Source organism: Simochromis diagramma, unplaced genomic scaffold (genome assembly GCF_900408965.1).
Source record: "Simochromis diagramma unplaced genomic scaffold, fSimDia1.1 OVJJ01000026.1, whole genome shotgun sequence".
Lineage (NCBI taxonomy): Eukaryota > Metazoa > Chordata > Actinopteri > Cichliformes > Cichlidae > Simochromis > Simochromis diagramma.
The window spans coordinates 5054677-5340124 of record NW_024386985.1 but is presented as its reverse complement, the minus strand read 5'-3'; the positions used below and the strand labels follow the sequence as shown (position 1 = coordinate 5340124).

At 41.0% G+C, this 285448-nt stretch overlaps 14 protein-coding genes, 2 long non-coding RNA genes and 1 other non-coding gene across 21 annotated transcripts; 6 read left to right on the top strand and 11 right to left on the bottom strand.

Annotated features, from left to right (window-relative positions):
• Positions 1-6768: 6768 nt before the first annotated feature.
• Positions 6769-11582, bottom strand: LOC120738712 (hydroxysteroid 11-beta-dehydrogenase 1-like protein). The gene is made up of 6 exons (XM_040040127.1): positions 11425-11582; positions 8751-8881; positions 8344-8547; positions 8168-8261; positions 7591-7756; positions 6769-7509 (listed from the first exon to the last, which is right to left on the bottom strand). The coding sequence occupies exons 1-6, from the start codon at positions 11504-11506 to the stop codon at positions 7326-7328; spliced, it is 861 nt and encodes a 286-aa protein (XP_039896061.1). The 5' UTR covers positions 11507-11582; the 3' UTR covers positions 6769-7325.
• Positions 11583-16277: 4695 nt separating this feature from the next.
• LOC120738711 (hydroxysteroid 11-beta-dehydrogenase 1-like protein) lies at positions 16278-24494 on the bottom strand. The gene is made up of 6 exons (XM_040040126.1): positions 24276-24494; positions 20415-20545; positions 20069-20272; positions 19898-19991; positions 17045-17210; positions 16278-16956 (listed from the first exon to the last, which is right to left on the bottom strand). The coding sequence occupies exons 1-6, from the start codon at positions 24358-24360 to the stop codon at positions 16773-16775; spliced, it is 864 nt and encodes a 287-aa protein (XP_039896060.1). The 5' UTR covers positions 24361-24494; the 3' UTR covers positions 16278-16772.
• Positions 24495-24718: 224 nt separating this feature from the next.
• On the top strand, positions 24719-27519 carry micos13 (mitochondrial contact site and cristae organizing system subunit 13). The gene is made up of 4 exons (XM_040040132.1): positions 24719-24885; positions 25275-25431; positions 26682-26739; positions 26991-27519. The coding sequence occupies exons 1-4, from the start codon at positions 24857-24859 to the stop codon at positions 27086-27088; spliced, it is 342 nt and encodes a 113-aa protein (XP_039896066.1). The 5' UTR covers positions 24719-24856; the 3' UTR covers positions 27089-27519.
• Positions 27520-27597: 78 nt separating this feature from the next.
• LOC120738714 (spindlin-1-like) lies at positions 27598-32469 on the bottom strand. Its single transcript, XM_040040130.1, has 5 exons — positions 32306-32469; positions 31611-31652; positions 31102-31349; positions 30775-31008; positions 27598-29785 (listed from the first exon to the last, which is right to left on the bottom strand). The coding sequence occupies exons 2-5, from the start codon at positions 31628-31630 to the stop codon at positions 29580-29582; spliced, it is 708 nt and encodes a 235-aa protein (XP_039896064.1). The 5' UTR covers positions 31631-31652; positions 32306-32469; the 3' UTR covers positions 27598-29579.
• A 1266-nt stretch (positions 32470-33735) lies between these two features.
• Positions 33736-35310, bottom strand: LOC120738713 (serine protease 57-like). Of its 2 annotated transcripts, none has more exons than XM_040040129.1 (5): positions 35200-35310; positions 34904-35057; positions 34614-34743; positions 34217-34471; positions 33736-34116 (listed from the first exon to the last, which is right to left on the bottom strand). In XM_040040129.1, the coding sequence occupies exons 1-5, from the start codon at positions 35237-35239 to the stop codon at positions 33964-33966; spliced, it is 732 nt and encodes a 243-aa protein (XP_039896063.1). In that variant the 5' UTR covers positions 35240-35310; the 3' UTR covers positions 33736-33963. The 2 variants fall into 2 exon arrangements, with proteins under 2 accessions (XP_039896063.1, XP_039896062.1); XM_040040128.1 differs by having other exon boundaries at positions 34904-35069; positions 35200-35273.
• A 7153-nt stretch (positions 35311-42463) lies between these two features.
• LOC120738582 (kallikrein-6-like) lies at positions 42464-43846 on the bottom strand. Its single transcript, XM_040039877.1, has 5 exons — positions 43729-43846; positions 43500-43641; positions 43116-43242; positions 42782-43027; positions 42464-42682 (listed from the first exon to the last, which is right to left on the bottom strand). Exons 1-5 carry the CDS (start codon positions 43784-43786, stop codon positions 42479-42481), a joined length of 777 nt encoding a protein of 258 aa, XP_039895811.1. The 5' UTR covers positions 43787-43846; the 3' UTR covers positions 42464-42478.
• A 23647-nt stretch (positions 43847-67493) lies between these two features.
• On the bottom strand, positions 67494-68958 carry LOC120738989 (duodenase-1-like). Its single transcript, XM_040040612.1, has 5 exons — positions 68836-68958; positions 68599-68746; positions 68200-68326; positions 67864-68109; positions 67494-67764 (listed from the first exon to the last, which is right to left on the bottom strand). Exons 1-5 carry the CDS (start codon positions 68891-68893, stop codon positions 67600-67602), a joined length of 744 nt encoding a protein of 247 aa, XP_039896546.1. The 5' UTR covers positions 68894-68958; the 3' UTR covers positions 67494-67599.
• Positions 68959-88604: 19646 nt separating this feature from the next.
• On the top strand, positions 88605-126612 carry cyfip1 (cytoplasmic FMR1 interacting protein 1). 3 transcript variants are annotated; one of them, XM_040040319.1, is made up of 31 exons: positions 88605-88995; positions 101017-101134; positions 101551-101640; positions 101985-102062; positions 103612-103713; positions 103796-103977; positions 104709-104805; positions 104971-105099; positions 105175-105279; positions 105597-105688; positions 106095-106212; positions 106678-106800; positions 106895-107020; positions 107389-107555; positions 108326-108473; positions 110114-110267; positions 110652-110808; positions 111657-111753; positions 112110-112186; positions 112972-113080; positions 113165-113284; positions 113394-113593; positions 114134-114221; positions 119191-119334; positions 119442-119532; positions 120389-120519; positions 120642-120714; positions 122588-122682; positions 123087-123325; positions 123405-123552; positions 126006-126170. In XM_040040319.1, the coding sequence occupies exons 2-31, from the start codon at positions 101018-101020 to the stop codon at positions 126168-126170; spliced, it is 3762 nt and encodes a 1253-aa protein (XP_039896253.1). In that variant the 5' UTR covers positions 88605-88995; position 101017. The 3 variants fall into 3 exon arrangements, with proteins under 3 accessions (XP_039896253.1, XP_039896254.1, XP_039896252.1); XM_040040320.1 differs by lacking the exon at positions 126006-126170 and adding an exon at positions 123859-125999 and having other exon boundaries at positions 101014-101134; XM_040040318.1 differs by having other exon boundaries at positions 88606-88995; positions 101014-101134; positions 126006-126612.
• Positions 115317-116657, bottom strand: LOC120738828 (fibronectin type III domain-containing protein 9). Its single transcript, XM_040040325.1, has one exon. It carries the CDS (start codon positions 116151-116153, stop codon positions 115515-115517), a length of 639 nt encoding a protein of 212 aa, XP_039896259.1. The 5' UTR covers positions 116154-116657; the 3' UTR covers positions 115317-115514.
• Positions 126613-132311, bottom strand: nipa2 (NIPA magnesium transporter 2). 2 transcript variants are annotated; one of them, XM_040040323.1, is made up of 7 exons: positions 131895-132096; positions 131640-131791; positions 131321-131554; positions 130850-130906; positions 129706-129796; positions 129456-129616; positions 126613-127729 (listed from the first exon to the last, which is right to left on the bottom strand). In XM_040040323.1, the coding sequence occupies exons 2-7, from the start codon at positions 131698-131700 to the stop codon at positions 127056-127058; spliced, it is 1278 nt and encodes a 425-aa protein (XP_039896257.1). In that variant the 5' UTR covers positions 131701-131791; positions 131895-132096; the 3' UTR covers positions 126613-127055. The 2 variants fall into 2 exon arrangements, with proteins under 2 accessions (XP_039896257.1, XP_039896258.1); XM_040040324.1 differs by lacking the exons at positions 131640-131791; positions 131895-132096 and adding an exon at positions 132183-132311.
• A 3141-nt stretch (positions 132312-135452) lies between these two features.
• On the bottom strand, positions 135453-140435 carry nipa1 (NIPA magnesium transporter 1). The gene is made up of 5 exons (XM_040040322.1): positions 140041-140435; positions 139916-139963; positions 139749-139839; positions 136811-136968; positions 135453-136535 (listed from the first exon to the last, which is right to left on the bottom strand). Exons 1-5 carry the CDS (start codon positions 140411-140413, stop codon positions 136033-136035), a joined length of 1173 nt encoding a protein of 390 aa, XP_039896256.1. The 5' UTR covers positions 140414-140435; the 3' UTR covers positions 135453-136032.
• LOC120738829 lies at positions 136405-137370 on the top strand. The gene is made up of 2 exons (XR_005697064.1): positions 136405-136521; positions 136779-137370. It is a non-coding gene; the product is annotated as an uncharacterized LOC120738829 (long non-coding RNA).
• On the top strand, positions 139586-193305 carry herc2 (HECT and RLD domain containing E3 ubiquitin protein ligase 2). Its single transcript, XM_040040317.1, is given in 93 exon segments — positions 139586-139596; positions 140470-140560; positions 143748-143856; positions 145853-145946; positions 146083-146214; positions 150226-150448; positions 152646-152746; positions 154712-154853; positions 154976-155080; positions 155162-155333; positions 156197-156370; positions 156572-156760; positions 156844-156995; positions 157535-157692; positions 157790-157903; positions 158226-158477; positions 158571-158764; positions 158843-159043; positions 159602-159830; positions 159959-160083; positions 160594-160772; positions 160863-161047; positions 161394-161549; positions 161660-161845; positions 161961-162137; positions 162316-162419; positions 162508-162658; positions 162748-162962; positions 163063-163195; positions 163416-163543; positions 163659-163854; positions 163958-164091; positions 164342-164518; positions 164599-164735; positions 164890-165041; positions 165136-165327; positions 165421-165608; positions 165682-165874; positions 165965-166147; positions 166231-166415; positions 166830-166977; positions 167059-167255; positions 167371-167610; positions 167696-167834; positions 168017-168163; positions 168660-168802; positions 168894-169161; positions 169480-169622; positions 169740-169838; positions 169924-170092; positions 170187-170312; positions 170484-170569; positions 170571-170593; positions 171294-171433; positions 171520-171710; positions 171799-171904; positions 172056-172147; positions 172242-172417; positions 174032-174143; positions 174412-174493; positions 174583-174817; positions 175730-175907; positions 176128-176209; positions 176944-177115; positions 177199-177343; positions 177812-178037; positions 179231-179402; positions 179748-179934; positions 180834-180977; positions 181065-181256; positions 181335-181488; positions 181599-181706; positions 181783-181914; positions 182493-182651; positions 182738-182856; positions 183111-183236; positions 183318-183473; positions 183559-183873; positions 184924-185138; positions 185282-185459; positions 185559-185720; positions 187002-187093; positions 187184-187323; positions 187454-187641; positions 187788-187985; positions 188073-188156; positions 188558-188699; positions 188801-188995; positions 189232-189344; positions 191157-191347; positions 191731-191836; positions 191923-192135; positions 192474-193305. Coding segments are annotated over 91 exon segments (14499 nt in total). The 5' UTR covers positions 139586-139596; positions 140470-140560; positions 143748-143784; the 3' UTR covers positions 192747-193305.
• Positions 143088-160515, bottom strand: LOC120738830. The gene is made up of 3 exons (XR_005697065.1): positions 160505-160515; positions 150149-150151; positions 143088-143200 (listed from the first exon to the last, which is right to left on the bottom strand). It is a non-coding gene; the product is annotated as an uncharacterized LOC120738830 (long non-coding RNA).
• A 5067-nt stretch (positions 193306-198372) lies between the features above and the next one.
• oca2 (oculocutaneous albinism II) lies at positions 198373-254753 on the top strand. Its single transcript, XM_040040468.1, has 24 exons — positions 198373-198794; positions 202674-202913; positions 206077-206178; positions 208375-208572; positions 208807-208864; positions 209403-209475; positions 209688-209845; positions 209934-210016; positions 211500-211653; positions 215896-215967; positions 216527-216592; positions 217090-217146; positions 218955-219079; positions 219289-219427; positions 224443-224575; positions 227819-227966; positions 231499-231556; positions 231736-231844; positions 238996-239123; positions 239720-239779; positions 240522-240626; positions 242368-242461; positions 245635-245728; positions 253925-254753. Exons 2-24 carry the CDS (start codon positions 202684-202686, stop codon positions 254010-254012), a joined length of 2532 nt encoding a protein of 843 aa, XP_039896402.1. The 5' UTR covers positions 198373-198794; positions 202674-202683; the 3' UTR covers positions 254013-254753.
• A 2020-nt stretch (positions 254754-256773) lies between these two features.
• Positions 256774-256882, top strand: LOC120738991. Its single transcript, XR_005697087.1, has one exon. It is a non-coding gene; the product is annotated as a U6 spliceosomal RNA (small nuclear RNA).
• Positions 256883-257591: 709 nt separating this feature from the next.
• On the bottom strand, positions 257592-260434 carry LOC120738889 (E3 SUMO-protein ligase ZBED1-like). The gene is made up of 3 exons (XM_040040460.1): positions 259085-260434; positions 258656-258908; positions 257592-258490 (listed from the first exon to the last, which is right to left on the bottom strand). The coding sequence occupies exons 1-3, from the start codon at positions 260200-260202 to the stop codon at positions 258074-258076; spliced, it is 1788 nt and encodes a 595-aa protein (XP_039896394.1). The 5' UTR covers positions 260203-260434; the 3' UTR covers positions 257592-258073.
• Between the last annotated feature and the right edge of the window lie 25014 nt (positions 260435-285448).

Here is a 285448-nt window from a genome sequence, read left to right as displayed (position 1 = left end):
AGTTAGCCATGAGACTTACAGCTATTCTGCCATCAGAAATTTTAACCTGCCATATGGAAGAGATGAAAATCAGAGATGAGCAAGCCCGACATGTGGAATTAATGGTGCCCACGTTTCTACCTTCAGACTTTATACATCTTTTACTCAATCTTAATACAAGTGAAAGCCTCTTCTTATGTCCTCATTTTGAATTTGTTCCTCTTAATCTTTCTGTACTTCCTCTATCTTGCCCAACCACTGCTGTCTACGCTGACCTCCTACCATCGCTCACTCTCTTTCGCTCTCGCCTCTATTCTTCTTTCCCTCGGACAGACAATAAAGCAAGCTTTTCCATGGCTGACCTGCAATTCACCCCTCCCTGTGCACCATCCCATACCAGAGACAGCGAGGGTGAGTTACAGCTCAGGCTCCAGTGTGGTGTTGTGCCGTCGCAGATTCTGGACCAGAATTTGGGTCCCACAGGACCAGTCTGCTGTGTACCGTTCAGCACTGATGGGGTCACGTAGACTCCTGACATGCACGCACTACTGTTCTTGGGGGAGGGGGAGTGAGATTTAAAATGTAGGAAAGAGCCAGCTCTGGCAAAGACCTGCAGTTCCACTTAGGTCAAGGTGACTCCTCTCACGTGCACTCCTTCTTGAGACAAAACCAGAGCAAATTTTGACCTTCATCTTATCCCACGTATGCGCTTCTCCGGGCTTTTCTCACGACCCTCCTTTGACACAGACACATCGTCGACCTTTGCATCTGTCAAATTATTCTTCATGCGAATCAGATGTTGCAGAGACGGGAAAGAGAGTTCTCCTTTGCTGCTTGGCCGTCACTAGAGGAGGAGCACCTGTTTCCAAATAAATCTAAGATTAAAAAAAATGATACACCGCAGCTCGATTGTGTGTCTGGAAATGTGGAAATCTGATTCCTTGTGCGCACACAGATATTCCCTCCCACGTGAAGTCTTCATTTATATCTCCTCAGGTTGCAAGTTTTTGCTTATCTTAAGTGAATTTAAGAATTTCTACATTTGAAATACCGGCTGAGAGTCACATGTTTTGCCAGCAGCTTTCATCCCAGTGAGGCTCAGAGCATTTTGACCTCAGGGTCCCAGGGTTGAGGTAGAGGCGCAGTCAGCCCTCACTGGTGGAACCATGAACCGTGTCAGGTCATGTCAGCTCTCTGCTCAGCTCCCCTTACTTGAATGTAAATAAAGCCAGTCTAGCTTGGTTCCACATCAACAATACTACTGACTCTCTTTTGTTCGGGTTAACGGATGACATTCTGAAGGGAGGCTCTGTTATTTAAACCTCTTTTTTTTTTTTGCCACTTTTGAAAGCTGGAGCCTCACATTAAATGGACAGACGCTTGAATGTTGATCCTCTCACCTATTTCTCTGCTGGACAGTAAATAAACAAATTTATCGAAGATGCAAGACGTATTGTGACCTAAAAGGACTAATCAGATGTTTTCTTGGCACAAGCGAAATCCAATTCGAGCATTGCTCCATCGCCAAGAATAACCCATTTTAACTCAGGACCTCATCCCAAAGTAAAGAACGAGGAGAGCAGAGACCAGGTCCCAAGAGGTCATAAATTGTTGAGACAGACCCAGTTTAGGCAGGGAATTGAGCGCAAGCAGAAGCTCCCTTAAAGAGTCTAGTGGTCTCTGTTTCTCCCAGAGTTTAACCCTATCACCTCTTCTTACTGGCTGCTCCTTTATTCAGTAGGCTGATTTATTGAACTTCGCAAGGGAGAAAAACAAGCGTAGCATAACCATCAGCCCTGCCTGTGATAAATGACCCACACCGCTATCTTCATCTCAAGTGGGACCTACAGTTCCAGTGGGTGAGAATGAGTCTGTTGGCATGTAGCAGGATTATATTTTTTATCTTATTTTATTGTTTTACATAAGAGAGACACTTTTATGTTGGTTTTATGCTTATCCTTGTACAAAAGAATTAACAATACATGGATATAAATATTTCAAAGCAGCTCTTTTTGCTGTACTTCCACTACTACTTTGTAGTTTTCTCTATTGTCTTCCACTGTGTCGCCCAGTGTCCCCCTTATCCCTTGTCGTGCCCCTGGCTGTCCCAGTGCAACATAGCCCCTCTTCTCCCCAAATGAAATTCTTTGGAAAGTCATTTTATATCACCCTTTGACTGTGCATTGAACTGTAAAACCACCCCATTGGAAACAAAATAAAAGGATAGGAGAGGGAGAGAAGGGGGTGGGAGTGGTGGTGGGGGTGGGGGCGCAAGGAGGAGAATTATAATTCTTTGCAGGCCTTTGGTATTAACCCAAACACCAGAGCTGTCAGCAGTTCAGAGAGGGAGGTGCGAGGGGCAAACATTCAGTGTTAATTGGCACTTTGTAAGCTCTGAGTCTTCCTTTTGTGAGGGGAGTGGAAGAGAGAGTGAGCGTGCAAGAGGGAGGAGGAGGGTTGGAGGGGGGAGTGGTCAGCAGAGGAGGGGGGGGGGGGGAGAGTGAGCTTGTTCTTGTAGGTTTGTTGGGCCTTGTTGAGGGTGTTTACGGTTCACTTCTTATCCTTTGTTAATTGGGCATTCTCTCCCCCAATGAAAAAAAAGAAAAAAGAATTCATGTAACCCCTAGCCTGCCACCCATGCTCCCTGTGGCTCACCCCACCACCCAGATCAGCAAGAGAGGGATAAATGACAGGAACATAACGAAGGGATTGTCCCGGGCATGTCGTTTAAGTTTTACATGCTCTCAGTTTGACCAAAATCGCTCTGACATTGTCCTGTTTGTGGCAACTCCTACCAAACAATTGGGAAAAAATAACATTGAAATTATGTTATTTCTTAAATTTGCTCTGGGAAAATTTGGGCTTGTTTATTCTTATTTTCTCTTATCTCGTTTCTTCTTCTTCATCTTTTTTTTTTCGCCTCCACAGATGCCAAAGAAGCAGACGTGAAATCCTCGACTTTATTTTTAAGAGTTAAAATCTTATTTTTCTCCTTGGGAGCAAGAAGACTCGGCTTTCTTCCGCAAACTTCCATCTGATGCCCTGGATGTTAATGATGATAGAGGACAGCAGGGATAGAACAATGTTAGACCATTTGGTACAGGATGTGAAAACACCCTGTCTGTCCTCTTTGTGGATCCGCTTCTTCCGGCAATGTGTTTGGAGTGTTCTGAAATAATTAGACAGGAACAGACTGGCACACACACACAAACACACACACACAAATAGAGAAGGAACGATAGGAAGGCACCTGTGTTTGAAAAAGTTCGGGGCAGAAGAGGGGGGGTGTTGTTGGCATGAGGCTGTTGCACTCGGCTTCACAGCACCTCTGGCCTCTATCTGTCTCTCTCCCACCGACTGATGTAAATAATAATAGAACCAGTACTGAAAAGACACAGGTGTCAACCATTGTGCTGCTCTGAATGGACCTGTGGGAAAGAGGTCAGGGGTCACAGGGCCACCTCAGCCACCTCGCACACACCCACAGTTTATATTCACACTGGCGCTCCCTTTCATAGGTTCTCATCCCGTTGCCCTGTCCTCCCCCGTCTCACTTGCTCACGTTCTCCTTTTGTTATCATAGCTGAATGTTTTGTGAAAACTTTTCAGAGGTCACGAACGAGCTCGGTGTTCAGGAAGATTAACGTTCTTTTAAACCAAATCATCTCACACAGCTAAAAAAAAAAAAAAAATGAACGCATGGAATATATAAAATCTAACACTTACATGAAAGAAAAAATGAGAATATTTATGGTGTTTGTTTTGCAGTACCATGCTGGTACCTGCAATTCACGCAAGCGGCTCAGAATTCACATAAATTTCAGACTTGACCTTACACTCACACTCTACAGCTTTAAAGCTGTTTATATTTCTGAGATAACTTATAGAAGAAAAAGGAACTCTTTCAGTTTCACACTGGCATTGTAATGAAAATGAACCATTGCTTTAATAACCCATTGCTTTTCTGGATCTCAGATTTTGAAACATGTTATTTGCATTGTCTAATAATTTGTTTGTTGTTGCTGTTGTTGTCATTAACAAGCCCCATCTTAGTAATGGACAAATCAAATACTAGACTCTCAGAAGGACCTCACAGTAGACCATATTTATTAGAAATTTCGACATCCAATGACTGGATTTGCACGAGAGGAAGCCAAGCAGGCAGCTACTAGCTACTACTGCTGCTGCATTCCTGTCATAGTACATAGTATACATAGTATAGATCTGTGTGTTACCTTTGACCCTGCATAGATATTAACAGTACCTTATCATGAGACACCTATTTCCCATTCTCAGCATTTGGTCAATTATTTTCACTGCAGCAGTGACCGTGATTAATGTCAAGCACGAAGGCAACATACTCAAGCCAGCACACATGCACAGCATGCCAAGGCCCCATTTTCTGTTGAGCTCGACGAAATGATGGATGGAGCCGGACAGAATTTGTGGAGTAGTACCTTTGTGCTCAAAGAAGCAGGACAAGAAAGAGTTATAAACTGGGACTGGTGCATCAGATTATTTTCATGGATAGGTGACTATTTATGGTGTGAAACATGACATGTCTGCTGCATCAGCAAACTTTGTGTGCAAATGTAAAACTGAGGACACACTATATGATATGTGCAAAAAGGTAATAGACTTATTTTCCATTTAATTGATTTTACTACTGTAGCACACCTAAGGTCTGTCTGTAGATACAGAGATTAAATCATGCTGAATTACCGAGAAAAAGCTGGATTCAAACTGCACTACAGGCCTCAGTAAGTAGGAGTCTGATTGGCTGATCAGTCGGCTACCTTCCAACTTTTATGTGCAGTCAGTAAAGCAGAGAGGATCTACTTTATTCCCGGCCTTGGCTGTTTGCGGTCACAATGAAAATGTTTGATCTTTATTTACAGCTTTGACTAGGAAAAAAACCCCTTGATGATAGAAGAAATATATCTGTAGCATTTGCAGAAGTGGATAATAATGGAAAGAAACGTAAATAAAATAGTGGATGTTTTAAAGATTTAGTGTTTACTTTATCTTCTGTGTGTATTCTGCTGTCACTGTTGTGGGAGGATGCTCCTCAGCATGTAAGAGCCATGCACAGCGCAGATAGAGATGCTGGAGAAGGGTGAGAGGATTTATTACCCGGCATTAGGAGCACTAATCTGTTGCAGGTGTTTCAGGCTGTTCTCCCAGGCCATGCCTGCTCCCCTCTCCAGGAGGCCCCACCATTGTGCGTGCATGTGTGACAGAAGAGAAGACAGAAGGAGGGAAAGGAACGGAAAGATTTTTCTCTTTCCGTGCTGTCTGCAGGGAGATTATACCATTTCCAAAATCCTCTCCAATCACCAGCAGTGTCGAGATAAAGACAAAGAGAACATGTATTCTTCTAGTCATCAGTCATATCAGTCACAGAAAACTGCAGAGTGCAAGTGAACTGTGAAAACTCCTTTATTATATATCAAGGACGTCGTATTCTTCTTAGAGAATTTCGTGTAAATATATTCAAAAGGAACAGTTTGTTTCTCAACTTTTCAAACTACTTTTAGTGAGTCTTTTTTGTGACAAGGACAGCTCACTCCTGGTATACAGTAGAAAACTGCTTTGACAGCAGGGGACAACTTCTAGGTTGTGTTACAATAGAGAAAGACCACCAGGATGGATTGAACCAACAGCTTCACAGGAAGCCTGTGGTGCCTTTGGGGATGATGAACAAAGGCACAAAGGAAGCCACTGAGAAAGTCCTGCTCTATAGGAAGTCTGCACCTACTGTGGCCAGCTTTGGGAAGATGAAACTAAATGAAATGGAAAAGAAAGGAGAAGGAGGACAATCCAGGGTTTGGAACACAGAGGGTCACTATTGATATGTTGATGGGAGCTTAAAAATCTCAAAATTCAAATTCAACACAAGTCTATTAAAGATAAAATCTTTGACATTGATTTGTTTCATTGCCATCAAATAATTGTTGCTCTGATTTTTAGGCTTTTTTTTTTCTTAACTGTGAATGTGCTTGAAGCTAAGACACTTCAACGGTTTGGCACTACTGCCCTCACGTGGACATTCAAAGTACTGATCAGGTTTGTGTAAACCTTTTTGTTACCTTTAAGATGAAGTAGAACAAATATTTCACTTCTTTAATGCAAAATGGTTTTATTTTTCACCTGTCTTTGCGTTTATGTGTGTGTGTGTGTGTGTGTGTGTGTGTGTGTATTTTGGGCTTAGATCCATTCCTTCACTTCACATATCCACTCAGCTATATTACTGTAGGGTTTTAGGGTTCAGCAGGGAAAACAAAGACTTAAGATTATTTATATTGTTTGTTGTCACTTGCTTTTGTCCTTTTGTCCTATCAAATAAAAAATGTAGAGTTACTTAAAAAAACAAACAACATTCAATTAATAAGAAGTGCTTCCGCTCCCTTGAGGCCAAAACAGAGAGAATGAGGAGGTGCTTCTTCCCCCAGGCTATTTTGGCCCTGAATCAGGTGTAGGGCTGGACTCTCTCACACACATCACATCACCACACGCAATCTGGTTTTTCTTTGTGCACACTTCTTATAATTTATCATTTCTTTTTTAAAATAATTTCCTACATAAACTGCTATTTGCACATTTTTACTGTAAATTTCTAAGTTAAAATCTGTAAATTTTTGTAGTAATCTGTAAATCTGTAATTCTTACTGTCATTTAATGGTCGAGCATTGCACAGCAATAAGCATTTCACCTCATGTCATACTGTGTATGGTTTGTGTGTGTGACAAATAAAATTTGAATTTGAATTTAAAGTATGAGAGGAAAGAATATGTTTATTGCTTTTCATCTTTTATTAGTGAATAGCAGAAATGTGAAAATTTAATATACCATTCATGGCTGAAAATCATGAAAGGAAAGTGTGTGAGAGAGACAGAGAGAGTTGTCTTATTTGTAGTAAATCAGGTGCCTTCTTTCTGAATTTTCACTTAGTGGTGCAGTAACGGTTGGACAGCGGTGGCTGTGTTACGCAGATAGGAGCTAATCTCTTTGAGGGAGACGAAAATGAAACAATTTCAAGCCGTAAGCTTTTTTCCCCGTAGACATTTCATAACTGGACAGCTCTCAAAAGCAAGGTGAGAAAAGTGGAAACTGGAAAAGTCAAAGATTATGCCATAAAACTGGGTGTATTAAAATATGAAGGCTAAGATTCAGAGGAATGGAAGTGACATATACCGGCTACAGACAAGCTGTCCATGGTATAATCCTGCCCAGTGTGTACATCAACATTAAAAAAAATCAATGGCAAAGCCGTAAGCCAACATCCAAGCCAAATTTCTGTGTTTTTAATTAAAGAGGTGTAGAATTGTGCTTCAGATAAATGTTCTTCATGGGTTGTAGTTGTAGGAACGCTGGACCACATAGTCTGTAAAAGAAGGAATCCAATCTTTGGTGAGAGTCCAAATGTATGTGAACCAGGGGTAGAAAAGCTCTGGCTGTCTCGTAGCTCCTGTGATGATGATGTTCAGGGCGGCCTCTGTGGCGGGGTAGGCTGGCATGTTAACCTTTCCCCTAGGACACAAAAAATTCTTGCAATTAACTCATGTAAACAGCACAAATGATTTGACTGCAAATCTTTTTATGCATACTAACTTGACTTTGCTCATAGCTGTTTCGGTGTCAATGAGCCCCAGTGTGCACACAGAGATGGACACATTGCTCTTCTTCATAGCCAACTCATGACGAAGAGACCCAAAGAACCCATTCAAGGCACTTTTTGTTGAGACGTATGGAGCTGTTAAGGGACTGGGCATTTTACCTGTGAAGCATCAACAGCTGTTAGGGCTTTTCTGGAGTTTTCAAACTTAACATGTCTCGACTTTCCTGTGCTAATCGATTCTTGGAGCTACTTTTGGTTGCTCCCTTATGTGGTTCGATAACCAAGGAGTCACCACAGCGGGTCGCTCCGCATGCTTGACTAGGCAGCTTTTTCTTTCTTTACACTGGATCCCCTCAGGGAATGTGTCAGGAAAACTGGATGGTCCACTACAGGACATTAGGCAAAAACACATATGATGGCTAAGGTTATAAATATCACTAATGTGGCTAAATGAATTAAAACTTGAAATTTTGATTTTCTTCGAATTATTGCATGGTCTTTACTTTACGATGTAAAGTGGCTTAAGGTGACTGTTTTTGTGCTTTGGTTGAACTATAAAAACAAACCTACCTGCAAGTGAGGAAACAATCACCAGCGATCCTTTATTTTTCTCAAGGGAGGGCAAAGCTTTCCAGGCCATCTGAATATAGCTGAAGAAATTGATCTTTGTACACAAACAAACATTCATGACTGAGGGCATTCCTTTCATTTTATGTTTCTGATAGAGCATCAAAACGCTCCGTTACCTTCATCAGCCACTTGGCATGTTCTACGTCTCCATCCCACATGGCGACACGGGTCGAGCCGATGTGATTGAGAACCAGGTAATCCAAACCTCCCAGCTTCTTCAAGGCAAAATCTACCACTCGATCAAGGTCAGGCTCATTGGACATGTCTGCTGCTATATAAAAAGCCTCCTGGGCTCCCAAACTCAGACACTTTTCTACTACCTGTTAGTCACAATCAATAAGAATGGCATGAGTCATATAGCTAAAACTGCTACTCCAAAGAACTAAAGAATATCCTCATGTACCTCATACTGCCTTCTGAGCTGCTTGATTTCTAAAATATCATCCCTGACATGACTTACATAAACACTAGAACTAAATGACAGCATCTTAGTAGAATTTGAGTAGTTTACGTATTGACTGACCTTCTGCAGTGTGTCCTTGCTTCTTGCTGTAATAACAATCTTGGCTCCAAAGCGGGCATAATGATATGCCATTTGTTCGCCGATGCCTTTACTGGACCCAGTCACCAATACCTTGGCACCTCTGAGAGATTCTGTGGCAAAAATTAAATATACTATACTAATGGCATGTCATTATACTAATACACAAACATGGTAAAGGTGTAAGTGAAGCATTTAATAGGAATAATGCAGATGTGTTCAACGACCTGGAAACAATCCTTGCTGTTAATTGTCACTTTATAAATAAAATATAATACAAGCCAAAACTGTGTCCTCATATGCTCTTGGTGTTATGGTCTCGGGTTGGTTCTGAATTTGTGTTTTTTAGTAATATTGTTGACTTTTGGATTCTTTTTTGTATTAGTATTCGCTCTCTGTGTTCCACTCTGTTCACCTGTATTGATTATGTTCACTTCTCGTTGCCAACCTGTTCTCCATCCCCAGTCAGTCAGAGTATATACAGCCCTGCCTTGCCCTAAGTCTTTGTTGAAGAGGCTGTTGTGGTTCTCTGTTGTTTCCTCGTTTCTGTTTGGGGTTTTTTTTGTAATGCCTCGTCTTTTAGATCAGTCTGTTTTGACTTTTTGCAACCAAAAGATAAAAAGATTGCATTTTGTTATTTTTGCCCGCCCAAGTATTGTATTTGGAACCCCTACACCACACAACTTGAAACTTTCAGGTTGAAGGACATTTGGAAAAGGCCTTGACAGTAATGTATGAGGTGGTTAAAACGTCATATGTGCCTTTTCGGGGACTTCTCTTTGTCCAAGAAACACTGTTTTGTTTTTGGAGTGATTCTGAGATCTTATCTTATCTTTTAATGTCATTGACATCCAGTTTTTTAAGTGTTCACCCCTCATGATTGTTAATAGTTAAAGTCTTGTTTCCACACATTAACAAAAAGAAGAAATATACAGAACTGAAGTTTGGGAATATCAGAAATCAGTATATCTGCAAATGTCTACAGATGGAAACAAATTAAATGCTATTGTCCATTTGTGAAACATGCTTATTTAAAATGCCAGAGTGATATACAAGGTGTGGTAGGTCGTGAACCGGCTGGATGCAAAGTGTTGTAATTGTTGAATGGAGCACATGGCATGTGCAAGGGCATAACCAACAGTTCATTGACACAAATCCGATTAATTCAAATTCATTGCCTGTAGAAATCGATGTGCAAATCTCATAAACACATATTCTATTCATATAGAACACAGAAAACATATCAAATGTTTAAAGTGAGAGAACATACAATTTAAATAACATTGATCTTGCAGGGCGAGTGAGGAATTATTATTATTATTATTATTATTATTATCATCATCATCATCATTTTAATATATATAAATATAACCGTTACAATCAAACAGAATCAGAATGCAATGCTGCAGAGACGCCTGATCTCTTGCATGTAGAAACTTTTCCATACTCCTGGAATCTTTTGGTGACGTTATATAATGCCAGTGATAGGATATTTCACGTTTTTGCTATTTTACATTTTCCTCCAGCTTTTTCTTTTTGTACCACTTACTCTTCTAGTCTTTCGTTGCCCCTGCCCCAACATTTTTGAGACATGTGGCTTCCATCAAGTTCAAGATGAGCTAATATTATTCTTAAAATGGTGAATTTTCCTGGCTTTTGTCAGTTCTCCATGTTCTATTGTGAATAAAATATGGGTTTTGAGAGTTGCAAATCATTCCACTCAGATTTCATTTGCATTTTAAAGTCGTTAAATTGCTTACTGTTTTCATAAAATATCCTAAAAACAATAAACCTTTACTATCCTTGTTAAAGAGATATCTTTGGTCCATGCAAATCAGAAAATTATGTTATATGAGTTTACTTATTATGTCTAATAACTTTACATGTTTCATTCGGATGAGCTTAAGTTTCACAGTCCTGACTGTATGTCAAACATTTGATACGGAAAATGCAAACTATAATATCTGGGAGTAGGTGACGAGGAGAATACAGGAATATATAATTCACAAATTCATTCACTTGGCTTGCTTTTGCTGTGTGTTTGGATCATTACTCATCTGTAATGGGAACTTCTGTGCCATCAGTTTTGCAGCATTTAACTGAATCTGACAAGTGGTAGCAGAATTCCTCCTGCTATTTCTATCAGCAGTCTTAGATTCATGTTATTTCCTGTGAACCATTTGAATGCAAGTTCAACAGTTGAACGTCACTTCAGACCTGTTATCTGCTTAGTTGATGCACACGTCAACGTACAGATGTTTATTAGAGATTACTTTTAAGCCTCAATCAAAATCAAAAGCAAGGTCATGAGTTAAAAGATAACTACTTCAGTTTTGGAAGGCACTGCACGTTTTTATTGTCCGCACAACTGTTTCAATCGCTCAAACATTAACTACAGAGTGCAATGATCTTTTACCTCGTATGAATCTTTTAACTTTAACTTCTAACCTAAGTAAATGTCATATGCAGACATGCTTTCATACACTGTTTTCACGCCATTTATTTCATAAACAACACCCCTGCCTGTTGCAACCTGTAGCTCTAATACCACCGTCTTTTATCAGCAGAACTGCTCTTTAGGTCATTGAACCAAAGTTTACAGATAAATATAGATTAATACTTGCTCTCAGTAACAATAAACATAATCGTACTTTACCTGCATCAAAATTGCTGGTCCATCTGATGGCCAGGAAAGCAACAAATATACAACTTAAAATAATCTTTATGAAAGCTGCCATTTTTAACAGCTTGCTGCTAGTTGTTTTGAAGTGTTGGGCTTTAGACAGTTCACGTTTGAGGACACAAACTGCCTTTTATGCAACCGCATTCCATTCACCCTCCTCCTGTCGCTCTGTAAGGAGGCGTGTTTTCAAAAGTGGTGAACTTCAATAAGGCCCGCCCTCAAACGCAAAGAGAAAGTGCTTTTTATCAACACATTTCCTTACAGTAGCTTTAACTTTTTATTTAATAAACTGCACAGTGTTTGATTTAATTAGCAATAAATAAATCCAAAAAGATAAGAAATCAAATGCCAGTTTTAGTCTGTCATGTTTAGCATCTACATGGATGTTAAAAAAAAATCACCCACAATAATTATTTATCTGAGCTGAGCACTAAATCAGACAAAAAGCCTGAGAAATCAGACAGAAACTCTGTGTACGGCCCAGTTGGATGATAGATGATAACAAATGAGACTGGTTTTTGAGTTTTCCAGTTGGGGTGGACAAGGCTAAGCATCTGGCTTTCAAATGAATTCAAACTCAGTCTTGGTCTTTGATTTTGGTTTAATAATCTAGTGTGGAAAATTGCTGCCACACTGCACCCTCGGCCTGAGCTTCGAGGATTCTGACAATTAGTGTTGATTCGTTTAAACTAACATAATCATCCTGCTGTAAACAGGTTTCTGTCAGGCAGAGTAAATCAATTTGTTGATCAATTATTAGTTAACATACTAACAGGGACTTAGAAGGAATGAGAACTAGCTTTACAGATATTGCGCTCGACATAGTTACTCAACAGTCACCACAAATATGAGTCCCAGGGGCGTCACTAGGTTTTAAGGACAGGGGGGGCTTAGCCCCCAAGAGATGCACACGATATGAACGAACGTAGTGAATGAGCACAAAATTTCACAAACAGAAAACAAGACTGAGAAATTGTTTTCCTACTTTTTTGGACAGATTAAACATCCTAGGCCACCAATAGATCTATTGTTTTATTTCAGTCTGTTTTATAATACAGTACAACAAGAAAACAGAAGAAATGTGTTTGCTGCATCAATAACAAGAAAAAAACTGAAAATAAAAAAATACATAATTTTTATGGCTGCAATCACCAGTTACTTGGTGGGTGGAAGCATCAAAGAATGACGTCTGTTTTTAAGAGTGGCAAATCGGTCAATCGGTCAATCATTCTGTTGTGACTCAGATGCTTTTTCATGTCTTTTTCAATAGACATGACTGCAAGACCGTGAAGTCTTTTCTGACCCATTATTTGACGCAGCCAGGAGTGCAGCCGACGCAGTGCAGCCGACGCAGTGCACTAAAGGACCTTTCGCACGAGCAGCTGCTGACAGGCACTGTTAGGGCAACTTGGATGGTTGCCTTCAGAGAGGGAAACATGTCTGAATCAAGGAGGTTGTACACAGACAACATATTTTTGGGTGGACATCCAGCCTCTGTTTTCCGGGTAAGAAAGTTTCTGGCCACCAGAACCTCCTCTTTTTTCAGGTCAAGTCTATAGTGCTTTGCAAGTTCATTCAAGTGTGGTTCACTCAAGAAGTTCTCAGATTTAGGACTGCATGCCTGGATGCCTTTTAGCAGCCCTGCATCTACACTGCAAAATCTTTGATCAAGCTCGCCAACCATCCGATCCACACAAGGGAAAAGTAACTCTCTTTTCAATGTGTCTGAGTTGTTCAATTCAGTGCGTGAACCCACAGTTGCCTCCAGGACAAAATACTCCATTTTCCTCTGCTTGTGCCTTGTCTTGGCACCTGGTTCAGGGATACTGTGGGTGTTACACAGGGCCTTGGTTTTCTCATACAGCTCTGTAGCAAATGCATCTGAGTGTTTGCCCTTAAGTGTGTCACACACAGCTTGTTTGCAGATAAAAGCTTCTGCCAGGTCTAAAGTCTCTTTCTGCAGGAATTTGTGGAGTCCTTCGGTTACAGACAGAATCGACTGAAACATCAGTAGTGCATAGACTGCTGAGAACTTGTAGAGCTTTGCTCTGAGACCAACAGCTATGGGGGATCCAATTGCAAAATAAAATCGAATAAATAAAATAAATAAATAAATAAACACCAAATTATTTAGGGGGGCTTAAGAATATTTTAGGGAGGCTTAAGCACCCCTAAAATAGGCCTAACGACGCCAATGATGAGTCCTCCATACTGTCACTAGATGGTGCTGAGGTCTCAATATTAAGGCAGCTCTAACCCTCATATTCTCCTCAAATATTACTATCATAGACAGTGGTTCACATACAATTGTGAACCAACATCAGTGAAATAGTCAGAACATGGAAAAGTTCTTGTCCAGCAGTCAAGCGTTTTGTCTGCACTACTGTACACATGATGTGCAGAGAGTGTGTGCATGCTCCTTGCAGATATATCTCTTGCATTGTGCACAGGTCTTCCTAATCTTTGAATCACTCCTGGTGGGACAAACCTGGCACCTGCCTGTGGTTTGTACCACTGGAAAAGTTGGGCTGAGACTTTTCTTTCTGTTACTTTGCTTTCTGTTAAGTCTCCTTTTCTTTGGTTTTGCATTTCTAATTATTTCTCCCGAGTCCACATGCTGGCTTTCTTTATGAGCTTGGCTCTCTGCTTCAGGAGAGCTGTGGTCACTTTACTCATAAGGAGGAATCTCCATAAAGGTATCAGTCTCCTGCTTCAGTCCAACCTGCTCGCCCTCATGACTTCTACAAAGTTCCTCCTGTTACTCTTTAATCTGTGGAGGCTCTGGGCCATCCTGGTCCAGACTGGAGTTCCTCTCCTGCTGGTCTGTGAGAACCTTCTCCTCGTAAACATGCTGCTGTTAGAGGTCTGAAAAGACAAATACAGAATAAAATGGCAGAAAACAAACATTTGAGGAATATATACTGTTCTGAACCATTAGCAGGTGGCTCACATTTACCAGTGAAATTTAACGTGCACATATGTGACCAATTATTTGGGCGCTGATGCAGATGATGGTTTAGTCATAAACCATCATCTGCCAGTACTGACATCATTACTCCAGTGCAGTCACCTTCTTGCCTGCCTTCTGTGAGCTAATCAGCCTTTTAAATCTCAGTGCTCTTTTGACTTTCTGCCTTTTACACTCTCATTGTGCAACCACTGAACCTAGCCATGTGGGAAGGCACAAGCCCATTACTGCCACCTAATGGACTGGAGTGTGGAGAGAATAGAATAGAATAGCCTTTATTGTCATTGTACAGAGTACAACGAAATTGGAGTGCCACTCCCTTGGTGCAAGTTCCAATAATAAATATAAATGTAAAATATAAAAAGTACAAAAAAAACCAATCGTAAGTACTCAAACAATAGTATGTACAATATATACAGGATAGCAGCATAATATAATGACAGTGACGGTATGGAATAGGTTCAATTGTTTTTGTGCTTATTTACTACGGTGATAGCTCTGGGAAAGAAGCTATCCCTGAATCTGTTTGTCCTGGTTTTATGTGACCTGTACCGTCGGCCTGACGGTAATAGTTCAAACAGTTGGTTGCTGGGGTGAGAGTAGTCCTTGATGATATTGCCAGCTCTGCTGAGGTACCGAGAGTTTGCAGTGACCTCCAGGCTGGGCAGAGAGCAGCCAGTGATCTTCTGGGCTGTGTTGATGACCCTCTGCAGTACTTTCCTGTCCGCAGCTGAGCACCCTGCATACCATGTTGTTATGCCGTACGTTAGGATGCTCTCTATGGTGGCTCTGTAAAATGTCACCAGCAGCCTCTCCTCCAGGTTGTTCCTCCTGAGCACTCTCAGAAAGTGGAGACGCTGCTGGGCCTGCTGGGACTGGAGTATGGAGAGAAGAATTGCAGGGGAAAAAATCAAAAACTATATTCTTTCCATCAATTTTATAATTTGAAGATACTGATATAACAGATTGCAAATTTTCTGTGTTTCCTTCCTTGTGCTGGTAAGCTACGGTGAAACTTTAGTTTTGGTCAATTTCTTTCAACCAGTCTCTGGATCTTTTGAATATGAATATTTTACATTAAAGTTGATCTATAAGTCTTGTACTATTATTCCTTGTGATATTCTTTTTGATTTTTCCTTTCAACTTGTGCTGCAGACTTGGATCAACAGACCACATAACAAGTATCATTAATCATTATTTTAAATAATATGGCTTATTTGAAGAGTTTCAGAGCTTCAAATAGTTTTCTTCCTATTCAAAAGGGAGTTTTTCCTTCCCACTGTCACCAAGTGCTTGGTCAAAGGGGGTCATATAATTGTTTTATGTATTATTGTAGGGTCTACCTTACAATATAAAGTGCCTTATTGACTGTTGTTGTGATTTGGCGCAGTATAAATGACCTAGGTTTCGTTGTGCCTGTGGCTGTCAGTCAAAGCAGACAATTGCAATAGGAGGCTAACATTTTTGTAGCTCCATAATTAAACACTAATAGTGGCATTGGGGTTAGCACACACAAGAAAAAATCTAAATTTAAAGTTATTAGGTCTTCATACCTTTAAGGTGCAGAACAAATATTTCACTGGAAAAAAACCCATTTTTTTCCATTTGCTTTTATGTGCATTATCATACCTCACGTTATTTCACATTCTTGACTTTGTTTGCTTTGGGCTTCTCTATTGTGTCAGCCAAGTAGCTTCCTGACTGCTCTTCTCCACTAAGCTGTACTGACCTGGAATATGCTAAACTGCATTTTATGGTAGAAAGATGTTTCTGTCAGACTATGGATGACTTATGTGGTCTGTTATTATGATCTACCTTTCCTTCCCTTCATTAACCACAATTAACACCAACAAACATGTCAGGAGGAAGCTGGTTTATTTTTTTGTGTTCATTATCAGCAGCAACAGCAGCAACACGAAACGTATTCATTTATTCCATAACCAAATCTCATGTGAGGTATTGTGTCTGTGTGTGGGAGGGCTGAATGGAGGGGTGAGGTTGTCTTATCAGTAGTAAATCAGACTTTTTTTCTTCTGAGTTTTCAAGTACTAGTGCAATAATGTTTGGACAGCAGTGGCTGTACTATTGACACAGACACTAATGTCTAAAATGTTAAAATAGTAGCCTAAAAAGTAAAATCCCAAGTCCTGAGCTTTTCTATCTGTATACATTTTATTACTGGACTGTTCTCAAGGAAATGATGAGAAAAATGGAAACTGAAATGTCAGAAATGTTCCCGCAAAACTGGGTGCATCAAAATGTCAAAGATCTAGGCCAAAATCCAAATTAAATGTTGATATTTATAATTAGGAACATGTATAATTGTGCTTCAGTTGTGCTGAATAAATGCTCTTCATGGGATGTAGTTGTAGGAGTTCTGGATCATATAATCTGTGAGAGAAGGAAACCAGTCTTTGGTGATAACTATAAAGTATGTGAACCAAGGGTAGAAAAGCTCTGGCTGCCTTGTAGATCCCGTAATGATGATGTTCAATGCAGCATCTGTGGCGGGGTAGGCTGGTACATCAGTGACGCCCCTAGGATAGAGAAAATTCTTACACTTAATTCAAAAATATCTCAAAATACACAATGTCAAATATTTCTGCATACATATATTTGACTAACCGGACTTTCTCCATAGCTGAGTCGGTATCAATGAGACCGAGTGTGCAGACAGAGATGGACACGTTGCTCTTCTTCATAGCCAGCTCATGACGAAGAGACCCAAAGAACCCGTTCAAGGCAAATTTGGTTGAGGAATATGGCGCCACGAAAGGAGAAGTTATTTTACCTGTGAAGCATCAACAACTGTTAGAATAGGAGAAGCGTCTTCAGTAGCTTTCTTGGAGCTTTCAAACACTGTCAGAACTGGTTACGACAGGGAGTCAAAGTCCATTTTAAACGCATTAGAGAACTGCTCTTTTGCTCAAGCCTGTGTTTAATATTGCTCTTGTAATCGTCTGTTATTGTATATGATTCACAAGTTTCTATTCATTTGTCTGTACTGAATGTCAATTGTTTGGTTTCTTCATTTGTTATATTGCTATGTGTTGTAACTTCTGTTTCCCCTTTGGCCATTTCAAATCTCTGAGCTCTGGAAGTCCAACTTTTCATCTTTTGGTCTAGTTTAGCTGTTCTCAAACTGTGTTAAGGGGCTCTGCTGAGGGGCCCAGCGCCACTGCAGAAGGGAAGGTGGGCAGGTAATGAGCAGGAAAAAATAACCAACTTGATGAATATGAATTATGCAGGTAAAATACTTTTCTTAGAGTTTGCTGATTCTAATATACTGACCTTTAGTTCACTTTTCAACTTTGGTCACTTTTATTCTAACAAAGCTTCTTTCAACTGCTCCCTGAATCACAAACCACAATGGATGGTTTTGGAAACTGTACTTCTTAAAGTACTTTTATTGCACCATGTTCATTCACTCATGAGCTGCTGTAACATGAATCAAATGGCTGAATTGCCACCTCAACATCCAGTCAAGTTCTGTAGAGTCTTGCTAATGACCTACTAATTTTATTCAGGTGTGTTGCAGCAGGGACACATTTAAAAGTTTCAGGACAACAGCCCTCGAGGACTGGAGTTTGACAACTGTGCTCTAGGGGAATACCCAGGCATTCCCATGGTAGCCAATAGATCTAATTTCTCCTGTCATACTTGTCTGTGCCCTGAGGCCTCCTGCCAGTCTGACATGCCAGGAGAGGTCTACTTAAGAGTAGGGATGGGTATCGTTTAGGTTTTATCCGATACCGGTGCCAAATCGGTACTTTTGAAACGGTGCCGGTGCTTAAACGGTGCTCAAACCGGTGCTTAAAGAATGGAGAACACAAAATTGGTCCAAAAACCTCTCATGTTCAGCTGGTTTTTGTAAAAAGATAACAATGTTAGCCTTTTCTGCAGCTATGGGGCATATATGGTATCACTCTTAGCTGGAAGCAGTGCTTAAACAATGGAAAAAACACAAACTTTGTCCAAAAACCTCTCATGTTTAACTGTTTTCCACTTTTTCTTTGGTCGTTTTAGCCTTTTTGGCCAGGGTGAAGGGAGTATCTGCCATCAAACAAGAAGACAGCGGCATGTAGCTATGATGATGTTTGCTAGTTCACCTTACATGCATTAATGTAATAACGTGGTTAGCCTACTCAACGTAAATTACACACGGACAACATTAAGCTACTCACGCAGAGAAGAACGGCCGCTGCTGCCATCATCATCCGTCATCATTTCTGCTACACTTGCAGGGCTAGGGGCCAGGACTCTAATCTTCGTGTTTTTGGGGGATGTTGCATAACAGGCAACCCACCCGCAGTAGATGTGCTCGGTGTGAGGTCTCACAGCAAGCTATCAAATACGGCGCATTTCTGGGCTTTTAAAAAAAAGGCTATGCGTCGCCAGGTGTTTCATCAGATTTGAGGTGTTACCTCCTTTGACAGTATCAGCTTAAAGCACTTGTTGCAGGCTGCTGAGTTTGCATCTTTTGCTGTGAAAGTACAGCCAGACTTTTGACCGCTTCGCCTTGGGCATTTTTAATCTGTAGCTCTGCTCTAAAAGAACGTACGTACCTGGGCCCGCCTACTATCCTCGGAAACGTAAAATTATTGGCTAGAAGTGTATCACAGCTCAGGAAAAAAAAGCACCGAAATAAAGCACTGAAATGTGCGCTGCTTTTCGGTCTGGTTACTACCGTTTATGTCAGAACCGGTGCCACCATGGCACCGGACACCGGTACCCATCCCTACTTAAGAGTTCTACTTAAAGCACATTGTAAATGACTGAGGTCCTCACCCTATCTCTAAGAGTGAGCCCTGACACCCTGTGAAGGATACTTTTTTCAGCCACTTGTATCTGCAAATCTTATTCTTTTGGTCACTACCGCCAGCCCATATAAATAAACGAGCATAACAAGGTAGACTGACCAGGAAATCGACAGCTTTGCTTCTGCGGTCAGCTTTGTGGTCACTTTCATGCTCTGGTGAGTATTCCTCAACTTCCTACCAAAACTTAGGCTCCTTCCCCATTAAAGATGTCCCCACGTCCCTTACAGCAAAAAAGCCAACAACTAGACTATCAGTACTTGTGACTTTGACTGGCGCCCAATCCAGAAAACACTTTCCCTCTACAGATTCTCCTGCAGGTAGTTGACCCATGGTACAATAGACCTTTTGGGCTTGTTTTAGTTGAGCTCCACAAGAATTTATGGCCCAGCCACCTGGTGCACACAAACAAGCTCCAGAGTGGCTTATCAACTCTTGTCATCATAATACATTAAGTTAATCTTAATTACTGTATTACTGTACTTATTTATCAGTTGCAGTAGAAAGTGCCTTTAAAAAATGTCAATTTAATTGTAACTGGTGGGTGAAAGTATTAGGAGGTATATATGTGTACACACAATTTGTATTTGATAGTTTGTCATCATCTGCATAAAAAAGTATAAAGTATAAAAATGCTGAAGAAGTGTAAAAATAAACCTACCTAAGAGCGATGAGACAACAACCAGCGATCCTTTATTTTGTTCAAGGGAGGGCAAAGCTTTCCAGGCCATCTGAATATAGCTGAAGAAATTGACCTTCACAAAGAAACATTCATGAATCAGCATAGTCTCTCCATTTCCTGTTTTGAATGACCATCAAAATACTCAGTTACCTTCATCAGCCATTTGGTGTGATCCACATCTCCCTTCCACATGCTGAAGGGGCTAGGCCCAATGTGATTGAGGACCAGGTAATCCAAACCTCCCAGCTTCTCCAGAGCATAATCCACCACTTTGTCAGGGTCAGCCTCATTTGCCATGTCTGCTGCTATATAAAAAGCTTTCTGGGCTCCTAAACTCAGACATTTTTCTACTACCTAAAGGCCAAAATTATTAAAAATGCACATGGTTAGTTAATTGAGAGAACTACAGAATGTGTCTATTCATAACTGTCACAAAACAACACAAGTAAATGGCAATCTATGAGCAGAATTTCAACAGTTTATTACGTAAACTGACCTGCTGTAAGACTTTCTCCCTCCTTGCTGTGATAACAATTTTGGCTCCAAAGCGGGCGTAATGATACGCCATTTGTTCACCAATACCTGTACTGGCCCCAGTCACCAGTACCCTAGCCCCTTTGAGAGAATCTGAAACAAAGGTTTACCGTATTCAACACGGAATGGAATTGTTTTAATACATGAAATGTTAATAGAAACAACAAAAATATGTTATTTCTATTAGTCAACAATAAATAGAGTAAATGACCACAGTAACTATGGCATACATTGTTAATGTGTCTACGCATGCAGAAAATTTTTTTAAGTAAACTTGATGACAATGAAATAGTTTCCCATATGGAAAAGATATATATAAATCTTATAAAGTTTGTATCTGTCTTGTGTGAAACTTGTATGAAAAGCATACAAGAGTGAAAACAGATATAAGATCCCTTGAAGAATTATATAATGAAACTTGTATGTTTTGGATACTTACTAAAACAATATATGAAAGTAATGAGAAAGTGGCCACTTTCATGAGTAAATCATATAAGTTTTTACTATTTCTTTTCCATATGGGTTAGTTTATCTAGAATCATTCTTTAGGCAGATATAAACCCTAAAAAGATAAGCTAATCTTAGCCCTCCATATATTGCTTCAGGTCAAAGGGCATTTGAAACTTTTCCATCTTGAGAAATTGCAAAATGCATACTCTTCATTTGGACTAGTAAAATGCTTGGATATTGTGTTTATTTATTTCACCAGAATTTCCATGCTGTATTTTGTTTTTGAAGGTCCCATATCACTCGTTTGTTGCTTTAATTCTTTGCCTGGTGCTATAAAGATTTAAATATCCTGCAGGTTTAAAAATTTTCACTCCCCATGCTGGAGAATGGAGCCATATGTCAGTACCGTTTTCCCCTCAAAGGTTTAGCTACAGGGAGTGCAGAATTATTAGGCAAGTTGTATTTTTGAGGAATAATTTTATTATTGAACAACAACCATGTTCTCAATGAACCCAAAAAACTCATTAATATCAAAGCTGAATGTTTTTGGAAGTAGTTTTTACTTTGTTTTTAGTTTTAGCTATTTTAGGGGGATATCTGTGTGTGCAGGTGACTATTACTGTGCATAATTATTAGGCAACTTAACAAAAAACAAATATATACCCATTTCAATTATTTATTTTTACCAGTGAAACCAATATAACATCTCCACATTCACAAATATACATTTCTGACATTCAAAAACAAAACAAAAACAAATCAGCGACCAATATAGCCACCTTTCTTTGCAAGGACACTCAAAAGCCTGCCATCCATGGATTCTGTCAGTGTTTTGATCTGTTCACCATCAACATTGCGTGCAGCAGCAACCACAGCCTCCCAGACACTGTTCAGAGAGGTGTACTGTTTTCCCTCCTTGTAAATCTCACATTTGATGATGGACCACAGGTTCTCAATGGGGTTCAGATCAGGTGAACAAGGTGGCCATGTCATTAGTTTTTCTTCTTTTATACCCTTTCTTGCCAGCCACGCTGTGGAGTACTTGGACGCGTGTGATGGAGCATTGTCCTGCATGAAAATCATGTTTTTCTTGAAGGATGCAGACTTCTTCCTGTACCACTGCTTGAAGAAGGTGTCTTCCAGAAACTGGCAGTAGGACTGGGAGTTGAGCTTGACTCCATCCTCAACCCGAAAAGGCCCCACAAGCTCATCTTTGATGATACCAGCCCAAACCAGTACTCCACCTCCACCTTGCTGGCGTCTGAGTCGGACTGGAGCTCTCTGCCCTTTACCAATCCAGCCACGGGCCCATCCATCTGGCCCATCAAGACTCACTCTCATTTCATCAGTCCATAAAACCTTAGAAGAATCAGTCTTGAGATATTTCTTGGCCCAGTCTTGACGTTTCAGCTTGTGTGTCTTGTTCAGTGGTGGTCGTCTTTCAGCCTTTCTTACCTTGGCCATGTCTCTGAGTATTGCACACCTTGTGCTTTTGGGCACTCCAGTGATGTTGCAGCTCTGAAATATGGCCAAACTGGTGGCAAGTGGCATCTTGGCAGCTGCACGCTTGACTTTTCTCAGTTCATGGGCAGTTATTTTGCGCCTTGGTTTTTCCACACGCTTCTTGCGACCCTGTTGACTATTTTGAATGAAACGCTTGATTGTTCGATGATCACGCTTCAGAAGCTTTGCAATTTTGAGACTGCTGCATCCCTCTGCAAGATATCTCACTATTTTTGACTTTTCTGAGCCTGTCAAGTTCTTCTTTTGACCCATTTTGCCAAAGGAAAGGACGTTGCCTAATAATTATGCACACCTGATATAGGGTGTTGATGTCATTAGACCACACCCCTTCTCATTACAGAGATGCACATCACCTAATATGCTTAATTGGTAGTAGGCTTTCAAGCCTATACAGCTTGGAGTAAGACAACATGCATGAAGAGGATGATGTGGACAAAATACTCATTTGCCTAATAATTCTGCACTCCCTGTAAATGTGCTATCAACTGCATGTTCTCTCTCTCTTATTCCACTTCTTATTCCCATTAAGGGTTAGGGTTCATGAAGCAGACATTCAAACTGCATTTTATTACTAACCAAAGCAAACACAAGGCATCTGAAACAAATCGTCCTGCGCTGTCGTACATTTGTGAAATACAGGCATTTAAGCTTTAAAAAAATGTGGTATTTTATAAGGTTACAGTGTTGCAGAGTAGAGCACATGGGATATGCAAGTATACATAACACTAGTCCACTGACATGGACTGCATAATTTCATTGCTTGCGGAAAATTGACTCTACAGTGTGTTCTCAAAATGTGAATAAATGCTGGATTCTCTCTTTGGTAAGGCCTTGGTCACATGCGGAGAGCAGATTATTACCAATTACTTGCTCACTTTGTACTGTTTCTAATACATTTCTTGAACAAATCATTAAATTGTCACTATTACCTTTCCAAATTGGCAGTAATACACACCCACACCATAAAACTGCCTTTTATTTGTTAATAATGTGGCATGTATTCTATTATTTCTATAATTCTAATATGAATGGTTGGTTTCATTTTTTCAGATTTTATGTATAATTTTTTTTTTAAATAGCAAAGTCTGACCTGGCATTTTTACTCAGAATGCTGATATCTGCTGTTGTTTTCCGGGCCTTCTGTACGTTATTTTTTTCAAGAATGTAACTGGTAATTTAAACATTCCTGTGGTTTCTGGTTTTATAGCTCATGTTTTTGCTTTTTCAGCCTTTGATTCCATCACTAATTCTTTGAAACCCATATTGAACATGCAAATTGATTTCTTGGACTCAACTTCAGATCTTTTATCTCCTTAATCTGGCTACACCTGACCATAAAGCCTCAAATTATTGGCCCGGGTGCTTTTGAGCTTCAAAAATCAAATCAAAGTTGACTGCACATGTATTAGATGTCTATTAAAAACAGACTTCATATGTGTAACAAACAATAAAAATAAAAAAACAAGAAAATCCGTCATGATTTAATTCATAATAATTAGAAAAAAAATGACGTAAAATATTGTAATTATGACTATAATAGTGAGGTGTTACGAGATACTAAGTTATAACTGTGACATAACCGAGTAGGCTAGCTAGGATTCCTTCACGTGAGTCTTACCTTTTTCATGTGAAACCTTCATTTTTAAGTTAAGTAAATCCGTAAGCGTGACTCTATTTAGCTGTTTTCAACTTATACATTGCAAATGCATACCACGCATATGTATGGACCACTGTAGGTCCAACACCACCTAACACATTATTGTCTGCTGGACAAACCTGCATGCCTGCTGCAAGTTTGCAACTAAAAACAAACAAGTACTTTCTCACAATGACAAAGAACAGAGTTTACCAGCATCAAATCTGGGTGAAGTCCATTTGGCAGCCAGGAAAGCAACACATATACTAGCTAAAAGAATTTTTGTGACAGCGCCCATTATGGCAGTTTGGTAGCAACTGATCGGAAATGCTAAGCTTTAGAAGTTTCTGCCAACTTTCACAATCCCAGTTTGAGAAAACTAAGCGCATTTTATCCAGCCCACTATTTCTCCCCTCCTTCCACTTTGTAAGGGGCGGGGGTTGGTCAGATAGGTCTGCCCTCTTTCATGGACACAAATCATTTTTTTGCTATTTTAATACTTTTAAAAAAATCTATCTATTTTTTTAATTTATCGAAGCGCCAAAATCTTTAATTTATTTGCCTATACATTTATAGTTAAAAAAAAAAAAAAACCAAGGCTGACGAATCTGCGCCTCTGAAATTACATCCGCCCTTACTTTTGAAATAGCAACTTTATTTACACAACACTGGTGCACACGGATCATCAAACAGGGTTGTCCTTCAGTGCAGCTAACCAGCTAGCCTGATCTACGGCTCATTGTCGGAGTTCTCGTAATAACAGCTTCTTAAAGGAGAATAGACCGCGCTGAACGATGGCGACGAGGATTTGGCCTGTTATGAAGTTAGTATTTTTATTTCAACTCTCGCGGTTCCCTATACTATTACTGCTCTAAATGCTCTTATTGGTAATTAAGCTAACTTAGGCTAAGCTAGCTGTCAGTCATACCAGGTCATTTTCAGTTGATTTCGTTTTAGCTCCAAGTTTAAGACTTAAAATATGCTTTTCTTTATGGAGTTAAACTTGGGCTGATATATTAACTCTCTGCAATAACGTGAGCTTATGTGGGCGATTGTAAATTTCCCAACTATTAACTGCTAACTTGGCATCAAAGAATAATTTGTTGTTTACTTTGATAACAACGACGTGTGTCTGTAGTTTCAGTTTGCCCTGTTGGGAAATTGGGGTATTTCAGATTAATTGCATTACTGCATCTGTTCTTTCATTTCCAGACTGGCCACCAAGGTGACCATTGCAGGAGGAGCTGTCTATGTTGCCTATGACTCTGGTCTCTTGGGGAACAGTGAACAGGGCTCAGAGGCTCTGCGTAAGGCCAAAGCAGTAATCCCACCTGCCATGGAGGAATGGATGAAGTACTTTGGTGTGGAGGTAGAAGATGCACGTTATAAACAACTAGGTCTTCCTGGATCAGTGCCACTAGGCCTAATACAACAGAAAGTAAAATGGTTTTATAAAGTCGTTGCATTAAATGGATCAGTGCTGCAGACAGCAAATGTGATGACTTGTACCATAAATGTGTAGAAATTTCTTTTTGCTTTCTAGCCTTTCTCTTATGAGATCAGAAACGCTCTAATGCATACATAGTTACAGTACAATCATGACATCATAAACCTTTGTGAGGCATGTACTTTGATTCGTGGTAATGTATGCTGCAGACCTAACTAGCTCTGGAGCAGGTTGTGGTCTAGATTAGAGATCATCAGGTTGAAAATATAGTCAATAGCAATTCTTCAGATTCTCCTGTGCCTTAAGTCTGGTAACTGAGACTTACCAGATTTAGGACTGAGACTTTATTAAAGTAAATATCTTTTCCAGCATTGCTGACCAAAGTGCTTAAAGTGCTCATGCTCTTTTAATACTACTGGACTGGCTGTTTCTTCCCACACACACTCACACCACTCCTTTAGCTTCAACACTGCTGTTGCTTTATATCTGTATTATTTAATCTTTTCAAATGTTTCAGATATCATAGTTGTAGCTTTGTAAGATCCGCCCATGTTTTTGACTGGTCGACTGCTGCCAACATCTATTTGAATACACTCCCAGCTAGATTGTTAAACTCTGGCTTGGCTTAGTCGATAAACACCTTTGTAATTCTGCTTATCTTGGTTCTCGGTGTTATTTTAATTGAAGTCAGATAATGGAAAGATATCCAGGGAATGCTGAAATTGCTTCATAGTACAGGTCCTAGTTCTGCTGACAAACCAGTTCAGGTGATTTTAAAAAAAAAAAAAAAAAAACATAGAAAAGAACAAGAGTATTTATCCATTTCTTACTTATGATTTTATTCACAAACTCCAACAAGCAAGTTTTCACTTGAAACAGTGTATAAGTGCGTCTGCTCTTCATGATTTTACTTTAAAACTTGATTTGTTTATTTATTCATTTATTTTTTTTATTACTGTTTTGCACTGGACAGAATAGTAGTCGTATTGTCCAATTATAATAAACACTTTTCAAAATTTATTTACTTATTTAAACTTTTTATCTTTTTCTAAATCAGACCTAAGATAAATTAGACCTTACAAGGAGTGTTTTCACCTATACTAATAGAAAGTCTGTATACCAGCTCCAATACGTTGTTAACAGAAAATAATGCACCCTATCCCTCTTGTCAGGCTCAGCTTCCAACCATACCTAAGATTGAGTTCTCTCCTGTTGACGCGTGGAATTCTGGTAAGAATTCAATTATTTGTTCCGTTTTTTAAAAAAAGCAAGGGTAAAAATTTACTGTGGTCACAAGTTTGGCACAGACTTTCTTTTGTGTATTTCACTTGTTACATGCAGTAATAGTTTTAAAATTGTTTGGAGGCAGTAGTCTGTTTTAATATAATTTTGGTATTGGTATTACTTTTGGTCTAGATCCTATATTGACCCTGATTTTTCACTATCTAAAACCTAAACTTCTCTTTTTTCTTTTGTTGCAGGCGTACAGTGGACGATTTCAAATCTTTCTGAGGCCCCGACAAAAGCTACTGAATACACAAGTCAGGGGCTGCAGTACTTGAAGGACCTCACAAAGTGAACATGAACTCTCTGGACAGCCTCACATTATCAGTCCTTTTGACTTTTGCACTTCAGAATGACATTACTTCTTCAAATGTTGAACCCTGCCATAAGAGTGAAGCAACACACAACATCAAAGAAAACTGCTAGATTAAAAGATTAAAAGCAAGGAGGCTACTCTGCTGAATGGGTACTGTGGTTTTCTAACTGATAGTGGCCTTTGATGGGAGATGTACATAATGGGAAGGAAATTTTATTTTTAAGAAGGCAATCTTTCATTTTGTGTATACCTCAAAATTGTGTATACCAAATAGTTGCTATTGGCACTGTCCAGCAGAGAGTGTTATTCTGCCCTCACCTTGCCCAAAAAATGTTAAGAATATCTGTGTGTGTGTGTGTGTATATATATGCAATTTCACTATTTGTGAGCAATATATCAATCTTCAAACATCTTGTCTCGTCTTTAGTTTGATCTATCAAGTCATATCACATATAGTGCTCGGTCGACAAAAAGTGTAAGACCATACAAATGTGCAAAAATCTTTATTAATCATGACAATAATAATGACACAGTTCACTGTTGATTCTGCTACAACTTGAAAAGAGGGGGAGATGACCTAAAGCGTGAGGAAGAGCACACGCAGCCATTTATGATCGGTTGACTCCACTGTACACGATGCAGACACACTCCACAGCACCGCGAGCGGCGATGTTTAGTGTCAACTTTTTTTTTAAAATCTAAATGTAAGAAAACATTACCCATTCTGCCACGTGTTATCACTTCTTCACATCCAAATAAAGTTTATAAACCTTGAGGCACTGATCAGATATGATGCATGCAGAAAAAAAAAAGCAAAGGCTGAAAAGACTGAGGCCAGTTCAGCAACTACAACACGGTAACGAAAGCGAGATGACGCCCACGTGGCAAGCGAAGAGCCTTAGCTTCCCAAACATTGATTATGCCTAATCTTAAAATAAATTTCTGATCCCAGTGAAGCTCTTCATTGAATTTTTCTTTAAGTTTAGGACTATGTTTAATCCATGAGTGGGAAACTGGCTGCTCATATTTGCAAGACTATGAGTTCCAAAGGGAGGAGTCGAGATTAGTCACTGAACAAATCGGTTGATTACAATCTTTAAATATTCATATTTTAATTAATGTACATTACTTTTTCACAAGAAGCTGGTGTGGCGTTTTAATGAGATACTCTAATAAACTGAAGTAATCACAACAGGCAACATTACAAGTAATTTTACACAAGTTTCGTAGATTAAATACTGTCATTATGTACTGTAGCTATTTTTTTTTTTCTTTTACATGCGTGTATCTTAAAGCGAAATTCTGCCACATTAGCACTTAAGGAAACACCGTTTGGGGGAAACTATTAAAGTGTACCATTACCTAAATATGTAAACTTTATACAATAAAGTGCTCCCCACAATGTCAACAGTGAGATTATACAACCAATGATAATGTGCATTATGTTTGAAGAACTTTTTCAAACTGCATTAAGAGCACACACACATCACTAATACAAATTGATAGTTTTAAAACTTTGCTCCAGCTGTCAGTGTTGCCACTTTGAAATGAGGACCAAATAGCAGCCTCCGGGGGCAAAGATTCATTAAGAGCACAGTCAGAGAAATGGTAAGTACAGTATTGCAAAATGACAAGCCGGAAGGCACTTTATGATATCAGTGGGATCAAATTCATATGCAAATTTAGTACTTTAATTACCAGCACAAACATGATACTTGCACTCTTGATGTTAGGATTTAGGGCCTGTGCAGAAACCTTCCTTCAAGGTCATGAGGACATGTTCAGCACGAATGGCATATGCAGCGTGCAGCCACTTCATCCAGCTATGAAAGCTGCAATACTTCACGTGGTGCAAAGGTGCAGGAATATGTTGGCTTTTAAAAAGAATTGGCCTCAATTAAGATGGTTTTACAATGCAACTTCCATTTATCTCTTCTGGTATTAAGTTAATTTGATATTCTTTGATGAACACACGCACACACACATTTGCATCTGCCCATTTCTTTTAATAACTACCTCAATGGAAAACACCTAGTCCATAGGTGTGTGTCAACACTTATCGTCAATTTAGATAAGCCAACATAAAGTGCCCTTTGAAAGGAGATATTAAGCAGCTTCGTTAGTCACTGGAATTTAATTAAGAGGAGCACTTTTGGGGACAGACGTGAAAGTGCTGCACAAATGTTGTGCAGTGCAATCTTTGACTTTGTCCAGACTTTAAAGTAGAGCAGCAACAACAAAACAAAAACTTTCTCTCTGCAAAACAGCCAAGCATAGCAGTGCTACAGTTATGCTGTGCATACAAATAAAAAAAGAAAAAAGAAATAAAAAGAGATTGCACTGACTTCTGAACAATAAAGCATGTCAGCTATTTAACCCTGTCTAGGCTTTGAATAACAGATTGTAGCAATGAGTGGAACAGTAGCAGGTGGAGAGATGTCGGGGAATTAGATAAAAGTGTCCACTATCTCTAGGTGGTTTTGACAAGGTCATAGACATGAATATGAAAGTCATCGTCATATTTGATGTAGTAGACAGAGGGCTTGGCCGGGACCTGGTAGATGACCAGGCCTGTTCTTTTCACACCCTTGTCAGTAACGTACTCCACTTGTTTCCCAACGAGACTCTCCGTCTCTTCTCCTGGCTTCCTGTCTGCAGGCAACAGGTGCTTGTTTTCTGTGGAGAGAGGTTAATCATTACAACACCAAGATTATAATTACAGAAGAGATAAAGAGTAAAATAAAATCCTGCTGCTGGTGAAAGCTGTTGATAAAAAGAAAAAAATAATGGTGTCATTGTCATAATTTTCACAAATTTAAAAAAAAAAAAAAAAACTTACTTTGTTTTTATACTTGGCTTTTTATACTCGTACTATAAAGGTCAAAGCATTTTGCATAAAGATCTCTCTATTTGCATTAAATTTCACTTGAAGTTAATGTGAATACCTATCTCTGACAAATCAGATGTGGAAATTTCTTCACATGCTGGAAATGGTCGTTTAGTGATACTATTATTCAATCCTTGGGCTTTATTTACACAGCATGGCAACTATATTAGGTATCTGTAATACTCAAATTTAACTCAAAATACTTTATTTTAAGGGAAATAAAGTAGGGAAATGCTGCTCACTTCCTTCAAAACGCGTCATTCTGCCAGAGTGCTCCTGTAAGTAAATAATAATGGATTGCATTTATATAGCGCTTTACAATTCCACTATTCATTCACTCTCACATTCACACACTGGTGGAGGCAAACCACAGTTGTAGCCACAGTTGCCCTGGGGCCGACTGACAGAAGCGAGGCTGCCGTATCGCGCCATCAACACCAGTAGGAGGTAGGGTGAAGTGTCTTGCCCAAGGACACAACAACCAGGACGGACGGAGCTGGGGATTGAACCGGCAACCTTCCGGTTATAAGACGGTGCTTCCCAACCCCGTGAACCATGGTTGCCCCAAATACGACTGATTAGATGATGAACACAGACACCGATCATGTTTTCGGTTTTTTTTTAGCTCACATGGTATTCATGCCCAACAGCAGAAAAATGTATCAAATGATCTTCAAAGTGTAAAATTGATTTATATACATAAAATGGGCCCAGTTTAACTCATTTCTAATGCCATAGGACAAAAGTGTTTACAAATTTTTACAGAAATTAGCAATACCTGCTTCAGGCAGAATCCTGAGGTCTCCTTCAGCATAGTCGTCCCACAGCTGGTACATATAAAGAACGGGGTCCTTTTCATAAGTAATATAATACCAGTTGGTCATAACTGGTGCTTTGGAGAGGACCATGCCTCTCCACTCATTCTTCTCTCCATCTTCCTTTTCAAATAAATGCTCCACCGCTTTGCCAACCAACTCCTCTGCCCCTGGAGGTGTCTTGACTTTATTGTTTACTGTGGAGACAGAAGCATGAAAGAGAACAATACAGACCCAGCTGTAACTCCAGAATCTGAAGTATGAACTGATCAAGGCAGACGCTGACTTACCAACTTTTTCTGACAACACTTGTAGGTTGGACACTCTCTCATCCTTGAACAGCTCAATGCCATAGACACAGTCAAAGCCATCGTATTTCACCATGAAGAGGGAAGGATTTACACAAACTCTGTCAAGTACTGTGCCCTTCCATTTGCTCTGATTCCCCCTCTCACGCCAGTTATGCTGAATGCGGACTCCCAGAATGTAGTTGGGGTCTGGGGTTACTGCGTCACTCAGTTCCCCGCTGCTCCGTTTTCTGGTAGAAACAAGACGAAGATGCAAGTCTGTGAGCCTGAGCCTTACACACAGGTCCAACAACCTAACCTAATTTGCTCTTTTAAAAATGCACCCGAGTCAAAATACAGTATGACCTTCGTCACATTTCTCAGCTATTTGTTCATTTCTGTGGCTTCCACGTGATTAAAACACTTGGGGGGTGTTTCTTGCAGTGACTTCTTTGTGACAACAACGGCACAATGTGACATCAAATACATACAGCAGACGCAGATCGACATACCTGCCCCTTTTCTTGGACATGCCTCCAGAAATGCAAAGGTTACTAATTAAGAGAAAGACAGGACAATTAGTTTGGCTGCCAAACTGACAAGCACATGTATGATGATTATACAGTAAGAGATGCCACACACACATATATTTATGAAACAGATGCTGCCTGTTCAACAGACGGACAAGTCCTCGAGCCAATGAATTTGCATGACGGAATAACTTCCTGGGTATTTATTGACACAACATTACCATAGAGGTCACTGTATACTAAGACAAGACTGTGTGTGTGTTATAGCTGACACCAAGCCTCCCCTCATCTTAGGATCACAAAGTCTTAACAAAACCGACTGACAACTTTGAGAAAAGCCGTTTCACTGCTATGTGCGAAATTACAGGATTTAATGTTAGAAGGTTACAGTGTGGCGCAAAGGACTCACCAAGTTACACATAAAAGCTGACTGGCAAGGCCATTAGACCCTTTACGTCACATGTACCCTACCTGTCCTGGACTAAAGCCAGCACACCGCCTCTGTAGGTTATCGGAAACAGTCTTAGCTCTACCTCAATGCAGATGTTACTGTAGGTAAGTGTAGGCGGACACATACATCCAGTACACTCTTCGGTGTCTCTAATGGCAGCTAGCAAACACAGCTAAAAACTGTGTGTTTACAGCCTTGTTCTCTATGTGGAACATATTTTCATTACCTTTAAGCAGATTTCATATCAGCATTGTTCAGTTCGTCTGGCAGAGAAATGTTGCCACACACCAACCCGCCTATGTAAAATCTCGCGAAACCTGTGGGAAAGGGAAAGGAGGGGGGAGAAGACTCTATATCCCGTCAAGCCGTGAGTCACCAGAGCCGTAGAGAAGAATGAGAGCAGGGCGCGGGGAGTGATGGGAAATGATGTTTTGGTTTCCGCGAAACTGAGTTTTTTTTTTTTTTTTTTTTTTTTTTACACAAAACATAAACAGTTTCCGACAGTGATTCGTGAATACTGTCAGCTCGTGTGTTTTAGAAATATGAGAAATAAAGCGGTTAAGTCTTTGGTACACGGGCAAGATGACAAGATAGCTACACAACACAGCCAACAAGCAGGAAAAATGAGGTCAGAATTTTCTATGACGCAGGAGTTGCCTATGGTTTCAATTAAAGGGACAGACGGTATTTGTTTTAGTTTTTTGGCGTCACTGTTTGAGCTGTGAGAGCATTTAGTTTGTAAAATTAGAATATTACTCTAAAACATGGGAATTTAAAGCTTACAACAATACTTTATAACAATAAGGAAGCTGTTTTTATTAGATGGACTTAAAATATTGTAAAAATAAATGTGCAGGCTTAGAATTAGGAGTTAATAGGTGTGGACAAATATTAGACACATGACAAGGACATTTGCATAGTGTGACCTTCATGTTTTGGGCTGCCTTAATCATCTGAATCAATCTTATCAATCTTAATCTTATTTTAACAGATACACAGAGCCAGTAACATATATTCAGTATGATGTTATATGAGCTTTGCAGTGTTTCCCATAAGGCCATTACTCCCCCTAGTTGTTCTCCCCCTAAAGGTATGTTAGAGTACTGCAGTTGTTGTTGGGGGTTTTTTGGTTTGTTTATTTGATTTTTCAATATATTTTTTAAAAGTCAGTCAAGCATAATTTCAAAAATACATTTTAAAAAGTAAAAACTGGAGGTTAATTAAAAAATAGTATCCAATAAAATATTCTAGAGAGGAACAAATATAGTCAGGCTGAGTGTGGAGTGAGTTTTCAATATTTAATGGCAGAGACAAAAATGTTATATGGCTGAAATGCAGCAGTTATGAAGATGACAGTGTTGGAGGCCTTCTTTTTTTGTAATACCTAAAAAAAAAAAAACGAAAAAAAAAAAACAACTGGAACAGGATGCAGCTGCCTCCCTGTGACTGAGAATGACAAAGATATTCAGTGAAGCTCAATGAGCCTGTGCTTCTTGCTAAATATTTTAACTCTTCCGTGAGGTATCATTATACTAGTATCACTGCATGATGAGGAAAATGATTTGCATGAATTGAGTGTTTCAATATTTAGTGTAATGTTCGGTACGCCATCCAGCTTTTTCAAAATAAATAAATAAAATCACAATGTACAATAACTCTCGAGCAAAAGTATTTTATTTTAGATTGTGTTCTTATTTGAAACACATTGAAGTGCACCAACAGCAAAGAAGAAGAGAAAAGCATGCATGAACCTTTCCTAACCCATCTGAAAGGCACACCTAAATCAAAAGGGTATCTGTGATGAGTGCAGAATTACAAAAATCATGGCTACAGCACCATAATCCAATCAAGCATTGCGACACATTATCAGTTAGTCTAACTGGCCTAATTGTCATTCAACACCCTTTGAATCCATGCCCGGAAAGAAGATATGCGTGTATAGACATCGGGGGTTTGGGGGTCTCCACATCGCCTCCCAGAGAAAGAGATAACACCTGCTGTATCTCCATCGCACACCAGCGGTCCACCTGAGTCTCCCTTGAAGAGAAATGATAAAGTACACTTAAGTACACTTGCGCTTTGTTTAAAATACAGGTTTTTCAGGTTTTCCCAGTACTCAGACACTTTAATCTCTTACTGAGCAGAAGCCTTGAAGGCTGTGGGAGCCCACACCGCAAACCATCGACTGTGTGATGGGAACTTGTCCCCATCTCCTTTTGCATATCATTTGTGGCAGAGTGGTGACGTTGACTTCCTGAAGCGTTTTTGGTAAGGTGTTGTTATCGCCTATATCGCCCCAGCCTGCTGTGATGCACTGGCTGATTTGATTCAGCCTGCCAGGTTTCAGAGAGATCACCTGAACTGCTTGAGACACTTGGGCCCTCCGGTTCAGCTGAGAAGGAGATCAACAACAGGAAAAATACTTTAAAAAGCTGAACGGTGTTAGTATTTGCATAACCTTAACATCACAAGTTATGTTTCTGTGCAAATTAGAAATGATCATGATCATGTTAGCAGACAGCTGTTGTTCTCACCTTGAGGAGCATGATATCATTTTTGTGTCCATCATAGCCTGGATGCGGAAAAGATTTGACCACAAGGAATTGCTGCTTCGTTGGCTCAGTACCTGTCAGGGAATCAACTCCCAGCACGACTGTGGGTATTCTACAAATTGCAGCAACATTTATTATGTTATCAAGAATCCAAAGTTAATAATTTTTCTTCCATAACGAAGAAACCTATTATGATATTGAGAAAAACTGATAGAGGGTTTTTTTGTGAGTTCTGCAAATGCTGCCGATTAAAGCAAACACTGAATTCGTACCCACGTGTCTCACAATGTGCTGCTGTGAGTACGAAGTCCTCTCTCACTAGTGCTCCTCCACACAAATGGCGACCTTGAAGTTGCACTGAGGCCATGTAGGGGAGTGAGTGGGGGGCAGCGTCTCGGCCTCCAATAATCCGAGAACCATCAGCTCCTGAAACACAAGCTAAGACGTCATTTGTTTATAGCAATCCAGGACAATATGTAATTAGTAGTAGGATAGGTAGCAAATAAAAATATGCACAGTGTTTGTCAGATTTTAGATTATTTTTTATCATAAAGACATGAAAGCTTACCACTGAGGACAAACAGCAGAAGGAAGAATCTGGCTACCATGGTCACTGGTGAAATCCGCACTAAAGTTTAGGGAAGCAAATGTCTCTTTTCATGTTCTTTTGTATTGCTTAAGTGTGTTTGCTAACACGCTGTAAAGTGTCTTGTAAAGGTCTTGGTAAAAATTACAAAACAAGGTTTCATAATTGATGTTAACGGGCAGTGGTATTTAAGCTGTAACTAGATGCACACAATTCTCAGGAAGTTTAGTTGTTCATAATTGTTCCTCCCTAATTCTAGTTTGCAGTTAACTACAAGTACTAGAGGTGGACGGATCGATTCAAGTATCGACAGCATCGATACCAACACTAGTATTGGTATCAAAATTCAGCGTGTAGCCCGCTGAACTCTGTTAATTATTTCTTTGGAAAAAATAAACCTCAAACATGCACTGTGAAAAATGTCAGAATCTTTTTGTGTGCGTTAGAGAAAGAAAAATGTAGATTCCAGGTCTCCAAAAACCCAGTTTTAAAACACATGAAAAGCTCAAAGGTGTGTTTTGTTGTGTTAACTAGTTATTGTGGAAAGTAAAAAATCACACTTATATAGTGATGATGAAAATGTGTCCAGAATTTGCAAATTGAGAATTCATCTCATTAATCAACTTCAGCAATACTGGCTCTGTATTTACTTGTTATCAGATCGATACTAAAATTTGTAGTGTGGCGCAGCACTACTGTGAATGAGGGAAAGTGTGGATGTTGGACATTTTTGTTGGAATGTCCAGGCAATGTTAAATGACAAGATATACGTGTTCAAATAGCATCAATTAACACACAACTTCAGATTTTTTATTTCTATATGATAATATTCATGACTAAACAATAAGAACAAGTACTCTGATGTTGTCTGAGTTTTTGTGCAAAGTATCGGTATCCGATCAGTGTCGTCAATACCACCCTGAATTTTACTTGGTATCGGATCGGAAAGGAAATCAGTGGTATCGCACATCACTAATAAGTCTGTGTTTGAGTGTTTGTAGTTACGGGTAATATGGGATACTAACACTTCCCCTTTTGTGTGTTGAAAAAAGTGCTCTTAAGAAACGCTGCGATTTTGTATAGCACAATATACCACACCCCAAGAATACTTCTGCTTTAACCTAAAACTGGGTTTCTTGCTGCATGCATAAGATTTTAAATTTTAAATGCATGCACCCGAAAAACTGTAGGAAACTGATTAATGCACTTCCTGTGATTTTGCATTTATAGAATCAGAAATGTGGTGTTTGAGAAATGGCAGGAAGAGAGAATATCCCTTTAGTAACAGTAACAACATGTTTGTGGTGAGCTCAACAGAACACCGACAAAAAGTTCTTTATTGTTGGTTCATTACATAAAAAAAATAAAGCTCCAAAATTGAACTTTGAGAAAACTTAATAATAAATACAGCAACTCTAAGTGTGGTTTTATTTTTGCATCTTGTTAAACAGCAGACAGCTGAGAAAAAACAAGACACGTGTATTCTGACAGTGCCTTTGAAGACATTACATCAGGGCAATTCATTTTTTTCTGCTGAAAGAAGCAACACCGTGTGTCTACACTGGTCCAAAAAATTAACAGGAATACTTTTTAATCAGAGTACAGCATCATGCCACTTACACTTCTGGGATAATGATCTGGTCAGTTAAGTAACAGAGGGGTTTTTTTTAATCAGTTTCAGCTGCTTTGGTGTTAATTACATTAACAACAGGTGCACTAGAGGTGGCAACAATGAGACAATTCCCAAAACAGGAATAGTTTTACAGCTGATTTGCATTTTTTCCTTCCTCGTCTTTTTAATTTTGTATGCGTCTTGGGTCAGTATGTATATGGATCTCTGATTCATGAAGTGAATCAGATATTCTATCAGACTGTACTGTCTGTGTAATGTGCACTGGGTACTAATTGCACTGGTAACTGTACCATAAATATTACAACAGACCATAGCCTCAGACTTTGTGCCTCACAAGCCACCGTGAACTCACAGATAAGTTTTTAAGTAATAAGCAAGCTGTATCTATTCATCAGTAAGTCTGTTTGACAGGCAGAAATTTGGGCTGGTGATAATGAAAATGACGCACTGGTGCAAATGTGTTTAAGAACTGCTTTTGAGGTTATGATAAAATTGCAGAAACACAGCACAGAATTTTGAGGCATCTATATAGACATTAGCTATATCTGGTTTGTTATGGTTTTATGGAAAGAAACTATACCGACAGCTAACCCTTCAGACACTAGAAGGCCACTACACTGTTAACCTTTGCTGTATTTTTCACAGTAAAATACCACAAAATGCCCAGTAACTTACCTGAAAACATTTCTACAGTTAATTACTGTAATTTGCTTTGCATTATGGGTATATTAAGGTTATTTACATTTACTTACTGTATTTTTTAAAATTGCGGTAGTAGTTATACCTACTGTTAACACATTAGCAGTAGTGCTACTGTATTATGTGATTTGAATGGTTCATCATACTGTTTGTGTATTTTTACTCTTTCAGTGGTTGGTTGCAATAGTGCATTACATTTTAACTCTTTCACTGCCAACCATTTCCAGAGTTTCCTCCAACCTATGCCATTTGTCAGTATGATACCAGTGAAAGTATTATAGTTTTGACTTTTTAGGGGACTTGCCTGTGTGTAAGGTTCAAGAATTCTGATCATCTAATTTGCTGCATGCAGTTGTATGCACATGCACAGCTGCTGCAAATGTGTGCTTGCCACTGCATTGCCAAAGGCGAACTTCAGTCAGTGGAGAATATTGTAATAATTTGGCGGAGGCTTCTCAGTCGAGCAGTAACTGAATTGCTCATTTACTGAACGTGCAACATGTACAGAACTCTTCTGGGAACTAGTCAACCCAACTTAGTGAAACACACACTGAATGCATGCTGGCCCCGCCCACCCACCCATCCACCTAGACAGTCCAACTTTGTTAACTCTTCATATGCTCGAGAGGACAAAAGATTTTGCACCTCGTTATTGTTGGACCTCTGTGTGGAAACTGCAAACGGGACGTCATAAGGTAATGCAAAGGACTCTCCTACCTAACATACTCGTTTATTAATTTTTAAGAGCATATATATTTTTTGTGTGTGTGGGGGGGAGGGGGGGCTTAAAATCGGTGTTAGCTTGGTCGAAATAGCACATTAGCTGAATTATTCTGGAAAAAAAAGGTTGTGTGTGTTTTTTTCTTTTCTTATTTAAATATATATTTAGATATATATTTTCCACGGGGAGGGGCGAGGAACACAAGCACAACGACAGTCTTTGTCTTTTTCCCGCCGAGTGTGGTGCATTGTCCTCCTGCGCTTCTGTTCTATGACTATTGAGAAGCTGGCCATGCTAACAGTGGGACATTTAGCTTCAGCTAAAGCAGCAGGTAAAAATACACATTTAATGAGAATAAAGAAAGACAACTTTTTTTTTTGGAAATTTAGAGACTGCTAAAACAATCTTATCCAGTTTTGAGCTTGCTCATGTAGGTTAGCCTGCTTTATTTAATTTTGTGTGAGCTGCAGTACACAACATTAAAAAGTTAATATAACATTAGGTTGGTGGCGCGAGGAACTCCAGCCTAAGTTTAATATTTATTATTTTTTTAAGTGGGAAGGGGAGCATGTTTCTTTTCCTTTAATACAACGTCTTCCAGGGTCTTTTTCATAGGAAAACCATGTAACGTCTGTGTTAGGTTGGTCAAAAGAGCAATTAGTTGAATTATTCTGGAAAAGATGGGTTGTGTGTTTTTTTTTCTTTTATTTACTTATGTAAATATATTTTTCAAGGGTTAAATAAATGCAACATTAAATTAACAATTGTCTCTCTGTCTTTTCCCGCCCAGTGTGGTGCATTGCTGTCCTCCTGCCCTTGCTGGCCACGCTGACAGTGTGATGTAGCCTCAGTGTTTGTGTTTTAAAGGCTTTTTCCACCAAGATGTCTGTTGAGAGAGAGATGACCTTACCCATCACACCAAGGGTAATAGCGCTTGGTAAGTAAATAGTTTCAATCCTCTTGTAATATTTTTGTAAAAAATCTATGTAATTATTGTGGTATTTGTACCCACAACAACTTACTTAACAGGGGTTTGTCTGTTTTATATTGTATAAAAATAGAATACACACAGTTTGCTGCTGTTTCTCTTATTATACACAATGACCAACAGGAAAAAACAGCCTAACATTTCAGCACAGGCCAAAATGCCAAAACATTAGGCAGTTTTTTCCTGTAATTGATCATAATTTTCATTATATAATAAATAATAAGAGAAATAGCAGCAAACCGTGTGGATTCTATTTTTGTACAGTGTGAGGCCTGCTATCCAGCATTCTTGTGGAAACCTTATTTGTAAGGGTGAGCACATTGTCTTATTGGACTCTTGTCTGTTTTTAGGGAATAATTTCATGTCTGCAAGCCGCTGGATGATCAGTTTGGAGGGCAAGGTATTTTATGAGCCTGAGCAGATGCATGACTTTGCCAGCACCCTTGCTGTCTTCTTTGCGTCATACTACGTTTTCAACCTTGAGTATCAGGAGTCAGCGTCCATCACACTGGAGATGATAAAGAGGTAAATACTTTACACCATTAAAGCTTACACCATTTAAGAATGAAATATATGTGATAGCTTGACTACAGTTGCAGAAACATATAGGTGATTGCTGTAATGTATGTTTTAATTTTGAAATTAAAGCAGCCTTTTTTCCGTTAAAAGGTTCTTTGTGAGGATCAATCCAGACATGGGAACAAAATGCCCTGCAAAACTTGGTACAAGCCGCAAGACAGGTCGTGTCGTAAAGAGGAAGGTTACAAGCATCAGCCCTCGGATCACCACCTTCCTCCAGCGGCTCTCTGAGTTTGAATGGAGGACTTCCAACTAGGTAAGAATACAGAGATGATAATATCTTTTACATAGCTGATAATTATATACATACTGTACACACATCCATACAACAGTATGAATGATCTCAGACAGATGTGAACAAGTGAATAACCTGAGCAAACATGAATATTGATGATGTGTCTTTGACAGGTGGTGATAAAGACTACGCTGAACCCGACCATCCTGGTAACGGAAATCTAAATCCCATGTCACATTCTATTTCCTGGGACCCACTGATAATTATTACATTTTGTAAATGATTTTTGTTTTACAATTGTAATAGTTTATTTAATGTTCATGCTGGTGGGTTTGTCCTGTTTTTAGTGGAATGAAAAACTGTTTTCCTTAAAAAAATCAGACACAGAAAGGTGAAAGACTGTGTAGTTTTCATGTACGCTTCTATTTATTTTGGTTATTGACATTGTTTTTATTCAGTTGAAAAATATTTTTCTTGTTAAAAAAAAATATCAACAATAAATGTTGGTTTAATTCACTATTCTGAGACTACTTTATTGAATTATATTGTTTTTTGTAAATGTTCTTATATTGAATATGAATGTTAATATTATTTTATATGCTGTAAAATACAATTACAGTCTAAACAAATTATACTGTACACAATGACAGTGTTATACCATAAACCACATTTGCAGTACAGTGATACTATAAAAATTAATCACGGTAAGTCTTTCTAACTGTAAACCACGTTTACAGTAAAGCTGCATTACCACAAACAACATTTACAGTAAAGCTGTTATACTGTAATATATGTTTACAGTAAAGTGGTTGAACTGTTAAACATCACAACAGTAAAGATACTGTAGATCAGTAATTACATTAACTTACTGGCAACACTATTGCCAGTAAGTTAATGTAAAAATACAATAAAATGTCTAACAGTGTAGCTTCACCCTGTAAGGCTGAAGACATTTAAATTTTCTATTTTATATCAATTTAAGATTTTTATCTTTGTTTACAGCAAATAGATTCACTGCACTGACAAAATGTACAGAGATGAACTGTCTGGGGGTTTTCCCCCATAAACTCTTTAAAAAACATTCTAGTAAATGTCCCATTTGAAGTCTTAAAGTAATATATTATGACATAATAAATTTTCCTTTGACTTACTAATTGATCTTAGGCATGACAAAAATAAAAAAAAATAAAAAACATTTAGTGCAGACAGTACATAACCGCAGCAGGAAATGCTTCATTTTCACCGTATCAACAAATTCTTTTAGATACCATTTGTCTTCCTGCCCTGCAACCACGCTGCAAAACAAGTTTGTTTTTAGAATCATCATATTTTTTAATCTTCTGTGTTATACTATCTGTAGCTGCTGCCAGAGCAGCTGCAGACACTGCAGATGTGACAAGTATAGAAAGGCACTCCCTTCCTCACTGTGGAAACACTTGATGCAGTCAGAATGACACTACCTGCAGTAAACAAGATGAACCACAGAAACCACATTTTCCAGATTAAGATTTGAGCTCTGATGCTCAAGAGTGAGTTTTTTGTCAGGACTTTACTGATCAACCTTTAGAAAATACCATTTTAATAGTCTAACTCATCTTGGGTTTTTTTTATGAAAAATCTTTTTTTTTTCTTGTTCTTTCATCTGCTACCTTTAAGAATAAACACAAAATTATGGAATACTTGGCTGTCCCAACTCCACAGAAACCACCACTTGATGTTTGTATAGTGGGAAAGTTATGGGTAAATGGCCTGTATTTGTATAGCGTTTTACACTACTACATTCAGTCATCCACACACTGGTATTGGCAAGCATAGCTGACCTGGGGAGCACTGACAGACACGAGGCTGCCAGACACTGGCGCCACCGGGTCCACCGTCTTGCCCACAAAGATAGCGGCAAGGACACATTGACCATGACTGTCGGAGCCGGGTCTCGAACCGGAAACCTTCCGATTACAAGTCAAACAGCCAACTCTTGAGCTACAATCGCTCTGATCAAGACCCGGGATTTGAAAAATTCAGCAAAATGATTCAGTGTGTCTGATTTTTTATACTGCAAAATACACAGATAATAATCCAAATGTAGTAGGAGCACAGGACACTTTATTAAAACCAAATTTAAATGTTTGTTCGTTTTATGCCCCAGAACTTTTAAACACATTGTATTTGTTCATATATGATTATCACAGTAGTTCCTCATCAATATTGACTCTTAATAATTTTTAATTTGTCACAGTGATTCTTTCTCATACAGGTTCACTGATTTGAATCAAGGAAAAGTGTAGATGTCACAATGACCTCACACTACAAATCTAAATATTCTATTTCAGTTTGTGGAAATTGAGCTAAATGCTAAAATGATCACTGTTACAGAAGAAAAACCACAGTTTCATGCAGGGAATATTTTTAATTTAATGCGAAACAGCAAAACATGTGGGATTTTACTGTCGATGTATCGTGGTTTTGTAGAATGATGTCGATCCATTGGAGGTATTTTGTGATGTCCGTGTAGACATTGGGTTTATCTGGGTAGTTACAATTGCTGTTGGGGTTGAAAGAAACGATACCAACAGCAAACCCTTTGCACACCAGAGGACCACCACCATCACCCTGTGAGGAGGAAGTATTTTAATTGGTCAGTTTATATTAAGTGTTTAATACAGTACATTTATCAAAAAGAAACCTGCTGACATTGGACAGAATACATACCTGACAGAATCCTTTGCTTGTGCCATATCCACCTGCACAGATAACATTGGCAGGAAGTTGAGGCCATTGATTCTTACAGACTTGTGGGTTAATGACAGACACGTCCACCACCCTCAGCTCACCAACAGTTTTACCATCACTCATAGTTTTTCCCCATCCAGCCACCTGGCACACTTCATTTTCTGTTAGATCTATTTCAGCATACAGAAGTTGAATTTCATCGTGTAGATCGTTTGTGGTTGCCAACTGGACACACACAATAAAAAGTAAAAATATAAATAAGACCACAAATATATTTCATGTGAAACTGTTGTCAGTATAAAGATGTACTTACTTGTAGGAGCATGATGTCATCACCCTTCTCAGGTGTGTTGTAACTGCTATAGACGAATTTTTGTTTAATCTCTACTATTTGGCCATTCTTGAGATTGTGGTTGCCAAGAACAACATGCGTGGGGAAGCTGAAGGAATAATCATTAAGAGGTTTTCAATTCATTTTCTAAATCTGTTTTAATGACATGAATCAGAGATTGAAGCAGGAGGTCGTCCGTTTAGCTCACTGGTTTGGCAGTGAACCATGTGCCACATGACTGAAATTGAGCATCTTTCCCTGCTCTCTACTCATGTTCCTGTCTAATCTTCACTGCTCCACTATCCAATAAAGGCAAAGAATTATCTGTAGGAAAGAGACTTAAGCAGAAGATGTTTGATTACTCACTCGTCAAAACAGTGTGCGGCAGTGACCACAAAGTTATTAGTGATGAGAAACCCTCCACACACATGACCGCGGTTGTTTTGCACAGAGACCATATATCGCATTGAACTCTCCGGTGCTTTTCCTCCATGTATGATGCCATGCACTGAAGAAAGTAAAAGAAAAAAAGGAAAATTAAATGAATGCCTCATTAAATGGTTGAAGAAGAATAACAAAAACTTGTGATTCTTACTGAGTTGTCCAAAGCAGGTCAGAACAAGGAGGAGGAGAAACTTCTGCAGACTGAACATGATGCAAGCAAAATGGTTAGCCTTTGTTTGTACTGTAGGAGTCTCACGTTGAGCCTTTTATAGAGCAGTTTCCTTTTGGCAAGTATGATTATCATCTGTCATTTTTTGCCTTTTGACCACTTCCTTTGCTACGTGTATTTTTGCATATTTGAAACGTGTGTTATCTTTGCATGGTCTTGCTTATCATAAGTACAGTGCATCATCAGTCAGCAACACACTGCTTCGCACACAGAAATAAAATTCTTCACAAAAGCCTTTCACATTATTTTACAAATTATTTATCCTTTTTGCTGATAGCAACCTGCAGTCATTTGATGTATTTTTCAACAAGTCTCACATTTATCTGCTGAGGAATCCCCGACCATTCTACTTTTGGCAGATCTCCCAAGGTTTCTCACATTTATGGTCTTCTGGCATGGATCTTGATGTTCAGTTCACCCCACAGATTTTAAAGTCAGGGCGTTGTGCAGGCCAGTCAGCAACATTCCTTTTGGTATTCTGGAGGCAGTTCTTTACGGGCTCAAATTGTGGTCATAAATATTTTGTACTTGTAAATCAGGATTTGTATGTGTAAAAAGAATTTGTGTGTGGACTTAGCCGAAAAATACGTGTGAAACTCTGCAAGTTACAAGTACGAATTTTGACCCTACTTTTCTTCCTTTCATCTGATTGGCCAATGTCATGTCAATCACAAATTTAACTATCCAATCAGAGAACAGATGGGTTTGGCTATTGGAGGGGTGCTTTATGGAGCTTCAGGTCCTTGAAGGACCCCATTTGTACTGACATTAGATTACACACAGGTGCACTCTATTTAGTCATTAGCACTCATCAGGCAATGTCTATGGGCAACTGACTGCACTCAGACCAAAGGGGGCTAAATAATTAAGCACACCCCACTTTTCAGTTATTTATTTGTAAAAAAAAAAATGTTTGGAATCATGTATGATTTTTGTTCCACTTCTCACGTGTACACCACTTTGTGTTGGTCTTTCACGCAGAATTCCAATAAAATTGATTCATGTTTGTGGCTGTAATGTGACAAAATGTGGGAAAGTTCAAGGGGGCCAAATACTTTTGCAAGCCACTGTAGATGGACCCTGAGGGGACTCACCTAGTTTTAAGTCCAGGTGTCTTCCCTGCCACCTCTGTTACACCAGCTCCCCTCACTAGCTGCATTCAGAATACCTGATTTAATTTAGGGGTTTGGACAGTAGGCCTCAACGGTCAATTTGGACCTCTGCGGCTTTACTGCTGCTAAATTCCTTTGATAAAATTTCCTGCAATGAAAGTCTAAATTGTGGACATTCCCTTTTTAACCGTTTGTGAAATGGTCAAGGTTAAAATCTGAGTATTAACTCATTTTTGGTAAATCAATCTTACGGGTTCCTCCAGCCCTTTATCGTAACCGACCATTGCCAGAAAGATACAGAACCAATTTGTAAGTTTACAGTTTGAGCAACAGTTCAGCCTCTGGAATCTCTGCTGGAATATCCAACGGTGAACTTCTGAGATCCAATCTTCTGAACTGCTCATCTCACAGAAGACAAAGGGAAGAACAAAGGATGTTCCTGGGCGCTCTCCTTTATACTCTGCCAAGTGCCCATTTTCCATCTCTCCTCGTATCTAAACATTCAGTCATGTTGTTTACATAATATCATCCAAAGTATAGCCACACCCTTATCAGCCTCCCATCTGACGTCTCCACTCCACTCTCACTCATTTCCCCCCTTCCACAAACATGATCCTATTTTTCAAGGCTGTTTTTTACACATCCTCTCAGTTAGGCCTGTCTTGGAATCATTATTATATTTTCTTATGTATTATATTGGTTAAACTTAAACACACTTATATTTAGTATACTTGATTATATTCTGATCTGTTCTGCTTATCCTTCCGGGATAAGAAGTTGCACAAATCTCTGAAAATCAGATAAAAGAAACCACAGCTTCGAGCTTCAGGCGTGACATAATTTAATCATTCCTGACAGATGACAGTGTAAAAGAACATCTTGACTCAGTTTGACATTTCACGCAACCTCTGTGAAATATGTCAGTAAGTGATACTCTAATTGAAAAGTGAAGTATTGCAGTTATCTCACTCACTGTAAGTACTGTGTGCTGTGGGTTGGAAAATAGAAGCAAGAGCTGGGGTGGGAGGGGAGAGAGGTTCACCCTGCAAAGGTTTCCAGTGTGTTGTAGGGCTAACACAGAGAGACAGAAAACCTTTCACTTTTAAAACCCATTTATAATCACCTATTAATATCACACTAATTGTGTCAATCAACATCATTTCATTACGATCACAAGCATATCTTTGAATTGTTGGAGAAAATACAAACTGCACAGAATCCCCAGCCAACCAGGAAGTTTGAATCCCGAACCTTCATTCAGTGAGGAAACGGTTCTAACCACTGCACCACCCTGATCTCAGCCCAAACACTACAGAGGCAACTATGCTAAAACAGCTTGTCAAACACTGCCCCCTAATGGTGACCATTTATTAAGTTTGGTTAAAACTAATTTCTTTTTCCGGAGAATGTTTTTGATCTAAGAAAGGAAGATCGATATCTGTGTAGATGTTTGAGACATTTGGATAGTCATACATGTCATAGTTGTTAAAGGAAAAAACACCAAACTGCTGATTTGTCACACATCAGAGGACCACCAGAAGCACCCTGTGAGGAGGAAATATAATTTAATTTATGCCATTTTTATGAAGTTAGATCACATTTTAAATGAAAACATTAAAATGTTACCTGACATATTCCTTTCTTTGCTTCAAGCAGTTCTCATCCTGTCTCTTCCGTGTATCGTAGATTAATATGGAATAACTTAAACTTCAGCTTAGTAAGACTCGGTACCTCATATATTACCATGAGCATTATCTCAAAATGCTGTGATGATCATACTTTGTCCATCAAGTTAAAAAAAGAAAGGAAACTTTATTGAACAGTAGATGGTGCTATTGTAATATTTTGTATAACATACGTTATACGTACGTATAACGTAGTATAAGGTAGTACCGTACGTAGTAGGGTAGTGCGCGTACTTCAAGCGTGCCGTCTCTTAATTGGGACACAGCCAATGACTGTATAAAGGATGGATGACCGGACAGCACTTAATGAGGTCACGTCCAGCGGATGTGGGTGGGAGCATACTGCAAAGATTCTGGGTCCAACAATGCAACATGACAGCCTCCACAAGCGGGATATTTTTTTGCTACATTTTTGCACACTGAGAGGAAGTGCTGTGGCGTCATCCATCCTTTATACAGTCATTGGCCCGAACGCATTTGTCTGGGCTGACGTCGAGGATAAATTTGATTTAATTCCCTTAAACAACATCCAAAAACTCCACAAGATGATTTTCAAAGCCCTCTGCAAAAAGTGGGAAAGTGCAGAAGTAGTTCTGCTATTCATGCAATTAAATATGTCAGCTGTAGACAACATAACTGGTCAAGTTTTCATAAAGGAAGCACTCAGACTATCCAAGAAACCAAGTCATATATGTCGGTTTTTTTCATCTGTAGGCCGACTGTTTTGCCCCTGTCTGTGCTGCATACAGCATTCCAACACAGTTGACATGGAAGCTCAAATCAGTGTGCCAGCTTTTATTTCAGAGCCTGAAGAAAATGTAATGCCCGGAAATGTGACAAATACAGAAGAAAAAAGTCATAATCATACTTGTAACGCTTGTATTGACAGGAAAAACATTTTAATACAAAATCAGAAAACAACAGAAATCGATGAACCTGGAACTCCAATTGAAAAGAAAGAAAATAGAGAAAGATGCAGATTTCGTTTGGAAATTGGTATGGAAGTCCTGGTTAAGCGAGTGGTAAAAAAAAAAATCAGGTGAAGTCATCAGTCGGGAAGAAGTTGAGGCAATTTAGAAGAGGCTTACCAACAAAATCTGGGCTGGAATCGAAGATAATTTTGATGAAATTCTGGAGTCCGACAATCTCTATAACATGATTTTCAAATCCCTTTGTAAAAAGTGGAAAAATGCAAAAACAGTGATGCTAATGATGAAATTAAATCTCCCACTCATCGACAACGCAATTGTTGTAAGTTTCATAGAGGAAGCAGCCAAACTACCCGAGAAACCAAGTCGCATATGTCAGTTTTTCTCATCTGTAGGACGACAGTTTCTGTAATGTAGGGAAATCGTGATATCGACTGAAAACATTCTTAAAAAACTAATTGGAGCTAATTAAACATCATACTGGCTCTTTAATTGATGGAGTCATTTCTGAAGCCCCCATAAAAAAGAATAGAAAAGAAGATCAGGATGTTTCACCTCTTATTGCAAGAGGCTCCTTTGGAACTGAAGAAGCCTAGATGATTTAAATCTACACAGACCATTCAGTTAAATATTAGGCAGAAACATTGTAACAAGCAACAGGCTGCAATGAAATTTAATCATGAGACAATTAAATGAAAAGTGTTTGTTCCTGTCAAGCACATATTATTATTCTTACACTGTAAAATGTGTAAACTATAATAATTTACACTGTAAAATATGTTGTTTCAATATAAAAATATGATGTAAAGTAAATTCATCTTGTCTCCTCATATTATCTTTACCCTCACCCACCACCGGCCGCGGCAGATGGCCGTCCCTTCTTGAGCCTGGTTCTGCCGGAGGTTTCTTCCTGTTAAAGGTAGTTTTTCCTCCCCACTGTCCCCCAGTGCTTGCTCATAAGGGATTAATAATTTATGAGGGTTTTTGCTGCTACTCTAGGGTCTTTATCTTACAGTATAAAGCAACTTGAGGAGACTGTTTGATGCTATATTAAAATTCTTAAATTCAACTGAATCTTAAAAATATGTAATATAGCATCACATCACCATAAAATCAACAACTGAAAAATAAAACAAAATAAAAAGAAATGTTTTAATTAAAACAGTTTGTGATTTGTCTTGTGCTTTCAAAATATATTGTCAAATATAAAAATTGCTGCATGTATATGCTCTGCTCATCAGTACTGGTATTTTTTTTTTTACTCAGATTTATTTATTTATTTTTTTTGTCCCGTTTGGATCTTTAGCCATCAGAATTGTTGTCTTAAGGCCAAGAAAGATGCCAAGCGGATTTATTTTACCAAGTGGATCATCATGGCCTTGTCATATTGATCCGTTTGATTGACCTTTATTATAATTATGAATTTATTTTATTTTCGGTTGCTACAAACGGGACAGACATGACTGAGGGATAGGACAGGGAGAAAGAATGAAAGAAAGAGAGGGAGAGAAAGAAAACCAAAGGGGAGAAGAGACGGTGAGAAAGGGGGGAAGAAAGAAAAAACAAACAAACAAACAAAACACCTGGGTCACCTGTATGGAGAAAAAAAAACAGAAGAGAAAGCAAACAACAAAGAGCAACATAATAAAAAAAAACAGCACCATCACAATAAACTAGCTAGCAGTAGATAACAGTAGATACTAAATAATAAACGATATTGTGCAGCACGCAAGATAGACAGCGCACAATGTGCTTTGAGGCAGCAGCCAAGAAAGCTGTAGTCCGCGTCTGTGAACACCCGTGTGTACACCTGTGTGCATACCTGTGTGGATCAGCATGCTAGGGAGTGTGGGGAGCCATAGCCCTGTCCACCAGGGTATGAAGCAGGTATGGAGGAGATCCAGGCCTCAGATATCCAGAGGCCCCAGAGTACAAGGACCCGAGGAGGACCACCAAAGGAGGGGGGAACCGTGCCACCCTCCTAGGAAGAGCTGAGTAGAGCCCCAAACGAGAGGTCACCCCGCAGCTACGGAGCAGAGGCCAGAGGGGGTTGCAGTGGCGTGCCCGCGGGCTCTGCCGGCAGCCAGCTGTGCCAGAGAGGACCGAGCTTCAGCCCCAGAGGCCAGAGGCCTGAGGGCATCCCACCCCCCGGAAGGAGCCCAGCCGGGCCACAGGCGCCCGGCCCCGCCAATCGGCCACCAGGAGTGAGCCGGTACATACATGAGCGCCCAGCCCCAGACGACAAGGAGCACCAACACACCAACGACTGAGGGCATCAGCCACCAGCAGGGAGTGTGGTGAGGGGAGATAGGCCTCCGTACTTTAGAGGGCCTGAGATGTACCCAGAGAGGTTGAGTCTAAGACCCAACCTGACATATAGACACAGACGAACAGGCACACGCGGACACAAACGTGCATTCCCACCCCATATGCACAACCAAATACTCGGGACTCACCCAACGTGTCGACAGACACAAATAGACACTGCACAGACAGTCACACTCCCCAGACATACTCTATATCCCAGGTCCAGGTACCCCCGCCCTCAGAGGGGCAAGCCGCACCTAGACCCAGGAGATGTAACCCTTCTCTCTGGGGTGGAGGCAAGCGGACCACTTCCTTATTTGCAGTAGCAGGGAGGCCCCGCATCCCAGACCCCAGTCTGACGGCCAGCACCTCCTCCTGCCTATAAAAATGCAAAATCTTAGATGATTCAAATATGGTTGTTATCCACTTTGAAGTTGCTGCCTTCTCCTCTTATACGCTCCCGAACAGAAGTCCCATTCTGACATTCAGCGGACATTCGTGCTGAGGATTGCTGGGTTTCCAGTTATAATATTGGTCTTATTGGCAAGTATACCTACAAGAATGACGTCAGATGTTCCATGAACATTTGATCTGAACTGTGTCACTTCCTATCCTGCTGAAAGCGCACTGAAAACTATATTTCTTTTTGCCAACATAGACACCATCATTGCTCAAAACCCAAAACTTCAAGCTGAAGCATCACCGTTTCTGACACAGTGGAGGAAATCCAATGCGTTTCACCAGCATGCATCAGAACAGGACTCTGAGGGAGGGATCCATTTGTAGCAGGAGTGTGGAGAGCAGTGTAGCGCTGCACAAGAAGCTGACTTTTAAATTTAATTTGTGTTCATAAATGAACTCACTGTCAGAAAATGGGACAGGTAAATATCAAGTTTGTTATTTAAGTTATTAGGCTTAGCAACACACCTATTAACGTTCGTTTGAAACGGTTATCAACATTAACAGAATGAACTGGATTTAATAAAAGGAGTGCATATAATTTTAGTAAATTATTCTGGTGAGTATCAGCTGCGCTGGGTATGTAAATCGGGCCATCCAGCTGCGGTGCTGATCATACGCCACTCGTGCCAAAAATCCGGACAAATGTCACTTGATCAAGGAGCAAATCTGCATCAGATAAGATCAGCTGTCATGGACAGAGAGGGATCTAAAGCTCCAGTAAAATATTTCATTTGTTCTAATTTGCTGTGACCTCAGAGTAGGGCTGTGCGATGTGACCAAAATCACATATCTTGATGTGGTCTGCAGAGTTCATTACTAAGCAGACAACCACCCACAAACCAGACCTGGGACATGTTTCCTTTAGTTAGTTTGCCAAGTTCACACAACACAATACACAGCAAACTACCACTGAAAATAAAAAAAAAAACTATTTAAAATATTTTAAATGAACTAACTGAAGCAAAATTGACTCCAAAACAACTATAAAACTATAAAAACAGACGATTCTGTCCACGGGTGCAAGAAGAACAACCTCAGTCCTTGAAATTAAAACAGGAGTACCAGAATTAAAAGCCAAACATCTAAAATCTTCAACGTAAAAACCAAAAAGCCAACAGGAAGTATAACTGAAGAAATCGACTTTCTCCCTGGAAGGGCAGGAAAAGTCTCCTGTATCGGTTACCTGTGTCCTCTGGGCTTTGCTGGATGTATTTAGTGATTTCATGCGAACACGAGGATCAATTATTGTCCTGTGAAGGTCTCTGTAGCTTACAAAGAAAAATGAATTAAAGAGACACACACACACAGAGGCAGCTAGACGAGGTAAAAACACTCCTGACTTCCTCTGTGATTTGTGGACAGCTGCAGTGAAGAGCAGCGCTGTGTCTGATCACACCACCTCAGTCGAGTTCAACACAAGTCCAGATCTGGAGTTGAGTATGAAGACCGAATGTATGAATCTCTACAAGGCACCTCTCAGCGGTGCCTTGTAGAGATTTCTCAGTGGGGCTATTTTCCTGCTTTTTGATTGGACTGAACATGCTGAATGTTCACAAACTGTTTGTTTAGTCTGCTGCACAAATATCAGTAGCAGCTTCCACCCTAATAAAGACATGCAGAGACTCTGCTCTGATTCCAGTCATCTACAAACACGGGGCAAAGCAAGTTGTGGCTTATAGCAGAGCTTAGCATGAAGAAGGAAATGAGATCAGACCTGTTTGTGTTTCTGTGTCCAGGTGACCCTCAGCAGCTGTCAGGTATGCTCAAGTATCACCTGGGTGAGAGCATGCTGGTGTTTTTTAAATTGCTCCTCTTTTTTTTGTTTAATCAAACCTTTGTTTGTTTGTGTGTGTGTGTGTGTGTGTGTGTGTGTGTGTGTGTGTGTGTGTGTGTGTGTGTGTGTGTGTGTGTGTGTGTGTGTGTGTGTGAGTGAGAGAGAGAGAGAGAGAGAGACAGAGAGAACAGGTCACATGACAGCACAGCATTTTCTACCCACAGTTTGAACTGAGTAAGAAATAACAAATGTATTTATTCAACTTACAGACAATAAAAAAAAACAGAAATCAGTGTAAAATTTAATAACTTTTATTGATAACTTTTTAAAAAGTTATTAAAAAGAAAACCCCAACAGAAAAACCCCTCTGAGCAAGCACTTGGCGACAGTGGGAAAGAAAAACTCCCTTTTAAGAGGAAGAAACTTCCGGCAGAACCAGGCTCAGTGAGGGGACAGCCATCTGCCGCGACCGTTCCAAGGGGTTATCACAATTTTTTCTACAGTGCATCAGGGGCGATCGTGGCTCAAGACACTTCACCCTACGCCTACTGGTGGTGGTCAGAGGGCCCGGCGGCGCCAGTGTCCGGCAGCCTCGCCTCTGTCAGTGCGCCCCAGGGCGGCTGTGGCTACAACGTAGCTTGCCATCACCAGTGTGTGAATGTGTGTGTGAATGGGTGGATGACTGGACGTGTAAAGCGCTTTGGGGTCCTTAGGGACTAGGAAAGCGCTACACAAATACAGGCCATTTACCATTTTACAGTGCATCAACCTTGTTTTGTCTCCTGGTGAAACAAAACAGTCGGCCTATAGATGAGAAAAACCGACGTATGCAACTTGGCTTCTTCGAGAGTTTGGCTGCCTCTTCTGTGAAAATTTTAACAATCGTATTGTCGACTGTTGGGTCATTTAATTCCATGTTTCGCAGAACTACTTCTGCCTCTTGCCACTGTTTACACAGGGCTTTGAAAATCACCTTCTCAAAGTTTTTGAACTTCCTTAAGGGGATTTGATCAATTTCATCCCCGATCTTAGCCCAGATCTTTTTGCTAAGCCTCTTGTAGATGGCTAAAACTCTTTCTGGACTTATGACTTTACCTGATTTTTTTATAACCCGCTTAACTAGTTCTTCCATACATATTTCCACAAAAAATCGGTATTTTTCTTTGTTTTGAGGCAATTCCTCCTTTGCTGCCAAAGGGTGTTTTTTGAATTGATTTTGCATGCTGGCTTCATGTTGAGCAGAGGATTTCTTTGGGGTTACATTATTTTCCAAAGAGGTTCCTGCTTTATCTACAGCCTGCGTGGTGTCACGGTTTTTCTTGTCTATTAGAGTTCTGGGCTCGTCAGTTGTATCAATGATATTTGTGGCAACATTTTCTGCTGTGTTGTTCATGTTGTCTGTTGTTTTCTGTTCTTCAGGAGCTGTCTGTGTCTCCTTTGAGGCCACTGTTGTGGTGCTATTTTCCCTGATGTTGAACAAATCCCTTGTTTTCTGTAGAATCACAGCCTGAATTTGATCTGCCAGCAATGCATTATCCTCTGAGTTTTCAGGTCTTTCCATGGTATTTTGGACATTAGTGATAAGTGTGGCACCAGCGGAATTTTCTGCTGTGCTGTTCACGTTGACTGTTGCTTTCTGTACAATAACAACTGGCACACAGATTCGATTTTCCATGATGCGGTCAACTGTGTTAGAGGTCTGTTCAGGAGCTGTTTCTGTCTCCATTGAGGCCACTGTTGTTGTGCTAGTGACAGCAGTGTCCTGGCAAAACCTCATTTCTGCACCTGCCGACAGTGAGCATAGGGCTATGACATTATCTACAAAATTACACAGCCTTCCTATGGTGGCATTTTCGGCGTAATCAGACCGCAACTGTTGCCACTGCTCATGTGTAACATTATTTAGCAATTCCTCTAGCAGTGGCCTAACATCATCTGCAGGAGTGGAATCACTCCTGACATTGTTTGGATTGCTCCTAGCTGTGTTGTTGTCCATTTTGCTTCAATATCTATTTGTTTGCTGTTAAGTTATTCTCTCCGTTTGTTAACGGTTGCGTTAGAAATTCAGAGTTGCAGAGGGCTATTTATACACTTAAATCCTTTGAAGTGTATGACATCACTGAAGCCTTTGCTCTAAGCCATCTAAGCCATACACTTCAAAGGATTTAAGTGTATAAATAGCAGAAGTAGTTCTGCGAAACATGGAATTAAATGACCCAACAGTCGACAATACGATTGTTAAAATTTTCACAGAAGAGGCAGCCAAACTCTCGAAGAAGCCAAGTTGCATACGTCGGTTTTTCTCATCTATAGGCCGACGTTTCAGGGACCAACAGGTTATCACTAAAATGTAAATTCCTGTATTTGTGTAGCCTTCTAGTCCTAAGGACCCAAAAGCGCTTTACACGTCCGTCATCCACCCATCTACACACACATTCACACACTGGTGATGGCACCTCTGTAGCCACAGCCGCCCTGGGGCGCACGACAGGGCGAGCTTGCGGACACTGGTGCCCGGCCCTCTGACCACCACCAGAGGCGAGGGTGAGGTTTGGCGATCGCCTGATGCACTGTGAAAAAATTGTGATACCCTTGGAGGTCGCGGCAGATGGCTGTCCCTCATGAGCCTGGTTTTGCGGAAGTTTCTTCCTCTAAAGGAGTTTTCTTTCCCACTGTCGCCAAGTGCTTGCTCAGAGGGGTTTTTTCTGTTGGGGTTTTCTTTTTAATAACTTTTTAAAAAGTTATCAATAAAAGTTATTAAATTTTACACTGATTTCTGTTTTTTTTTATTGTCTGTAAGTTGAATAAATACATTTGTTATTTCTTACTCAGTTCAAACTGTGGGTAGAAAATGCTGTGCTGTCATGTGACCTGTTCTCTCTGTCTCTCTCTCTCTCTCTCTCTCTCACACACACACACACACACACACAAACAAACAAAGGTTTGATTAAACAAAAAAAAGAGGAGCAATTTAAAAAACACCAGCATGCTCTCACCCAGGTGATACTTGAGCATACCTGACAGCTGCTGAGGGTCACCTGGACACAGAAACACAAACAGGTCTGATCTCATTTCCTTCTTCATGCTAAGCTCTGCTATAAGCCACAACTTGATTTGCCCCGTGTTTGTAGATGACTGGAATCAGAGCAGAGTCTCTGCATGTCTTTATTAGGGTGGAAGCTGCTACTGATATTTGTGCAGCAGACTAAACAAACAGTTTGTGAACATTCAGCATGTTCAGTCCAATCAAAAAGCAGGAAAATAGCCCCACTGAGAAATCTCTACAAGGCACCACTGAGAGGTGCCTTGTAGAGATTCATACATTCGGTCTTCATACTCGACTCCAGATCTGGACTTGTGTTGAACTCGACTGAGGTGGTGTGATCAGACACAGCGCTGCTCTTCACTGCAGCTGTCCACAAATCACAGAGGAAGTCAGGAGTGTTTTTACCTCGTCTAGCTGCCTCTGTGTGTGTGTGTCTCTTTAATTCATTTTTCTTTGTAAGCTACAGAGACCTTCACAGGACAATAATTGATCCTCGTGTTCGCATGAAATCACTAAATACATGCAACAAAGCCCAGAGGACACAGGTAACCGATACAGGAGACTTTTCCTGCCCTTCCAGGGAGAAAGTCGATTTCTTCAGTTATACTTCCTGTTGGTTTTTTGGTTTTTACGTTGAAGATTTTAGATGTTTGGCTTTTAATTCTGGTACTCCTGTTTTAATTTCAAGGACTGAGGTTGTTGTTCTTGCACCCGTGGACAGAATCGTCTGTTTTTATAGTTTTATAGTTGTTTTGGAGTCAATTTTGCTTCAGTTAGTTCATTTAAAATATTTTAAATAGGTTTTTTTTTTATTTTCAGTGGTAGTTTGCTGTGTATTGTGTTGTGTGAACTTGGCAAACTAACTAAAGGAAACATGTCCCAGGTCTGGTTTGTGGGTGGTTGTCTGCTTAGTAATGAACTCTGCAGACCACATCAAGCTTTCTGCTTCCCACAGGTGTAGCATATGGACTGAAAGCAAACAGAGGTGTTAGTGTGTTGTTGTGTAGTTTCTATTCAAGCTGACATCATTTAATGCTGTTTCTGCATGCTGGTCAGTGCCATCCAGACAGCAGGTATGACTGAGCTTTTGAACCAGGAGAAGGTGTTTACCTTCTTCGCTCCCAACGACGATGCCTTCAATGCACTGCCGCAGGATGAACTCAGCAGGCTGATGTGTGAGTTTTATTCAACTACACAGCTTCTCTTCATTCACATTCTTAATTTATCCACATGGACACTTTCCACACACGTGTGTAAAGCGTCTCTCTTCTTTACAGCACCTTATGCTGAGGTTGCAACCCGTTCTCACTCCCGACGCGTAAAATAATGACGATTTGTCACGTCCCTTAACTTCTCATGCTGACGCCTAAGGTACCCTTCCACGTTTTTATGTGACGCTGTGGGTTGTCAATTCATTCCAATATGAACCCGCTCGCGGCGATCGCACGCTGTGCACAGCGGTGTGTACTCTGTGTGTTAACAAGAAAAACGCATATAAGAAAGTGGTGCGCAAAAGCAGGGTAGTGACAGAATTGATATTTGAAGCATGTGTACCTGCACATTAACACACGGGTACTGTGGAATATATTTTTTACTCACCTAAAGCGCTTGTGCTCTCGTCCACTCCCCGCAAAAAAATAGCAGCTGTGCGGTGTGTGTGGCATCGGTGCTCTCATCTATGGAGTGCCAGGACTGCCATAATGCATTAATTAAATACACCATTAAATAATTAATTAAATGTGGCAATAATTAATTAAAATTGGAATTAATTAATTAAATAAATAGTTATGACACATGTAATTAATTAATTTATTGACACATTTAATTCATCTTATGTTTCACTTTAATTAATTATTGACACATTTTAATAATTAATTATTGACACATCATTATTATATTCAATAATTTATTGACACATTTCATACATTAATTATTGAATTAATAATATCTATTCACATTTTAATTAATTATTGACCACATTTAATAATATTGCAACATTTAATAATTATTTAATGATATATTTATTTATTTCATTTTGGCAGTCATGGCGCCTGGCTCTCATCATGAAATAATTTTATCTGTCAGCCTCACCCATCAACTCAGGGGGCGGGGTTACGCTGCCCATGCAGCTTCTCTAACATTTGATTGGTTGCCGTGCAAAGTAAGTCAAAACAGGTCGATCCTAGATAATCGATTGCTTGTGTAGACTTGGGGCAGCCAGGTATCCCAGAATGCAGATCAAATCACAGGCAGCAATGGTGGTGGTGTAGTTTTAAAATACCCCGTTTTTCTGTCACCAGCTACACTTTTAACAGTGTTTTAGCCGCGAATGTCGCGACGTATGTCTGGTCAGGTTGTCAACATAGAACATGTTTGCAAAAGTGCTCAGATGTTTTCAGAGATTTCACTAGCTCTGCTAACAATTAGCATGCAGAGTGCACCCAGGGGGTTACGTTAACCGGTTTGTTTACATATTCCACTCTCCGTGTTCCACATGTTGCATTTGCAGATTCTCATTTTCACCGAACGATCGTCTCTTTCCGCCTGGTCTTGTGTCTCTGTGCTTCTGTAACATAAATAACGAGCTGACATTTTTCTCACGAAACCAGCGATCAGCTCAACAGACCCTCAGTTTACCTGCATGCATCCTCCTCCTCACCTGTCAGCTGTTTAACACCTGCTGCTAATTCAAGAAACACGCCTACGTTACCTGGTGATAGTCACAGTTTAACCGGGCAGCCGGTGCTCGATATAAAGCAATGTCAGCGCATTTTTCTGCACAAGATAAGTAATTATAGTGTTTTCCCCGAGCGCAGAGCTGCTGGAGCTTGTTTCCTTACAGAGCACTTTATAGGCGAAGCAGCTTCATCAGCGGCTGATGTCCAATCACCGGCACACAGCTTTGAAACCTCAGCTGAGTTTTAGCTCTCAGTGGTTAAACGCTGGACTTCATTCACTCAGGTTCTGTCTGTCGGGTCACGTTTACTTCGCTGTTTTATTTACAACTGAGCAAATCGGTTTGGCTGAGGTTAAAGTTACGTTTCATAACTGCATAGTTTCACAGACGTTTAATAGTTCACTGGCACATGTGTTAGACTGAACTATCATCTAAATATCATCTGTTTTTTAATAGTTATTCAACTGTATTCTAAGCACCAGCTGTCTGTTAGAATGTGATTTTTTTCTCTCTCTGTTGGCAGAGGTATAAAAAATGCGCAGGAAAATCTGACGTGCATGGCAAACTTCACCGACGATATTTAGGGAGGAATAAACACACATCAAACATAAATGAACCATTTGCCTGTCTCCATAATTGAGAGCATTTTCTCTTCTTATGTCAACACTCTCTCTCTTTTTTTTTTCTTTTTTTTTCTTTTTCGGTCATGTTATGTTTACCTGTCAAAGGCTTGTTACAAACTATGAAACACATGGTGCAGACTTCTGGATGTTAGAAGAAAACTAATACTGCTCATGAAGGAGACTAATTAAGGCAGGAAGGTGTCCTTTAAAACTAAACATGTTAATAGGACCTCCCTATTTATATCATAGTTTATGATATAGCACGTGTATTTCAGTAATAGCCTGCTGATTTCAGGTGAACAGTCGCTCACGTAGGCGTTATCTGTGATACTCCTTAACTATAATTTATCCAAGTTAACTTCAGTTAACCATTCAGACAGTTGTTTTGCAATGAAAAATATAAACACCCATGCTGCCGGTAGGTTTCCTCAGTGCCAGCTGTTAACATTATAGCTGCTTATGCAGTAACCATGGTAACCACGGACTCTGAGCGGCTGGATCGACGGAGGTCAGACAACAATTTTACATGTATGATCTTAAAACAGGACACAGCCACTATACGTGCTGGCCTCATATCAAATGTGAAGGCAGACTGAGTCTATGTTTGACGTTTTTTATATCTAATCTTCCTTTTCAAACATTTAAACAGCAGCGAGTCTGCGGCTGAGGGAATACAAACTCAAATTGTCGGAACAGGTTGGCTCGTTTCTTGGATTCATTTGGTGATTTATTAAATGTATAACTGTTATTCTAATCTGCTGCTGGGTCTCTTACACTTTTCTTTATGCTGTATATTTTCACGTCTCTGGAATAGTTGGCAGTTAGATAGTCAGCTGGGAAACTTTGTGTTAACTCATGGAGCTGAGGATATCGTGGATATCGTGGATATGCTGACCTCGCTCCGTGGTGTACAGGGCCGTTTACCCTCATGATTAATATTCACTATAAAAATATTAGCCGAACATCATGAAGTCTGTATGTGTTTCATAGTGTCGAACAACCTTTGTACAGTTAAAGCCAGCAGTTACTACATGACAGAAACACCAACGTTATCTCTTTTATGCGTTTATACACAGGTCACGCTGATTACTGAACAAAAACCCAAAGATCAGATGTTAAACAGATTTATTTGCTCTCTCCTCCTTAAACATGTTTTTAATGTTAGTTATAATTCAGAATTATACTGAAACACGTAGGACACATACGAACATCAGGAAATAAAACCCCGATAAATATAACCTCAGTAAAAGAAGTCAGCGGGGGTTACTACAGCTGTGTACCGGGGCCTGCGCTTTGTCGGTGGGATTGCTTGCGAGGCGAGCGGGTCTATCCCACGCTTTGCCGTGAGACTGGGCAGACATCTCCGAAATCATCGAAGCACTTTTGCAAAGAGGCTGTATCTTGACAAACCGACCAGACACATGAAGATTAAACCACTACATTCTCGGCTAAAAAAATATTAAAACAGTATTTGGTGACACACAAACAGGGTTTTTCAAAGTTCAGTTCTGTTAGCTTCCACATGCCGGTTGTTGTGTGCTAGAAACAATGGCCACCAGGCCAAAGCAATGGTTTTGACTCGATCAGCGTTAACCCCGCCCCCTGAGTTTGATGGGTGAGGCTGACAGATAAAATTATTTCATGATGAGAGCCAGGCGCCATGACTGCCAAAATGAAATAAATAAATATATCATTAAATAATTAATTAAATGTGTCAATAATTATTTAAATGTGTCAATAATTAATTAAAATGTGAAATACATAAATAATTAATTAAATGTGTCAATAATTAATTAATTAAATGTGTCAATAATTAATTAAAATGTGAAATACATAAATAATTAATTAAATGTGTCAATAATTAATTAATTACATGTGTCATAACTATTTATTTAATTAATTAATTCCAATTTTAATTAATTATTGCCACATTTAATTAATTATTTAATGGTGTATTTAATTAATGCATTATGGCAGTCCTGGCACTCCATACTCATCGCATGCGATGGAGTAAAAATCAAAAGCACAGCTTTATCAGACAGTTGCAGTTTAATGTTGGCTGACAAGTCTTCAGTGCGTCGCACAACTGGATTTCTGGACATGCTGACGTTGTTGAAGTCCTGAATTTGTTCCGGGCACATTATTTTGGTGACTTTAATGAGGCAGTGTTTTATGAGGTCTCCATCTGAAAAAGGCTCGCCATGTCTTGCGATGAGTTGGGCGACTTCATAGCTGGCTATTGTAGCCTTTTCCTGGACCTTTTGAGCACAAAGAAAATACTGTTGCTGACCCCGCAGATCAAACAGACACACTTCCCCTTGAATTCTTTGAAGAAATATTCACTCTCCCACCGTGTCTGAAATTTTCTGCATTCACTTTCTACCTTTCGCTTCTTTGGTTCTGCCATGTTTAGTAACTTGCATAGCTGGACTGGTGATTTTTCGTTTTTATGGGCTATTGCGGAGCTTCCACAGATTCAGTAACATTAGCAAGTGGTGGAGGCCAGCAGATGCAACACGCTGGCAGGTGGATGACGGAAAGAACTGAACTTCAGGTAAGAAGTTATGACCTGCAGTCTATCTGGGTCAGATATAAACCAAGTTTAGGTGGAGTTTATTTTCCTCATGCTGGCTTTTTACAGTCAGTTACAATAGCTCGTACTGCGTACTAGCTAGCATGACAGAGTTTCTATACTGCTGTTTTATCTTATTTTATTTATAAGGTTAGTTATTAGAGTTTCCAACCGTCCTGTAAAAAATTATAATATTCAGAGAAAATATTGCGTGTTTCCTATTGAGGTGAAAAGGAACACAGTTTGTCCCGTAATTCAGCTACAATGAAAAAGACACAAAGCTGGAGTTATTCTGTGTCTTTGCTGCACAGCTGCCTCTTCTTCTCTCATTCTCCCCCCTCCCTCTCCTGTTCAATCACAAAACTGATCAATGATCAGCTGATCGCTTTTCTCTCTTGATTGTTTATCTCCCACTTTGCGCCAGAAAGAGGAAACCGGCGGATGTTGTGCTAAACAACAGCAGCACATTTAAGCTTGATCAGCTGTTGTTAGAATTTATTTAATATTAATTTCTAGTATCAACTGAGGTTTGCCGAGCCACAGCTGTAAAAGCTGCTGGTCATGATATCGGTTTGGTTATCCAGTAAAGACAAACATGAAGATGAAACCAGGCCTGGTTTCATCTTCATGTTTGTCTTTACTGGATCATCAGAGCTGAACAGGTGATGGAGAAACAGGTTTACCTTTTAGGTGACATGAATGAGTGGAAGGGAAGTTATGAACAGTTTCTGAGAGACAAATAACACCAGGATCATTTTCTAAGTAGCTGACAGCTGGTAACTGTGCAGGGGCGGGTCTAGCAAAGTTTTGCCAGGGGGGCCATGTAGGGCATTAACAGGGAAAGGAGGGCAAAAAGAAATACTTCTCTTTGTTATGTCATTTAAAACTTTGAATAAATAATTATCTGAATCTTACAACAAACGTTTTCATCTGATGTAAAATGTATAGAAATCCATTATTGTACATAGTAATTTTTTCAGGGTCCCAACATAATTTCTTCAGAAGTACTGTATATGATGCCAGTATTTTCCCACATTTTCTAGATACTGTACCAGTACTGTGTGTAAAATGCCATCAAAAAGTCAATTAGGTTTTATTCTTCCTCACCTGTCGTTCTATCTCCTTTCACTTTTTAAAGGTTGCCATGTTAGAAAAAATGTTTTGCCCTGCCATGCTGTTTATTGATGTGGCAAATGAATGGTTTATGAAAATATATCTAAATCTGTCATCAGTAGTCAGTAATGATCATGTCTCACCTCTAGTCTTCTCTGTCTTAATTTCAGGTTTTCACCATGTGTTCTAGATAGTTTACGAGGTTAACTCGACCAAGCAGTCTACTTTTGGGTACTGTTTAGAATACCAGAATAGGGAGGATGGTGTAGGTTTAAGTTTATTAGATTGATACATATATACCAACAAGACAGTGTACATCACTGTGACAACAGCGTTTGTTTTCATTCAAAGGCTTTATGGTTTTTCCTATAATACCTGGTGGGCCGGTCTCTAGTCAAAATGCCCGGGCCGATTTTTTGTCCCAGTCCAGCCCTGGTAACTTGGGGTAAATTTCTTCTGTGATTGTCCTTTTTGGTGGAGCAACTGCCTTGATCAACAGTAGCTCCTCCTGGTGTTAAAACTGAGAAGTGCAATACACTCAAGCAAAAGTTGAAGTGTGGGCCATATTCTATTCTATTTATAAAATTACTTGTGGGCCAATTAAAAATGGACCGCGGGCCGGAGTTTGGACACCCCTGATTTACATTGTAGATTGATTCTTACTGAAGGCATAAAAACTATGAATGAACACATGTGAAATTATGTGATAATGAAAAAACAGTGTGAAATAACTCAAAACATTTATTTTTTATTTTATTTTATATTCTTCAAAATAGCCACCCTTTGCTTTGATTACTGCTTTGCACTCTCTTGGCATTCTCTCGATAAACCTCTCTTCATGAGGTGGTCATCCTAAAATGGTTTTCCAACAGTCTTGAAGGAGTTACCAGGGATGCTGAGCACTTGTTGGTCCTTTCGCCTTCACTCTGCGGTCCATCTCATCCCAGACCATCTTGACTGGGTTTAGGTCAGGTGACTGTGGAGGCCAGGCCATTTAGCGCAGCACTCCATCCCTCTCCTTCTTCGTCAAATAGCCCTTAAACAGCCTGGAGGTGTGTTTGGGCTCATTGTCCTGTTGAAAAATAAATGATGGCCCAACTAAACTGGATGGGATGGCATGTCGCTGCAGGATGCTGTAGTAGCCATGCTGGTTCAGTGTGCCTTCAGTTTTGAATAAATCCCCAACAGTGTCACCAGCACCTCCACACCATGGTGTGGAGGTGCTCAAATCTCACCTCCTCCTCCGTGCTTCAAGGTGGGAACCATGCATGTAGAGACCATGCGTTCAACTTTTCTGCATCACACAAAGACACAAAGGGTGGAACCAAAGATCTCAAATTTGGACTCATCAGACCAAAGCACAGATTTCCACTGGTCTAATTTTACATTCCTTGTGTTTCTTGGCAAAAACAAATCTCCTCTGCTTGTTGCTTTTCCTTAGTTGCAGTTTCTTAGCAGCTATTTGACCATAAAGACCTGATTGTCACAGTCTCCTCTGAACAGTTGATGTAGAGATGTGTCTGCTACTGGATCTCTGTGTGTCATTTATCTGGGCTCTAATCTGAGGTGCTGTTAAATTGCGATTTCTGAGGCTGGTGACTCGGATGAATTTATCCTCAGCAGCAGAAGTGACTCTTGGTCTTCCTTTCCTGTCCTCACTTGAGCCAGTTTCGTTGTAACACGTGATTGTTTTTCCGACTGTACTTGGGGACGCATTAAAAGTTTTAGCAATTTTCTGGACTGACTGACATTAAGTTTTTAAAGTAATGATGAACTGTTTTTTCTCTTTACTTAGCTGATTGGTTCTTGCCATAATATGAATTCTAACAGTTGTCAAATAAGGCTGTCAGTTGTGTACCAACCTGACTTCCAAGCATATGTGCCAACAAAGCCAAGGGTAGCTACTTTGAGGAATCTAAACTATAAGATATATTTAGAGTTATTTATTTAAAGAAATAACGCCAACAGCTAATCCTTTACACACCAGAGGACCACCAGAATCACCATGTATGATGTCACCACCGTGCACTGAAAAAAGTACAAAAAAAAGAAATACCGGTATAAGCTGTTGCGTCATTAAATGGTTGAAGAATAATTGTGAAGCAGGTCAGAACACAGAGGAGACAAAACCATGCATGATGTCAGCAAAATGGTTAACTTTTCTTTGTACTGTTGTCAGGGGGACCCTTTTATGGAGCGGTTTGCTTTGTTGGCAAGTATGATTATCATCTACCATATTTTGACTTTCAACCACATCCTTTATTCAAGGTAAGTTTGTCTGTTTGACACTTATCTTTGCAACTTTATCTTTATATTGTTTCCTCATCAGTCTGAAATACATTCACTACTGTATGATTATTCATCATTAATTTTGCACCACTTGCTGCTGTTGTACCTCACTGTCATTTATCAACTTCTTCTTTGGTCTAAATGTTCTTATTTGCACCTGCTTCTCAATTTTTGTGAAGTTAAATACCTTCATATGTATGATTTCCAGCTGTTATCTTTTACTTATTTTGGGTTTTATGGAAAAAAAAATGTAATCCATCTACTAAACACAATATGAGTAATTTGACTTTTCAGTTATATCCAGCCGGCGACACAGAGTTGATAGTTAGGACTTTTTCACCATATCTCGAGCCAAATGTTCCCTGCAGTATTTTTTTAACTTTTATGTAATCAGTGGATTGAATATTGAAACTTTAAACTATTCTCTGTAGATATACTCTGTGATATTGTATGTTTTCTTTCATGTTGTATGAATCCTTAAGCAACAGCCAATGTAACAACTGACTGTAGAACTGTTGATATGGCAGATTAAGCAAATAGTATGCAAAGTATAATTGATAAAAACAAAAATTCCTTTCTTTATTTCTCTTATTTTCAATCTCTTCTGTTTAATTATACTCACAAGTAAAGAAGGCAGATATCTGACGTGACAGAGCTGAATGATATCATCTTTGAGTTCTGCAGCAAACTAGATGAACCATAGATTGAAGATAAGCTATCACTATAGTAGATCAACATGTGCATAAACAGGTCTTCAAACTTTCACACTTGTTGATGTATCACTCATTTAGTGTTTGAAGCACAAATCTGACTTTGTTATTCAATATTTACTCTGTAAAAAATAATTGTACTTCATGTGCTCATTAGCAATCTGGTGCTGTATAGCCCAAATATGTGGAGACGGCGTCCGATGCTCAGTCGTTTTAAGATAGTTGAACATTTTAGACTTTCTGTATATATCTCTAAATCATACTTATGTGTGTGTGGGTGGGTGTGTGGGTGTGTGGGTGTGTGTGTAGAAGCAGACGCTCTCACAGTGCAGGGTTCTTAGAAAACAGAACTAATCCAAGAAAATAGAAAAAAGAATCCATTTTAATTTTTTTTCTGAGAACTTTTGTGAATGTTTTGTGTGTTCTGATGAAAATGTTTTCAATTGAAGGAAATCTTGGAACATCTGGTGGTGCAGCAACAGCAGGAATGTCTCCCTGCACCCCCTGCAGCTATAGGACCCTAGTCTTCCCCTCAACAAGTTTTCCTTCTAGACTCTACAGCTGACTTCCACATGCTTCTCTATACTCAGTTGTCAGATCAAGGTACGAGTCCTTCTTTCTCTCACAGGGTAACTTCATCCTTCCCTTCCACTGGACAGTGAGTTCTGCCATGATCAGTTGTTGGCTGAGGGCTCTGATTTAATACCTCCTCTATCCAGGCTACCGAAATTATGACTAGCTCCTTCCTCTCCTTATTGGTGGATTATAATCATATAGAATAGAATAGAATAGAATAGAATAGAATGCCTTTATTGTCACTATACAGTTGTACAATGAGATACAGAGCATCTCCTACTCAGTGTAAACATGCTGGGGGGGGGGTAAAGTTCTGCAGCGCTATGTACATATGGACAGTATTAACATAGGGAAAAACATATATATATATATATATATAAAATGTACAATATACAAGCCGTAAGTAATATGTAATAAATAGTGTTATGTATATACAGTTGAGTTATTGCACCAAGGAACCGGAAAGTGTGGACCCTCTCCACACACTCGCCGTTGATGTAGAGGGGGGCCAAGTCGGTGCTGTGTCTCCTGAAGTCAACAATGAGCTCTTTGGTTTTCTTAGTGTTCAGTGCCAGGTTGTTTTCTGAACACCATGCTGCCAGCTTCAGGACTTCCTCTCTGTACTCTGCCTCGTCTCCCTTCAAGATGAGTCCGACTACCGTGGTGTCATCAGCAAACTTGATGATGAGAGTGTTGTTGTGGGTCGAACTGCAGTCGTGGGTGTAGAGAGAATTCATGAGAATATATGAACAATAACAGTGGCATCCTCTCTCCATCCACTGTAAAACAGATGAGTTCTTCCCTGCCACCTTTCTGTATGGAGAGAATGTGATATTTGGACGATTTAACATTAATCCTGGTCCACGCATGAAGTTCTTCAAACCTTTCCAGGAGCCAAATGATGTTTGAAGAAGAGTTATTAAATCATCAATGTAACCCTTCAAAGCTGGCAATCATTGGCCTGGCTGCGTTCGTACTTCTCTGACTCCTGTTTATATTTTGTTTCAGATACAGTACTGTATCTGACAAGTATGGAAAGGCACTACCTTCCTCACTGTGGAAACACTTGATGCAGTCAGAAACCTAGCGTAAAATGTTACGCTTTGGGATGAGAACGTGTTGGAATGACACTACCTGCAGCAAACAAGATGAACCACAGAAACCACATTTCCCAGATTAAAATTTGAGCTCTGATGCTCAAGAGTGAGTTTTTTGTCAGGACTTTACTGATCAACCTTTAGAAAATACCATTTTAATAGACTAACTCATCTTGTTTTTAATGGAAAATCATTTTCTTCTTGTTCTTTCATCTGCTACCTTTAAGAATAAACACAAAATTATGGAATACTTGGCTGTCTCAACTCCACAGAAACCACCACTTGATGTTTGTATAGTGGGAAAGTTATGGGTGATTAAGACCTGGGATTTGAAAAATTCAGCAAAATGACTCAGTGTGTCGCTTGGATTTTTTTATACTGCAAAATACACACAGGTAATAATCCACATGTAGTAGGAGCACAGGACACTTTATTAAAACAAAATTTAAATGTTTGTTCGTTTTATGCCCCAGAACTTTTAAACACATTTGTATTTGTTCATAAATGATTATCACAGTAGTTCCTCACCAATATTGACTCTTAATAATTTTTAATTTGTCACAGTGATTCTTTCTCATACAGGTTCACTGATTTGAATCAAGGAAAAGTGTAGATGTCACAATGACCTCACACTACAAATCTAAATATTCTATTTCAGTTTGTGGAAATTGAGCTAAATGCTAAAATGATCACTGTTACAGAAGAAAAAACACAGTTTCATGCAGGGAATATTTTTAATTTCTGTCTTAGCTACATTGACGGAGCAATCAGAAATGCTGACATTTCAATAATGCGAAACAGCAAAACTTCAGGGATTTTACTCAAAATGTTTTGTGGTTTTGTAGAATCGTGTCGATCCATTGGAGGTATTTTGTGATGTCCGTGTAGACGTTGGGTTTTTCTGGGTAGTTACAATTGCTGTTGTGGTTGAAAGAAACGATACCAACAGCAAACCCTTTGCACACCAGAGGACCACCAGAATCACCCTGCGAGGAGGAAGTATTTTAATTGGTCAGTTTATATTAAGTGTTTAATACAGTACATTTATCAAAAAGAAACCTGCTGACATTGGACAGAATACATACCTGACAGAATCCTTTGCGTGTGTTATATCCACCTGCACAGGTAACATTGGCAGGAAGTTGAGGCCATTGATTCTTACAGACTTGTGGGTTAATGACAGACACGTCCACCACCATCAGCTCACCAACAGTTTTACCATCACTCATAGTTTTTCCCCATCCAGCCACCTGGCACACTTCATTTTCTGTTAAATCTATTTCAGCATGCGGAAGTTGAATTGCATCGTGTAGATCGTTTGTGGTTGCCAACTGGACACACACAACAAAAAGTAAAAATATAAATAAGACCACAAATATATTTCATGTGAAACTGTTGTACTTACTTAAAGATGAACTTACTTTTAGGAGCATGATGTCATCACCCTTCTCAGGTGTGTTGTAACTGGTATAGACGAATTTTTTTTTAATCTCTACTATTTGGCCATTCTTGAGATTGTGGTTGCCAAGAACAACATGCGTGGGGAAGCTGAAGGAATAATCATTAAGAGGTTTTCAATTCATTTTCTAAATCTGTTTTAATGACATGAATCAGAGATTGAAGCAGGAGGTCGTCCGTTTAGCTCACTGGTTTGGCAGTGAACCATGTGCCACATGACTGAAATTGAGCAGAGCTTTGCTGCGCATCTTTCCCTGCTCTCTACTCATGTTCCTGTCTAATCTTCACTGCTCCACTATCCAATAAAGGCAAAGAATTATCTTTAGGAAAGAGACTTAAGCAGAAGATGTTTGATTACTCACTCGTCAAAACAGTGTGCGGCAGTGACCACAAAGTTATTAGTGATGAGAAACCCTCCACACACATGACCGCGGTTGTTTTGCACAGAGACCATATATCGCATCGAACTCTCCGGTGCTTTTTCTCCATGTATGATGCCACCCCCATGCACTGAAAAAAATATAAAGGAAAAAAAGGAAAATTAAATGGATGCCTCATTAAATGGTTGAAGAATAACAACAAGGACTTGTGATTCTTACCGAGTTGTCCAAAGCAGGTCAGAACAAGGAGGAGGAGAACTTTCTGCAGACCGAACATGATGCAAGCAAAATGGTTAGCCTTTGTTTGTACTGTAGGAGTCTCATGTTGAGCCTTTTATAGAGCAGTTTCCTTTTGGCAAGTATGATTATCATCTGTCATTTTTTGCCTTTTGACCACTTCCTTTGCTACGTGTATTTTTGCATATTTGAAACGTGTGTTATCTTTGCGTGGTCTTGCTTATCATAAGTACAGTGCATCATCAGTCAGCAACACACTGCTTTGCACACAGAAATAAAATTCTTCACAAAAGCCTTTCACATTATTTTACAAATTATTTATCCTTTTTGCTGATAGCAACCTGCAGTCATTTGATGTATTTTTCACAAGTATTATATTTATCTGCTGAGGAATCCCCGACCATTCTACTTTTGGCAGATCTCACCAAGGTTTCTCATATTTATGGTCTTCTGGCATGGATCTTGATCTTCAGTTCACCCCACAGATTTTAAAGTCAGGGCGTCATGCAGGCCAGTCAGTAACATTCCTTTTGGTATTTTGAAAGCAGTTCTTGACCGGGTATGTTTTGGGTCGATGTCATGCTGGAAGACAAAGCAATGACAATGACCCAGTTTTACTGCTGACTGCTTGAGGATTTCTTTCAAAATCTTCACATATCTTCCTTCTTCATGATTTCTTCCACCTTGAAGAAATCCCCGGTTCCGAATGCGTCTCCCTGTTGATGCCTAAAGAGCTCTTTTTTCATCTCATCTGAACAAAGGACGCACTTCAAGTATATATAATATTTTTTCAGCTTGTCCTTAGCATGCATCAGTCTGACTTGAAAGTTTCTCTTTTTCTTGGTCTGCAAGTCAATTCTTGTGCAGTGTTCTGGTGACAGTCTTCTTTGAGACTTCAATTCCTGAGTTGTCTGAGTCATTCACTTGTGTCTTGGCAGTTGTTCCAGGGCAGGGGTCTCAAACTTGCAGCCAAGGGGCCACTTGCGGCCCATGTCACCCCTACTTGCAGCCCGTATCTCATTTTTAAGTCTGACATCATTAGCCGTTTCTGGGTCCAAACTCCGCTTCAGGTCCCAAAGTCAACACTGTGGCATCACTGAGAGTTACAAACTGTCTAAATTCTTTCATCTTTAATAAAATGATCGGTGTGGCTGCTCCACCAGGTGTAACAATTAAGTTTAACATCCAGGCATCAAAGAAAACAGAATTTATTAAGTTTAATGGAGTTCGAAGTTAGCAGGGAGTTAGCTCGCTAGCTTCCATCTAAAAATGACATACTGTGGCGACCCACTAGAGGGCTCCACTCACACCCAAGCTTGGAGGAGGGGTTCTGTTGTGTTTGGGCGGGATATGCTCAGTCAATATATGGAGGTGAATAAAGTTGGAGTGGAAAACTAGAGCTCCTATGTTGTGTATCACATGCCTCCATAATACCCTGTTCTGACTGAGGGATTTCTGAAAAAATGAAAACATACAGCTCTGCTATCACTTCAGATATAAGTGAAGACAGAAAACTAAACAGTAGTGGTGTTTGTAGGGTATATCATGATGTGCTATGTGGTACTAGCTACATAACTATGGTTAGCATAATATAAACACATTAGCACAGTGAAGCTGGAGGATGAACGCTAAGTTTTTTCCACTCAATAAAAGTCAACACAAAAGTTACCGATGGTTAGGGACAAATGCAATTGCATGGCAGGAAAAAGATGATGTAAATGGACCAAACGTCAGTCAGTTGAACAACTGAGATAATCCATCCACAATAGAGGTTAGTCATTAACACACTGCTGCATGGGCTGGGCCATAGTTACATCATAAGGTTTGAAAAACCGAGCTTTAAAACGTGCTGCTGATGAATAGTGGTAATAAAAACTGATAGAGGGCGACAGTGATCACTGACATTTTAGGGGCTTGTTCAGATTAAATAGAACAAGATACAAAGCATTAAAATACGTTAAAAATACAACAGCCTTAATAAACACAGAAGTAGCTTTCAAACATCATCACTCAATAATAACCGGATATTGATGTGAAGAAATATAATGCAATTTGGCCCTCGAAGTTACTTTTTTTGTTAAGGAGGATTTGTTTGTTGTTGAGTACAATGTTAAAATAACTTTTTTAAAAAGCAAACAGATTTTTAATATGAAGGCAATATGAGCAGAGAGTGCAAAGATGCTGAGGCACTAGCTGTGTTGGTTCAGTGAGAGATTCAAAAACTAATGTGTACACTTATGTCTGCATTTTTATTTTGTTAAATATGAGCACAATGATAGCAGAAGAGCTGCCACGTGTCTGGCCAGAGACTAAGTACCAATGTGTTTATTTGGTAGTTCAATGAAAGGCTTCAGTTAGTTAAGAGTGGGGGGGGACTGCATTCACGTTTGCAGTTTTGTCACATTATACAGTATTTAAAAAATAATATTTGTGAGTGTTTTCTTGATGTTTGTTTGGTTGTTTTTTTTTGTACTGCTTGAACACTAAAGTGGCTGTCCAATGAAATGACAGTGCCAGTGGCCCACAGCTCATTTAAGCTTGAGACCCCTTGTTAGAGGTTTTCTACATTATTCAATATAACCAAATCTCTATAATACAATATAATCAAGTAAGCCTTATATTCTAACCAAGTATGCCTTATATTGTATGTGTGTGTTCATATATTTTCACACAGGCAAAGCTTATTGTTAAAGAGAACATAATGCATTCCTTACTCAAGTGTTTAAGATGTTTTGACAAGTCATGATATACTTTGTATTTCTCACCTCAGTATGTGATGTCAGATAAGCATGATATACTTCTATGTTGTTATTTTCAGTATATGTGTGCAAGGTTAGATAAGCTGAGGTAATGCCTGACCTCTCCTCTGACAGTTAAAAAGAGGAAGTACTATGTAACCCATTTTTGCCTTATAAATAAAGCCAGAAGCCTGTGCTCGTGGTGTTTGTCTTCTCAGAGGCATTCACCCGTGTGCACGTTCATTTGAAACTCTGAGTCGGTCTGCCAGTGTCTCATTTTCTCTCTTACTGTGCTTTTACAAATGTCAACCCCTGACATTTAATTGGTCCTTCGTAGCCGGATAACTAACTGTTATTTTTAACGTCTAGTTCTCCACAGACGGTCTTCATCGATCCTGACGTCGTGTTGCCTGCGCTGGAAAAAATCTGTGCACAGTAAAGGAGAAAATCCGGGAGCGTGAATTCGATCTCCGGTCAGCGAGGCCCCACGGCGCCAGGACCCGATGAGCCGGATCCAAAACGCAGCGCCACAGTAAGATATGAAACACTGCATTCCATCAAGCGCTAAAATACGTTGATATTGAGATTTTCCTCTAAAATAGTGTGTAAACCTGGTGAGCGCCGACAGATCTCAGTCCAAGAGGGACTCTTAGGAGACAACAGGCAAGAGCGAAATTCTAGAAATCGCTATTAAAAGTTCCGGTTGCTCTGGGTAAGCAGCTGTAACGGAACAAGTTCCGGTCGCTCTGGGAGTGGCTGCAACGGAACAGGTTGAAGGTGTTACATAAAAAATTACGGAAAATCTCAATAAAAATTATAAAAGCGCGCTCTGTTTGTGTTAACAAAGAGGAGTGAGTTGTTTTTTACGACCCAATAAGCGGTCGAACCACTTCTCAAACTGTTTTCCTGTGTACACTCACGTACTGGTTAAAGTGGGATCGATTAGGTTGTGCGTCATCACGTAAAATCAATAACCGCTCACTCGAGTAGCCAGTGAGTAGAAGCCTGTTATTGATAACCCGCCCACTTTTGGCATACCAGAGACAGTGTCACAGTTCAGACGTAATTAGTTTAAAATGGGTAACTCTAAAACTAAAGTAAAATTAACAGCAGATGAAGAATGGTTAGGAAAAAAAACTGTTCAAATGCAGGAATAGTCAGTGCAAATAGGTGGAGAAATCCACATAAAATATATTGTCCAGCTTGGCAAGGCAAATGCACGCCTGATTCAATAAATGCTTTAAAAGCCGCTTTGCAAAAGGAGCTGTATGAGGGAAAAAGTCAGAAGAAAAAAGCAAAAAGTAGGACAAAGAAGGGACAAGAGAGATATTAAATGCTATAATTGTGGAAAAAACGGGCATTTTGCTCGAGACTGCAGGAGTGTAAGTCAGGAACAGGAAAGTGATGATGACAGGCGTAGAAGGCGTGATGAATGACTAGCACGAGAGGAAGGAAGTGAAACAGATGAAGCGGAGGTTTACAATGTAGAACAACTACTGTTAGGTTCAGAAGACAAGCCAACAGTTGTAGTATATGTGAAAGGTGTGCCGTTAAAAAATGTTTTGAGACACAGGAGCTTGTAAAACTGTTTTAACTGTAGAAGTCCCAAATGTAACATTCTCAAAAAACACTATAATTGTGAAATCAGCCTCAGGACATGTGACAAAACAGCATCTAACCGATCCCCTTTTTATGTCACATAGAGATAGTGGCCGTGGCTGCAAAAATCAGTGCATTTATGACCCATCATGCCCAGATTGTATGAAATAAATAAAAGGAAATCATTCATATGAAGACCTTTTCTATAAAAAAGAGAGATGCATAAGGTAGATTAAGGCTGTGTCATTGTTCAGCCAAGGAAAGTGTGTGAAAAGATAAATGTTTCCATCCTGGAAGTGGGTGAGACTGCAGCTCGTCCACAGTCCCTGATGGATACAAAATAAAATATAATAATCTGAAGGTTGGATCTGAGATGAGGCAAACAGAAGACCAGTCCAAAAGTAGGCACAAACCTGTTCAGAGAAAAAGCAAATTTTGTACAGATTGAATGAACTATAAATTATCTGTTTGCCGAGTAAGATGATCCTAACTATTAAATTGGCTCAGTAATAATATAGTGATATACACTAATAAAATATTGTAATACACTATTGTTATTATATAGAGAGAAAAAGATGATAATAATTAATAAAAATATAATATTAATATTGACAAGAAGTATCTTAGCCAGTATGATGTGAGATGGACAATTGTTATGAAGAAGTCTGCATCAAGCTTAAAGGTTTGCTCAAACTCAGTATAATGACATATGAGATGAAGAAAATAAAAGCAATATCTAAACCAATTAGGTGCATAGAGGCACTTAACCTGCTTGGAAACCTGTCATTTATCCTAGATAAATATTACTGAGATACAGAGCACATCTATAATAACAACTAATAAGCCAAACCCTGTAGATAATAACTAAACCTACAGGATTATGAAGCTGAATTAAATGTGTGGACACCGCTAAGTTGATGAGCATGTTACACATTTATTTTTATTTATTTATTTTTATTTATTTGTTTTTTAGAGCAGAGGCTGCATGCTGTTAAAAGCGAACACATGCAGCTGTCTGTGAGCTCAGTTTCCCCTCACACTTCTGCTTTGTTTCTGGCAGCATTTTTCTTTGTCTTTTTGTTTCCTGACTCATGTACGTTTTTGTTTTGTTTGATTATTTTGTTAGTTTGGAAACAAATTTGTGCCAATACTTGTGGATTATGGTGACACATAGTGATTAGGCATATGATTTACAAATGCCCAGTTTTAGAACTGTGAGCTATGAACAATGCAAAGTTTAGGGAAAAAAAAATATATATATACAAAACAAAAAACTTCAAAGTTTGAAATATGTAAGATGTGTGAATTCTTTGAAAAACTAGAAGGTATCTAAAATTGCCTCAAGTGAAAATGAAATTCTCTAATGACACTCTGATAGTTAGGTCAGCATAAGGGGCAGAAGGCCTGTGAAAACACAATATCCTTTGAGTGCAGAAGCAAAGGAAAGAATTAGGCCAGTAATTGCAGACATGCAGAAAGCAGGTATTCTTGTGAAAACTAATGAAGCCACATGTAATACACCCATTTTTCCTGTAAAAAAAGCCAATACAGGAAAATATCGTCTAGTGCATGACCTAAGAGCAATAAATGAGGTAACAGAGCAAATACCTCCAGTGGTTGCTAATCCACATACCATTTTAAATCAAGTAACACCAAAAGAACAATGGTTCTCGGTGATTGACCTCTCAAATGCATTTTTCTCTGTTCCCCTTACACCAAGATTCACAGAATCTATTTGGATTTACTTTTGATAATGAAAAATACACATACACCAGGCTACCACAAGGATTTCAAAATAGCCTACCACTGTATGCAGAAGCTCTAAAGAAATCAATGTCATTTTGCTCTCTCCCTGCTCCAGGAAAATTTCTGTTGTATGTAGATGACATATTGATCACAGGCCATACACAGGACGATTGTAAACAAAACACAATGACGGTTCTGCAACATTTGGCAGAACAAGGCCACAAAGTATCACCACAAAAGTTACAACTGTGGAGTGACAAAGTCATCTATTTAGGACATCAGCTAACAGGCCAAGGCCGCACCCTTCTAGAGAGCAGGAAGACAGCAATCCAAAATGCCGCAAAACCAATAACTAAGCAACAAATGATGAGTTATTTAGGTCTGTGCAATTTCTGTAGGTGCTGGATTCCAGAATACGCACTGCTGGTCCAACCACTACAGAACCTCATTTATGGTAAAGACCTAGCACTGAAAGACAAAATACAGTGGACCCCAGAAGCAGAAAAAGCTTTCATTGAGTTAAAAATAGCATTGCAGACATGTACCGTCTTAGCATTACCAGACTATGAAAAACCGTTCATTCTCCATGTTGATGGTGCAGGAAGGTACATGAAAGCAGTCTTAACTCAAGCTTTTGGAGAAAAACAACGCCCATTAGCTTTCTACTCATGTAAACTTGACTCTGTAGCTGCTGGATTACCTACCTGTGTTCAGGCATGCGCAGCAGCAGCAGAGGCAGTTAAAAAATGTGCAGACATTGTTCTAGGACATAAGCTGATCATCAAAGTCCCACACGCTGTGACCTCTATTTTGCTCCAAGCAAATCTCTCTTTCCTCACACATGCCAGACAACTTTCTTATGTGGGGATTTTACTGTCGCAATCACACATCACAATAGAGAAGTGTTCTCAGCTGAACCCAAGCACACTTTTGCCGACCCCTGTAGATGGAGAACAACATTGTTGTATTAAAAAATTAGAGGAAGACACAAAACCTCGCACTGATATACATAGTTCTCCGCGGTGGGAGGGCCCATTTCAAGTGTTGCTGACAACACCGACAGCTTGTAAGATAGCCGAACGACCGTCGTGGATCCATCAAAGCCACGTGAAGAAAGTGTTTGCACCACAATAAGACGCCGGTTCCCCCGACTCTTACGTGAAACCCTGTTGAAGGACAGGGCTGATCGGGTTTTCCCGCCCTGTACCTTCTCGGCAGTGGGCTACTCACGTGGAGCTCGGGTGTGCCTGGTCGCCCTGAAGAACAAACACATAATAAAGAGTGACCCATCCCACCAAAGAGAGGAACCAATGACAACACCGGGGACGCCTGAAATGCAAGGAGCCAACGTGATGAATCTAGGAGAAGAAGAGCCGCCAGCACCAGCCCCAAAGCTGGTATGTTTAAGTGCTTGTCACTTTCAACGGAAACGGTTCATGTGCCGCCTGATCTGACTGGTGGCCGGCATCATCTTAGGGGTGATGCTCTTCTGGCTGATACCTGGAAGAGCCCACAGAATAACACCAACAATTCCCATCTAACTGAGATGACCCAAGATCACATTCACCCTTGGATGAACAATGCCTGGTACCGATATCTATACAATACCATAGAAGAATGAAGAAATTGATGCAATCCGCATCACTGTCATGCAACACCGAGTAGCTTTGGACATTGTTCTTGCAGAGAAAGGAGGTCTCTGTGTACTGTTCAACAAGACATGTTGCACCTACATACCTGACAACATACACTCAGTAAACATGACAAATGCTTTGAATGTTCTGAAACAACTGAGAGACGCTCAGCAACAGGACTACGAGACCGATGAGCAAGGCTGGTGGGACTGGTTGCTGAGCGGCTCCTGGAAATCTTTGCTGATTAAAGGCCTGTTGGCCCTATGTACTATGATGTTTTTATTTTGCATTTTTGTTGCTTGCATTATTCCTTGTTTGAGACGTATGGTGATGAGTATGTTTAACCGTATTTTAGGCAATTTTGTCTTGATCCAGAGGGATATGGAGGATCCCCATCGCCAATATGATACGCTAAATATGGAGGACAGAGTGGAGAATCTCTATTATAGTCTCCACAGAGCTGATGTTTAGATACTTCACTGAATGACATGCAAGTTGAAAATGTGATTTAACAAGTGACTATGCATTGATTTAAACCTGTGAAATATATTAACAACAGGAGGGAAATGTTAGAGGTTTTCTACATTATTCAATATAACCAAATCTCTATAATACAATATAATCAAGTAAGCCTTATATTCTAACCAAGTATGCCTTATATTGTATGTGTGTGTTCATATATTTTCACACAGGCAAAGCTTATTGTTAAAGAGAACATAATGCATTCCTTACTCAAGTGTTTAAGATGTTTTGACAAGTCATGATATACTTTGTATTTCTCACCTCAGTATGTGATGTCAGATAAGCATGATATACTTCTATGTTGTTATTTTCAGTATATGTGTGCAAGGTTAGATAAGCTGAGGTAATGCCTGACCTCTCCTCTGACAGTTAAAAAGAGGAAGTACTATGTAACCCATTTTTGCCTTATAAATAAAGCCAGAAGCCTGTGCTCGTGGTGTTTGTCTTCTCAGAGGCATTCACCCGTGTGCACGTTCATTTGAAACTCTGAGTCGGTCTGCCAGTGTCTCATTTTCTCTCTTACTGTGCTTTTACAAATGTCAACCCCTGACACCCCTCCTCTAGAGTCTTTAGATACATCTCTCACTAGGTTTTCTTTGCATAGTTTTTCACTTCCTACCTCTGCCAAGCTTGTTCTGTACTGCATGGCTCTCTTGGATCATCCTTGATCATGCTTTTCAGTCCAGTTCTTAACACACAGAAAAGCTGTGATAACTTTGTATATCCATCTTCTGCTTTGTTTTGGGAGCATCAACAATTCTTTTTCTCGAGTCTAACTGATTTCTTTTGCTTTTGGCATGATGCTGATGTTGATGTATGTTTTTATTGTCATTACTGGTTAGTGTTTCTACCAGTGCTTAGTTAGTGCACATACCATACAGATCTAGAGGCAACATCATAAGTGGATTACATTTGATTGCATAAGTATTTCTTTGACAATTGTAGCTGCTGCTCATTGAGCAGCCATGTCCAGTTTCTGTGTTTGTTAGAAATAAGTCTGGTTTGTTTAATATTAACACCTATCCTAATCACAAAAACATAATTTTCATCCTTCTACTAAACACAATATGAATATTTTTACTTATATCCAGCAGATGATACAGAGTTGATAGTTAGTTTTCTCACATATTAAACGCTGATGTCTGACGTGACACATTTAAACGATATTATCTTGGAGTTCTGCAGCAAACTACATAAACCATAGAAACCAAAGCATGAAGATAAGATGTTACTATAGTAGATCAACACGTACATAAACAGGTCTTCAAAGTTTCACATTTGTTGATGTAGCACTCATTTAGTGTTTGCAACACTAATCTGACTTTGTTAGTATTTTTTAAGAATACTGAAGTACGTGTGCTCGTTAAGTGTACATGCTGGTGCTGTATATTTCAGATCTTATTACCCCGTGGGGAGGGTGCCTCCCGTCGGCCATTAGAAAATGCTATTTAATATTCAGTTCACTGAGATGTCTGATAAAGCTTTTTGAAAAAGTCCATATCAGATGCTGTGTCATTTCTTTCATCATACAAATGTCACCTCTTTCTTATTCATGCCTGTCATTGGTAGCTAAAGAACTGATTTCATTCCTGCCCGCCTCTACAACCTGATGAATTTCTTAAGGCTGCATCTGCTGTGTGTGTGTGTGTGTGTCTAAATCTCAGAAGGTTATACTATGATATTGTAACACATTCTCTCTGTTTTAACGAAAACCTGTGTGTATTCAGTGTTATTTTTCTAAGCTGTTTACGTACTTCAAAGACCTTGCCCCCGAGTCGCCCTCGAGTCACCGGGCTGCTTCCTCTATATAGTCACAGATATGATCAGATCTGATTACAGCTGAAGGCACGAAATGCAAAGACTAAGACTCACTTAGTCAGTCAGCACATCTGTTAATGTACTGATTGGAAAAGTCTTGTTTAATAATCTAGAAAATGTTGCTGACTCAAATTTCTGGCTTTAGACAAAGATAACCATTTGCACACCGCAAAAAATACAGCAGTTTGTTTTTGTATTAGTTTTTTTTTTTTGGCTCATATTCTCTGCACCATATTTGGGGAGAGAAGTTCATCTTTTGTACCGAGTCTGTAGTTCTCATAGGCTCTTTATCTGCATCATCTTTGTCTCTGCAGATGTGTGGAGTGTAGAAAGATGGGACCCAAGTCCAGATGCTGACAATGGACTTAACTGTGAGTGAACCTTTATTAGCAGCAGGGACAGAATACAAAAATCAGAAAGTGGCAAAGACTAAATAAAAAAAAACCCTAAACTGGGAGGCAACTACAAAAGCAATACAAAGGAACTAAAAACCTAAAAACCTGAGAGGAGATGTCAAGCACAGAACATGAAAACCTGAGACTCTGGAACATGGAGAAATGCAGGCAATACCCAGACGACCCATCAACAAACAGAGGAAGAAAAAGGGCTTGAATACACAGGGATAATGAGGGAATGAGACACAGGAAGAGAGCACAGCTGGGAGAAATCACACTAACATAGCACATGATACTGTCAAAGTAAAACAGGAAACATGAGACAGGCACAGACATGAACACATAACTTGACTGTACGTGGCACAAGGAACACAGGGGAAGCACAGAGACAGAAACCAAGAGACTAGAAACTATAAATAACAATGAAATCCAAGACTACGAATATTTCAAAACACCGGGTCACCGACTCAGGACTGCAACAATGTCAGCATGTTGCTGGGTGTTTGTTATATACTCAATTTCCAGGACCAACACCCCAATACAGGAAGTCTGGTTTGGCTTTCTGTTTAAAAAAGCCAGAATATTTGATCCTATGGGTCTTAACCAACCAGCAATGCAAAGCTTAGATGGACCCTGAGGGGACTCACCTAGTTTTAAGTCCAGGTGTCTTCCCTGCCACCTCTGTTACACCAGCTCCCCTCACTAGCTGCATTCAGAATACCTGGTTTAATTTTAGGGGCCTGGACAGTAGGCCTCAAGGGTCAATTTGGACCTCCTCGGCTTTATGCTGCTAAATTGCTTTAATAAAATTTCCTGCAATGAAAGTCTAAATTGTGGACATTCCCTTTTTAACCCTTTTAAATGGTCAAGGTAAAAATCTGAGTATTAACTCATTTTTGGTAAATCACTCTTACGGGTTACTCCAGCCCTTTATCGTAACCAACCATTGCCAAAAAAGTACCAAAAAGATACAGAACCAATTTGTAAGTTTACAGTTTGAGCAACAGTTCAGCCTCTGGAATCTCTGCTGGAATATCCAACGGTGAACTTCTGAGATCCAATCTTCTGAAATGCTCATCTCACAGAAGACAAAGGGAAGAACAAAGGATGTTCCTGGGTGCGCTCCTTTATACTCTGCCAAGTGCCCATTTTCCATCTCTCCTCGTATCTAAACATTCAGTCATGTTGTTTACATAATATCATCCGAAGTATAGCCACACCCTTATCAGCCTCCCATCTGACGTCTCCACTCCACTCTCACTCATTTCCCCCCTTCCACAAACATGATCCTATTTTTCAAGGCTGTTTTTTACACATCCTCCCAGTTAGGCCTGTCTTGGAATCATTATTATATTTTCTTATGTATTATATTGGTTAAACTTAAACACACTTATATTTAGTATACTTGATTATATTCTGATCTGTTCTGCTTATCCTTCCGGGAAAAGCAGAACAGATGCAGGCCTAACACAGAGAAACAGACAACCATTCACACTTATGGGCAATTAATCACCAGGTAAACTAACCCAACTAAAAGAGGAAGCTGGAGTACGTGGAGACAATCCACACAGGGAGAACATCAGTGCTGCTATTCTGAACATTATTAGACATAACTATCAGCAAAATCACATATGAATTATGGTTCCATCTTCGATAATTGCAACACTTAACAACAATTCTCTTATTCAAAATCATATATGATGATAGGTTGGAGACTCATTTCTTATCTCTTCACATTCCATTTAACATATTGATCAAACTTTTATTTTATCTTTAATTAAGAATAAAGATGATTAGCAAAAGCACACAAAGAGACTCTGTTTTAGCACATAAATGATTGGATGTTGAGCCTTTTTACCCTCTCTCAAATGTAATGAGAGGTAAACCAGGGAGACTTTTCTTCTCTCTATCTTCTCTTCTCTTTCTACAACACCTTTCTCAACAATACACCAAGGGTATTGTGGGTATTTGTACAGTAAATGTAATTCTTGTAATTCTGTTGCCTGGAAAGCATTTGCATACATTTATGTGATGCGGCACAGAAGTTGCACAAATCTCTGAAAATCAGATAAAAGAAACCACAGCTTCGAGCTTCAGGCGTGACATAATTTAATCATTCCTGACAGATGACAGTGTAAAAGAACATCTTGATTCAATTTGACATTTCACACAACCTCTGTGAAATATGTCAGTAAGTGATACTCTAATTGAAAAGTGAAGTATTGCAGTTATCTCACTCACTGTAAGTACTGTGTGCTGTGGGTTGGAAAATAGAAGCAAGAGCTGGGGTGGGAGGGGAGAGAGGTTCACCCTGCAAAGGTTTCCAGTGTGTTGTAGGGCTAACACAGAGAGACAGAAAACCTTTCACTTTTAAAACCCATTTATAATCACTTATTAATATCACACTAATTGTGTCAATCAACATCATTTCATTACGATCACAAGCATATCTTTGAATTGTTGGAGAAAATACAAACTGCACAGAATCCCCAGCCAACCAGGAAGTTTGAATCCCGAACGATCATTCAGTGAGGAAACGGTTCTAACCACTGCACCACCCTGATCTCAGCCCAAACACTACAGAGGCAACTATGCTAAAACAGCTTGTCAAACACTGCCCCCTAATGGTGACCATTTATTAAGTTTGGCTAACCTCCTAAGACCCGAACTCTTTCATGGCATGGATTTTTAATTCCTCTTTCTCTGACATTTGAGCTGATTAGGACCTGATGAATGTAAAAACAAAGAATCACCAGATTTTTTTTTTACCTGATTTTTGTTTCTAAGAAAAGTGAGAGCCACATATGAGGACATTCGTTTTAAATTTTGATAAAACAGAGGCAGTATAATGTCCTCGTAAGTGGATATCAGGCCCTTGTAGAGCAAAATTTAGTATTTTTGGTCTAGACAACCAAAAATGTGATGGCCACATATGTGGACGCCAGGTCCTAGGAGGTTAAAACTAATTTCTTTTTCCCGAGAATGTTTTTGATCTAAAAAAGGAAGATCGATATATATCTGTGTAGATGTTTGGGACATTTGGATAGTCATACATGTCATAGTTGTTAAAGGAAAAAACACCAAACTGCTGATTTGTCACACATCAGAGGACCACCAGAAGCACCCTGTGAGGAGGAAATATAATTTAATTTATGCCATTTTTATGAAGTTAGATCACATTTTAAATGAAAACATTAAAATGTTACCTGACATATTCCTTTCTTTGCTTCAAGCAGTTCTTATCCTGTCTCTTAATCTATCGTAGATTAATATGGAATAACTTAAACTTCAGCTTAGTAAGACTCTGTACCTCATATATTACCATGAGCATTATCTCAAAATGCTGTGATGATCATACTTTGTCCATCAAGCGTGAAGAAAATTGAAAGAAACAAAAACTTTGTTGAACAGTAGATGGTGCTATTGGAATATTTTGTATAACATATAATAATATAATACTGTGGCGTTCTCACTGGGAAAAGGAAAATGAGAAAAAGTAAATCTTACTAAAAAATTGTATATATTATCATTTTTTATTATGATATTATATTTTTTCATATAAAGACAAATCTATAGTGGTTTTAATAATGAAAAGAAAAAAAATAATGCAACTCAAAAACAGAAACTAAAAAAACATTTAAAGGATAATTTAGTGTGTCCATCATATAAATGATACACAAGGACAATGCAAGGAAAAAAATACATATTTGGTTATTTGAGCCCAATAATGTAATCCACCATTCTTCTCTTTGATACATCCTCCACCTTAGAGCTGTTTAAGTGATGAACACGGTTCATCAATATTTTCTGCTGAGAATGTTTCTGGAAGATTTCTTCTTGGTTTTCAGTTATCTTATCAAGCTTCATTACAACCTTCATTTGAAAGTCTAAGAAAAAAACAGATGAGCAAGTATTTTTAACATGTGAAGAAATGACAGATCTGTCACATCCAGTGTTGGTCAAGTTACTTGAAAAAAGTAATCAGTAATTAGTTACTGATTACTTCCCCAAAAAAGTAATCCCGTTACTTTACTGATTACTTATTTTCAAAAGTAATTAATTACTTAGTTACTTAGTTACTTTTTAAAAACACGATTTACAACCTGAAGAGGTGATAAAGCGATAGATCTTTCAGCCCAATTCTACTTTTTCTACATAATCCATCATACAAAATGTAATCAAATGGAAAGGTCCCTTTTTAAAACTTGTTTTATTAGTTTTAATCTTTTAACTTTATGCATCAAGCAAAAATTTAATTATATGCAACATTCTCTGACTTGAAGAAATTAGTTTAACATTTAAACCTATTTTCTGCACATTCCAGCACATAAAATAAAATATTTTTTGTGTTTACACTCACTCTTTCAAATAGATGCAAGTAAAACACAGCAGAAAATAAATAAAGTCAAAGACTCAGCGGTCCTGTTGCTCTATTTTTACCTGTAAAGCAGGACTGCGGTAGGCGGAGGTTTACCCTGGTGCAGGTGTGCCGCGGTCAGTTGAAGAATCCGCGAGTTTCTCTGTGAGTTTCCCATTATGTCATGGTGCACTCGGTGCTTGCTTGGAAGTTTAGGGGGTTTTTTCGCTGTAAAAAGAAGTTTTCTTCCCACGCACAACGGACACTAATGTTTTTGTCACTTTTTATGGAATCAAACTCAAAGTAAGGTCAGTACTTCCACGCTTTAAACGCTGCACGCTCATACTCTCTCCCACAATCGATATGTGATCCATTGTTGATCTGCACACAGCTGTTGTCACTAACGGCGCACTCACTTACGTCACTGTCGTGAGACATTCTTGCAAAAAATCACGGTTTTAGTAACGCAGTAACGCAGCGTTCCTACGGGAAAGTAACGGTAATCTAATTACCGTTTTTGCAATAGTAATCCCTTACTTTACTCGTTACTTGAAAAAAGTAATCAGATTACAGTAACGCCCATCTCTGGTCACATCTACATTAAACTCCAAACTGTGTCTTGTGTTGCATCATATTACTGAGGGGCATAATGAGAAAACTGACAAGAAAAGTCCATGGTGTATGTGGGTATGAATTTCTGTCATTTTAATTGCAATAACTTATAATTGTGTACTGTAATTCATATATTTTTAGTGTATAATGTGATGCCCAAGAAGAGTTTTCTGACACACAAGTGGAAAAAAAAAAACTGGAAAGATTTTTAACCAAACCTTACTATCATTTTAAAATAAATCTTCTGTCATTTTTAAAAGAACATTGGAATTCTTATGTCGACATGTATCCTGGTAATTAATTAGCTGAGGTATTAAATTTAAAGAAAACATAAGGAAGAAAATAACAATGGAAGTACTAGCTCCTGTAGCCAGCAGATGTCACTGTTGAGGCGGGGTACACCCTGGACAGGTCGCCAGTCTGTCGCAGGGCCAACACACAGGGACAGACAACCATTCGCGCTCACGTTCACTCGCACATTCACACCTAATGGCAATTTGGATTTTTCCAATGAACCTATCCCCACAAGCTGCATGTCTTTGGACGGTGGGAGGAAACCGGAGTACCCGGAGGGAACCCACGCAAACACGGGGAGAACATGCAAACTCCACACAGAAAGACCCTGGCCTGATTTTTGGAATTGAACTCAGGACCTTCTTGCTGTGCGGCAACAGTGCTAACCACTGTGCCACCGTGCTGCCTATTATTATTATTATTATTATTATTATTATTATTATTATTATTATTATTATTATTTTAAAACTGAATAAACAGACCTGGCAAATTAGACCACTTCACCTGGTGTGATGGCATCAGCCACACATGGGTAAAACAAGTCCATTTGTTCACTTATTAGTTTGGTTTACAGTTTTCTTCATTAATATAGTTCATTAATCATTTTATTTAAACCTAACACTGATATTATGAGCATAATAGCATTGTGTGGTTTTTCTAAAAATGTTTTCTGTTATATTAATTATGTTTCTCTTTCTTTGAGTTACCTGGTTTTGGGCAGTGGCTGTTTCCTGTTTCGGCAAAAGGCATGGCTGAGGAATCCCAGAACAAAATGCCTGCTCAGCAGGACCAACCACGTGCTTATCAGGAACAGGGGTGTTTTAGGTTTACTCATGTTATTCTGTGCATAGTTAGTATTAGTGTTTGTTTTTGTTTCCCCCCTATTGTGTGTAAATTGTTTGGCCAAACCACTATAAAAGCTACCCTCTTGTGTCTTTGTAATTAGGTCAGTTTATGAGTTAAGTTGTGTCCACTTTGTTTTAAGTTTCTGAACATTACTTTTTGTAGAGTTATATTTAGTTGACCTCTTTTATGGGCCCGCTAATTATATTTTTGAATTTTGTCTTTTGAACTTTTTTTGAGGTTTAAAATGAAGAAAACCCATTTTGAAGACATTTTTTCCTGTCCTCTATGCCTTGGCTGCTTGGTCCCTCACACTTGGCAAAAAGTCCACTCTTAGCTCAAAACACACAACTGTACTGTGTGAGTAACTGTAAATATTAGGGCCACACAGTTAACTAGGAATTGAACCTTAGAAAAAGTAATTATGTAAGATGAATGTTTGATGAAATAATTTGCCAACAGTCTTTATTGATACTGGCTAGAGGCAATATCCAGCAGAGAGACACACACACACACATATTAAAAATAAATTCCCCTCTCAACCCTCTGGGCGGTCTTTATCCTTCAAGTACAGGTCCTCCTGGGAGCTTGAGGGTAGCTTGCCCAGTAGCTTAGCCGTTCCTAGGACTGCGCTCTTCTGGACAGAGATATTTGATGTTGTTCCTGGGATCTGCTGGAGCCACTTGCCTAGCTTGGGGATCACTGCATCGAATACTCCGATTACCACAGGGACCACTGTTACCTTCACCCTCTACATCTTCTCGAGTTCTTCTCTCAGCCCTTGGTACTTCTCCAGGTTTTTGTGTTCCTTCTTCATGATATTGCTGTCACTCAGTATAGCTACATCTATCACTATGGTCCTCTTCCTCTGCTAGTCATGTTAGTTAGCCATCACCAGGTTGTCTGTCTTTAACTTGAAGTCCCACAGGATCTTAGCTCGGTCACTCTCCACCACGCTAGGGGGGTGTCCCATTTGACCTAAGGACTTCCAGGGCAACTTAATTATGGCATTCAATCTATGCTCTGCCTGCTAGCATCTTGCACCCTTCTGTTATGTGCTAGATTGTCTCAGGGGCATCCTTGCACAGCCTAAGGGACCATCATGGAAGGACAGGCCCATGCACGGTATGTACCACCGGCAGGCAGAGGAAGTGGCTGATATCCAGAAATCCTTTACAGATATATAATCCTAGAGAGAGAGAGAGAACATTATATTTTATTGGAAGGCATTCAGATCTTGTGTTACATTTAGTGATTCTGTTCGTGAGCCAGTCAAACTTTAGTTTCACATGACCACTGCCAAATTTATCAACATGCTCCCTCCTTTGGGTGAGAAAGCGGGAGCATGATCTCCTTCTGCTTTGAAGAAAGTCATGCTCAGGATTGGCTCACTCTGTCAGTCTTCACCTTCTTGGTAAGTTCATTAAAGAGTTCAGAGCATTCTAGTTTATTTCTGAAGCTCCACCTTTTTAATTGGTTTCCATTCTTCACAAGGCTGTTTTGGTATATTACCACAATGTGATAATTTTTTGGCACTAATCGCTCTCTATACACAGCCAAACTCCTATGCTTATTTTATTTTATTCTACTTCAATTGTGTCCATTTGCAGAATAATAATAAAATGGAGTCCAGAAGAGCTAAAGCTTGGAAGTACTTACATTACTTTGAGTTTGATTCCGTAAAAAGTCACAAAAACATTAGTGTCCGCTGTACACGCTGCGTGGGAAGAAAACTTCTTTGTACAGCAAAAAATTAAATCTGAGCAAGCACCTACCACGCTGCCATGGGAATGTGAAATTCATAGAGAAATCCCCAGATCCTCCCACTGACATGCATTGCTGTGTTTTACTTGCATCTATTTGAAAGGGTGTGTGTAAACACAAAATAATTGTTTTACTTTATATGCTGGAATATGCAGAAAATAGGTTTAAATGTTAAACAAATTTCTTTCAGTCAGAGACTGTTGCATATAATTAAATTTTTGCTTGATGCAATGTGCATAAAGATAAAAGATTAAAAGTAATAAAGCAATTTTTAAAAAGACTTTTTCATTTGATTCAGCTTCATGTGATGGATTATGCATAAAAAATAGAATTGGGCTGAAAGGTCTATTGCTTTATTATGTATTCAGGTTGTGTATCGTGTTTTTTAAAAGTAACTAAGTAATAAAGTAACTAATTACTTTTGAAGTAATCAGTATAGTCATGGGATTACTTTCTTGAAGAAGTAATCAGTAATTAGTAACTAATTACTATTTTCAAGTTACTGGACCGACAATGCTGATTAGTGGGCTGGAACAGCTCTTTGCGTGTCAAAAAATTGCTCCTCTCCGTGGTTGGCTGATGGACAAACAACAGCACAAGCAAGTACTGATACTTTTGATGCTGCCTGCATCTGACAGCAGACAGTCTCTACAGGTAGACCGGTATTTGTAGCTGCATACAAACTGCCAATGTGCCATCACCATAACCATAATTTCCCAGTTACTGTGCATTCCTCTAGTTGCATCTTGTGGTATTAATCGCCCTCTATACTTTGGTCAGGTTCTAATTGTTCCACCTGTTGGCACTGGCCACTCTCCACATTTCTGGCAGGTTTTTACAGTGCATTTCTTTGGCTATGCCTCAGGACACTAATTGACCTCCATACCCCTGTCAGATTTTTATACAGTATCTTGTGATATTAATCGCCCTCTATACTTTGATCAGGTTCTGATTGGTTTCACCTGTTGGCACTGGTTACGTTCCACGTTTTTGGCAGGATCTTGCAGTGCTTGTGACACTAATCAATCTCCATACATGGGTAGGTTCTTGTGGGCTCTACCCTGTGGCACTGCCCTCCATATCCTGACAGTCTCATACAGTGCATTTCCTTTGCTACAACTTTTGGGACTAATTGCCCTTCTTACATGAGCAGGTTGTCGGTTGAACATTTATTTATATAGGTAGTTTCCTACTGGGGAAGGTTCTTGTTGGCTTTATTTTGTGGCACTAACTGTTCTCCGTACTTTGGGCAGGTTCTTCTTGTTTGTATCTTGTGACAATAACTACTCTCCATAAACGGAAAAAGTCCTTATGCTGCGCTTTTCTACTCTGCCTGAGCACTCAAAGCATTTTATTCAGCGTGCATTATTCACCCATTCACACAAACACTTTTTCCATCTACTTTTGACAGATTGATATCGACTCTGCCTTGGGGTACTAACCACCCACCATACTTCGAGCAGATTCTTGTTGGCTGTGTCTTGTGGCACTAACCGCCCTCCATACTTTGACAGACTTCTACGGCACATTCCTCCGACTGCACCTTTTATCCTCGGAGTTTCGGCCCTAGCGGAGGAGTCCAGCACGGCAGCTCTTTCAGTTTCCTGTTGAGTTTCCCTGTTTCAGGGACAGGAACTCCCAGCTCTGCTTCTGTCCCCCGCCCATGATAATAACACGGACCGAGGGCAGGACACGATTCTTGGATTAAAGCCGTCCAAAGTCGGGACTTCCAGGGTCGCGAGAGGGATAACTTCCCAGCTTTATGGCGCTGTAGTCGGGTTATAAAGGCACAAGTTTTCCCTGCAAACCAACAACTCCGGGTGAGTAGAAACGATTGATCGCAGAGTTGGTTTCCAGCTAACTCGCCCACGGCTGGAAAAAGAAAAAGTTTTGCCACTTCGGTTCGGCAGTTTCCTCCCTGTTGGGGCTCCATGCGGTAAAAACAGGCTCGGATCTAAAGATAATCAGCTCTGAGGAGGTGAACAGCTTGTCGCAGAGCCGTTTTCCTGCTCGAGGCCCGAGCTGTGACTAATCTCAGGCCACGGCACGAAGAGCCATTTTTACCGCAGAGTCCTGTTGGAGGCAGGACAGCCTCACACCAAAGAACTGCTTTAATCACACACTGTCTCCGCGTTTCATTACCAACGAGTTAATTTTACTTGATAAAAGTAACACCTGGACTTCAGAGAGAGGCACCGGGAGTGAGAGCCGGGGTCAGAGATTTAAAACGGTCAAAGTTTTTCACTTTCAAACTAAAAACCGCCGAGTTTAAAACGTAAGGCTTAACATTTGGGGTTTTTCTCGACTTTTTCTTCTTCTGTTTGTTCCTTTGGGAATTACAGTAAGGAGAGGTGTGTTCAAGAACTATCTGTATTCCCCTGTGTCCTGATGCTGCATTCACGGTCCAGTAAATCAACTCAGTCATCCTTTGAACGCGTTTTAGTTAGGTATTTTGGTTTATTCGGCGTTTGGAGACTAAAGTTGAAAGTTCCAGAATATACCCCCAACTGTGCTGACACTCACTGCTGTGTTCATGTGTTGAAAGAGAAATGTCTCGGTTGCTCAAACTGATGCTGGAGTTTGATCTACAGTTGATGTACAGTTTACATTTTGCAGAGACAGTGAGTTCAACTTTACTCAAATTTCTAATTTTGTTGAATTTTTATCAGACAGCAAAATAAACAAAATTATTTTTTTAACTTGATATTTATTTCTATAAGACAACATAAAATATAAATACTTGCTAAAAAATCATTCTAAGCTATAAACATATTACATATTTCAATACTCTGCAGTGTCAGGCCCTCCTTCCTGTTTGGGCTTCTATTTTATTCAAAAGAAGCAACCAATAAGCAAAAACAAAGCGCTCGTTTGCACCATGCCTGAGATAAAGTAGATATAAAAACCGCATCATAGAGGATGACACCAGATGAATCACTTCAGAACCCTACATGTGATCATTAACCTACACAATTCAACAGAAAAACAAACTGAAACCTTTTTTGGGGGTGGAGATAAAAGTAGAAAAACTAAAATAATATGTTTGCATAAGTGTGTGCACCCACTTATAAATGTGGATACGGGTGGGGATAATTAACCAAGCACATTCAGATTAATGCCAAATAGTCAGAGGACATTGACTCTGATTTAAAATCAAATTTTAGCTGCTCTAGTCGGATTTTCATGTTTTTTACTTTTTATAGCAAAAAAGCCACGACTGCAAAGAGTCAGTCAGGAGAAGTGCACAAGTGATTTCCAAGGTATTAAATATGGCATGGGACACTGAAAAGATGGTCATCAATACGTGAAGAAAACATGACACAACAGTGACTTCACCAACAGCCAAAAACTGGTGAAAATATGATTCCAGGTGGTTTGTTTGGTGCAAAAGCAACACTGCACATGACCACAGAACAGCATACCCATGGTGAAGCACGGGGGAGGCAGTGTCATGCTCTTCTGTGGAGGGACCTGAAGAAAATGCGCTGAATTCTGTAATAAAATCAGTTGCCCAACACAGTTCCTGTTTAAGGATCCTCGTATTTATGCCATTAGGTTATTATTGAAGTTTCTCACTCTTTTATTTCCTCCTAAATGGTCCTTATGTTTTTTGTTTTTTTTTTGTTTTTTTGTTTTTTTTTTAGTTGAATTGTACAGGTTAAAGGTCACATTAAAGGTGGAAAAGGTCCTGTTGTCATTGTTTTACATCACAAAACCCTGGCATTCTAACAGGGCATCGGTTACAGGACATCGGTTATTATATAGAAATGATATATCTATATTTAAATACTTTCTATAGAAAGTTCATATAATCGTACAGTAATTTTCAGATCTATTTCAATTCAATTTCACTTATACAGCGCCAAATCACAACAACAGTTGCCTCAAAGCACTTATTATATTGTAAGGTAGACCCTATAATAAAACATACAGTGAAAACCCCAATAGTCATATGACACCATATGAACAAGCACTTTGGCGACAGTGGGAAGGAAAAACTCCCTTTTAAAAGGAAGAAACCTTCGGTAGAACCAGGCTCAGGGAGGGACGGCCATTTGCTGCGACCGGTTGGGGAGAGAGAAGGAAGACAGGATAAAAGACATGCTGTGGAAGAGAGCCAGATCGTGGGGGCGATCGTGGCTCAAGAGTAGGGCTGCCACAAACGATTATTTTGATAGTCGACTAGTCACCGATTATTTATGCGATTAGTCGACTAATCAGATCATCATCCACTGGACATAAAACTACAGCTTATTGCACCAGCAGCATCTGCTCTCATATAACTATCATTAGCTTACAGCTTTAAGCTTTTAAGGTGCTAACTAAAAATAAAGACAAGATGATAGTTTATTCAATTTTAATGAAATTTGCAGATTGTTTCGGTAAAGTTAAAAGTAAACTCCTTGCTATCTAAAATATAACAGGACACCGGAGTATATTCTCCAGCATCTCACACTTCTGATAATCAGCTGTCTGCTTTATGTTTATTCAGCTGTGTAAAAACTATAACTTTAATCTCAGCCAAACCGATTTACTCAGGAACAAATAAAATACTAAAAAAAAAAAAAAAAAAAAAAAAGCCAAACAACAACATTTTTAATTTATCTAAGTGACTCATATATATTTAACCTGAGTCGCGAAAGACGGCGGTGGGTTTGAAAACAATTTGCCGGGAGTCCGGTGTTCTCACGGCGCTAGTGACCTAGCCCCCGGCTAGCTATCGAGCTAGTGGGTAACAGACGTCTCCGAAAACGTCGGAGCGCTTTTGAAAATATGTGGTGTCCTGATAAACTGAGCCGATATTTGAGGTTTACACAGCTACATTCTCGCCTGAAAATATGTTAAACGTTTATTTTGTGACCCAGAAAGAATAATAAGAGTAATATTAAAACTAACTAGCTACCGCCATTGTTGGAAACTAAGCTGGGCCGCGCTATGAATTCTGGGACACAGCTGCTTCTTCTTCTTCGGGGTTTAATGGCAGCTGGCATCCTTGTACATGCAGTGCTGCCATCTTCTGTTTCAGTCCGTTATTACACTCTTAAATCCTGCTACTTCTGCGTCTTTTGCGATCTTACAAAGCTTCAAACGACACGTCGACTATTAAATCAGTCGTCGACGATTTTGATAGTCGACGTAATCGTGACTAGTCGACAAATCGTGGCAGCCCTACTCAAGAGTTGGGAGTTCGCCTTGTAATCGGAAGGTTGCTGATTGGACAGTCTCGGTCGTTGTGTCCTTGGGCAAGACACGTCACCCATTGCCTACTGGTGGTGGTCAGAGGGCCCGGTGGCGCCAGTGTCTGGCAGCCTCGCCTCTGTCAGTGCGCCCCAGGGTGGCTGTGGCTACAATGTAGCTTGCCATCACCAGTGTATGAATGTGTGTGGGTGGATGACTGGATGTGTAAAGCGCTTTGGGGTCCTTAGGGACTAGTAAAACACTATACAAATATAGGCCATTTACCATCTCTGGATTTCCTTGAGTTGAAGAATGCAAATACATAAGTGTGAGGTGGAGTAAGCATGCCACAGCTTCATCTCCTCAATTTGTCTCGATTTAAAAATGTCTGGAAGCCAAAATTATAAGGGAAATTATTGTGGGATGAACTTCATATAACAGAGCACCTTTCTAAAGCCATTGAAAAGGCTTTACTGGGAATATTAAAACATTGGGGGTGCTGTTAGGATCTGTGAGGAGAAAGAACTGCCCTGTTTGTCACAACTTTGTTATTATTCTTTTTATGAAGTGCTTTACTTATCAGTGTGTGCTGGAAGATGTGGCGGAAGGAAGGAAGGAAGGCAAGCGGGAGGGAGGGCTGGTGATGAGGCAAGATAGTGTGAGTTAGACTACATCTAATGTTGTTTTGGTAGAAGCTGCTATTTTATTTTATTTTTGTGGTCCTATAAGCCTTTAAACAATACACCTCAGGTAATAGATTATAGCAAACTGTTCACACTGTAACACAGCAGGAAGCCGCTGAGAGGCTTCTGTGTTTTATATCTGTTAACTTCTGCAGATGTGAATCTGTTGGCCCTCTTAAGACTGAATCAGCTTTATGCAAAAAATCTCTCCATCTTTTGCTTGTAAAAGTAAACGAGTAAGTAGGGTTTGCAGTTTGAGGCTTGACCTTCATTCTGGTAAAACTGGAAATGGGGGCAGTGAAATGTGTGAAAACCATAGATGGAAATGCAATATATAAGGTAAAAACGTAGTTTGTGTAATTCTAATGAGCTTGGAAGTCAAGTTTTGGTTTGAGCGTCTTTATCCTTCAGCAGAGTCTTAAGTCTCTGAGCAGCTCTCTGTGAGGATCTTCAGGAATAGTTCTCCAGGCTTCTTGAAGGACATTCAAAGCTCTTCTTTGGATGTTTCTGCCTTTTGTTCTGTTATCTGTCAGGATGATCCCACACTGCTTCAGTGATGATGAGGTCTGAGCTCTGGGAAGGCCCATCCATGACTGATAGTGTTCCCCTGTGTTTTTTCTATCCAGGTATGCTTTCGCTGCATAGGTAGTGTGTTTGGGATAATTGATGAAGCCGTTGCAAATTAGATACTTTCCAGATGCTCCGTCGTGGATCATAATGTGATGGGACTTTTCTGTAACACCGCTGACTGAAATGCTGCACACTATGACACGGCCTCCACTGTGTTTTACAGATTGCTGTAGTCAATTACCTTTGTACCCAAAATGACGATTATTGTACCATTTGGCTAGGGTGTTAGGGTTAGAAAGGCCTTCTAATTTATTTATCTTTTAATGTTTTTACCCTGTGGTATAGAAATGGTACCAAGTATTTTCCTTAGTCATAATAACTTATCATAACGACACTACTCAAGAATCAAGATTAACTCGCGATTTTTGCAAAGTTCTGTAAGTCAAACAAAAAGCAGGTTATCAGGAAATCAGAAAATAAAATACTGAAGACAAACATGATCCAGCCTGCACAGACACGAGGATCGCCGTGTTTGGGTCGGGATGATGTTGTAGGTGTCGTGCAGCGAGGATATTTCAATGATGATTTTCAGGGGCGGATCTGGAGAAATTTTCTGAGGGTGGTATGGAAATCAGATGGGGTGGCAAAATCAAAGTCATTTTTTTTTTGTTACACGTATGCAAATGTTAGATTCTTTAATATGTGGTTAAAATACACATATACATGTGTTTCATATAAACCTAGCCTGTAACTTTTATATTGGCTTTAGCCCCAATAATTAAACACGTCAGTTACGTTAAACAATGCGAATTTTTAGGTTACTATGTAGCCCAATAAGTATAAAATCCAGAAAGCTACACAACATGAGGTGGACCAGTTAGAAACACAAGTCTAACTTAAGTTTCACCATCTTTTATTAGAAATAATTACATTGTTACACGATCGGTTGCTACTGACAACAAGAAACAAAGCTGTTTCCCATTTTTAAGGGGGGCAGTATGCAATATATTTAGTTGTATAATTTATATTCATTGTTAATTGTAGCTAGGCTCAAAGGGTTAATGTTAGCTTATTGTAATAAACAACATTGTCATGTGCAAAATGAGGGTGGCACTTTGGGTGGCAAGCGATTATCTGCTGGCCCCACAGTAGATCCGCCCCTGCTGCTTGGACGCATGGATCAGCTAATTCGACTGCCAGATTGATTCTGCACTGATAACCAAAAGCTTTGTGTTGTAACCTGCAAATAAGAAAGTGCAAAACTGTTTTCACACCTCTGTCATGAAAAACATCTCTGACTTCCTTCAGGCTGGTACCGTTTCATGCACCCAGCGAATGGCGTTAGTCGACGCAGCTGTGTTGTGTTGCCTGGTTGCCATGTTTGGAAACACATGTGAGCCTGATGTTGTGCAGGGTTTAGATTTACATCTGTTTGTTTTTTCACTTGAGAGGAATATGAAGCGTATGTGGCTTCCTCCCTGCGTGCTGATGTGAAAATCCTCTGAGAGTGTGATCCGCTGCTCTTTGTTTAAAGTGTTTTTATCTTTTTATGTGACGTGTGACAATTACACTCCAGCAGTGCCAAGCATACAGTCAGAGAAACTGATGCTTCCTTCTTTTAAAAAAGGCTGCACAGCTGCTGTTTGCAGAAAATAACATTAAAAGGTCATTTTACAGAAAAAACACATACTTTCACTTTTCTTTTCTTCTAATTCCACCTCTAAATTTTTATGTTGGCATCTCCTAGAATGGCTTTGGTTGATTCACAGCTCAAAATAATCCTCCTTTATCTGATAATTTAGCATTAATCTCAGTCTCTGTGTAAAATGAGCTGTTAGCCCCCCCCCTCCCCCAAGATAACTTTATTCTGATTGGCTGCCCCTCACAAGCAGAAGGTTTAAAGAGCTGGTGAGTGGGAGGGAGATGATCGTATTAGGGATATCCCCTCTTTGTGACCTCAGAGGTTAGAGAGTTGAAAAAACTGCGGTGAAGCTGTAGGAAGTCCGGTGAATTTTTATAATTTCATGCACAGCCCACCTACAGTTGCTCTTTGCCCTTCAAACATACAGGCAGTTTTCTTTGGGATCAGCACTTTGTCAGATTGTACCTCTTGTTTCTATATTGATGCTTTTCTCGTTTATGATAATTGCTCTGCTGATGTTTAGCTTGCGTTTGCGTCTGTCTGGCGCACCTCGGCCACAAGCTTGATGGTGGTTTTAATCTTCTTATTGCGCTGTTACGCCTGCAGATACATGGTGTGCAGCTTCAGGAGTGTGTGCAACAGCTCACAAACTAACAGGCTAAAATAACACTTGTATGAGGACATAACTCTAGACATGTTAACAGGAACTGTGCACTGAAGTCAAGGTTCCTTTTTTCTTACATACAGGACATGGTTTCCCTCCTGAGTTAAAGCTGATCAGCAGACTCAGCAGCAGTTGTTCTTTGTGCTTACATCTTTTTTTCCCTCTGCAGCAGTTTTTCAGTTAAAAAAAAAAAAAAAAAGATCTTTGTTGAAATTTGCATCTCCTTTTTTATTGGTTACTTTCAGTTTTAGTGGACATGAGGGTAAATTAGGAGTTCTTCCCCCGTACCGAAGTCGACCACGCATCACATGCTCTGTCTCTGTGGTTTATACTTCCCTGTTTTGCCAGTTTTTGATGACTGATCTGTAGTCTGTAATGGTGCTTACTTAACTGTTGGCAGTTCATCTTTGTTTGGCTAATTTATAAATCATCAGCTCTATGCATCTATTCCCAGCTGACTTCCTTCTGTTTTTTTGTAAAACTGTTTTGCAACGAGCCAAATCTATTTTTACTCCCAGGTCAAGAAAACATTTAAGAGCACAAGCTGCATAGAAATGTATTTGTTGTGCTCCACCTCAGTGTAGCTAAAGTAACAGGACTGCATTTTTGTGTTGGTTGGCTCTGATATTAAAAAATGACTGCGAGATTGCAGTGCAATCAATGAAAATCAATGCTGTCAGTCAATATGAATTCAAACTCTGACTGCTGGCTATTGCAAAAGTCAGCCTTGCAGATATTTTGTTCTATGTTGAAAGCAGTTATTTTTTAATAAAAACTGCAATAATGTCACAAACCTCAGTCATTTTGTCGTCTCAGATTTTTTTTTTTTAAGAAAAGACAACGTGTCACCATCTAGACTGTAACTGTCTGCCTCTTCCTCTTCCCGTGGCAGAAGTTTCTAATGATGAGTTCAGTGTTTGGACAGTAATCCCTGACTGCTCCGAGCACCCAATTTATCACATTTTGCTCTACTTTTTGGATCTCTGTGATGTCAGAGAGAGCTGATATGTTTAATGTGGTAATCTAAGGATCAGAAGTTCCACTTTCCTGCTACTCAAATTATTTGTCAGAGGCATCCAGTCACAATAAAGCTAGTTTAAAGACGGGGATTCCAAACTCACCAAAACCAGACTAGCGGCAGTCCAGTTCTGGGAAGGTAGGGGAGCACAAACGGTTTGTTTCACTCACTGAGGCTCCACTGAGATAAAAGAGGATTTTTTTTGGGGGGGGGGGAGATCTGTGAATTATGCAAAGCTATTGTATAGTTAAACATTTTTTAAAAAGTGGAGGTGAAATGTTTTCAAAGAGACACTTTTTTTTGTTTTGTTTTGTTGTGAAACTTTTTAAGCAATCTCATTAATGTGAGGAAGTCTGAACAGTGCCAAGCAACTATTTGTGTATGTGCACCAGAAGAGCAGCTGCACATGTTCTATAGATATCACTATGGAGTGCATGCCTTAGCTTGTGTTCCACCATCCAGGTCTTTGGTATGCATTTGATGATGAATATAAGCTTATCACAAAAACTAAGAATATATGTTGGTTGAAAATTCATTTGTGGGTTGAGCAGCAGAGTTAAGTGGGCTGTGCCAATGCTAAACAGCTCATTCTGCTACCGACACGTGTTTGGTGTCGTTTATTGGTATGGTGACCAAGTTAGTGATCAGCATGAGGAAGAGGTGCACGGCTGTTATGGTTCTTCCATATGCTGCTGAGGCCTTTTAATTGAATAAATTGTGAATATGTCTTGTTTCTTTAGACTTCAAACATCAAATTCAATAAATGACACCAAAGGAGACGATAACTCTGACACAGTTGTTTTATAATTTTGTGTATCTGACTGTATTAAGATTAATTAGCTTCTATTGCTCTTCGGTGTGGATGACAACACTGAAGCCATGATTAAATGTTCTTTTCTTAGCATCAACCACCAAATATCCCATGAGTCATACGGGTGGGGCCGTGCCTCCAGCTCACCAGAACAGTTTACAGATTTAGACGAACCACCCCAGCTGACAGTTATTTCCCAAATCACCACCCAAACAGTCATTTCATAAATCCTGATGATACTTTCAGCCTTTAATTTTAAATGATTTGTTTTGGGTGGGGGTGTCATTACATATAAAATCAATAAAATATGGAACATTTGTGATGTTAGGCTTGAAGGTTTACCTTTTGAAATGATGATGATGATGATGATGATGATGGTGATAACACATCCCATCATACTCTGAGGTGGTTAGAGGGGAAAAACGTGCGGAACTAAAACCAGATTTAGTGTTTAGATTGTGACTCTTGGAGCGGGTTTAAAATGAATTTGGCTGCAGTTTCTAACTGAGCTTAAATTAGTTTTTCAGCCCTGAAAGTTTCATGTGCAGATGCTCTGAGGCGTGTAACCTGGAAAGTATTCATCGTATGAAAGTAAACTTTTGGATGGCATAAATAAACGCAGTCAAGTTGCCGTACACAAAGAATCGGCTGATTTTCATGCTGATGCAGACTTTTAAAAATCTATTTAGTTGCGTATTTTTTTTTTTTTCCCCACGGTATGTTTCCATCTGCTGATCAGCAGCTCGGTGACCCCTTCGGTGATCCCGCACACGCTGTGACCGCTGAGCTTTTGTTTTGGTGGTCAGTTGGTGTGAATTGTTGGACTCGCTGTCAGTTCTGATTGCAAAAGGTCTTTTGATTGTTGGGTATCAGTGACGTTGGACAGTCAGCAGCAGTGAGAATGCAAAGCAAAGCAGAGCATACCAAACACCTCCTAATACAGCTCATCTGTCCACTTTTAAACGAAATCTGTTGACCACATGCAGCATCAGGATGCATCACAAAAACACTAAATACACAATAACAGAATTAAAATAAGCCTAAAATCTTTCAAAAATAAATTATAGAATGAATTCAAATTATAGAATCGATTAAAGTGACACGCAAAACTCGAGAGGCATCAGCAGAATAAATGAAATATAATTATACACTTGAAGGTTTTGGGAACAACACAGAAATAAGCTCAAAGTATAAAAAAATCAAAAACATTTCTCAGAAAGCACTAAATTAGACACTAAATACGTCTGTAAAAGTTTTAAAAAGGAAACGGGCTCTGACGAACCAGAGTTTGTCAGAAAGCAAACGGTCAAACAATAAAAAAATATCTTTAAAGAAATGAGCAGCCAGTGCAGTCATTGATGATGTATTTAAAAAAATAACTGGGACATTTGGCACACTATTGCGCTTATGAAACACAGTCCTGTGGTCAGATGGGTGAGGAGGTTTCTTCCTGTAAAAAGGGAGTTTTTCCTTCCCACTTTTGCCAAAGTGCTTGCTCATAGGGGGTCATATGATTGTGTTATTGTAGGGTCTACCTTACAATATAAAGCGCCTTGAGGCGACTGTTGTTATTATTTGGCACTGTATAAATAAAATAGAATGGAACTGAGGCATGAAAAATGTGCCAAGATTAGCAGGTAAATAAAAAAGCTGCTGTCGGATTGGGGGGGCTGCTCATCGCCAAAGAAATGAATTTTGGTCAGTACTAATAGTAGATTCATTAAACTTTAAAAAAGGAGAAACTCGTCGCTATTTAATCTTATTTACTTAAACTTTGAACTATGATTCAACTGCATAAACTGGACAGAATTACGATGGACTTTTGTGGAGAGGAAAAAGGAAATGTTGCGCTGAAAGGCTGAACGAGAGAATCATTGTAAAACTGAATGTGGTAAAACAGTCTGACTTTCATCTCCATTATCTCGTTTTCACATTAGACACGTTTGTCATTGTAGTCGAGACAGTGACTGAAGTTGAACGTAATAGCCCAGTAGCCCAGTGAGATTGTTGTTTTCAGCGGTGCTGAGGTTATGATTCAGCAGTGACCTCGTTGGCTGAGGCTTTGGAGAGGAAGTGTCCGGACAGTCTGAGGCTGTTGCATAAAGGGGAATCTAAACATGGTGTGAAGCTTCTCTGTCTGCCGCTGCATCGTTTCACTGTGTTTGAGGTCCTCAGTATGACTTTAGCAACCCCCCCACCCCTCCCTTATTCTGCTGCCTGCAGGCTGACAGACCGGCCGACAGGTTAATACCTGGCACCTGAGCTGCCTCCTGCAAATAAAATCTCTGCTGTCTTAGTTTAAGCCGTGTTAGCGGAGCTACTTTAGAGAATGCACTGTGGGTTAGTAGGTTAGTTTACCTCTGACCTCTGGCCTCTCAACATCTGTCTTGGTTTAGAGTTTGAACATTTGCCTATTTTAGCATGAGGGTAAAACAAAATCCAGACTTAAATAAAGTCTCACAGCTTTTAGCTCTTAACAGACTGAATCCAAACTCCACCTCGAACCCTACATGTGCCACCAGTGACCTGGTGGATGATGTTTCTACCTGCACCAGTGCAAGACTAACGTTTGTAATCTGCAGCCAAACATCTGACATTACGCTCGGTGCCTGTTCATGTTTCTCTCAGGGTAAATTAAATTACGAAATAATAACTCGTGTCACGTTGCACTTTATTAACAGTTTGTGTGACTTGAGAAACTGAGGAGTCACGTCAGCCTCAGTGTTACTTTTTGTTTTAGTGCTATTTTCATTCCAGCTGCATGCAGGTTGGTAACAGTGTGATGAGCTACGGAGGGTGTCAATATGTGCAACCAGCATAAAACAGTAGAAGTATTTACTGTAACAGACAATGGCACGTTTGACTTATTTCCTGTGTAGTTAAAGTGTTGGCTGTTAAAAAACATAAAACGGTATAAGATTAAGATGTTCTTTACTCTGAGGGTTTACTTTGGTTGTTCTAATGTTGCACTTGGTTGAGCGTTGAAGCCTATGGGACATTTAATGTTAATAACAGCTCTGATCGTATCTTTTGCCCCACATTATAATAACGGGAAAACTAAGCCTGGAATGAATCAAACTGAACTTCTTTTAAAGTGAGAAAAATATTAAAATACGACATCACTGGGCTGAACCACATGGAGTTTTTCGAAGGTAGAAAATATTCTGACCTGATTCAGCTGAAATCATCACAGATGTTATAATGAGCAGCAGTTTAAGTTTACTAATTATGGACATAATTAGAAAATTTGTTTCTTTTCTTGTGCTTTTCAGCAGCATGACGACTGCAGTGACCTTAGAGGATGCTCTCTCCAACGTGGACCTGCTGGAGGAGCTGCCGCTCCCCGACCAGCAGCCATGCATCGAGCCCCTCCCCTCCTCCGTCATGTACCAGGTCAGTACTCAGGAAACCTTGAAGCACACTTCTTAACATAAATAATAGGAATGATGCTGGGTCACTACAAACATAAACATACACCCACATGTAAGGGCAAACATGTGCAGTGTATGAGCATACCTTATGGACACATTTAACCCACTGATTCCTCAGTGAAGTACATTTAACCGCTGTGAGAACCAGCAAGGTGTATCAGCAAGCTCCACAGATTCCAGAAATACGATGAAATCCCCCCCGTTAAATATAATTATCTAATCTAATGATGGCTTATTGTGACCAGCTGTGAAGTGTTCAACATGAAGTTCAGAGGAGAAGAAATCGAAAGTGATTTGGTTTCAGTATACAGATGTTCTTTATCCGTGTGAGCGCTGTTGTACGATGCTTACCTTTCATTTTCCGTCTTTCCATCACAGCCCAACTTCAACACCAACTTTGAGGACAGGAACGCGTTCGTCACCGGGATCGCCACGTACATCGAGCAGGCCACCATCCACTCCAGCATGGTACAGTACATCGTTCACGCTCGCTCTGATTTCAGATCGCTCGCTTTTGTCTTCTGACTTACTGGGAAAAATAAATCCGTCAGAATTGGGTCAAAGGCCTGCTGGAAACGGGGCCTGGGAAGGTTCCCACCATTTGGTGTTTGTCTGGCAGGCAAACACAAACAGGATCCAAACCCAGAAGGAAATGACCCGGGGACAGACGATGCTTTGTGTCCCATTAGCGAGGGATGATGGTTCGGGGTCTCTGCGTGCAGGCAGGGCGGGTTTCAATGCATGCATGCTTTGTTGTGAATCATTGTCGATCGTTTCTTTAATCGCTGATGTGACTGGTTTTGTTCATGTAGAACGACATGCTGGAGGAGGGGCAGGAGTACGCTGTCATGCTCTACACCTGGAGGAGCTGCTCACGTGCAATACCACAGGTAATACCACAGAGCGCGTTACTGCTTTGGTTGTTCTCAGGGCAGTGAGTCAGTGTGTAGAGAGAAAATGACATCAGACATCTTAAATGTATTTATTTTTGTTTTTCTCTACACGGAGGAGTGCTGAAAAAAAGTGAATGAATAAGTGAATGATCTAATTAATATATGCACACTGGTAAATTCATCAACAGAGGTACAAAATAATTGTAGATATCAAAAACAAAAAAGTAAAAAGTTTGATATTTTAGTTCTAATTTGCTTTTGGGTTAATTTGTCCTTTTTATTAATGCCATATTTTTTTCATTTTCATTTTTTTTCCACTTTTGTATGTTCCAGTTTAAATGTATGTATTTTAATAGTTAATGTACTATATACCTTATTATCAGTATAACAGGAACTTTATTGGGTGTTGTTTGTTGAATTGCTTCCTTTTTCTGTTCTGTTTGTTTCATCGTCACTCTTTTATTATTTTTCACAATTTCAAAAGACAAACAAAAAAGAGAAAATATTTAACAATAAGCAGAGGAATAAGTGATGATGCAGCTTAAAGCTGAGATATCAGTTTGTCACATTTGCCAATGAACTAATTCAATTCAATTTTATTTATACAGCGCCAAATCACAACAACGCTCGCCTCAAGGCGCTTTATATTGTAAGGTAGACCCTACAATAATACATACAGAGAAAAACCCAACAATCATGTGACCCCCTATTAGCACTTTGGCGACAGTGGGAAGGAAAAACTCCCTTTTAACAGGAAGAAACCTCCAGCTGAACCAGGCTCAAGGAGGGGCGGCCAGAAGGAAGACAGGATAAAAGACATGCTGTAGAAGAGAGCCAGAGATTAATAACATGTATGATTCAGTGCAGAGAGGTCTATTAACACATAGTGACTGAAAAAGAAAAACTCAATGCATCATGGGAATCCCCCAGCAGCCTAATTCATGCTTATTATTAATTTTGATGCTAACTGGGACTTTAGGTTCTTTTTCAGATCATTTGAACTAAAAACAAAAACGGAATCATTATTTGTTTAATTCCTATCTTTGGTCTCTTGTAGTGGATCTCAGGTTGATCATAGATGTGATGTAATGATATTGTTTTTATTTTTGTGTTGATTTCTGCTGAAATTTCTTTTTATTTGATGAACATTAAACTGATTGGATGATGAAAACGTGAACAGTAAAACATTTATTTATTTATTTTAAACCAATTTCATAGTCGAGCCTTTTGATTAAACTGCATTGTGCACATCTGATGGTCACCTAAAGCTGGGATGTTGGTTTGTGACACTGTGGTGCTAACACTGACGATGCAACAGAGGGCTGAGTGAGGCAAAAAGAGTTAACTTTAGTAGAGTAGATGAGGTGGAGGAGGGTCAGACTGTTCTGTCTCTGCTGATTCTTTAAGAGAAGTCTCAGCTTCCAGAGAGCATTCGACTTACTGAATCTGCTGTAACTAGGACCCAGTCAGGAAAAAAAAAAAGGTCATGTTTTTCTTTGGTTCATAAGATGAACACTGCTCTTTGCGTTTGTTTCTTTGTTCTAAGGTGAAATGCAACGAGCAGCCCAACAGAGTGGAGATCTATGAGAAGACTGTCGAGGTGCTGGAGCCTGAAGTCACCAAACTGATGAACTTCATGTACTTCCAGGTATCATCAATTCTTTGATCAGCAGATACTGATGATGACCGGCCGTCTCTAAATTCTCTAAAGCTGCTTTATTTTCCCGCAGCGCACAGCCATCGATCGTTTCTGCGGCGAGGTCCGCCGTCTGTGTCACACCGAGCGCAGGAAGGACTTTGTCTCCGAGGCGTACCTGCTGACCCTCGGGAAGTTTATCAACATGTTTGCCGTGCTGGACGAGCTGAAGAACATGAAGTGCAGCGTCAAAAACGACCACTCGGCGTACAAACGGTACTCCATAAAACACACGCTCTCCTGCACTCACGAGGCCGGTTAGCCCCACAGACACTAGATGGCAGCATCAGTCAGCAACCTGGAAACCATTTACTGTCCCCTTCCTGATCTCGGTGTTGGAATATATTGAATTAATCATATGGAGTATGATAAAGAGCAGAGGCTCATTCGACCCTCCTTGCTTCTGCTTTGACTTATTTGTCTGCGTGTCTGCAGGTTTACAGATGCAAAGTGTCTGAACAGAAATCGGTAAAAGAGCTTCATGTTCATTTATTTTTTTTCTCCCTTTAACTTGCTCAGCTTTTTAGCCACATTTTAGGACGTTTGAGGAAAATGAATCAGTCCAGTTTTGCCTGCCTAACATCAGGGAGTTCTCAGGATGACCTTTTTAACACTCAGCGTTAAAAGGCTGATGGGTATTATTGTCTCCATACTGGGCGGGCGGTCACATTTGTGAATGCAATAATGCCAGAACAAAGTGACGCGTCATATGATGTCTCGATTTGATACCATAGGTGCGTCTAGTAAAAGTCTCCGTCACGTTTGAATCTCAGCGAGCTTGACTTCAGGGGTAGCACTCCCGTCAGTGTTTCTTCTCGATGTAAAATACATAAGTTGATCTCTGGGAATTTCAAGCGCAGCTGACGTATGTGTTCACGTCTCTCTCTGGTATAGAGAGGCTGTGTTTGGTCTTTAAAACTAATGCACCGTTTCTCGCCTTTGCTCAGAGCCGCTCAGTTTCTCCGAAAGATGTCGGAGCCTTCGTCCATTCAGGAGTCTCAGAATTTGTCCATGTTTCTGGCTAATCACAACAAAATCACCCAGGTTGGTCTAAATAGTGTAAAACACTCTTCGCAGCATTCATAACGTCAGATCTCTTTTATATATGGTAATTTCTCCATATTCTTTGGCACACGGTGTTCACCTGTTGACTGAGAAGGATTTGACAAATATTTCTTTAATATTAAACTCCTGTGTTTCCTCTGCCAGTCGTTGCAGCAGCAGCTGGAGGTGATCCACGGATATGAAGAGCTGCTGGCGGATATCGTGAACCTGTGTGCCGATTACTACGACAACAAGCTGTACCTCACTCCCAGCGAGAAACACATGCTGCTCAAAGTAAGTGACGCTGCGGAGGCTCGTTTTAAACCAGAGCGCTGTGCACAGGGTAACCACAGCTCTCCTCTTCTCCAGGTGATGGGCTTCGGCTTGTACCTCATGGATGGAAACAGCAGCAACATCTACAAACTGGATGCCAAGAAGAGAATAAACCTGAGCAAGATCGACAAGTTTTTCAAGGTACGGCGGGACGTGTGACATGAACACCAACACCGGTTCAAAAAACACAAACACATCTGTTCTTGACTGGAAAAACAAAAAACAGATGATGAGTGATACGTTATATAAAATTTCTTTTTACGGCTGTTCGATGTATTTAGGAAATGAATACCAAAACTTCAAACCATGGAATAAAATCCCACATGTCAAAAGCTAATGGTAATGCTAGCTTTATCGATCGTCAAATCGGTGTTTAAAATGCTAGTTTCCACCTTGTGGTTGTCGTCATGGTTGCTGTCCACGGTTTTAAATGGTTCGTGTGTTCTTGGTGTTCGCAGCAACTCCAGGTGGTGCCGCTGTTTGGAGACATGCAGATTGAGTTGTCCCGGTACATCAAGACCAGCGCTCACTTTGAAGAGAACAAGTCCAGGTGAGAGCAGAAGACAGCTGCGTGGCTGAAATTTTAGGAGCTGACAGACTGTTAAAACTATGATTTTTCTTTTTCTTCTCTCCCGCTCCAAACGTGAACAGTCGAAAACGAAATTTACTTTTTGTTCATCGCAGTTCTTTCTCCAACCAGCTGTGACCGTCGGCATGATGGGATCTAATTTGAATAAAGTGTAGCAGTTTAATGCTGCTCAGAACAGATTTCTCCCTTTAAACTGTGAGCTGCAGACTTTTATGCACCACCTCTCTATCGGGTTTCATTTGTTTTTATGCGTAATCTTAGCAGCTGGCACCTAAAGCTGTTTTTCTCCTATGGATGCTTTTCTTTATCATCACTCATTTATCCCATAATTCCTTGCTCTGATTCTCTCCTCTTTCTTATGTTTTAGGTGGACTTGCACGTCCATATCCAGCAGCCCTCAGTACAACATCTGTGAGCAGATGCTTCAGATCCGAGACGATCACATGCGCTTCATCTCCGAGCTCGCTCGCTACAGCAACAGTGAGGTTAGTGTGGCTTTCCCTCGGAGGTTAAAGATCATCGGCGAGGTATTGGATTGAATGCGGTGCAGGTTTATTGTCATAATAAGCTGCTGTAGAGGATCAGTATCCCGCTGACCTTTATTTCACCAGAGAGAAACACACTCCAGCTTTTAAAGCTTTCTTATGTTCATTGGTATGTTTAAATTCCCAGCTGTGATGTAACAGGCTTTTCAGCAGATGTCTTAACCCGGTGGATTTTCAGGGGTCATTGTTTAGTGTGACTGAGATGGGAATTTAACTGACTTGTGGGTCAGAAATACACTGAACACAGGAATGATAAGGGCAGGAAAGATAAATTCGAAGAGGGCCGTTTTTATTAGTATTTAGGTTTATGCTGATTTTCTTTTTTTCAGCACTAATCTGTACTGTGAGAAAGTCAGGATTGTGTGGATTGAGCCTTAAATGACGTTTGTTTTTGTGCTGATGTAGGTGGTGACCGGGTCAGGGCGTCAGGAAGCCCAGAAGACTGACACTGAGTACAGGAAGCTGTTTGACTTGGCCCTGCAGGGCATGCAGCTGCTCTCACAGTGGAGCGCTCACGTTATGGAAGTGGTGAGGAGAAAACGCATGATGAGTGATTCCAGCTGAGATGTTTGTATTTATAAAAGTAAGAGTAACCCTCCCCCCTTCCCAACTCTTCCTGCAGTATTCCTGGAAACTGGTACATCCCACAGACAAGTACTCCAATAAAGAGTGCCCCGACAACGCCGAGGAGTACGAGAGGGCCACCAGATACAACTACACCAGCGAGGAGAAGTTTGCCCTCGTAGAGGTCTGTCACATCAGTGCACACATTTAAATGGTCACTCCATGTGAAATCATTCAGACCGGAAAAACATTCCCACTGCAACCTACCAGAATCAGCGTATTCTTTATGTACCCACTGTACATAGCGTCCTTCTACGTTTCTTGGTGGATGTGATCTGTCCAAGCTGTTATAGAGAATACATGAACAACAGTGTTGTTCCTCATTTTCACATAAGCTGCATTCAGAGTGTTAAAATATGAATATATTGGAAGCAGATTTTGAGCCCGAAGGAATCAGGGACTTGGATGCTGATTGATTTTTCATGGAATGACAAGATTGGTCTTTTGATCCACTTGAATTCTCGTCCCTGATCCATTATTGTGCTTTCACAGGTGATTGCAATGATAAAGGGACTGCAGGTGCTGATGGGACGCATGGAGAGCGTGTTCAACCACGCCATCCGTCACACCATCTACTCAGCTCTGCAGGACTTTGCTCAGGTCACTCTGCGTGATCCGCTGCGCCTCGCTATCAAGAAGAAGAAAAATGTCATCCAGAGGTTCGACTCACATTATAGTCAGATTTAGATCGCACACAGATTTAGATCCAGTTTGTGGGAGATGTGATGGTTTATTAAAAAGCGCTGATTTCCCCCCCGAAAATGTTTAAATTGCCTTTGTAATGCAAATAAAACAACATGGTGCAATCAGCTGAGTCCCCCATCCTGTGCTGGACTTCCACCCCACAGTCCTTAGAGATCTCCAGAGCAGAACAAAGCTTGTGTTGCAGATCATCCATCCACAGGACACAAAGCTCTCTCTGGAGAGGCGGTTAACTGATAACGAGGACCGCTTCAGTAATGATCCAGCCAGCGAGTGAGCCCACAGGGACACATTGGGCTGAACTTAGCTTTCAAAATAAGAGTGCAGGGACTCTCCACTAGTAATTTGATTGCGAGCTGCTTCGTTGTCTGAGATGGACAAAAAAATAATAATTAAAAATGCTCAAATTAATTGGCAAACTATTGCTTCAAATATCTGGCCATCCTGCTCAAGTAAAACCTGTTTGCCTAAATAATTTCCTGCTTAATGTCAATTTATTTACCCATGTTTAGCTCATCTGTTATTAAGTTGTGTTTGAGACTACATTTGTTAACATAGTGAATAGAATAGAAATATTGTGGTTTTTGCATGAAGCACCATTTATACGCATTCTCATTTTCGGTTCATTGGTGCTCCAGTAAAGGCCTAAGTGCGTCTTCGTTTTGGCTGAAGACACAAAGTAAAACAGTCTCATTCTAAAATATTTCGTTTTTCCTTCTTTCTGCAGCGTCCTCCAGGCCATCCGAAAGACCGTGTGCGATTGGGAGACCGGCCGGGAGCCTCACAATGACCCCGCCCTCCGTGGAGAAAAAGATCCAAAGGGTGGCTTTGACATTAAAGTTCCTCGCCGCGCCGTGGGGCCGTCCAGCACGCAGGTCTCACCTCACTGACGTTCTTTATCATAACTCATTTTAATGTATGAGGATGCAGGATGCTACATAGACGTTTTGCGTATAGTTACATTTTGGCTGAACTGCATTTTCATGCAGTACCAGTGTATACCACACAGTGGTGTAAGTCAGCCAGGTAAGTTATTAAGAACACAGGAAAAGGTGTGCGGTATAAAGTAAAGTCTCTCGAGAAAATGCAAGTAGGACTAAAACGAGATATCAAAGGTTACGTCTGAAAACGGCAACAAACCCACGGGTAGAGCACTGCCCCCTGGTGGTGAAGATTTGAAATGAAAATTTGCAGAGGGTATTTACAGTAAGGATTCCAATAATCCAATAATGTGGATAAAATGGTGACGAATTAATCAAAATCCACAATAATTCTGTATATATTCTGTATAATGTTTCTAATGTGTCACACTGCATATTTGAATGAATGAGTGAAAAGCAAAAAAGTTACAAAAGTACATAAATGCACTGTAGCATAGTAAATCACTGTAGGTGATCCTCCAGCACTTTTCCTAACCTGGAAACCCATCATCCATCAGCCCAGCTATCACCACCTCTCACTGAGAATTGGAAGAGGATGTTGGATTTACTAGCTTTTCAAAGATCCTCTTACCTGCTTTTGATATTTTGTAGTATGAAAGCTTCAGAAGATGGTTACTTTTTGTTTTATACTTTTTTTTTTAATGAATTGTGAATCTTCTGTGTAAAAGGTGTTACGGGATTGGACTAAGACGTTTTTTGGGTTTACGGTACTCAGTTTGTGGCTCTGAGACCTCTGCTTTCACCATCGGCCGTTACACCGCACACCTCACCTTGGGTTCTTTTTAAACCCATTCATCCTGTGTGGTGCTGGGTTTAAAGTTGTGTTTTATGTCAGACTCAATAGTACCATCTGTTATGTTCTGTACTGCAGACAGATTTATCAGCTCGGGGGTCATTTCCAAGAACTAATCTGTTTTCCAGGTGTGTGCAGGTGTGTGGCACTATTTGTTTACGCACCAGAGCGCATCAGCACAGTTAGCTTTTGATTTGTTTCCAGGATTATATAATTCTGCTTCCTGTGGAGGCAGTTTTGCATAATAACTGACCGCTCACATCCTGTCCTCAGTTATTCTTTATTAATTAACATGGGAATTAATAAGAAATGTCAGAGGATGACACCATAGATAATCTCATGTACCGTATTTTAAATAAAACGAACATGTTTCTTTCAAAATAAAAGCCTTGCTAAGAAACAAAGAGTTTCTATCCATGCTAAAGCACTTTAATTTGAGATGGATACAGCAGTTACCTGGAATATTTGAACTGCTACAGTATTTTATTCCTTAGCTTAAGAGGAAAAAAATAAACACGATGAAGCGCCGATCCATTGCACTCTGACAGGACCACACCCTCGGGTGCAAATATGCAACACACTAGGAAACCAGGAAAGAGGCAAACACTTTTCCACACCACTATGGAATGACTGAGATGATAAAAATGTTGAAAGCAACACAGAGCTTTCATACCGGCTGCCCACCTGTAATGAGATTAGTGTTTGCAGGGTTGTGAGTACAGTCAGCAGGGCGCCGGCACTAATGAGGTCTTCCTTTACTCAATTCTCTTTGTTGATGCAGCTCTACATGGTGAGGACCATGCTGGAGTCGCTCATTGCTGAGAAAAGTGGCTCAAAGAAGACTCTGCGCAGTGGCCTGGAGGGCCCCACCATCCTGGACATCGAGAGATTTCACCGAGAGTCCTTCTTTTACACTCACCTGCTGAACTTTAGCGGTAAGAGGCAGATGCAATCAGTCACACCTGAGAACGTTTCATCTCTGCCTCCCTTAGAATAAGATGATTCTTATTTTATTTTCCTATCACGACTTTTGGATATTTAACGATATTTAATGAACATTTCTGGGATTAGAGGGTTGGCTTGAAAAGTCATAATTTTTGAGCACTCATAACTTCAAGTACAGGACTTTGAAGCTCTGTTTAAAAAGTGCAACCAACTCACACACATCGCATCACTCACACACTCAGAAAGTCATAGTCTAAAACTCAAATCATTTTGTTCAGCAAACGATAAATATCATCACCAGCCCGAGGCCCCTGACGGCTTTTGGAAGGGGACTCTGATGTAACCTTCTTCCATCTCCCCTCTCTTCCCTTCAGAGACCTTGCAGCAGTGCTGTGACCTCTCCCAGCTGTGGTTCAGAGAGTTCTTTCTGGAGCTCACCATGGGTCGCAGGATCCAGTTCCCCATCGAGATGTCCATGCCCTGGATCCTCACCGATCACATCCTGGAGACTAAGGAGGCTTCAATGATGGAGTAAATATGCTTCTTTTGTAACCAAGAACATTTATTTCCACTGGTTACCACCAACTCTGATAACTACTGGACAGTTTCCCTCCCATTCTTATTATTAAGTTCTTCATCCTATGTGAAAGATGGGCTGATTATGTGGTGTTCTTCTCACAGTAGTGGAAATAGATGTTCTCCATGGTATAATTTGCAACTTGGTGCAAAAACTGAGGACTGCGTTTGTCCTTCTCTAACTAAACTTCATGTTTAGTCACAGTCTGGCTCTTTGCGATTGGCGGATGCGATCGGACAGATGCGTTCTGACAACTTCAGCGCTCGTTTCTTTTCATCTTCCATTTTCAAATAGGACCCTGGATGAAATCCCAAAAATTGGGATTATCCGTGAATGTTTTCGTGTCTGCTTTAAATCTTTGCTGCAGGATTACGTTGATACGAGGCAGGTTTTACATAAGCCATTAAGCGCATCAGCTGGCAGGAAGCATACGTGCTGTAATTCTTCAAATATTCACCCAAAATTTTTTGGAAAAAGAAAAAACCCTGCGTTTTACTCTTATTTACTATGGAGAGTAAGTGTTTTGTGCAGGTCGTGCATATTTAAGCAGATGTCTGTGTGGCGCGTATCAGTTCTACTAGTTTCCAAAGAGCGGCGCTGAACGACGATGGTTAACCTCGAGTGAACACGATCGAACTGATGAGTTTGATGTAACGCTTCCTTTTTTAACCAACTGCTGCTGCAGCTAAATGAAGCTTCTTATTTTACACGTCTCAGCTTTTATTCTTGTTGCTGAACAGATTAATTCTCTCACGGTTGCAGGGTGTGTTTAATTCTAGAATAACATTTTAATCCCCTGCAGGTATGTGCTATATCCTCTGGATTTGTACAACGACAGCGCACACTACGCCCTGACCAAATTCAAGAAGCAGTTCCTCTACGATGAAATAGAGGCAGAGGTAAAGGATCATGATCTCAGATATGTGGCGGCTGCATCACCGCCCTCATAATGCCTCTGACTGCACGGCTTTCCTAAATATCCTGTTTGTTGCTTACAGGCTCTCCTATAGTCACCTCATTAATCTCAGTTTTCTGTCCATTTCATGAGCTGTTGAGTAGCTGCATTTCTATTCATTATGTAGCCGCTTGCAGAGCTTTGTTAATGTGCATGTAGAATGGATTTGGCTCGGTTCTTTACAAAAATCTGTGAAAATAATTTTTCTCCTTAAACCAGAAGAAAGTACTATTTCATTGGTCATCTATGTTGAGACTTTTAAACATGTTGTTTTTTTGTTTTTGTTTTTTTGTTTTTCAGGTTAACCTGTGCTTTGATCAGTTTGTCTACAAGCTTGCTGATCAGATATTTGGGTACTACAAGATTCTAGCTGGAAGGTACGTCGACCCCTCTCCCCCTTATGTGCAGACACACAGTCTCATAAAAAAGGATTTGATTGCTTCGTCTGTTTTCTAATGTGTTGATTCCAGTAGTAATCAAGTAGCATGATTAGTTTGAGAAGCAGTCGGATCACTTTTCCAATGTTTTTACGTTGTCAAGGCCTCAACGACAGCTAGCTTATTTGTCGTCCAGCTAGAGTGATAGTGTGAACGTAGCAGAGGGTATTAAAAAACTCTGTGGGAGGATGAAGGGGATAAAGGTGCTGTAGCACATGTGCTTAGGTACAAATTATTTATTTAATATTTGTAATATTGCAAATGTCAAATATGACAGACACAAACAGGACATAGTCGGACAATTTCAAATGCACCTCTACCCTCCAGGATTGTGGGGATCTGAGGGAACGGTTTAAAACGGGGTCTGTTCAGCTCACTTCCAGTTCTATCACAATAGCTTTGCATAATTCACAGTTCAGAATAATCCTCCTTTCTCCTACACTGGACCTCGGGGGAGCCCCTGTGTTATGTCTCTGAAGCAAACCATTTTAGTTTCTCCCCATTGAAGCCACCTCTGTTCTGATTGGCTGCCCCTTCACTGAGCTTTTAGAGCAGTCTGAGCTTATGGCTCACAGAGGTTTGGGTACATACACTGACCTCGTCATTAGAAACTCTGGTCATGATTAAAATGAACCAGAGATACATGCCAGGAAATAAGGAGCAGGCCTAAAGGTGTGATTTTTACAAACCTTGACTTCTCTGTGTTTATGTGAATCCTCCTTCAGTCTTCTGCTTGACAAACGGCTGAGATCTGACTGCAAGAACCAAGGAGCCAACATTCCCTGGCCGTCCTCTAACCGCTACGAGACTCTGCTGAAGCAACGCCACGTCCAGGTATAAGCTGCACGCTGTCGTGCTTTCCACCTCGCTGTACTCCCACCTTCATGTTGTCTCTAACTAACTGGCTGTGAACCTCAGCTTCTAGGCCGCTCCATCGATCTCAACAGACTCATCACTCAGAGGGTTTCCGCTGCTCTTTATAAATCTATGGAGTTGGCTATCGGTCGCTTCGAGAGTGAGGATCTAACCTCCATCATGGTATGTAGTTGTAATTTAATTCAGCTGATGATTCCTGGGGTTTTTCATTTGACTTGGTTAAAAAAAAAATATATAAAACACATGTTGGTGGTGTGTGACTTGTTTAAAGGAGCTGGAAGGCCTTCTGGAGGTCAACCGCATGACGCACAAGCTCCTGAGCAAGTTCTTGACTCTGGACAGCTTTGACGCCATGTTTCGCGAAGCCAACCACAACGTGTCGGCCCCTTATGGCAGGATAACACTGCACGTCTTCTGGGAGCTCAACTACGACTTCTTACCCAACTATTGCTACAACGGGTCTACCAACAGGTGACATTTCAGAATAAAATCACGGTGAAGGTCACAGAAAGACCAAAATGTTCATATATTAATGCCAGTAGTGGGAAAAGTAGGTTACCAACTGTACAGCGAACAGTGAACCTCCATTACATCATCGTCTCGGCCGGATCTTCTGCCGAGGACTCGTTCTTGTCTCATAATGCGTCTTAATTTTTCTGGTTTCCACTTTGCTCATCGGGATGATATAAAAAGGTGTGAAACCCTGCAGCAAAACTGAACTGAGGTGAATGAGTGCCAGTAAACAACCCGACTAGCAGATTTTATAAAAGATGTCATCTTTCAGTTGATCCAAAAACGAGCAGAGGTCCGGGTTGCTGGAGCAAAAACTAAGAGGCAGTTTCTTATAAACGTTCACAGCTGTTTATTTATTTTATTTTTATAGTTTTATTAGATAAAATATCAGATTGTGCTTCTCAAAGGTTTAGGGGGAAAAGGGAGTAATTGTGTGGGTCTTGTATTTTCAATCCCGATGTTATTTTAATGGAGATATGTTTCCAACTCTGCCTTCAGGTTTGTGCGCACCATCCTGCCCTTCTCTCAGGAGTTCCAGAGGGATAAACCACCCAACGCTCAGCCTCAGTACCTGTACGGGTCAAAGGTCAGGACATTTTTCTGTTAGAGCTCCCACACTTTATCTCCTCATATTACAGGGGTGGACTCTCAGATATTCAGTATACGCTGTCAAACTGTATCCACAGAATACAAGGGTGAAAGCATTACTCTGGGAAGTGTGTGTGCACGTGCTCAGACGTCCCCTCGGAGGAAATTAATGCCTTAAATGTCATGAAATGTGAAAACTCCATGCAGCACATGAGTCAATCACATGTTCTTCTGTTTAACGTGTAGTTATGTGGACCAACACGCTGGGGGCGCTAACCTGATAGTGTAGCTATGATGCTGTCAGACTGTTTCAGTCCTCACACTCGTGATGTTGATGTCTGTGTGTTCCTGTGTCTAAAAATAAGACCAGAAACTGTATATAAAAGATGGACGTGGCCGCTGTGATGTCACTCACTGGTCGGTGAAGTCCTGTTATGAAGCATCGAGGTGACCGTTCTCACCATCGCTTCTTGAAGCCAGACGTGAAGAGAGAGGGGCGGATCTGACTATGACAGACGCTGACTGAACACTCTTTGGCTACTAATGTTTTTTTTGGGGGGGGGTTCCCAAGACAATTCAAATCCACTTTTCATATCATCTTTATAAATCACACATCAAGGATTTTGTCTTTTTTTCATTGGATTGCAGAATACTTTGATATCCAATCAAAATAATGTAAATAATACTCGGATAAATCAAAATCACTCCCAGACATGTCCAAAAGTAGTTGTTGTTTTTACTTTGGGAGAACAAATATGGCTTGAGAGGGTTTTGTAATTTCACTGTAGGAGAGGTTTAAAAGATACATTTAAAAAATATATTTATGGTTTATTTATGGACATAAATGACATGAATATAAAAGAATGATCTACAGAGTTATGAGTAAAACAATTTTATTTATTTTTAATGTTTTTGTGGATAGTGAAGCTTTGATTAAACAGACAACATTTGTTTCTGTCTGAGCCCGTTCTATAAACACGCAAGGGACTCGTTAAATGACAGATTGTTTTATTTTTCTACATGGATAAATTTTTGTCAGTGCCAAAAGAAAGATGAGTGCCATATTAAGGATATTTAATGTTTGCTATTGTAATTTTTTTTTAGGTCTTAAAAGCATAAATATTTTTATTTAAAATGGTGTGCATGTGTGCGTGTGTGTTGAAACCTTGCTGTAATAGGTTGGAAATGTTTCCTCTGAGGAAAAACACACAAATAGGATTTTGTGAGTGGATGAAAATACTCGGTGACAATTGAATCTGAACAATGCTGTGATGACCTTAATCCAGTTGATTCATGTTGGCTCGCTGCCGGACAGCTTAGCCAGTGTCCTCAACTCATGGTCTTGGGTAATTATGTGACCCGTAGGCTGCGCCGAGAGGTGGGGTGATTGCATGATGTTGGAGAGTTTGATGCTGTCCTGGCTGCTGCTTCTCGGAGTGTAGAGGGCTCCAGATGTGGACATGTCTTGGCAGGTTGAGTTGGTCACCACCGGGTGTCCGGCTGCGGCCTGGCCGGGGAGGATACAGATGTTGTTAAGACAGCTCCACAGCAGGATGCTGGCGATGACGAGGAGCAAGATGCAGCAGATGAGCCATACGGCCATTGCCAGCTCCCAGCCGGCTCTGTCGTGACCTTCGCTGCTGTCGCTCAGAGTGCTGAACACTTGGCATTGTTCCCGCACCGGATTGGCAGCCTGACACGTCACACACAAGAAGTAGGCAGTCTGAGGGAGGAGATTGGCCAGGTGTGTGCTGGTCTGACTGACAGGGATACGATCCTCATACATGAAGCTTTTGCGCTTGTAGCCCATGAACAGGCTGTTCCAGTTGGGGTCGTACATGACGCTGTAGAAGGTGTCAATGCAGGTGGGGGAGGATGGCCAGCTCACCCTGGCTGAGGTGGAGGAGATGTTGTAGATTGCAATCACCATTGTGAGAAGATGGAGTCTGCAGGAATGAAGTGCATCCTCAGTTACTGCAGCTGTCTGATGCTTGCGATGTAAAACTGAGCTGGAAAAAAAGGAAGATGGGAACACAGTGAGACACTGAAAGGACTAATTTGAGATGACGGGGTGAGGTATTTCTGTGCTCTTTCCCCACCTAAGAGCTAATATAAGAAGACTTCATCAATAATAAGCTTTCTCTTGGCTCAGAGTGAGCCATTTGGTCATGATTCATAACATTTAAATAAGTCACCATCCCAGTTATGTCGCACAACAGAAGCTTTCACATTTTACTCTTAATTTTGGCTCCTTCCCACCCATATTTTTTTTAACCCATTTCCTTTTTTCCACCGATCAGCACTTTTGTTCCCTTTTAAGAAGCAAAGCACTTTTAACCAGATTTGAGAAGTGATTCTCAAGCTCTTAATCCAGTTACTCCTTAGAACATAAGTAGCAACCATTATTTATTCCACAAAAACAGGCATCCGAGGCTCGAGACAGCGTTAAGTAATAAGTAAACAAAGTAAGTAAATGTTTTAGTGGAGACAACACATCTAAAGAGCTGAAATGCTTGAATTCACTCACAGGGAAGACACAGTCAGCTTGACGCACCTTATAGGTGAAAGAAACCTGATGTTCAGTCCCCTCAGAAGAGTCCCAAAGATCCCGGATGAGCCCCCATTTATGTCTCAACTAGGTTTGAGGTTAAAAACAAAAAAACGTGTGCACTAAATAAAAAAAATTAAATAAAAAAATGAAAACAATAATAATATGCCGGACAAATACCAGAGAATTACCACATACGTGATCCAAGTTAAGAATTTATGAATTAGGAGGCCTGATTCTCATACACCTACCCATGCACATTATATTTATGTACAATTAGCAGTTAAACACATGCTCAAACTGCACGGCCACTGTTGTCCCTTTAAGGATTGTAGAAGGGAATAACACATCTGCTTTACTTTGATCTATAACAACTAAAAATGTAAACACTGATATCAGTGGCTGTTCTTTATTTAATGCTTATAGCATCTATGCAATTGTACTTTTGATGCTGATATTGGTCGCCGTCGTCAGCGGTTCCAGATTTTGTCTCAGGTCTTTAATGTCAGTGTTTTGTTGCGTTTCAGATAGAAGTGAATGGAGGTGGTTCTAAATAGTTGGTGGAAAAGCAGCATTAAGTCTTAGGACCGTTCTGACATAAGTGGGCAAAAACGCATCCAAAAACTCACCAATTTATAGTTTCAATAAAAGCTCTAATTACTTCCTGAGTTTAAATCCTGCTCCCATTTGCAGTATGCACAGAGCTTAGCATAATGAAAAATGTCATGACCACACAGCCGATCCTCACCATGTTATATAAAGCATAACGAGGGGAAAACAAAGCAATGTCGGAGGATAATAAGCATTGTACAAAGAATTATCTGGAACAGATGGGTGGGAGGGAGCTGAGATTATGCACAGATGATGCAAATTGCATAATGGAAATTTATTTTTCTGAGCTGTCCAGTTTACGAGCTTTTCAATATTTTAATAAATCCTGAAGTTTATTTTATAAAATCACACTTTGACCCAAAGCACCTGCTGACATATTTAACTATTGCAAGAGTTTATTTTGTTTAAAAAAAAAAAATCTAAACTTAATCTTCAGTATTGAATAATATTTTACGTGCATTGAATAAATGCAAATGTAAAAATGATTAAAACTTTTCACTTTCCCTTTAACCAGTGCAGGGTGGGTTTGGTGCTCCCTGCAGGCTCACTAAAAAAAAAAAAAGCCTGTTGATGCTTTAAACCCTCCTAAATACTGGTGCTTTTCAGACAAAGTTAATCTCACAGGTTTCATTTTGTTTTCTTTTTGCCACATTTTTACAACTGTAAAGAAATCTTGTGGTTTTTCAGAGGTGTCATAAAAAAGCATCTTGTTATTGACGTTTCTATAACTATTGGCTGTAACAAGTAACAGGTACGACCACCGTCATCAATTCAAAGCATAAAACGGAAACTTACCGGGAGACCTGTGCCAGCACATGTTGGTGTTTGCTCAGATTATCCCGTAATGCTGCTGCTGCTGCTCGTCACTCACTTAAAAAATCTTTTCTTGTGTCGCTGCTCTGATGCTGCGTGCTGCTGTGGAGATTTCTAACCTCAGTACTGACGCAGAGATCGGTGTGTCCTCATCGCCGCTGCTGCTGGATTAGAGCTTCACCTCACTGCTGACAGGAGAGAGGGAGGACTAAAAATCTGTGGTGTATGTAAGGGAAAAGTGCACAGTGCAGACAAATCAATCTTTATATGTTAGCAAATTTGGTTGCTTTGATTTTGTTTTCCATGCCAGCAAGTTAATGCAGAGACATCATAGTGTTATTGATCGTTATTTCCCCTTCGGGCAGCACTTTGGTTTATGTCAGAGTATCTTGTATATCTGACACTGGAGCTTAAATGCGCTTCAGTTGGCGAGACCATCTGCCTAACTGTTTGTTCCACAGCAAAAGCTCTGAACAACTGGCGGCCAGATTGTCGTATTGCTGTTCGTGGTCCCCAGAGGATAATCCTAATGTGGAAAATGTTCCCATTTTACTCACTTTAAAAGTGCCATGGAATTTAATGTAAGCATTCGTTGATTCCTTTCACTTTTATTTACAACGCATCAGCTCACAACAGCAGGTTAGTGTGTCTGATTATTGTGATCCTCTCAAATGTTTAACACTGTGATGACACAAGAGGAAAACTTACCCTCTCCTCTACTATGACCTTCTTTTCCGGCCTCAGCTGTTCTTTGGGTTTATTTTGGCTTTTTCTTTTTAATTAAGCTGATTTATAATGTAGCACTTGGGGACTGTGGGGACAAAGAACTCCCTTAAAGAGAAGCAGACTCTGAAAGAGTAGTTGGTGGACTGCTTTCTCAGAGCTTCACCATCCCCCCCCCCCTTAAATATCTCAAAACAAAGTCCCTGCATGGTGGTGTGCAATATTCATACTAACCTTTTTGATGTCTTTTGATGTCTTTCTCTGCATGTAGACCCTGAACCTGGCCTATAGCAGCACTTTTGGCTCCTATAGAAACTTTCTGGGTCCCCCACACATTAAGGTGATGTGCAGACTGCTGGGCTACCAGGGCATCGCTGTGGTGATGGAGGAGCTGCTGAAGGTTGTCAAAAGCCTGGTGAGTGTGTAATGATGTGCAGGAGCTATGATTTCATGATGCTACTGTGCTTCATTCTTTGTGAGTTCACTTCCCTTTAAGTGGAGTTAAGCTCTCTGTTTCTACAGCTTCAGGGCACCATAATGCAGTATGTGAAGACCCTGATGGAGGTGATGCCCAAGATTTGCAGACTTCCACGCTACGAGTACGGTTCCCCGGGTATGTCAAAGTGTAGCCAGCTGATACACAATGTCTGGGTCTGATACAAGCAGTAAAAAAAACTCAGCAGATACTGCACATGTAGGAAAAGATAACAGTGATATTTGATACGAGTCAAAGAACACCCATACATGTGAATATAAGCCACTGCGTGGAGACATCTGGTGCTTTTTGGTCTCAGTGCTGGATTTTGCTTGTTTTGTGTGTTAGCGTTCAAACTGCATTTTATTGACTTTCATTTTAACTGGTAGAAAAGGCAAAACCTCTGAGCACAGTGGATTTGCTCTGTCAGTCTTGTCAGGTTCTTAGTCGCACAGACTGAATCTGCAGAACAAGTCGGAGTAAAATCTGAAGCTGTGAGTCAGGAGCGAACGCTTCATTCAAATGAAGCAAACTGCTGGAAATGAGTCGTATTTAACATTTTAATCAAAGCTTTCAAATGTGAGGAGAAAAACTGGTCACATTTCCTTTTGTTAGATGACCTTGTTCAGTCAAAAGATTTGCGTCACATCTACGTGTATCCAGCAATGATCCAGAAGCACCTAGTCTGACATGTAGGCAAAACACTGATTGGCGTAAAGGTTTTCCTTAATGGGAAAGGAAGTATCAGTGGACGTTCACCAGGAAGAGGAGGCACAAAAAAGTAATCAAAGAGTTGCGGTGGACATTTTTCAGTACAGAGACCTCTATCTTGACTTTCTTTACTCCACTGAGGGAGCAGCAACAGAACAAACATGAGCCCACAAAACCTGCCCTTCATGTGCTTATCAGGGAGCGCTGCATACCTGCTGTAATCTACTTTTGAGTGCTGTTATCTTTAGCAGATATGTGATAACTGCAGTGTAATTCCATTCAGGTATCCTGGAGTTCTTCCACCACCAGCTGAAGGACATCGTTGAGTACGCTGAGCTCAAGACTGTGTGTTTCCAGAACCTGAGGGAGGTGGGCAACGCCATCCTGTTCTGTATGCTGAGTGAGCAGAGCCTGGTACGGGTCGCGGGGTCATCTTAAAGCCTGTGGCGACTTTAAGATGCTCCGCAGATGTTGTCATTATTTTTTTTCCTCATGCAGTCGCCTCCTATTCTAAAGTTTTGCTGTTTTCCCTCCAGTCACAGGAAGAAGTTTGTGATTTGCTGCATGCTGCACCTTTCCAGAACATTCTTCCCAGAGTCCATGTCAAAGGTAAATACAGAGAGGAAAAGTCACTTTTATTTGCACAGTCAAAACAGCAGGAGGGACCCAAAAACCTTTCCAGTTCAGACACATGTATTAACATCCCAGATCTCTAAAACGTCCACTTGAATAAGCGGCCTAAATTTAATAAACAAAGTAAGAATGTGTAATATTTTGTAGTCCCTGCACAAGTCACAGTTGTTCCTGGGGAGGGTTGGACTTGGCTGGGAATGCCCTTTGTCATGATTTTGTTTATAACTTTATGGACAAATTTCTAGGCAAAGTCAACAGGCAGATGGGTTCCTATTGATAACTTTGTGCTCTTTGCTCTGCGCAGTTCATACAGTGTAATCAATAAACGGTCTCCGTGCTCAATCTGCTCTGGGTCCAAAACAATGATTCAAGCGTCTGAAATCTCTGCTCGCTGTTGAATAAAAGGCGGATTCTGGTGGTGCCAGAGTGACTCCCAGCGATTTAACCATAACCCGAAATCACAAAACTCTTTAATTTCCCTTCATGCGACCTTAAGCTCATTGCATCCTGCTTAAGTAATCTAAAAAGGGTCACAAGGACTTCATCACATTGACCCTTTTATCCGTCTGTCCGTCCATGCTCTGCTGTTATCGCTCCGCTCAGATCATTCTGGCAGCAGGATTTATCCAGATTTGCCTCATTTTTCAAATCGTCCTGGAGGAACTTGAAGTGTTTCCTGGCCACATGAGATTTATGATCCCTTGTGCTTCCTTTTGGGTTTTCCTACCTTTGGATGGAAGGATCCTGATCAGATACCGGAATCCTCTCGATGTCTGTCTGCTTTGACATGAAGGAGCAGCTGCACTGAGCTTGTTCTGGATAAGGCTTATTTTATTTGTATGAACCCCCACCTTTTTTTTTATTTTTTATTTTTTTATCTCTAACCAAAGACAAGTTTGTTTAAATAGAGGCTCATTTCAGCTGCGTGTATTCATGATCTCATCTTTTGGTTCCAAAGTTGACTAACAATGAGACTCATTAACCAGCTGAAAAAACGAAACCTTTCCATGTAAATTTCCTCCTCGGTTTTTCCCCTCGCTCAAGGGTGAGATGCTGAGATGCAGCACTCAGTTGTTTTCCATCATTAAAGTATTGTTTTAGGAAAGGCTTAACAATTGTGAAAACAGCTGGGTGCTGTGTTCTAGCAAACATTAGTTCAGCGGGAGTCAAGAGTGCTTTTGTTGGGTATGGTTTTCAGCCGGGATTACAGAGAGTCAGTTATTCCAGCGCAGCATTATCTGCAGCAGGTGTGCGTGCGTGTGTGTGTCAGAAACACCAGCGTGCCATACCGTGGTTTACTGATATGTTTTCATGGGTTGCAGAACATTGTAGAGGTTGCATCTTGTTCTGGCTGAAAATATTGCTAATTTTTATGATTGTTTTTAAATATTAAAATCCCATAAATTTAAAATTTTATAAACCCAAACTGGATGCTGTAGCCATCATGTGTGCGTTTGATTTTCTATTAATAACAAACTCGATCTGTGCCTCTCATCTCAATTTTTTTTTTTTTCTTTTGATGTTTACAATAACTTTAGCTTACTCCAGGCAAGCAAAATTTTACCTTCATTCTCTGAATATTTCCAGACTTGCATTGGGGCTTAATAGAAATTTGGCACATTTTTAATTTTCTTTTTCTGTTTCTGTTTTGTTATATAAGTAACAACTCTGTCGGACTGCGTTTTGGCACATTTTCACTTTTTTCCTTTCTTAGTCTGAATTTTCTATTTCTTGTAAGCTGTTATTTATTTATTTTTTTATTTTTTTAAACCTCTTTCTTAAGAACAAATTTCCACTGGTTGACAATCCTCAACTTAAACTTCATGCATTTCTTTGTCTGTCTGTGTAGAGGGGGAGCGCCTCGACGCCAAGATGAAGCGCTTGGAGGCCAAATACACGGCGCTGCATATGGTTCCCCTGATAGAACGCCTCGGCACACCACAGGTAAGAGCCGTCGGATGGTGTGTTCACTTTCCCTCGGGTTAGTTATGTAAATACAAATGCTGGAGTGTTTCAGGGCAAATTTAAACCAGCTGATGTTTGTCTCTAACAACCAATGAGGAAACTACTTTCTTCTCAGTACAGCTGAGAGCTGGAGTTAAAATATCTTCAGAACTTAAATAAATTCTCCAGGAGGACTTCATGAACAAATTTGTTGCCATATAAATGTGTTTCGGCGTGTGGACTTTATCCTAAGGATGACATCAGGCAATAAACCAACTTATTTTGTTTCACTCTGAACACACCATTAAGACGGAGATAAGCTACAGTTGCTCCTGTGTCATGTGACACTTATGGAGGATGCTGACCGGTAGACGATCTTTTGAATGCTTTTACTTCTCTTTCAGCAAATAGCCATCGCTCGTGAGGGCGACCTATTGACCAAAGAGCGCCTGTGTTGCGGTCTGTCCATGTTTGAGGTTATCCTCACACGTGTGCGAGGCTTCCTGGAGGACCCTGTGTGGCGTGGGCCGTTGCCCAGCAACGGCGTGATGCACGTGGACGAGTGTGTGGAGTTCCACCGCCTCTGGAGCGCCATGCAGTTTGTGTACTGCATTCCTGTGGGAGCCCACGAGTTCACAGTGGAGTGAGTGTGGCCGAACACAAACACGCACACGCTTCCTCTCACCTAATATTTACTGACACACCCTCTTCCTGTCCTCCAGGCAGTGCTTTGGAGACGGCCTCCACTGGGCAGGCTGCATGATCATCGCCCTGCTGGGACAGCATAGACGCTTTGACATCCTTGACTTCAGCTACCACCTCCTCAAGGTGCAGAAGCACGACGGGAAGGATGAGATCATCAAGAGCGTGGTGAGTTTGAAAGACATGAGCACGGCTGTTAAATACAGCATACATAAGGTGCAGATTTAACGCATGATCCCTCACCTGACGTCCCCGAGCATCTCCACCAGTTACTGCATCCAAAATAATGAGCACACCATCTCAAATAGCAAATGTACCAAGAATAGAAGTAAAGACCTGCGTATGTCTTCAATTCAGTTAGATTTTTTTTTTATTCATTTTTAATTATTATTTTTGACACACATCAAGAAAATGTGGTTGACTTTTCTGCTTCATGCCATAACCTGCTGATATGATTTGAAACCTCAACAACAGGCTGTTAAACGCACGGCTGAACTCTGAACATTAGATAATAAAATCTGCTGATGGCGCCCTGCGTGACGTGACGTGAAAAGTTAATAAAGATTATGACCCGTATGGAATTTATCAAGGTGAGTTTAGGTTCACATGACTTCTGTTTGTTGTCGTTTTGTAGCCTTTAGGGTGTTGATAATGATGTAATCTGGCTTCAGTCACACCAGATCATATGAGACTCAGATTTAAAAAGCTATATTCCTTTTTTAACCTCTGTAAATAAGCGATACTTTTCTATAAATACTTTGTAAAAAACCACAGTAAGAACTGGTAATGAAGCATGAAAGATGAGCTTGATGAGTTTCAGATCCTCCACCTCTAATTTTTGTCGTGGAGCAGCCAATAACGTCGCAGCGTTTAAAGTCACTAAACAAGATCCGTCTCAGGTGTGAGACTGCAACAGTTAAAATAACTTCGTACATTACTGAGAGCAAACCACACTGAACTGTTTTTTTTTGTTTTCTAATGCTGTGTTTCTGCTTTGAGTCCAAAATTATGAATTATTAATTTCACTGCTAACAGAAAGCTAAATACAGCTCAGCGTGCAGCTGCAGACGTCCGTCCTTCTGCTACATGAGCACAAGCGTGTCGGCGATCACAGGAGCGGCTTCAGGTGTTCATTTTCCTCAGTTTTGCAGCACTCTGGTCCTTGCGGAGGCAGCGCAGGGAAGTTGAAATCAGAACTCTGATTTCTGTCAAAAAAAAATACTTGAATAATTTATGTTGAAATCTGTTACTGAATGTATCCCCTCAGAATGTAGCAAAGAGCACAAAAGGCTTCAGCGTGACCCACTGAATGAGTGAAGTGTAGCACGATGAAAGAGAAATGGGAGTGATGGTTCTGTTTGCTAGGAGCTTACCTGCCTCTCAGGAATTTTGGTTGTGTTTTGTTTTCCGTGATTGTTGATGAACTCTTTGTTGAGTATTGTGCGTTGGCAACACTGACCCAGCAACATTGTGATGCATTCATGGGCAGATAAGTAGGTCACTGAGAACCAAACCCACAGGTTTCACTGAGTACATGGGGGGGGAAAAAGCTAATCAGCATGGCTGCACATGAAAACACAGAATGAGGTTCTGAAGTCGTCAGATAGTCGCTGCAGGTAACCCTCCGCGATGTTACACTCTTCAGCGTTTGTGTGGATTAAGCAGATGAGTTTGTTTTAGAACTGCCGGGAGCTGGATTTAACCTTGAAATGAGCTTGGCTAACTGTCCCGTTTTCTTGGTGCTCAGCTCACATCTCCCAGCTGGATCCTCAGATTTAACTGAAACACTGTTAAAGTTCATAATAAGCTGTTTTATACACAATTGCATACAATTTTCTGTTCTTCCACTGCCATTTGGAAACACCAAATATCAAACAGGCTCTTATAGCTCCTCCCCCTTTATGGGAGCTTTTTCTAATTGGCTGTCCCAGATAAACAGAAGGTTTAAACAGCAGGTCGGCGGGGCTTCACCACGTCTGCGGTAACTACATGTAGTTCCACAGAAATAAATCCTAAAGCCCAAGAAAGAGTTGGCATTTTTTCCTTGTTTTGAAGTTGCTCATTCAGAACATCCTCATGTTCTACAACAAGCCACTAAATGAGACTGCAGAAGATGTCAGGCAAACTCCAACCCACCAAATGCACAAGCTCAGAGGCATTGATGGCCACCATGACTGCAATGTTTATGTCTGAAGTTCAGTTACAGTTTTTTTTTTTTGTTTTTTTTTTTTTTACGCAACTGATGCAAATACTGTTGAGAAACTGCAGAGAAAAGTTATCTGGCTAAAACGTATCACAAACTGTTATTTCCTGTGATGATCCAAAAGCCCGTAGGGGGGGGGTTAAGAAAAATAATGTTGGGAATTATTGTGTTGTCAACTTCAGGGCTGACCTACTATAAATACACCCTGCTCTCTCTGTGACCTCAGAATGGAGAGTTGGAAAAACTGTGTAACACTGAGCGTTTAGCACAGTCTGAGCTGTTGGCTTTATGTGCTATTAGAAACTGTGGCCACGTTTAAAATAAACGTTCACCAGTGAAATAGGATCTGACATAAAAGCAGCAACGTGATTAAGTGGGACCTGTTCTGAGCTCATTCCCGTGTTTGTCTCCCTTTCAGCCTCTAAAGAAGATGGTGGACAGAATCCGTAGATTCCAAGTCCTCAACAACGAGATCTTCGCCATCCTGAACAAGTACATGAAGTCTGGCGACGGCGAGAACATGCCGGTCGAGCACGTCCGATGCTTCCAGCCTCCGATACACCAGTCGCTCGCCAGCAGCTGAGGCGGCCGTCAACACTGTGGACCAGCGTGAAGTTTCAAACACTGTCCGCATCACCACGAATATCGCCCTTTAGGTCTGAGGACCATCATGTGTCAGAAGTTGGGCCACTTTTTCTTTTTTTGTATTCATTTGTGCCTTATCAGAAAAGAATATTTCCCCTTTTTGGATATTCTTTGTTTTATACTTGCAGACAGAAGTAGATCAGAAAGAGGAAGTAGTTTTTATCTGACGTATTTAAGGGTTTGCGGTGGCGGGTGTTTGAGGGTGAGCATTAATCTATTTTAAGTGTGGGTGATGGTAAATTTATATTTTCCTACACTGTTCAACTTGCATGCTAAACATTTTAAGTGGAACTGAAGTAACAGAGCTCATGCTCATGTTCAGCATTTATTCACTGTGCCTTATGTTTTAATCATTTAATTCAATAAATATGTAACAAATGTTGGTTTGTGTCGAGCTTTTAATGTAAAAACTGCAAAGAAAAAGTTCAGAACTCCCAACATTAACTGCCGTTACCTTCAAGTATGACAACTCAAATCATAGAACATCCTATCAAATGTAGTCATTGTCAGCAGGACTTCATAAAGTATATATATATTTATATATATTAAAACTTCATCGGATTCATAGAAAGGAAGTCAGTGCATGAAGGTGCATGTCCATAAAACCTTTTTATAAAACTTATTTACAGCGCTACACAGGAATGAAATTAAGTTTAAGTTTAACTACAAATGAATATGAGCCATATTCCAAGAAAAGTAAGGCAAATTAAAACATTAACTACAATCCACTGGTCTGTTCACGCCCCGGATCGCTGATTGTCTCATTCTCGCGCTCCACGTCTACATCAGAGCCGCGGCCGAGTCTTCTGGAATAGGGAGGTCCTTAGTGATCCAGCAAGGACATCATCGTGCCATTCCTTCTGGAGACGCTATCGAAATGCGAAGCCGTGTCTCGCTCCTCCATGTCTCGCTCCTCCAAGTCTCCGACCGACTTCTCGTCCAGCAGTTCGTAGGCGGTGTGAGATGCTATGCCGTTGGCTGTGGGAAACGCTCGTTCTTCCTTCCGCATGGACACCGCGAGCGTGGCCAGGCTCACGCTAACGTCTTTAAAGGCGTGGAGTAGGAAGATGCCCACGATGATTGTGAGGAAGCCACTGAGTGTGCCGATGACATCGTCCGCTCCCATGTGCTCCCACTCTTTGAAGAGGATGGCGGAGCAGGTGAGTACGGACGTGGTGAAGAACACGTAGTAGATTGGCGTTACTAGGGAAGTGTTGAAAATGTCCAGAGCTTTGTTCAGGTAGTTGATCTGCGTGCTCACACAGCCCACTAGACCCAGGAGCAGGATCCACGCCAGCGGGTTTTTCACCACGCTCGTCCCGGCGATCGCTTCCTTGATGGCGATGCCCAGTCCTTTCACACAGGACACAGAGAGTGCTCCGATTACCGAGCAGATGGTGATGTAGACTAGGATGTTGGTCTGGCCGTGGCGGGGACCCACAACAAATATGAAGATGAGTGCAATGATGATGACAAGGGTGGCAAAGACAAGGAACCCTGAGAAAGAAAAAGAGAAGAGGTGGGACGGGGAGCATTTCAAGAAAATAAGCATCTGCAAACCATCACTATTCTCAGCATCCTTCACTTCAATAAATCCATCCATCCATCCATTCGCTTCCGCTTATCCTTTTCAGGGTCGCGGGGGGCGCTGGAGCCTATCCCAGCTGTCATAGGGCGAGAGGCAGGGTACACCCTGGACAGGTCGCCAGTCTGTCGCAGGGCCAACACACAGGGACAGACAACCATTCGCACTCACATTCATTCGAACATTCACACCTAGTGACAATTTGGATTATCCAATTAACCTATCCCCACAAGCTGCATGTCTTTGGACGGTGGGAGGAAGCCGGAGTACCCGGAGGGAACCCACGCAAACACGGGGAGAACATGCAAACTCCACACAGAAAGATCCCGGCCTGATGGTGGAATTGAACTCAGGACCTTCTTGCTGTGCGGCAACAGTGCTAACCACCGTGCCACCGTGCTGCTCAATAAATCCAATCTTATCTAATTCCGGGTTGCAGGGGGCTGATCCCAGCTGCCATAATGTGTACACCTAGGCCAGGTTGCCACTCTGTCACTGGACTAATGGAGAGACAACAATTTACACTCACATTCACACATATGGGCAATTTAGAATCATTAACCCAACCCCACCGAGTACCCAGAGAGAACCCACGCACACACAGGGAGAACATACAAACGTTTAACAGTTAAAATTAATGTAGCCCTTCCAACTTTAACGTGTGACACACAAATCTTTTTTTTTTTTTACTTCCAGAGAGCAGGAGTCTGTTTTGTGAGGTTTTTTTCACATCGTCTTTGAGCTAAAACAAATCGACTGAAGCAGAATGACACAAGTTTAGCTTTTCAAAACCATAGAAACAGATTTATTTCCCTCATATTTTGCATATTAACACATTTGTTCATATGAGAGTAGTTAGATAACTAAAAGTACTCGCAGAAAGAAACATCTTAACCAGCTGAAATAAAGAGATTACATTATTGTTTCAGTTATTTTAAAGTTTTTCCATGACCTGTTATTCTCACATGACTCTTAAGTCAGGAAGTGTTAGATTTGTATTATAAAGATTGGATCTTGCTCCTGACCAAATATTCTCCACATTCAAATAATCAGAAAGAGTAAAGCTAACAATGAAACTAACAGTGGATACTAAATACTTTTTTGCTTCAGATGTGAACTTTGTGTTACAACAACAGAAAGTGACTCAAACAATTCCTGAGTTATCGCAGGTAAATTCCAGCTTCCATTTCCTGTCTGATGGAAATGAAAATATTCCAAATATAGCATCTGCTGAATGCGCTTTCACAAAAGTGAAAATACACGCTTTAGTTGTTCAGAGGGTGCGGTTCACTGAAACCTGCTGCTGGTAAACAAAGAAACTGAACATTTCTTCCACCTGATTGCCTGGAGCCGGTCTCCTCAGTGAAACAGAAGAACGATGCAAAATAGGATAACAAGTTTCCTGAAAGATCAACTTGCGTTTTTTTTTTGTTTTTTTGCACATTGTATTGATCAGTGAAAATCTGCAGTTGGGAGTATAGTGGCTTGTGATCCCCTGAAGCTGGGTTTGTGCTGCCTTCAGGAATCGAACCTGAGACCTTTTGCATGTAAGGCATGATCATGTTTTGTGAAGCAAAGATGAATATTTGGAGGAAATATCTGTAGACACGATCTACAGAGAAGAATTTTTTTCTGTACCTGGGTCAACCAGCTTGGCCGCCATCTCCTCGAGGCTGCTGATCTCCTCTTCCTTCGGCGCGTGAATGACCATGGTGGTGGAGCCCAGGATGCTGAGCAGACAGCCAAGCTTCCCATGCAGGTTTAACCGTTCCGTCAGGAAGTATGACGACAGCACGGCGCTGCGACAAAAACCCCCAAAACAAAGATCATTTCAGGTCACACACAATCAAAACATCGAGGTGGATGAGACACATGCACTCATCAGTACCTGACGAGCACGCTCAGGGCTCCCAGCGGTGTGACTAGCGTCGCAGGAGCAAAGGCGTACGCGGCGAAGTTGGCCGCTTCCCCAGCCCCCACTGCAAAAGGTTAACAGACAGTTATTTCCACACATGAAGGAAAGTAGAACTGTCTTGTGACAGAGACATGCAAACACTGTAATACTATCTGAGGGTTAGGGCATTTCGCAACAGAGGTAGTAGAGAAAGAAAGGTTTGACAATGGGACAGTGACAAAATATCTTAAAGCTAGTGAGATGAAGCTGGATTATTACATCTGTAATAATGAAATACATGCACCAATATACCATCTGATTCAACAATGAGATTACATTTAGCTCATTTGTTATTACCAAACACTTTCGTTCATTCCCAGGTCCTTGTTTTTATTTTTGGACTTTCCTAGAGTAGCCCTGCATGATTCACAGTTCAAAATAATCCTAATTTATCTCACTTGTGTAGTCAGACTTCATCGACTGCCTGAAATAAGCCGTTTCAGCCCCTTTAAGGAGACTTTCTGATTCCAGAGTAGGAAACAAATCTGTGATAAACTGAGTGTTTGGAGCAGTCTGAGCTTTGAAGGATTATTGTAAATACACTGAGCTCATCATTAGAAACTTTGGACATGTTTAATATGAACATCCACCACTGGAAAAGGATGACAAGAGAGCGAAAAAAGACTGAGATCGTGATTACTTAACATGGTTAATCAGTCCTTGGAGAGCTTAAATATCTAATATTAAAAAAAAAAAAAAACTGTGTTCTTCCTTGAATTTGAATTGTAATTCAAGAGAATGGAATTAAATAAGTAAGAAAGAATAAATCTGGGCAGGTTTTCTTCAGCTCAATCTGCCAAAGACCAATTCTGAGCTTTTATGTAACGATAACAAAAGTGAAGGAGACGCAAAAGAAGTCCTGAATGTGTCAAAATAACAACAGCAGCAGGTCTCCTTCAAACAGCATCAGCAATCAGCATGAGCCCAGGTGGTGCATCCACAAAGACAAATACCAGCTCCTGAAACCACATGTGACCTCAACATATGCAAATATGTTATGCACCAACTCTGGAGAATGTCTGCTACACCTGCATCTGAATGATCTCATTTCATTTTGAGCCACAGCGTTATCACTTACTTGATAGTAAACCTGCCCACCACAGCCACTCTTTCAGATACGCATGACCTCCCTGCCCTGAAAAGCAAAAGAAAAGTTTTCATTTCCACGTGATTCCTCATTTCAATGTCACTTGCATGTAAGAAAAACCTGAATTATGCAACTCCTCGCTTTGACTGCAGGTCAGGCGATGGACGTGAACTGAAGGTCGAGCAGAGCGCTGGAGTTAATGATTGCTAGGATTTAAGAGTGTTCATGACTCATGCACACAAACAACATGCAGACACACACTTAAACACACCCTGCACAGGTGAGGAGAACCTGACAAGCCTGAAATGTCACAATGGATAAGCATGTGTGGAAACACCCCTCACAGGGAGTGCCTGTGAGAGGGGAACAGACAAGCAAACAAACAGAAAAAGAAGACTGAAGTGGGGGTCCCCTCAAGGTTTGGGGTAACCTGCATCGATGCTCAGAAAAAAGCCCCCCTACCTGCCCGTGTGGACCCCTTCCTCGCCAACCTCAGAAGTCCTTTCTTCTTCAGGATAAAACTGCCTCCGATGAAGATGCTGGAGCTGACGGCCAGCGCCAAGCCAATGTAGAAGTCATATTTGCCCCTGTCTTGAGCCATAGTGAGGCTGGATGTGTTGATGCGGTCTGTCACATTTACCAGCTGACAGCGCAGGTGCTGACCCGGTAAGGTGCAGTTCTGTCCGACCCAAACACCTGACAGCAGAAGAACAGACCACAGGCTGGAGTGAGAGACCCATAAAGACCAGTGTTTAACGTCAGCACCCCAGCAGGAACCTACCGTGACCACAGTCCACTCTACACCCTGGAAAAGCATCACCTGAGGAGTTGGAGGAATCCATCTACCTGCTGTCCTTCCTACCTACAGTCTGCTCCCATTCACGCACATCCGAGTGACTCTCGGTAAAACCTGAAGGGTTTCTGGGTGTTGTACTGAGATACATTCAAAAGCATTGTGCAACTAAGTCACCTGCTATGTAAATCACCCATCTCCAGTACTCAAGAATTCAGGAAGTGATACGAAAGGGAGGCTCACCTGGCCGCGATAGGTGAGGCTTAATGTCGAGTTAGCCTCAGGCGGTCTCTTTTTTTACGGGCTGCTTTGGTGTTTAACTGAGTCTTCCCTGTGTGGACACTAATCTGTGCTTTAACTCACCGGCAGAAATAAAGAAAGCGTGTAAATGCTGCTATACGCCGCTAGCCGCATTAGCTTCATTAGCGCGGAGGCTAGCTGGCTGACTGGTTGGCTAAAGCAGAGTGAATGAAGCCACTGAGAGTCTCTTTGCGCCGCCTTTATTATCGAGCACAGAGCTCGGATTATTACCTGCTCACCGCGGGCTGCTCAGCTCCACACACACAAGAAGGTTCTCGCTGATGAACAGTCTGCTTTCCGGCTCCGTGGCTGCGCATCACCTACTGCTCCCTCCGCGTTCAACCAGCGCGCACACGCCGAGCCTCCAGACGCTGCTGCCGCACTGCGCGCCGCTCCTTCCGCCTCGCACAGGACACGCGGCCGGAGCGGTGTGCCCTCCGCCGGCGGGACCCAGCACCGCAGGCGGGACGCAACATCGGAACCACCTGGACCCGGAACCGCAGGCGTACTGGAAACTCCATCTCCATCATCAGGTCTACCAGGGAAACCTGGCAGCGCTTTATCATTAAAAAGAAAATCAGTGGTTACTAAGGTTATGATAGTTAAGTAAAACTAAACTGCTAAAACTAAATGTAATATCTATATATATGTGTAGATAGATAGATTTCAAACGCACTAAAAATAAAATAATAATATAGATATCCTTATGATTTAGCATTTATTCGTTTTATCACAGTTTTATTACACTTGGTATTGAGGGTAATGTTTTTGAGACTGTCAGTCAGCTGCTTTCAAAAGGGCATGTCTCTCTATGCCCTTCATACCAATGACTGTAGAAAACAGTCATTGCTTCATACAATCATAATTAGAAAGACTAAAACAAAAGATTTTCAAGCAATTAAAAACTAAATTGAAGCAAAAAAATAAATAAATAAATAAGCACTCTGGAAAATAACTGAAACCAAACTGAATTTAAAAATAAAAAGTCAAAATGAAATAAAAATCCCAAATAAAAAATAACAAATTATACTTCCTAAATAATACATTTTATTGCAAATCTGGTTTCTAATCAGACAGGTCTCACTTCAAAACATTTTGGTGTAATTTTCCAAAACAATGTATTTTAAATGTAATCCTTTGAAACCTGAATGGCCTGTTTTTGTTTCTCATACCTATATATGCTTATCTGTGGCAGACATTATAGATGTTTTAATATTATTAATTAATTAAGCGGTTTTAAAAAGCATGCAAATGTTTGTCTTTGAAATAAAGACATAAAAACTTGCAGTTCGGTGCTTAACAATGTTCATTAAACCACCAGCCTGGGTAAGGTTTATGCCACAGCTGGCATAAATGAACAGTATTGGTATTTACCAAAATCATTTTTATGTTTTTCTAATAAGTAATCCACCAGTATACGCAGGCTGTTTAATAATAATATTGTAACACTAAAAATATTTTTTTCTTCATTAATTTTAAAATGTGTTCTTTTACAACACCTAATAAAACATTTGTAAGGATGCCAAATTCCAGTTATTTTCTTGCATTCCTGATCAGAAAAATTAGTTTTAGTGGTTGAATCCTATGCTCAGATAATTTCTGACTTCTCCGAGGAGTCTATTGTGCTGGCTTGAATTTGGGTATAAAAATGTGAACAAAATCATATAATTTTTCATTTTAAACATTTTTAAACAGTTTTTTTTAACTCGATGTTTGAGTGAATTATAGATAGACAGTATGCTGGTCTGATTTGAGCACCAAACTTGAGATAAACTGAATAATGTGATTGCACTAAAGTCCTCACACTCAGGGTGCTTTTCATCCTTTGTTATTTGGCTGCTTCAGTTTCAAAAATCTGGTTTGGAAATGTGGAAAATTTCAAAGAGTTTGTGCAAAAAGACTCAGATCTGAGGTCTCTACAGCAGGAAATCTGATCACCATGGTTCACTGCAGAACAGGGAACCATAAATATGCGCGGAGTCATAATTGACCATGCTGGGTCAGTCTCTAGTTAACAGTAAATGAGAAAGTGTCACTACAGTTTAAAAAGACGGAAGGAACTTATTCATTTATTCAAATATGTAGTTTATATTTGTTATGTTTGACTAACTAAAATAATATCCAACTCAGTTGATTGTCTATGCAAACTATTCAGACCGTCTCCTGAAATCTTCAGATTATGAGACAGAATTTCAAAATTTCATGTTTGAGCTGCATTATATAGCACAGCTTACAAACTCAAGCATGAATGTAATATTCATTCAATTGTATTCAGACATTATAATCAAAGTAAACAAGTTTATTGGCCCGTTTAAGTTAAAAGGGAAGATTAGAAGACAGTCACAAGTGTGGATGTGCTCGTCATGTTTATCATTTTTCATGATCTACTCTTAATAGTTTATGATAACAATAAAGTCACAGCCAGGAAACATCTGCTGACGTCTTCAGTGACCTCCAATAAGCTGAGCTTTCTACACCAGGAACCAGGAAATTGTGCCTTCTACCAAATCAGTGTATTTTAGTCCTCGCTTACTTTCCTATAAATATATGAATTTTTAAAAAATAAATCAGTGATAGTCCAGTGAGAGCAGAACTAAACCATAAATGCCCCTTTAAAGACTGATCAGTATCAGTATCAATTAATATTTTCAAAAAAACCTTCACATTTATGAAGAATTTAACACCCAGACTTTGTGTTCACTGGTGTGATAGTCAGAGAGATTCATTATGTGCCTCACAGTTTTCAAATTGTCCCAGAGGAACATCCAAGCTCCTCAGGTGTGTCCAAACTTTTGACTGGTGCTGTACATCATGTGAGATATTTGGACTGGAGCCTCCTTCCCTCTAAATAACAGAAGACAATGAAAAGCTAATCTGTAAGCTATTTCAGTAGAATTTAGCTTATCTTGTGTGATTTAAAAGTATTAATCAATCTCCCTTTTAAAGGATTACGAGTTATAGTCAGTTGCATTTAAAATGGATATAAATTAAAGGTTTGACACTGATGGAGGCACATCTTACGTCCGCTTGTGTGTTTGTTCTTCCGTGAAGAGCTTCTGATGATGTTCACATGCTGGTATGTTTGCTCTGAGTCTGTGCATTAGTAATCTCAGGAGGAATGACTCATATAAATAACCAGGCATGAAAGTAGAACATTAATTAATTTATTCAAGTTTTAATGTATTCGTGTAAACAGCGAGTGGCCACAGAAGAGAAGGAATGTGTTACAAAATTCTCCTTTGCACAGAATACTCAGTCGTCCTCCACACAGCTGAAGAGGCAGCTTATGGAGTTACCTTCAATAATTTACAGGCGGCCTGAACTCACGGAGGTGATTCTAAGAACTGAGACAGCCTGTAAAAGCCTGATGGGCAAGACTCTGGAGGAAAGGAAGCACAGTTATTTACACAACAGTGACAAATTAACTGTCGGTCCTCAGACCACATTTAAGCTTGTAATGAAATGCCTCATTTATGACTCCAGTGCTCTTTAGAGTTTTTCAAGCAGGAAAATGTTCTATCAGTCTACACGTCCTCCAACTTTTCTTTTCTTTTTTTTCATTTTAAAAAACAAAAGAAACAAAAACAGGATTTGGACCACTGGTGCGATGAGGAGAATGGAAAGTGGTTTTTAACATTGCAGGCTTTGATATGATTGAAATTTTCTGCTTCTTTTCATTAAACTGTGATATTTTACATTGGACAACACATGGAGAGCAGAAAGAGGGCCCCTGATTTTTAATGTTGCTGCACAAAATCTTTGAACTCCATATCCCCAAACCAGATGATTTAGAGTTTGTTAAAGTTCACTCAGTCGTAGATAAAGCCATTAGAAACACAGAGAGAAACATTAAAAATATAATCTTCTTTAAAATAAAAGGTGTCATAAGATAATTCGGCTGATTGAGGGTTAACGAGATGAAAGCGTTAACATCATCTAGTGTTACTTCAAACATATTTAAGATAAAATAAACTAATTATATATCTTATGTTGTTTTGGTCATTCAAACTGGAGGTAGGAAAAAGTCTCAGGAACTCAACTTTGGCGCAGACATGATGTAAAGGATTAAAAGGCATCTGAATCAGTCTGACTTTTCCTCTTTTTTCTTCCACGTAATCAGCGCCTCCTGGGAAATGTGCAGTAAAACAACACCGACGCACACCGTGGTTAAAGCACACAGTATGGCGAGGCTGTCTGTTATAGTCAGCGCGGTCCACTCCTTAAAGAGAAGACCGGAAGCTAAAATCACGGTGGACGTGAACGTCACATAGTAAATCGCTTCAAATATGTTGGAGCTGAAACACTCCAGCGCCTTGTTGATGAAGAAGAACTGTGTGAGGATACTGACAGCCAGCGTGCCCAGCAAGCCCAGGAAGAGCGCCCGAGCCCTGCTGCTTGACGGGCCCTCGCCGAATGCGTCCGGAACCGCCAAGCCGAGGCCTTTGCTGCTCGGCACTGTGAAGCTTCCCAGCAAGGAACATATGGCAACATACACCATGATGTTAGATGTGCCATGAGCCGGAGCGACCCACACGATGAGAATGATCAGCAGCAGGACCACCACAAGGGCGTACGTGACAAACACTGCAGGACAACAAGAGAAACCAAGAGTTATTTTAGGAGCAGGTGTAGAGAAGTTGTATTACACACTAACTATAGTCCTTTTTACTGTCTGCAAAGTAAACGAGTGTATATTGGTATTTAATGGCCTACTGAAAAGCTTTTGGACACAACAGATCAGTCAGATGAGGAAGTGTATATACACATATACATATATAATGTTGGTGTAAAACAGAATGACTGATTAAGTGCATAATCTGTGTGAAGGAAACAGCAAATAAAGAGCCCCTCTGCGTTACCTGGGTCGAGGAGCCTCTCCTCCAACTCGAGCCTTGAAGTTGCCTCTGCTGTCGGGGCGTGAATGATGAGCACCACAGAGCCGCAGCAGCATAAAACACAGCCGAGCTTCCCCAGGATGCTTAAATGCTCTTTCAAGATCCAGGAGGCCAACACAGCCCTGCAGCACCCAAACACACACACTGTCAAAAGTTCAAGAAATTAAAGAGTTTCATCTCTTGTAGAGCTTAAATCAGGGGTGGGGAACTCCAGGCCTCAAGGGCTGGTGTCCTGCAGGTTTTAGATCTCACCCTGGATCAGTACAACTGAATCCAGGCCTCTGGAGAACTTCAAGGCATGTTGAGGAGGTAATTAAGCCATTTAGATCAACTGTGTTGGATGAAGGACACATCTAAAACCTGCAGGACACCAGCCCTTGAGGCCTGGAGTTCACCCACCCCTGGTTTAAATGATGCAGCAGTATCATTTAAACCATTCACTAATACTACCAACAGTTTAAAAGCTGTAAATATTAATCATACTGTTGACTCCCATCAGCTAATAAAGAGGACCTTTACTGAAAGGAGTGGCTGAGATTTATTGGCTGTGTCCTGACAGTTTTACACACCTACAACCGGTGATCCAGTTTCATTAAGTTATATGATTTACAGATGCTGGCGTTGACTGACAGACATGATTTTATTTTTAAAATAACAAAAAAATTATCAGCTTTTTACAGTTGATCTTCAACTTCAGGCATGTTACCTAAAGTAGAAGATTTACAACTTCAGGTAACATACCTGTCAGATGAGAGGTGTGGCAGTGATAAGGATATAAGGATTTATGTCTTCAAGTGCAACAGAAACAACTGATTCAACAGGGCGAGAAGTTTAATCCTCTCAGGTTAAAGTAACACAAACATTCTGCTGTCAGAAATTGTGATTTCTGTCTTTTAATAACAGTTTTTCCAAGTCTCAAATAAATAATCAATCAGTGGACAAAAAGAAATAAGGATGATCACTGTTATACCTTAAAAACCATTTCAGAATCAGAAAACTTTGTTGTCCATTGGAAAGCAGGGAATTTAAACGTGTTCCTCAGTGTATACAAACAAAACGGCAAAAGAAAAGGAACATAAGACACGATATAAACGCCACACAGCAAGATCATGTGATGCTTAAAAAACAAACAAACATTATTTGGCTGCAGGGAACTGATAGTGCTGTCTTTATGTCCAACTGCCTGGGTGGAGATCTGACACTGTGTGGTGTCAGTTTTTTTGTTTATCTGCTCGGTGACCCGTGACAGTTTTTGATTTGTTTTTACTGAAATAAATGTGTGCCAATATACGATGCTGTAAGTGTGAACATCTGGTCTGGTTTTGTGGTGAGTCACAGGAAGTGTTCCACATAGCTCACTACTAGGCCCCATCCTCTTCACTTTTTCAATTCTAAAAGCCAAATCTAACTTAAATTTAAGCGTTAATGGGTAAATGAAATGGTGTATCTAGCTTCTCATCAGCAGGGGCAGATTCAGCTCCGATCGTTGACTTTTAATTATTTCTTTGAACATAAATCTGTAACGACTTCAAAAAAGAAGAGTTGGGTGCACAAGTTTGAATTTATTTTGGATTTTCTGTAATCCAGACAGAGTCAAAAATATAGATACAAACACAAATAAACATACACACTCACTTTAATTTTTTAATAAGTGATGCTGCAGGTTTTACGAAGTTGACAAGGCCAAGGACTGTTAACTTCTTGTTAGTGGTCATGATTGACTTTGGTTGTTGCCGTTTGCCAGCATTAAAAAGGATTTGTTTGACAACACTCAATAGACTGACCAATACTCAGAACAAATCCAAGGAACTCAGTGAAGATCTAAGAATAAAAATTGTAGTTTTACGCAAGTTGAAAAGGTCTCTTGAATCCATTTCTAAGCAACTGCAGAATTATCAATTCAAACAACCGTAGATAAGTACAAGTTACTCAGATATATCACCACTTTGCTAAAGTCTGAACGAAGACCAAAACTGTCTCCCTTGGATGAGAGGAAATTGGTAAGTATTTTTGGGGAACAACCAAGGAACCATCAAGGCTCAAGCATGCCATAAGCTGGAACCTGTTGTAACACCAGCATCGCTGTACACAGTGAAGAAAATTTTACATCGCCATGAACTGAGAGGGAACCACCAAGAAAGAAACCCCTGCTCCAAAATCAAAACCTCCAACAGCTTGATTTAAAATTGCAAATGCCCAGGTGGACAAGTCAAATGTTTCCTGGAGAAAAGGTCAGACGAGAACATTTTTATCTATTTTAACAAATGACAAAAGGTATGTTTGGAGTAAAGGTGAGTCCTTCAAACCTAAAAACACTACACGATCTGTTAAGCATGGTGGTGGTAGTATCATGCTCTGAGGCTGCTTTGCTTCGACGGTACTGGTAGATTGCAAAAAGTGGATTGACTAATGATGAAGACCGACTACCTCCAAATTCTTCATCTTAACCCCAATTCGATTGTTAAAAGTGAATGCTCCAAACACACATTAAAACTTAAAACTGCTTTTGGAATTACTAAAGCAGGATAACATAATGCTTTGGAAATGCTTTTGGAACCACAATCCTAAATGAAAATTAGTGGATAACACTTAAAAGCGGGGTCAGTGCCAGGAAATAAAGCAGCTTAAATTAATTCTACCAAATATAGCAAGAAGAGTGGTTGATTTGGTACTATATAGAATTAAACAAAATATTAGTGGGGTTATATAGATGTATAGTTGGACCTATAAAGACATTAAAGACGTATGCTGTACATATATAGCTCAAAATGACCATGATATTCATGCCCATGAGGAGTTGATTAAAACTTCTGTATGATGTTTGTAGTTTAGCCCAAAAAGATTCCACGTGGAGCTGAATACTTAAGAAACAAACAACCAAATGACGAGCTACTGAACTCACCCAAACAGCACTCCCAGGGCTCCCAGAGGAGTAACTAGCACTGCAGGGGCCACATTGTATGCCAGGAAATTACCAACCTGACCCGTAATCACTGCAGAGATTCACAGACAGGTGTGTGAGACATATAATTTTCTAAATAACACACCAAGTCTGTAAAGGATACTCACTACACAGTGTCCCACTCCACCACACCACATCTGTGAGGTACGACCTTCCTGTTGGAGAACATTCAACACTTCAGTCAGTCTCTATTAATCCACAAACAGCCACGTTTACTGTTTCTGTGCTTTACCTCTGTGGCGGGAACGTAGTATCCCTTTTTTCTGCAGCACAAATGTCGACCCATTAATGAAACTTGATATTATAGCTATTGTTATTCCCAGATTTTGAGAAGAAACTGCCGGTAGTCCTGAGTCAGAGGCCATTACTGCTGCTCTGTTTACTTCCCGTTTCTTTGAGGCACAGCGACACCCAGCGGACATCTCAGCTTCACCCCAGGTCAGCCCAGCCTCTCCTATGTCCCGCCTCAAGTCTGAAAGTAGCGTTAATTTTATAACACCGCTCTGCGCGCGCAGGGAGGCCGCACTGGAATCAGTGGAATCAACATTGCCGCCTCTTGCGCAATAAACCCCGCCCGTGGGTACGCTGTGGTGATACACATGCATCGCACTGAAGCAGGCAGTTAAAACTACGTAATTTGTTTCCATGTCTCGTGTACTAGTTCGCGATCCGTCAATCAAGCCCATAATGAAGGTCTCGTTAATGCAGCAGAGCAGCTGAGGGGACGAGAGCAGATTGAGAAGAAACCGCAGGTAATTCACAGCGTTGTTGCTGAAAACTGACATGTTCCTGTCTGTGTTACTGAGCTCCGTGACCCGCTGCGTGTCGCTCGGTTCGGTGTCAGCTCACAGCAGCTCGTTTATCAGCGCCTGCATAAGAGCTGCTTTAGCACGGGCTAGTGCTAGCTGGCTAGCAGGCTAAGTGATTAGCTTTAGCGCCAAGCTAACGCTGCCCAGCGTTAGGTACAGCTTTATGAGCTCAGTGATGCTGTGTCAGTGTGCGATGATCTCTGACTGCTGTTTGTTATCATGTGTGGGGAAATAGCGTCAAAACATCAAGGTTATCACTGCTTTTGCTAGCATGCAATGCTGCGAGCTGCTGTTTTCCTCCCAGCGATTTATGTAGCTGAAACATTTCTGGCCCCAAATCATAATCGCCTTCATGTTATTTAACGTCGTTCAACGCCTTATTTATGCTCTGATTAGGTTATAATTATTACTACCCCTGTTATGGATGAGAGTCTTTCTTGTCTTATGTAAAGTTGTTTTTCAAACCCAGCTGCTAAAGCTCAACCCACTTACTGCCTAATCACATTTTTATGCATCATCTGTCAGTGAATATTCGAGTCCAAGTTTCCCATTTGTTTACACGCCTTTTCATATTACCTGACTATGGAGAGCTTTCCTTACTGTCACTCTACACACACAGACGAATATTTATATAAAACGAAGTAACATTAACATGATATTAACACGCTAAACTAGTATAGTCGTTGCTGTATACTACTTTCTGTGTCAAACAGCCAACAAAACTGAATTACACTCGTAAAAACAGGGCTTACATAAAGTAGAATAAATGCAGCATGACAAACATGGCCAGTAGGGTAAAATAACAAAAAATAAATATAATTAAGCATGTTAAGCACGTTTGATTTAGCAGATTTCTATGATAGATGCACTTCCTGATGCAGCCCAAATTTTCCTCCTGGGACCATCCAATGATCTTGTCAGACAAATATGTAAACCACTGCTGTAGTGGTTAGTGGACATATTCAACAAAGGATATTGAAGATGAAATTGTCTGGCATAAGGACCCCAAGTGACGTCATCATGAATGTAGTGAAGGAGGACATGCAGAGGGTTGGCGTGACAGAGGATACTAGGGATAGAGCGAGGTTGAGGCAGGTGATCTGATGTGGTAACTGCTAAAAGAAGAAGAAAAATAGTCTTCTTCTAAATATCCATTGTGTGATGGCAGTAATCTATAGTAGATCCCAAGTTTGTCTCAGTTCCTTTTCTAACAGCAAACAGTGATACAATTTGTAATGAGACAAGCTTTAGAAGCAGTTAGGAGGGTGTGAGGTTCATAAGGTTTGACTAAATCCATAAGCAGGCTTTAAAAGTAATTACTTTAAGTTAAAATCTATCTGATACCTAAGAGTTGGCCAGTGTGGGCATCGAGGATGGTGATGTGGTTTCATCTCTGGCAGTTTAGGTGGATGTGGGACCTTTGGCACAGATTCGAGTAGAGGAAATTGTAGAAGTCTAAACCTGATGCTAGGAAGGAGTTGATGACTTTATCAAGATGCGTTAGAGATGTAAAAAAAAAAAAAAAAATTATTAAATGTATTTCTTCGCTGGGGAAGGCTAGCCAGTACGGCCTTATTAATTTGTGTGTGAAAGCACAGCTCAAAGTCAAAGATCACATTCAGATTGATGCTGAGGGCAGATTTTCAAGGTTTTTATTCAGGTTCCAGGTCAGATATGGAAGGAATAATAAAAGAGCTTCAGATCTGGACTCTTTGAACTGAAGAAAGAAATGCATTTTGTTACTAAATAGGCTAAATGGAGCATATACCTGTGTATCAGCCATATGAGCAACAGTGTAAATCACCATTATATTGATGGATTATCTAACGGATAAGTGCAGGTATTACAGGATCAGGCAGCACAAGAGGAACAGATGTTTTGCAGAGAGTGGTCAATGTATTATCCACAGCCACAGTTATTTGGATGACTTCTGCATCAAACAGTGAAGGAATCAAAATAGTGTGAGGATTCCAACTGAATTTGAATAGCCATGATGGAGGAGAAGAAACACAGACACATTCAAACAGCTAACAGAGACACTGCGTTGCATGAAAATGTCTGAGATTATACCACATCGCAAGCAGCACAATTCCACTCAGATTCACATTCCTTTCCACCTGGAAACTAGAATAGAAGTAATTACTGTGGTCTAGGAAGTAGGGCTGGGCAATATGAGAAAAATCTAATATCACAAAATTTTTTGGCTTTGTTGCGATACACGATATATATCACGATATGTCTTGAGCCCCAGCACCTGTGGTAACGTGGGCTAAGGGGGTGAGCTGCAGTTTTAAGCCTCCATGAAATCAAGTTTTTCATGTAAAGATCGGCATGTGTGGTATCCACAGAAACTTCAGAATCTCGGTTAAAAGCTCATGAGAACCATTTCTACAACCACTAAACACAGTGAAAACTACAAACAATTAAAAGAGCAGTTACGCAATTTTGCAAAATGTCCCTAAACACAGAAAACAAAGCCACAAACTCACTTGACTTTTTGTAACGAAGCAAATTGTGCATTGTCTAAAAGCAGAGATCTTGCAGATTTCGAAACTGCAAGTTTTGTCACACTCCGACCAAAATCTTCCACTTGGGAATGGGAATCAATGCATTCGTGGCATGTGGAAGGGAAAAAAACATATTAAATTTCATGCAGACAGCTTAATATTTCCATGGCAACCTATACTCGATGGTTACGATAAAACCATTGAGTATAGCCATCATACGCAGAAAAACTTGCGATACATCCATTATATTCAATATATCGCCCACCCCTACTAGAAGGGTCTTCTTGAAGCACATCAAACTGCTTTCACTGTGTTCCCTCTGGTTCTTCGTTACCTCGCTGAGCTCATCCATCTAATTGTCTTCACTTCAGCGATAATCGTCAGGATAAAAACAGACATGTTTTTAATGATTTTACTGACTTTACCTGGGATGAAGTCACTAAAAAGTAGTATATGAAGGGAAAACTTGAAACAAACCTGGAAAGTAAAGTTTGTAATTGATGGTCATAAAGCTCAGTCCGTTTTCATGTACTTACATTGTCATTATTTGTGGATTCCCACCTTGCAGTGACTTTATTAAATTGTCTTTTTATAGCACTCCTTGTTGCATGGTTTTCTTGCAGGTTGGCTGCGTTTGCAGCCCAGAGAGGAGAGGGAAAGATGCCTTCTCCATCATTTACCCTCGATGCTCAGCTGAGATTTCATGACAAATGGCTGAAGATAGACCTGCAGGTATGTACACGAGAAGGAGGCAGTGGCACGACATAATATTTATCGTGGTGGGTTTTGTTTTTTGGTTGTGTGTGTGTTTTGTTTTTTGTTTTTTTTGTTTTTCCCCCCAGTCACTTGATCTGTCAAGTGACTGGGGGGAAACTTGATCTGTCAAGTGACTGAGGAGAAGAGATGATCTGTAATGTTTCATCATGTTTCTTATCTTTACCTCAGCTGTGACATCAATTTTCCAGATTAACTGGGAAAACGTTACCCCATGTCAGTGTGTCATACTCACTATGGTCCCCTAGCTGTTTCTTTGTTTTCTAAATATTTCAGAATCCTGGTGCCTGACTGCTGTCATGTCAGAACCAGAATTAGTAGAGTTTTATATTTTGAAACCTTTAGTTTTCAGTTAAGTTTAATTTCACTTACTTTGCAGAGAGGGTTTTTTCATTTCACTTTAGTTTTTTATTCTTAAGAAATGTTCAGACTTAGTTGAGTTTTTAACTGGTTTCGGTGTTGGTGTCACTTTTTTCTTTTATATGTAATAGTTGGCGTTTTTCTGGAGCCCAATTTTGAGAGGTTCAAAACAGGAAAAACTGTGCATTACAATAATACAGACAGTTGGCTCACAGGGCAGTAAACATCTGCAGCAGAGCCTCTCGAGATTAGTTCTGACTAAAACCAGAGACATTTCCTCTGTATTTGTATTTTCAGGGCTTGAGTGGGTTTGCTCTGTATATTAATTTGTGCCTCACACATGCATCAGAATGGATGAAAATTACATTTTTGATTTTAGGTCCGAGGCATGTAGGATACAAAATGGCTCTATAGAGGCCACTATGAAAATTTCTATGAAGGTCGAAGTCTACAAGAAGCCTTGATTACATATCTGCGTCAGACCTCATGCAGATGATTATTGTTTTTCTGGTTCAGCCTGTAATAAAGGGCATCACCAGAAAATCTTTCTTTTTTTGAATGTCTGTGTTGTGCAAACAAACCCTTGTTGTTAGTAATTATGAGCTCTTTCAGTGAATACACCACAAACTTAACAGGCTGCAGTCTCTCTACCCGGAATTTGAAAATTAATTTGGATCATCCAATCAGGACTTGATTTTAGGACCCACCATTTTCCCACCATAAAAGCTTCTTTCAGCACTGAAGGAAGAACAGCTTTAGTGTTATCTGTCTGCTCAGTCTCTGAGCTAACATGGGTTTCAAATCTGTCTAAGAATGAGGAAACATTTGGCTTTCAGCTTGTGAATATTTCAGAGCAAACCAATGTCATGCATGTGTGTTGTAGCACTAAGGGGATGACACACAAATGGTTTTTTTCTTCAGTCGGTTGATACTCTGAGATAAAACAGCTATTCTGGTACTCTTGAGTTGTGAAGGCTGCACAGATAGATGAAAGGACCTCTGTGTACACTTTTTAGCGAGGAATAAAATTCAGGGAAATGATGTGGAATGACCTGATTATGGAGAAAATAATGCTCTTGGCCATCTTGAGCTGACCTTGAGCACCCTTAAAGAAAATGGTTAGCAGCAATTGAATTTTCAAAATAAGAGGATTATCCAGTAGGATATTATTTGTGTTGTTATCACAGTTCGTTCAGCATGTAACTCAGCCTGTATCCAAGTCAGTGTCTGACCCTCTGAGGAAAAACTTTGGATCAATGAATGATCAGAGTGGATCCATATTAGCTGTTGTGTTCTGATAACGTGATGGAAATGTGTCTGCAGAAGTGACTAGAGAACAAACCGAACGCTATTAATATGCACCACTGTGTGGCTCAGGTCAGGACTTTTTTTGGGGGGGTGGTGGGGGCGGGGGGGTTCACAGTATGTAAGTAGAAATTGTTGTTTTCGAATAAATTACTTCACTGCTGGAAATTTTCCTTTAGCTGTGGATAAAACCTTTGAGGTGGTGTCAAATATGTCTCCATGCAGCATTAATAAAAGCAGAGGTTTCTGTTCTGCACTGCACTGATTGTGTTTCTCTTCCTTCTGGCAGCGGGCTTTTTCTCCAGAGGGTCTGAGTGAGATGTGGAATGAGATGGTAAAAGATGAGGAGATAACATTCAACGGAGAAGAATCAGCTCACCCAGGTATTTATGTGTGACATGTGACACCTATTTCCACGCCGTCTGAGGATTGATACCTGAGATTGGGACAGACAGCAGTGCTTTAACCTTGCTGCTGAGGATGAAGGTTAACGTCCTAATCTCTTCTGACTCTTTATAGAAGACTGCACTGACTGTTTTGGAGCTCAGAAGAAGGATGAGCCCAATGATAAAGAGAAGAAGGAAGAGGAGGAGACGTCGACGTCGGTGCATCACTCCATCATTGAGACATGGGACTGGGGACGGCAGCCAGGTGAGAAAACTACCTGAGTGAGTTTAAAAGTCGGGTTAGCTGCAGTAATTCCTGCTGCAGTCTCGTGCTCCCCCTGTGACTCCTGTCATTTTACGCCTTTCTGTTTCCAAGTAGGGTAATTAATACTACGCTGAGAGCAGAGGGTTTCGTAATACCTACATGTGAACTACATAAATCTCATTTTAGCTAACGGCTCATCTCTCACTGTTTGGTGGTGTCTGGCCATGTTGATGTGTGCGTGTTTTGCTGGCACGTGAGGTGTGGAAACTGAAATGACAACCTAAAGTCTGCTGGTCTGAGTGGTTATTTTTACCCTGCAGAGTTTAATCTTAGTTGGCATTACGTTGGTTCACAGCGGGATACAGACTCTCACCCAGTTTGTGTTTGCTGGTGGGGCTGGGTGGGACGGTTCATGGTGGCAGGAGATAAGCACCGAGCAGGGGGCCAGTTAATACAGATTTTGATACTGTCTGCCTGGTTGCTTCCTCCTTTTTTTTATTATTGACTGAGACAGGAAGTTGGGCTGGTGTGTACAGTGAGTGTAACTGGATCGCCGCATGGACAAGTGCTCTGTCATTGATGCTTAAAGTTCAAACAGCACACTTCCTGCTTTCCCATTGGAAGTTTGTAATTTCCCGAGCTGCTGCGTTGAAGCCAGGATGTTGACATGTGAGATCTTTGCAGGTTTCCTCTCTGTCCCTTGTTAGATTTTTATTAAAGATGTGATAATTTCCTGTGAGTCTAATATTTCTTCAGCTGTGAGGAATGCAGACTGAGCAGAGAGTCTGACTAGGATCCATATCTGTTCTGACAGCTGAGCACAGCTGACTGCTGTGTGGCTCATACAACCTCAGGACAGTCTGGCTTACATAAAGCTTAAGTGGATTTCAGAACTGCTATTTTGGCCCACTTCGCCTTCCCTGCAGCGCTGTGGTATAGACACAAAAAGGTTTTCTTTTGAGTCAGATCAGAACTCAGGACTTGCTGTGATGAAACTCAGTGGGACAAAATTTATTTTATTTTTTAATTGAGCAACCCTGAAGCATCCAACCAAAAAGCTTAGGTTGCTATACCCAGGGTTGGAAGTGGGATCTTAAATCTGCATTCATTTAAATGTCCAGCAGGGTGGGACTTCCTGATGAGTTTAGTTTTTTGCTCGTTTCAGGGAATTGATGAATACGACATGTTTGTTTTTGTAAATTATGGTCATTCGATGGGCCTAAAAGGATGATTATCCAGGATGTTTATTGCCTGATGATTCGTCAACTATAACTTATTAGACAATGAGTCCATTTGCTCGTTTCACTTAAGTTTTTATTAGTTTCAGTTAGAGCTGGGCGATATAAGATTTTTTTCATATCACGATATGTTTTTTTTTTTTTCATTTCAGGCGATAACGATATCTATCATGATATAAGCCAAATAACTATATTTGTAAGATTTAAATGTGCCGTTGCTCACAAGTAAAATGTGAAATAATCAGCAGCTTGTTTTTATTTAAATATTTATTTCCCATAATAAGTTCAACAGGGTAGATGTACTTAAGGAACATGAGACTTTTTCAGATAAATAAAGGCAAATATTGCAAACTACACAAAAGGCAGCCGCTAAAGCGTTTAAGTTTCAAAATAGAACAAACGAAACAGACTACTAAATTGTCAATTCCACTTAGAAACAAAATATTAATTCTAAAAATAAATCTTAGTTTGTTTTACAGAAGAACAGACAAAACTGACTAACTTTTGTCAATATCAAATAAACTGAGAACTAAAAGGAAATTCTCAATCTCTCCTTGTTGTATAGCTTAGCTTTTCAAACAGTTTTAACAGTTACTTTAGTCTGACAAAAGCCGAATGACGAATTAGCGCTTCCAGTCAGAGACTGAGGCTACGTCCACACGTACACGGGTATTTTTGAAAACTGAGATTTTCCGTTTTCGTTTTAAAAAATAATCCCGTCCACACATAAAGGGAGAAATGAAGGAAAACGCTGCTATGAACATGCCAAAGCAGCAGGTGGCGCTAGATTCCTAACCGTGCAGAAATGTTGGCCAATCAGAAGTCTAGAAGCCTCGGTGGGAAAAAGTAAACAAAGCTGGGGCATAGAAGCAGAACCGAGTCGTATGTGTGGAGGGACAGTAACTGTGTGTATATGTAAGCATTTAAACACTGCAGAGAGTAGAATTAACAGTAGCAGTATTGTAGAAATTAATTTCACCGAAACAATAACGTGGCGTACAGTGTGACGTCAAAAAATGCGCACACCTTTGACGCTGCGTTTTCTCCGTTTTTCTAGTCCACACGTAATTGCAAAAACGGAGTTTTCAAAAATCTTCGTTTTCAGTGACCAAAAACGCCGTTTACGTGTGGACGAAAGGTGCAAACGCATAGAAAAATCTGCGTTTTCAAAAATACCCGGGTACGTGTGGACGTAGTGCATGCACCAGTTTATTGTATTTCCAGACTTGCTTTCGGCACAATTTACAGTGCACGCTACTCTGTTTTTTGTCAGACTTGAAATAGCCGAAATACCTTCACACTACGGAACTTCTATGGCTCTTCCGTTCGACAATCTCTCCGGCATTGGAACCATCATCTGTTTTCTCTTCGGTAACCTTCGGTCACGCTCGGTTGATTTTTCTAGTCGGCACACTCATTTCCTCCATTACCCGGGCGGTACGGTGGCTGGCTGCTTCCCAAACAAATACACACGTGCGGCTTGGCACTTGTGCTGTATGTAACAAGTCACGTGACGTGACGCTGCGGCTGTGATTGGTTCGGCTCTGCGCTACGTAATTTGGATTGGCTGGTTTTTTTTTGTTTTTGTTTTTGTTTTTTTTAATTTTTTTTTTATTAAAGAGGACAAGAGCGGCGAGGTCTATCGCGATAGTTTAATTTTTCTATCGAGAAAAAGTTATATCGCGATACATATCGTTATCGTTCTATCGCCCAGCTCTAGTTTCAGTGTTATTTTTTTTTTTTAGTCCATTCATTGAGCCAGCCATCCATTTTCTAGCAATTATCTGGGCCTGTGTTTTGGCGTCAGCAGCCTAGACGGAGACCTCTCTCCCTGGCCGTCTTCTCCAGCTCTTTCAAAGGGTTGCCTAAGCATTTCCAAGCCTCCTCACCTAGGCTCTTCAACTCCTCTCTAAGGCTGAGCCCAGACACTAAGCTGATATTCGCCACTTGTATCAGCTTGTCACCATAGGTATGAGTAGGAACATAGATCGATGAATAAATTGACAGCTTTACTTCCACACTGAGCCTCATAACAGATCAGTACAGTGTCAACATCACTGCAGGTGTCACACCAATCCACCAGTCTCCTACTCCATCTTCCCCTACTGTGAACGAGAGCCTACTTAAACTCCTTCACACTTGAGATGGCAACTAATTTCCCAAAAAATGCAAAAAAAACCCCCAAAACAACAAAAAAGCTGAATCTGATACAGTAAAGCAGATCTTTTTAGGGTAAAGTAACTAAATAAATGAATCAAGCAAAAACATAATAAAATAGCATACTAAATGTATGTAGTAGATATGACTTTAGCTACGAGACAGCAACTCATTCAATCGTTCAGGTAAGCTGCTGAGCAGGTACTTTTGTAGAGAGATTACATGGTGTGTTTTAGGCAGTTCAGCAGCAAAGCCTGTGTAGCTCTGCAGCTCTTAAAAAAAACAAACAAATAAAAAAGACCCATTAAAATGGACCAAAGATGGGGAAATCCCAGGAAGTATGTTATGGCCTCTTTAGCTAGTAACAATGCCTGACAGCTTCTTAAATTATTGAAACCCACAAGTTTGTTTTATAAATGGCTAAAAATGGTTTGATCAGCTGATATGCAGATTTATCACTCAAAACTAGTGACTTCACTCCTGTAGCTTATTTGCAAATTGAGTGTTTCTGGTCATAAACAAATGACATGCCAGTGCACTCACTTATTTTTACTATGTTATTCTTTTCTTTGAACCCTACGTGTGTGTGTGTGTGTGTGTGTGTGTGTGTGTATAGATGACAAGGAACTGAAGGACTGCCTGATGGTTCTGGTTGAGGACCAGCAGAAGCTCTCTGCTCAGATGGCCAAAAGCACCCTGTCTGCCCAGCGACTGCGCCAGCGTCTCGTCATCCTGGAGCGCTATCTCATCTCTCTCAGCCACAGCATGATGGAGGAGAAGTACAAGGTCCGCTGGAAGACTCCCCCCAGCCCACCACTGCCAGCTGCTGACAACAAGAGGTAAATAAAAATGTTTCCTTTCTCAGGAATTGTGCACAAAACATTGGTCTTATGAGAGAACAGAGGCAGATTTAGAAACTGGGTAATTCCATGGAGAGTCAATGAGCTCCTCTTTGACCTCTTCAGAATCAGCTGATCTTTTTTGTACAATGACGCCTTGCAAAACTTGACCTTCATACTATGAATATTTTTAGAGTTAGAGAGTTGGAGTGAGGTGGGGGTGGTGGTTATTTAAGATTTGTCTTGTTTTTTGTTTATTTTTATTTTTTATCCTTAGCTGTAAAGCCACATTGGACTAGTGAACTGGTCTGTCGGGTTTGTGCAATTAGTCAAGTGTAGTAATCTGGAAGGTTATATTTAAGTCGATGAATGAGGCATTCTGAGTCTGTGCCAACATTTATACATGACTGATGGACTAAAAATGGAATAAAAATAATAATCCTCAACTTTCAGCAACCATTTTTAATGTTCTCTCTAGCCCACAGTGGTCGAGGAGTATGGCAACGTGTAGCGCAGGGGTGTCCAACTCCAGGCCTCAAGGGCTGGCGTCCTGCAGGTGTTAGATCTCACTCTGGGTCAACACACCCAAATCAAATGATTAGTTCATTATCAGGCCTCTGAAGAACTTCAAGACATGTTGAGGAGGTCATTTAGCCATTTAAATCAGCTGTGTTTGATCAGGGATACATCTAAAACTTGCAGAACACTGGGCCTTGAGGCCTGGAGTTCCCCCACTCCTGATCTAGATGGAGCTTAATTTTTTCTTTGTGTGTGTGTGTCCATGTTCAGAGAGCAGTGTACCGTGAATACCTTATCCTATCATGATTATCCCCATAATGTCCTTCTTCTCTTCTTACCATAACTGAATTTATCTTAACTTCCTTACCAGATGGAGGGAGTTGTGGTCATTTAAAGCTTTAAAGTGCTTGTAAAATGGGCCATAAAGGGATAAAGTAGATTATTGTAGGGCCAATAGAAACTGTGTCAAACTTACTGTTTCATTCTTCCTGACTGCCAGAGGAGGTGTGAAATAGCTGGATATCCATCGTATGATTAGAGATTGAGACAGAGTACCAAGAAAGTAACACATGTGACCTGGGTGACGTAAGGAACCCGGCACTCAGTAGTAGTCACTAAGCGAGCATCAGTGCTCACCGCCTGTGCCAGTAGCTTTGTAACCTTCAGCTGGAGCAGTTTCATCCTCCTGAGACTGCATAGCCAGTACCCATCTCTGAAGTCTCGCTTCTGTTTTGATGGGGAAGTGGAGTAAGAGTAAACAGTATTGTATACTCTTAACTATTATGGTGTGTCTATCCAGTCACTGAAAGTTAAACCCTGCAGCTCAGTGTAAGTGCACACTGTGTTTTCTTTAAGTAAGCCTCTTAGGCATGCTCCAATAGGTCTCTCATATGCATAGTAAATGTAGGCCGTACTCTAAATGTGCTCCATATTTACTGTGCAGGGCTTTTAGTTCCAGGCATTTATTTGGAGCAGACTTGATTTTTTTTTTTATTTCTAATTGAAAACCTCATTTTAGGATCTGCTGTTGCTGCCCTGTGATTGCATCACAGCGATGATACTAGGGGTGAACCATTCATCAAATTTTAAATAGATTTTTGGCTTTCAGCATTTATGAAAGGAACACAATTGTAATTTAAAATGATCTCTCTTAGGCATTCCTTTTTGTGACAAAATCTTAATTTTCCTTGTGTTATAAATCAAATGGACTTAAACCTGTACAGTAGTGGATTTTTCATCCTTTCCGAAGCCTCCCTAGCTCTTCAGTTGAGCTTGAGCTAAGATGGTGAAACTTTTTGTCACAAGGCTCTAAAGCAGTGGTTCTTAACCTGGGTTCGATCGAACCCTAGGGGTTCGGTGAGTCGGTCTCAGGGGTTCGGCAGAGCCTCCGCCATGACATGCATGGCTCATTTTGTGCACCAGTAAAAAAAAAATCACATTTTATTGTTCACTAAAGAGGGGTTCAGTGAATGCGCATATGAAGCTGGTGGGGTTCAGTACCTCCAACAAGGTTAAGAACCACTGCTCTAAAGGAAGTAAAAGTCACACACAGACAGAAGAAATCCAATGCATCTTCTGTATGTGGGCTTCAGTTGGCTGTTTGATAGTAAGGTTTTTACAATGATGATAATAATATGATGATATTTAATTGATCCGTATGTGCTCCTATTCTTTTCAGCCCTCGTCCAGCCAGTAAAGGTGTGGAAGGTTTGGCCAGAGTCGGCTCCAGGGCAGCTCTTTCTTTTGCCTTTGCTTTCCTTCGCCGGGCATGGAGATCAGGTAAGAAGTGCTGATAGTGAAGACATTTTGTCCTTCGGCACCGGTGATGATAGGTGTTGTCACGGTGGTGCAAGTTTGCTTAACAGCTGCTAAAGAATGCGTTGCGCCACATTAGAAGCTGCTCGTCGTAAACAACCAAACATCTTTCGCAAGGCTGTGTTTTTAGTCGTGCTGCTAGACGACAGACTGACAGAATAGGGCCAAGGAGGCAATCCTGCTGCTTTGGCACAAGAATGAATCCAAAATAGCTGTTTTGGATGTCGTTAAATGTAACTCTGTCGTCATGCGTGGTCTCCATTACAGGCAGATAAATCAGGATCCAGTGTCTTGCTTTAGTCTCATGTATTATAATAATGATAATTATAATCATCATCCTCGGGCTATAAATTCAAAATGACTAATAATATTCAGTTATTAACTTTTATTTTGATGTAAATTAGTCACAGATTCTGATTACGTTTATTCAAGCGTAAATCTTTGACCATGTTATTCATTCACTCCCTTCATTTTCAGCTTTGCTAGTGGAGGTGTTGTTTTTGTTAACATTGTGAGGGCTTTGTGTCCACGGGGACTGGGTGGGAACAAAGCGCCTGCCTGTCCTCCGTAGCCTTCCTGTAACATGAGCAACACGCGCACACACGGACACCTCCTATCCCCATTTTAGCCGTGTTCCTGGAAATACTCTTTAGGAACAATGAAGTGTAACACATTTTTAAAATAAAAAATAAAAAAAATTTGTTTGGGCTTTTTTTTTTTTTTGATTGTTTGGATTTTTTTTTTTTTGATTTTTTTTTTTGGGGGGGGGGTGAATTTTAATCTCTGTTATGATTCTTCTTCTTCTTCTTCTTCTTCTTCCTTCTTCTTCCTCCTCCTCCCCTGCGAATCAAGCACACCCTTTTTACTTTGCAGCAGTGAGTTGATCACCTCCCTAGCCCAGTGCTCAAACTCGTTTTGGTATGACATTACAGAATAGCTGCACTAGAGGAAGTAAATCTTACAAGGATTTCACAGGTGAACCTGTGGGAATGATCAATAATGGTCTCCTTATACTCTCAGATCCCTCAGCGTCTCTGACCAGGTCTTTCTTGGGGGATAACAATTAGTCTTTCAAAGAGCACAGGTCTGCTCTCCCACCACATTGCATCACAGTTATCCTGTGGTGAAGGCAAGATGGCAGAAACTGGTGCTTGGTCTTCAAACACAGGTTTTATGTTCAAAATTAGCCACTATTCTGGGCCCAAAACTGCTCTTTTTCAATTAAATTGAGCAGTAACATTTTGAGCGGAAGGAGGTGATATGTAACTACTGTAAGCTTCAAACTTGGGCTCATGTTGGTCAAGGGTTACAGAAACAGGACTTTGGTAGGTGACATCACAGCTTTCTCTCTGAGTGGTCATTAAACACGTGAAATAAGCCAAATTAAGATATGGATAAACTCTATTTAATGTCGGTAGCTGCGTATTTAAAATTAGATTTTAGCAGCGAGGGGAAAGAGAAAGGAAATAGTTTTAAAGGAATGTCTGAGTTACATTCTTAATCAGAGGTTTTTGTTTCACAGTTTCTTGCACATAACAAAGAAAACTGGAAATGTCTACATAAGAACAGCTTTACTGTGAATTCTGCTGTATCAGACTAGAGTCTGTAAACGCTGGGAAACTAATGGATGTTAACCTTGGGCACATTAGCTGATTGCACATATACTGGTTTTCTTATAGTTCTGGGATGCTGCTGTCAGAAATGCCAGTAATCCAGTGAGCCTCAGTTCCTCTCGCACTGGGAGTGCACAGTTTGGGTCACCTCAGTGTTTAAACTGACATTTTAGACCCTGTTACAACTCTGGTGGCCTGGTTCCTCAATAGTTAAACATTTGAAAGCATTGTCCTTCTTATTGCTTTATATTTAATCTGTACTGTATAATGTAGCTACTCTGCAGTGTTTTAAACATGAAAATGTTTGTCTTTGCAGGAGACGATGCAGATCTTTGCAGTGAGTTGCTTCAGGAGTCTCTGGATGCCCTGCGAGCGCTGCCTGAGGCGACACTGTTTGATGAGGGAACTGTGTCATCAGTGTGGCTGGAGGTTGTCGAGAGGGCCACAAAGTTCTTGAGGTCTGTTGTTTTATCAGTTGTACATAATGTTTAATCCCTAAATTTTGCAAGATAAATAACATCTCGTCTTATAAATTGCATAACTTTGTGTGATTCTCATCTCTTGTCTCCTTTGTGAACAGTGATGTACATGGAAGTGCCAGCATCAAATGTAACATTCCCCTTCAGGATCAACATCTAGCCTTGGCCATCCTGCTGGAGCTGGCTGTTCAGAGGGGAACACTCAGGTAACCAGATCTCCTTATTACCTGTTTATTTGTTAATGCCAAATCTAACTTTTCTGCTCATCTGTTGTTATGTCCTTCCAGTCAGCTGCTGTCTGCTGTTCTGCTGCTTTTGCGTCTGTGGGAAAGTGGCACCAGAGAGATGGACAACGAGCGCTCCACGCAGGGAACCAGTGCTCCATTACTGCCCCTCCTGCAGCGCTTTCAGAATATACATAGCAGCAAGGAGGAGCCCGTTCCTGAAGAGGAAGCTGAGGTGGAAATTTTCTTTTCCCAGCTGGTTTCTAAAAGAAAATAAGACATGGACTGACTGGAGATTGATTTCAATTTTTATTTTATTACCATATCATGCATAAAACATGACACCAGTAAAAGGAGAGAACAGAAACAAATAACCCAACTTGAAGTCTTTCCCTAGCACTGAAATGGAAACGGCCAACTTAAAAGCACCAATTTGTTTGTCAAACTGTCTCAGATATTTCATAAAATATGCCATAATCAGAAAATTACAAAAAAAATGTAATCCATTCTCAACTGCTACTAATTCACATAGTTCACACGTCCTGCTGTCCTCTGGGATGCTTTTAAATCTCCTGCCTTCCTCTTCAAACTGTGCTTCTTGTCCAGTTTGCAGTATCATAGAGCTCAGAACTATATTTTGCTTAATTTGAATATATGTTCTCAAATTGGACTTTTAACAAAATATCTTGCACAACCTGTAGTTTTGCCTTTTCATTGGCTCTGAATGAATAATAATTCATGTTTTTACTTTGATTTAGTGCCAGCCTCCATCTCCAAACAGCAGCTATTTAATCTGCATTAAAAAGCAGTGTGAGGGCAGATGAAAAACTAAATGAAATTCATTGATTTAGAGAGGCAGATCTTTTATATTTATTTTAAACAGGGGGAGAAAAATTATAACCCTGTTATAATAAACAACATGCAGGAAAATCGAGACCATAAGAACAGATAAAGTGCTATCGATATAAATTGTGTTGATTCACGTCTCTCTTGGGAACACGTCTTAAAATGCCCTGTTTTTCTTTTTTTGTTTTTTTTCCATTCATGGTTGAGAATGAAGCTAATTAATATTTCATGGATCTTTGCTGTGGTTTCCAGATCCTCACAGCCCCTCTGAGTCCAAATGAGAGTTTCCTGCGATACTTGACGTTGCCTCAGGATAACGACCTGGCTATCGATCTTCGTCAGACTGCTGTAGTAATCATGGCTCACCTGGACCGCCTAGCTTCTCCTTGCAGCCCTCCACACTGCAACTCGCCTACGTCACACAAGGTGACCCCTCTTTTTATTAGCTGTCACTGCTGAAGTGTTTGGTTCAGTTGTTTTTTACATTTTTAAGTATTACTTAAATCTGTCTTTTTTACGAGCATTATTCAGACCCCCCACCTTCAGATTTGAATATGTGACTTGACTATGTGTTGCCTAAGTAGTTAATGCTCAAGCATAAACCAATGCTGTCTTGTTTTGTTCCAGGGAACCTTGCAGGAAGTGATTGCCTGGGGCCTCTTGGGTTGGAAACTTTACGCCAATGTTAATGGACCCATTCAGTGCAAAGCCCTGTCGAGCCTCGGGGTCACACAGATTGTCTGTTCAGAAAAGGGGTTTCTTATCCTTTCCAGCAGCGGTGCTGTTTACAGCCAGAACTACAAGAGCACAACCCTGGTCAGTTCTGTCAGTTTCTCTGAGGTCGATTGTTTCATCTCTGCATCTGCAGCAGGTTGAGACTCTGAATTGTTTTGTTGCAGGCTCCCATGCTAATCCACGTTCTAAGCTCCAGAAAGATTGTGAAACTTGCAGCTCATCCTGATGGGCAGCATTACTTGGCCCTATCGTCCAACGGGGAGGTGTTCTCCTGGGGGTGCGGTGATGGTGGCCGGCTTGGACATGGAGATACCACGTAAGCAACCAGAGAAAAACGTGTCCATCCTTTAAAAAGGCTTACACACATTTTGTGCTTCCACCTTTTTTTTGGGGGGGGTGTATTAGTGGAGAGTATGTAGGTACAGACATACAACAAAGGGCATCAGGTTGGACTTGAACTCGAGCTGCTGCATTTTCAGCCTCGTGACAGTCGCTGTTATATTACCACTTCATTACACTGAATGTGTTTGTCTATTACAGATATAACAGTGGAGTTGTAGGTTTTTGGAGCATTAAATTAGATTTTGAAGATCTGTTTAAGTTAAATTATTGATGAAACAGGTGGTGCGTTATTTCCCAAAATCTGGGACATTTCTATTAATGTTTTGTGCTCGTAGGCCAGAGACAGAATCAAAGGCTTCTGATGATAGAGTGAAATCCCCCAACCCTGCCAGTTCATTTTAAAAGAATCTGTGTTATTAGTAAAATCATAATGAAAATAAAAATATAAATGATAATTATTAATGGTAATGAGCTTCCTGAAAAATTTAGCCTTCTATTTTTACTTTATTTCAGATACCTAGAAGAACCTAAAATGATTGGAACCTTCAATGGAAAACAGGCCGGAAAGCATGTGGTGCATATTGCTTGTGGGAGCACATACAGTGCTGCGATCACTGCTGATGGCGAGCTCTATACATGGGGAAGAGGGAACTATGGTCGGCTTGGCCACGGTGAGCTCCAAATCAACTGCCCCTGATAGATATTCTTGACTTTTTTTTGGTCTCTTTGTCTTTACTAAAATTAGTTGTAATCTGTTGGGGTTTCTAGGCTCCAGTGAGGACCAGACTACTCCCATGGTAGTGACAGCATTCAAAGGGCTGAAGGTGGTGGATGTGGCGTGTGGGAGTGGTGATGCCCAAACTCTTGCTGTGACAGAGAATGGTAAGCATGCTTCCTGTGGGTGATTAAAAATGCTGGAATTAAAATCCAGGAATTAATGTTTTTAAAATGTCTGTTAGTTAAATAATTGAAATGTACCCCCCTCCTCCCAAAAAAACCCCTTTAAAGTTTCATGTGAATTGCTCAGTGTTGTTGTGTCCGACCTGTGTCACCTATTACAGATCCATTAGCAACAGTAGCGGCTGGTGTGTTTCTTGCTTCTTGGTAGCCAGCATATCGGCCATTTTTAGCTTGATTTTTGATCATAGAAGCCGCTAGAAATCACCCAGGCTACAGCGTTTAGCTCCTCAATCTGTTACCACAGGTCAGGTGTGGTCCTGGGGTGATGGAGATTATGGTAAACTGGGCCGAGGAGGCAGTGACGGCTGTAAGACGCCCAAGCTGGTGGAGAAGCTGCAGGATCTGGACATAGTAAAGGTGTGCTGCGGAAGCCAGTTTTCAGTAGCCCTCACCAAAGATGGCCAGGTGTACACCTGGGGGAAGGGAGACAACCAGCGCCTTGGTCACGGCACCGATGAGCATGTCCGATACCCAAAGCTGCTTGATAGTCTACAGGGTGAGTGAGCTTGACCTTAACATTGATTTTCAGAAGCTTATTTAAAAAACAAAAAACAAAAAAAACAACAACAAACGTGTTGTTTGCAATCAGGAAAGAAAGTTGTGGACGTAGCTGTGGGGTCGACACACTGCTTGGCCCTCACTGATGATGGAGAGGTGCTCAGCTGGGGCAGCAATGACAAGCTACAGCACTTTGATACGCTCTTTTCCAATAAGAAGCAGCCTAAAGCTCTCCCGGGGCTCAACTCCAAACACATAGTTGGAATCTCCTGTGGACCCGGACAGGTAAGATACCATCACTGTTGGTCTCATAATGTTAGTAAAGAACGAGACACAGATCAGTTAACATTTGCTTGTTTTCAGAGCTTTGCCTGGTCCTCGAGCTCCGAGTGGTCTGTGGGGAAACGTGTGCCCTTTGTGGTGGATGTTTGCCCCATGAGTTTCGAGCAGTTGGACTTGCTCCTGCGGCAGGTCAGCGAGGGCATGGATGGCAGCTCAGACTGGCCCCCTCCGCAGGAGAAGGAGTGCATGGTAGTCGCCACACTCAACCTGCTCAGGCTCCAGGTAGGAAACGGCCTTTGAACGGGTGTGGTTTGATTGGAAATGCTTGTAGAAGTAGAATTTTTCCTCTGCATGTTGGTTTTTTGATGGAGCAAATTATTTGATATTAAGTCTATATCATACAATATTACTGGAGAGGAACAGAATTGTTTTGGTGTGTTTATGCTGTTTTTGAACAGCAGTTCTGTTTTTTCCACATCTACATTTACTTTTTAGTTAACATTAATAACTTTGCAGTGGAAGAAGACTCCATCTCTTTAGTAAGAATTTCACTATGTGTGTTTTTTTTTGATAGTCGGGCCTGAGTCATGTCGTGCTGGACTTGGTTCAAATTTTCTTGACATGCTTAAAGGGATGATTCAGTGAAAAGTCCAAATTTGTCTTAGACTTCCCCAAATTATCTTTATTTATTTATTTATTTATTTATTTATTTTTCTTTGGCCATACTTCTGTCCTGTGGTTCCCATTTTAAAGATTAAATGATCAACGAACTGAACAATCAAAGAAATGAAAGGAAATAATAATTTATTGCAGCCCTAAACCTTCACCGTTTTTCCTCAGTTGCATGCAGCCATCAGTAATCAGGTGGATCCAGAGGAGCTGGGGCTGGGCCTTGGAAGTGTGCTGCTCAACAACCTGAAACAAACAGTGGTGGTCCTAGCTAGCAATGCTGGGGTGCTCAACACAGTTCAAGCAGCTGCCCAGGCTGTCCTCCAGAGCGGCTGGTCCGTGCTGCTACCCACAGCTGAGGAAAGGGCAAGGGCTCTGTCCTCACTCCTGCCTAATGCTGGTGAGTACAAATCAAAACATCTGGTAACACTGATTCAGTATGAAAATGAACATTTAATAGTCCATTACCTGTGATCGGTTTGATGGAAGTGCCTGCAAAGGCTGAGTTTTTACTTTTTACTTTTCTAGCATCTGGAAATGAGATGAGTGTGAGTCCCGGCCGGCGCTTCATGATTGACCTGTTGGTCAGCAGCTTAATGGCTGATGGAGGGTTGGAGTCTGCACTCAATGCAGCCATCACTGCTGAGATACAGGTCGGTGTAGTAAATGCACGAGTCAGCACTTGGTTGTCTGTTTGAAATGCTGAGTAAATTCTCTCTTGACTGATATTTGTATATGTGACACAAGGCTCACTCATTTGTTGGCACCCCCGGCACAGAATGCCAGTGCAATGCAATTTTAGTTTTGTTTTTTTGTTTTTTTTTCAGTGTGAAAAGTGGCAGCAGAAGTTGTAGCTGGAAGTGCATAGAAGGAAATAATGGTACCTTATGGGCCTCTGACAGTTGTTGAAGGCTGTGTTGCCACAATGCGTAATTGTGTTTCTGGGGAGGTGCACATCAGGTTACAGCGTAGTGTTTCAAAAGCACTTGTAATTACAATTTGCCTGTGGCATACATTTAACAACGTCTAAATCCCACTTTAGAGCACACATGGACAAAATTTGTGACCAAGGACCAGAACCAGCCCATCGAACATCTCCATGTGCTCCCTGACATCCTAAATGATGGTAATAATTTTGTGTATTATATTTTTTTTCATGATAGGACATTGAAGCAAAGAAGGAGGCTCAGAAAGAGAAGGAGATTGATGAACAGGAAGCTAATGCCTCCACCATACACCGGTGTCGCACCATGCTGGACAAAGACCTCATCAACACGGGCATCTATGAGTCGGCAGGGAAGCAAAGCTTGCCCCTTGTGCAGCTTGTACAGCAACTCCTGAGGTACCTTCACAAATTGTGCTGCATATACTCCTATAATGCGGTATAATACTTCACTCCCTGCTAGCATATTCATGGATTTAACTTCTGCAGAAACATCGCCTCCCAGACCATTGCAAGGCTAAAAGATGTTGCTCGTCGCATCTCAAACTATTTGGAGGCAGAGCATGTCAGTAAGGAGCGCTCTGCATCTCTGGACCTACTGCTGCGCTTCCAGAGGCTGCTGGTCAGCAAGCTTTACCTGGGAGTCAATGGCACAGAAAATGTTAATGGATACAGTAAGTCTCTTCTAGCTCTTTCGTTTGTGTAGACAGAGGTTACAAGCAAAGCAGTGCTGTCTCAGTGAGGTGGACAGTGAGGCTCATATGCATCCAATGTGTGGTTTGGCCATAAATCTGACATCAACCTAACCTGATGTGCCTTCTGTTCCAACCAGCTGATTGGTTCGGCACTGTGCCCGGTGTCCAAACATGCATGGGATGAGTGCTTTTGACTTTGTTAACTATCTCATATCTATTGAGGAAATGTTATTTCACAGTAATTGTTTTAATGGTTTTAGTCCCCACCGCTAATTAAGAATGAGTTGCAGAAAGGCAGTGTGTGATTTCTCTGGTGCTTTTCTAGATCCTGAGCTCCTGGGTGTTGGTTCCTTGTTAAAAAAGTACATCGCTTTGTTGTGCACTCACATTGGAGACATCCTCCCAGTGGCAATAAGTATCGCTTCTACTGGTTGCCGCCACTTTGCCGAGGTCTCTCGTGTCATCGAAGGAGATCTAACTGGTAAAAAAAAAAAAAAAAAAAATTCCCTCAGATTTGTATTTCCAGCATATTTATGCTTTAGAGATGTTTGCAACACAGTACTGAATACTGTACTGTTTGTTCTTTGGTAGGAGTGCTTCTCCCTGAGCTAGTGGTGTCCATCATCCTTCTCCTCACCATTGACGCTGGTCTGATGCAGGAGACTGGCTCGATCCCTCTCCTGGCTGGACTCCTGGAACACTTGGACCGTTTCAACCACCTGGCTCCAGGACACGAGAGGGACGATAATGAGGATCTGGCCTGGCCAGGAATTATGGGTAAAACAACATCTATGTTTTACTTGAGTGACATCCTAAATTTTAGGGCAAAGATGAGATGCTACTCTGTGCGTTTCTTTTTAGACTGTAACTAGACTTTCTGCTGTGTTGGCAGGGTCTTTCTTTACAGGGCAGAGCTCCAAGAACAATGAGGAGGTTTCACTCATCCGCAAGGCTGACCTGGAGAATCACAACAAAGATGGTGGCTTTTGGACTGTAATAGATGGAAAAGTGTATGACATCAAAGACTTTCAGGCCCAGTCCCAGTCACTGACAGGAAACAGTATCCTGGGTAAGACTAAACAGTAGTTTTGGAATGTAATGTGACATCCAGGATTAATTAAAATACCACAGGGACACCCTAAGTGCTCAGTGTTGTAAACATGGAAGCTCAGAGGCTGGACTTTGTCAAAGGGTTATAAGAGAACTGATGTCAGAACTCATGCCATTTGTTCTTTGCGGTTCAACAGCCCAGTTTGCAGGAGAGGACCCTGTGGTTGCTTTGGAAGCTGCTCTGCAGTTTGAAGACACTAGAGAGTCCATGCAGGCCTTCTGCGTTGGCCAATATATGGAGGTACCAGTTGTACTTTTATTTTAAACACAACTTCTTTTCTTCGTTGGTGGCTTTAGCCTTTGATATTGGGACTTTTTATCATTTTCAGCCTAACCAGGAGACGGTCACTACTCCAGACCTCAGCAGCCTTTCTTCTCCACTTATTGACACTGAGAGAAACATGGGGCTGCTCCTGGGTCTGCACGCCTCCTACTTGGCCAAGAGCACCGCCCTGTCCCCCATGGAGATTGAATGTGCCAGTAGGTTTAATGGTTTTACATCAGCCTGGTTTAAAAATTCACACTTCAGGTTGGAATTCATTTAACACAAGTGTTTGCTCTCTGCACAGAATGGCTCCAGTCCTCCATATTTTCAGGGGGTTTGCAGACCAGTCAGATCCACTACAACTACAATGAGGAGAAGGACGAAGACCACTGCAGCTCCCTGGGCACAACCACTCCTGATAAGGCCAAACTTTATTCCCGCAGAATAACTCTCAGCGATCACGCACAGCCTTTCTTGCAGGCCATTGCTGACAACAACACTCAGGACCATACTGTGAAGGTACAAGCAAGGCAGAAATGCCTGAAGAGGTTGTTTCACAGTGAGGAGGAGGCTGATGGGTAATAATGTCATGTTTTGCTTTTTGTTTGGAATATTTTAGGACTTCCTATGCCAAATAGAGCGCTGCTGTAAGCAGTACCATCTTATTGCGCCCATCACCTTCCTCCCAGAGCACCCTGTGGAAGAAGTTGGTCGCCTGCTGCTCTGCTGCCTCCTCAAGCATCAAGACCTCGGTAACTTAGCAACTGAACCCAGAGTGGTCACCTGAGGAGAAATTAGAGGCTAATTATGGCTCACTAAAATGTGTTTTTTCTTCTTGTATTTAATTATACTGAGATTCACATGAGTTTCCTTCATGTAACACTGCTAATACCACACAAAGATATTTCCTAATGAAACTCATTGATGCTGAGTTGCATGTGAAGTTTTAAATAAAAATCTTTCCTGTCACAGGTCACGTTGCGCTCTCACTTGTCAGTCAATGTGCCTTGGGTGTGGACCAAGGAAAGCAGAGATCCCTCCCTAAATCTGTGATTGACGTATGCCGCATGGTCTACCAGGCAAAGTGTTCTCTAATTAAGGTATGCTTTCTGCTTGTGAAATATTTACACGTTATGCGCAGTTAAGCTGTGATGCAAAAGGAAGCAGGAAGATGAACGGAAATGCTAATGCAATGATTGCTTTGTCTTATCATAGACCCATCAGGACCAAGGCCGCTCTTATAAGGAGGTGTGCGCCCCTGTTATTGAGCGTCTGCGCTTTTTATTTAATGAGCTGCGTCCAGCTGTAAGCAACGACCTGTCTATAGTGTCCAAACTGAAGCTGCTGAGCTCCCAGCCACGCTGGAGGAGCATCACCCAGAAGCTCATCAGGGATCGTAGGAAAAAAAGAGGTGGGGCATCAAGAATCTACTGCAGGGTAACAGGTTTTTTTTATTTATAATCAATCTACTCCTTTTGAATGTGAATGTTATCTTTTTTCTTTTTTTTTTGTAGTGCCTAAGAAATCAGAGTCGGCTGATATTGAAGAGCCAAAGCTGGAGAATGAAGGGACCAATGAAGAGGAACTTAATGTTCACATCAGCCCCGCTCCTGCTGACAGGAAATCACCCACTGACAAAACAGCCAAGGTAGTTTAACAGGATTAGTTCATGAGATTAAAAAAATGGCCAAAAAGCATAAAGAAGATGGCTTCAGTTTAAAATCTATTCACCTTCATACACAACGAAAGTTTGGCTCATTCTGAATTTGTAGATTTATTTATGTACATTTATGTTGCACTTTCATCCCTTGCAGTTGTAGCTAAAATATCAGAGAAGGACAGTGGAGTGTGTGTGTCTACAGAGTTTGTTGTCAACCTATTATTGCATGTCTTGGCAGCAAGACAAGTGGCAGCCGCTTCTTAACACTGTGGCCAGCGTCCAGAAGTATCGCTGGCTGAAGCACAGCGTTCAAGGTGCTTTCTCTCAGTCCAGCCTCATGGCCACCATTGTGGACTTTGCACTGAAAGAGGAGCCACTGGATGTGGAGAAAATGAGGAAGTGTCTTCTCAAGCAGGTGGGAGTCGGTGTGTGACAATGTTTTAAAGCAGAGTATATAAAACAGGTGGAAATTTGATTAATTCTGTTTCCTTATAGCTGGAGAGGGCTGAAGTGAGACTGGAAGGCATTGACACCATGCTGAAGCTGGCCTCTAAAAGCTTCTTGCTGCCGTCTGTGCAGTATGCAATGCTCTGCGGCTGGCAAAGAATCATACCAGAAGGGACCAACATTGGGTAGATCACCTGGTTTAAAGTCCATGTTAAAATTACACTTCTTGTTTGTTTGTTTTGAAGTTATTTGTATTAATCACATGACAGTTATTCTAATGATGTAATCCTGGTGCATTTTTTTGTGTTTGTGTGTTTTTTTTTGTTTTGTTTTTCTCAGAGAGCCCTTGTCTGATTGCCTGAAGGATGTAGATCTGATCCCTCCCTTCAACCGCATGCTTTTGGAGGTGACGTTTGGAAAGTTGTATTCCTGGGCCATCCAGAACGTTCGTAACATCTTGCTTGAAGCAAGCGCTCGCTTCAAAGAGCTAGGTGAGTGCTGAAAAATAAGTGGTTAATTCATTTCACACTATTCTTGACCTGTTGTGGACAAACCAGCTGAATGACCACCTGTTCTTGTGACCAGGTGTGCAGCCAGTTCCTTTACAAACCATCACAAACGAGAACCCGGCGGGACCAAGCCTTGGAACCATTCCGCAGGCCCGCTTCCTTCTGGCCATGATACACATGCTGTCCCTGAAACACGGCTCTAACAGTCTCAGTCTGTTGCTGAATTCAGGCATATTGGCCCTCACTCAGAGTATTCTCAGACTGATAGGTGAGTAGTGTCCAGTCAAAGGCAACCCAGAATGAAATGAAGTGTGTACATATTGTTTGTTCGGTGTTTGATGCCTCTTTTCTGACGCTTCAGGACCAAGTACAGACAGCAGTGATGAGGACCTGAGTTTATGTGCACATGGAGGCTCAGCAACAGTCCTGGAGGAGTCCAGAAAAGAGGCAGCTCCCGCCCCTCTACCTGCCTCTGGCCCAGAGCTGGCTGCCATGATGAAGATAGGTACCAGAGTCATGAGGGGAGTCGACTGGAAATGGGGCGATCAGGTACCTAAATCAGTTTTTACTCTAGCTGCTTATTTTACGGACATATTTAACATTATGTGCGTGGTCTGTCCAGGACGGCCCAGCACCAGGTCTTGGCAGGGTAATTGGGGAGCTGGGTGAGGACGGTTGGATCAGGGTTCAGTGGGATACAGGCAGCACCAACTCCTACAGGATGGGCAAAGAGGGAAAGTATGACCTTAAACTTGCAGAGCCACCACCAGCAGCACAGCCCCCTGTTGAGGACTCGGACACAGAGGACGACACAGGTCAGTTTAAAGGACAGGCTCAGTAGAGATCCTCACAGCTACAGGCAAAGTGTGATGTTCCAGTAATCACCTGTTTTATCCTTTATACAGAGGGAGAGCTGATTGAGAAGAGCAGCCATCCTACGGCAATGATGCTAACCAGCACAGTCAACCTGCTGAAGACACTGTCACTCTCAGCTGGAATCCATGCTGAGGTGCTTCAGTCAGATGCTACACGGACCCTGTGTGGCCTTCTCAGGATGCTTGTGGAAAGTGGCGCTAATGACAAGTCTGGTAATTGGATTGCCGTTTTCTTTTTCCTAAGGTCTTATATTGAGCAGCATGTTATTCTAACCTGACCTCCTCTGTGCTGTCAGGCTGTCACGCGCACAGATTGGTGTCTCGGGAGCAGCACAGGAGCTGGTGTACCCTCGGCTTCATACGCAGCATTGCTCTCATGCCGCAGATGTGCAGCACCCTCAGTACCTCCGCGTGGATCGGACTGCTCATCCGAATTGTTGAGGGACACCAGTCCTTCAATGCTATTACCTTGCAGAGACAGGTTGAGTACCAGAATTTGCTTCCTCTGCTATTAATGATGCCATTCTTTAGTACTAGAAAACTCTATCCTGTTACGTAGAGAAATGTGTTGTTCATTGTTAAATATAGTTATAGGAAGCATATTAATAAATTATTTTGGGTTCTAAACAGAGATTTGTTAACTGCAGTTTGTCAAACTAAGAGAAAAATCACAAAGAATTAGATTCTCAACATTTACAGTTAATCTTTCCATTAACTGTAGTTTAGATGAAAGGTTTTGCTTCTTCTCACTCCTACAGTCCAAAAACAAGTTAAAGAAACAGCTTTTGTAGTTTCTACAGAAGCACATAATTTATTTTTGTTGATCAACCAGTAAATTAGCCACACAATCTGAGTGGAGATGTCATCTTTTCTCCCATTCACCCTGTGTTTCCAGATCTTGGCACTACGTCTCCTTCAGGCGGTCCTGCCTTCATGGGACAAAACGGAGCGCTCTCAGGACATGAAGTTCCTGGTGGAGAAGTTGTTTGGCTTTTTGGGAAGCTTGCTGAGCACCTGCTCATCAGACCTGCCACTCCTCCGAGGTGCTGCAATGGTTCAGGCTTAAAATAACAAATGCAATGCTGTTGTTGTCATTGTATTTTTAATTGGTTGTTCCTTCTCAGAAGGTTCCCTGAGAAGGAGGAAGTCCCGCCCACAGGCGTCTCTAACAGCCACTCACAGCAGCACGCTGGCAGAGGAGATTGTGGCTGTCCTGCGTACTCTGCACTCTCTCAGTCAGTGGAACAGCCTGATAAATGATTACATCAACAACCAGCTGAGCTCCATCGCAGATGTTATGGCAAGCTGCCAATCTGAAGTGGTAAGATTTATTGTGGCATTATGAGTCCAATTACAGTGTTGCTTAAATGTTAACTTACAACAGTGCTTTTATTCTGCCAGTCAGCTCTAACAAAGCGATAATTATGAATGTCCAGAACTGTCAGTGTTTCCTGGAGGACTGTTTCCCTGATTTGGAGGGTCCCAGAGTGGGCAGTCTGATGGCAGTGCTGGCGGTGATTGGTGGGATCGACGGGCGCCTCAGGCTTGGTGGCCAAGTCGTTCACGAGGAGTATGGAGAGGGAACGGTCACACGCATCACCCCAAAAGGGCGCATCACTGTCCAGTTTCATGAGATGAGAACCTGCAGAGTTTGCTTGCTCAGCCATCTTAAAACGGTGCGGGAATGCTGAGATACTCACAGATGCATTGAAGCTGGCTCCACTTAGCAGTCTGACTTTATTTAATGTTTCTACTCTTTAGCTTCCTGCCATATCCTTCAGTGTGCAGAACCTGCCATTCACTGAGCCCATGTTGGCTGTTTGGGCCCAGCTGGTCAGCCTGGCTGGAAGCAAACTGGAAAAACAACGCATGAAAAAGTCACTTAGCCGAGGGCTTACAGGTGCAGACTTGATTGCCTTGCATGTAACTGAAATAAACAAACAAACAATTTTTAAGAAAAATCATCGACTCTGTTTACAGCAGCATGTTTTATAGTATTCTGGCAATATTTGAGACACTGAAAGCGTTTGTTTGGTCAGAGACTGAAAGTTTAGTGGGTGTAATCAATGCTGTTGTTTCCAGCCGACCAGGTGGACCTCTCTTTGCTGCGGTGCCAGCAGCTGAGGCTTTATGTTTTAAAGGCAGCTCGGGCCCTGCTGTCTCATCAGGACAAACTCAGGCAGATCCTCTCCCAACCTGCAGTGGTGGACATAGGACCCAATCCCAGTGGTAAGACCTCACCCAGTGAAAGGCTAGGTTAGTACATCTTAAAAATGGACTGAGGAAGTTTGATCATTAGGGACTGTTACTGCTGTTTGATCCAGTTTAGTGATTTCAAGGTTCAGTTCACAGGACATTACTGAGATATCAGATGTGTTTCCATACTTGGAGCAAATTCTAGCCATTTAAGGTTTGAAGGCCTTGCACACTGTGTGTGTTTTCTTAAAATGTACAGCAAGTTGCTGATCAGAGTTTAAATCTTTATTTGCTTACCTTTGAAGTGAAAATGTAGAGTTCAATTTAACCTTAAGGTCGAGGGCACGGATCAAGTTTAGGAAAATCTTGTGAATGCAATAACTTGAGAAATAGGCAACATAGGATTTTAAAATTTCTACCATAGGTGCATCTGCTATGAGGCTGAGGGGTACCACTGGTAGCCACCAGATTTTTTTTTTTTTTTTCAATCTAGATCTTGTCCAGAACTTGTCTGTCTCTCTATGTGCAGAGGATCCAGTGGCTTCATCTCCTGATGTGGGCGACTTGTCTCCTGAGGGACCTCTGCCTCCACTGATTCTCCTGCAGCAGCTGCTTTCTGCCGCCACACAGCCTTCTCCCATCAAAGCCATTTTTGACAGGCAAGAGATGGAGGTATGTCAGTCGAGCTGATTGCAGACAGCTGGTGTCAGCGGTAATGTTGCTGATGTATTCGGTGTGACTTTGACGTTATATGTATGTGCAGGCGGCAGCTCTGGCAGTGTGTCAGTACCTGGCTGTGGAATCTGCCCACCCATCCTCGCCGCTGTTCGAGGAAAGCAGCTCTAGTGAAGCCACCACACCCATCACCACACAGCACATCAGACCACCCAAACAGAAGAAACAGAAGTCCTCCCCTATCCCGCCCTTACCGATAGTTGGCCAGCTCATGGAGATGGGATTCCCTCGGAAAAACATCGAGTTTGCCTTGAAATCTCTGTCTGGGACTACAGGCAATGCCTCCGGTATCCCAGGTATCTATCACATGAGTGCTTGGTAGCGCTATAGATAATTTAATGTCAAATTACACATATCTGGAAAAGGTACCCACGTACATTAAAGGCCCGTAGGTCAGGAAATGTTAATAATATGAAGGTAACATTTTTTTCAGTGGATCCATTAAATATATATTAAGGTTCTTGTGCATTTAAAAAAACAAAAACAAAAAAACAAACAGCTGATTTTGAAAAGATACAGTATGAGATACAGATTTGTTTTTCATAAAACAAGGCCTGCTTGCCTCATGATGTTTAGACATTTACCTCAGGAGAGTAACTGAGCATATCCATCAGGTGTTGAGACTCTGGTGAGCTGGCTGCTCGACCATCCAGACGTTCATGTCACTGAGCTGTCAGATGCCGACACTGTGTCTGATGAATACTCAGATGAGGAGGTGCTGGAGGAGCTGGAGGAGGCAGAGCCGGCATTCTCTGTGGTGTGTTCCTTACTCTTTTATTTCTGGTGTGACCCTCACAGTTACCTGTCCCTCAACTTGTCAGATTCAATTATTAATACCTTCATATATGATTAAAATACGTGTCTGTCACATTAGCCTTCAGGTGCAGTTGTGACTGAAAGCCAGATATTTAAGAAGAGATCTGATTTCCAAAGCAACGATGATTACGCTGTTTATGTGAGAGAGAACATTCAGGTGAGAGTGTTTGCTTTTGTATGTTTTCTGAATCTGCCTTAAAGACATGATGAATTGGTGTTACGACTCAGCGGCTTCCCTACAGGTGGGGATGATGGTGAAGTGCTGCAGAACGTACGAGGAAGTGTATGATGGCGATGTGGGCAAAGTGATTAAGCTGGACAGAGATGGGCTTCATGACTTGAATGTGCAGTGTGACTGGCAAAATAAAGGAGGAACATACTGGGTTCGCTACATCCACATCGAGCTGCTTGGTAAGATAACAGTTAATGTGATGCTTTGCAGGCATGCTAATAACAGGAAGTAAATAGACATAAGAAACCCGTGTCTCTGATTTTGCCGTTTCAGGATTCCCACCACAGAGTTCTCCTTCTCACATAAAGATTGGTGACAAAGTGAGGGTGAAGCCCACAGTCACAACTCCAAAGTACAAGTGGGGCTCTGTCACACACAGGAGTGTGGGGGTGGTTAAAGGTAAGCAGAGTCACTCCAGTCTTAAGACAGAGTATCATCTGTTTTTCTTTGAATTGAATTGAATTGAAATTTTTATTTCAGTCAACAACAACAACAACAGATTTTTCTTCTGTTATTGTAACTTGAATCCACCGTTTATTGTGCTAATAGAGCCTCGTTGTTTGTTTTTAGCTTTCAGTGCCAATGGAAAAGATGTGATTGTCGACTTTCCACAGCAGTCCCACTGGACTGGTTTGTTGTCTGAGATGGAACTGGTCCCCTAGTGTTCATCCTGGAGTGAGGTAAAGATGTACTAAATTGGTATCTTAGTATGTTGTGAGTAGCAATGTGAGGGATTAGTTGTCCAGATTTTTATATATTGCTTAGTAGCAGAAATACTTATTGGTTAAACTAATTGTTTATATTTTAACAGTTGCTAAGACATCATCCACCACTAGCTTGGTGTCAATTTGTTAACAAGCTTTAGACGAAGGGGTCAGTCAAGCAGATCACAGCTACATGAAGTTCCTGCAGATGTTGAAAATCAACATCATCAGAATAAAATGACCACTGTACTTGAGCAGTAACCACATCCCACACAGGTGTTTCAGCATTAACCTGCGAGGAAAGTCTCCTTCTGAGCAACGAGGCCAATATTTCTAGAAGATCCACTTACCTTGTTCTGAGCAGTTTCACGTGGGAATTTATTTTTATTTATTTTGAATATATCTGTAGTCTTTGCACATGGTTTTTAGTAACTGAGTCATTATTTCTGGAAAGGTACATTTGAAGCTGAGGTATTCAGATCTACTTTTTTTGATGCTTTGAGCAGCACAGAGTGAGCATATTCAAATATATTCAAGAAGAGGGAGGTCTATAGTTTGTTTTCAAAGCTAAGAAACTTGCAGTGAAATAAATGGACTAAGACCCATAAGGAAAATAGGTGAATTAGATTTTGCTTGAACTGAACATTTTACATGAAACCCCTATTGCTTTCTCCAGATGTGACGGCTGCCAGATGTTTCCTATTAATGGCCCCAGATTTAAATGTAAAAATTGTGACGACTTTGACTTCTGTGAAAACTGCTTCAAGACACGCAAACACAACACCAGACATTCCTTTGGCAGGATCAATGAGCCTGGTTAGTCCTACATTCGCCAACATAAAATTCTGTGGTGGTTCTACGTGCGTGTGCATAAACCTGTCCTCCACCTTCTCCACAAACAGGCCAGTCTCCGGCTTTCTGTGGCCGTTCAGGAAAACAGCTCAAGAAGCACCACAGCAGCCAGCGTGGGATGCTGATTGACGATTGGTCTCGAGCCATCAAGAGCCTCAACGTGTCGTCGTCGGTTAACCAGGCTTCGCGCCTCATCGACTGCAGTGATCAGTGTTGGCAGTCCTCTGGCTCACAGGGGAAGGTAAGAGTGAATTGCATAGTCTAATAGGCCGGATGACAGCCTGATTAGTTTGCTTTATTAACGTTTAATATTTTCTTTTTCTTTGCAGCACTGGATTCGTCTTGAGCTTTTCCCAGACGTTCTTGTTCACAGGCTGAAGATGATCGTAGACCCGGCGGACAGCAGCTACATGCCCTCGTTAGTGGTGGTGTCAGGTGAGTTCAGATGTTTTTTGTTTTATGTAAAATTGTACTGATATTAGTATTTTTCCCTTTTGTTTGAGCAGATGACAGTTTAATTTTAAACTTTGAGACCAATTGTTTGTTTTTTTAGCATTTTGATCATTCTGACATTTTTATCACGCAGGTGGAAACTCTTTGAACAACTTAATTGAACTCAAGACAATTAACATCAATCCCACTGACACCACTGTCCTCCTCCTTTGTGACTGCACTGAGGTTTGTCTGCTTCAATAACTGACAGCTTCTAATTGTTTTTGTTTTCCCCCTAAGCTCAAGTGTCGTAATAACTTTATATAAACATCCCCAACAGTATCACAGGTACATTGAGATTGCAATCAAGCAATGCCGCAGCTCTGGTATCGACTGCAAGATTCACGGACTCGGCATTGTGGGACGCATTAGAGCTGAGGATGAAGACCTGGCTACAGTCCCTTTCCTGGCCTCTGACAATGAAGAAGAGGATGATGAAAAAACTGCAGCTGGGAGGTGAGATGAGGCAGAATTATTTCCAGGTTCCAATCATACATATGTGCGATTTGCTTTCCAGGGGATAGCCTGTGAGTTTGTGGTTCTACCATGTGGCCTGTCACCGAACCCAATGATGTTTGTGAGATGCACTGAGGCAGCAGTGGGTACTACTCAGCAAAAGGGCATTTGAGTAGCAGCACACATCAAAAACTGCTCCTACCTGTCAACAGGAAGAGAATTTAGACTTCCAGATAAATGTGGAACAGAGCGTATTGAGACCCACTGAACATATTAACTTCACAGCGCTCAGACTTGATGCCCTCCAGTGAAGACTTTCTCCAGACAGACTGGTGACGATGCAGTCAACCATAGCTCTTTGTTGCAGGGCAGTTCTGTTACCCTCAGACAGTGCCAGAGGCTGCTGAGCCTGATGGATTCCTCTTTAGCAGAGATACCGCTGGGTACATGAGAGGTTTTCAGCTCTGAGTGGCCTCACTGGGATTAGACCGTCATCGTGACTCCCTCCATGGACTGCTCAGGTCAGACTCTGGGCATGGTTTTAGCCAGGAAGGTGGTCTCCATAGATGCCTCCCTTGTGGACCAGGGTGAACTTATGAGGGGAGAACAGTGAATGATAGTTAGGCCCCCCACAGACAGTTCATGCACATAAACTGTCTGGAACTGCTGGCAGTTTATCAGTCGCTAAAACATTTGCTCTCTTGGCTGAAAGGGCATCATGTTTTAGTGAGGTCAGATGCTTCCACTGTTATGGCTTATATCAATAGAAATGGGGATCTGAGATCACGTAGATTACACACACTGGCCCACTGACTGTTAGTCAGCAGTCATCTATAGTCACTGACAGCGACTTGTGTTTGGAGAATTTTGAACTTGTCCGTGGATTTTGGGGAAAAAAAAGGAAAAAAACCACTGCCCTCGAGACTGTAGCAGTAAAGCAGATCTGGCTGCAGTTCACTCAGTTGCCCGTGGACATTTTTGAGTAAGTGGAGCGTGTTCAGTGCCCACACTGGGGGCTTACGAATGGCCAAGGACTCTCCTTTATACATTTCCCCCAGTGGCCCTCATTCCCCCAACTTTGGCCAGATAGGGACAGGCGCCCACACTAGGCCAGGTAAACACTGGCTGGCAGGAATTTTTCAGCTGCTGCTCTTCAGCTCACCGTGGCCTTTTAGGCACAGGGGGAAATATTCCACGTCCACCCAGAGAGGCTAGCTCTTCGGCCCTGGCCTGAGTAGATCAACCTGAGCATGCTTGGGGCTCCTTTATAGTGTTATTGACACTGTTCAGTGTGTTAGAGCGCCATTCACAAGCTACATGAGCACAAATGGCATAAGTGCTGCTTAGAATCACAGGGCATCCCATTACTGCGCTCTGTGGCAGTGATTCTGTTATTTCCTCAGGCTCTGGTTAAAAAGAGTAAGACCTTTGTTACTATCAAATTCTATTTAGCAGCTATTTCAGTCTGCCAGCACTCATTGCTAGTGGTTTTAAACTTGTGACTGGTTGCTGTAACGTAACTGTGCAACAATGTTTTATTAAAGATTTTTATTATTATTTTAAAACAAGGAAAAATGTGAATCCATATTCAGCCTCTCTCGCTTTACTTTTCAGTCTTGCTCGGAAGAAGCCGTCAGGACTGGAGTCCGCAGCCACCATCAGGACCAAAGTTTTTGTGTGGGGTCTGAATGACAAGGACCAACTGGGAGGACTCAAAGGCTCCAAGGTGCCGTTTCTCCTAATGAATCAGTAATTGAAAGTTTAGGGCTTGTGTGTCTTTGTTCCAAATTTAAAAACTATGTAGTATGAACACTAACCAATGATTTACACGCTTCAAATTTTAACTTTTTTTCCCCCCTCCACGTTAACATCTGATGTTTGTTTTTTCCAGATATATGTTTGTGTGTGTGTGTAAAGACAGCATGGACAGGAAAACATCCTTTGGGTGTGCGTGAGTGAGCTGCACTCTCTAATCTCTTTCGGTTTGTTCACAGATCAAAGTGCCATCCTTCTCCGAAACCCTGTCTGCACTCAATGTGGTGCAAGTGGCCGGTGGCTCCAAAAGCCTCTTTGCAGGTGAGGAATGAATAGAAATGCTTTTGAAGATCTGTCCATTCACACGTGTTGTGCTACAGTAGTGTGTAACTGATATGTCGTCGTTGCAGTGACTGTCGAGGGGAAGATTTACGCATGTGGTGAGGCAACTAATGGCAGATTGGGTTTGGGCCTCTCCAGTGGGACCATCCCAATCCCCCGTCAGATCACCGCCCTCAGTAGCTACGTGATAAAGAAGGTCGCTGTGCATTCAGGAGGACGCCACGCTATGGCCCTGACTGTGGACGGGAAGGTGTTTTCCTGGGGCGAAGGAGACGACGGCAAGCTTGGGCACTTTAGTAGAATGTAAGTCATTGAATGTGGACACTGTGCACACCCCAGATACTTAACGCACCCTTTATTATCTCACTGTGTATTTTTAGCAAACTATGACTTGTATAATATCCACATGAAGTGATGAATTAATAAAAGAAATAACAAAAATGTGTGTAGTTTCTCAGACAGTCAACAGTCAGTCAACAGCTCATACACTGTGGAGCTACACGCCGATTGGCTCAGTTTAATTATAATAAAACACTCCTAAAAGGGTAATAGCTTTTATCTTTTCAGCTTTGAAGGTCCTGTAGATCTTCTTCAGTGTAAGGTTGAAGTATAAATTGAGCTCATGATTTCACAAGCTGTGTTCCAACTTCAGGAGTTTGATTTGACAGTTTACTGCCTTCATATAGTCTTGTAGCTGTACTCGTCCTTAATCGTCATTGTGATTTATTCTTAAATAAACCTTTTCATGATTTATCAGCTTTAAATCTCAATTATAGTTGTTGCATGCACTGATTATGGAAAAAAAAAGACAGTCAGCACAATATGATGATTACACTTACAATGCACCTTTTTGTCATGAAACATCATCATCTTCTCTTGTTTAGAACGGAGTCAGTCAGTTTGGGCATTTCTTTATAACGTTAGCTAAAGCTGTTGGGTGCAGATATATGCTGTAGTGAAGGCAGGCCAACAGGGGCTAAAGCTGTGTTAAGTCTATGTCGCAACTTATGACCTAACCGTAAACTCCTTTTAACAACTCTACCACGTAATGTTCCAAGCCGTTTAGTTGATGCAGGCTGTTTCAGCGAGATGTGTAGTTAATTTTTTATATCGTCATATGTGCTTCATGGACAGCAGTTTCTAATGAAATAGAAATAAGTAAGGACTATTAAGAAGAGTCTGATTTTTATTTGTTTGCTTTATTTTTTCATTTAGGAACTGTGACAAGCCCCGGCTTATTGAGGCTCTGAAGACGAAGCGCATCCGTGACATCGCCTGTGGCAGCTCTCACAGCGCTGCCATCACATCCAGCGGGGAGCTGTACAGCTGGGGGTTGGGTGAATATGGCCGACTCGGACACGGGGACAACACCACTCAGCTGAGGCCCAAACTGGTAAGCTCAGCCTTTGTTTACTTTACACACATGGCTTCCCATTGTGTCATCAGCTGATCAAAGAAAGATGAAATTTGCATCCAGTATAGTCTATGATGAATTCACACACTTTACACAGTATAATTCACAGCTTTGAAGCAGCAGACAGATTGCTTGCTACATACAGACTTAACTGCATGACGTGTGATTTGATTGTCTTACTCTTCTGTCTGTCATTCAGGTGAAAGTACTTCTGGGACACCGTGTTATCCAAGTGGCTTGTGGGAGCAGGGATGCTCAAACTCTAGCCCTCACTGACGAAGGTATTTCTCTTATTGCCCTTAAAAGTAGCCCCACACATTAACAGCTGTTGGATTTGGCAACATATAGTCACGTTGTACTGTCGACATTGTTTGTGATTGTCGCCGACTAATGCAATTGGATTGAAACTAAAATATCGTTGTTGTTTTTATTTATACAGCACATTTAATGTGCTGTATAAAGCAACATCAACCAAAGTGCTGTAAAGGATTACAAAATAACTAGTAACTATATTATCTTCAATCACCTCTGTCATTTAAAAACTGTCCAACGGGCAGAAATCCCAGCAGCTCTGTCTGGCTTTGTAATGGATCAGTGAAGTCTGTTCTCTTCTATCAGCAAAACACGACCAACTAACAGTGAAGAGCAGCATTTAGATGTAGACTTTGATCAAGCCTCCTCTTAAAAGTTAAAAACACTTGCATGAGTGTATTTTTTTAACCTTTTTTTAAAACTGTCTTGTCTGACAGCTTTAGCAAGCGAACCATCCCCAGAGTGCTCTGTTGTGCCAAACCCATTTGCTTTGCCAAGAGGAGCTTTACAAACTTTATAGGCTCGTCTGTCTTGTTAAGTCTTTTTCTTGTCTTTATTTGGTTATTTTATCACTAGTGCTAAAGCTGACAGGAGAGGCAACATTTGAACTTTTTAAATGGTTCCAGTAAAAAAATAATAAATTTTTTTGACACAATTGTGTTCCAGTTTCTAGTCCGTAATGTTTTGGGGGTTTTTTCTTCAGGATTTGTGTTCTCCTGGGGGGATGGGGACTTTGGGAAGCTGGGTCGTGGAGGAAGCGAAGGCTGCAACGTACCACAGAACATCGAAAGGCTCAACGGGCAGGGCGTCTGCCAGATTGAGTGTGGAGCACAGTTCTCCCTGGCTCTCACTAAATCTGGAGTGGTGTGGACCTGGTGAGATGAATGTGTTCCACGTTTAGGTTATCATTCATTATCTGTCCTCAGGCTTTCTTTGACCGTTAACTGTTTCCAAACAGGGGCAAAGGCGATTATTTCCGGTTGGGCCACGGCACCGACGTCCATGTGCGGAAGCCCCAGATGGTGGAGGGACTGAGGGGCAAAAAGATTGTCCACGTTGCTGTCGGAGCGCTGCACTGTCTGGCTGTCACAGACACAGGACAGGTTTGTACTGACCTCAACAAATGGCGTTAGAAACCAGAGCACACCCTTCAAAGTCTGATCATTTAGTGCCGTGGCTCTGCTCCAGATGTGAGTTGTGTTCCTGCAGCAAGACCTGATTTATTGAGCAGTTAGCTCTGACCTTTTGCTCTCACACTGATTTTTTTTTTTTTTTTTTTTTCTTCACCTTGTTTAATAGTTTTCCTCAGTACAAATTTGATTATACTAACATCACCTCCAATGATAAGAGGCAGCTGGTCAATGTTTTTTAAGAGACTGTTGAAAGTAAAAGCTTGGCGCTGAGCCTTCACTGTACAGGAAAGAAAGCTATTCAGAAATGTGTCAAATGTACAGAAATCTAAGGTGGTGTGAAATGTTTGATGGTATCTCGTAACCTTTTGTTTGTGACATACACGCTAACAGGTGTAATAAAAACTCCATCTAATTAAAGGCTTTATGCTTCTCTGTCAGGTGTATGCGTGGGGTGATAATGACCACGGGCAGCAGGGAAATGGTACTACCACAGTTAACAGGAAGCCCACCCTGGTTCAGGGTCTGGAGGGACAGAAAATCACTCGGGTGGCATGTGGCTCATCCCACAGTGTGGCCTGGACCACAGTGGATGTGACCACCCCCTCTGTTCATGAGCCAGTTCTTTTCCAGACAGCCAGGGACTCCCTCGGAGCGTCATACCTGGGTAAGCCTTGCTGTTTACATGCAGCTTCTCCACAAGGTGGAGCTGTGCAGTCATTCAGTGCAGCCAAGCAATTTTTCAGCAATGATGCTTTAAAGAGTCTTTTTTTTTTTAATCAGCATTTAAGGTAAATATATGCTATTAAAAAACATCTGATGGATGCTCTTCAGTTCACTTATTTTCTAAATATGCGCCCAGCTCTGCACATCCTATATTGCCAGTTGTGGTAATAGTAGGGCAACTGCAGGGGTTGGATATTGAGACGATGGGGCATACATCGACCATTTCTTGAACAAAAAGTGCTAAAACCACCTCCATAGGACGACACTGAGTCAAACGTCAACCTTTCGGCTTAATTTTTCACCTTCAGTTTTAAAGTATTAAAAAGCCTGCAGTTCCTCTAATGTGTACAGTAGGCTCTTAATGTCAGTCAGTCCCCCATAGACAGGGGAAGATGCTAAAAGGTCCATCTAATTTTATGCTTTTTAACAATTATATAGCATCGTGACTTTTTTATTTAACTCACCTGTTTAAATTGGCTTAAGGCATAAGTTTGCTTTATCACACTTTGTTGACTGACAGGCGAATGGTTACATTTGTGGTTTTAGCTGCTAGCTTTTTGCTAGGCTGCCCCTCGGCTAATGGAGTCCCTGAACTGCATCTCTGGACCTTTTTTGTGCTGTAGGGTATTTAGGACTGTCTAACACTCGAAATAATGGGGGTTACCCATCTGAGAGCTGACTCAAATTTGAAACCAAAAAGCAAACTCATTCCCTATTATGGTCTCTCTCAGTGGGCCCAGGTGTAGCTCATTTAGCTAGTTACCATCAGATCAAGAGCTGCACGACAAAGAACGACACAACAGAGATAAAACAAGCACAACCTTCAGGACGTCCGGGCAGTATGGGTCATCACAGCAATAAATTACCGTAACAATATTTTTCTCTTCTGTACGGCCTTTGCTTTTCAATCTGGGAGCTCTCAACATCGATCTTTCACAGAGTCAATATTGTCTCCCTCATTGTGTGCAGGACCCAAACACGACCATATCAACATCTGCATCAGGCTTCAGCAGCAGTTACTTTTCTTAGCTGCAGGTGGTAGAAAACACAGGCCTGGAAGTAAAGCTGGAGCTGTTTTACGCTGCCTCCCATCAATGACAGTGCGTCTCATTGTTTTGGTGTTGTACTCTGTAGGTGTCCAGTCAGACAGTGACTCATCATCAGTGAGCAACAAGCTGAGTGGGCAGAGCAGCGTGAAGTCTAATCGACCCTCACTGGCCAAAATTCTCCTCAGTCTGGATGGAAACCTGGCCAAACAGCAGGCTCTGTCTCATGTGCTGTCAGCCCTTCAAATCATGTATGCAAGGTAGGCTGTGTGCACGGTTTGAAAAATCTATTTCTAATGTGCAGGAAGACTTGCATGGAAAATGTACTTTCATTAAATGATAGAAATGTGAGAAGTAAAAGAAAACAGGTAAAGAAATTCAACTAACAATACATGATATGAAACTTAGATTCCTGCAGCTATTCAGGGCTTGAATGCTGTAACTTCTATCTTGTTCGTTTAATTATGTATGACCAAACTGGCTGACTCCGTTCTAAACAGGAGAAGATGATGATGTTTCTGAATAAATTAAGTATCTGACTGGCAGGAGTCGTCATCATTAACTGGCGTTAAACGTTGACAGACTGTGTTGTGTGTTTCCCTCAGAGATGCAGTGGTGGGCGCACTCATGCCAGCCAGCATGATCCTGCCAACAGAGTGTCCTTCCTCTTCACCTATTCCCCCATCAGACTCTTCATCCTCATCCAGCGTGAGCGATGAAGAAGGTCCTCCCATTCCACCAGAAGCTGAAGAGCGAGTCAGCCCAAATCCCTGGCAAGACAAGAAGGGAGAGGTCAGGAACACAATACACCTTGCCTCTTAAAAACCTCACGGTTTAGTAAATGTCAGTGAGGCTGTTCTCGTGCTGTTTGGGTTTTTGAAGCGCTGCCTCAGCTGGACTTTCTGCTGATTTCCTGTTAAACTGTAAAAACACTCAGTGTGCATTTTTGTCCATGACGACCAGGTGTGGGGATGCAGTCATCAGCAAACTGCATTTGGGTCCAATCTTGGAGCTCTCACAGGACCTTGATGAGAGTTATGACTTTAAGTTTCTGCAAACATTTCCATTCTTGGTGTTCTTTCTAAAGATAACTGTTATGGTTATCTCTGAGCATGATCCAGCTTCATTTAAACAACCTGAAACCATTACTTATCCATGTTTTTAAACTTCCTTGTTGTGCAAAGAGCCCTCCTCTCCTCTCTCAGAGAGTGGTGTGTCTGAAATATGTAGTAGTCACCCGCAACAAACAGGCCTATAACAAACAGGCCTGTGACTTTTTGGGGTGGATAGTTTTCTTTTGATCCTCACAGCACTGAGACTTTGGTGAAGCTGACTTTTTTCACAGCCTAACCACACAGCAAGAGGGTCCTGAGTTTGAACCCCGGATGGGCCCTTCTCTATGGAGAACAGATTTGTGTGGTTTTTACCCCTGAGCCGTTAAAAGCTGATGGGATACTGCCGTCACCTCACAGGGGCAGCGTGGACATCCAACTTTGTGGACACAGTAACTCAAAAACGAGGCGGTATAGGACTTGGAAAAGTTGGAATCTCTGTGACCTTAAACAGTATATTAGATGTATATTTACTCTCAGATATGAAGGTTCTTAGTGGGAGCTTGTTAACCGTGTGCAGTAAATATTGTTGTTTGTTGGCGTTTGGTGAACTTGGGTGAATTTGGTGTGTATGAACAGGTTCCCTCATCTGAAGACGCTATCACCCCGTCATCAGCAGTAACTCCATCAGCCTGTGGAGCCTCCTCACGTCCTTTCATCCCTGTCACTGATGACCCCGGAGCAGCCAGCATCATAGCTGAGACCATGACAAAGACCAAAGAAGTAAGTCAGTCTGGTGGCAAGCAGAGACTTTGCCCTGAGCCAAGTGTTGTTAGCTTAAAGGTTTTTCTGTTGTTTGCTTCTCCTCAGGACTCTGAGAGTCAGAGCAAAGTGGTTGGTCCGGAGCCTCAGTACCTGGATGAGTTCACCAGTCTGCTTGTGCCGGATGACACACGAGTAATGGTGGACGTGTTGAAGCTTGCAGTATCCTGTCGTTCTGGGGAGAAAGGCAAGGAGGTCCTGTCTGCAGTGCTGTCTGGCATGGGCACAGCGTATCCACAGGTACTGTCATATATTCCCTGGAAGCTGTGCGTGCAACGCTCTGCAAATTGTTAACATTCTGTATGTGTGTCCTTGCAGGTTGCTGACATGCTGCTGGAGCTGTGCGTCACTGAATTGGAGGATGTTGCTACAGATTCTCAGAGCGGCCGTCTGTCCTCCCAGCCAGTCGTCGTAGAAAGCAGCCATCCCTACACGGACGACACGTCGACCAGCGGCACCGTAAAGATCCCAGGTTAGAAAAAAACAGACCTTTGAAATGCAGAGATCATTATCAGGGTCTTATTGAATCTCAGTAAAATCACTCTCTCGGACATAAACAGCAACTTCTGTTTTGCTCTTCAGGTGCCGAGGGTCTGAGGATAGAGTTTGACCGACAGTGTTCGACCGAGAGACGCCACGACCCGCTAACAATCATGGATGGAGCCAACAGGATTGTCTCTGTCAGATCAGGTGATGAGGGGAAGAGATTAAACTTTACTCTCACAAAATACAAGAAATGAAAAATTAATGTAGCTGTGCGTTTCAGGTCGGGAGTGGTCTGACTGGTCAAGTGAATTAAGGATCCCCGGAGATGAACTCAAATGGAAGTTTACCAGTGATGGGTCGGTTAATGGGTGGGGCTGGCGCTTCACAGTCTACCCCATCATGCCTGCAGCAGGTAAGACATGATGGATAACAAACTTTTCTGGTAATAGTTCTTTATTATTAGGGTTGTAAACGTTTACTATTGCACTGATGCTGAACAAACACTGTCATGGTGTGTGCCCAAGCAGCAGCCTCCACCTTGTACAGCTCTTATAATAGCTTTATAGACTAAACATGTTTTTTGTAGGATGGAAACCCATGTTGTTTTTTATTTGGTGTCAGTAGGGACTCATTCATTGCTGGTGCCAGCCTCAAGTGGACGTTTGAACAACTTTAGCTTTTGGCACTTCAGCGTTGATTATATTTTTCAGCAACAAGTGGATGGTAGCTACTAATTGTGTGTCAGGCCTCAGCTCTGCCAATCAGAGTCTCTGATCTGAACGCAGTCTGTTAGCCAGGCTTTCTGGTGTCAGCTGATGTGGACCTCCATCCTCTCATCCAAATATGGCCCAAAAACAACAGCACTGTGGTACCCAAAAGCTAATGTTGAGACTTTAAAATGTAGAGTCCAGAAACCAGTTGGTGATAATATGATGGTATGTTTTTTAAAGTGTATGTCTGTGACAGTCAGACTTCATTCTTCTTCTTCAGGTCCCAAAGACTTGCTGTCTGATCGCTGTATCTTGTCCTGCCCCTCCATGGATCTGGTCATATGTCTCCTGGACTTTAGGCTCAACTTTGCATCCAATAGGAGCATCGTGCCCCGTCTAGCCGCTTCTCTTGCTGCTTGTGCTCAGCTCAGTGCTCTAGGTACAGAATTGTGCTCTTGCTTCACCAGGTTATTTCTTAATAAAGTACGAAATAAATTTTCACAGAACTAAATTTGTTTTGTGTAGCTGCTGGTCACAGGATGTGGGCTCTGCAGAGGCTACGGAAGCTTCTGACCACAGAGTTCGGTCAGTCAATCAACATAAACAGGCTGCTGGGCGACAGCGAAGGAGAGGCTCGCTCTATGGTGAGTACACTGTCATAATTAAGATATCTGCCCGATGGCTTAATTGGAATATTCGTTATCCATTTATTATGGTAAATTATTGGCCTGTAAAAGACAGCTAAAAAACACTTGACTCTCGTGAAGATGTTGTAGCTAAAAAAATTTTTTTTAAAAAAAGTCCAGAAAAAACATTTCTTCCTGAAGAAAAGACGAGTGTTAGTTATACATGTGGTCGCTCAGCACATGCGACTGACCGATGGCCTTTCTTTTTTCAGAGCTTCACAGGTAGTGCTCTGGCTGCTTTGGTCAAGGGGCTGCCTGAGGCTCTGCAGAGGCAGTATGAGTACGAAGACCCGATTGTCCGCGGAGGGAAACAGCTGCTTCACAGTCCGTTTTTCAAGGTATACACGCAGTTGTTCTCTTAAATACATGGTAACACCATAGTTTTCCTTTGCAGAGCATAACTTTAACACTTTGCCCAGGTACTGGTTGCTCTTGCCTGTGACCTCGAGCTCGATACCTTACCTTGCTGTGCGGAGACACATAAGTGGGCCTGGTTCCGCCGATATTGCACTGCCTCCAGAGTGGCTGTGGCTCTAGATAAGAGAACATCTTTACCCAGACCTTTCCTGGATGAGGTACGTCTGCACAGCTGTGTTGTCTGTGCAAGCTTTCATTTTGCCCTGAAAATCTCTCTAATCCATTTTCCTTCACCTTTTAAAGGTTACAAAGAAAATTCGCGAGCTCATGGCAGATCACGAGAGCATGAACACCCTGCACGAGAGTCACGACTTATTCAAGCGCGAGCACGACGAGCAGCTTGTGCAGTGGATGAACCGGCGCCCAGATGACTGGACGCTTTCTGCCGGGGGGAGTGGCACCATTTACGGCTGGGGGCACAACCACAGAGGGCAGCTAGGGGGCATTGAGGGGGCAAAAGTCAAAGTACCTACATCTACAGAAGCCCTCGCCACATTGCGGCCAATCCAGCTTATTGGTGGGGAGCAGACTCTGTTTGCTGTCACTGCTGATGGAAAGGTGTGTTTGCTTTTACCTGTCATAAAAACCTCTGTGCCACTAACCCTTCACAGAGCATACATCGACAATATCAGCTGAACCATTGCTGCACGACTACTGTAGGGTCATTCATAAAAATGCATCACTACCTCCCACTTTAGCACATTTTTTTTCCCCCAGTTTTAGTATATTCAATGAAGCCGTTCAAGGAAGTAAATTAATACTATGAATATTTTCCTCAGAGTACAAAAAGATTTTTTTTTTTTTTTTTTCCCCCAGCATTTCTGAGCTCTCATAACTTAATCTGTGCAGAAAATTTTCATAAGATAAGAAGAACTTTATTTATCCCGAGGGAAATTCTTTTGTCATACACATGCTCAATGCAGCAAGAGGGACAGAGGAATAAGATATACAATAGAATACTAGTATACAGTAATATACAGTAGGATAGTGCAAAATATAATATCAAATAACTCTAACAAGTAACAATATAACGATATCCTGAAAAATAAATATCTCAGCTATCAGTGAAGGTGATTCTAAAAGTGGCATAGTATTGTGCAAATGAATAAAAGAGAGTAGCAGCATTATGATGGGGAGATGAAACAAACATTCGATGAAAAACTGTTGGGTGATATTGCACGGTCTGAATGGAAACAGAATAACTTTGTTAGCGAGGATGAGTTGTACAGTCCTATTGCCACCGGCACAAAGGATTTCCTGTGGCGGTCAGTTCTGCATTTCGGGGCGATTAGTCTTTTGCTGCATATGCTCCGATGGTCCGTCATGGAGGCGTGCATGGGGTGGGAGGGGTTGTCCATGATACAAAGAAGCTTTTTTTAGCATTCTCTTCTCAGACACCTCCTCCAGGTTCTCCAGTCTGACACCCAGGATAGAACCAGCCTTTTTAATCGTGTGATATTTCATACTCCAAGTATCACAATTTAAAGTCATGTACTTGTAAAAATGCATGGCTTGATTAAATATACGACAGACTGTGTACGTAAAGTCAGCTCAACCTTTATTTTTGCTTTGGGTTCTAACACCAGTTTATTTTCTGTCGATGCTCAGCTCTATGCCACAGGATATGGTGCAGGGGGCAGGCTGGGTATCGGTGGCACTGAGTCTGTGTCGACCCCAACCTTGCTGGAGTCCATTCAGCACGTGTTCATCAGAAAGGTGGCTGTGAACTCTGGAGGAAAGCACTGCTTGGCACTGTCCTCTGAGGGAGAAGTCTACTCATGGGGTGAAGCTGAGGACGGAAAACTCGGCCATGGGAACAGAAGGTTAAGACTACATGCACTAAAAATAAGAAAACCTCTTTCATATTAAGTTTATAGTTCATACACATATATAAAACTAAACCTCACTCAAAAATTTGGACAGTAAAGTACATTTTTGTGCTAACTGTGCGTCCTTTTGTCTTTAGCCCCTGTGACCGTCCCCGTGTGATTGAGTCTCTGAGGGGAGTGGAAGTGGTGGATATTGCAGCCGGAGGAGCTCACAGTGCCTGCATCACTGCCAGCGGAGAGCTCTTCACGTGGGGCAAGGGTCGCTATGGACGCCTGGGACACGGAGACAGCGAGGACCAGCTTAAACCCAAGCTGGTCTGTTGTCACTCGACTCAGTTTCTCACAAGACTCAAAAAATAAAATAAAATAAAATGTGCTTAACTTGTAAAGAGTAACTGTGTGTGTTTTATCCAGGTGGATGCACTGCAGGGTCACAGAGTCATTGATGTCGCCTGCGGCAGCGGGGATGCCCAGACACTATGTCTAACTGATGATGACATGGTCTGGTCCTGGGGAGATGGGGACTACGGCAAACTGGGCCGGGGAGGCAGTGATGGCTGCAAAATCCCCATGAAGGTAAGAAGGATTACAGAGCAGTGTGTACTGGAGGTGAACGGAGGCATCAGTTATACCTCAGTTTTCTAGTTATTTCATGTGGGAGACCAGAGTCTGAATCACCTAATCAGTTTTCTGTTCTTTTTAAGGTCAGTATACACAACTTTTAGTTAAAGGTATTTATTGTAAATTCTTGTGCCCCCAAAAAATAAATAAATAGATAAATAGTGTCATGTAAAATGGGGCCAGACTGCAGTGTTTTTTTTTTTTTTGTTTGTTTGTTTGTTTTTTGTTTTTTTTGGTACTACCAATTTTGTTAAGTAGCAACTTTGCTAAATACATAGAAGGGTGTGTGATGCTGCCAAATATCTTCTCTTTGGTGTGGTAAGATTGGCTTTTGAAGATGACTTAAAGGCCACGGCAAGAGAATGGTGTCACCTGTCATGGTGTACAACAGTTATGCTGGCACCACCTGGATATGCAAAGATGAAGACTGTTAGAAAAGGTCCTGAGGGTGAAGATCATGAAAAGGCTGTACTGGAAGCACAACTTTCTCTTTCTGACTCTCCTCCACCCTGGAAAGTTGAGATCATATCAAAGGGTCAGAGATATGAACTTGCTTTAATAATCTTTATTTTTGTTTTTCCACATAATTATTAAATTCCTGAACGTGACAGTTTAAAGATTGTGAATTTCAATAAAAATAATTTAAATTTCAAATAATATTAATTTCAAATAATAAAAACCCCAAAACCTTTGACCATACTTATCATGAGAAAATTGGTGCACACAAAATTTTTGAATCCAGAATTATCTTTGCAGTTTTTCATTACCGAAATTGTTTTGAATTTACGGAAGGGTTTGTTGTTCTGTTTGGTAATATTTGTACACTGTAAACACAAAAGGACAGGGAACCAAAATGTAATGTGCTGCGTTATATTAATGTATAATGAGTATTTTGCTTGTTTAGACATATGTAGCGTTGTTCTTATTTTTAAAGCTCTGTGTGTACAGACACAGGTTGGTTCTGAGGCCTTGTCGCCTTTTTGTTTTTCAGTAAATGTAACAGGATTTCTCGGCTCCTCACCCTAACATGATCAGCTTCACTGTTTCACTCATAATGACAGAACAGGATAGAAACAGTGGCAGAGTGCAAATGAAATGATGACGTAGTTCTGCGTTTTATTCCTGTAATGTCGGCTCTACAGAGGAAGACCTTATCAAGGTGTTTTAAAAGCCACAAACGTGAGTTACGTTTCAATGCTGAAAAATTGAAAGTTAACCTGTCCCTCTGCTTTTCAGATTGACTCTCTCACCGGCCTCGGAGTGGTCAAAGTCGAGTGTGGTTCGCAGTTTTCTGTGGCTCTCACGAAGTCTGGAGCTGTGTATACGTGGTAAGTACAGAGACGAGCTGTCAAGTTCAGGTGTTGTATTTGGTTGTGATGAGGTGGCTCATCGTGGTGTGTTAATGTGTCCTTTTAAAGGGGAAAAGGTGACTACCATCGGCTGGGCCATGGCTCTGATGACCACGTTCGAAGGCCCAGGCAGGTCCAAGGGCTACAAGGGAAGAAAGTCATCGCCATCGCTACGGGGTCCCTTCACTGTGTGTGCTGCACAGAGGATGGTAGGAAGAATGTTTTCTGTGCGATCGTGCTTTTTTTTGGTACAAATTCTCTTTATCATGAAACCTAGCAGATCGGTTATGTTGAGTTAGATTTAGCTTCACAAAAGGTTTTGTTGCTTGTTTGGCTCAGGAGAAGTGTACACATGGGGTGACAACGATGAAGGCCAACTTGGAGATGGGACTACGAACGCCATCCAGAGGCCGCGGCTGGTGGCTGCACTGCAGGGCAAGAAAATCAACAGGGTGGCCTGTGGATCTGCTCACACTCTGGCCTGGTCCACAAGCAAGCCCACTAATGCAGGAAAGCTGCCTGCCCAGGTACTACACTCACTGAAAGTAGAAACTGAGGTAGAAAATTAGGTTTCAGCTTCCAGTAGATGGCATTAAAGTTGTGCAGATAAAAATATATTTAAAAAAAAAAAAGAAAGCCAGATCCAACCAGATGAGCGTGTGCTGTGTTTCAGGTTCCCATGGAGTACAACCACCTGCAGGAGATCCCGATCATGGCTCTGAGGAACAGGCTGGTGCTGCTGCATCACATCTCAGAGCTTTTCTGCCCGTGCATACCGATGTTTGACCTGGAGGGCCGGCTCGGTCAGACGGGCCATGGCCCCTCGGTGGGATTCGACACACTCAGGGGCATTCTCATCTCCCAGGGCAAGGTGGGACAGCACGGTACTGAGAAACCAATTCCATGATGTGGAATGATGTGACAGGCACTAAAACATTCCTTTAAATTATTTGAACAGGAAGCGGCTTTCAGGAAGGTAGTTCAAGCCACGATGGTGAGGGACAGACAGCACGGACCTGTGGTGGAGCTGAACAGGATACAGGTACTTTTAGAAACACATGCATATAGCTCACATAATCACTCACTTTGGTCTCCTTTCAAGTCTCCGGCCCCCCTTACTGTAGTTCCCTCTCCCTGCTCTCCCTGTGAGGCTGCGTTCCAGACTGGCTCCTGACTGTTACATGTGATGTCTTTCATAAGGGGATTGTTTCATGGTGTGTGATCTGCTCTCCAGCTTGTCTGTAGGGAGTCTTTCCTCCTCCACCCCTTTCCCCTTCATCTAACTCGAGTTGTATCTGTAGTGGGAGCTGTCATAACGAGCTGGTCATGCACATCAGGACTTCCTCTCTATCTAGCAGGAAGTTGTTAAGCCCACAACAGAACCAGATCAAACTGTAATCTCTATTTTTTTTTTCTTTCCTTCCCTTCTTCTTCACCCCACAGGTGAAGCGTTCCCGTAGCAAAGGAGGTCTGGCAGGTCCTGATGGAACAAAGTCTGTATTTGGTCAGATGTGTGCCAAAATGAGCTCTTTTAGCCCCGACAGCCTGCTGCTTCCTCATCGTGTGTGGAAGGTCAAATTTGTAGGTACGTGTCCACGCTGTGATGCCCACGCCTCCCTTTAAACTCCGAACTGTCAGAAACCTTTCCTTACCCTTGTTTTAAATATGCTGCACCTATTTTCTCAGGGGAGTCTGTGGATGACTGCGGTGGAGGCTACAGCGAGTCCATCGCTGAAATGTGCGAGGAGCTGCAGAACGCACTGACTCCTCTGCTCATTGTCACCCCAAATGGCCGCGACGAGTCGGGCGCCAACAGGGACTGCTTCCTGCTAAACCCCGCAGCCAAGTCCGCTCTTCACATGAGCATGTTCCGCTTCCTAGGTATAATCCAGTTAATCTCCCAGTCAGGACTGGGGTGTTAATCCCAGATAAACCAACTCTGAAAATATGCTTTTAGTATAAAAAGTGTAAATATTTCATCTGCATTTTCACTGATAAAGCACCTGGCTTGTTTTATTTAGTACACATAATTTTTATTGTTGGTTCACGCGTCCTCGCACAGCTCAGTGTTCATGTTTGATCTGTGGGTAATGTCCTCTGCCTTGCTGCGTCTGCAGGAGTGCTCCTAGGGATTGCAATCCGGACTGGAAGCCCTCTTAGCCTGAATTTGGCAGAGCCTGTTTGGAAACAGCTGGCAGGCATGAATCTGACCATCGCTGACCTCAGTGAGGTACGTGCACAGCCCCCTCACAGGCGTGTTTGTTTTCATTTTTGCTTTAACTTATTATAAAATAAATAAGTACACTTTGTAGTTTTTTTTTTATTTTTTTTATTTTCAAGACACTATTAACCTCCCAAGACCCGAACTATTCCATTAGTATTTTGGTCTAGACAACCAAAAATGTGATGTCCACATAAGTGGACGCCAGGTCCTAGGAGGTTAAGAGTTGGATTGATTCCCTCTGCTGTCACTGTCTTTCCTTTTACATGGACCACAACCAAAAGAGGACCGTGCTTCTGTTTTGCTCTTTATCTGTCTGAAGCTGGAAGGATGGATGCTGCAATAAGTAGAACAGCTGGGCAAAGAGTTTCGCTGTCTGAGGAGGCAAAAAAGGCAAAGGGGATGTAGCAGGTTTCCACATAACCAGTGGTTAGTTTAAAAATAACAAAAATGCAGGAGAAGCTCATTGGCCGTTTTTAGTTCTGACTTCACCTGTGAAGCAAACTGGCTGCCCTCCCTTAACAAACATAGTTTCGTGAAGTAAAGCAAGTGCAGACATGGACAATAACCATTTCACTCATGCAGGCTATAAAATGTAATGCTTCTCAACAAAAAGGCTTAAAATGATGACGGTGTTGTAGTTACTAATTCTTTTCCAGATGTAATTATCAATAGAGCAAGTAAATTTGACCCAGCATTAGAGCATGAAGTGGAAAGAGTCTGCATCGAAGGAAGCGACAAAGGGGAAAAGGAGAAAGTAAAGAGATCAAAAGCAAAACCACAGTGAATTTGAAGTGATCATGCACTCAGAGCAGAGAGCGTGGACACTCAGGAGCATTTAAAATGATAAGTTTCCGTTTTGTTTTTGTTTTTTTAATGTTGGTGAATGCTCAAAACGGAAAGCAGTCAGGTTTTCTGTAGTTGCAGCATGCCAGCTCCGATGCACTTAAGCATCAGCTGCGTGCTACAGACGTCTCTTTGCTTTTGTGTCTTTGTTCCTGATTTACAAATGATTGTAAAAGGAATAAACGACTCTTAAACTCTGACACGAGGCAGCAAAATCATTGCTGAGTCAAAGCCACATCTGTTCTCACACAAGGGCCATTTAAAGCGTATTATAGCTTCATATTGTCCATTCTTTCTTAGGGCCGGTACCCACAAAACACTCAGACAGAAGCTCAGAATTCAACCTTTCCTCCTCCCTGCAGCTGGAAAGGTGAAAGACTGAAAATGTTGTATAATATCTGACATAACAAACCACATGACGTGCATTATAACATGGAGGAGAAACCCACTCGTATATATTCCTCCTGAGATTAAAACCTAAGCCCCTCCGCTGTTCTGCAGTGGTACGGACCTCTCTAGATGTTTCTCGAAACTCACACTGTGCTGCTCCTCAGAAAGGTTAGAATCTATACTTGCTGAAGTGAAGAAGGTCGCGAGGCATAACCTCAGCTTTTGTCTCAGAGATGGTGTGAGTCGACTCCTGCCCTCAAACTCTGATCATGAGCTCCTGAGCCGTCTTTGGGGGAACAGTGGAGTGGAAAAAAGGGCTTCTACCTCACAAAGCTGCCCTTGTTTTGTGGTTTTGCCCCTGAGATATTGGAAAGGTTAGCTGGGAAATGAATTTAGCACAAGACTCCAAAAAATGGATCACTCCAGCGCTCACGGGAACTGTGTTGTGTTAATGAGATGTGGGCACATGCTCACACACACACACACACACACGGATAAATGTTGCGTAAAGTTCAGCTAAATTGTACGTTTATTACTCAGTTTAGTTCAAATTCCCAGAAGTGATTTGCTCTGTTTTTTTTCCAGGTTGATAAGGATTTTATTCCTGGCTTGATGTACATTCGGGACAACGAGGCCACACCTGAGGAGTTCGAGGCCTTGACCTTGCCCTTTACCGTGCCCAATGCCAGCGGCCAAGACATCCAGCTCAGCTCCAAGTACTCCCACATCACCCTGGAGAACCGCGCAGAATACGTCCGCCTGGCCATCAACTACAGGTAAGAGAACATGCTCACTGCATACAAATAATCTACTTTCACAAATAAGCTCTGGACAGTTTCTAGAGCATCAGGTTAGCAAATCTCCCACAGCTCTCCTCTCTCACATTAAGTCCACAGCAGGAAGTAGTCTGCTTCAGACTTGTTCATACTGCAGGAAATACTCTATGTGGTTTAGGTGATGGAGGTTTCTGGATAAAGTGAATCATGACGCCCACTCACTGAGTTTTAATGCGCCAAAATCTGAACCGATGCCCTGGGTAGCTGGCAGGTTAAAGGTCGCTTGATGTCTCATCATTCTAAGGCCTATAAACGTTGAGGTCTGCAGTGCATGTGTGAAAACAGCTGTGCATTTGTTTGAGTTTCCCTCTGTCTTCCTGCAGACTCCACGAGTTCGATGAGCAAGTGTCTGCAGTGCGTGAGGGAATGGCTCGAGTGGTCCCCGTCCCCCTGCTGTCACTTTTCACTGGCTACGAGCTGGAAACAATGGTGAGGGCGAGCAGCTCTAGGATGTGAAGCCACATCTGTCCCCTGGTTGTGTGCAGATTTTATAGTGTGTGTTTGTTTCTTCGCAGGTGTGCGGAAGCCCAGACATCCCGCTGCACCTGCTGAAGTCAGTGGCCACTTATAAAGGGGTGGAGCCGACAGCACCTCTCATTCAGTGGTTCTGGGACGTGATGGAGTCCTTCTCAAACACAGAGAGGTCTCTATTCCTGAGGTTCGTCTGGGGCCGCACACGTCTGCCGCGCACCATCGCTGATTTCCGAGGACGAGACTTTGTGGTCCAGGTGAGAAACCTAAAAGCTGTCCCCTGATTCTTTTTCACGCTTCTCGTGAGTGAAATGATTGACTCTGCGTCACCAACTACCTGCACAAATGTCGTACTGTATACTGTCATAGTAAACTGACGTGTAACCGTGACATGTAGCCAGGCTGCAACTAATCTGACGCATGTGCACATGCAAAGATGAACATTTGTTTAACGTTGTTCTTGAAATTGTTTCACTTTTTTTTTCTACTACTACTTTTTCTCGACTAAAGAATCAGCAGAAACATCTCTCGCCCTGATTCAAATACATAAAATAAAGCTCTAAATATAAAACTAATGTTCCGCGTTTGTCTTCAGGTGCTGGATAAGTACAACCCCCCCGACCACTTCCTGCCAGAGTCCTACACGTGTTTCTTCCTCCTCAAGCTGCCCAGGTACTCGTGTAAACAGGTCCTGGAAGAGAAGCTGAAGTACGCCATTCACTTCTGCAAGTCCATTGACACAGACGATTACGCCCGCATCGCCCTGTCCGGCGAGCCCGCGGCCGACGACAGCAGCGAGGACTCCGACAACGAGGACGCCGACTCGTTCGCGTCCGACTCCACCCAGGATTACTTAACGGGACACTGAAGGGCCGCAGAGAGACTGCTGGTCTCGTGTGTCGATGCACACATACATAGAAACACTGCAAAGACACAAATGTCTGTGCGTGGGGGGGAGCGGGGGTGTGCAATGAGCTTTAAAAGCGTTATAAGCTAAAGAGAGGAACGAACACGGCCTCACTCTGGGTTAGTTTCTGATTGTTGTGTTACAGAATTATGTGTATTATTCCAGCTGAACTAAAAAAAAAAACAGGCTCCAGCCTAGCACTGTGGTAGATCCCCTCTGGTTTGTGTGAGTTTCCTCTCCGTAGGGTGTATATAGAAGTTCATGTGCGAAAAACAGTAGTGTTTTTGTTTCTTGGTAATGTTTCTTTATAATAAATTTAAAAAAAGTTTTTAACTTAAAGTCAGTGTTTCTCACCAGGCTCAGTCCGAGCCCACTGAAGGGTCATTTTAAGATTCCTATACCCCGCCCCTCCCCACAACCATGTCTGTGCACCATCTCCTTAACAAATGTACATAATGCGACTGTGCCATGTATTCACAGGTCTCATTCCTGCTTATTAAATGTAATCTGATTAATCCCATGTTTTCTGTGTGAAACACAAATCACTACAAGCTCACATCAAAATGACATTCAGTTCTCAGTTTTATTCCTGTCAGACATCGTTTTGCAGATTAAGGTTATTGCATAAATGTCATGTTTGGAAAGAGTTGAAGGCCGCCCTCATGAAACCGCTCTATCCTTTTGTTTTTGTGTTGTCCTCGTCTTACAAGAGGCGGTGCTCTAGCTAGAAGCCGATCAGATTTTCTCTTTGATTTCTGGAAGAATCAGTTTTAATATGCGGCACAAACATCCCAGCTTGATGGCGGCGGAGTGTTAAAGAAGTCTCCCATGATTACTTGTGGGGGATTGTTGCTTGAGCACTGGGAGGGCAGCGCCTCTCTCTCATGTCCTGGGAAAAAGGCAATCAGACACGATCGTACAGACTCCTTATGGTGTCTTTAGCTCCAGTAACCGCTCTGAAATGTCTTCGGCTTTGACTTCCACCTTGCATAATCATGCACAGTTAAGTGGAGTCACGAGAGGTAAAAAAAAAAATAAAAAAGGCCTCTGTTTTATGAAGCCTTGAAGGCTTGGCTTAGAAATCATTAGCATTCTTTGTGGACTTAGTCCTTTTTTTTCACCACGTACAGTACTCTGCTGGTAGTCAGGTGCTTTTCACTACAGTCCAGGCTTCAGGCAGAGAGGGAGGATGGCTGAGCCCTTCATCTCCAGCTGTGTCCTATATAGTCTGTAACATAAGTGGAGGTTAATATTTCCCCCTAAATGACCTTTATTCAAGCGGATTACTTTCTGGAAACGCCATATTTCTACTAAAGCACTTTAGTCATAATGTGTTTTTGTTTTTTAGTTTTGGTTATTTCAGATTAGATTCCTGCCTCAATTGTGGGAGGAAAAAAAGTGTCCTGTCAGGCAAAAGTGGCAAACTTGTTTAATATTATATAAGAATAAATGCAATTTCAAATCTTTGCAAGGGATTATTAGGACTGGAATTAGAAGTGTGATCTAGGGGAGTAGCAGAAGGGTGACCTGGGGTGACACCAGCCCTCTCTGTTATCATTTCAGTGCAATGATGTCAAAATTATGGGATGAAGTATTAAAAAAACAGAACAATATAAAAAAAACAAAAAAACAACTGCGCATCATTACAAGGCTGCAGTGTTGTATCCTGCGGCTCAGGAGAAAGTTTGTCGCCTACCAGTTGGAAGGTTGGTGGTTCGATCCCCAGCTGAATTGGGCAAAGTACTGAACTGAAAGTGCATCTTTTGGAGTACGAGTGGATGTTGGATAAAGTGCCTTGGTACTGAAAATACTGCTTGTATGACTCTGTGAATGAGGCTTGTAGCAGAAAAGCATAAGTACCGGTCCATTGTGATGATGCACGATAAAATCGTATCCACTGGAAGGTAATACAAGATGAGTTAGTGGGACTTCAACTCACTAACTGGTTAGAATGGTCCGTAAATTCCAGAACGTGCAGCGTAAAATACAAGATGAACCAATGTATGTTTAGGGTGTGGCCTGTGAATGACATCACTTCTGATGCACTGTTTCAACCGAAACACTCAAGGCTGCAAAGAGGTAATGTTTATGTCCATCTTTGGATACAGTCTTTAACCTGTTACTGGGGAATTACAGCTAAGTATAGCCATTTAGGTTTCAGCAAGAAGAAAAAAGGTTCCCGTGGTCATGTGAGAGCGTGCGCTGTGTTCCGCAAATCATCATGCTAAGCAGTTTAATGTTAATTCTATAATACCAAAAAATAACGTAAGTTATGTCACGGGACTTTACACAGTAAGGTCAAGACATAATATTATGGGAAACCTAGCGAGTCGTGTTTAGAGGCAACACTGTAGTGAAGAAGAAGCCCCAGGTACCGGCACCGAGATGAAACTGAATCATTGAATGCAGTGGTGTCATATAAATGCACAGGGAGTGAAAAGATGGAAGCAAAGGAACTACAAAATTCATCAAAAAGGAAAGTTTGAAGCCTGATCTTAAGAGTGAAGAGGATGTCTGTCTCCTGAACTGGGAGCAGGTTCCTCAGGAGAGGGCTGAAGGTTTTGGCTGCTGTATTTAGATCATGTGGACTGAGGGATGCTGCTCGGGGTGAGCAGGCAGCCCATGTGACTGCATGTGGGTGGGAGGGTGACAAAGGTTTTTATCATCTCCAACCCTCTTTTTTTTTTTTTTTACTCATCACTGTAAATAAGCATTGTAAAATAAGAGGGCCGTTTCTGTGCCGTAGTGTTACTGTCAGGAGCACTTTCCTGTTTTTCAACCCACAAAACCGCCAAATTGTACTCCTGGCATGTCACTTTTCATACAGGGTGGAGCAGTTTGAAATGCTTTGTGTGTGAATGACACATGACAAACTGGTGAAAAAAACATCAAAGCAGTCAGACATGCCGAATACAAACACGTGAATTAGTCTCTTCAGCTGAACGGAGCGGATCGGTGCAGTCTAACGTACGTGTTCAAAGTGGCTGAAGTCATGTGGATCAGTGAACCAGAAAAAATTCCTGGAAAGGCAACACATGAAAGAGTGTTGGGGTGGGGAGTGACATTAAAAACTCAATACTGGTCATACAACTGCGTTTTTGTGTCACATGAAAGAACAGAATGAAATGATCTGCAAAACATTTATTGCCAAAGACAAAGTACCAAATGTTAAACTGAGAAATGAGGCTGGTTTTCGAAGAAGAAAAGCTCATTTTGAATTGGATGCCGTGCTGCATTCTTTTAACAAGGTTTGACTGTTAAAGAGACTAACTGGTTTCCTCAGTTCCCAAATATCTTCCTTTCATTCCTTGGTTTCAGAAAGCTTTAAATGTTTCTGATTCTCTCATTACAGTCCAAATGTTACACCTCATCCCAAAAAGACAAACTAAAATTTTAAATCTTAAAACATTTATACAAGAGTAATGTTTGGATCCTCGGATGTTTGCCTGGGCCTCGTTGCAGCCCCTTAGTTCACCCAGAAATTTAAATAAGCTGTTCTGACTTCTTTGCTTCTCTTTGAGAAACTGTCTTCTGATTATGAGGCTGGTCACCCTTTTAGAGGTTTCTGAGATTGAATTCATGCACGGCAAAGAGTCAAAAAAAAAAAAAAAAAACTGGGATAAACTGAGTGTTTCGAGCAATCTGCAGCTCACAGGGAATATTATGCACACACTGACCTCATCATGAGAAACTTTGTCTAATATGAAGCTCCACCGGTGAAACAGGAGATACGTGACAGGAAGTGAGGAGAAGAATACATTCAAACTGCTGCAGATCAGAGCAACGTCTAAATGGCCTCAACAGTGTACAAGTGAACTTTGACCCTTAGATATTTCACTTGAACATCATCAGGCTCCTCAGCAGAGTGCTGACAATCTGATGGTGCCTTCACATTCAGTTCAGAGGCCTGCACTGTTTTTACTCTTCTTGTATTCTGTAGATCAAGAGGATCATGTGCCACCAACTCAGAAACCTTCTCTGGCTCAGCAGACAGCTAACAAGCATTCAGATCAAGGCACTGAGTGAACAGGCAGATTTATCCCAGCTGAACATCTCTGAACGCCTGCTGCTCAGTCGGGCTCACGGACATGAGTGTGTAACTAAAGCGAGTTCACATTAACTTCTGCTTTGTGTGAGCCTGCATCACATGACTCCGTTGTCATGACCAGTCAGCATCCAGCACTCAGTCCTGATGAGATGAACACAAAGCAGCGAAAAGCTCCTTCACTCTGACGCCGCGGTGACGCCGGTTAAACCTCCGTCAGACTCCCAGTTTACTCTCCTCTTCATGTGATTTCTCTGTTCTCACTACGACATCTCACATCAGCCCACAAGACCAGAGCGTAGCTCCCCCCCCCGGGACATCTTCTTTGTCAAGCTTTATCCTCACAGGCAGCCCCGAGTCCAGACCAGGTGACTCAGACCGCTCAATGGGAGACGCTGTCTTCAGAGACTTCTGAGAATTAACTCTTTAAGATCATTTTTGGGGACGTATGAGAAATATATTTGTATCGCTGTTTGTGTTCAGTTCACTGAACAGATCATTTTTATAGGCTGAAGGTTTTAGTGGTGGGAGTTTCTAATTACTTAGGTCCTGTTAGTCTGGTTCACTAGCTTTTACTCATGGATGGCAGGATGTTAAAATCCTAATCTGCTCAGCTGTGTTAGGTCAAATGCAAATATATTAAGAGATTAAATTAAAGATACAGTCCCTGGTTTTGTTGAAACGTTCTGCAAATCCTTGAATTTTAAAAAGCCTCAGTTGTTTTTAAAATTCATTTTTCTTAATTTAAATAAAGAGAAAAAATGTAGAAGAAAAACAAGGCCACAAAACAAAGAGATGAAATTTAAAAAAATATTTTTTAAATTTCATCCTTGTTGATCCTTGTGCCCAGTCCTGACCTTAGATGCTGTTTAGTACAATGAGAAAAAAACAAACAAAAAAAAAACAGCTTCAGATGCATCAACAGTTTTATTGTGAATCTTTTTTCTCTCTGTCTTTTTAAATTCTGCGTTTTCATTTAAATTGATTAAAGTTCCCATTTTTAAAATATAAAAACCCCTGACTTCTAACAAAAGGAATGTTAGTAACCTTTCGCGTCAGCAACCGTTTTCAGTGATATTAATCAGTTTTTCTTCCTCCACTTTCACAAACAGTTCAAATCATTTTCTCTCTTTTGTTAAAAAAATAATTAAAAAAAAAAAAAGCCATTTTCTCTCATTTTTTAGTCATAAACATCAACCAGAGAAGCCGAAGCACCACAATTTTTGAGATTTTTTTTTCTCTTGGGTGATGAGATGTAAATGACGTTAACAAAGAACATGACGTTTTTGAAACTAGAATTTTGGGTTTTGTCCGAATCCTGTCCGTCTCTGACCTCGCTGACCCCTCCTCACCTTAAATCTGTGGCTTTGAGGCTCCCTGCTGTGATGAGTTAGACCCAGTGCTTTCCACATGACAGCCCCCCCCCCATCCCAGAAAAAAAAGAAAAACTGCAAATATTCTGATAATTTATCACACAAAAACAGCATTAACATTAAAACATCTATATGCACATTTCAAGTTCTGTTTAGAGCAGGGGCGGATGTGCTTTCGGGGTGGATGTGAAGCAGGGGGGTGGGAGCGGTTTGGTTGTAAGAAAAAAAAAAACTGGAGTAAGAGCGACTGAATGGGAAAGCTTTCTGTTAAGAACCTCCACCCTCCTCAGCGCCTCTAGAGCCTGCGCCTCAGGAACATCTCCCTCCTTTCTGGGAGAGCACCCGAGAGGACACGAAACACCTCAGCCTCTCTAGCCTTCCATCACGTCTTTGTGCTCAAATAACATCGAAAAGAACGAGCCCCAGCAGATGTGAGACCATCACTCTTTACCTTTTGTCGGATTATCAGTTTGAATGAGTTCCACTTTCTTTGGCTCAACATCAGCATCAACTGAGCACTGCCATCCTCCTCCTCATCATCATCCTGTTTGTCTTCATCCTCATCCTCGTTCTCTGTCTTCATTCATCAAGGTGAGTTTGACATTTTTCACCTGTTTCCTGACAAAATAAAAGCTTGAATTTAAAGCCTGGATGTGCCTCTGTTACACTACAGTGTTGGCCTTTGTTTCAGGGCTTTAAGCCTCATGCCCTAATTCTGCTCTATAAGTAGTGCTGTAGCTTTGTAAAAATCCCCTCAGTCATTCCACTGATTTCTAAATGATGTCTGCTCAATGGATGAAACGTGCTCTTTTATATTTCACTGCTTAGACATTACCTAATACTACAACTGAAAGAAACCACTAGTAACAAACATCCGAGTCAGAGAACCGTGCCGTTACGGCTTCCTGTCCTGCTGAATTTCTAATTGCTGTGAACGAGGGTGGAGAATTTAAGAAAGCAGTTTGTGTTTGCTTTTACGTGCAGCCTGCAGGCAAGATGTCATACAGAAGTCTCTTTCTCCTCTCTGAGGCACATCACAAGCATGGGACAAGCAGAACAAATGTAATATGAGGCATAGGAAATGCATGCGAACAATAAGTGGTCCAAGTTTGAACTTTAACGCTGAAACAAATGACTGAACACGAAAAGGCTGAGCCACCTCTTTGATGGAAACATTAAAACTAAGAGGAAATCTGATGTGAGCATCATGAATATTATTTATTCATGTGTAGATGGGAGCATCCATGAGAAACTGGCATCTAGAATGTGTTCATTGACAGTTTTCCCCTTTTATGTCTGTATTAAGTGGGTGAGGGAAGTATATATAACAGCGACAGATGGAGACTGGTTAAAGAAATGTACAATAAATGGCAGTAATTCTGGTTCTACCTGGAAGAAAGAATTTTCCTGGCTGGATTTCTTTCTTCTTCTTTTTTAAAAAAAACAAACAAACCCATTATTATTCCACAAAGAAAATTCCTATAAATGTTAGGTCTGAATCCGGACACTGCTGGAGACAATATAAACATGTGATGGAGGTCAGCTGACCACCATCACATGTTTTGGAATTTTCCAGCAATCTTATTGGTTAGAGCTGGTAACATAGTTTCAAGTCATACCAGGGTTTGATACTCACTGTAGTTTTGATTCATATTTTAGTAATCTATCAACTGATTTAAACAGTCAACCCAAATATCTTGAATGGCCAAATGACTGATTAAAAATTCCACTCTCGCCCCTGTGGGCAGTCATTACCCTTCAAGCTCGGGTCCTCTACCAGAGGCCATGAGGGTCCTGCGCAGTATCTTAGCTGTTCCTAGGGCTGCACTCTTCTGGACAGAGATCTTGGATGTTGTTCCCGGGATCTGCTGGAGCCACTCTGCTAGCTTGGGAGTCACTGTACCAACTGCTCCGATTAACACTGGGACCACTGTTACCTTCACCCTCCGCTTCTTCTCGAGCTCTTCTCTGAGCCCTTGGTACATCTCAAGTTTCTTGTGTTCCTTCTTCATGATGTTGCTGTTATTCGCTATCGCTACGGCCATCTTCCTCTGCTTGTCCATAAGATCTTAGCTCAGTCATTCTCGACCACCATAGGGGGTGTCTCCCATTTGACCTCAGGATTTCCAGGCCATTTTCAGCACAAATGTATCTGTATACTATATCGGCCACTTGGTTATGGCGTTCCATGTATGCCCTGCCTGCTAGCATCTTGCACCCTACTGTTATATGCTGGATTGTCTCAGGGGCATCTTTACACAGCCTGCACTTGGGGTCCTGCCTGTCGTGGCAGACCCCACTCTCTATGGATCTTGCGCTCAGAGCTTGTTCCTGTGCTGCCATGATTATTGCCTCTGTGCTTTCTTTCAGTCCAGCTTTGTCCAGCCACTGGTAGGATTTCTGGATGTCAGCCACTTCCCTTATCTGCTGGTGGTACATAACATGCAAGGGCCTGTCTTTCCTCTTCCTCCTCTTTCTTGGGTTTCTGCTGCCTGAGGTATTCACTGAGCAGGTGGTCGGTTGGGGCCATCTTCCTAATGTATTTGTGAATGTTTGTTTTCCTCAACCTGGACCATGGTTCTGACACTCACCAGTCCTTGGTCTCTTTTATTTCGCTTAGCATACAGTCTCAGGGTGCTGGACCTGACCATGCATGGTCAGGAGCTTCCTCGTCTTGATATCAGTGGCTTCTGTCTTCTCCTTTGGCCAGCTTATTATCCCAGCAGTGTACCTGGTCACTGCCAGGGCATAGGTGCCAATTGCCTGTATCTTTCCCATTCACTTCAGGTCTTGCCTGACCCTCTGTAGGTATTTAGTGGTTGTGGCTTTCCTAATGGCCTCTTCATGGCTCCCGTTTGCCTGTGGGGTTCCTAGGTACTTGTACCTGTCCTCAACTTTTGCCTTCTGGTAGTCCAATCCCCTCTGTTCTGACTACCTTCCCTCTCTGTTACCGTCCGACTACACTTCTCTAGTCCAAATTTAGAATGAGGAGAAATTGTTACAGGAATGTGAAAATTCATGTAACAATTTCCCTCATTCTAAGTTGTAAAATAAAGGAATGTTCAGAAGAACACCCACAATCAAAAATAATAAAAATGTCGCAGAGATGCACAGACTCCTTTGGCTTTTCCCCCTAAAAAACAAACAAACAAACAAACAACTTAAATGAATATTTAGTTCTGTTATAGAAATATTTGTTGATTCTATGATGCAACTGGTCAATGCAGATCAGTATGAAATAGTGTTTGGGTGGCAGGACTGTGGTGTAGTCTTTCCTTGAAAGTGGTGTTATAGCAGGAAAAGTCACACGTGACTTCCTGTAGACTTTGATGTGAGAAATAATCTCCTTAAACTCATGAAGCCTTTGTACTGATGAAGACCGTGTCTGCTGTGTTGTTCTATCATGAAAACCACTGAATGTCCATCATAGAGAATATCAGACTCTGGCATGAAGCAGTTCTGAGGATCTCTGCTGGTCCCTTTCACTCACAGAGGAAACTCAGCAATGGAAATGTAACCGTCTGGGTCTGCAAAGCTGCGATGTAATACTTTGTCACATGAATGCAAAGTATAATTTAGAGATTTAACCACAATCACTGCTGGGATTTTATAGCTGCTGTTCAACAACAAAAGCATGGATCACATCACCACTTCTTCATTAAATCAGTGATGACACCAGTGTATTCTCTCTTCACTCTTTAAAACCTTTAAGCACTTTTAGCTCATTGTTTCCTTCAGAAAGTGCATTCTGGGTAAAAATTCAAAGGAGCATATCAACACGTGGGATCGGTGGCTGCTCAGCACGAGTTATTGTGCTGCTTTAATATTGCTTTAAAATTGAGGAGCAATGTTGGTGTTCATGGCCTTCATAATGTTTGGACACATCCCAATTTTAGGCCCTAAAAACATTTTTCAAAGTCCTTGAAGGGCCTGGATCACCACTTATTGTTTCACTGCACTATTTCTAATGTCCAGGAGGGGGCGACTCCTCTGGTTGCAAGAAGAATTTGTCGTCAGTATGCACCCCTCATATCCCCAGAGCACAGTAAACTCTTTCTTGCTGCGTTTATGGTCTCAGTCACAGGTTCCAAACCTTACTGAATAAAACATGGTGTTGATTTTGTGAAATTATGGCCCCATTAGAGCTAAAAATGCACATAAAGCAGGGGATACCTTAGGATTGGCCTAACTTAAGACTGACACTGCATTTTTTACAGTTTCACTGTTGGACAGACTCCACGGTTTTGACACCTGGTTTTAAAAAGCTAAGAAGGCAACAGTGAAAACTCTCTGCTCCAAAAACATCAATGCTGTATCATTATATGTCAATAAACAAAAAGAAGTGCTGTGAGACACCATGAGGAGTTGCTCTTTTATATACACAGTCTGTGAGTGAACAGCAATCGGTGACTTTTTTGTGTAAGTCACAGCATCTTAAAGAAGGATAAAGCCACTGTTTCCCCCCTGCAGCAGTCTCACCATGTATCTGGAGAACAAAACCAGCCTGGAGATTGAAATGTCTCAGACGGCATCCCAAGGCCACCAGGGCAGGAGCAGCCTCAGGTCACCGAAGGCGGTGGCAGGGAACTTCGGGGAACTATGTCTGCTGGAGGGCATCTCGGAGAGGCTAGACACCCAGAAGCTGCAGCAGTCTGCAGGACAATGCGTCATCCACACTGAGGGCTTCGTCCCCATTCGACAAGAGGATGGGTAACTACTGTGTTCTCATTCATCATTCATCATTCATCATTCATGAATTACATCCACCATTGGAGGGGAAAGCTACTGTAGGGCAGGGATGGGCAACCCCAGGCATCAAGGGCCGGTGTTTTGCAGGTTTTTAGAGCTCACCCTGGGTCAACACACCTGAATCAAATGATCAGTTCATTATCAGGCAGCTGGAGAACTTCAAGACAAGTTGAGGAGGTAATTTAGCCATTTAAATCAGCTGTGTTGGATCAGGGACACATCTAAAACCTGCAGGACACTGGCTCTTGTGACCTGGAGTTCCCTACCTCTGCTGTAGGGGGTCTAGCTGGGGGTCCTTCCCTAGACTGAAGTTCTAGGTGAGAAAGAGGGAGTGAAAGAAAGCTGCTCAAGGCTTTTTGATTAAAGGTTAAGATAAGTTTTGGAACATGGAACTTTACAGCACAGAATAATAAGGTATAATTCTACTTGGCCGCAGTTACGGTTCTTTGCAGAATGAATTTAATCCATTTAAATTTGTGTTCTCTCCAATAGTCTTCTGTTTACAACAAGCAAACAATCAAAAGCTGAAACAGGTTTTCAGTTAGAAAAACCAAAAAGATATTTTAGAACAAAAAACAAGAAAAAGACCAGGCGAAGGAAACAAACCAAGAATCCAAAGCCAGGGAACATTGAACACACTGAGCACAAACAGAAGGTGACAAGGCCAAAAGGAAAGCCTGTACATGAGACAGGAAGCTTTTGAAACCAGTGAGATATGACCCTGCTTTCTCCCTCAGCTCAAGTGAGTGTTTTGGCATCTTTCAGCTTTCAGTTTTGGTTGTGACACATCTTTACTTTAACTTTGGTTCATTCTCAGTACTTTCATCAGCTGTTTCTCAGGTTAAGACTGTTTGTTGTGTTTTTAAGCAGAAGCCCTCATTCTCTCTTACTGGATTATCTGAAATAAACACATAACAAGAATTTAAACCACACATGCAGAAACATATTACACATGCTCTGCTGGCCAAATCCTCTCATGGATGCATGAATATACATGTATAAGGCCTGATTTTCCTCGTGAGCCATGTCCATTCACACGGACAGAGACATACGTGTGTGTGTCGGTGGGTAGCTAAAATAGCCGGGGTGGGGTGGGGTTAATCTCAAACCTGTGGCTGTGGTGGTATTGGGATTAAAGTGAGGTATTTTTCTGCTTCATTAACCAAATTAAAGTTGTAAATGATAAAAAGTGGAACACGGGGCAGGCATGGTAACAGAAACCTAAAGACTAGAACATACAAATACTACACAAAGCAAAAGAACCAAAGCCAGAAATATAAACTACACTTTAGAATATTAAATAAACCAGAATCCAAAGAGTCAAAAAGTCCAAAACCACAACAACAATGGGTCAAAGACTCAGGACCATGACAGTAGGTGCTCAATAAAATAAGTGGTGCTCTCCAGCAGAGGGCAGCTTTCTCTCTGAGCTTTTCGAGGTTTGAACATCTGTCATGTGACAGATCGGGCCACATGACTTAATGGTTACGAAGCTAACTATAGTTAGCTATAGTTTTAGTATTAACAGTTATACAGACATAAGAAGACGATGGTGAGCTGAGCTATTTTTTATTAAATAAAGGACTAATAATAAAAAAAACCAGACAGACTTCTTTTTCCACTACACATACAAATACTACACATACACAAGGTTGTAGGACAACACCCAGGTAGAAACAATGAAGGAATTAGAGGACATACAAAGATTTCCTGGAGGCAGGAAAATCAACTGACAAAATAAAACAGGAAAAAACAAAAGGGAGACTAAAACAAGGAAATATGACAGACAGTGGGAACATAAAGGGATGCTCCTCTAGAGGACAAGTGTTCTGAATTCTTGACCGGAAAAATGTGCGCAGTGGAAAAAAAAGAAAATGTGAAGAGGAACTGTTAACCTGCAAGCTTACTGATGTTTCACATCATAGATAATCCCCTATTTTGAAACATCGTATGACCAAAATTTACAGAAAATATTTAACTCAAGAGGAAAGTGTTTACAGAGGTCAGAGGTCAAAAATTTATTTTCCCATAAACTTCTACAGGATCAAAATCTGCTCTCACCCCCTAGTGACCTTCTGATAGAATACAGGTTTAAGCCACTTCCAAAGAGAAGGTAAAACAATAGTTTAGACAAAGTTGAAAAAACAGACACTGTTTTTGCAGGAAATTCAAATGGTAGAAGTTTCTCAAGTGAAAATTAAGTCTAGTATCATCAGTGAGTTGGTCACGATGGCTGTTGGTTGTAGGTGTTCCAAACAGACCAACAATTTTTTGCTTAATATCCTTTAAATACTCTGCAGTGAAGGGAAATATTTCTGTTAAGTCACATCTACTAGACAGGATCAGAGTGGGAATATGGAAAAAAGGGAGGTGAAAACATTTGTAGACGTGCAGTAAATCTCTTTATGGATGTATAAAAGTATCAGAGGGATTAATGGGGTGGACTTGCCAGATGTAATCTTGTCCTTTATCCACTAAACTTGCCACATTCATTACTTCAAAACACCTTCACAAAACTGTCTGTGAGGAGTTCAATGATGCCCACTAACTCAATAACAACAAATACAGGAGGTATATTTTATAACTGGAGAATTCTCTCTCAGTACAATAGAAATTTAATAGAAATGTCACAAAAAAGACGCCCGACTTCTTGAGCCTTATAATAATACAGTAATCAATGCCCATTACATTGTAAAAAAAATTATTGTTATATAAAAGAAAAGAACTTGATTCTGTCACAGACTGGTTTAATCACCTAAAACTTTTGGCAAGCAAAGGTTAAAATACCTGAAGATTATAGGATTAGCTGAGGGGGACTTTACATTTTCAAAGGTTTACGTCAGTTTGGACACATTATAACAGCCGTCACCTCATGGGTTCCCTGAAACAGTGGATTACAGTTTTTTTTTTTTAAACTTGACCACTGATACTGCACTTTCAGCATGTGATAATATGATAGATGAAAACAAATATAGTGTGTATGCGTGGCTGTTGATTATAAGAGGTTACTGGATGCAGCAGCAGGGTGATAAAGCCTTTCAATGGATCATATTTCAGAAACGCTTTGTTTGGTTACTTTCTAACCCCTTTTTTAAAAACTAATTGTATTCTGTTGCATTTGTAGTTTCAGGAAAAATTTCAGTGCTGTCAACATCCTCAGAGGAAAAACTAACTCAGCCAACCTCACAGAGAGGTCGCCTCTGCTGCGATTCTCTCAAGATGACAGGTGAGTCTTTCCTCAGGCTTTTCATGGGCATATTGCTCTAAACCCTAAGATGCTCAAAATGAAACAAAAATAATAATTACACGTGGGATTAGGTAAAAAAGATAAATAATCAGTTTATTTAGTTCATTCTTATAAAACCTCCACCGTATTTAGCTACTTAGCAATTGTTAGCAAGCAGTTCTTAGCTGTTACAGTGCATGAGTCATAAACTGGATAAAAGTTTATAACAAAACAGGGTCATCCTGATTGTGGAGTCTCGCTGTGTGAGTCTTAGCTGCTGCCAGGCTTTTATTTTAAGCCAGAAGTGATGATATTTGGACAAACAGGCACAGTTCAGTTCAGCTGTCATGTAGAATGAAACTATTTTTAAAGGAATTTTAAGATGGGAGTGTGCGGGCACTGGCTCAGCTTTGGAGCCAGCCTCTAGTGGACAGAACTGGAACTGCAGGTTGTTGGGCTTCATTGACTTTTTAGGTTGATGCTTCATAGTTTATGTACACACACACACACACACACACGCAGACGCATACAAACATGCAGTGTGAAGCCAGCATTTTCATTTGAGCTTAACAAAAGTGCAAATTTACTCTGCTAGTTTTGAGCTTGGGTTATCAGTCAGCATCAGAGTGAAGACAATATGATCAGAGTTACTTATGCAGTATTTCTAAGGAGGCTTCTCAGACAACATACAACCAGCCAGCAACTTAATGTATTAGAAATTTCAAGTTTTATGCTACGTTGACATGCTCAGTATTTTTAATACTGCAAAAGTTAATATATATTTTTAATACTGAGCAGCTAATTGAGATATTAGAACCTCACTTATAATAATTTTGTTCCATCTACTACTGACCTGTACAACGGTCATATCAGAATCTATCATTTGTGACACTGCTTTCTACAAACAGTTACACAGATGTGGACATGCAGCCCATTTTGTGACAGATGAGGTCAGCCAGGAGTCACGATTAACTTTTGCAGATGATATTGTGATCTGTAGTGAGAAAAGGAAGCAGCTGGAAGAGAGCCTGTAGAGGTGGATACTTTGGTGAGAAGAGGATTAAAGTCAGTAGAAGCAAGACAGAATATATGTGTGTGAATGCGAGGGAGACAGGTGTAACAGGAGGGAGGAAGAGAGGAAGACCACAGAGAAGATTAATGGATGTAGTGATGGTTCAAGGTTCAAGGTTCTTTATTTGTCACATGTATAGTTATACAAGTATAACACACAGTGAAATGTAGCCTGAGACGCTCCTCGACATGTGCAAAAAAATTTTGGGGGGGTGTAGAGGAAGAACATTATATATATATATATATGTATATACATATATATATATATATATATATATATATATATAGTATATACATTGGGTGTGCAGTAGTAGCAGCATGGAGGACATGCAGTGGAGGATGCTGGAATACGGTGAGGTGGAGGCAGATGATCTGCTGTAGCTTCAAGAAAAATAAGCTTTAGTAATCAAAAAACACACTTAAATGACTAACAAGTTAAAAAAAAAATTTATAAACATGTTTTTTGTAATGTCTTATTATATGTTATCTGGAAATTGTCATTGTTAAACTCCAAGGTTTTTACAGAAGCAGTTTTATAATCGGGAATATTTTTCCTTAAAAGGGGACTGTGTGTGTGTGTGTGTGAGTGAATGTGCATTCATATCATTGTGGGGACCAAAAATTGGAAGTTTACTATACTTGTGGGGACCAACAAGTGGGGGGACCAAAATCCCGGTCCCGAAGAGTTTGAAGGCATTTTTGAGACTCAGAATGTCGTTTTAATGACAAGTTATAATTGGGTTATTGTTAGGTTTAGGGTTAGGCATTCATTTTTAATTGCTAGGGTTAAGGCTAAGGGGCTAGGGAAAGCATTATGTCCCCACAAGATATGAATACCCAACATGCGTGTGTGTGTGTGTGTGTGTGTGTGTATGTCTTTAATGCCTCATGTTAGGCACAAATACAATGGAACATTAGTGGTTGTATTAAATGAAATGACTCATCCTACAAGTGTGTTGTACTGCCCTTCTTACAGGGTTGTACAACAGACTTATGGGATGATGGGAGAAACATTTTTTAATTTTAGACCTCTGCGATCTGCAGCTGCTGAGTGTTGTGTTTATTTTTTTGTATTGAGGTGTAGTGATTGATGAGGGGCTGAGACTGTGATTATTCATTTTCCAGCATAACCTACATGACCCTACATGACCCCAGCTTTGTTGGAGGGGAGGAGCCCTGGAACAACGGCTCCCTGGATGTGGAGAGGCGGTACCGGCTGGGCAGCGAGGTCACCAGCCTGTCGCTATCGCACTCCAGCTCCTCGGAGAAGTACGACCCTCTGGACAACCTCAACCTCAGCTTCAGGTTCACAAGCAATGTGAAGTGAGTCCCAACTTCTTTTCTCCATTTGATCCCTCAGTGTGATGCCATTATTCCTCAGAGAAACAGATAAACGTGCTTAAGGAAAAGTAGGGCCAGTGGAAAAAGATAATTATTATCATGTTACAGATTAATCTTGAAACCGTTTTATGGGGCCTGAGCCTCTTGGTTTAAAACCAATAGTATCACACCAAGCTCATTCAATTTAACTCACTATCCACTTTTTGGTCTTTCCAGATGCTGCTTCAAAGTCTCCAAAACTGCCACCATCTTTGCATTTGTTGTTCTCTGCAGTGTAAGTATATATGTCCCCGTAGAACAGACACCACCGCATAATAAAATGGAAAGTATAACATGGTAAAAACCTAATTACTACAAAAAAAGCTGTTTGGTATTACTGAAATCACTGAAAGTTAATGATAGCTAGGTCAGCTGCTTTCCTCTGTTTTTTAATACTAACCTTAGCTAATCACCTCTTGGTCTGTTTACTCTTCACTGGATTAAATCAAATAAAACACCACATTTTAGACCATTTTCATAAAAACTGCATTCGCTGAATCTGTGTAGTGCATCTTTGTGGTGGTGGGGTGTGGTTTGTGGCTCAGCTATAGGAGGGAGAGGTGTGGCAGGATGACTGGCTGGTAGTGGATGCAGGGGGGAAGCGGAGCTGTCTGCAGAGACAGTGCTGCTCCAGCCATGCAGAGCATCAGAGCTGTTTTCAGTTGTAAACACTGTAAATAAAGCACAGTGTGTCGTCACTAAAATTACCTGCTATGATCCTGTTTAAAATATGTTCTTTATAAAATATGCCGATGACTTTATTCTGGTTCCAGCTGTTCTTCAGCATGTATCCTGATCGAGACAACCCCTGGAGGATGGTGGCAGTCTCTCCCACAGAGAGTTTCTGTATCCTTTCCAGTGACTTACCGTAGACATGCCCTACTAGTTCTGAGATCACAGCAAAGAGGAGAGGGCTAGAAAATGAAGCAGGGTTGTTTTACATCGAGTATGAGCCATGCTAACACACTCTAGGTGTGGATTTAATGCCCCCGTTCATTTCAAATGCACAAAACATTCAATGTGTCTGGATTTTTCTCTTGACCGCCCACGTCTCACAGCAATGAATGTGACTGATTTTCGGGACAATGCTTTACTGAAGCTACAGGTGGCCGGGCCTTTTGCAGGGGGGATGATAGATTTGACCACTCAGGAGTACATCCTCATTCAGGTAGAGCAGACCGAGCAGCCAGGACAGCGGCGGAGGAGGACTCAGCAGGTGAGAGCAGCCTCGAGCTCCAACTTCCTCGCAGTATTATTACACTAATGAGATTCTGCCTCGTTTATATTGTGCTGTTTGTAAACAGGTGACTCATAATTGGACCATCCCTCTACATGCAGAAAGAAGCGACCAGATAGTGGAAACAAAAACCTTTGAGATGCTCAACAGGTACTCAGAAAACTGTGACAGTGTATTGATATGACCGCCTCGGTTTTAATGGTCACATGGGCCTAAAAGTAGTTCTGGTTATCACTGGGGTTGTTTATGTGATATACAAAAACAACAAAACCAATAATAATTTTAAAGCTAACCTTTCTGACTTTCAAAGCAGTGTAGTTTGCAAGCTTTCTACCACCTTTACTGTCATATTTCTGACTCTTTGTGTGTGCATTTATCATTTAGAGTGTGTAACATTTATCCTAGTTAGAAGCCACTGGTGTCAGAGACATGCACAATATATCCAGCGAGCAATTCTGGACTGTCTGCTGCTTCAAGAGAGCAACTCTTTACTCTCTGTTCTGGTTTATTTTAAAGTCACTTTCTTTGACTTTTTTTTTTTTTTTTGCTTGATAAGCCTGGACATGTTTTCGACTTGATCTACGTTCCTTTGGTCAGGAGCTCTGCAGATACAAATGGCTGAGATGAGTTTCTGGGAGAGTTTGAAGTAGAACTGCTGCTCCTTCACTTTAAAAGGAGCCAGCTTGAGCATCTGATTAGATCCCTCCTGGGTGTCTGAGCTCTGAGGCTTCTGGGGCTCAAACACTGAACAAATCTCTGTAGGATGGCCTTCTTTCATCTTATCAATATCACTGAAATTACAAACATCCTGTCTCAGAGGGATGCTGAAAAAGTAGTTCGTGCATTTGTTACCTCTATGCTGGACTGATGCAATTCTTTATTATCAGCTTTAAGAAGCTCCTTGTGGTTCCTACAGTTTCTAAAAATAGAAATGGAGGCAGAGCCTTCAGCTTTCAGGCCCTTCTTTGGAACCCAGCTTGGATTCAGGAGACAGACATCCTCTCTTCTTTAAGATTAGGCTTAAAACTTTCCTTTTTGATAAAGGTCATATATTTATGGCTGAACCATCCCTTAGTTTTGCTGCAATAGGCTCAGGCTGGTGGGAGACTTCCCATGATGCACTGAGACCTTTTTCACTGCTGCGCCTTGTCGTCATTAACTTCTCTCTTCTGCAGCTCGAGTTTTGTGCTGTTTGTGGTCCCTCTTTTCCTCTTCTATTCCCCCTCACTCCCCCCAGTTATGGCAGATGGCTGCACCTCTCTGGGCCTGGTTCTGCTGGAGGTCTCTTCCTGTTGAAAGGGAATTCTGCATAGCGTGTTGTCCTTTTGTCTCTTTATAAAGACTTTACTGAATGTGATGTACTATAATGATTGGTGTTGTGAATTAGTCCCACAGAAATAAATGTAAATGAAAAAGAATTAATTGAATAAAATGTGTTTGATAGGTGCCACTGATTTTGAAAGCGCTATGATACCCACCGAAAAGGAGCAAATTAAACAATATAACTTGACTTAAGGTGTTTCTGGTGTTTTGTCTTTGCTGATAGATTTCTGACAGACGGTCGTAATTCCAGCAAAAGCAATGAAAGATGATCATTCCCACCATTCTTGTTGCCATTTCATTTCTTGCACAGTGATCCCATCGCCATCACAATTCAGGCGTTCCTGCAGGATAACGAGGTGGTGCCGCTATCCATGACCCACCAGCCGCTTTACGTCAGCGTGGAGACACAGGTGGCCATCGCTGGAATCATCCTAGCTGGGGTCTATGTTCTCATCATCTTTGAGGTAAATAGCCTGTGGTGCTCACGCTCTTCTACGGGTGATGAACGAGCTTGTTTTCAGTGTCTGTGGAAGAGTTTGAAATGTGAAACGCACAGTTCAGCGCGGCCCGCGAACAACAACGACACACTCACACAAGAACACTGGACCGCATGTGTGATATTATGCTACGAGCACAAAGTAAACAGAAGTATGCTCATTGAGTCAGAATGAGGACCGGGAAACTGAATCTCCAGAGCTGCGTTTAGTTCAGACATCATTTTTTAATCCGAGAATTAAAAACATTTCACTGTCAGAGAAAAAGAAAACAGGTGGGATTTATAAAATTGATTATGGCTGAATTCCATTTAGCTGCTCCACTTTCAGGCTCCTGGTATTGTTCATGCTGGCTCACTGTCACACTCCTATGGCCTGCAGGGACACTTGAAATAGAGCAGAGCAATCGTTAACGGTATAAGCAGCACCTGTGCTTTTCCTACTCTGCCAAGTCATGAAAAAAAAAAAGAGCCTCACCGGTATCTCATTGCCACACAGGTGTTTTTATTTCGCCTGATTAGACTTCTTCTGCCAGTGAGCATGTGCAGTCTGTGCCTCAGTGGCAGTGCCGCACCACTTGTGTTAACTTTATTAGATTCGATGCACCTGTCAGAGCGGGACAATTGACTAAACTTTGCCCTCCTCAGTTGATGGTGCTGAAATTTGTCTTAGGTTGCACATAGTACTGGACTGGGATTTGGCAACACTGAATGATGACCGCTCCCAACACAATTAAATCAGACAGATGACAGCAGCCAAACAGAAATGGGCAGCTATGTTATTAGTTTAAAAAAAGCTACTTCTGTGTCCGTTAAACCCTGATTAAAATGGAAATTACTATAAAATGACTGTGTTCCTCATATTATATGTTGTATTTTCCAATAAGAATTCACTTAATTAAAAGATGAGCTCTGTTGACATGGGTGTGTGGACACCACAGACTGTGCTGAACTTAAAGAAAGTCATTTATTGATTGATTGCAAAACAGAGCCCAATGAGGAAAACCTGATAACATACTGAGGAGAATCACTAGACCAAGGAGAACAGATGCTCTGACAAAGGGGGAGGCAGCAACTGTAAATTTACACACAGTATGGCAGTAGAGGAAGTGGAAACAGGTGGGGAGAACGAGAGACAGCTGAACTAAATCACAGAAGAGGAGACAAAAGCAAAGCACAAGGAACGCTGAAGCTCAAAATAAAGCAGGAAGTGAAATAAGCTCATAGAGCTCCCCCTAAAGGTCAAGGGCTATACTAAAACTTCGATGTTTTACAATGTTTATATCGCAGCATGCTAACATGCAACCTTTGACCTATGAGCTTTAAGCATTACATAATAAAGTCATATATATTTTATTATCTTTACCCATATGATTGGAACAGAATTGGCTGAAATCTTCAGCTGTTAAAACGTGACATTTTCAGATATCCAGTGTGTGATTTTGCAATATTTTGTAGTCATTGTGACATCAAAGGGCATTGGATTGAAAAAACAAAGTGGTGGTTTCTTGAATTTTTTTCCAAGGTTAACTTTGACCTTGGGTGCTAATAATGAAGGTCAAATGCTCGTACTGAATTTCAAATTTGGTGTGACCTTGACCTGATTTTTGCCAAAATTAAATCAGCTCAAGCTGTTATTGATATCTACCATCACACAAAATTTGAGCAGGATATCTTGGAAACTGTAGACCATAGACTGCTAACAAACAAACAAACAAACAGAACAGATTGCATGCTTCCCTCCTTCAGCGGGAGAGTGAACATTAGACTTGACACAGATGCATTAAACTCTAAAACAAGAGCGGATTAAATGCACTAAGTGGAAAAATACATAAAACAATACAAACACTTAGAAAACCAAGAGTATTTAGATAAACAAAACTCCCAAAGCACTGTAAATTGACTCAGGACCTTGATATGATATGACCAGCAGTGCAACATGTCTTGTTTTGGTTGAGTTTTTTAACATCCACGCAACCAAGTCTTTTTGCAACCAGAGCACTTGCCCCCTGCTGGACACTAAGAAGAATGCATGTTTCAGGCAGCAGTCAGATTTCTGATCTGCATCATTAATGGATGATTAATATATGACTTATTTTATCAGATGAGTATCAATCTCTGAAACCGCTATCACTTTGAGGAGGTTCTTGGTTTGTGGCTTTAGATATGAGTTTTACTTCCACTCAGCGTTTGCTTGTTTAAATCAGACAGACTCCTCTGTCTGAGAGCATGTGGAACTCACTAAACTGTACCGACGGGGTCGCTGGGACATGAAAGTCAAGCGCAGGCCTTGAGAGATGACAGCGCAGTTTTACTCTGCACGCTCGCTCATGCGTCGCTTGTGTAACTGACAGATCCTCTCACAGAAGCTGTAATTCAAAGACAGAGGGATCGTCTCAGAAAGAGATGAGCATGCAGTGCACGAGCGCTCAGACATCAGGATGCTGTCTGACTTCGACGCTGTCAGGTCTCCATTTGCTAATGTCTCACTCCTCCACAGAATTATGCTTTTAGTTTCTAGTCTGATAACTTGACACAGCCTCCTAATGAGTGAGTGCATATGCAGTCTCTCACATTTAGGGTATTCTGAATGCTGAGCTCAAACAAAGGGATTTGTCAGTGTTGGTAATTGGGCACCAGTTTGTGATTTTTTTTTTTTTTAATGGGCATTTCAGTGAAATATTCCAAAAGATCTGAAGTAAAGAACTGTGATGTAATTTTTATTTTGTCAGTTTTGAGACAGGCTGAGGCTGAAGAAAGTTTCGCTGCTTTTGTTCCACTTTACTCATTATTTAAGCAGAAGTATTAAGACAAATAGATTATAAATGTCTACAGAGCGTCTGAGCTATTATTCATTGTGAGCGACAAGACCCAGTTTAGTGCTGAGCAGTTCACAAAGGTCGGTAATGCATTAAAGACACTGCGACTGTGATGCTGTTGTTTTTAACTGACAGCAGAATCTTATTTTTACCAATAAAACTAGATTCAGATCTGTCAATAAAAACATGTTAACTAAAGGAAATAAAATAGACTAAAGAAAGCCTCTTACGCTGTGCAAGAAACACACAGAGTGGCATAAAATGTTGTAAAAATGTTAAGAACATTTAAATTCACATTAATTTATGCAATTAAAGCTTAAAAATCAAGAGTAATTCAGATGTCAAAATGTCTTTTTTGACTTTTAAAAACATTCATTCATTTCTTTTTGTGCCTGGAGTCAAATGTTGATGGTTTTGCAACACGAATGCACTTTTACTGTGTCAGTAAAATATTTCTGATTTACTCTAAAAAAAAGCAGCGTTTTCATCGTTAAACAGTTTGCTTTCTATATTCACTACATACACAGTAGTTGTTCTACATAATAAATAATTCACACAAATGTTACTGTTAAATCCCAAAATAACAAGCGTCTCTCCTTTGAACACAACATGAAATGTTACAGGATCATCTGTGCTCATCACGCACTCATTTTAAGATGCATTATATTTTTGCGTGTGTGGTGATGAGCGCCTCTGAATAGCACTGTGGACTTTGATAGATGAAAATGACAGAACATTATAGATCTTATGGATCACGAGACTCTCTTGACTTCTTGTCCCAGTCGCTGCAGCTGTCATTCACGCAGGTGCTTTCTCTTATGTATAATAGTCCTCAGAATAATATCAGTAATGCTAGCAGCAGAAAACCTCACAGAAGACCTCCTCTGTAACAATAAATCAAACAGAACACACAAGAATAACAGATGTAAATAATTATCAGTGTTTGCCTGCCTATTTGTGATTGTTTGGAGCGCTAATACTGTTTTCTGCCCTTTTCCCTCAAATTAAACAATTAAAATGAAGAAGTATTTTATTTACCAACAAAACAGACTAATTTGTATTTAAAATGTCCTAAAAAACAGTGTTTTTCTTTCACATTAGGATTATTATTTTCATTAGTCAAAGCCACAGGAGGATGGTGATGCAGATGGACAAAAGAGCCAGGCACGTGACTCCTACTGTATAACAATAAACGTTTTCAAGAAATGGCTGCAGAAGTTTTTTTTCAAACCATTCCTTCCTCCAGAGATGCCTCACAGATCAGTCTAGAGATGACTGAGACGGCATCAGAACGAACAGGAATGTTCCACTGCTAAAAAATATTTACAGAGTTAATGTGAAGGTGAGTGCTCGTTTGTTTAGAAGTGAGTGTGGTAAATGTTTTGTCCTTTCAGATTGTGCACCGCACCCTGGCTGCCATGCTGGGATCTTTGGCAGCCTTAGCTGCTCTGTCTATCATCGGGAATGTAAGTCTCTCTCTCATTATTTGATTTTACTGATTTTTTTAGGGATGCAGTGGTACATTCAGAACATATTATGAACGCTTTAACATATGATTCATGTATTTGAGTTATGGTTGAACAGTTATTCAGGCGTGTAAGCAAACTGGTTGTAAGTTTTGTGCCACACAATACAGACAAAACCAGTGGAAACTGCAGGATTAATTTCTGAAATGTCATGATTAATTTCAAAGTTGTGTCATTCATTAACATCTATGTGTTTCCAAATTTAGTCACTGGCCCAAGTTTGAGAGTAGTGGACATTTTCACCTCAGCGGGACGCTTTGGAAACAGAGCAGTCATTCGTGGTCCTAGTTCCACCTGTGCTTTTGTCTGCTTCAGCAAATGAAGCAGGAACTGGGCCAGCGAGGAGTTATAGCAGCGTTCAGACACAGCCGTACCCAAAAGTTTAACGCTGTTAACGAGTCTGATCATCATTTATTAACCTTGTCCTTTTGTTTTTTCCCCTTCAGATCCAGAAATTCTTGATAAATCTGTGTAATTACATTCTTTGTCTCTCCCACAGAGACCCAGCCTTGTTACAGTGGTGGAGTGGATCGACTATGAGACGCTGGCTCTTCTGTTTGGCATGGTGATTAACTCCTCACATGTTCACTGACTCAACAAATCTCAGAGCATTAAAAAAAGAGCTCTCTGACTCTCCCAACTTCACTCTGCGCCCTTTCTATCAGTCTTCTGAATGTCTGACAGCGAAATACATTTCTATGGAGGCGAGTGAAACGAACAACAAAAAAAATCCAGTCTCCATGGAAACAAACATGTCCTAAATATGTCAGTTTTGGTATAAAATTATGAAGAGGGAGTTTGAGACATTTCTGGAATCCATTTAAAAGCAGTTTGAAATCCTCGAGCTTACCTGTAAAAACATTTTTGAACTCATCGCGATGATAATAAGGAAGGTAATAAAGAGACAAGAGTATTAATGAACCCTGGAACTCAGGCACATATTTCATTCTGACCATCTCATCCAAGATAAACAGCATCTTATTATCTTAGGGGGCCGTTTCTGAAATCTCACAGGGAGACATAATCTTACTTAAAGGAAAATTCTTCTTTTCAACAACACAGATGGTGCTGGTGGCCATTTTCTCAGAGACTGGCTTCTTCGATTACTGTGCAGTGAAGGTAAGTTGATTTATGATAATAATAATAATATTAATAATTGATGTTGATGAGAAAATTAGAAAAAGTCTGAATGAGAAAGCTTCTCTCTAAAAGAGAAGATGGCAGCAGGGTTAAGGTTTGCAAAGCTGAATCTGAACAAACCTCACGACTTCTGGAACGATGTTCTTTGAACAGAGGAGACCAAAGTGGAGAAGTTTGTCCACAATGTGCAGCAGCATGTTTGGAGAAAACCAAACAGCGCATACCAACTGTCAGCACGGTGGTGGAGGGGTAATGATTTGGGCACCCTGCAGTCATTGAATTAATCGTGGACTTCTTTGTAAACCAAAGTATTCTAAAGTCAAATAAGAGGCCATCTCTGTACTACAGCTAAAGCTTGGCCCAAACCAAGTCATGAAACAGGACATTGATCTCAAGCACAGCAGCAAACGTACAACAGAATGGACCCCGATCTGAAAGAAATGAGCTTTGCATGAATATCCACAATCCTCAATGATCTGAAGCGATGCTGCAAAGAAAAACGGGCCAAAAGAGATTGATAAAGTCACATTTACCTCAGGTTATTGCTGCTGGTTCCACAAGCTGATGACAACTCTCTTTGTCACATGACTGTAAGTAAGAACACAAAGGCCCACATACAGCATCGAATTGATTTTAAATTTCTGTTTACTTTCAATCACGTGGGATCCTGTTCAACCTACTTAAATTTGGAAGGTGACAATTTTTTGTCAATACAAAATATTTCTTGTTTTTTTTGCATAAGATAATTTTAGCACAAGATGATAACTCCTGATGAATGTCTTGTGTGCGCTAGATTAAAAAAAATAACCTCAAGCTATTTAAGGGGCTGTAGGATGCTGAGCGGAAGTGTATGAAATAAGCTGCCCGCTTGTGAGATGTCTCGACAGGCTTTGAGCTATTTCTGAAATTAGCAGCAACACACGACACGACTGTAGTTTTGATTTTGACTTATCCAATGTCACAAAGGTTCACAAAGGAGGACCTTTCCAACGTCAGACAACCTATCAAGTTTGCAAATCTATCTTTACATCCTGACCTAAAAATACAGTAACAGCAGTAAAGGCTGACAAGGATGACATTCGTTGTGTTTCGAGGTGAAGTTCAGAAAACTAAATCTTCAAAATAATCAGATTTTATGTGTTTTTTTCCAGGAAGAAGTGCTCTTTAACTGCAACTGTAAAAAGAAAAGCGCTATAGTTTCACAGTCCTATCTGTCCTCCATATGACAGAGGAATACACATTCTCAAATTATTCTCTTGCTCTACTATTGAAGATAACACACCCGTCTTCTCTTTTCAAAGAAGGTCAAAGTCTCCCATCAGAAAAACAACAAACTTTTATACCGAATGTGCGCTGTACATGGTGAACGAGGACGAGCGCTTTTGTGCGTCAGGTACAGCGAGTCCTGGAAAACAGTGAGATCATGCAAGCATGTAAATTTTAAGTGCGACCTGGAGAAGAAGCAGCCAAAATGTATTCTCAGAGAAGAGCTCAGCAGCTCTCACACATCACACCGTTACCTTTGAAAGGTGGCCATCCTGACCTGGTGATGTAAGAGTGCTGTTTTAAAGTGGGAATCCATGTGCAGTTCTTTATGAATCTTAATGATATTCTATCTTGTGCTACTATGGAAAGATTTACATATTTTTAGATTTTTTAAACACGCCAAAGAACAGTCAGAACTGGTCCGAAGCTGTGCCAGATGTGTTTTCTGAGTCAGCTGTTTTGGCGGTGCCGATAATAAACAACCTAACCTCATCTCTCCATTATCTGTCTCCACTCGGCAGGCTTACCAGTTAGCCAGAGGAAGAGTGTGGCCCATGATCATCATCCTCTGTCTCATTGCTGCCATTTTATCTGCTTTTCTGGACAACGTGACCACTATGATGCTTTTTACTCCCGTCACTATAAGGTGCCTTTTTTTTTAATTCTCAGGTGGAATACATTCCACCCACACACACACACACACACACATACTGCTGTCCACTTGGTTTGTGTGTGGCTGTCCTGCTCAAAAGGTTAAAGGATCAATACCAACATCCTTTTCATATTTCTCTATTTACCCCACCCTTTGTAATCTAATCATGACTAAAGGGCTTTTCTGTCTGTCTGATTTTGCAGGTTGTGTGAGGTGCTTAATCTAGACCCCAGACATGTCCTGATTGCAGAAGTAATCTTCACCAACATTGGAGGGGCCGCCACAGCTGTCGGAGATCCGCCCAATGTGATTATAGTATCAAATCAGGACCTGCGCAGAGAAGTAGGCACCTTCACAGCTCGAATATACAGTAATCATCTAGCAAAGCAAAGACATTACTGATGGTACAACACTGACAGGTAGATTTACTTGTTAGTACTGGCTGAAAAAAGGATTGAGGCTAAATATCTTGCAGGTGTTTGGTAAAAGTTTACACGATGCATATCACACTGGCTTGTGAACTCCTAATTTCAAATCTCACATTTTGCGTTTTTGGCTTCTTAGAGCCTGAAGTAACCATACTTAGCTTAGCCTCCCTGTCGTGTTCGGGTCAAATCTGACCAATCTGACTTAAAACACTCAGAAATATTGTGTTTTACATGTGATTGCCTCAAGGCATCATGACATCCTCCACACTATGCACTTGAACATTGACGATCACCACAGGAAATGAATAAGAATCTACTCAACCTCCTCCATAAACTTAACGACCCCGTGAATGGCCCACTCAGTGACCAAATGAAAGACCCATTGAATGACCCACTGAACGACCCACTGAACTGAATTTGGGGGGGACCACAACTGGAGGGCTATGGGGTAGAAAGTTAAGTTATAAGCTCATGATTAAAAATGATGATTAATAATGATTAAAAAATAATGACAAACCTTTTCTTTTATCATTATCAGTTTTTTTTAAATTTTATTGAACAGCTGTTCTTTTTCCTTTATTTAAATCTGTTTTTCAAACCGGACCTTGTGAGGATTTCAGTCAGCAGGTAAAATCTCTGCACGGAGGAGGAAAAGCGTCTGTGTTACAGCATGAACAGACTGAATACTGAGGTTTTATTAACAGGCTTTGAGAATGTTTGCTAAATTCAGTCATGATATTTAACTTGGTATTAGACTGTACAATAATTCAGTCTGAAGGGACAGAATTATTTTTTTTTAATTGAATGAAACTTCGATCTACAGGAGATGATAATGAAAATAATATTTTTCAGTTGTGTACAGTTAGTGTTTCCTTAAAGGTTGCATGTTTTTTAAGCCTTCGTATTTCCTCATACAAACTGAGGAATTAACAGCCTGATGCTGCATTTCCAGCACGCACACGCATGTACACTGTACATATAGACTTTTTCCTGTCCTGTGAGCAAATGTAATCATCTGTGTTTGCAGGGTTGTACATCTGCAATCTTTGTTTAGCGCAATCTGTCCATGTATTTATACAGTCGTGAGTGGTGACCCTTGTTTACGTTGATGTGTAGGTGATGAATGGAGATGTAGTGGCAATGAATCCAATTTATATTTTTGCAGCAGCTATCATAAATCACAAGAATTAAAGATGTCAAGATGTCGGTGGGAAAAGAAGCTGCTACCTCCTCTTATTTCAATGCAGCTGACCAGCGTTACAGGTTGATTTTATTTCTGTTCCTGGTCAAAGGTTTGCATTTACACATGTACAGTGTTTGTGTGAAAGTCCATACAGCCATTTTCCCTTATTTTCTTACATGTAATCATTTGCAGCAGCTGTGACAGCTGTGTAGCATAACACCTTCTATTCGTTCACCTTCCTGTGACGTTTGTAGCAGTATAAGCTTACAGTGCGTTGGTAAAGGCATCTACATGTGATGTGACCCCAGCTTTGGGGTTAGTCTCTGATTAAACCTGTGAGGAAGACTGCCACTCCTGATGCAATAATGTGTGAAACCATGTAACACCCAGCTTTTTTCCAGTGGTGGATGATGTGTTATAAAAGTGTTTTCAATCCTCCCATCTCTGCTAATGTGTCAGGATATGCAGGATCTGCAGTCAACGGAAAACATTTTTAGTATCGGAAGCTTTCTGGTTCGCAGCCCTCTTTCAGTTTGAGTTCAACTAAATCATTTTAGTGGATAAAATTCAGAATGAACAGCAGGATATCTGCTGGCTGCACCAGAAACCCCTCAAAAGTGGCTGTTACACTCTGCTTAGCCTCTGAGAGATCCACGGAGAGCCGGCTCCCTTCCTGTTAATCAAAATGAACCAGTAGTATTTGCAATGAGTCAGGCCTCAATGAATCAGAGTGCTTCTATTAAGTAGCCCACATTTTATTTTAGTTTTCAGAAATATAGCATATTGAATCGGTATTGATGATTGCTGTTTTTTGTTACAATGAAGCTGATTTTGCTAATGAAATGCCAGCATCCTGCTTACGTATCCTGATCGGTGTAGTAAGGTTTTATGACAGGATGTTAGGAGTGTGGTTAAAGCAAAGCAGAAACCTCCACGTGTGTGGAAGTAGCAGCCTGTAGTGATGGACACCTGCCCCATGTAGCTGTTGATAGAAAACTCTCTGCTCCTTCCTGTTTTGTGAATGTTGTAACGTGGCTTGTGGTTGGATTATGTCCCTCATACATACAGAAACACTATTTCCTACTACATTCCCTACTACAGCACATAACTACTTTCTCCTTCTGCTTCCTCTGGATGCTCCCTTTAGGGGTGGATCATTAGCCTCCATCTCATCCTAGCCCTCTGTCACACCAACCCTGCATGTCCTACTTCCTCCTTCATTCATAAATCTTCTCTGTAGTCTTCGTTTTACCGTGTCCCTCCTTTGCACATGTTACACCAGGGGTGGGCAATTCCAGGCCCCGAGGGCCAGTGTCCTGCAGGTTTTAGATCTCACCTTGGGTCAGCACACCTGAATCACATGATTAGTTTGTTACCAGGCCTCTGGAGAACTTCAGGACATGTTGAGGAGCTAATTTAGCCATTTAAATCAGCTGTGTTGGATCAAGGACACATCTAAAACCTGCAGGGACACCGGCCCTCGAGGCCTGGAGTTGCCCACTCCTGTGTTACACTATCTCATCCTTGCCTCTAACTTTTAGAAACATCCAATAACTTTCAGGTTCAGCTGTCCCTCTGATGTATGATCTTTTCCATCCTGGTCACTCCCAGTGAAAAGCTGCCACAGTCTGCAGTCCCAGTACTACACCAGTACTGCCTTGTCAAGCTGATCTGTATTCTATGATGATCCATGTTCTGGCTTAACTAAAATCCAGCCATTATTCATTACCTGAGCCTTTTGGAAACCCACTTAGACACAAGTTGTCATCTGTTGCACAAGTTTGGACAAAGCTGAAACAGCAGTGACAACATTTTACTGAGCAGAGTGTCGCTGTCTGAAAAGGGCATTGACTTGCATGTTCCTCTCATAACCTTCACTCTTTGTATACTCAGAGGAGCATGATGCTAAATCTCTACAAGATATGACATTTTCACAACTGCTTGATGTGACATCTGTTCAGTGCATGTGACATTTTGGCCTTTGCCGACGCGAGCAGTATGTGGTCTCCGGGTTACTGTAGCTCCTGTAGCGCCAGGTTTCCACAGCCCATTGTCCAGTTTGTCTTGGCTCCATTTCCCAGGTGACAGAACTGCAGGGTTACAGCCACGGCACACTCGTTCAGTCATGTCTGGCCCGTGATAAGCACAGCTTGTTTGTGCGTGCGCGGTCTGCTTACCCGTTAGTTAGTTTGCCTGCTGGCTTGTATGTGGCGAAGGGATTTTAGGGATCTGGAGATGGAAAGAAAGGCACGTCCGTAAAGTGTGTATGCGTTTAGGTTCTGCTCCTCATCACAGTGTCCGTCTCTTTAGCTTGTTACAATCCAAGGTACCATTGTGCATATGAAAACTCTGGTATCATTTCACAGAGGGACTTTCCTTGCCAATTGGATCCCCTCCAACCAGAATCATTGACATTGGCTCTGAAATATGGACATACCGGGGTCGCAGTTTATGGCTGCAAACAGAAATACAATCACATCAACAAGTTTAAGTTTCTCTTTTTTTGGTCTTGTGACTGTCGCAAGCACATATTGTATTCATTGGGCTGCGGGCACACAACATTTTATTATTCTTCAGCTTTTAGTTTCATCGCTGAAACCGAGATTTTAACAGGAATTGTGAATTTTTTTCATAAACAGCAGGTTCATGCAAGCAGCTGTTCTCAGTCCACAAGGCTGCCCTGCAGGTCACTGCAGATGGAGAGCAGGTCTCCATGGGGGTGCGCATAAACCAGGATGTAGCCGGGATGTGCTACAAGTGACAAAATTAACTCTGTGATCCAAAGGGAATATGTGGATTAAATCTGCTGTTTAATAATTCAGACACTTCCACTCATGTTTAGTTGCATCACCCTTTTACTATTAACCAGTTTTATCACTGAATATCAGAAACGTGTTCTTTATACTGTGAAAGCATGTGAAATAAAGGCAGCGTGAGCTACTTGCAGTGTCTTTAAATGTTGCTCAATGAGAAACACCCAAGTGTTTATTTATATTTTATTGTTTTTCTGTCACTTTAAGTTTCCTTACAACAGGGAGAGACCATTTGGAAGAAAAGAGGAAAATTTTATCCCAAAAATGTATTTTTTGGGAGTCACATGAGAGGACCATCAGTGAGCAGAATCCCAAATGAAGGCAGGAGATAGTGGCAAGAGGTGGTGGAGCAGATGGCTGATGGAGATAAAGAGTGAAATGCAGTGAGTGAGGTGGAGACGGGAAGGAGGAGGGTTGATCGGGGAACAGAGGCTGATGAGTGAAGTGAATCTGACAGCGTGGGAAACTGAAGCGACGAGGAAAATAGAGCAGCAGGAATTACAAAGGAGAGTGTAGACAGAACATGAAAGAACGCACCGATTTGTGTGCAATAATCAAATTCTGTGTCATTTCGCTCTTAAATCAAAACTTCCAGGTACGCTGTGCGGCTCATACTTACAGTTTGGAGTGTGAATGCACCTCCTGCTATCCTCAAGAGTTCAGTGCTCTCAAGGCCCTTTATATAGTAAGGAACATAGTCTGACATCATTATAATGCACTTGTGTGGGAGGACACTTTAGGTAGCTGCTTTCCTGAACTCTGAGTTTTCTTTCCTCAGAACACCACACGACTTTTTTCACACTGTGTCTCTCCATAAAAGTCCATCGCTGCATGCACACATTTTTTGCCTAAGCCCAGGCTCAGTTTGTCACGTTTGGGTGAAATTCGACCAGACGGCAAATGTCTAACACATTTTCATTATGTTTCCTACAGGGGATTGATTTTGCCAGTTTCACAGGCTACATGTTCCTCGGAATATGCCTCGTCCTTTTTACCTCATTTCCTTTCCTGCGGATGCTCTACTGGAACAAAAAACTTTACAACAAAGAGTCCATTGAAATAGTTGGTAAGTAGCACTGCTTTGTTCATAGACTGATACTCTAATCCTGTAGACTGCTGAGGGTGACACCTATACTCAAAAAATTCTAAGTAATATAATTACATGTAATTTTGTAATTTTTTAAACACTGTAAGAAAGTTAAATTTCATGAATTCTGGCTCTAATGTTCTAATGTTTGCAGTAGAGTAAAAAAAGATGATAAAACTTGTGGTGTCTTAGGGCGGAGCTTTGACTGACAAGATGCTACTCTACCAGCATCCCTCTGTTTCTCAGTCAGATCCACTGATTATGGTCAAACATGGTTTCAAACAATCAAAATGGTGATGTCACATGTCCGAGTTTAACATTTTTTCAGTTTAAAAAGTAGTTTTTTGGGTTAATTTATGTTTTTCTACATGAAAAATATTTTTTTAGATGGATCATTAGGTTGTTATTAAGCTGAGTGGACTCGAGTTATAAAAAATATAGTTACCTGCTGGATACAGCACAACCTGAAATCATTTGTGATGGTTTTTGAGTATTATTAAGAAGAGTATTAACCCCCAATAACATCTTTGCACACAATAGCTTCCCAATAAACCTTCTCAGGCAATGCACTGGCCTCACACAAACATAATTAACTCGGCATTACGGCCTCATCCCTCTAATTTCCACTTGAGATGTGTGCTGCCTTCAGTTTTCACTTTCTCAATTTCCACACTGTTCCACTCACACTGTTAGATATCTCTGCCATCTCCGATATTACATTTCTGGATCATATATTGCTGCAAAAAGATTCTGTGTGCGTGATTTTTTTTAAATTTTATTATTTAAAGTAGGTTACTTAATTTGGAGAGGTCTGAAAAGGTCATGCTCAATGGAGCCTCTCCTGGAGGTCTGTTATTTAGGAACACAGGACAGAACTCCCTGTTCCTTTTTATACTAAAAACAAAAAACAAAAACATACAAAATAACCAAAAAAAGTACTGTGTTCACCTTATTGAGAAGGGAGTGGAATTGTAAAATATTCATACTTTTTGCTGAAGAGTAGTCTTCAGAGCCGGGTGATACAGATTTCCACATCAGTCAAGGTTTTAAAAAAAAAAATTTATAATTGGAACAAAGCCTGTGATCCAGTTCAACAGTCAAACCAAGCTGCCCATCATGCACGTGTAACATTCTTCAATCTCTTCACATCATATATAAAAGCCTCAGTGGCAGTGCTGCTGCCCTCCATCTCTGCCTGCTGCTTCGATCCATCCACCACCTCTGTCTTCAACGTTTTTACCTCAGTCGGGACCACTACAGTTGAAAGATGCTCATTTCCCTCTGCAGTCATTTATATGTGAAAAAGAAAGTTTTCCTGACTCTCTGCAGGTAAAGCCTTACTCTTTGAATAGGGAATAAGAGGGTAAGTAAGGTGCTGCTCATCAAATGCACTTGATTAACTGATCATCAACAATGTGAACACCTCTGTAAAAACAAAAATTGTGCAGTTTTTTGCTCTTGAGTATTCAGGATTGTTAACATGATGCCAAAATCTTCCGAGGAGTGGACGGCCCCAAGATCAGACCGTGCAATGCTCAGAGAAACTGGAAAAACCCCAAGCGTTAGCATGCTAAGTATTAAAGTTAACAAAAAGAAAACTAAAGCTGAATCTACAAGCTACTGTGAAACCTGTGAAAAACTTTTTCACATAACGGTATATTTGGTGATAGGGCTGTGGGACCCTTCCATGTGTATGCGTGAGCATGAAAGTGGGGAGTGCAGCAGTATAAAGGTTTGACATGAAGTGGGGTGAAGATGCGTTGCAAAGTGGCTTGCAGATGCTCTTCAAATGTAGGCAGATTAAAGAAACTCTAAAAACACACCTGCACGGGATTCAGCAGTGGAAACATGAGCTCAGAGCCTCGATGCCAAAGTTTGGGCCTCTTGGTGAACAAAGTTTACAATTAATTTGATAAAACTAACTTTTTGACCTTTAAAATTCAAAAGTATTTGTGATGATAACCTAACTCAGACATCATTTACTGGGGTAGAATACCTTTATCTCCTTTTTCACCAGCTAACATCCCTCGAGGGTCTGGTGACTCACAGTGTGTCCGACGCCACATGGCTCATGTGAGAAAACCCTGTTACTCTGATGTTCAGTTGCTCTGACTAGTTGGCAGTGAACAGACTCACTCATCCAGAGAGCAGCCTGATAGCGACACAGGACTCCTTTCTTTTCTATTAAAAAACTATTCATCTAATCTGGTGTACCGCAGCCCTTTTATGTATCTTCTTAATTATCCAGCAACAGGAAAGAAAATGATTTGGCCATCCCTGAAGACTTGGAACAATGTTCAGAGAGAGAGAAGGGATCACAGACTGTGCTGGTTTGGAGCATGACTGTCCTCCATCATTCTGTCTTACTGTAGATCTGGCTTGTAAGACTCTGGGGAGATAGATAATAAGCATACAAAACAAAACACAACAACAACAATAAAAGAAAAAAGATATTTGTTTGAAACTGTTAAGAATTCTTCCGGAAACACAGTCACCTCCTATCATTGTTTACCCACACTATCAGACTTCCCCCCTCTGAGATGACCCCAGCATGGGATGATTGAAGCAGAGACCATGAGGCTGCTCAGTGGTCACCACAATCCTCACATTTAAGCTGTGAGCAACACCGACTGTTCGGAGCTGTTCTGTCACACTGAGCAGCGGGCAAACTAAAGCAAGCTTTTACCCATCACCACGGTGACCGTTCGATGCTGGCCTAAATCTGACCCCGTGGAGTTTCTTCTTCTTCTCCTGCCAGCCTGGTCTTGCTAAGAGTGCATGTGGCTGGATCAGCTCAAACCCCCTACCACGGCTGGTAATTGTGCAGATTTGCTAACAGGAAATGTTTTTTTTTCCCCTCTTTCCCCCTGCACTGCTTAGATCCTATTATGGTCACCTAGCAACCTTCCTGAAAAAGGATGGCACCTACTGATATCTACATAAGGGTCCCATATCCTCAGGCTGTATCTGTGTTTGAGCACTGGCGGTTCCTGGGTTGGTCAATGCACCCATCGCCAGGCTGCATTAGGCCCTCTGTGGGGGCTCACATATTGGGCATATTGACTGAAAACATCACCATGTTCTCTCAGCTGTAGAAGATATTACCAAACAAATATCCGTTATAAGCGTACTGCATTCTGCTGCTGAGCTTCATCACTGTAACTTTGAAGTCTGTGTGTCGTACATGCACTGAACAGGTGCCGTTCTCTCTTTGCCCTGCAGAACTCAAGCATGAGATCCTGGTTTGGAGGCAAACGGCTCAGCGCATAAACCCCGCCAGCCGAGAGGAGACAGCTGTGAAATGTCTTTTAATGCAAAAAGTCCTCAACCTGGAGAGTCTGCTGCGAAACATGATGAAGACCTTCCAAAGGTTAAAGAAAGCACAAGAACACAGAACATCAAGAATCACATTGTCTGTACTGTTAATGTCGTTTTTCAAAAGCCAACCTGCTGTATATTGCTTCGTACAGATCTTTTCACTAGATGCAGTTATCAGTACTAATCAATAATACATGATTTAACAAGAGAATTCATGGCTGGTGTGATTACTGAAAACACACACTGCAAATACTTTGTGAACAAATTAATTTCGTAAGTCGGGGTTCCACTGTATAATAACAGGTGACAGAACACAAGAAGAACTCGATAGAACTCAATAAAAACTAAACAAAAGACCTGGGATGATGACACATGTCACTGACGCAACCTGGCTGGTGTACACATCGAGACCACCAAGAAAACGGACGAATAAGACTGACTTTGACCACAAGGGGCCGCTGTAGTAAAAAAGAAAAAAGGAAAAGGCTCATTAAAGGCTAGAAATGTGACATAGCCACGATAGGCTATGTCATGGCTATGTGTGGTCGGTTACAAAGTAGCAATCATATAAAACTCTTGCATGCAATAGTAACACTGTAACTGCACGTTCCACTTCCACTGTTACAGTATTTTCTGCACTATAAGGCGCACTTAAAATCCTTAAATTTTCTCAAAAATTGACAGTGGGCCTTATATTCCGGTGCACCTTATGTATGAAGTCTGGTTGTGCTTACTGACCTCGAATGGATTTTATGTAGTACACGCCGCTCAGAAATCTGTCAAAAATGTTTTAGTCTGACTTTGGTAAGCTACGAAGCCACACCGCTTGATGGATTGTTGGAGCGTTATGGCTACTGTACTCAGGAGCCTCGCGGAGTAATCTGGGTCCAAACTCTATCCGCTTCAGGCCCCAAGTCAAACGAACACTACGGCATCACTGAGAGTTAAAAACTGTCTAAATAATTTCATCTTTAATCAGCGTTGCTACTTTGCCGGGTGTAACAATTAAGTTTAACATCCAGGCATCTGTGAAAACAGAATTTATTAAACTTAACAGAGTTAGAAGTTAGCAGGAAGTTAGCACGCTAGTTTCCACCTAAACATGATATTGCATGTTCTGACTGAGAGATTTCTGAAAAAATTAAAACATACAGCTCTGCTATCACTTCCAAAATGAATGAAGATAGAAAACTAAACAGCAGTGACGTTTGTAGCGTTACTGAAGTTGGGCTAGCTGGTATATAATGATGTGCTACGTGATCGCTAGCGACACAGCTATGTTAGTATAATGAGTTGAGTAAAGTTTGACTTATCTGACTGTTTTGTTTCGCTTAATGTGCCTTATAATCCGGTGCACCTTATGGTCCGAAAAATACGGCATTTGTTTTTACTTCTGAAATTAAGTATAAATCTAGAAGTGTGTCTCCCTAACGTCAGTGCATGTATGTTAGACCCATGACCCTGAAGCTCAGACTTCAGACTGCTCCTGGATCTGTGCAATATCAATATATCGGAAGAAAGTTAGCTAAAGGAAGGAGGAGCTTAAATATCTTTTTCAGACACTGGATGAACTAGGTGCTGCTCCAAATCCAAGCTCAAACAAATGAGGATTACAGGGAGTGCAGAATTATTAGGCAAATGAGTATTTTGTCCACATCATCCTCTTCATGCATGTTGTCTTACTCCAAGCTGTATAGGCTCGAAAGCCTACTACCAATTAAGCATATTAGGTGATGTGCATCTCTGTAATGAGAAGGGGTGTGGTCTAATGACATCAACACCCTATATCAGGTGTGCATAATTATTAGGCAACGTCCTTTCCTTTGGCAAAATGGGTCAAAAGAAGGACTTGACAGGCTCAGAAAAGTCAAAAATAGTGAGATATCTTGCAGAGGGATGCAGCAGTCTCAAAATTGCAAAGCTTCTGAAGCGTGATCATCGAACAATCAAGGGTTTCATTCAAAATAGTCAACAGGGTCGCAAGAAGCGTGTGGAAAAACCAAGGCGCAAAATAACTGCCCATGAACTGAGAAAAGTCAAGCGTGCAGCTGCCAAGATGCCACTTGCCACCAGTTTGGCCATATTTCAGAGCTGCAACATCACTGGAGTGCCCAAAAGCACAAGGTGTGCAATACTCAGAGACATGGCCAAGGTAAGAAAGGCTGAAAGACGACCACCACTGAACAAGACACACAAGCTGAAACGTCAAGACTGGGCCAAGAAATATCTCAAGACTGGTTTTTCTAAGGTTTTATGGACTGATGAAATGAGAGTGAGTCTTGATGGGCCAGATGGATGGGCCCGTGGCTGGATTGGTAAAGGGCAGAGAGCTCCAGTCCGACTCAGACGCCAGCAAGGTGGTGGAGTACTGGTTTGGGCTGGTATCATCAAAGATGAGCTTGTGGGGCCTTTTCGGGTCGAGGATGGAGTCAAGCTCAACTCCCAGTCCTACTGCCAGTTTCTGGAAGACACCTTCTTCAAGCAGTGGTACAGGAAGAAGTCTGCATCCTTCAAGAAAAACATGATTTTCATGCAGGACAATGCTCCATCACACGCGTCCAAGTACTCCACAGCGTGGCTGGCAAGAAAGGGTATAAAAGAAGAAAAACTAATGACATGGCCTCCTTGTTCACCTGATCTGAACCCCATTGAGAACCTGTGGTCCATCATCAAATGTGAGATTTACAAGGAGGGAAAACAGTACACCTCTCTGAACAGTGTCTGGGAGGCTGTGGTTGCTGCTGCACGCAATGTTGATGGTGAACAGATCAAAACACTGACAGAATCCATGGATGGCAGGCTTTTGAGTGTCCTTGCAAAGAAAGGTGGCTATATTGGTCGCTGATTTGTTTTTGTTTTGTTTTTGAATGTCAGAAATGTATATTTGTGAATGTGGAGATGTTATATTGGTTTCACTGGTAAAAATAAATAATTGAAATGGGTATATATTTGTTTTTTGTTAAGTTGCCTAATAATTATGCACAGTAATAGTCACCTGCACACACAGATATCCCCCTAAAATAGCTAAAACTAAAAACAAACTAAAAACTACTTCCAAAAACATTCAGCTTTGATATTAATGAGTTTTTTGGGTTCATTGAGAACATGGTTGTTGTTCAATAATAAAATTATCCCTCAAAAATACAACTTGCCTAATAATTCTGCACTCCCTGTATTCCTAATTCTGAATCACACAAAGCTGTAAACTCTAGCAGCCCAACATTAGAAATATGGAGCTGGAGAAGAGCATAATAGGTCCCCTCTAATTATTTAAAACACAAGCATGGCACCAAGCATGACATGTTCAGTTCAGTCCAGAAATAGTTTGTTTTTTTCCTGTTCCTATTTTTCTGTGCCTGCTTTCCAGACCATCATAGCAATTACAGAAAATAAATACAAATTTTGAAGGGCAGGAAATGCAGAAATAAATCCTTCACACTACACAACGCTCAGCATATGGTTATAAACTGCTAAAAATAAGCACCCTGTTTCTATGAGATGATACTTTTTCCATTTTTTGTTTGTTTGTTTTTGACCCTGTGCATTCGCCTAATGTGAGATTTAAATGTTGTTGTGTCTGACAGACAAATTTCTCAGGAGGATAAGAACTGGGAGCAAAACATCCAAGAACTGCAGAAGAAGGTAGGCTTTAATTCTTCACCTCACACATTTTCCTCAATCACTGTGACTGGTGCATTGATGTAATCTCAGTAATGAAGTAGGTCTAGTCTTTGAAAGTTCGCTTAAGACAAATCCTGTCATTCTTGTGATAACATCAGCTTTTCCACCATTCACAAAAAATACATTTTCCTCCTACGCAGCACAGAATTACTGACAAAGTTCTGCTGGTGAAGTGTGTGTCCGTCCTTGGCGTTGTGATCTTCATGTTCTTTCTCAACTCCTTCGTTCCCAGCATTCATCTCGATCTTGGTAAGCCCCGCACTCTCTCATTATTGCACTGTTGTTACGGGCATCACTGGGTGGTTATGGGTTCCGTCATGTAATTATGAAACACAGCTTCCTGTGCCCTTGCAATTTAAAAGAGAGTAAATAATGGGTTGACTAGCAAATGAAACCAACAAATTACATGGCTACAAAGCTGCAATTAAGGCCACCGTGTTCCATCCCTCCACGAGCTTCTAAGCCTGTACTGATGAACAAAATTTCAGTAAAGCTGCAAAAGGCTGTCTTAAGACACTCAACCAAAATTTGGGGCAAAAATAGGCAGTGCAAAGTTTGACAAACCTCCACTAGATGTAACATATTGAAAAAGATATGTCAGAATCTCTATTTTGTTCAAGCTCCCATGTCATTTTTACAGAAAATCTCTCTCTTCTGATACATTTTGTAAAGCATCATACGATTTCGAAACACTCTTTGCTTACATTCAGAACCATTTACCCCTGACTGATTCGTCTTCATATACATATTTACTAAAGAGTAAAATACTTATCGCTTTGAAAGTCTAATTACTGCTGTTGTGTTACGTTTTGCATTCTGGAGCTATGCCACCTGTAAAACTTTTACTGTGCACTTTATTCTTGAGGGTCTACTGCAGAAGTGTTTATAGGTGGAAGTAAGTTAGCTGGTCACACTGGCTCCTCAGTGTGGCAAACTCCCTGTGGCATTTCGTTCAAAAGCAATTCATCATCTGCTTAGCAAATATTGCCTTTTTAAGCAGATATATGACTCTCATGGACTCTGCAGCAGAGGAGAAGCTGAAGGAACCAACAGCAGCACCTTTTTTTTTAATAGTCTGGGCAGAACCTGCAGACCACGCAGGAACCCTGAATCTGGGCTTTAAACTTTAAGTTTTATGAATCCATCAGATTCTGAGTAACTAGCATTCAAAACCCAGACACACACAGGAGGAGCTTGCTGTGGAAACTCTCCTTGGGGGTCCACTGTTTCAGATGACTCATGAGTCAATGGCTACTGAGCCACAGGGGAGAGCAGATTACCTATTAATCCAAAGGTTGGTGGTTTGATTCCTGGCTCCTCACAGTCTGGGACAAGAAACTGAACCCTGTAATTGCTCATACATCCTTTGGAGTGTGTGTGTGATAGCGAACCATTATATTACTATTACATTACTATTTTGCTATTCTATCCAATTAAGTCATGAAGCCTAGTTTACGACCTTAACCCACTACAATCCTCAGTTTTTTCCCCCTAAATCTGAATCCTGATTTGTTGCGGTGCGGTCTCACTCCACCCCCAGCACCCCCCCTCTGGCTTGGACTTTCATCCCTGCTCTCACAGTGAACTGCTACCCACTGCCTTCCCTACAGCTAGATGAGGTGCTCTCTCCCTCATTCAAGTGGAAATCTCTGTCTCTGTAGCTCTCACTGCACCTCTTGAGCAGTGCCGGATAACCCGGGGTCCCAGTGGATCCACATGTTCAGGCATACTGCTGGAAATCAAATCCCTTTTTCTTTTCGGGCTTTCTCGATCCCTTTGTATAATCTCTGTTTTTTAAAAACTCTCTCAGGTGTGTAATCACAGTCACAAGAGAAAGGTTCTGTTGCCCGGTGGGATTTTTCACTTTTCCAAAGCTTCTCCAAAGATCATTTCCTTCAATGCTGATAATAGGTCTGCAGGTCGGGGTTTGTGCTTGACTAACCAATGCGCCTGTTATATATTTGGATCAGGGTTAAGCAGTAACTACGACTTGCATCTATTCCATTCTGTTTCAGTATATTATAAAATGTTGATTAAACAACAGGGAGTGCTGGAAAGATTGTCTGTGCTGTTCCATAGATGCATAATTGCACATATGTCTCTGCTTCTCTTAATAGAGACAGCTTTGCATGTTTTTTCCTTAAAGCCAAAAACATAAAAAGCTGCTTTAAAAATTAAGTATTATTATTTTAGGTTTCCAGAAGAAATTTTAACCACTTACAGCTGTTTGTGTTAGGAGATTGCACAAAGGTACAGACGTGGTCCAGAATTTAGAATAAAATAAAATGATGAACCAAAGTCCAAGAAAACAGCTACAAAAGGTAAAAACAGAAACCAGGAAACAAGTAAAGAAAGCACATGAAAGGCAAACAAATAATCCGACGAGATCAAAGGAAAAGACAAAATAATAAAAAGTTAGGATGCTGTGTAAAATATAGCTTAAAACCACAGTTCAGTGATGCAAATCTGAAAGCATACAATCACAGATTAAAGTTAATGTGAGCTGGGCATTGATTTTGAAGTCACACGAGAAAACAAACCGATGACGTAAAACATAAAGTAACCCAAAGACAGATAAAAACAGAAAGAGGGGAGTACAGCACACATGGGAAGAGAATAACAGGAAAACCATGACTTTGCTCCTCAGTATCCAATATCTGCTGCAGCATGTAGAGTTAACATGAGATTATCACCAACAGGTTATCAAGTTCAACACAATCTCACAGCAGTTTGCGAAATAGTCATCTCTAATATTCTGATTCGTGCTGCTTGGCACGGATTACCACCTTTTCTACCACTTCTTTGAAAGACCCAATTTACTTGGATGTCCGGGTTCTCCCCGAAGAGCCGCAGACATGAAAAATGCTTCCTATCAAAAATACATTTAAAATCGTGCAATATTGCCAAAATCAGAAACACCCCATCTCAGAGTAACTAAAAGCTCCTGAACAGAGAGTAGAAAGAGCGACCGCATTTCCCCCATACTGGCTTCGCTTCACTGGCATCCTGTTAAGTCCAGAATTGAATTTAAAACCTTTCTCCTGGATAATCAGTTTCTGTCATATTTTAAAGATCCCATATTATCCTAACAAAGCATTTCTCTTAGACTGCAGGTTTATTTGTGCTTCTAGAGTTTGCGAATGGGAGGCAGAGCCTTCAGCTATCAGGCACCACTGCTGTGGAAACATCCCTTACTCATGCTGCTATAGGCTTAGGCTGCTGGAGCGCTTCCCATGATGCACTGAGCATATCATCTGCCATCACATCTTTTTACTCCCAGTGTTTTGTATATCTGTGTGTATCTTTTTATTTTTAACTGCTGTTATGTGTTTTGTCCCCATCCTCTCTTTCTCTCTTCTATTTTCCCACCACGTTCCCTCATCCTGGTTCTGCTGGAGGTGTCTTCCCTCTGTCCCACTTCCTTGATCTTAACAGCATCTTAATAATGCTAACACTGTCCCTAAATGAAGATGGCCGTCATCATACACTTGCTGTCATCCCCCCGCCTCGCCGCTGAGGCCACTCAGCCACCAAACACGCTCGGTTAATTACAGGTGCTGCTCAGGTCGCTGCGCCGCGACATTTGTTAAATGGGAACGACCCCACAGCTGCATGTTCTCTGTCCCCGTGGAGGGACAGGAGCAGGTCCAAACACAGCTCTCATTACACGCAGGTGAGAGTCAGATTCGACTACTGCAGCAGTCCCAGGCTGTTCATTTACATGGCTTTTAAAAATTGAGCCTCACTAAAGCTTCATTAACTTTACAGGCTAAGATTTCATTTCAGTCTGATTATTGGCTGCTCGTTTGATCCCTCTAATGTGTCTGTAGTGTTGTGGGTTACATCTGTAATTTGTGAATAATTTCATGAGAATTTCTAGTTTTTTTTTATTTGACTGAAACTGTTTAAGTTGGTTAAATTCTAACATTTAAAGGATGCCTTGTGTTCACTTTCTTTGGTCTATGCCTTAAAGACAGCAGTGATGAAACGTTTTTACAGCATATTTCTTGTCTCAGACGCTGTGCTCCCAGCAGCTGTCAGCTGCTCAGACTCACCTTAAAGCTCTTCTTAATTGGAGAGCTCTTTAGGCGTGTCTGCGGCTTATTCCCTGTACAGAAGACAGATCAGGTAAAAATCAGCACAGAGGAAATCAAAGGTGTCTTTACAGTGATGAGAAATAGAAATTCATGAAGTGGAGTTGTAATTATTTTCTGTTAGCTGAACCAGAGCTAGTTTAAAGTTTATGGTGGAAGTTGACTTTCATTAACTGAGCGTTAAAATGTGTCAAATGAAACTACACTGATGAGCTGCAACACTGAAACACTTGATGAGTGCCAAGCATCCCTGTGGATCGTGGCATTCATGTGACTTTGACATGCACGGCCAGGGTAATGTTGTTACAGACTCGCATACCTCTGCCTGATGGTAGTATCATCCACAATAACTACTCCAAAGCAACTTGAGAAAATCAACTCCAGCTGCCACAAATCCCAGCTGGATCAAGCTTATTCAGGATGCACCAGAAGAAGCCAGAACCTCAGGGGAGCCTGTGGCCTGGGACATAGAGCAGGTTATCTACCAATTCAATCGTCAGTGCTTTGATTTCCAGTTTGCATGACAAAAAGGCCTTGGGCAAAATATCGAACCCCAAATAGCCCCCCAATACATTCATTAGTACCTGAGTATTTTGGTAAAAGAAGTGCTTAAAGGCGTAGCGTAAAACAACCCCAGACAGCAGTCACTCACATACGGGACTTGTTTTTCTGCCCTTCTGGCTAATTTTAAATTCCTATTTTTTGACTTTGTTCCTTCAGTCTTTTTCACTGTGTTTGTACTTCCCTCCTGTGTTCATTTTCCTGCTCTCATTAGTGTCTCCTGTGTGTTGTTATGCTCCTCTCCTTAGTGTGTTTTCAGTCTGTTAAATCGTTATCTCCCAAAGTGCCCTGTGTACACTTTACTCATTGTTCCTCCTGTTGTGTTTACCCCGTTTGGACTCATGCTATTTGCCTAATGAACTTTGGTCATCCTGCCTCTGCAGGGTCTTTTTGTTTCCCCACTGAAGTATGAATTAAAGGCTCTGGTTAAGGCTATATGAATGAAATAAATAAATTAGGCAGTGTATGGATTATACATGTAAGGTGGGTGCAGTCTGAGCAAAACAGAAGCTACGAATCCCAAAACTGAATATTGATATGTAACTTTTTATGTTTCTCTCTGCACCTCATTTCGCATTGCCCAGCTGTTCAGAATCACTTTCTATTTTTAACTTTATGATGATTTTTTCATTTTTATTATTGCCTTCAGAGTAAAGGCATTTTGGAGAACTAAAATGGGTGATAAAAACAGAAATTTAGCAGGTTATTAACATGTAAACATGCTGTTAAACTGCAATATTGTTTGTTTTTCCATCTTCTTATCAGCCTCTCTGAACATAAACCACCCTCTGTTGCTTTCTCTTTTGTGTCCTTCCATGGCACTTCCTTCTTCACTAATTCCCTTTAGTTGTGAAATTATTTCCCCTAAGGCCTCACCCAAGGCAATTACTGGTGCTCACCTGTTTAATCAAATTTTCTCCAAGTGGATGCACCCCCTTCCCTCATTCAGAAACACTGATTGTAAATATCAGCAGGCTGGTGCCAACTCCCATCCACCTGAATGCAATGTGATGAAATGACATTTTTGTGATAATGAACACTTCATCAGTCCCACACAGACGAACCAAATACTTTGGTCTTTGTTTCCAGCGGGTAGCACTTCATTGCGATGATCTGTTTATTAGATCCTACTGAGTACATGTGCCAAAACCCAAATATTCTCAATATTCTCAGGCAGTTTTGTTCATCTAGTGCAGGGGTCCCCAATCCCAGTCCACGAGGGCCGGTGTCCCTGCAGGTTTTAGATGTGTCCTTGATCCATCACAGCTGATTTAAATGGATAAATTAACTTCTCAACATGTCTTGAAGTTCTCCAGAGGCCTGGTAATGAACTAATCATGTGATTCAGGTGTGATCTAAAACCTGCAGGGACACCGGCCCTCGTGGACTGGGATTGAGGACCCCTGATCTAGTGTCTCCTTACTGTGGATGTAGTTTTCACAGGACTCTGCAACGTGCTGAAAAACCAAGTGCATCCTTACTTTTTCCATAGGAATTAAGAGGGCAAGTAGCAGCCTTGTGCTGCTAATCAAATGCAGCTGATTGATCATCAGTAAGCGTGAGCACCTCCATAAAAGCAGACGTTGTGGTGGTTTGCTGGTCTGGGTCATTCAGGTGTGTGTTAACACCATGCCAAGCAACTGTTGCTGTCCACCAATCTGTGAACAGTTATAAGGCTCATTCTATCCAGGACAGCTGCTAGTTTTCCAAAAAATTGGACATCCCAATAAATTCACCAAAAAGCTCAGATTGTCCAGTGCTCAGAGTAACTGGAAAAAACCCAAGAGTTTAATTGCAGAGTCTACAGGCCCTGGTTGCCATTTAAAATGGTAAAGTCCACGACAGAGCAATTAGAAGAAGACTGAACACATATAGCTTGGTTGGAAGAGTTGACAGGAGAAGGCCTCTTCTCTCTTAGACAAACATGGCAGCAAGGCTTAGGCTCTCAAAGCTACATCTAAACAAACAACACGACTTCTGGAACAATTTCAGATGAAGCCCAAGTGTAGGTCTTTGTCCATAGTGCACAGCAACATGTTTGAAGTAAACCAAACACATGATATCAGGACAAACACAAACACTACAAACACTGACCAAGAAGTACTCTGTATACCAAAGTGTACTAAACTCATATCAAATATGAGGCCATTTTTCTGACAGCTAAAACTTGCCTAAACCGATTCATGAAAGAGGAAAATGATCCCAAGCACTGCAGCAAAAATTCTACAGAATGACTGAAAAAGAAACGAATCAAGGTGCTGGTCTAGTTAAAGTCCAGACCTCAGCATGACTGAAATCCTGTGGTGGGACCTTAAAAACAAATCCATCAAACTTCATAAAAATTCATCCATTTGAGAGAAAGTCAAAGACCAGCTAGTTTCTTTTTTTTTTTAATCATTAATGGCATCTATCTATCTATCCATCTATCTATATAGATATATATCTATATCCATATATCTATATAGATATATATATATCTATATAGATATATATAGATCTATAGATCTATATATATATAGATATATAGATATATATCTATATAGATAGATAGATGGATAGATAGATATTTAAAAACAGTGGTTGCATGTGTAACATGTGATAAAGGTTTTGTTTTTTACTGTGTGAGCAATCTGCTAATATAAATCTGTGAAAATCTGCTAGTCAGTGCTCAGAGTTTTTATGTATATGAACATGTTTTCCTGCTGTAAAGGGAGATGTCAGATGGTGTTTCTTGTTCTCTCTCAGGTTGGATCGCTATCTTGGGCGCGCTCTGGCTTTTGGTTCTGGCTGACATTCAGGATTTTGAGATCATCTTGCACCGAGTGGAGTGGGCTACGCTGCTGTTTTTTGCCGGCCTCTTCGTTTTGATGGAGGTATTTAACATACAGGCCGAGTTTCTGGCATTTAACGGAAAGCTCGTTTCTATTTTTTTCCAAGGAAATTTTGGACCACAAATTGAACAGTGAAAACTAAAAACTGATGCCAAAAAACAACTTTTAATTAGAGCCACTTGAAGCATCCAGATCTAAGATAAATGTAGGTTTAGCTGGGGTCTGCTCTGACGAGCAGCTTCACAGGACACTAAGGAAAAACAGAATCAATGCATAGATTCAATTGACAGTGCAGCTGGCAGTCAGCTCGCAATGTGCAAAGTAATTATCTGTATTTTCACCCATGAGCTTCAATGAAAGGATGCAAAGAAAAGTGTCCTGTCAGCACAGTGAGGGCTTTGTTGTTTCTCTCTTTGTGGGCAAAACTACAACACAGTGTAGAGTCAGTGAAGCAGTGCTCACCAGCACATGAATAATATTCAATCTCAGGAATGATAACAAGGATACAGCTGTCTCTGTCTATTTAATAGCCACTAAATGGAAACCAAATTGCTTTTCTTCTTTCGGTTTAATCTCACCTTTAAGTGATTCTCTTCTGATTTTTTTTTCTTATTAATCTTCTCCTCTTCCTTTTTCAGGCTTTAGCCCAGCTGCAGCTTATTGACTATATCGGAGAACAGACAGCACTGCTTATAAAAGTAAGTTTCCCCTTTGATTCTGAACCTTTACAGTCATCTCTCAGGTCTCTGTGCGACTGGCATCGCTGATAATTGGGCACAGGTGATGCAATATTGCATTCCATGCATATCGATCCTTTTGTTCTGCCTGGCTCGGAATTCAATTATTTTCTTTGCATCTGACTCCTGCAGGCAGCTGAAGGGGTCTGAAGTAATTTTCACCCATATTCTTGCCTCTGTGCGTCATGCGAGCGAGGTGTCTCTTAGCAGAGAATTGCACCAGTAATAGCTACGTCAGCTTGTGTTTAGACTGCGGGCCCCTGCGAGCCTAATAATGACACATGACAGGTAGTGTGCTATTTGTGGTTTGTGACCCACTCGGTGTCCCAGAACCATGGACAACATGCTGTGAGAGCTGCATGGCCTTTCTCTCTTCGTAGGGCTGCAGGACAGCTGAAATAAAGGAGGAGACTCTGTTTTCCTTACTGTCGCCATGAAGAGGGTTCAAATCACACCGCATGCGGTGAACCAGCCTCGCTGTGCGCCTACAGCACAGATAACACTCAAAGCCACCACCTGTGGTTGTGTCACACATTCAAACAGCTTCATCCTCTCAGCTTCTGCTCCCCGAGGAGGGGTTCGGTGTCAGAGACTGAACATAATTGTTGTGTTTGATTTAAATCAGCGAAGGCGGAGAGAGGGTGTGTGCGTGTGAGCGGCAATAAAAGTAGCAGTTATCTGTCACTCTTATCTCCCCTGTCAGGCGGTGCCAGAAGACCAGCGCTTGGCTATAGCCATTATCTTGGTGATGTGGGTCTCGGCTCTGGCTTCTTCTCTCATTGACAACATTCCCTTCACTGCCACCATGGTAAGAGCCCTGAGCCTGATATCACAGCTGCAGCATATCACACTCTTACACAAACAAGTCACATGCAGATTCTGTGACATGGAAGAGAGGCGATTTATAATGTGTAGCTACAGCAATTAAATGCTGATACAGAAGTTAAAAGATGTGTATCATTCGAGGGGGGGGTTCTTATTAAAAAATACATAACAGGCAGAGATGCAACCAGGGATTAGGGCTGTATTATGTATTAATCAGATGTGGGAGGAAAAAAACAGGCTCAACATGTGTTAATCATTTCATAATTGGAGGTTTATTTCTGTAAAAACTGTCTGAACAGCTACTGCCTCACCACGTCTATTGTCAGCTGTCTTTCCCCCCCAAATTAATAGATTCAGCAGAGATCAATGTTTCAGAGGAGTGCCTCTGTGCTCAATTAAAATGACACTGAGAAAGGAGAAAGATGTTATCCCACTGACAGAATGAGATGCTGCCTGTGAGAATTAAACCATCACATTTTTTGACTAGTCAGTGTGTCCATGGGTTTTTTTGAAAATGTCCTTTTCTCTGATTGTTTTTTTTTTTCGCCCATAGTTTCAGGCCCATGCAAGAATTGCTCTACCTGAAAAGAAGAGCACTTCAAAGCGCGTCACTTTTCAATTCAGTGCACCGCTGATAAGAAGAAAGATGTCCTGATTGGCACAATAGAGTGAGGCTGAGGAAAGATTTGTTTTCCCCCTTCAGTCCGCAGTGATTGAAATTAGGAAATTTATGTATGAATGAATCAATTTAGAAGCATTTTCAAAGCAACAGTTCTGCATTTACACTTATTTGCTTTCTGTGCCAGAGTTACAGGAAACTATTGATACTTCACTCATGTCTGTATATAAAAAAATTACCGATCTTGCAGTGAGAGCATCGAAACAAGAGGTACATCCGAAGAGGACAAACAAATATTCTCCTTAAAAACATCCAACTGTTTGTTCATAATCATTTCAAATGCATTTTTTTAAAACTATTTTACCCATTCCTGCAAAAATACATTTAAAGTTTGCTTCCCTAACAAGGGGCAGACATGTAGATTGATATAAAGCAGCTGTCAAAACTGGTACATATTTCAAAATATGAACAATAATGAATAAGACCAGCAAATAAGATCCTATCAGGAAATACTAGAGGTATATGGAGGCCTTAACTCAACTCAGGCGTAGGTTTGTTTTCTCATACTTTTGTACACTGTCATATACATGTATTTTCACACTGGAGAAGTCGCCCCCTGCTGGGTATTAGAAAGAATTCAGAGAAATAATAATACTTTTCCAAAATGAGAACAGTCAGGCTTTATTCATCATGGAGTCCATAAACATGTTATTGTATAGCACTTGCGTCATAACTCCACCACACACGCACACATTTTCATATCTTAGTGAGGACATCTAATTGACATAATGCTTTCCCTAGCCGCTTACCCTAAACATCAAAAATGAATGCCTAACCTTTAGCCTAAACATAACCTAATTGTAACCCTGACACTAAAACCACATTTTGAGCCTCAAAAATGCCTCGTGGTGACTCTTGGTCCCCACAAGTATAGTGACATCCCAATTTTCTGTCCTCACAAAGGTGTCTAAACATGTACACACACACACACACATCCTTCTTATAGTTAAAAAAAAAGCAAAAATAACATTTCGCCATATTAAAAACAGTGTATGTAAAATTTCAAGAAAGAGCTGTTTTCATGATTTTAAATCCGTCTCTGCAGATTCCTGTTCTCATCAACCTGAGTCAGGATGCAGATGTGAACCTGCCAGTTAAACCGCTCATCTTTGCTTTGGCTATGGGAGCCTGTCTGGGTGGTAAGTATTGCTTCTTGGGCCTCATATGCTGTATTATAAAAATAGTGCATTGCATGTCAGTTTTGGGAAAAATACACAACAGCCTTCCAGACTCCCTCACAGACATCAGGGATTTTATAGTTTATCCCTGTTTGAAAGGTATGGATCTTTATTGATGACGGCTGCCAGAAGAAGACAACATATGCTCCAGGTGACAGCCACACTTTGTACAGCTGTGTCGCTCCCCGGGGAGGTCAGGCTGCGCTCTTTGTGGGAGCAGCCTCAGGGCTCTCAGAGATCGCCTCACTCAGGCTCATTCTGCGCCCCAGTGGCCAGCCCTTCATCCAACTGTGGCTCTGCTCCGATGGCAAGGACACAAATGGAGAGAGAGAGCTGTCATAGTGTTTCAGTTTAATCAACTGCACTGTGACAGGTCTTTATCGACTGGCAGTGTGATGTTGCCCCTGCCAAGCTCCATCCTCACACTGACACCTTTTGAGATGTGGGCAGTATTGAACTGCAGGATGGGTACGCGTGCTGACTGTTAAAGCAATGCTTTATGAGATTAAGTCAGAAATTACCAAGACAACGCTGAAAAGTGATCAACAGTATTATAAGACTGTAAAGTACTTATGCTCATAATGTTGAAATATTTTACGTTAACTTATGTTTTTCTCAGCTCTATATTTTTATTATTGGGTTCTCGAGTCCTTACTCATCTTCTACTAAACGTTGATGCAGCCACTCGCTCCACTCTCTTCCTAAAACAAGCATCCTGTCTCTTTATGGCCTCTCTTCCTTAAAAGCACATGTTCCTGTTACTTCTATTGAGTTTCTGCAAACAGGCTGTGATGGTTCTGTGCAGTGTGTCTTCCTCTTGCAGCGATAGAGGAAACCAACTGACAAACATAATTTCCCATTCTGAAACAGTAGTTACAGTAGAGATTTGTTTCAAGTGTCAATACAAGACAAACATTTCAGAGATGTGTAAGTAACCAATCACTGAAATGTGCTTTTCTAACTCGTCTTCATTTCCCTTTAAAGATGAAAAAAAAATCATCATCTTCTAACATTAGTCAGCTAAAGATCCACCTTCATAGTGGGCTCTGATTGCAGAAGCTGACTTTCTGGTCTTTAGCTGTTTTGTTTTGTTTTTTCTGAGAAAAAGAAAACTAATACCCACGGCTCTACTTCTTCAGGAAATGCATAGTATTTCAAGTTTTCTTTTCTGGTCAACCTCCAAAAATGTTTTTAAGCAAACTGATGGAAGTATTTCTGAGTCAGACTGAGCAGGTGGGTGGGCGTGCTGTGATCAGAGCAGAGCTTTTTCTGAAACCGTACAAAGGGAGACCCTCCATTTAATGCCAATCAGTTCCAAGAATAGAAAACAAAATGTTTTTGAAACAGGATGTGAAACAGTGCAGCGTTTCAGAGACCCTGACCTGTTTATTTGCAACTTTAGCCATGTTTAATATGAGCGTCCAGCTTTATCTGTTTGCTGGGAAGTAATAAAAAGCAGTTTAGGCAAGGCAAGGCAAGTTTATTTATATAGCACAATTCAACAACAAGGTGATTCAAAGTGCTTTACAGAGACATTAAAAAACAAAAACAATAAAAAGCACAATTTAAAATTGATTAAAGAGAAAAAAAAAAAAAAAAAAAAAAAAAACAGTAGATAAAATCAGAACACTAGATAAAATCAGTAGTTAAAATATAAGTTTTGAAATTTAAGCTTAAAAGTGTGGATTTGGTGCTTTATTCAAATGCAGCTGAGAATAGGTGAGTCTTCAACCTGGATTTAAATAAACTGAGTGTTTCAGCTGATCTGAAGCTTTCTGGGAGTTTGTTCCAGATATAAGGAGCATAAAAGCTGAATGCAGCTTCTCCGTGTCTGGTTCTGACTCTGGGAACTGATAAAAGACCAGATCCAGATGACCTGAGGGATCTGGAAGGTTCATACTGGGTCAGGAGGTCACTGATGTATTTTGGTCCTAAACCATTCAGAGCTTTATAGACCAGCATCAGAACTTTAAAGTCTATCCTCTGACGGACAGGCAGCCAGTGTAAAGACCTCAGAGCTGGACTGATGTGGTCCACTTTTTTGGTCTTAGTGAGGACTCGAGCAGCAGAGTTCTGAATGAGCTGTAGATGTCTGATTTTTTAGGTAGACCTGTAAAGATGCTGTTACAGTAATCAAGCCTACTAAAGATGAATGCAAGGACTAGTTTTTCCAGGTCCTGTTGAGACATCAGATCTTTTATCCTTGAAATATTCTTGAGGTGATAGTAAGCTGATTTTGTTATTGTCTTAATGTGTTTTTCTAAGTTTAGGTCTGCATCCATCACTACACCCAAATTTCTCACCTGGTTTGTGGTTTTTAGGTGTATAGATTGAAGTTCTCTGGTGACCTGTAATCGTTTTTCTTTGGCTCCAAAGACTGTTACTTCAGTTTTGTTTTTGTTTAGCTGGAGAAAATTGTGGCACAACCAGTCATTAATTTCCTCAATGCATTTACCAAGAGCCTGTACAGGGCCTCGGTCTCCTGGTGACATTGTGATATATATTTGTGTGTCATCTGCATAGCTGGGATAGTTTATTTTGTTGTTCTTTATAATCTGTGCCAGTGGGAGCATGTAAATGTTAAACAGATGGGGTCCCAAGATGGAACCTTGGGGAACTCCACATGTGATACTTGTCTGCTCAGATGTGAAGTTAACTATTGATACAAAGTATTTCCTGTTTTCTAAGTATGTTTTGAACCAGTTTAGTACAGTTCCTGAAAGACCTGCCCAGTTCTCCAGTTGTTTGAGTAATATGTTGTGGTCAACTGTATCAAATGCTGCACTGAGATCCAGCAAAACTAAGACTGACATTTTTCCACTGTCTGTATTCAGACATATGTCATTAAACACTTTGGTCAGAGCGGTTTCAGTGCTGTGGTTCTGTCTAAAACCTGACTGGAAGGCATCATAGCAGGTATTCTGTTTTAAGAAGTAATTGAGCTGTTGAGAAACTGCTTTTTCAATGATCTTACTTAAAAATGGGAGATTTGAGATCGGCCTGCAGTTGTTCATTTGTGTCTTGTCAAGATTGTCCTTTTTCAGTATAGGTTTGATTACAGTTTTTAGTGGTTCTGGAAACACACCTGACATTAAAGAAAAGTTTTCTCTGACTTTTTTCTCTTTTCTGTTTAGGAAATGGCACATTGATAGGAGCATCAGCCAACGTTGTGTGTGCAGGCATCGCTGAGCAACATGGATATGGCTTTTCCTTCATGGAGTTCTTCAAGTAAGCAAAAGCGCCATTAACAGCACGAAGCAGTCCCATGCACAAAGAGGTCATAAACAGCAAGTTTGAAAAGTTCCTCTGTTCTTGGTTTGTGGTGCTGAAATACGATAGGCTATTCAGCCTGAGGGGCTACTTACACATTTATGTCCATCATATGTTGCATTAGAAATTGCCAACAATGTGTATGCATAGCCTGAGAACATTTAGAGAAAACGTGTCGCACTGAGTATCATGTGACAGAACACGTTTAGTTTGTCTTTGTGCAGCAGGTGCAGCGTTCTGTGAGCAGACTCCAGGAAACAACACGACACGCACGGGTTTGTTATGTAGTGCAAGCAGTGATTTGAGTCTGTGTCCTCTTCAGTGACCCTGTAGAGAAATGTTTACTACAGTGAGTGTGGAGGAAGTCAACCTGCAGCAATATTCTCTCATGTCGACAGAAATAGAAGTCCCCCAGTCACGCTGAACCATGAAAGAGGCATAAACAGTGTAACATATGTGTGACTGATTGAACTGATACTGAGTGAAACCGTCCAACCGTGGAGCCTGATTTCAGAACTCTAGGGTGGTTACAAGAAAAAAAGTCGAATGAATGGCAGAAAATGTGGTTATATCGCAGGCTGGATGGTCAGCAGGCTTCCTATCAGGTTGCCACCTGCTCACTGATAATTTGCACCCTGGCGACACAGCAGTCAGACACGCTTTATGGTTTGCATGTTGGAGAAGCCGAAGGGGTCAGTTATGTTGAAAAAAGCATGAATATGAGTCTGATTAGGCTTGATATGCCATTGGGTTGGAACTGCATCGCTATTTTATTTAGGGAACAGTGGAAATGTAATGCGCGTGAGGGTTGAAAACAGACAAAGTCAGAGGATTTCTTTTGGGATTTGTGTAACAGATTTGAACAGAGACTTGATTTACATTAAACTTGTGACACTTATGACTGAATGCGGTGTCTGTGGCTTACTGTAGATTATTGTCATCAAAGATCTGAAAGTGTTTTCACTGGATGGAGTGACAGCGCTTTCATCATATCAATCACAGACAACATTTATACTGATATTCTATCTATACTTACCACCTAACATTTTCTGAAGCGCCGCCGTGAAGGTGACATTTCAGTTTGTAGTCTAAAGAACATTGATGTTCCCATTCCCAGTCCTTCCATGTGAAAATCTGGAGACGAGGAGAGCAGGACCGAGCACCCCCAGACAGAACAGACTGGGCTTCATCATATAACAGCGATAAAATTCTGTGATATAAAAAGGAGGAGCTGAGGAAGAGATGGGTTGCTAAGAGGTTTGCAGATGCTGCAGTTGTTTAAGTTGTGTAATCCTGGCTTGATTTTAAGGAAAATGCTAAATTGATTGGAACTTATTAATGCCTTCTACTCAGTACTTTCTAGTATTCACACACACACACATTCTCACACCATTAAATGCCCAAAGGATGTGGACCGGAGGAGTCAGGGATAGGTCCAGGGACCAACCAAATGTTCTAGCTTTTAGTTCTCAGATGTTTCCCATTGTCTTCCTCTGTTTTAGTGTGTTCCCTGGTCTGATATTTTGTTAGAAGTTAGTTTTCATGTACTGGTCTCTTGTTTTACTGTGAAAGTTTTCTTCAATTCCCTGTGTGGTTTTGCTTCCCCTTGAGTGATTATCCTGTGTGTCTTCACCTCGTTGTAATTCTTTCGCCCATTTTCCCTCATTCCAATCAATAGACCAAGGGCCATAAATAGACTTCCTCTTTGTACTGTTATGTGTGTGTGTGTGTGTGTGTGTGTGTGTGTGTGTGTGTGTGTGTGTGTGTGTGTTTTCTTCTGTGCTGTCCTGTTCACCTTTTGTTTAAATTCTCTGGCTCCTCGTATTTGCCTTGCTGTCTACACTGTCTATTTTCTCTTGTATTTGGACTTTTTGTTACCTTGTGGATTTTACTATCAGCTTTCTGTTGGAATCCTCCTGCGTTCAGCATTTTGGGTCCTTAAGTCTACACTGTGCACAGCATCACTTTGAAAGGCACACTCTAATCAGCTCAGCTGATCAGTCAGGATTGTGACTTTGTGGCCTAACTCAACTAACGCTATGCTCAATTTGTTGTTTTCAGTGAGTTGTAATTTATTCTAAAGACTTGCAGAAGTATTGTACTTCCCACATACCTAAGCTACAGGATATGTTACTATGTTACTACTACGTTTTAATATTGTAATCTGATCTGTAGCAGGTTGCTTCATTGATATTCCTATTTACAGCTAATGAGACTGTGGCTGAGAAGAAAAAGAACAACTTCAGGTGACCTTTGGCATTAAGAAAATTCCACCATTACTTTTTCAGCCTTCGTTACCTGCTCAGTTGGCTCTGACATGCCGCTAAAGCCAGTGAAGTAATTGGTGGAAAATGTGTCAGAGTTGGTTAAAGCTCGTTGACAAATTTCTTAGTGCACTAAAAAGACTCTGGGACGTCTGTCTGCAAAGGATTTCATTGAAATGGAGGGGAACAGTTGCAACCCGTCATCTCTACTTCTCTCCCGCTGTAGCTGTGTTTACAGTTATTGGACAGGAGCATTGCTCTTGGCTGAAGCACTGTCTGTAATTGGATGTCTGTGGCAAGGGTCACTGCTGTTCAGAGAGACAGGCAAGGGGGAGCGAAGTCTGGGCAGCTGGGATTGACTAGTGCTGTATCAGGAGGATGAATTCAGGGGCCAGATGAGCCCACGGGGGCACAAATGCCTTTTTGATAAGCCATCACAAAGGAAAATGAGTAGCCTCGAATAGCTCAGCAGTTAGCATGGTCCCTGTTGCTTCCTTCGTGCCTCAAGGCCCTTATCATCCACCTCTCCACAAACCATTAACCTAAAGTGCATCACTAAAGTAACAGCTCTGTATGTTGGTCGGCTGAATAGAAACTGCCACGGGTGCTTGTAATGCATTACACTCCAGAATAGACCCACTGCAAAATGTACTTGTAAATGCCTATCAATGTAGCAAATTGCTACAGTTTTGAGACACAAAAACAAATGACATTAGACAATGTAAGGTGCTTCAGAGTGTCTTGTTTTTTTGGACCACATGTTGCTCATGTACAGTCACCTGCAGGAAATCTATACAGAAAACAATAAGCCTCTGCACTACAGAGGCAGGTGTTTTAGCTTTATTTCTAATAAACACTGCAATCACGCTCATACATATTTTTGGAGGTTTTTTTGTGTACCGTTTCACAGCTTAAACACTGCACCAGTGTGCTTTTTGTGCTCATTGAATAGAACAGATCAACCATTATCACAGGGGAGCAGCGCTGCTCTCTCTGTCCTACAGCCTCCACAGTCAGAGAAGCGCGGCCCATTGGTTTATCTAAAGAGTCTTTGAGATTGCATCAGGAGTTTCAAAGAGCTCCCATCATATGCAATTAAGTCATTGTGTGAGATCACAAGGTTTGATGGGGATTTTTAGACAAGGTGAACCCTGCTCCTCTCTGTGGTATATTGTGGTGTCTTTTTCATGTGCCCCGTGTCCCCTCATGATGTGCCTGTGATCGGGAAATAGGTATTACTCCGTAGAAAAGGATTCACTCATGCAGAGGTGACCTCAGGCTGTCTGACAGCGATAACAGCCAGACAGGCTCATTTTTCCCACAAGCAATATGTGATTATAGTGTAGTTTAAATGAAAAGCATGTGGTATTAACAGAAACCGAGCAGTGTAGTCAAAGAACTGAATTCTCACATTACAAATCAATATAAACACCAAAGCTGAAATGGCCCTACATCTGTGCAGCTGAATGCTGCGTTACTGTCCAGTCTGGAGGTGCTTCAGAGCACTGACAGACCTGTTCTATTCCATGCCTTCTCTGTGGTTCATCAACATATGAGGATGCTGACCTCTGCACAAAATAGGTAGCATTAACCACTTTGCATCTTTTTGCACAATATTATTTCCAGTAGCTGTCGGGTGCATATTGACAGCTACACTAAACGCTTTGTGTGTTTGGCTTGCTAATAAAACCTGTGAGAGCTTCCATTTTAATCAACAAATTCAACACAGATCATCGGCTGCTTTTGTCTTTGTTTAATCAGGACAGAATTTCATGCAGCAGATCTACCACGGCTTGATTGCAAACTGTCATGTGCAAAAACCTAAATTGATGAGAAAGGACTGGACTTAGGAAACTCTTTATTAATATATGGAAAATAAGGTGAAAGGCATTCTATGGAGCACTGAAAAGGAACTATTTTCTTTGGCCCTGGCTCTACTCTGGCAGCTGCAGCTGCAGTTCAACCCCAAGATTGAGAGCGCCACATGGTGATCTAAATCTTGGAAGGGACCACTGGTGAGCTGGGGGGCCAATAGGAAAACAGACTAATAGGTTATTGAAATATGTTGAGCCTGAAGTCAGAGTTTTCAGTGTCTTGAAGGTGGTGCTTTTCATCTGATTAGGTCACCACAGTAACTAGCAGTGTCTGGCGATGGTAGACAAGAAAAGAAAAAGACAGTTCCTTTCAGGTGCATGAAAATGAAGAATGTTTGGGTAGGAAACTAAGAATGTTACTACTGCAAAATGCTTACACCTTCTAGAGAAAAGGCATTCACCATACTGAAAGTTTAGAGATGTGATACCAGTACTACAGAAGATGCTTTCTTCTGTAGATCTTTTACTTATTTACTTATTATCAGAAAAAAGAAAATTATAAATTCTAAACTTAATATATATTATCTAAAATCTTTTTAGTAAATCTTATATTATTTTCATCTTTTCTTCACAGTTCCCCCACTTTTGCTACTGATGCGTAAATAATGATAATCACTCAAAAATGACAATGACCATTATGACTCAGTTGAGAAACTTTGAAACTGTTTTTTTTGTTACACTTAAAATGCAGAATGTCTTAAAATCATGAAAGTGCTGAAGTGCCTATAAAGCCTTAATATTCTTCAGTCCAAGTACTTATTTGCCATTTCTGCAAGCATATTCACTGGAAACCTCATAATTTAGTTTGAACAGCAGACATGGTACACTGACTGCAGTTTTCACACAGGCACTTACACATATAAACCCAGATCCTACGAAGTAGAGACACTGTATAAAACAGGTAAAAACAGAACACAATGATTTACAAATATCATAACCCCATATTGTATTTATAAGAGGACATATAAAACAAAGAAACAAAAAAAAAAGCTTAAATTGACAAAATGTACCCTTTTAGGATAAAAACAAAACCCATCTCGGTAGAGAGAAATGCATCCAGACACTTTTGAACAGAACAGGAAATAGATGGTAGCTGTCTCATTTCAATCAGTAGATGAACTGGCAAATCTTTATATTGCATTGACTCACACGTGCGCACACACACACACAAACACACACACACTAGATGTGTGGTGGAAATACCTACATGCTATCATAGAAGTAATGTAGGTTTTTTTTGGCAGTATCATATAACATGAATCAACAGTGGTTCAGTAATGTGATCCTTGCAAGTGCTGCAAACATAGCTGAAGTGTGGATCAAGGGCTCAAGCTTGTTGTCTCTGGTTGCTATTGTGGCTCCTGTCCTTTAGCTATTGGTTGCAGCTTTTTTTGTTTTGCCCTTCTTCAATCCTTCAGCACTGTGACGCCAAACTGTGATGATTAGTGTCGTTCCCCTGATGTTCAGCTCCCATCTGCAAACAGGACCTGCTGAGATGCTGGGGGACATCTGGTCACCTGATGTTCGTGTCGATTGAGATAGGCTCCGATCGACACTGACAGGAGGTGGAGAAGCATGCTCTGAGAGCTGGCTTGTTTAAGCACAGTTATGTTAGCGACTATTTGCTGTAGGCAGTGAAGGTGAAATGGTTCTAGGTGATTCTTTTGATCTCCCGCACTCTCTTGTTTGTCTTTTTGCCTAGTAAATGATACTATAGGCTGCTGCTGGCGACGACAGAACCCAAACAGCTAAAATAATCAGTCATTTTGTTGGTTTTCTTGATGCTGATAGCCAGCCCAGACTCACTGCAGGCATGGGCAAACTGGTTGATGAGCTGCTGAAGGTCAGTGTCACCTCTCTGAGTTGCATCATCAGAGGAAGATAATTCTCTGATGAGAACTTTAAAAGCCTTGGCCTTCAGCAGACAACCATATATGACTACCGTAGTGACCCGTAAAGGCAGCTAAACATAAGAAAATGAAAAAGAAAACAAAGTTGTGGGCAGCTGCAGTGATCATCAGATACTCATTCTGAACCCAAATGGTCATCTCAGTTCCTTGAGATCCTCTAAGAAGAGGTCATGTCCAGGTTAACTGAAAATACACACAGCAAAGAGACAGGTAACCTTTTGTCTCACTGACAATCAGACTTGCACGGTTAACCTTGCCATTTCATATAAGCATCTGTGTGCTTTATACACATAAAACCACACGTAAGCCAAATATAATGTTTATCATCATAATAATTGCATTTGAATGAACTGTCATCATTTTGTCTTTAATCCTAATATAAAGATTAACACAGATAATATAGCAGCTGTATGTTTATGTTTTTTTTCCAGGCTGATTTGGCCCAAACTTTTTCTCTTCAGTCTGTCAGAGTGAGAGCAACATCTGCTCTCAATGATATTTTAATGATATGTTCTCTTATTTTTTAGTCTTAATTAGTCCTTTTCTGCTTTGATGAAGACTGATGGCTGGCACGCTGAATATACATGCAGTTTTTGTCCTCCAAAGTGATCCGTGGCACAGAGTGAGGATGAACAGATCTCTGGCCCTCGGAGCTGCCATGTGTCCATATAGGACATGGTAGACATCCAAACACGAGCCATCTGCAGTTCAGGAGTCATCTAAGGACACATTTTAATTAAGGAGACTAATTCAGGGGTGAGAAGCAGAAACATACATGGCAGCAGTCACCACCAATGCTTCATCCAGGGGACTACATTTCAGTCATTACATTCAGAAGAAAGCTGGCCTTTAAAAATGTCACCATGTGAAGCCATTTCTGTTTCAATAAACAACTTTGGACTAATGAGATGTGTGCATGCAGCCGAGGACTTTTTAGATTGTTCCGTTGTACGCAATGTGCATGTCTCGGAGCATCTGCTAGCTTTAGCGTGCAGGAAGACAAGCCTTCACCTGCAGGCTTATGTGTCCTTGATCAAGACTCTGAATTTTTAACGGCTCTGAGCGGCTGTGCAGCTCTGACCTCCCTGTGCTGCAGGCTGAGTGAAGACAGAGTTAGCTGTGGAGCTCAGCAAAGTGTCACACATCAATAAGACTGGATTTTGCAATAATTTGGTTTTCTTTATATGAGGAGTTGGACTGTCTGTGGCTGCCAAAGGTCAAAATATGTCTCTCACAAAGAGAGGTGATAATAAAGAGAAGAAAAATCCCAGTAAGATAAAGGTCTTTTATTACTTTTTCAAACCTAGCTTTAGTGCCAGGATTTTTTTAATGCCATTTTTGGTAATATATATTTTTTAAAGGAGAAATTTGAGAGAATAAATCAGGATAAATATAAATGGAAGCTATGACTTCATGTGACATTACACGATGCTTTACACTTATTGAAGCAAATTGCTGTTTGCTTCAGTAAGAGTGAAAGGTATATAGTAGAAAATAATAAAAGTAGTAAACAACATTTCTTGACTTCTTGTTCTGTGTGTACTGGAGCTTACGTTCCTGCTAAACTAACAGCTTCCATTGAATCATGCAACAATAGCAAAATAATAGAAGACACACACTGATGGGAACAATGAATACATTTTAAGATGATGACAACAACTACAAAAACACTGCCAACCAGCTCCTTCTCCAAGGCAAGAGACAAATTACACGAGAGTTGGTGGACAGAGGGAGCATTTGGTGAGACTCCAAATAATTTTCCTTAAAATGGTCATATTGGTGGAGGTTGAGCTCTGTGACTTTTCTGAGTGGCTAACTATATTTATCTCAACAAAAGAAAACAAGTGAAGCATAGATCTAGTTCAGGACAATTCCTACTATCCTGTTAATTCAAATGGCTAATCTAGGGCACATCTGCAAGCCACTTGACAACCCACCTGTCCCCCTGCTCCTCCTTTATTGCTGTTTCTGACTTTCTGTATATGCCCTGATCAGAGACAGGCCCCCACATGCAGGTTACTGCAGCCCGTAAATCTTTTTTTTCCACTAATCCTGACTGAAGTGCTGATCATTGCAACTAACTTGCTCTTCTCTTGTTTTGTACAGGCTGGGATTCCCCATGATGATAATGACATGCATGATCGGCATGTGCTACCTGCTCGCCACGCACATCGGACTGGGATGGAACATGTGAACTGTACCTGCTGCACAGAGATCCAAAGAAACTGTGTGACCACTCCTCCAAGAGTCTGAGTTCACTGTAACGTGATGTGTAACCTGACTGCTCAGTTTACCGGCATTATATGAAGCATTGCAGCCATATTTTTCAAAGCACGGAAAAGTGGTGTCTTTGAGTAAAGTGTAGACCATCAGGGACCAGATTTATCTGAGCTTTGACCAAAATGCAAGAAATTTCTGAAACAAAAATGTCACCAGTTCATTATGGTGTACATGGTGCTATGGCTTCACAGGGTAAAATAACTAGTGTAAGCATTTGAAGGTGTGCTCGCTGATGTCAGACTGTCCGTTCTTTTGGAAACAGACAAAAAAGAAACAAAAAAAGAAAAAAGTGGCCTGTTTAGAAAACCAATCACGAACATTACACCAGTGGTTTACCAAACTTCTGTTTATATTTACAACAAGATCCAGTGAAAGGGATTTTCTAATGGTTTGTGTCAAAGGCAGCATCAATTTAACTGCAAAGAACCGATGAGACAAGAAAGCAGTTGTAGACTGTGGTCGAAGCATTGTATACCACCTAGTGGATTGTGTACATGTAAACTCACTGATTTATTTCAGCAATCATATTCATCATGTAAATGCTCTCAATGCACTGAACAGCATCTTCTTACTTTATCTGTTTTTCTGTATGCATTGTACAGCCCAACATCCTGAACAGCCAAAAGGAGAACGAAAAAATAAATCGAGGAATAAACTTGCGTGTAAGAATTTATATTTATTACAGATGCTCATCAGGGAAACACAGACTTTAGCCACTATTGAAAAACTTTAGACTCGTCTATTCTGCAGCCAGAGGTCAAAAGACCTTCCAGGAATGGTGATGCTATTTTCCAGAGGATTGACTGTTGATCCCTAATCTGGAACCTAACCAGCTCCACAAGGTACTATGGCGATATAGTCTGGTAAGTGAACCACCTACTTAGCAGAGTAAACCCTGAAGTTCCTTGGATAAGCCCAAAACCTGCACAAGCCAGTGTCGGTCCCAAGCCCAGATAAATGGGATCCGGGACAGAATCTTTGCCAAGTCAAACGTGCAGCTCATGAAGAATGAGATTCCCTAATCAATCGTTGGTTGATCAGGGTGCCACCGCAAACTGCTACTGTTTGCTGAAGACAAAGAGGAGAGGGTGAAGATTCGTGGATGTAGTTAGGAGAACATGCAGATGATTGGTGTGACAGAGGAGGATGCTAGGGATAGGGTGAGATAGAAGCAGATGCTCAGATGTGCAGATGTGGCGACACCTGAAAAGAAGCAGCTGAATGAAGAAGAGGAAGGGTTTTGGTACAGTAGAAAACAAACTGCGTTTCTTGTTTCTGTGTGGGAAATGCTTTCTGGCTCTTCAGTTAGACCGACTCTCTCGAGCTACATTCACAGCTCTACTTTCACCGTTTACCAGCAGTGAGAGAGTAAAACTGATTCTTGTTTTTCCTTTAATGAGTCAGGCTCCAGGCCAGCAAAACTCCAGCAGCACAGATCGATGTACAGCATGCAGTTCCTGTAGGACTGCTGTTCCATATTAACACTTTTTACTCCCAGGGGAACGTGAAGTGGGGGACACCTCAGCTGGTTAGAGTCACTGGAAATATGTAGCATCCACTTTGTTGCCCCTGTCGAACTGTGCTCAGGATCACGGGTAGTTAATTAAAGACCTCAGAGAGCTCTATCATTATACATTAACGTATTTAATGTGTTTCAGGATTTAGTCATCTATAGCTGGAGGCTCAACCTGCTTTTTTCATCTCCACTAAACTTTAAAACCTCTCTCTCTCTGACACACACAGTCACACGCTGTCAAGAGTGTTTTAGCATGAGATGACAATGACAGCCCGTCTGCCAGCAGATCTACCAGGATCTGAAATACTTCACTATTTACTCAGTGGATCACCCTGATTTTTTTCCTTTAAACAGAGAGTTGTGGTTGCCAGATGATGAAAAAAAAATTGTAAAAGTGATCCCCGCGTAGGTTCCTCATTCATCTAATTTGTCCCTTGTGGAGGTGACTCTTGGTATCCCTTCCCAGGCGCTTCAACCTGCACTCACACCTTCCTTCAGGTGATCGATACTGCAAAACATCCAGAATCCCAAAGGGGGATCTCTGAGCCAGCAAGCTCTTGTTTTTGGTTGAATTTTGCACCCTGTCATGTCTACTGAGTTTTTAGTGCTTTCCTCCCACGTCTTCTGTGTTCCCCCATCTCTGTCTTCATGTTGGCATTAGGTCTTCATCTCACACTTCTGGCAAACGCTGTTACAAGGTTACTTCCTGTTTTACTCTGAAAGTTGGTGTAGCCTGGTCTCAAATATCTATTTTAGACACTACAGGTTAAAAGGATATAAATATTGTCATGTAAGAACTTTATTGTAAATATTTCATATGTGTTTAAAAAACAAAACAAGAGTTCAAATGCATTAAAAACGTGTTTAAAATCACAATAAATAGAAGTCAATTATAATTTAAGTGTTCATGGAGTTAAAGTTACAAGATACCCAAAGGTTTGTTATCTAATGTAAAACAAGGAAAACTTTGTATTTGCTTCAAGTTGTTTTACAAGCTCATTTTGGGTTGTCAATCTTGTATTTGTTTTTATCCCATTGGTTGATGTAAACCTATTGTCCAATCAGACGTAAGGAAGGCGGGATCTAAGTGAGGCGAAGAAAAGAAAAACTAAGCTAGTGAGAGTCGGCGGCAGCAGCACGTTACCGGAGGAGGTTGTGTGCTTGCTTCGGCAAGCGCATACGCTAAATTGGATACGATACAGAGAAGATTAGCATGGCCCCTGCGCAAGGATGACACGCAAATTTGAAAAGTTGTGTACCAGAGCTAACGGGAGAATAGTCAAAACAATAGCCGTGGATGCAGAGTCTACTTTCCTGTTATGGACTGTTTTGCCCTGTGATGATGGACCGAGAGGAATTCTCTGGACCCTTCTGCTGTGGATAGGATTTCCGTGGGTTTGTCCCAGTGTGCCTGCCCCTCAGCTTGTCCTCGCACTTAGCCCGAAGGATTTGTGAGTAGCCACGAGCACGTGCGTTTTGTTTTCTGCTTGTTTATCAAGCGAAGCGGCCATTTGTGTGTTTTTTCTGGCCCAACGAGCCCGAGCAACGATCAGGCCTGCAACGGTTTCAGTAAATGAGCTCTAAAAGGTTACAAATTTGAACTGAACTTAAAAGGGGAATATCTTGGATAAATGTGTTGTTTCTAAAACATTGACTGTGAATTGTGAAGAGGAAAAAACCATCCAATTGAATTGTAAGGAAACACTTTCAGAACTTGTAATATGTTTTTTTTGTTTTTTTTAACTGAAATATCTTTATTTTGTTTGACATTTAGAACACAGATACTAACAAATCCTTCATTTTTTTTAAAAGCAGATTTAAATTTAGCAAAAACATAAAGAACTTTGTTTTTCCTTCAAGGGTGTCTTGAACTTTTTTTGTGACTCAGCCTTTAAGCTTTTTTTTTTTTTTTTTTTTTTTTTTTTTTCGAGCACAAAATTGAAATGATAAAAGCATAGACACTTTGAACTAGTGCTGTCAAGAGATTAAAAAAAATAGAGATTAATTAATTATGATTTTTAATTAATTGATCTAATTAATCTCTTTTTTAATCTCACCTAAAAATAGCTGAGGAAAGCCCTCAACTTATTGTGGCAGACCAAAAGACTGATATATAACAAAGAAAGTGACTTTATAAAGTCATTTATTGTTTAACAAACGTTAAACAGATGCAACCATTTACATACTGTTGTATTCTTTTGTAAAATAAGTGGAAAAATAAATACAAATAAAATCAAATAAATTAAGTGCTGCAAGTTAGCACATCAGAGTTGCTCTTTTCTGAGCAATACAGCACTGAAATTCCTCTGCTTCAGATAATGAAAAATAAAACTGACATTGCAGTGCTGCAAGTTAGCACATCAAAGTATTCTTCCATCACAAAAAAAAAGTGCTGAACATCAAGCAATCTATTCTAGTAGGCTACAAATGACACAGCAGCTATGCTGACCACATGTGTCTCATTTCTTCTTCCTCAGCCAGTCGCTAAGACACACCAGCCTGGTAACATTTTCTGGAAGCAAGGCTGCCCTTTTCTTTTGCACTATGTGGCCTGCAAGGCTAAAGAGTCTCTCACAGGGTACAGAGGTAGCTGGGGAGGCCAGGTACTTTTGTGCTAGGACTGACAGCTTTTCATAGACTCCTGAGTGAGCATACCACCACTGCAGGGGACAGTCATCAATACTGATGCTGGGTTCTGCTCTGTAGCGCTGCAGCTCTCCAGACTCAATTCCATCTTCTGAGTCAGAGTCAGACCCCAGAAGGAGTTCGCTCCTCCTCTTCTTCTGAGCTGGTCCATCATCCTCTGTGGAGGGCTGGAGACTATCTGCTCTTCTGGGCTCTGCTGCCTGGAGCATATTCTCCAGAATGGTCCACACCTGAATGAATGAATGAATGAATGAATGAATGATTGTGATTAAAACTAAGTGCTTTTTTTAAATTTTATTTAATCTTGTAAAGAACTTTGTGTTCCATATAATAAATAAAAGTTTGATTTGATAATGAATTGGACTCATTAGTCCAGCTTAACCTTATTGTCCTACCTGTTCCCTCTTTTCTCTTGGAAGACATTTCAAATCCTTAAACCGTGGATCCAATGCTGTGGCCACCTCGAACCATATCTCGTTGCCATTAGCTCGTCGTGCTGCCAGATCCTTCTGGAAGGCATTCTTGAACTTCACCACGTAGGCAGGATCATCATCAGTAATGTCCATGACACGGTACAGATGGCGAAAAGCAGGCAGCACTACAGAGCAAGAGACGTAGGCCTCACCACCCAGCAGCTCTGTCACATACCTGCAGAGGTGGAGAGGTTTGCTAAATAAACCTAGCTGGATTCATTTAAATCAAAGTGTAACTGATTCCCAATTTAATTGTCCTTAAAAGTTCCTTGTTATGTTCATTAATTTTGATTTTACACATGTAACAGTAGTTTATATAATTAAAATGGGAAGGTGTTTATTTGAACTTACTTGCATGGTTCAAGCAGGAGCTCCAGCCTCTGCAGTTTCGCCCACTCAGCTTCGGTTGGCAAGACCAACCTGTGGTTCTGTTGGTCCAACGTAGCCTGGACAGCCTCTCGGTTACATAGGAGGCGTGAGACCATTGCGAGAGTCGAGTTCCACCTGGTGGGTACATCCTGTATAAGTTGATCGCTCTTCTTTCCGAGTGCTACTTGTTGTTGGTTAAGTTCTGTGGTACTCGCAGGGCTTTGTTTAAAATGACCAACAATCTTGCGGCACTTTGCCAGTACACCGACAAAACCACTGCTATCGAGACATACCGTGATGGTCCTCTGGAGAATGTGAGCATTGCAGGCGATGTGCTCATATGGAAGTGCTCTCATAGCAGCCAGCATGTTTGCTGCGCTGTCTGTGCCAATGGTGGATATCTTGTTTTCAATACCCCAGTCATTTGCTACCTTGAGGAACTGTTCGGCGCATTTATCAGCAAAGTGCCTGGTTTCTGTTCTCATGACGGTCAGTGCAAATGAGTTGAGGTTCCACTCACTATCAATAAAGTGTCCAGTCACCCCAAAATAGCTGTGGTTGCCAGCTGAGGTCCAGTGATCTCCGGTTATAGCAACACAGTTGGGAGAATCCTCCGCCAAAATCTCAAGTTTGTTTTTCTTTTCGCCGTCGTACATTTTGCTGATTTTGGTCGTTACTGTAGTCCTGCACGGCGGCTTGTATGACGGGTCATTGGACGCAATTTGCAACACCTCTGTCAATCCTTCGTCCTCTACTATATTTATCGGCCTACAGTTCATCGCTATCCACTTGGCAATAACATTAGTCAGCCTGTCGGTCGCAGACTTGCTCATACGAGGGGTATTCTCTAGTTTTGTTTGGCGAAAAGCTTTGCTCTGGCTTGCTATATTGCTAACGTCTTCACTGCTAGCTGTTGCTGCACTCGCGGCTGGGTGCTTTGCGTTGAGGTGATAGGCCAAACTTGAGCTGCTTCGGTGGTAAGCAAACTCCTTCTTACACTCTAGGCAGACCACTTTACCTTTGTCAATGGTGCCGTCGGGGCGTTTATGAAATACAAATTTCCCGTTCATTGGGCCAACAACTCTCAGATGCGCCTCCATATCCACACTGTAAGCTAATCACCACTTCTCACCTTGACCTCACGACGTGACTCCACCCCCAACAAGTCAAGCACAAGGAGCCCAGCACATAAAAACGGATTTTATAACATAGCAACTCTCATACAAAATCAATGACGTCAAGAGATTAAAAATTAGATTAACGAGATTAAAAAACATAACGCGCTAAATAGCATTGTAATTAATTAATCGCAATTAACGCGATAATTTGACACCCCTACTTTGAACATCTGTCCAGACGTGGCAACTGGATGTCCTGATCATCCGTTGGAACTGTGACACCCATGTCTTCTGGCATCTTTTTTGGGCCTCAGAGAGAAGTCACTGTGGGTTCCTGCTCTGTGCACCATCTGTGTGCAACGATCCCCTCTCAACTGATCCACTATCCTCTGACTTTGCTTTTTGGAAGGAACTCACCTCCTCTTCTTCACGCTGGGTCTTCACACTGTTCTCACCCAGTCGACTGTCCTCTGACTTTCCTTTCTTTGAGAAACTTTCCTCCTCTTCTTTATGGTGGGTCTCCACACTCTTTTCATCCAATCCACAATCCTCTGACTTCCATTTTTGCAAGTAAGTCACATCCTCTTCTTCACCCTGGGTCTTTACACCCTTCTCACCCAATCCACTATCTTCTGACTTACTTTCCCCACAGACCCTCCTCTGTCCACCACGGGTAATTGTACCACGACTCATGACAGCACTTCAACCACTCTCTGGGGTGTAGTACGAACAGGAGATGAAATGCCAGGTGGTGAAGACGGTAATTTGAAGTGGATGGCCAGAAACATCAAGACCTTTATAAGCTATCAACTACAGCCAGTTAGTACATGCCTATAACTTCTCAAAGAATGAGTCTACTGGATATTCTCCATACTATCTAATGTTTGGACGTAATGCCAGATTACCCATTGACATTTGCTTTGGTGCTGTTCTTGAAGATGACGTGGAGATGACTCACCTGCAGTACGTCGACAAAATGAGGAAAGAACTCAAACAAGCATACCATCTAGCTACCGAGAATGCAACAAAGAACCATTTGAGGAACAAGTCACGTTATGACCAAAGAGTATGAGACCAACCTTTACAAGAGGGAGACAGAGTTCTGATAAGAAACGTTGGCCTTACTGGTAAACACAAACTGCAAGACCGATAGAAGTCAATACCTTACATTGTCATCACACAGCTACCAAACCTACCTGTGTACAAGGTAAAACCGGAACAAGGATCTGGAGGTGTCAAAACTCTACACAGAGACCATCTGCTACCAATCGGTTATCTTGTCAGAATCGCAGATAACTCAGTTTCACCTGAAAGAGTAAGAACACCAGTTACTAGAAGACGTCATGCCAACAGACGTCAGATACAGGACCAAGAAGATCGATTATCTGATGTCTTGCCAGACTCCGAATCTGAGAATGAGTATGTCTACCAGTACCCCACCATTACCAGTGACCATATTCAGAGACATGAATTCAGGTCAGACAGACCTAACACAGAATCTCTTCCCTCTGATAATTCCCCCTCATCTGAGAGTGAACCGGAATTGGAGGAAGGACCTTCTGAAAGTTCTCATGAAGAGGAATGTCAGCCATCAAATGTGGAAGGAGATACCAGTGATACGGCTGCAGACACCGAAGTGGAGTTGAGGTCTCCCGCAAGACCTAAAACCCGAAAGTCGAAGCGAGAGGTGAAACCAGTAATCCGTTTGACCTATGACAAACCTGGAACGCAGTCTGAGGAACCTGTGACTATTGTACACCAAGGCATGGTTATACAGTTGAACCTCAGTAGCACCAGAGATAAAAACCATCATGTAAAACACTCTAAACACCCAAGGCATTACTGTGAGCCCAAGTCTAAAATCCTGCGTTAGATGAGGACATCTAAATATTTTAGACGGGGAGGGTGTAGCCTGGTCTCAAATATCTCTTTTAGACACTACAGGTTAAAAGGATATAAATATTGTCATGTAAAAACTTTATTGTAAATATTTCATATGTGTTTAAAAAACAAAACAAGAGTTCAAATGCATTAAAAACGTGTTTAAAATCACAATAAATAGAAGTCAATTATAATTTAAGTGTTCATGGAGTTAAAGTTACAAGAAACCCAAAGGTTTGTTATCTAATGTAAAACAAGGAAAACTTTGTATTTGCTTCAAGTTGTTTTACAAGCTCATTTTGGGTTGTCAATCTTGTATTTGTTTTTATCCCATTGGTTGATGTAAACCTATTGTCCAATCAGACGTAAGGAAGGCGGGATCTAAGTGAGGCGAAGAAAAGAAAAACTAAGCTAGTGAGAGTCGGCGGCAGCAGCACGTTACCGGAGGAGGTTGTGTACCAGAGCTAACGGGAGAATAGTCAAAACAATAGCCGTGGATGCAGAGTCTACGTTCCTGTTATGGACTGTTTTGCCCTGTGATGATGGACCGAGAGGAATTCTCTGGACCCTTCTGCTGTGGATAGGATTTCCGTGGGTTTGTCCCAGTGTGCTCAGCAGCCCATGTATGCCGCTAATTCCAACCACGTTGCCGAGTGGAGGCCGCATGGTCACAAACCGAGCCTGCCCCTCAGCTTGTCCTCGCACTTAGCCCGAAGGATTTGTGAGTAGCCACGAGCACGTGCGTTTTGTTTTCTGCTTGTTTATCAAGCGAAGCGGCCATTTGTGTGTTTTTTTTTTTTTTCTGGCCCAACGAGCCCGAGCAACGATCAGGCCTGCAACGGTTTCAGTAAATGAGCTCTAAAAGGTTACAAATTTGAACTGAACTTAAAAGGATAAATGTGTTGTTTCTAAAACATTGACTGTGAATTGTGAAGAGGAAAAAACCATCCAATTGAATTGTAAGGAAACATTTCAGAACTTGTAATATGTTTTTTTTTTTTATTTAAATCATACTTTGTTTTGACTAAATCTTACATTTTGAATTTAAAGTTTTGTGTTGTGTCATATTTATGATTTACAGAGTTTATAAGTGATAAGGGTTAATAAAAAGGTAAAAGAGAGGTTTAACATGTTAGATAAATTCATTATTCTTAGTGAAGATTAGACAGAACTCCTTATTTTCACTAAGTGGAGGCACCGCCAACATTAAGATTTCTAAGTACAAAGGTTAAAACTGGTTAGCTATTGTTTCTCCTGTTTACCAATAAAATAAGTAACGTACCCAGGGCCCCGCTCAGAGTACTATCACCATCTTAACCGAGGGTTAATCCAGAGCTACTTGAGTTGGGTGCTACATTAGTTTCCTCATGCATCTTGTTTTTGTTTTACTTCCTGCTTTTTCCCCTTCTGATCTCATCAGTGTTACTAGTTTAATTTTACATGTGCTTTTTAATTATCCATTTCTCATTTTGCAATAAGCCCTCTGGGTGTTTATAATCTCTGTTTCTTAGTCCTGTTTGGACTTTTTGACTGTTTTATTACAGAATTAAGCTTCATAGGTCATACACAAAACAAAGATTTTTCTTCAGCACCGACAAACATTTAATTTTTCTTTTAATGACTGAGGTCTCTGACAACATTTGTCCAATTAGGCTGACACAGCTGCAGAGGCTTGCATCCTGGCTGACACGGAGACACTTTTTCTGTTGTTTGCTTTGCTGTTTTGCATAACTGCTGACATTTTGTTAGAGCTGGAGCTAATCCAGCTCTTCTGTGAGCCACTTATCTGGTGTTCAGTTTGGTCATTCTCAATGACAGTTGAAGCATATTTATTGTGGTCACTGACCCCAATAATATTTTCCAGAAATCCAAAGAGAGTATTACAATAAACTGACAATTTTTAAACTATTGTTATCAGACAACTACTGTGAGAATTCATGGCCTTTGCTCTCTTAGTTTTCCTCCCTGGATGTAATGTGCTCACCTTTAAACGCTCAGAAGTGACGCACAACCATGATCCTTCCTGTTTTGCCTGAACAACATTCAGATGTAAAAGCTCCTTTGATTAGACAGAGCATGGCTGCGTTAAGGAGACCTGGAGATGACATTCAAAGATCAGGATGACTTCCTATCAGAGCTGCTCACTGATGCATACGCTGAGAAATGTCTGCCATGTTTCAGGAGGTTTCCACAGAGTTCTGCATTTTTGGGCCTTTCTCCAGCCGAGCAGGCTGAGTCAGGCAGCCTGCCTGAGTGTACCAGATAAAATAAAATATTCATCTGGTTCTCCTGGGCTTCCCATATGTTAATGGACTGAACAGATAACATTCTGATAACAAAACCGTAGCAGTTTGTGATGCTCATGAAAATATCAGCCCTGTTCACCTTTTCATACCTTCTTTTTCTTGGGATTGTCTGTGTGTTTCCAACCCATTGTGAAATACTTTTTTTTTTTTTTTTAGCTATGCATTACTCAAGTTTAAAGCAGACATACTCTGTCAGAGTGACACTGAGAAATGCTTTGCTGACAAATGCGAAACATGAGATGAACTATGCTAAGCTAACAAGCTAATGGAGGAGTTAGAAGAGTGGAAGCTGCTGCCATCTTTCACTAACCCAGCAATGATGAATGCAAGAAAAGGAGCTATTAACCTCCCAGTTATCATACATCATGTTAGTCCAATAAGAACTTTGTTATCGAGTTCTTGACCCTATTTATTTTGTATGGACAAGCAAATGTACCTCTGTGATATACAGCAGTGTATCAGGGTTACTGAAGGTAAAAAAAACAAAACAAAACAACAAATTTACAAGAAAAAGGCAGTACCAACGTTAAGAAATTCACAGCTGAAAACAGTTGATTCACTTACCCTAACTTCACCAATCAGGTTAAGTGGGCGCACAAAGCTGGTTGCTAAGTTAGCCCAGGGGGTTCCCTGCACTTTCACATGAGAAGGGTGGAGCCGGTGAGATCTGACCAATCAGAATTACTGGCAACAGAGTGGCTGATTTTATACAGGAAAAATAAGCTGGGTCCCAAAACCTATGACGCATCCTTCGGAGGATCCGGCCTTCACGGTCTACGTGGCCCGGGTCCTTCGAAGACCAAGAAAGCTGGAAGTGCGAGACTGTGAAATGTGACAGTCTAGCCTTCAGATTTGCGTCACCGCTGTCTCGGTGGAGTTAAATAAACTCGGCCGTCTGCTCCTTGCCATCTAAAATATAACAGGACACTGGCATAAATACTCGACTGTCTCACACTTCTGTTTAATCAGTTTTCTGTTTGACGTTTATTCAGCTGTGTGAAAATCCTGGAGGAACCCACCCGATGGATTAATAAAGTTTTATTTAATCTAATCTAATAATCTAATAACTTTGATCTCAGCCAAACCAATTTACTCCGGAGCAAATAAAACACCGAAAAAAGCCAAACAATTACATTTTTAAGTCATCCGAGTGACTTGTATATCATGTTTAACCTGAGTAGCGAAAGACCGCGGGGGTCTGAAAACGATGAAGCTGGGAGTTTGCTGTTCTCACCCCGGATAGCTATCGAGCGGGTGGGTAACAGACATCTCCGAAAACGTCAGCACTTTTGCAAATATGCGATGTCTTGATAAGCCAAGCAGATATTTGAAGTTTAGACAGCTACTTTCGTGCCTGAAAATATGTTAAAGGTTTATTTTGTGACCCAGAAAGATTAATAAGAGTAATATTAAAACTTAGTAGCGGCCACCATTGTTGGAAACTGGAATTGGCTGGGGCCGTGCTATGAATTCTGGGATATGGTGGGCCATGAAGGACACACCCGACCCATCCTTCAAATTCGGGGAAATGAAGGACGCATTTGTCGGCCACATTTGAAAGAGTCGACGAATTGGGACAGCCTTCGTGGCCTGGCTGTGATTGCCTTCAAATGCGGCCTCCGAAGGATGCAGCCTACACAGCTGGGACACAGCTATAAACTACAGCTACCATGGGGGAACCAATCTAAACAGATTATACATTAATACACACTGAGAGCAGTGCAGCAGCTGCAGACAAAGAAGCAAAGTAGTACAGTAAAAAGAGCAGCGGTTTTAAAAGTGTGCACTTTAAATATTTTGGCCAATAAAACTGGAAAAGAGCTGGTACATGAAAAAAGTCTGACATATCTGAAGGTGGGAAAAAAAGCTGCCTGAAAGGTAAACTGTGTGGGTTAACAGACTTATCAATGGTACAACTCTATCATTAAAGCACACAATCACTTGTGTATAGTGGTATGTTTCATCCATTTATAGACTTTTCTTTGTAGAAGTTTGATATGTCCTACATTTTTGAAATCACCATGTCAATACTGACACTCCTTAAACGTGCCACCCATATACCATGTGTGGCTGTGATAAAGCTGCTGATAACCACAGCTGAATAAATCAACGTTAACTGGAAATCTGCACCCGTGTTCCTTAACTTGAACACAACCCACTCTACCTTGCCACTATAAACCAGTTAAACTTCCTGGAGACAACATTCCCTCTTTTTAATTCCAGTAATTCATTAAATTATGTTTAAAATGTTTAAATATTTAATGTCTAAAGTAGATGCTCTATTATGATTACATATTAATGCTTATAGAACAATAAAATGAGTCTTCTAATGCTGACTCTAACTTCAGACCCTCCTACTGTCCTTGCAGAGAGGATAACAGTTTTGTTGTTTTTGTTTTGTTTTTTAGCTAAAGTGGTCCTAATGTGCTTTGTACTGACTTGCAGTACAAACCTATTTTTAATTCCCTTAATGTCACACAGGTGATTCTTTACTCATGTTGCTCCAAACTCCACCCAAACAGGTGTTTTCACTTATTTTGCCCCATTTCTTTTGCCTTTCTGACTGGAGGGTGTGTCTGTTCACATTTCTTTCAATACTCTCAGTTTTGATGCACTTATTAAGCCTTTATCAGTCTTGCACAAACTTTTTGACCTTGCTTAATCCCCGTAATTGCTCCACCCAACATCAACCTGAGGAGAAGACAGATAAGCCGAGTATCTCAAAAGCCCTATGTGGGTGAGCGGGGACTTGAATTTCAATCAAGCAAGCAATATATATTAATAGATGCACCAGAGATCTACAGCACAACAGTGCCAGCTCGCTGGTTGGACAGGTTCTTCACTATGACGTGTGCTGCTTGTGCCACACTGGTAGAATACACAGTTTGCTCATGGAGACGACAAAGCAGGTTGTACCAGCGGCAGTAAACAATGGATACTAGTGCACACGCTATACTGGCCTGACTCTGCAAACATTTCCAGCCATCCAGAGATTATTTTCGTCTTTGTGCTGGATGATTGATGGATCCCAGTGATCAGCATGTTAAATATACTTTGTGCGTCTCCCTCGGCTTCCTGCACATTATTTACTGTTGATCACATCACAAGCAGAGATGGATTTACTTCCTGTCACACTTTACTCAAAGTCTAAAGACCAAAGAGAGAGGCTCACTGAAGCCCCGACAATATTTTTGCACTCGACATTTTAACTCTTGAAGCACAGGCGTAGAATCAAAATTGCTGCATTGTGTGCACAGTTGATTTGTCACTTCCACAGTCTCACTGCGCTCACTGGGATGTCTCGCTGGGAGACCAGTCAAGTATAGCACAGATTTTAGACATGTTTTCATGTATCTGGCAAAAAGAAATGCAAATAGATTCATTTTTTTCCACCCACTGCAGTACATTAATATGAATATTATGAGTGGAGCCCTGGTGGAACAGTTTTCCCAGTCTCTGCGGAAAGGATTTCTCTTTTTATGACAAATCAATTTTTCCACTGTGGAAAAAACCCCAACAACAAAAACAATTTAAAAGCACAATTACTGCACCAGATATTAAATGTAGAAATCACACACTTATTTGATTATGTACAAGTGACATTTGTAACTGTAAAAAAAAAAAAAACAGAAAACGCACACATACAAAAAGAGAAGTAGGCTGTTAAAGTCAAATACAGCTTATGTTATAAAAATGAAAGGATTCACATTAACCAAGCGTGACATTTTCAATTCGTGGATCTAGAAATGATGGGATTAGATAAACAACTAATTCTATTAGTCTTCACATCAGTAATGTTTGCTCACACAGCAGGATGCAGCAAAATGATAAAAGAAGTCATTACAGCCTAAATATTGGAAAGCTAATATTAGCTAGCTTTGCTGAAATGTAGTTATTTAGGCATCAGCGTACCAAAGGGTACCAGCATGCAATGGCCCTGGTTTTGAAACTCAAAGTTTTGCGTTTCGTGAACTTTAAATTCTTTAGTATTTAGCATTTTCAGTTACAATTACAATCTGAGTGTTGATGTTGAACTTATTATTTTGTAGTTTTTAAAAAAAAATTATGTATTTTAGTGCTGTCAAAATGACGTTAACACCATAATCGCATTAACGCGGCAAATCTCTGTTAGCGAGTTAATGCAGATCGCCCCGTGCACAGTGTCAACGTGTTAGCGTGGTTAGCTCTTTAAAGCGTTAGCATCGTGCAGCCCATTGCACGGGGCGATCCGCGTTAATGCGGTTATGGCCTTAACGTCATTTTAACGAGATTAATGCTGACAGCACTATTTATTTTTAATAGTAGCGTCTGGTAAGTCTTTGTTTCTCTTGTCTTCTAGTTTCTGTTTGGCATTGTTTATTCCAAAGTTCTTAATTATCATCTTGTATCTTGTTGGCAAGTCTTACTCTCCATTATGCATTTTTTGTTTTACTCTCTGACGTGTTTTGATAGTCATTTGTGTCTTACTTTTAGTTTTACTTCCCATGTCCTCTTAAGAGATTTGATTTAGCTGTCTGTTGTTGCCCAGGCGTCTTCACTACCATCCTGTGTGTATATAATTATATTCTTTATTTGGTCGTCTATCAGATCATTTGTGTCTCAAGCCTGAGTGTCATACCAGTTTTATCAGAACTTCAACTAATACACAAAACAATTTGTCACTCCAATTAAGCTCGTAAACATGTTTAAAAATAAATAAATAAAAAAATCTTTCCTTAACACAGGACACGTTTTTCTTTTCCAGTTATTTCACCACAATTTTCCAAGCTGAATTTCCATATCTTTTTTTCTGTACTTTAAAGTAGTGCCTCACTAGTTCATCCCCAGTCTATGGTGAATGATTCCTCTGAATACCTTTCTTTTGTTTATTTGAAGAGTTTCAGTCAGGAGTTAGAGCTCATCATACTAGAGAAACAAGCACCAGTGAAGGTTACAAAGTATCTTGTGAATTCATCTCTGTTCTTGTCCTGCTAGAACTCAGTGCTCATTATGCTCATTATTGTGAGCATAATGAGCACTCCACTCATGATGCTCACAACATTTTACTACAGAGGCCAGAACACCATTATTAAAGGAAATATGCTTGTAGTTATCTGATTAATTCCAGTGTGTTCACGTAAACAACGAGGAGTCTTCATCTCCCACACAGATCTAGGTCTGACCAACTCTCTCAGCCATGGGCAAAAGATGACAACCGGTACAAATGCTAAATTATAATGAATCAAATCATGGAGAGAAATGGGAAACAAGTCCAGCTACAATATTCCTCACATAAAAGGGATAAAAACACACACAGTCCAAGGGAAATGGCAGCTATGCCACAAATGAGCTACACTCCACATGCTGACAACTTCAGCAGGCAACAGCAGTTGTCCTCTCAAACCCAGTGCCCTGAACTACAACTCTGCCCTTAGGCTGTAGCATATGGTACATGTAGACCCTAGCTTGCGCAGAGAGACAGAAAATAGAGAAACAGATATTCTGCATCTTATAAATACGATCACACAATAGAAGCAAACTGTTCACTGAACATTTTTATTCCTAATCATCTCGAGTCTGGGGTATATCTGCACAGAAGTAATGAGTGTGATTATACAGCTGCCTTCAGTTAACCCAACCTAATCACAGCCATTTTAAAATACTCAAAACCACTACAAAATTATTTCTCATTCACAGTTGGACTACTGTAACTTCTCATCACCAGACTGCATTCTTGAAATGACTATGCTCATCAGTTTAAGTTTAAATGTACTACTTTGTGACAAAGATATTCACAAATGTTTCATAAGAAAAATTCACAATAAACACACAATAAGTTTACTTTTATTTTATTAACTTTATAACATTTGCTCATATCTTGTTTGCTGCCCGTTTGCTGATCTTGTTGTATTTGGGTTACTTGTGACATTATCGTTTCTCTGCCGGTATGAACTAATTAATTAAACGGATTCAATGGGGAAATTCATTTGATTTCTAAAAAAGTCTCCTCTATCCACAGCTAATGCTCCTCCTCATCAAGAAGGGATTAAACATGCTCTGCCCTCTGTAATTAAGAGTGGAGTGAGGGAGCTTAAGAGGATTCACGTTAAAGGCTATTTTAAAAAACCCTGATCCCCTCTTACAAGACAAAGTAATACGATATAGACCAAATTAAACACTTCCCTCTTTGATCGCCCATGACTGACCTCATAGAAGGGCTTTCCTTTTAATTAATATGGGAAGTAAACCTGCACGGTGTGCTATGTATGTACTTTCATGTGTGATTTACTTTCATGTTAGATTAACATTTACTGACGATGAGGAGTTTTTAGCTGTCATTTGTGTGAAAAACCTGTCCCATTTGAAAGAATGACAAATAATGCAGTGCGTGGATAAAGGTGTACTTTAAGCTATTATTAGCTTTCAATAATGCATTGTGTTATGAACAAGCTGCACAATGATTCATGATGCTACTGTAAGGGCTCTAGCATGTGCTTTCAATACTCTTTGTAGAGCTTCAGTTCATTCTATATGCAGAATGTTTTTCAGCGTGCACATATGGATCTTTATGGCTTCCTTCACATGTGGTGAATGAGAAATTGATTCCTTTATGAGTTGTGCACTTCTTTTTCTTATATCTCATAACATAACTTTATTTCGGCTTTAATTTTTGTTTGGTAATCACCATCTACAAAAGTCTACAAATTTAGTGACACATGTGACTCTTACGCATCTTTTTTTTTTTTTCCAGTCAACCGCCGTTGCTGTGAAAGCTAGCTTTTGGTATTGTGTCAGCATATTAGCTGTGTCCAAATTCAGACGCCGCATCCTTCGGAGAACCCGGCCTTCGCGGTCTACGTGGGCTGAGAAAGACTGAGAAAACCGGAAGTGATGTTTCACAGTGAACTGCTGTGAAACTGGATAGTCTAGCCTTCATATTTGTATCACCAGCTGTCTCGGTGGAGTTTAATAAGCTCAGCTGTCTGCTCCTTGCTAACTAAAATATAACAGGACAATGGCGTAAATTCTCGATCATCTCACACTTGTTTAATCAGTTTTCTGTTTGACGTTTATTCAGCTGTAATCTCACCCAAACTGATTTACTCAAAATCAAAATCAAATAAACTGAAAAAAGCCAACCAATAACATTTTTAAGTTATCTAAGTGACTTATATGTCATGTTTAACCTGAGTAGTGAAAGACCGCAGGGGGTTTGAAAATGATGTTCTGAGAGTTCACTGTTCTCGCCGCCTCTAGTGAGCCTTGACCTCCCGGTCACCTATGAAGCTGGTGGGTAACAGACGTCTCCGAAAACGTCGGAGCACTTTTGCAAATATGTGATATCTTGATAAATCGAGCAGATATTTGAAGTTTACACGGCTACATCCTCGCCTGAAAATATCTTAAAAGTTTATTTTGTGACCCAGAAAGAGTAATATTAAAACTATTAAAACTTAGCTTGTCCATGCTATGAATTCTGGGATAGGTGGGGCCACAAAAGATACACCCGGCCCATCGTTGAAATCTGGGGAGAAGGAGGGCGCATTTGTCGGCTGCATTTGTCGGAGTCTACGAATTTGGACAGCCTTTGTCGCATCGCTGTGACATAATCTGCCTACAAATGCAGCCTCAGGAGGATGCGGCCTCTGAATTTGGACACAGCTATTGTATGACTTTTATTCTGCTGCTGTCTATATTTAAGTTAGCCACTGAAAGCCACACAATACCTAAAGTAATATTTCTTTACTATGAAAACTCAGTAAACGTGTTGGCTAAAATATATGAGTTAAAAAGATGCATTTATTTTATTATGAAAGTATGAAGTATGAAACTGACTTCATACTTTTGGCATTCCATTTGGTTGTATCGTTAGTAACTGATACACAACATTTACATTTTTTAACATCTATTCAGTACTTTGCTTCATGGGTGAACAACAGTTTCAAAAATGACCTGTTGTCAGCTGTGCTTTAGATTGTTTGATGTATTTGTAAATTAACTTCAGCTTTACTGGTGTTGTTCAGTTTGGTCAAGGGTGACTAACCAAACAACATGGTGCTAAATCAGATTAAGTCATCTTTCAGAGACAGCAGTAGGGATCTAGGTTCATTGATCGTCACAGGTGTGAGTTACATCATAAACCTGCTTTGCCTGGGACCAACATTTAGCAAGGCAGACTGGAGCAGCGTGACAACTGTGGACATTAAAGCTGACATGAAAACTTGGTGAAACTATACAGTTAAGTAATATTTAAGTAACTATTCAAACTGTTATTTCTGTAGAAAGTGAAACATGCTGCTTAACCCTTAGTATGATTTTCAATGGCAAGAGAAACTGCTGGAGGAAACAAAACAGAACGGTTTAAAGTGTGCATTAACTGGCATTTGAGCTCTGTTTTTAGTTCCCATCCAAAACATTTATCCATTTATGTTTTATAGCTATGGGTGTTTTTTTTTTTCTTTTTTCTTCTTTTTTTTTTTTTTACAAGTAAACAAGATGATTACTATGACAATAATCCCATGCTGTGTGCAGCTTTGTGTTGTGGTGGGTGGGTAACATCTTGCAGTTTTGCTGTGAAAAAGGTTTTCAATATTATCGACAAAGCAGATGCAGTTTGTGAATTTCATTCTGAAATGGTCTGAAAACAGCAAATTGCTGTTGTACAGGAGGCTCGTTTCAAAGCATGTTTTAATGAGGCTGAATAACACTTTTAGTGTTATTGATTATTTCCATGGAAAGTCGTCCGTATCTCACTGTTTGCTAAAATAATTAGCTAATTAGTGAAATGACGGAAAACAGTGCAGCTTTGTTTGGCTGCTTGTGACTGCCATTCATCCTCATTTTTAACAATGAAAGACTACTGAATAACACCAGAGACCGGGTATGAAGGACGTATGGAGCCTCCTGCTGTAGGATGACCAGATCCCAGTAAACCAAAAACATTAGCAGAGAAGTAGCATGACATTTTGATATGACACATTTGTTTGACAAATCAGAGGTTGTGGAAAAATTCTAACGGAAGGCACAAATTCCCTTTGGAGAAAAACTAGATCTAACATGCAACATTACAACAATTCAACAATCAATCTACTTCCGTATCTTCACCTATATTGATGAGCTCTGGCTAGAGACTAAGAGAAAGAGACTGCGAATACTAGCAGCGGAAGTGACCTTCCTTCAAAGGTTGGCTGGGATCTCAGTTAGAGATAGCGTGATGAGTTCAGCCATTACCTGTCGAATTTGAAAGGAGGCAGTTGAGGTGGCTTGGGCATCTGACTAGGATGCTTCCTGGATTCCTTCTGGGTTAGGTTTTCTGGGGATGTCCTACTGGGAGGAGGCTCAAGAGGACACACTGGAGAGAACACCTATGTGTTCACTCGGATAAGCTGAAGGAGCAGGCTGGGGAGAAGGAGGTCTGGCCTCCCCTACTCAGGCTGCTCCCCCCGCAACACGGTGCTTGATAAGGGGAAGACGATGGATAGATGGATGGATGTTGATCTGAATGAGGAATGGTGAGGAATAATGTACATATATATAGGATTGGTAATTTGGTGGCTCCATAACTTAGTGGTTTACACATTTGCCTAGTGGTTTCCAGCTGGAACCACAGAAATCCCCATCAAAATGTGGAATATGGTGACCCATGTCAAGTCAAGTCAAGTCATCTTTATTTATATAGCACATTTAAAAGACATCAAGTTTTGGCCAAAGTGCTGAACAGAGGGATAATATAATAAAAGAATTAAAATAGAAAGAAAACATTTAAAAAAAAAAGAATTGTAAGACATGTAAGAGTATATAGCATATAATGTACATGCAAATATGCACATACATATACAAAACTGTACACATTCACACACAAGCAACATGTGGTTTGTCACACAGGAACAGCTGACAGTAGCAGCACTTAATAAAACCACCGCCATGGCCTTTAAAGTGTGTCACACTGTATACACACTGTATATTTGATAAGGTTAGACAAAAAAATGTCAAATCTTTGCTTGCAGAAGCCATTGCATGTTAAGGATTCTTAGGCGACCGCTGCGTGCAGTGATTGAACACGGCTTGCAGTCAACTGCCACAGAGGGTCAAGACACTGTGTGCATTCTTTCCATCGAATGTTAAAGCAGCCGCTTTCACTGATTTGCACATTTACCCACACAGGAAGAAATAATCAGACACATTCACCTGGTGAATCGCTCGGTCGGAGCCCAAACCTACACACTTTCACTCAGGAGGCCTCACAACAAACACCATTCAAGCTAAACAGTTTGGATCCCCTCTCCACTGTGCGGAAGATACTTCTGATAATTATCTGCCACAGCACGCGTCGTTCAAGCAGGAGTCAGCACAGGCCTTTTGTTTCCCCACCAAACCAGCAAGACGAGACGTTTGCATGACCAGGGTTTCTTCCTGCTTGAACTTCAGTTGTGATCGATGCTGATCAAAACTCACTCGCCTTGTTACTGTTCCATTCCCTAATAACAGAGCATTTGCATATCTATGACAAAAATGTATTACTCTCTCAATGGCTTATTGTTTATAGACATGTATGAGATAATTGCAGAAATGGGGGGAAAAAGACTGAGCAGCATCGACTTAATTGGATTTCTTATCTAGGCATTGTGCGCATGATGAAAAAGCTGAGTTGTGTGGGTGTCAAAGTCACGCGTTATGCAAGGTTCAACTTTCAGAAACTGTTTTGGCTACTTTTTGTTTGTTTGTTTTTCAAAATGCAGTGGCATTTGCAAATCTACCCAGGACTGAAAAGAAGATTTGTGAAGTGGAGGAACTCTAAAGTATGGTGTAGCAGTGCAGGAGGGAAATATTTTAAAAAAGCCCCTCCTAAATTTCTTGTATGGCCATAATTATATCTTTGCCTTCTTTATTCAAAAGGTTTTAAAGCTGTTATTGTGAAAAATAAGTTTGATGCAACAAGAGAAAATTAAGAATGCTCATGTACCGTGAAAATGGAAATACAGAAGCTCTGCTAATAATTGAGATAAAAGCTCCTTTTTAACACTTGTGTCAGTCTTGATTTTACATTATGTAGCTCTTCATGTTGTAACACTGTGTGTTTTTGTATTAATGAAGTCAGTCTGTTTTCTACGGAATAATTGTCTGCTAGAATTTATTAAAAAGAAAAAGAAAAAACAAAAAAGACACACAGCAGATATCTCCCAGAAACACCAGCCGGTGAAACTCGTGTCTTCAGTTGACTCTTGAAGCATGAAAAAACAGAGATGAGCAGGCAGATATGTTTCCTGATGAAGTCTGGGTATTCTGAGCTAACATCTTCACATTGATCTGAGCTCAGTACTTTGTTGCAGAGTTCCCTTTATGCATACATGACATGAAAAAGGTCAAATTTAAATGGTTTGATACATGAAATCATGTGATTTTGTAGACGTAGTTCTGAAAATGTTGCCCGGGAATTTGTCAGAGTTCAGCTGTCTGTGTAATGTGGCGTGATTAGACTTCCTGTGAGAAACAGAGCAAGGCGAGAAAGAAGTTATTCCAGCAGCTAACTATCTACATGCTCCAGGTTTTTCCTTCTCTGCTACATCTGCTCCTAGTCGGCTGCACCCGGATACAATGTCCATTCATTTAAGTTAAAAAACAGACTCTGATTTCATTAATTAATGATTAATCTGGATTAATTAAAGATGGAGATGCTTTTTGTGACCACTGGAGGCCATTTCAACTTGTTCAGCATTCAGTGGTTGTTATGGCCCTAGCAGGGCCTCCTTTGAAACTGACCTTGTGTGGGTGTGTCCTGACATCTCTCCTGCCTTAGGTGCCATCTTTTTTTGTATAGCTGACCTCCATCAGCAATTAGGAATACTTAGAGCAGTGGTTCCCAAACTTTTTTCGCTGGGCCCCCCTTTGTTTTACAGAAAAATGTTCGCGCCCCCCTCACGTGCGCACACACACACGCACACACTAACACATTCTCCAACCACACACACACATATTTTGCTCAATTGCGGTTTATTTCACACCTCAAACATTTAGTAAACAATTAAGCAAATACAAGTAATCTGCAGGTAGTAAGAAGATAAACTACTAACTCTTTTACGCTGCGTTTTCAAAAATACACGGGTATTTTTGAAAACACAGCTGTTTCGTCCACACGTAAACGGCGTTTCGAATCACCGAAAACGGAGATTTTTTAAAACTCATTTTTTGCGTTTACGTGTGGACGAGGAATACAGAGTTCGTCATGCAATGTCGAAGGAATGTGCCTTTTTTCACGTCAGCTGTGCGCCACGTTATTGCTTACATGAGAGGAATTGCAGAATGGCAAATAAACAGTATTTTGTCTCTATCTTCAGGTTTTACACTCTTACATATAAACATGCAGTTACTGTCCCTCTATTTAGAAAGGCAGAGGCGTCAGGGTTTAATTATTTTACATGTAGTTGTTTTTTTCCTGTGTAATAATATTCAACATTGCTATCAATAAATTTTTCAAAAAACAATGCCTCTCTGTGCAAAATGGGTTTAAAAACATAAAAAACTGTGGGATACTGTTTGTCCGTGATTTAGACAGGGGGAACAAATTGTGGCAGGATCAGCCTGATGTTATTTGTATCCCGCTGTAACTTTACTGTATAAAGAGCTAACATCTCCAAAATGTCAGGAGTAGTTAGTTATTACAACAAGTGTTTGTGAACTAAAAATCAAGAATGTGGGATACTGTTTGTCCGTGATTTAAACAGCCCAGCGCTGCTCCCGACGAATGAAAGACCAATTCTGCAGGGGAGACCTACCTCGGCACTTGTGCAGGTGAAACCAAAGGGAAGATATGCTTCACCATATTTTCTAGTCTTTGGCTTAAATTGAAGTTGGTTTGGAAACATATTCAGCGATGCTTCATCTCCTGCTTTGCGTTTGTGTGGGCGCCCTTACTAGCAGTGTCCAAGCCAGTGTTGCCAACTCCTCAGTAAGGAAAATCGCTATTGGCTGTCCTAAAAGTCGCTAGAAGTCGCTAAATGACGTCATTGCCTAATTTGCATAATCGGTCATGTAACCTATGTTGTTGGAGAGAGAAATAACACCGTGGAAGAGACATAAAGTGAGTAAAAATCGTCCTAAATGCAGTTAGAGTTTATTTAGAACTACAAATTAAAATTATTTTAGCAATTATTGTTTTTTTTAATGTCACAATTCCAACCCTGCTCCTTTACCCGGGCTTGGACCGGCAAAAGTGACCCGAAATAGGCACTCTGGTGGAGTTACTTTGTGTGTGTGTGTTTATAAGTAGTTTTAAACCTTGTGATCCTCAAAACAGCATAAGAGTAAAAGAAGAACTGACTGCGTTACAGCACCCGCTGCTTGTTGAGAGTAAAAGCGATACGCGCTTTCATGTCTTTTTTTAGCGACTTCTTTTCTTAAAAAAGTCGCTAAGGGGTCTGAAAACTCGCTAAATATAGCAACAAAGTCACTAAGTTGGCAACACTGGTCCAAGCATTGTTTTTTTTTTGTTTTTTTTTTCCCTTTTCATGCCGCGCCCCCCCCCTGCAATGGCTGGGCCCCACACTTTGGGAAGGTCTGACTTCGAGCCAGAGAAAGGTGAGCTCTAGGCTACGTCCACACGTACCCGGGTATTTTTGAAAACTGAGATTTTTCTATGCTTTTGCACCTTTGTCCGCACGTAAACGGCGTTTTCGGAGATTTTCAAAAACGTCTGCCAGGGTGGATATTTTCGAAAACTCCGTTTTTGCATTTACGTGTGGACAAGGAAAATGGAGAAAACGCAGCGTCAAAGGTGTGCGCCTTTTTTGACGTCACACTGTGCGCCACGTTATTGTTTCGGTGAAATGAGTTTCTACAATGGGCGACTTAGACAAAATACTGTTAATTGTACTCTCTGCAGTGTTTAAATGCTTACATATACACACACAGTGACTGTCCCTCCACACATAGGTCTTGGTTTTGCTTCTATGCGCCATCTTTGTTTACTATTTCCCACCGAGGCTTCTAGACTTCTGATTGGCCAACATTTCTACACGGTTAGGAATATATCGCCACCTGTTGCTTTGGGATGTTCCTAGCAGCGTTTTCCTTCATTTTTGCATTTACGTGTGGACGGTATAATTTTTTAAAACGAAAACGGAAAATCTCCGTTTTCAAAAATATCCGTGTACGTGTGGACGTAGCCCTAGTGCGAGAGAGTCTTGGTGTGTTGCAGCTAGTGAGCTGTGTGTATGTATGGTGGGTGATTGCTCCTGCTTAGTGGAGAGACTTACTTTTCAGTTCCTTGACCAACACCTGAGTTTTGTTGTTCTATTTCTTTAAAAGGTGACAGAGCCAGTGAGACTGAAAGCTATCTGCATTGGTTTACACACACATCACACATCTAACAGTTGGACATGTGCACCTGTTCAGCCTTGGTGAATGATAAATGAACTGGCTCTTATATAACACTTTTCTACTCAAGCAATTAAAGCTCTTCATACAGTATACAGAGCTACAACCACCCAAGACACAAGAAGACCTATCGATAAGTTACCTTAAGAGGACTGAGGAAGCTTCAGACTCTGATAAAACCTCCCCAAAAGCAGGATAACGAGATTAAAATTTATTTATTGCTAGAATGCTCGCTAAACTTAAACAACTAAAACAGAGACTGCAGTTTGGGAAGATATGAAAGAGTTGAGAATAATGTATTTAGTTTTACTTGAGTTTACTGGATACATGCTGCACAAGGTGGCTTGCAATTAACTTAGGAGATTGCTAAAATTGCAGTGTGTACATGTCTATAGGTGAGAGTTACTTCTGATGCATGGTGATGTTCTTTTTTTTTTAACCAACTGGGAATATCCCAGTACTCCCAACATGCTGTCTGACCTGATCAGCTATATCTTGTAGATTAATGTTCTGTGGATGATGTATTCCTAATTAGTTTTTGTTTCTATCTGCTCTGACACCCAATACTTCAACGCACACTGTTTGCCTAAAAAAAGAAAGAAAGAAAAAGGAGTGTGCTTGTGTTGTCTGTGTGAGCAAGCTGGCATGGGATAGAGTCAAATTCCCATCCTGGACTTATTCTTTGTCCACCTCTGTCTGCGAGATCTCTGTTACCATAGCAACCTGCAATTTGTTGGCAGTTAAAGGGGAACGGAGCCACAGTGCTGATCTGTGAATGAGATGGACTACTCTTGTTTTTCTTTATCCTGTAGCAGCAAAACACAGCTACAGCTGGAGCACTCCACCACTGTCACAAAGAGAGAGGGAGACCGTTAATGAGTGTGCAGCCACGCTGTTTCCTGAATGAATCAACGTGTGCACCAGGAGCCCAACAGACAATTCACAGCAGACGTTACTGCACATCAGTGCTGCACTACTGTTACTCTGATTGATGTCTTCTGCTTTGCTAATACCTACTGGACCATTTCTGAGATTTTCCAAGACCTTTGCTTTTACTCCGTCATTAATTTAGATATGAAAATGATGATTATGCCTTAGAGGGGATAGTCTTGACCTAGCAACTCCGCTCCTTTTTTTGCCCTGTTTGCTGTTGTAAACCTACATCAGCACTGCTATAGTTTAATTTTAATTGCACATTAAAAATAAAGACTATTATCTGTTATGATATTTAGGGTAAAATATAATAGCTTTTTCTGTTTGTTCCCTGTGGGGTGCTTAATTTTCAGCATTAAGGCAATTAATCACTGGCTCTGTCATTTGTTTTGTCGGTTACAGCAGCAAATTTACCCTTTTTGGCTCATGGACTAGAGTTAGTGAGTGGAAGGATCTGATTTAGGAGCTGTAGAAGTTTGTTTTCCAAATCAAATGTTGGGTGACGCACTGCTCCTCCTCTGTGGCTTGGTTATAAACCAGCTCAGTTGAGTTAACGACTTGTTAACACACTCATAATGACCACTAAAGGCAATGCAAAGGTCAGATAAATATTACAGTATCACCACCTCATTTTGCTCATTTTGCCTGCTGCTTGGACTCTTCTCTCATTATATCCCTTCCTCACCTCCTCTGCTCATAACCTCCTCTGCTGATAAATGCAGTGGAGGAACAAAGCTAAGAGAAGCAAGGAAAGGAAGCAAGGAAAGGAATCAAAGAGACACTGTGGTGTGAAAAAGTATTTGCCCTGTCACGATTTCCTATTTTTTTGTATGTTTGTCACACTTAAATGTTTCAGATCATCAAACATTTTAAATATTAGACAAAGATTTACACAAGTAAACACAAAATGCAGTTTCTAAATGAAGGTGTTTATTATTAAAGGGGGAATAAATCCAAACCTTCATGGCCCTGTGTGAAAAAGGGATTGCCCCCTAAACCTAATAAGTGGTTGAGCCACCCCTAGCAGCAACAACTTCAATGAAGCATTTGCAAGGAGCCTTTCACAGCTCTGTGGAGGAAATTTGGCCCACTCATTTTTGCAGAATTGTTGTAAGTCAGCCACATTGGAGGGTTTTTGAGCATGAACTGCCTTTTTAAGGTCATGCCACAGCATCTCAATCGGATTCGTATCAATCGGATTCTCAATCGGATTTGTATTTTGCACAACTCTGTTGCTTGTGAAGCTCGCACACAAGAATTTCACTCACATGTGCTGTACCAATGTACCTGCACATGTGATGTGACAATAAAAGTGATTTGATTTGATTTGATTTGATTCAGGTCAGGACTTTGACCAGGCTACTCCAAAGTCTTCATTTGTTTTCTCGTAAGCCACTCAAAGGTGGACTTGCTGGTGTGTTTTGGATCATTGTCCTGCTGGTTAACCCAAGTGTGCTTCAGTTTGAGGACACAAACAGATGGCCGGACATTCTCCTTCAGGACTTTTTGGTAGACGGCAGAATTGATGGTTCCATTTACAAGTCTTTCAGGTCCTGAAGCAAAACAGCCCCAGACCATCACACTAACACTACCATAATTTAATGTTGAAATGATGTTCCTTTTCGGAAATGCTGTGTTAGTTTTATGCCAAATGTAACAGGATTCAAACCTTCTAAAAAGTTTATTTGTCTCATCAGTCCACAGAGTATTCTCTCCATGTCTGTATAATGGCTCTCAATGTGGTTCACTGGAGTCCCAAAACCTTAGAAATGGCTTTGTAATCCTTTCTATCAGTGACTTTGACAAAGTGAAGCAAGCTAAAAGATCGCAAAAAGCAACACATCATGCCACGATCAAAAGAAACACCCGAGAAACCGACAGGTTCTATTTAAGTGGCTTCTGGATTGAACAGTTCTTCCAATAATCAGGGCTGAGTGTGTTTAGTAAAACTGAACTCAGCTTTCTAAAAGTGTTAACAATTCATGATTTGACAAGAATAACTTTTTCACACAGGGACACACACAGGGTAGGTTTGGATAAATCAATGAAATCATCATTTAAAACTGCATTTTGTTATCTTTTTCTAATATTAAAATTTGTTTGTTCATCTGAAACATGTAAGTGTGACAAATATGCAACACACTAGGAAACCAGGAAGGGGGCAAACACTTTTTCACACCACTGTACAATCAGCTGCTGCTTATGCTCTCTGGCTTGTGTGACTTTTTCCCCCCCCATTTGGTTTCATCCTCTTTTGCATTTTGAATGTATTTTTTATGGATTCCTTAATTATTTTAACTTGGAATCCCTGAAGCTTTTTGTTCTCAGCTAGAAGCCTGAAGACTAAAGGTTGAAGTTTGTTTGGCTATGTGCTGGCCTGCATTAAGAGTGTGTGCAGGGTTCAGTTGGATCTGGGCATGCTACACATGTAGCGTAATCGCTAATGGAAGTGAATGATGAAATCCATCACATCCTAAACAGCAGCTGATTTTGTGAAAACTGTCACTCGGTCGATAAAAAAACAAAACAAAAACACAACCCATAAAGCATGTCGAGAACACTGTGTCACTGCCAAAAAATAGGTCTCCAATTAATCCACAAAATAAAAAAAATCACAGACGTCACTGAGCTCTCCAAGAGCGGTTTTTAGATGTGGGTGTGTTTGCATGAAAGTGGATCTAGTCATCATGCTCATTACAGTCCAGTGTTTATTGTTTGAGTGTTTTAAACCTATTCACCTGTCATTCAGTCCTGTACAGCTTTTTTCATCATTGTTCATGTGCAGGAAACCTCTAAGCTGAGTTCATGCAGCTCCTGGAGGCCAAATCTAGACAAAAACTCAGATTTCTGTTGCAGATTAAGACTTAAATAGAAAAGATTTAAAACCATGCAGCAAGACATTGTTGAATGATCTTGTGTTTCCATATTTTCTCAGACTCTTTTGGCTGATTTGCTCATTTTCAGCGTTTGCACCTAAAATGTTTACATTTTATTACAAATAATTTCTCCCTGCTCTACAAATTCATAGACACTGTCAGTTCTGCTATGTTTATTGTGTGGTGTGGCAGATCATTGTACACTTACTCCAAACCCTTGTCATTGTAAATGGTATTTAAGATTATTGGTGCCCTTCATTTGTTTGGCACTTAACTACTTGCACATACTTTGCAGTATCTAAATGTTCTGCATTTTTGTGCTATTACTTTTCTTTTTTGTAAGTTTTATACTTTATTACATTTCTTTTCATTTATGGATTTTCAGATAATTTCTGGGATTACAACAGTGAGCCTTGAGAGACATCATGAGTGACGTCATTCACTGACAAATATCTTTTTAACTTTTCAAATTTATTTTACTCTTTTAGCTCGCTTTAACGTGGAAGCTTGTTTCCACCACTGAAAGGAAGAACTCAAATGAATAAATCAAAATTATCTTTGTTGTTTTCTTCAAATTTGGAGTTACTAAGTTGCAGTTAGGTGTACCAATCAGGAAGCTCCGTGAATAACATCATTTCTTTAGTATCTGGAAACAGATGGTTCAGATACAGGCGCTCAAAATCAAATAGTGATGGCATCAGTAAACTAGCAATATAAACATGAAGAAGTTGCTGTTGTGCTAATAACGCCATGCGATTTAGCAAGTAACACAAGGATTACATTATTTTTTAAAACCAGTTTGCTCATTCATGACCAGCAGCTGTAGCACTGATAGCTGATGACTTGCACCTTCTGCTCCTGTGTAACAAGGAAAAGACATACCATGACAAAGCTACCTGATTGGCAGAGCCATCTCAAAACTTTGACTTTATAACTTTGAAATTTAAATTTTTTCTGGAAATTGTCTTAATATATTTAAGATGTAAACTAATTCAATGATTATATTTGAATTTCAGTTAAAAAAAAAAACTTCTGTTCCAGTTTGAGGAAATGCCCTCCGCTCTGTTCCTCTGTTCCAGGTTGTAAACGCCTTAAAACATTAACATTAAAACATCAGAATCAAGCACAATGATGTTCATTTATGAAAAAGAAACTTTATTCCATATTTTGTGGTCCTCAGTAGTAATGCACATTTTAGATATAAAAAGAACCGTGGGTATGAAAATAGCATAAGCATCGGAAATGGACTGTAGATGCAGTGGAGCCAAAGGAGCAAAAACAACAACCCAACAAAAGAACCCAACTCACAGGACACCACGCTGCAGAGGAGTACAGTCTCAACACTTGCACTTGACTATACCACTGAGTAATGAAACATCTATTGTATGTCACACTTGAGCCACAAATCTGAAAACCTAAAGCAGGAGAAAAGTGTACAGTTCAATTTGTGTTAAATAGGAGAGACGACCAAAATATGAAACCACTGCTGAAAAAAATCACTGGCGAGAGCAAAAACGTGGCTGTAAATAAAAGCTTGTGGTAGAAAAAACACTGTGTACATCAGCAGAGACTGAAGCCTCTTCAGCAATTACAGAAGCTGTTAGTGGGGTTTCTGCTGCAAATCATACAGCTGTGGACGAACTGGAAAAAAGACACAGACCACCTCAGAGCATTTATAGGCTAATTATTACTGTTACACTCATAGATTTCATTCCAATGACACTTCACTGTACTGCACTGAGCACATGGAAAGCATTTATTAAAAAAGAAAAAAAAAGTCCAGCTTCCTTGAGCATTATTTCAGCCGTCGGAGAAGAATATGAAACAGAAATGTCTTTGGCTTGTTTGTCGCAACAATATTCTGAATGTGGCTTTGAGTAAGTTCGGTGGTTTGATATACTTCAGCTCATCAAAGCTGCGCCGATACTGCAAAGATTTTGACACAGCTTTCTTTGCGAGAGCTTTCCCAGCACATTGGTGACGGATACGTTTCCTGTCTGACTGTCTGTCACCAGCTCAGCCTCCCCATCTGCCTGAGACCTGCTCATCCTCAGATGACACAGAGCCCAGAGCTGGTTCACCGGTTCAGTGTGGAGTCACACACATGCCAGTACTGGCCCGGCATCAAATCACAGCCTGTAGCTCTGCCTGTGTTTACCCCTTTCCTTTCCAGCAGGCTCAAAAGTTAATACCAAATAATGTGGGCTGTCCATGGAAAACTAGAAAATATGACATTGATGGTAGAAATTAGAATTTTTCAAATGCCACTGGAGAGAGCACACGGTAGAGTCAGTGGAAAATGACGTCTCAATTTAAAAAGGCACACTATCCGGTTGTTAAGTGATGACGTGACAAATCCTACTTCCGGGCCTAAAGTAGTCTGCGTTTAATATGGCTTTTGTGTTGTTAACATGTTTAATGTTTTTATTACCGCTAAACATTTATTTAAGCTCAGTTTTTAAAACCTTAGGATGTAACTACAGCCCAGCCCATGCAGCAGTATATGAATGACTAACCTCGTATTGTGGATAGATTATCTCAGTTGTTCTCCTGGCTGAAGTTTGGTCCTTTTACAGCATCCTGCCATGCGATTACATTTGTTCCTGACCCCCGAGAACACTCACGTTAACTTTTATCGAGTGGAAAAAAAGTTATCTTGTTTAGATTATGCTAACATAGCTGTGTCGCTAGCGGTCACGTAGCACATCATTATATACCAGCTAGCCAAACTTCAGTAACCCTACAAACATCACCGCTGTTTAGTTTTCTGTCTTCATTTATGTTGGAAGTGATAACAGAGCTGTACGTTTGAATTTGTTTCCAAAACCCCGCAGTCAGGACATGCTATATTGTATTTAGATAGAAGCTAGCGAGCTAACT

Excerpts from the sequence above, each read along its gene's own strand:
- LOC120738712 (XM_040040127.1), bottom strand. The coding sequence starts at position 11,506 with ATGGCAGCTTTCATAAAGATTATTTTAAGTTGTATATTTGTTGCTTTC. Across the intron at positions 8,882-11,424 it reads GACCAGCAATTTTGATGCAG|AATCTCTCAGAGGTGCCAAG; the intron begins GTAAAGTACGAT and ends TTTTTGCCACAG. Across the intron at positions 8,548-8,750 it reads GCAAGGACACACTGCAGAAG|GTAGTAGAAAAGTGTCTGAG; the intron begins GTCAGTCAATAC and ends TGTGACTAACAG.
- LOC120738711 (XM_040040126.1), bottom strand. The coding sequence starts at position 24,360 with ATGGGCGCTGTCACAAAAATTCTTTTAGCTAGTATATGTGTTGCTTTC. Across the intron at positions 20,546-24,275 it reads TTCACCCAGATTTGATGCTG|ATTCTCTCAAAGGGGCTAGG; the intron begins GTAAACTCTGTT and ends CCTTTGTTTCAG. Across the intron at positions 20,273-20,414 it reads GGGAGAAAGTCTTACAGCAG|GTAGTAGAAAAATGTCTGAG; the intron begins GTCAGTTTACGT and ends TTTGGCCTTTAG.
- micos13 (XM_040040132.1), top strand. The coding sequence starts at position 24,857 with ATGGCGACGAGGATTTGGCCTGTTATGAA. Across the intron at positions 25,432-26,681 it reads TGAAGTACTTTGGTGTGGAG|GCTCAGCTTCCAACCATACC; the intron begins GTAGAAGATGCA and ends CCCTCTTGTCAG. Across the intron at positions 26,740-26,990 it reads TGTTGACGCGTGGAATTCTG|GCGTACAGTGGACGATTTCA; the intron begins GTAAGAATTCAA and ends CTTTTGTTGCAG.
- LOC120738714 (XM_040040130.1), bottom strand. The coding sequence starts at position 31,630 with ATGTCCAAGAAAAGGGGCAG. Across the intron at positions 31,350-31,610 it reads ATGTCCAAGAAAAGGGGCAG|AAAACGGAGCAGCGGGGAAC; the intron begins GTATGTCGATCT and ends TGTTTCTACCAG. Across the intron at positions 29,786-30,774 it reads CAGGATTCTGCCTGAAGCAG|AAAACAAGCACCTGTTGCCT; the intron begins GTATTGCTAATT and ends CTCTCTCCACAG.
- LOC120738713 (XM_040040128.1), bottom strand. The coding sequence starts at position 35,239 with ATGGTAGCCAGATTCTTCCTTCTGCTGTTTGTCCTCAGTG. Across the intron at positions 35,070-35,199 it reads TCTGCTGTTTGTCCTCAGTG|CTTGTGTTTCAGGAGCTGAT; the intron begins GTAAGCTTTCAT and ends ATGACGTCTTAG. Across the intron at positions 34,472-34,613 it reads ATGATATCATGCTCCTCAAG|CTGAACCGGAGGGCCCAAGT; the intron begins GTGAGAACAACA and ends TCTCCTTCTCAG.
- LOC120738582 (XM_040039877.1), bottom strand. The coding sequence starts at position 43,786 with ATGTTCAGTCTGCAGAAGTTTCTCCTCCTCCTTGTTCTGACCTGCTTT. Across the intron at positions 43,028-43,115 it reads ATGACATCATGCTCCTACAA|TTGGCAACCACAAACGATCT; the intron begins GTAAGTACATCT and ends GTGTGTGTCCAG. Across the intron at positions 42,683-42,781 it reads CAAGCAAAGGATTCTGTCAG|GGTGATGGTGGTGGTCCTCT; the intron begins GTATGTATTCTG and ends TCCTCCTCACAG.
- LOC120738989 (XM_040040612.1), bottom strand. The coding sequence starts at position 68,893 with ATGTTCGGTCTGCAGAAAGTTCTCCTCCTCCTTGTTCTGACCTGCTTT. Across the intron at positions 68,110-68,199 it reads ATGACATCATGCTCCTAAAA|TTGGCAACCACAAACGATCT; the intron begins GTAAGTTCATCT and ends GTGTGTGTCCAG. Across the intron at positions 67,765-67,863 it reads CACGCAAAGGATTCTGTCAG|GGTGATTCTGGTGGTCCTCT; the intron begins GTATGTATTCTG and ends TCCTCCTCGCAG.
- cyfip1 (XM_040040318.1), top strand. The coding sequence starts at position 101,018 with ATGACGACTGCAGTGACCTTAGAGGATGCTCTCTCCAACGTGGACCTG. Across the intron at positions 103,978-104,708 it reads GACCACTCGGCGTACAAACG|AGCCGCTCAGTTTCTCCGAA; the intron begins GTACTCCATAAA and ends GCCTTTGCTCAG. Across the intron at positions 106,213-106,677 it reads CTCGCTACAGCAACAGTGAG|GTGGTGACCGGGTCAGGGCG; the intron begins GTTAGTGTGGCT and ends GTGCTGATGTAG.
- LOC120738828 (XM_040040325.1), bottom strand. The coding sequence starts at position 116,153 with ATGGTGATTGCAATCTACAACATCTCCTCCACCTCAGCCAGGGTGAGC.
- nipa2 (XM_040040323.1), bottom strand. The coding sequence starts at position 131,700 with ATGGATTCCTCCAACTCCTCAGGTGATGCTTTTCCAGGGTGTAGAGTG. Across the intron at positions 129,617-129,705 it reads GCCCTGAGCGTGCTCGTCAG|CGCCGTGCTGTCGTCATACT; the intron begins GTACTGATGAGT and ends TTTTTGTCGCAG. Across the intron at positions 127,730-129,455 it reads GGCCAAGCTGGTTGACCCAG|GGTTCCTTGTCTTTGCCACC; the intron begins GTACAGAAAAAA and ends TTTCTTTCTCAG.
- nipa1 (XM_040040322.1), bottom strand. The coding sequence starts at position 140,413 with ATGCATGTGTATCACCACAGCGTACCCACGGGCGGGGTTTATTGCGCA. Across the intron at positions 139,964-140,040 it reads ACTACGTTCCCGCCACAGAG|GAAGGTCGTACCTCACAGAT; the intron begins GTAAAGCACAGA and ends GTTCTCCAACAG. Across the intron at positions 136,969-139,748 it reads GCCCTGGGAGTGCTGTTTGG|GGCTGTGTTGGCCTCCTGGA; the intron begins GTGAGTTCAGTA and ends TGGGTGCTGCAG.
- oca2 (XM_040040468.1), top strand. The coding sequence starts at position 202,684 with ATGTATCTGGAGAACAAAACCAGCCTGGAGATTGAAATGTCTCAGACG. Across the intron at positions 227,967-231,498 it reads ATGATGAAGACCTTCCAAAG|ACAAATTTCTCAGGAGGATA; the intron begins GTTAAAGAAAGC and ends TGTGTCTGACAG. Across the intron at positions 239,780-240,521 it reads AGACAGCACTGCTTATAAAA|GCGGTGCCAGAAGACCAGCG; the intron begins GTAAGTTTCCCC and ends CTCCCCTGTCAG.
- LOC120738889 (XM_040040460.1), bottom strand. The coding sequence starts at position 260,202 with ATGGAGGCGCATCTGAGAGTTGTTGGCCCAATGAACGGGAAATTTGTA. Across the intron at positions 258,909-259,084 it reads CTCCTGCTTGAACCATGCAA|GTATGTGACAGAGCTGCTGG; the intron begins GTAAGTTCAAAT and ends CCACCTCTGCAG. Across the intron at positions 258,491-258,655 it reads CAAGAGAAAAGAGGGAACAG|GTGTGGACCATTCTGGAGAA; the intron begins GTAGGACAATAA and ends TCATTCATTCAG.